The sequence below is a fragment of the Artemia franciscana genome, chromosome 19 (genome assembly GCF_032884065.1).
Source record: "Artemia franciscana chromosome 19, ASM3288406v1, whole genome shotgun sequence".
NCBI classification, from domain to species: Eukaryota; Metazoa; Arthropoda; class Branchiopoda; order Anostraca; family Artemiidae; genus Artemia; species Artemia franciscana.
The window spans coordinates 34,979,373-35,267,730 of record NC_088881.1 but is presented as its reverse complement, the minus strand read 5'-3'; the positions used below and the strand labels follow the sequence as shown (position 1 = coordinate 35,267,730).

Sequence of the window (288,358 nt, the reverse complement as noted above, 5' to 3'; positions counted from 1 at the left end):
TATAAGAAATTAAATAAAAAAAAAACAAGTTTTTTCAAATGAAACCTAGGAGCGACATTAAAACTGAGCGGGGCGTTGAGAAGGAAAAGCCTCTTTCATATACGGAGTAATTTCTGTTCGTTTTAAGTTTTAATGTCGCTCCTTACTTTCATTTAAAAAAACTTGTTTTTTTAATTTAATTTCTGAACGTTTTTGAATCATTACATGTTTTGATTTTGGCTCTCCGCAGAGGAATAATTAAAACGAAATTTGTATTTTTTTTTTTTTTTGGCTAAATGGCTTTCTCATAATTTTGATCGAATTATTTTGGGAAAAAAAGTTACTTCGAGAGAAAAAAAGTAATTTGATGTAACAATCGACAGGTTTCAACCTTCTTGTGTGGTTTCAACAGAAAAAGGGTAAATTTTCCAAATGTTAAATACTTAAAAATAGTTCCTCAGAAATAAAAATTGATAAGTATAGACGATAAACTATTACGCATTACAACTTGGGTAGTCGGTAGTAGTCCAGCAGACTGCACCCATTGATTTCGATTAGAAACAGTTACTGCTGCAGTATCCTGATTAGTGTATGCTGATTGATGAAGATCAGGGTTTTAACCTTCAATCAAATCAGCATTTCAAAAATTGTTAACAAATTATAAGAAAAAGATATAAACTACAAATTCACTAACTGATAATATAACTTTGTATACATTGAAGTTGTACAAACGGTTTATTGTAAATTATTTCTTGGCTTTGTCTTAAAATAAATTTGAAAAAAGTTTCTAGTTACGCTGTATTGTGCAAATTTTTTATTATTAACAATTTGTACATTACAATTCAAAATGTTCACGCCAAAGTATTTTAGTAGTTTCAAAAAAAGAGCTATTTATTCTAATTAAACCGCCTTTGTGATTCAGGGATCATTCTTAAAGAATTGGAACAAATTTCGAACTTTAGAGTAAAGAGCGAGGTATTTACAAGGGGGAGAACCCCCTCATATTACGTAAATGAGGAAGTTCACCCCGTCGTCAATAGCTCACTCTTTATGATATAGTTTGAATTTTGTAAAATAATGGGCGATATAAGGAATATTTTTTTTTGTGTTATTTTCCCGCCAATCTTAGCATTTAATTTGATCTTAAGCAGCTTCATAACTATGATTTTTATGTGATAATAAACCAAAGATATTGTATGTGTTCAGTTTATAGTTGTTATTAAATAATTAAAAAACAACTGAAAGTAAGGAATAACAATAAAACTTAAAACAAACATAAATGATTGCGTATATCTTTTAAAGATCTTTTCTTTCATTCATTTCAATCATTTGGGAATTGCTCAACTTGTGACTCTCATTTTCATAAAAATAGCTTTGACCTCTTTGGCCGTTTTGTTACTATGCCTTACAAAATTAGTTCCGCAAATATCGCTAATTAATGTTACGTGTGAGAATCTTTCCAAGGCAAAATTTCTCGTGGGTGAAGGGAATTTTCCATGGATGGGGAGCTGGATTTCCCAACAATATTTCAAAAACGATCAGCAATTATATAAAAAAAAATTTTCAACTGAAAGTAAGAAGCAACAATAAAATTTAAAACGAACAGAAAATATTACGTATATGAGATGGGTTGCCTCTCCTCAGTACCTCGCTCTTACGCTAAAGTTTCTTTTTAACTTTTAAAAGAGGCTATTATTCTAATTAAATAACCTTTGTGATTCTGGAGTCATTCTTAAAGAACTGAAACAAAAATCTAACTTAGGTTATTAAATAATAACCTACGTTAATTACCTAACTTAGGTATTATTAGTTAAAAAAAAGTAAGATTAATATAAAAAATTTCATTTAACAAATTCAAAACCTGCATTAATTCAAAAACGTTCAGAAGTTAAATAAAGAAAACAAGTTTTTTTTTAACTTAAAGTAAGGAGCGACATTAAAACTCAAAACGAACAGAAATTATTCTGTATATGAAAAAGGCTGTCCCTTCCTCAACGCCCCGCTTTTTACGCTAAAGTTTGACTCTGTCACAAATATACTTTTCAAAACAATAAATTCTTTAGCGTTAAGAGCGGGGCGTCGAGGAGGGGATAGCCCCTTTCATATACAGAACAATTTCTGTTTGTTTTAAGTTTTAATGTCACTCCTTACTTTCAGTTAAAAAAAAGACTGTTTTTTAATTATTTAATATAGCAGAAGACTAAAGGATAAGAACTACAAAGTCTCTGAGATGTGAAAAAAAAAACGATTCTGGTCTTCACTAAACTTCGCAAAAACTGGACTTCACATGAACTTTTTAGCGGGCCCCTTAGATAAGGCTAGATCGCATTAAAGGCCAAGAAAGATATGAGAAAGCTTTGGTGGTCAAGATGAAATGTTTTTGTCAAGAACCGTATATTATTCAACTAATTGCGCTTTGATTAACACAATATCACAAAAGACACCCCAGTACATTTTACGAGATGGTTGAAAACTGAATGAGTAACAGATAATTCGAGTGGGTTTCAATCTCCGTGGTGAGAAGTAATAATTAATATCTTTTGGCACCTTGTTGGGCTTTCGGACCCGATCATATCCTTATGGGATGGGAAAGCACCCCTGAATGCTTTACGTCAGGACATATAGTCTAATCAAGGACGAAATATTCCCCTTATGGCAAGTGTGAATGGTACTTAGACTATGCACTTTGAGATAAATATTCAGTAGGTTCAGGCACCCAAACCCTTGGCTTTGGCGTGGTTTTATATCGCGCAGTCTTCACTTACATTTTTGAAAATCTTATAAGGTTAGCCTATCTCTTCTTCAAAAACATTCAAATCACGAAGGAGTCGCTGCAGTAGCCTCCAAAATCGCATTCTTATGATAGATTAAAACTATTGTTGCAATGTTCTAGCCGTGTAGTGTTATAGATTTATTAGAATAGACAGCTCTCTCAAAATCTATACAGGCCATGGCAGCTAAATAACGATTTCGTAACAAGCTTCCCAGTCCCTGCCCAGGAAGTAAATAAGACTGGAAGCTAACGATTTCGTAACGGAACTTATGCCGTATCTCTTCTCTCTTGCCATCTCTTATATCATATTAAATAAAAAAACAAGTTTTTGTAACGGAAAGTAAGGAGCGAAATTAAAACGAACAGAAATTACTCCGTATATGAAAGGGGTTTTCCTCCTCAACGCCTCACTCTTTACGCTAAAGTTTGACCCTTTCTCTTTAACTCTACGTTTTAAAACAGTAAGAAACTTTAGCGTAAAGAGCGGTGCGTTGAGGAGGAAAAGCCCCTTTCATATACGGAGTAATTTCTGTTCGTTTTAAGTTTAATGTCGCTCCTTACTTTCCGTTACAGAAACTTGTTTTTTTATTTAATTTCTGGACGTTTTTGTATTAATGCATGTTTTGATCTTGGCTCTGCGCACATAAATAATTATAACGAAATTTGCACATTAATTAATTGCAATTAATCGGATGATTTTGCCCTCCAAGTTTTTGATTAAATAAAGTAACTAGAACTTTTAATTTTTTACAAACGTTTTCATTGGTAAAAAATATACGTAACGGACGAATTAACTTACGTAACGAACTTTTATATTCGTATGTTTTTATTGTGTATGAGGGGGTTAAACCATCGTCGATACCTCGCACTTTAAATTACCTCTGAATCACAAAGGCCGTAGAATAAATAGTTGAAATTACTAAAAATACTTTAGCGTAAAGAGTGAGGTATAACGAGGAGGTAAACCACTCATATGCGTAATAATTTTTGTTCGTTTTAAGTTTTAATGCTGCTCCTTACTTTCATTAGAAAAAACTATTCATATTTATTTTTTTATTGTTTTTTCAAATAAAGCTAGAAAATCCTGCTTTATTTTTTACAAACGTTTTCATTGGTAAAAAATATACGTAACTTACGAATTAACTTACGTAACGAACTTCTATATCATTCTCCCCCATGAGATCTCCCCCATTCTCCTCCCATGTAACCCCCCCCCCCTCAACTCTCCCCCCTAAACCAAAAACATCCCCCTGAAAACGTCTGTACACTTCCCAGTAACCATTACTATATGTAAACAAGAAGTTTTCAACTTGCAAAGTTGAAGTTTTCAACTTGCAGCCCCTCCCACGGGGACTGCAGGGGAGTAAGTCGTCCTTAAAGACATAGTCATTAGGTTTTTCGACTATGGTGAATAAAATGGCTATCTCAGAATTTTGATCTGGTGACTTTGGGAAAAAAAATGAGCCTGGGAGGGGGCCTAGGTGTCCTCCAATTTTTTTGGTCACTTAAAAAGGGCAATAGAACTTTTAATTTCCGTTAGAATGAGCCTTCTCGCAAGATTCTATGACCACTCAGGGGATACAATCACCCCTGGAAAAAAAAGAAAAGAAAAAAAAAACAAACAAATAAACACGCATCCATGGTCTGTCTTCTGGCAAAAAATGCGAAATTCCACGTTTATTGTAGATAGGAGCTTGAAACCTCTACAATAAGGGTCTCTGATAAGCTGAATCTGATGGTATGGTTTTCGTTAAGATTGTATGACTTTTAGGAGGTGTTTCCCCCTATTTTCTAAAACGAGGCAAATTTTCTCAGGCTCGTAACTTTTGATGAGTATAATTGATCTTGATGAAACTTGTATATTTAAAATCAGCATTAAAATACAATTCTTTTGATGTAACTATTGGCATCAAAATTCCATTTTTTAGAGTTTCGGCTGCTATTGAGCCGGGTCGCTCCTTACTGCAGTTCGTTACCACGAACTGTTTGATATAGATATTTTCACGATTTCTATTCTTTTTACCTTTTTTATATTTTTGTGATCGAACTTCAGTATAGATTGTATCTGATTCCGGTATGATTTTTCTCAAAAAAAAAAAAAAAAAAAAAAAATCTTGTAATCCAGCTAACACGGTAACAACGACTTCACGTGGTGCAATCATCTAGCCATGTAGTGTTATAGATTTATTAGAATAGACAGCTCTCTCAAAAGCTATACAGGCTATTGCAGCTAAATAACGATTTCGTAACAAAGACCTTCCATCCCATTTCGCTTGCACAAAGTTTTTACTTTTCCATTGGTCCTTTCTTCTAGTAAGAAACAGTGCACAAGTTTCCTGGCTTTGCAAACAACAGTGGAAGAAAAAATCAAAGGAAATTAGTATTCATTAGTAGCCACAAACCAAGACAAACGACGAGTAAAAATAATAAAAAGATACATAATCTAAATAAAGACAAAAATAAATCTTCAACGCTGAAAGCAAACAAAGTGAATTGTCCTTTCTTTCTTCTTTTTTTGAGGAAAAGAAATGCATATCAACATCACAGAGCATGATTAAAACGACCCCGAAGAAAATGTTCAGTAGAAATTGAACACAATCGGGTTTTGTTTTCAATATTGCCAGGTCAAAAACTTCATGAGTATTTCAAAATGACAGCTCAGAAATAGAGCTAATAGAGCCAATTTACCGGGTCATAAGCATTTTCTGGATTGAACCTCATTTGATTAAAAAAAAAAAATCGTATAAAAAAGTCCATCTCTCGGGCTATAGCCAACCTCCTACCCCAATGTAAGATTCACATAAAGACTGCACCTGCTACGAGCATGTCTTGACGAATTGACGAAGTCAATGAATTGACGAGTCAATTCTAGTCGAACATACATTTTTACGTGTGTACGAGGAAGTGTTGTGTCTAGGAAGGGAGAGGGGGTAGATTAAGGGATAAACTTGCCCCCAGGCGCAGTATTAACGGTGCGTCATTAAAATATATTTCATGGATGATGAAGTATGTCTTTACAACTTACGCTCTTAACGGAAAAGGGGTGCAAAAAAGTGACATTGCCTCCAGGAACTGGAAAATCCACCTTATTGGTAATACGTGGGAGGCTATTTCTATGTAGTAACTTCTCATGGGGAAGAGAATTTCAATGAAGGGGCACATGATTTTCTAGAATTATTTGAAAAAACAATGAAAAAATAATTATGAAAAGTTTTTTACTGAAAGTAAGGAGCAGCATTACAACTTAAAACGAACAAAAATAATTACGCATATGAGGGGTTTACCTCCTCGTAATACCTCACTCTTTACGGTAAAGTATTTTTAGTAATTTCAACTATTTATTCTACGGCCTTTGTGATTCAGAGGTCCTTCTTAAGGAATTGGGACACAATTTAAGCTTTAGTGTGAAGAGCGAGGTTTCGACGAGGGGTGAACCCCCTCATATACGCAATACAAACATACGAATATAGAAGTTAGTTACGTAAGTTAATTCGTAAGTTACGTATATTTTTTACCAATGAAAACGTTCGTAAAAAATTAAAAGTTCTAGTTCTCTTTTTAAGTAGTCAAAAATTGGAGGGCAACTAGGCCCCCTCTCTCTCTCTTTTTTCTCAAGATCCTCCAACTAATTGCAATTAATCAATATGCAAATTTCGCTTTAATTATTTATGTGCGGAGAGCCAAGATCAAAACATGTATTAATTCAAAAACATCCAGAAATTAAATAAAAAAACAAGTTTTTTTAAATGAAAGTAAGGAGCAACATTAAAACTTAAAACGAACAGAAATTACTCCGTATATGAAAGGGGCTTTTCCATACAACCCAATAAAACACATTGCAAAGAAGTTTTTCGAATAGTCCACCAATTTAAAATAGAAATTCATGCAATAAAGAGCGGTCATGTTCTTTTTCAGGTAAAGAAAGCGTTCACTAATTGAGTTTTTCAAACACCAATGTGATCCAATGTGTTTTCTATTTCCACACAAAAATGTACTTAAAAGCAAAATTGTGATAAAAAAATTAGGTTCTCCAAATGCCCTCTCCCAACCCAAAATAAAAATTCCGAAATCTACCAGAAATTTACCGTCCTTAAATTTACGAACACTAGCATGAGTGGAAACTGTTGTTTTTACTTAATTTTTTTTTTTTTTTTTGAGAAGGCGGCTGTATCCTTTCTCAGATACGGAAAATATTTGACAATTGAGTCTTTCAGAAGCCAATCTTACAAACTCAACTTGATACTTAAAAAAAACTAATTGAAGGCTTAATACAATCACAAAAGTGATTCTTAAAATAGAAGTGTCTATGATTCACTTCTTTTTTTTTTCTTTTTTTTTTTAGAGCCAACTTGACTAGATCCATTAAAAATTGTACTTAATAACATACTCCATATGATTCCTCCCCTTAATAAAATACTTCTTGGCTCCTGGACCCATTTACACCTAAAACTGCATTTTTTAAGATTATCTTTTAATAGTTACAAAATTATAAAGTCTTTTGGGCATCACAACATTTTCGTAAAAATATTTGAAAATTAATAAGTAACAATTAGCTAAAATTTTGCAGCACTTTTAGAACCGTAAAAATCCAACGTACACAATTTGCTGATTTCCAAAAAGGAAGCTAAAAAGCTACCTTCAAAGCAAGGCTATATTCTCTTAAGCTGTTTAGCACTGTCTTTCTTCGCATTTTTCTTCACTCATTTCTTACTCACTTTTTTTTTATCTTTTTATTTTAATTTGTACCGTCTGCCCACTAAGGCCAGCATAACCGCATGTGGAGAACCTTTTTTATAAGAAATTAAATAAAAAAAAACAAGTTTTTTCAAATGAAAGTAAGGAGCGACATTAACTTAAAACGAACAGAAATTACTCCGTATATGAAAGGGGCTTTTCCTTCTCAACGCCCCGCTCTTTACGCTAAACTTTAGCGTAAAGAGCTAAACTTTAGCGTAAAGAGCGGGGCGTTGAGAAGGAAAAGCTCCTTTCATATACGGAGTAATTTCTGTTCGTTTTAAGTTTTAATGTCGCTCCTTACTTTCATTTAAAAAAACTTGTTTTTATGGCACTTGGTATTAACCAAGTGACATATAGCAGTCGCCAATTCTGTCGGTCCGTCGGTCTGTCTGTCGGTCTGTCTGTCTGTCGGTCCCGGTTTTGCTACTTTAGGCACTTCCAGGTAAGCTAGGACGATGAAATTTAGCAAGCGTATCAGGGACCAGACCAGATTAAATTAGAAATAGTCGTTTTTCCGATTTGACCATCTGGGGGGGGGGGAGTGGGGGCCCGGTTAATTCGCAAAAAATAGAAAAAATGAAGTATTTTTAACTTATCAGCGGGTGATTTGATCTTAATGAAATTAGATGTTTGGAATGATACTGTGTCTCAGAGCTCTGATTTTAAATCCCGACCGGATCTGATGACATTTGGGGAAGTTGGAGGGGGGAAACCTAAGGTCCCGGTTTTGCTACTTTAGGCACTTCCAGGTAAGCTAGGACGATGAAATTTGGCAAGCGTATCAGGGACCGGACAAGATTAAATTAGAAATAGTCGTTTTCCCAATTTGACCATTTGGGGGGGGGGGAGTAGGGGCCGGTTAATTCGGAAAAATAGAAAAACTGAAGTATTTTTAACTTATGAGCGGGTGATTGGATCTTAATGAAATTTGATGTTTTGAATGATATTGTGTCTCAGAGCTCTTATTTTAAATCTGAAAAATAAAATTAAATAATTCTAAAAAATAAGAAAAATGACGTATTTTTCACTTACGAAGGAGTGATCGGATCTTCATGAAACTTCATATTTAGAAGGACCTCGTAACTCCGATATCTTATTTTAAATCTCAACCGGATCAAGCGTAATTGGGGGGGGGCCGGAAATCTTAGAAAATACTTAAAGCGGCGAGATCAGGATGAAACTGGATGGGAAGAATAGAAACCTGTCTAAGATACGTGACTGACATAACTGGACCGGATCTGCTCTCTTTGGTGGAATTGGGGGGGGGGGGGGGGTAATTTTGAAAATTGATGTATTTGTAACTTACGAAACGGTGACCAGATCTTAATGAAATTTGATATTTAGAAGGATCTTGCGCTTTAAAGTTCTAATTTCAAATTCCGACCAGATCTTGTGACATTCGGGGGAGTTGGAGGGGGGAACCGGAATTCTTGGAAAACATGAAAATTGGAGTATTTATATCTTACGAATAGATGATCGGATCGTAATGAAATTTGATTTTTAGAAGGAATTCATGTCTCAGAGCTCTTATTTCAAATCCCGACCAGATCTTTTGACATTGTGGGGATTAGGAGGGGGAAATCTTGGAAAAACACTTGGAGTGTAGGAATCGGGATGAAGCTTGGTGGATAGAATAAACATATGTCCTTGATACGTGATTGACAGAATCGCATTGAATTCGCTCTCTTTGGGGGAGTTGGGTGGAGGGGTTCAGTGATTTGGCGAGTTCGTTGCTTCTGGACGTGCTAGGGCAATGAAAATTGGTAGGCGTGTCAGGGAGCTGCACAATTTGAGTTGATGAAGTCGTTTTCCCAGATTCGACCATCTGGGGGGCAAAAGGGATAGGAAAAAATTAGAAAAAATAGGTATTTATAACTTACGAGTGGATGATAGGATATTAATGAATTTTGATATTTAGAAGGACTTTGTGACTCAGAGCTCTTATTTTAAATCTTGACCGGTATTAAGCCTCTTATTTTCCTTTTTAAATCAATCTATTGATTCATAGAATTTTGTTAGAGCTCATACCATGTGATCTCTTGGCTCTTCTCGCCTCGTCACAAGTGCCATATGAGCTGTTAGCTCTTGTTTTAATTTAATTTCTGAACGTTTTTGAATCAATGCATGTTTTGATTTTGGCTCTCCGCAGAGGAATAATTAAAACGAAATTTGTATATATTTTTTTTTTTGGCTAAATGGCTTTCTCATAATTTTGATCGAATGATTTTGGGGAAAAAAGTTACTTCGAGAGAAAAAAAGTAATTTGATGTAACAATCGAGAGGTTTCAACCTTTTTTGCGTGGTTTCAACAGAAAAAGGGTAAATTTTCCAAATGTTATATACTTAAAATAGTTCCTCAGAAAAAAAATTGATAAGGATAGCCGATAAACTATTACGCATTACACCTCAGGTAGTCGGTAGTAGTCCAGCAAACTGCACCCGTTGATTTTGATTAGAAACAGTAACTGTTGCAGTATCCTGACTAGTGTATGCTGATTGATGAAGATCAGGGTTTTAACCTTCAATCACGTCAGCATTTTAGAAAATTGATAATTACTATTGATTAAGAAATATAAAATAAAAAGTCACTAACTGGTAATATAACTTTTTATACATTTGAAGTTGTACAAACGGTTTATTGTTAATTATTTCTTGGCTTTGTTTTAAAATAAATTTGAAAAAAGTTTCTAGTTACGCTGTATTGTGCAAATTTTTTTATTTTTAACAATTTGTACATTACAATTCAAAAATATTAGTTAAGAGAGAATTTCCTAATCTATTGCTTTAAATTTTGACCATTTGATATGTTCCCGAAGGGCTCTTTTTCAATAACTCAGTGCGAATAGGTGAATGCTTGATGACTAAACGTTCCTTTATTAACTAAAAACATTTAACAATGTATTAGTAGTTTGAAACGTCTCAGAATTTGATGAAACAATTGACAGGTTTCAACTTTTTTGTATGGTTTCAACAGAAAAAGGGTAAATTTTCCAAATGATGCATGCTTAAAAATTGTTTTTCTGTAGGTATTGGTTTAGAAAAAAAAAAACTTTGATGACGATAGCCGATAACCTATTACACATGTATTTAAAATACTGTATATCTCGATTACTTTCACTGCTTCCAGTTTTCCGTACAATTTTCTAGAAAATGGATAGTCTGAAAGCGTTATTACCACACAAGGCAAACATTCGGAGATGAGATTAAAATTCAAATTATACGGTTTTTTGCAATTGCTTGTAGTTATATGCCACATAAGTTGCCCTTTTCTGTCATATCAGAAGTCAGTTGAGGAAAATTAGACATAGAGAAATATTTACCTATAGAATCACACGAAATATTTTTTGGGATGTAGTAAATTTTATGCCGTGGTAATGCTTTTTAAAGACCCTGAATAGTAGCATTATTTTTACTAGACAAGGAAACCCTGAATATACCCATTTGACAAAAAATATGTCCAGTTCACAGCACTGGGTTCAAATATCGAACCCTTTTCGAAGCCCCAAGTAAAAAAAAATACTGTCGTTAAACAGTTCCAATGTAAAAGCTCTTCGAAAACTGGTAATTCATCTCAAATGCTTAATGTTTTATTTTATTTTAGTCAATGCTTAAAAAAAACAATTAATTCGTGGAACTAGATCCCTGTGCAGCTCAACTGTATTTGACTGAACCCTCGTGCAACTAAATACCCCTTTAACTGAGCCCCATGAAACCCAGCCCAAGTGCAGCTCAGCCCCATTAAACTGAACCCTCATCTGACAACTCAATCAAGTTAAAATAAGCCTTTGTTCCACTGAACCCCCATTTAAATACACCCTCTCTTGACTTAATCCTTATCTAACTCACAAATATTTAAATTAAACCGTTTTTCAATGAACTCAACCCAAGGTATAAGAATATGTTTGAACTAATACTGATTGTGTTGCGAGAGCAACACTTTGGTTTTGCTATGTTTATTTTATCTTTTTTTTCCTTGCACCCTGATTTCAGCTTTTTCCTAGAAAGTGGTAAGGGTCCAACATCTGCGGTTTTTACGAAAAGTGTTCACTTTAGGCCGCATTGATGAATATGACTTTGCATTTTGGCAAGCTTTGCATTGAATATGACAAGCTTTCGTTTCATCAAACCATGTTTCTGCTTTCGAGTGGAAGGCTCCGTTCTAGCAGGCAAGCAGGCAGGCACCAGTTTTAAATTGAAGATGGAATAAAATTTATAAGTGTTAGATATATGCGGCAGTTACCCGGCCCCACAGCCAATATCTCTTCTTTGAGTGATAAATAGAGATATTTACAGAAAAAAAGTGGGGACAGATAGTGCTGCCATCTGTCGTTTCTACCCATTTCTGTTCGTGATTTCAACTGAGGTTATCATTCTGTTTTTCGCCCTTGGGATTGCGATAGAGAAATGATATCAGATGTGCCTCTTAAACTTCAAAAGTTTTCTCATTGCTAAAGAAATTAGAGTTTATCCTTTGCTCCTCAAAGTGATGACGTTGGAAATTTGACTTACGGCAAAAAAGTCAACTAGAAAAAATTCTATCAACTTTTGAACTAAGATAGATAGAATCTTTTTTTGACGACGGTCGATAGCGCTTGATGAGCTGATCAAAGTATATGTCATCCATTTTCGGTAGAAAACTCCCTCATGACATATACCAGTTTGAAAGTTAAAAGGGGTTGACAACTTCAGTCGTAAGGTACACACTGAAACCAAAAATAGGCTAATACCAATTAGGAGACATGTATGGGAGTTTTAAGAAACAGTCAGATGTTAGCATATAATTATCTTTGGCAATGAGGGGTTCGCAACTTTTGCTAGTTGCTGCAACTGTTATTTGTTTCCGGTGTATTCGATGGTAGGACCAATTTGGTTCCAGTGGTAAGACATGTAGGGGAATTGTAAGTAATAATCAGCTGTTAGGCTACAATCATCTTCTGCGATGAGGGGTTTGAGACTTTGCGAGTCGGTGTATCATAATATTTATTTTAGATTCCTACAGATGAACAACTTCAGCGTTTAATCGAAGCGAGGAAACAAAACCAAAGTGTTGCTCTCGCAACACTTTATTCAAAAAAGCCGAACAAAGGTTGCCGCAACACCTCACGTTGGTCACGCAACGTAGATCTAGTTTGAAGCTAAAAATATGCTTCTTGTTTCTTTGGAGTTTCTAACTTATATTTTTTAATGTGCGTGTAGGAAGGAGGGAGCGTTGTTAAATTTGGGTCTCTAAAATTTGGGTATCGTTAAAAATAGTATTTAAAACAGGCTCGAAAATCTCAGCTGAAAAAAAAAAATCCGAAAGAATATTGTGACGGTAAAACTTAATATACTTGTAAGAAGATTTGAATAGTACACCAATTGTTATTTTTATTTTAAACTTTTGGATAAAGTATGCTATGTAACATCAAACCAATCGCCAACAATGTACACATTTACAGGGTGGAGGATATGAAACAGTTTTTATGATAATCTGAGAAGGTTTTCCATTTCATTGTCCCTACAATGTTCCAGTGAGTCCCCAGTGCTTGGGAAAAAGAGGAAGAAAAAGAAGACAAATTCGGGTATGAAACACTTTTTCGTAATTTCCAAGAATTTGTTTTGTAATTCATTCTAGTGTTGAAATGAAAATGAATAGCTTCTATCATTAACAGATCAACTCGGTATAGTTTTTTCATATCTTCTTTTTTGCTTTTCAGTTGAAAAGGTGACTAGGAAGAGAAGTATTCAAGAGGGGGGGGGGTTAAACACCAAGAGGGGGATTTTATGAAATTTTTGGTTATGGAAATTTCAATGGTAGAACTTTTACGGATTCAATTCTTAACTCTCCAAAAATGATGCTAACATTGGATTTTGGTGCCATACGGCATTTTATGATGTGCGATGTAGCGTGTAAGTGTGATTAATAGATCTCAAGCAACATTAAACAGTTTTCTACGATATTTTATTGCCATATCAGCACTGGAGAAATAGAACAGTAAAGGGGGACTTATCAGTTTTTCCGACTCTTTTTACAAGTTCCCAGTAATTACCAGTTCCAAGTTTTTTTTTTAATATCTTTAAGATTTTGGCTACTATGGGCTTTCTCTGTACTAGGGTACAACTATTTCTGCAGCCATGACTTTCAGGTGTGTTAAAGCCCTGGGAATGACACCTTCTGCTAAATTTAAAGTATATAGGATATAAGGATAAAATTTTTGTTTTTTAGACGGGGGGGGGGTAGTTTTACATCGAAGCAGTATAAGAGAATTAAGCAGCAAATAAACAAGTTGTGATGCCTCAATCTATTTAAGTGAACCCATAGCCATTTTTCTTTTCTTTCTTAATGGTTTAAGATCACAAAGAAGTTTAACGGTGATTCCCTCAAGATACATTTGTTATTAAATTTCTTCAAGATGAAAGTGTTTGTTATGTAATAGGAGTTGGGTGATTTATTTGTATTAACAAGACATGTCTAAACAATTGCCTTATTTGTATAAACAAATTGTTTACTATACAATTTTCATAGGATAACTCCTCGGCTGCACTTTGTTTTTCATTTTTAGATTTTCTTACAACCACAAGCAAATGCATAAATGTGGAAGTAAAATCCATGAAATAGTCTTCATTGGAATAAATTTGAAAATGAATGTTTCCAGAAAGCGATTTTTGCGGATAAAATTTTTCATAGTAACCCTGTTTTAAACTCAATTCAACATTTTCTGCATTAAAAAGACTTGTATATTAGGTGACAAAATTCTTTATGTGACAGATATGCCATTTCTAGAAAAAGAAACTCTTTTTCGACCTAACAATTTTCACTTTTAGTTTCTTTCTTCTGTCCTGAGTTTAGACTGCTGAGTAATGAGGTATTTCTTGCCGTTTTCCAAACCATTTCTGCCTAGCTGTAGTTTCAGTCACTCACCGAAAGATTGCGCAGGACCTAAGTTTATGTGAAACGCTTTCTTTAAAATCCTTACCAGAGCGCCAATCATGTAGTGCCAGGGATAAAAAATCCGCGGCAATATATATTCTATATATTCAATATATTCTTTTTATTAAGGAGTAGTGCAGAGCAAAACAACTTAGTAAATCAACTGCTGAGACCATAACCTGACATTGATGAATGACCCCTGTAGTAGTGTATGCCAAGACTCTATTGTCGTGGTCTAAGAGTAGCAACATAGCAATTAATATCAGGACTAACAAAAGTATTTGTCTATTAACCATCTTGCTATTGAATGGGTCAAAAATGACATGTAGTCACAGACAAAATCTTTGCTGTTGCTAATGGGTCACCTTATTTACTTCTAAATGTTAACTGACAGAGTTCACAATGCGAAGTGTTTACTGGAATAAATTAAAGGTGCTTTGTTTTGTAGTGGTGAATGTGTTTGTGAGTGGTCTTTTGTTCAAAAACACGCAGGGGGAGGGGGCATTGTTTTTTTCAGCTCTTGATGTCTCAACAAAGGATGTATAAATAAATATGCAATTGTCTGATGAGATACTGGTTCGATAGTCTTAAAAACAATACGTTCCGTCCCCTTGATTGTGCCAGCACTATTAACCTTGATTGTATTCCATTTAAGGCCAAGAACATCCCTCAGACTTCCGTTCAGATAACCCATTTTCTTCTCAGTGGGAGAGCTAATGTAAACACTACCCTGTCCCATTGAATATTTAAAGTGAAACCCATCATTCTTACGAGCAGAGGTTTTCTATTTATTGCATGACTTAAATCAGTCATATTACCATATTATTTATATTTTAGAGTGAGATGTGGGTATAAATCAGAGTTAGTTTATTTTTCTTTCTTTCTTCCTCACCACATACTGGTCAATCGTCCGGTATAACTTTCATATAATTTGTACGATCTTTTCTCAGGATGTCATAAGTATTTTTAAGACTACAATCAACAAGAACAAGAATCAAATTTTCCCTTAAAGTCGATAATGGGGTAGATTTTTTCAAAAAAACCTTTGTTTTATTCAAATCATCATAGAGGGGGTCAGAGACATTGGAAATGAATGTCATATGGAAAACATTAGCCATTGTGAACTTCTTCATAGGCTACCCAAGAATCAAAATCGGAGTTGTATTCTAGCCCATGGACAAGTAACTTTCTCTTACCCTTACAAGTTCGAATCTTTAGTCTCTTTTTATTTCTTACATTCCACTGGTTTTAACTTTTTGCAATTAATGGTCGTAAAAATCGCCAATAATCTCTTTATCTTTCATAAAACATGGACCGCACGCTATGGGTTTAGTGTCTAAGACTTTTGACACTTTAAAAACTTCAGTCGACCACAAGTAATTCCCATTTTCAAAATATTACTTGTTGGATTGATTCAAATTGTACCACCGACATTCAATTTCTTCTTTTTCACACGCCTCCCTTCAATAAGACATTGCTTAAGAAAAATGTCAAGTGTCTTTTCACCATGATGAACTTAAAGAAGACTAAGACTAGGGAGAGATCGATTAGTACGTCGATTATAAGTCATATGATCGTACTGTCACTATGATCGAGCATTGTATTGTATTTCAATTAACCCTTTTTCACAGGCGGATTAACAAATTCCTTACCCCAATCCGTTATAATTTTCTATAAATATCTTTTTCAAAGTTAGCCTGAAGGGTTCTAGCAACTTCTGATCCTCCCTTATTGCCCAACGGAAGAGCATAAGCATAGTGACTAAAAACATTGGTTGCAAGTAATATATACTTGTACAGTCTTTTTTAATGTCTTTGAATCTCGTCTACACCAAAATATCTGCTTGTACTATACAAAAATGCTTTAGTTTTTTGATAATGGTTACCGTAAACTTTATGATTTCGATGAAGAGTGTAACTGGATTCATTCTGTGAATTTCAACCAAAGCAACTCTAGCAACTGTGATAAGAGAACTTAAACTTCTCGCCTCACAAAGTTTTTATAAAAATGTTTCAAAACATGAAATATTTTGAACGTAAGGAATATGTGAGGCGTCCACTACCCTTTTGCATACTAATATTCGATGCGTTGATATTAAGACGCCTTCGTATGATGCATTTTAAATTTTCCTCACCAATTAGTGTGCTAGTATTTTCTGAAAATGATTTGAAAATCTATTTGGATGTTTTTCTAATTTCCGTCAATTGATTTACAATACATTTATTACCCATAAGACTTTTGGGAAAGTTTGATGACTTTAAAAATTTATGTAATTGACTCAATGATTCAAGCCTTTTACGATTCGCAATTAAAGCTAATATCAAATCTTCTAGATTGTAATTTTTGCCATTGATTATAACATCACTCTTTTTGTCATCAATTTGTACATGTTCATTGTCAGTGAAACAGGCGAAGAGTCTTTTACTTTGCTCTCAATATGAATGAGGGTCTACATCAAGTTACAACATTTTATAAGACTTTAGATAAATTTTCTTCTTTTTTTGGCAGTGATAGTGCAGGCAGTGATGTTGAACTGTAAAAACTTTGAGATTGATCAATGACATTTACTTGAAGCGGTTGTAGAGAAGCCTTACTTGAAGCCTGGTAGAGCTTATGCTTCTCAACACACCAAAGTGCATTTTGAATCAAACTTATGTTTTCATTGTTTAAAATTGTCTCATTGTTAATATTTTTATCAAGATTATCTTCAAAGTGCCCCTTACGTGGAAGAGCGAGATCAATAAGTGTCAATTTGTAAGGTTTAGCTATATTAGTAGAGAATACCGTTTACAAATTTCGGGATTTTTTGCAGTAAAAATAAAAGGAAACTACACTCGCTTGAACAATTTGTTTTCTTTTAAAATCTTTTCCTTTCTTTTTGGAACCTAGGGCACGAACAAGTCAACGATGTTTCTTTATCTTTTCCTCAACTAGTTCTGGCAGTTGAATATTACGCTTAGTTATATTTAAACAGAGTTCAGATAGTGGATTAATGAAGATATAAGATAAAATATCCGTGATACCACGTAACTTTTCGGGTGTGTTTTGACTGAGATCAAATAGAATGTAACCATAGGGTTTATTTGTTGCTTGATTATATGCCGACCGTAGAAGTTTCAGTTAACCGGGACAGGTCTGTTTCTTAAATGTTGTGAGAGAATTTGAATCACGAACAACCCTATAGATGATATCAAACAGTTCGTGGTAACGAACTGTAGTAAGGAGCGACCCGGCTCAATAGTAACCAAAACTCTAAAAAATAGAATTTTGATATCAATAGCTACATCAAAAGAATCGCATTTTAATGCTGATTTTAAATATATAAGTTTCATCAAGTTTAGTCTTACCCATCAAAAGTTACGAGCCTGAGAAAATTTGCCCTATTTAGGAAAATAGGGGAAACACCCCCTAAAGTCGTAGGATCTGAGCGAAAATGACACCATCAGATACAGCGTATCAGAGAACCCTACTGTAGAAGTTTCAAGCTCCTATCTACAAAAATGTGGAATTTTGTATTTTTTGCCAGAAGACAAATCACGGGTGCGTGTTTATTTGTTTGTTTGTTTGTTTTTTGTTTTTTTTTTCTTTTCCCCAGGGGTCATCGTATCGACCAAGTGGTCCTAGAATGTCGCAAGAGGGCTCATTCTAACGGAAATGAAAAGTTCTAGTGCCCTTTTTAAGTGACCAAAAAAATTGGAGGGCATATAGGCCCCCTCCCACGCTCATTTTTTTCCCAAAGTCAACGGATCAAAATTTTGAGATAGCCATTTTGTTCAGCATAGTCGAAAATCATAATAACTATGTCTTTGGGGATGACTTACTCCCCCACAGTCCCTGGGGGAGGGGCTGCATGTTACAAACTTTGACCAGTGTTTACATATAGTAATGGTTATTGGGAAGTGTACAGACGTTTTCAGGGGGATTTTATTTTGTTTGGGGATGGGCTGAGGAGAGGGGGCTATGTTGGAGGATCTTTCCTTGGAGGAATCTGTCATGGGGAAAGAAAAATTCAATGAAAAGGGCGCAGGATTCTCTAGCATTACTATAGGAAAACAATGAAAAATAAACATGAAAACGTTTTTTCAAATGAAAGGAAGAAGCAGCATTGAAACTTAAAACGAACAGAGATTATTACGCATATGAGGGGTTCTAAAAATACTTTAGCATAAAGAGCGAGGTATTTAGGAGGAGATAAATACCTCGCTCTTTATGCTAAAGTATTTTTAGTAATTTCAACTATTTATTCTACAGCCTTTTTGATTCAGGGGTCATTCTTAAAGAATTGGGACAAAACTTACGATTTAGTGTAAAGAACGAGGTATTAACGAGGGTAAAAAACCCCCTCATATACATAATAATAATTAAAGAATATAAAAGTTTGTTACATAAGTTAATTCTAAAGTTACGTATATTTTTTGCTAATGAAAAAATTCGTTAAAATTAAAATTAATAGTTGCCTTTTTATGTAACGGAAAAATTGCATGGCAACTAGGCCTCCTTCCCCATCCCATATTTCTCAAAATCGTATGATCAAAACTAAGAGAAAGCCATTTAGCCAAAAAAGGAATTAATATGCAAATTTCATTTGAATAGTTTACGTGTGGAGAGTCAAAATCAAACATGCATTTATTCAAAAACGTTCAGAAATTACATAAAAAAAACTAGTTTTTTTAACTGAAAGTAAGGAGCGACATTAAAACTTAAATTACTCCGTATATGAAATAGATTGTTCCCTCCGCAATCCCTCGCTCTTTACGCTAAAGTTTGACTCTTTGCCACAATTCTGCTTTTTAAAACAATTAAAAGCTTTAGCGTAAAGAGCGAGGGATTGCGGAGGGAACAATCTATTTCATATACGGAGTAATTTCTGTTCGTTTTAAGTTTTAATGTCGCTCCTTACTTTCAGTTAAAAAAACTAGTTTTTTTTATGTAATAGCAAGTAAAATTCAATGCATGTCATCCCATACATTTTTTCTGATGAAAGAGATAGTGGAGAACAACGGCTAAAGAAATTTTTCGTTATGAGACCAGACCGTGAATAATTGTAGCATCTCCTGAGACCGTTCTTCAATTGATTTAGCTAAATCTCAATGATCAACAACGAGTTAGGTTCAATAATGTTTAATACGTATATTCCCAGCGTGAATTTCATGCTTGATGCAATAGTCTTTGTTTTATTTTTGAAATCTTGCCACACACTATAGCAGTAATAGATAATCTTAAAATTTTCTAAAACATTTCATCACGGTTTTGAATTGTTTTCGTTAAAAGTTTTGTCTTGCCAGACATTGAAAGTTTTTTAATGAAACAATCTGAAAGGAGTTTAAAACTGATCCATAATACCTTTCTTGTTATCAAAATACAGCTAACCTAACTTCAATCTGTTGAAAAAATTCCAAAAGACAAAAAAAAACACAAGTTCTCTATAATATATAAATAAATTCAATACTTGTTTAAAACACATTACAAAAATACTTGGGATTTGAACGTCATTATGAACACTGACAGATAATTATATAGACCGTGAAAAAAACAAAACAAAATACGCACTCAATAAGGCACTTTGACATGCTTATCCACTAGCGTGGTTACTGCTCTAAGCCGAAGAGTGGGTGCAGGTGGAGGAGACGGCGGTTGAGGGCCGGGCCGTTATGGTAAAAAGTTTAATATTAAGCACTTTTTAAAAATACAACAATTCCACCTTGCGCCAAAAAAATTTATAAAAACAATCTAAAAAACACCGCTGAACTGAAGACTGACGAAAACTATTGGGTTAGAACAAATAGACCCTCCTTCCACCAGCTATTGAACTTTCTCCAGACCAAGACGCTGTCTTTACTCTACATAGCTGTTTCGATCTGAAGTGAGGTAGTTACCGTATGGTAGTACTATCACACCCTCCGCACGTACATATACTTTCATCGATAAGGCTGACATGGCATTTTTTGTAACTCTAACTGTGCATTTTTTGTATTTTGCAGAGCAAATCGCCATAACCTTCAATCTTAGAATTAAATTATTTTCTAAATAGTTTCTAAGAACACTGATGTTAAAAGCTATTTGATAGAGTGTGAAGATTTGTAGACTTTTTTGATATCCTCATTGGTCGTTTAAACACAGTTCACCTTTGAACCTACATGCTTACCAGTGTATATTAAGTCACTCCCTGTCTCGGATGAAAAAAAAACTTATTTGGGGCTTAGTGCTTCAATAGTTTTGGATAAATGGACTCGTCCTAGTTGGTGTGGTCCATTCGAAGGCTAGTTTGCTAAGCTTTTTTTTCAAAATGTCCAACAGGTTGTACGTTTTAACTTCTAACAGGAGTGAATCAGTGTCTCCACAATACACTTAATAGTGAAAATATGGGGAAACTTGGATCGTAGCGATTATCCATCCATTTGTAATTCCTACATCGCGAATAGTAGTGAGACATTACCATATATAAAGGGAATTCATATTCAAAAACTGCATTCAACTGTACATGGAGGCATTTTCCAGTTAGATCACTTTCAAGGATACGATCCCTGTGGAAAACATATCCCTCCCTCATTGAACCCTCAACAAATAAGTCTGATATACGTCGGTGATCATACCTACCTCTTGTTTATTGAATTAAAGAATTAAATCCAAGACCAGATAAGAAGTTGAAAAATTAAATCCCAATCCGGCCCAATTTCCTCGTAAAGTTTTTCCGTGTTTTTACAGACTATATCCAAAAACATCAATACATCACATGCCTGGTATGTTTTACAATAATCCTTCTCATTTTCACATCCTCCTTTGACCCAAACTTTTATAGTAAATCCATGGTTGGCAGTGTTGCATTGACGATCATGAAGTGAATCATAAAATGCTTCGATGGGTGGCAGTTTTTTCTTACGTAGCCTTGAGGTGGAGCGGTACACTATTTGTCTTAACGAAGTAAAAAAAAAATATTATTTATTGCTATTATTTTCAACTGTTCTCCATTTGAATTGTAAGAAAAGCAACTTCTCAGATTATTTGGGTAGGATATTGTATGAAAAAGATCCATCTACCCATGCACCGTCTGCAACTTCACCTTTTTGCAAGCGCGCCAACGCTAGCAATATGATTTTAAAATCATAGTTGGAACTATTTATGTAAACCGGTAGAAAGTATTGTTGTTTAAAGTTACAATTTCAATATTTATGTGCCAATCCATGAAAGTTGTTCCCATTCCCAAGACATTAGATTACTTTAATGATCATGGTCCAGGACGAACATTTTCCCACTATCTTCAAAAAATTTTCCCTCACATACCTACAACATTCCTTTATTTTCAATTACCAACTCTATTACCTCAGGTAATAGAGTCACTGGATAGTTTGCTTTGTGTAGCCATGAAATTGACTTATTGGCTGTTTTAATAAGTTCAACCATATCTGCGCCTAAACAATCCTCCCCACCCAGCTTCTCAAATACCTTTACCAATTACATTGCGTTACTCGATTCCTATTGCACAAGAGCATAAGAGACTGCAATGACTTCATGTTCTTTAAGACGATTCGAATTTAATGGATTGCACACATCCATGAGTGTTTCTTCGACGCCTAATACTACCTTGTCACTCTGCAAAAGCGAATTTCAGAAAGTTCTGAAACGCAAGATGGCATCGTCACCCAAAACTGTTTCCACGATTAGTACCCATAACGCTGGTGTTTCAATTTTAATTTGGTACGAAATCTAGGCTGACACAATGAATAATAGCAGCAAGTAACCTCTTTGTACCCTCAGTTGAAACCCAAGTAATATGTGGAATTGGAAAAAATTTCCAATTGCATCAAGTTCACTGGCCGGCACATAAGGAAGCCATAACCAGTGTTTCATCGATTCAATGGATGGAGCCCTCACTGAATTTATTGCCCCTTATTTATCTCTAAGTTCACCCTCTTCATATTCTGTATCTTGTTATAAAACTGTATTACCAATCTTTAAATGCTTATAAGCTCTCTCAAATATATCTATCCCCTTAAGTTATACAGGATATAGCCCCTTTAAACAGTTAAAATCTCCTTTAGGAGACTATTCTCCCTTCCCATTCCCATTAACAGCCAAATTGTCAAAAATTTTTGACCAGTATCCATTGCCGTTTTTGACGACGGTCGATAGCGCTTGATGAGCTGATCAAAGTATATGTCATCCATTTTCGGTAGAAAACTCCTTCATGACATATACCAGTTTGAAAGTTAAAAGGGGTTGACAACTTCAGTCGTAAGGTACACACTGAAACCAAAAATAGGCTAATACCAATTAGGAGACATGTATGGGAGTTTTAAGAAACAGTCAGATGTTAGCATATAATTATCTTTGGCAATGAGGGGTTCGCAACTTTTGCTAGTTGCTGCAACTGTTATTTGTTTCCGGTGTATTCGATGGTAAGACCAATTTGGTTCCAGTGGTAAGACATGTAGGGGAATTGTAAGTAATAATCAGCTGTTAGGCTACAATCATCTTCTGCGATGAGGGGTTTGAGACTTTGCGAGTCGGTGTATCATAATATTTATTTTAGATTCCTACAGATGAACAACTTCAGCGTTTAATCGAAGCGAGGAAACAAAACCAAAGTGTTGCTCTCGCAACACTTTATTCAAAAAAGCCAAACAAAGGTTGCCGCAACACCTCACGTTGGTCACGCAACGTAGATCTAGTTTGAAGCTAAAAATATGCTTCTTGTTTCTTTGGAGTTTCTAACTTATATTTTTTAATGTGCGTGTAGGAAGGAGGGAGCGTTGTTAAATTTGGGTCTCTAAAATTTGGGTATCGTTAAAAATAGTATTTAAAACAGGCTCGAAAATCTCAGCTGAAAAAAAAAAAATCCGAAAGAATATTGTGACGGTAAAACTTAATATACTTGTAAGAAGATTTGAATAGTACACCAATTGTTATTTTTATTTTAAACTTTTGGATAAAGTATGCTATGTAACATCAAACCAATCGCCAACAATGTACACATTTACAGGGTGGAGGATATGAAACAGTTTTTATGATAATCTGAGAAGGTTTTCCATTTCATTGTCCCTACAATGTTCCAATGAGTCCCCAGTGCTTGGGAAAAAGAGGAAGAAAAAGAAGACAAAATTCGGGTATTAAACACTTTTTCGTAATTTCCAAGAATTTGTTTTGTAATTAATTCTAGTGTTGAAATGAAAATGAATAGCTTCTATCATTAACAGATCAACTCGGTATGTTTCACCCTCTAAGTTCACCCTCTTCATATTCTGTATCTTGTTATAAAACTGTATTACCAATCATTAAAATCTTATAAGCTCTCTCAAATATATCTATCCCCCTAAGTTATACAGGATATAGCCCCTTTAAACAGTTCAAATCTCCTTTAGGAGACTATTCTCCCTTCCCATTCCCATTAACAGCCAAATTGTCAAAAATTTTTGACCAGTATCCTTTGCCGTAATTTCATGCCCTGGAAAAAAGACCACGTGCTTAAAGCACTCTAAACCCGTATCGAAAGAAAAGCGTTGTACACCTCTACAATCTTTCAAATCAACATTGCAGCCCCCATCTCCTTTCCGACTCTTCAAACAAATTAATCTCAAAACTAAGTTGAATTAAAATCCTATCTTTCAATAAACAAAACCACTGAACCGCTTCCCATCTTATTAAATTTTCCACCCTATTAAAAATAAAACCCACCTACTCTGAAGAAACGCCCTCAAAATTTTGCAAGTCGGGGTGAAGCACCTGCATTTCCATTTGCAGGTAATGTGAGTATACTTTACCTTATATTTCATTCAAGAAATATTTTTTGAGTGATGGGTGCTTATACGCTATCCCTACCTCCCACCCCCAATCTTATTTTCGAGAAGGGCCCTAATCTTGCTTACATAGGAGTGAATTAGGTAAACTGGATCCATTCGAATACTACTACATGTGAGGATGTTGAAGGGGTTTAGGTATACGAACCTTGAAAAAAACAATAAGAGGCTAAAAGCCCTATAAGACTCTAAAAAGAAAACATTAGGCTGAAATAGAAGATATTATTAGTCTGCGAATTTTGGAGGGTTGAAGTGACCGTTGTTATATGGAACCCCCATACTACCAACCAAAGATTTATGACCCGGTAATGTTTCCATAAGTGGAGCCAAAGTGGCAGTTTGGTCTTGGTGAAAGTATTCTACCAGCTAAGAATTTAAGAGCCAGAAACTACACACATAGGGCAAGTTGCCTCCTTTACGCTTCAGCTATTGCAAAGTCCTCCCATTGAAATTATGAGTCTTCAAAAACTTCTGTTGGGGCTGTAGGTTTCCGCAGGTACTTTATCCTTGCCAAAGAAATCGATTCATAGTTGCTTGATCCATGCTGGATCATCATTGGCGGGCTGAAAAAAATTATTATTCCCTTGAAATATTTATGATAATATCCTGAAATGAAATATATTATTACCATGAAAAAAGAATATATATTAGACAGAAAAATATATATTATTAATCTTAGGATTAGGGTCCTCAAATCCCCTTCTTATAGTTAGGAGGGTGTTTTAAGTCCCCTTCTATAATATATATTATAGTTAGATATCAATTTGTTCTTTATTTTTCTTGTATTTGTTTATTGTCTTGTAGTTTGTTCTTTGCTTTTTTTTCTTTTACTCAATCTATTTCTTTTGATGGGAAGTAAATATATACATACATACATACATAGGCAGAGACATGGCCCTCATTCAGCAGTGAAACTTTTCTAAAATGCTGTTCATACAGGAAAGTTTTCTTGTAAAATAACAACAGGCAATATTTCAATTTATCCCCGGACAGTATGAAAAATACCCTCCGAAAGAACAGTCAAGAAAAATATCTCTAGGATAATCTAAAAAAAAAAATCTTATTTTAACTACACAGAGTCATTCTCTAGAAAAATGGAATCACCGTAGCAAAATGAAATAAGGTTTCTACTTTAAGTCCAGTGAAATTCCGCTTATTTCTTTGGAGGCTTGAGGCTACTCAAAGCTCCTCAAAACTATCGAGAGGATCCTGGTATTTTTCCTTTATTAAACTAAAGAGAAACCTTTTTTAGGATGGGAAACACCATCAAACATCCCTCCAAGGGTCAAGAACAAGGTTCCCAACGTCTTAGCTATTTCCCCATGCCGAACAAATATTAAGTTTTGTATCCCTAAAACATTAAGCTTAGCTAAAAATATCACAGAGCGTCTGTGACTTTTAATATGCTAGGGCTTGCAACTCCATCTTGCATTCTGGGATCACCTTTTGATCTCAGCATTATGGCCTCCATCATGCCCTTGTAGAGCAGAAATAGCCGCGTTCTCCCCTCTTTGTTGGGGGACAGCAGAAGGATCCTCGCTTTGCAGGGCAGGGAAGAGGGAATCTTCGCTTTGCAGGGAAGAGGCGGTTGCATCATCAGCGCACGCCTTTGCCCTTTTTGGGGAAGGGCGTTGCTTAGAATTTTCTTTAAATAGAAATAAAATTTAAGTTTCTTATGAAACAAAAGGGTTAAAAATACTTCTTATTTTGATAATTTAAGAAAGTTAGAATTAGCTTAAGTTGTCAGCCTTATATGCAATATTAATGTTATGTTTCAGGCTCAAAAACCCTTACTTCACCTCTTGAAAATCCATGTCCAAAATCACTTTATGGTGTTGGACCACACCTGGCATTCGAAGGAGTGGAAGATAACGCAGCACACTTGGTCGATCCCTGGAGAAAGAGACGACCCGTCTCCGAACCACAAGACACAAGATCGGTACAGTTATAAGTCAACCGTCACTGCCCTATACACCCCAGACGTGAAAAAAATTAAGTAAGTAACTAATCCTTTTGCCATCAACCCGTGTGCTGAAGTGAGTTATCTTCCCGATAACAGCGTCTATATCGGGTATAAAGACATAATTTCCTCTTGGGGCTGGAAACGAAGGAATTTGTTGATGGCCGTTTCGTGGCCGAAAGTCTCCAAATTCGTCGCTCCTCAAGAGACTTTTACATTGAAGCTACCAAGCCAATTCTTGATCATTTTCTCTTCTCCGACAAGATCTAAAACGTCATCCAGTTCTTGACTCCAAGCTCTAGCTACGAGCTAGGAGTTCCTGGTTTTCATAAATTCTTGGAGCACTGAGAATCTGGTATTTGGAATAAGCTGGAGCAGGAATGGCGGTGCATATCAAATTTAACTTTACCTGAAGGAGTATATCTTGCAAACGAATTGGACACAGTGGTCTACTGGCGCAATCAGCTTACAATTAAATCTTCTACAGGGGGAGTAATGTTTCCAACGTCCGAAAAATGACACAGTACTTTTTTTCACTGCCATTGTCAAATGTCATTGCCGAGCGGCATTTCAGTGTTCTAAGGAAAGCTGAAACTGAGAGGCGAAATCGTCTTAGCTCAAAAGCTCAACATTAAAAATTGCCAGCTAAAAGATAGCTGTGGCAAGGTGGGGTTTGAGCCAGGACTTGTTAAGTGTGTCCTTAAATTAAAGATCAAAGCAAGTTCGAAAGAGTGTTCTCTATGACCTATAATATTCTGCTCAGATGTAATCATTGGCGAATCTCAATACGGTATGTCCGATTCCAATTGACCTGTTTCTGTCCATCTGGATGTTTCTTTCTAACATTTTTATTTCTTTTAGTACTATGATTCTCATTAAAAAGTGGTCTTGATCATATTAATGATTTTTATTGTTAGCAAATTCATTTTCTGTTTTTCAATCCAATTCTTCAAAAAACTAAAGTAGTGGCTTTTGAAATGAAAAAAATGAACTCAAAGTCACCACAAACCCAGTAGGTTTGCATGGAATCAGATGGATTCTTTTCAAGCCTAGTCCTCAGGTCTCCAAACATCGGCAAAGTTTTATTTTCATGCAAATTTCAGTCATTTTATCCGTAAAAACCCGAACTGCTGGATCCAGGCTTTCTGAAGGAGGGGTAAATAGGTCAAGAAGCAAAATTTAAAATTTGCCTTGGGTATTTGAAATTTTAGGCAAGGGTGTCACGACCTGTTTTCCTTTGGGGCGGGGGGATATGGTGACCGATTAAAATCCTGCTGAAGATTTCTTTTTTTTTAGTGAGCAAAGGTGTATTGCCGCGACCAGTGAAACTTAAAAAAAAACTATCATTAAAAAGTGTATTATCTTTTGTATTTTCTTCTTTGAAATCTATTTTAGAAAAACAAATTGCACCGCAAAAACACCACCTTTCACTCGACTGGCACCGTTAAGCGGTTACGGTCGAGTGGTAGTTAGTAGCAGTCCTGCAGTTTAGCATTCTGTTTAACCCTGTAGCACCACAGGATTATCTTATGCAGAATATACAGAAAAATTAATCATTTAAATATTTATTGCGAAAACTAAGGCACATATCTTATTTAACTGGAATATTCACAGACAAAAATATATACAACACAAAATCAATATAACACATATACAAGACACAATATCTATTTATAAACATTGTCACAAAGATCATTTTGAATGAGATCTAATAAAGCGAGAAGAAAATGAAGACTTCTGAGTCGCTTTCCAATTAATACATTCTGAGAAAATTTCTCAAAAAAAAACTAAGAAAAAAAAATAATATAAATTGAAGAAAAAATTCTATTGTAAGAGTTTTTGACAGAGAAATTTCATTCGCAGTTTCTATATTTTTAGCCGAAAGGTTTACCGAATAAACTTTAAGTCTGAACCGATTTATTACATCTTAACCATTTTTGGTATAGTAAATAGCATATTTTTATTATATAAAATTAAGAAGACAATAAATAATTCAAAATATGTATACTAATTAAGGGCTAATAATATTTTTATATGAATGCGTAACATTTTTCTTCTTATTTGAATCAAATTTCTCAACAACTTTTGTCTTACACAGCTTAACATCACCGGTGAGTTCGAAGTCTATTTTTATGGGAATTCTCTGAGAAAAATATACAACACAAAAAGAGCTCCAGCAGATCTTTTTTTCTTCAAAGTCAAGCTCAAATTAGCTATTGTTACCAGATATTTTGGAGCAGATGCAGTAGTTTTCTTTTAATTCTCGAGTAATTGATTTTTCCTGAAAGCGCAGAGACCTACTTCCCCCACCCTTGGTTCCTTGTGGGTTTCGAAAAATAGGTTTTTTGGTATTTTCATTGAAAATTAATCTTTTTGGCACTATCAGTGAAAATAAGTCAAAGAAAATTCAAGCCGCCTAGACTTCTAAGACACATTTCATCCCCTCCCTCTACCTTGAGAATTTTTTGATTTGGCGGCACTACTCAGTATGTCTTATGAGGTTCCTTATTTTCAAGTAGTATCTTTAGCCTGTCCTAGTAATATAGTAATGCTCTTTCTTTTAAAAACAACTGAGTTGCATATTTTATTTCGTTTTTAATGCTAAGAACCTTTCAAATCTATAGTCACAGAAAAGATGTATTAGATTGTTATCAATAGCAGTAGGACACAAAAGCGAAAAGCCAGAAACAGAAAGAAAAAAGAAGAAAACACAAGTAAAATGAACGGAAGGGACAAATAAGAAATAACAATTTGTGTAACATGCACGAAAAATGCAGATATAAAAAAAAACATGTATATAACCCAATGCGGTGAAAAACAAATATACTTTCTAAGAAAAATAATATAACAGACACGTATATAAAAAAAATACAAGTTTGTGATGATACTATTAATAAACTTATTAAATTATGAGTGTGTCTACTAATTCATTAAAAGAAGGTTCATCATATTATATTTTATGTACTCATATCTAGTGTAACGTCCTCTTTTGGTAAAATCAAATTGAAAAAACAGAATACACCAAAACACATGGTTAAATAGAGAATACACCTAAATAGTTGTTCCAAAAATGCAAAAAAAGAAAGAAGAAAAATAAAGTTTTACCTGCAGATGCCCCAGGGGCTTGACCTCCATCATACCCAAAATGCATAAAATTACTGGAAATGCACATTTCCAGCATTTTATGACTAAATCGAACGCAATTCTTTCGATAATTGAAAAGGTTCATTCCTCCGGATAAAGAAGAGGCATCCAGGTTTACACCCCCCCCCCCTCGAAACGCTAAAAGTTACTAAAAATAAAAAATGATACTAACTAATGGCCAAAAAGTATAAGTCAGTTTTGATGTTGCATGAGCCCATCCCCCCGCCGCCAATAACTTGTTTTCTGCATAGCCCTGGACTAAAAAAGGAGGCTTTTACTAAGTAAGGCATAGGTCTAAATTAATGATTTACATCCTTTTCAAAGTTCAAACTTAATAACGGAAGCCGTTCTGGATGCATTGGTTTGTCACTTTTTGAAAATCTACAAGGTCATAGTTCATTTTGATTTAATTCAATATTCGCCAAAACATTCCTTGAAAACTTCACCTTAATACCCTTAGGAAGTGCAGTAACAATAGTTGTAGTAGCAGCAGGCCCGTCACGTAAGGGGGGCCTTAGTACCCTTAGGAAATGCAGTAGCAATAGTTATAGTAGCAGCAGGGCCGTCACATAAGAGGAGAGGGGGGTGCCCCTAATGTTTTTGGGCACTCAGTAGAAAAATAAGTCGACGAAACTTTTTGTGAAAGTCGCCACTATTCTTTATCAGTTAAATAAATACAACGAAAATACTAATATACCATCTACAGATATCTCGAACAATATACAGATAGCTCTTAAGGGCGATCCGCAGAAAAAAGTACTCCAGTTCAATGCCCCGGAAGGCAATGCTCCTGTCAAGGTTCAAGGTTCAAGGTTCTTTTATTATAACCAATATATACAAAATATTAGGTAACTCAAAGCTGAGAGTAAGCTCGAATGCAATTGAGCTACCTTTAAGAAACACTAAATATGCACAAAATTAAAAATAAAAACTTCTCTTAACCAAACTTGACAGAAATAAATAAAAAACAAATCACGTGCCGTACGATACCACTTCCATCCTCCGCGCACCATCCTGAGACACAATTAAATTTACAACTTAAAACCAAGTGAGTCATAAGACATCTGGAGGCCTCATGGGCGAACCCCAGAGACCAACCCAATACTAAAAGAAAAAAAAAAAAAATATAAACAACCCTAAAAAAAAAAAAAAAAAAAAAAAAAAAAAAAAAAAAAAAAATCATATTATTTAGATTTATAACTTTCAATCAGCACTCGTTTCAACTTCCGTCTTATAGCATCTATGCTTATATTAAATTCAATCTCATTTTTCAAACTTTCCCAATGTAGAGGAATCAAATACCTCAGGCAAAAACGTGACCTCTCTGTAACTACCTTAGGAGTCCGCAGATTATATTTACCACGGGTTTCAACTTGTGAAGATGAAGGAGAAGAAATAAGACCCATCGATGCAAAATATCTGGGGAGCTTTTCTCGTTCAAGCTTAATCTTAAACATAACACTTAAAAATTGGATACTTTGCCGAACAGGAAGAATATTATGAAGTGAAAAAAGGGTCTCTGTTGTGGATTTTAAGGGGAAGTTTGATGGCGAAGGCAGAAAAGGTTTAAGTATACGAACTGCTTTATTTTGTATAATCTGTAGAGGGGTAACATTACTTTTAAAAGTGTTCAAAAAAATAATAGATGCATAATCAAAATGGGATTGTACAAGGGAAAAGTAAATGGATTTAAGAGCGCAATATGGAAGAAGGTTTTTCAGTCTGCACATTATACCAACTCCACGGGCAGACTTTGCTCTAACCTGATTAATTTGCTCTTTCCATGACAAATTCTCGTCAAACACAACTCCTAAATATCTTATCAATACAACCCTTTCAATAACAGACTCAGGTTCATTCGCAGAAATGGAAACTGAATCTATATCTGAAAACTTGTGACCCGTCCTGCTGTAAACAATAAACTTAGTCTTCTTTCTACTCAGAAGTAGTCTATTATCAGAGAGCCAAGTAGACAATCTATCATATGCGGATGTTAAATTGACCACTAGCTCTTCACGAGATTTACCAGAAACGGTTGCTGCAGTGTCGTCAGCAAACTGAGTATCTATAGAAGAAACTCCAGTAGCTGAGCACAAATCATTAATGTAAACTAGGAAAAGCAGAGGTCCTAATACGGATCCCTGGGGAACACCAACCTTATCTGACTGCTGTAAAGAATCAGATCTAACATCATTATATATAAGTATCTGCTGCCTCCCATGAAGATACGATTCAAGTAACCTAAGGCAATTACCACGAATACCAGCATTCGAAAGCTTATACAAAAGAATTTCATGAGAAATGGAATCAAAAGCTTTCTGTATGTCTAAAAATATAGTTGCAGGCGTTTCTCCACGGTCAAGACAATCATTAATATGTTGGACAATAATAGCCATAGGATGATCACTGCAATGCTCTTTTCTAAATCCAAACTGAAGTTTAGAAATGTAATCAAATTTCTCAAAAAAAGAATAAATTCTGTTATACAGTGCTCGCTCTACAACCTTCGAAAAAGCAGAGAGTATCGATATAGGACGATAATTAGCAGGAAGCCTCGGGTCATCACCTTTATGTAGGGCCACAATTCTTGCTGATTTAAATGTTGAAGGATAGACACCAGTTACAAATATAAGATTAATAATGTGGCATAAAACCGGTGATATAACTGGGAATATTTCTTTGACCGAATTAGTAGAAGATCCATCAATGGCTTCAGATGAACCGTTCTTCATTTTAGATATGATCTGTTTTAGTTCAATTTCAGTAACCGGGGAAAGGAACATGCTTTTATCAGAGGGAGGGGGCATGTGATCTTTAAATAAATCATTGTTATTATTATTTGGAGAAACATGAGATGCATTAGCTGTTTTTTCACCGATGCTTACAAAATGAGCATTGAGCAAGTTCACTATTTCCTGCTTATCGGAAGAAAAAGTACCATCACCACGTAACATTTCATTCGGAAATGAAGATTTTTGAGACCTTCCCAACAGAGAGTTAATAAGTCTCCAAGTATGTTTTTGATCCCCACGAGCTTCTACAAATGATTTTTCAAAATATATAGCTTTTGCTATATAGGTCCTTGTCATATGTATGTATGTCATATGCCTGTAGGTCCTTGTCATATGCGTCATTCACAAAATGTAAACAATAATATGGATATGTATTGAGTTAATAGATTAAGTAATTTAATTAATTAAAAAGAAAACAAGAGAAAGCGAATAAACACGGAAAGATTTGATTTCCCGTGTTTATCATCCCATTATAACGAATCACTGTTTAACTTGACTCCATTCAATTTGAATCTATTCAAATCAAGTCCAGACACCTCGACATTATTCAATCCCCTTTAATAAACCCCCACTTAGTTCAACCCCATGCAACCAAAATCCAAAAAATTGAAGACGAAAAGGAGAATGAAGAAAATCCGAAAAACGAAGAGAGATAAAAATTTGATCCCCCCCCCATACTTAATTTTAAATCCTTAATTAAGTAAATCGTTAACTCTAAATCCATTAAATCCTTAATTGTAATTCAGGAAACATAAACAAAAGAATGATAATTTGTAATTGCTCTAGAAAGACAGTGTCATATTTTGTTTGAGCCACTCAGAGGTCAATCCCGTCTAAGCCAACAAAAACAGAAGAGAAAAAGCTTCAAACGAATTCTATATTGCCAATTTGATTTTAAAGGTAAGTAAAATTTGTAGTTAACCGGACTCAAAATCAGCGAGTAATCAAAATATATCGAACACAAAAATATTGATATTTAAGTAAAAATAGGAAATCATAAGTTATAGCCTTTGCGTAAACTTTTTAGGTATTCATTTTTTCCTCAGCACAGAAATTGAATCGATGAATTTTTTTACTAAATCAGAGATTAGAAAATTTGGCAGAGATTTGAAAAAAGCTTTTTATTACCACGAAATTTCGAAAATGATTCTGACTATTAACAAGGTTGACGTATTTCTTACTTATTCAGTCTACTATCTACGATATGGTCCATTCAGTCTATATATATATATATATATATATATATATATATATATATATATATATATATATATATATATATATATATATATATATATTAAGCTTATTAATCATTTATGGATTCTTTCCATTTAGCAGCTCTTTTAAAAAAAAAAGAATCAATATTCAATACGTTCCGTAAAAGATAAAAAAAAAAACCATAGAAATGGACTTGATTATTTAGGCATCTGAGAGGCTCATAATATTCTAACCAACCAAAATTACGAGCGAAAAAAAATTTAACTGAATAAACACTTTATAAATTAATCTGTTTACTTGGTGAGGGAGGACTCACCAAATCCTGTCAAAACTCGATTCGATGTCGAAGACCACAAGGACCCATTGCACTCACACAGTCTATTTAACAACAAATCTTTAAGTACAAAAGTTTAACTCACATCAATAAAGTCTACAAAAGAGAACAAACTTCTAAAAAAGCACAAACAAAAGTACATAAATAAACATTGTTATTCACAGGGATATTTACAGTCACAGATTGTTCCAAAAAAACTTAAATGATAAGCCATAGCCTCTATTTTATTAAAGTTTAAATTAGTTTGAATATGTCCCCCCCTCCAAATTTGGCCTAAACAATAAAGCTTACATAGGATGGCTTGTCAGACTTAGCAATCACCAAAGAAACATGATTAGAACAAGGTGCTTAATTTCACCTATGGATAACCAGGCATCGACTTGAGAAATGATTTACAAGAAATTGGAACTTGTTGGAAGGAGGTAAAGAAAAAAGACTTGAATAGTTTGGGGAGGAGGAGGAATGTGCACAACTGTGTTGGCCTCAGTTAGCCTTGTGCTGCAGTGAGATGTCAGTAGTAGCAGGAGGGTAATTTACTATGGGACAGGGGGGGGGCAACTTCCCCATCCAGAACCCAGTTTTTTCCTGTGTAATCCACCCTAGAACATGGATACGGCCCTGGAAACAGCAAAAGGTCTGACGAAATATTAGTCAATCCGCAAATTTATGTCTGATTATCCTTACCTGAGGGTGAGCTTAAATAGATTCTTGTAGCTATGGTTAAAAATAAAACTAGTGTGGTCAGATTTTAACTGGCAAATATGGTAATAAGAATATATAACAACAATAGCAAGAATAAGGCGAGTAGCAGTAACAATGCTATAAAAGAACAAAATTCTAGCTTTTTCATTCACATTACATGAAACCATAGCTATTAACTTGAAAGAAAAAGGGGCGTTATTTTCAATAGCTTTGTCACTGATATTTGTTCGAAAAGGGGCTAGGGTGTGACCTTTTATAATCTACTCACCCCATTCATAATTAAGCTTCTTAGGCTTCACTAATTAAAACAGGGCTTGATTAAGACTTTTTCGGGGGGGGGGGGGGGCTATATAAATAATATAGGGGATTTAAGTCCTCAAAAATGGCTCGATTGGAAAAATTATCAAACAACTGACGAAAATCCACTAACTGTTGCTCTACTTCGAGCCATATTATTCATCACAATTTGCCCTCCGTTTAAACTCATAACAGCGGAGCCTTCTTGCTCCGAGTCTGTGTACGAGGAGTAATTACGAACCGTTCTTTGTCTTTTCTACGATTGTCTTAACGTATCATTCACATTGGCATAATGGTTCACAAAACTATGTGGATTTGAACGCACACTCTCTTCTTCACTTTCTGATGACTGAAAAATAAAAATAAGATTATCAATAAATACAATTTTTTAAATATATTAAACACAATTGTAAATTATCTAATTATTATTAATTAATTATGTTTATTATGTTCATCATTAATTATGTTATTATTAATTAATTATGTTCATTAATTATCGTTCACATTGGCATAATGGTTCACGAAACTATGTGGATTTGAACGCATACTTTCTTCTTCATTTTCTGATGACTGAAAAAAAAAAAGATCATCAATAAATACAAATTATTTTTTTTAATATATTAAACACAATTGTAAATTATCTAATTATTATTAATTAATTATGTTTATTATGTTCATCATTAATTATGTTATTATTAATTAATTATGTTCATTAATTATCGTTCCCATTGGCATAATGGTTCACGAAGCTATGTGGATTTGAACGCATACTCTCTTCTTCACTTTCTGATGACTACAAAATAGAAATAAGATTATCAATAAATACGATTTATTTTTTAATATCACAAATACAATTATGAATAATCTAATTATTGTTAATTAATTAAGTTCATCATTAATTATTTTATTATTAATTAATTATGTTCATTAATTATCGTTCACATTTTCAAAATAGTTCACAAAACTATGTGGATTTGTACGCACACTATCTTCTTCACTTTCTGATGACTAAAAAATAAAAATAAGATTATCAATAAATACAAATTATTTTTTTAAATATATTAAATACAATGTTGAATTATTTAATTATTATTAATTAGTTAATAGTCATCATTAATTATGTTATTATAAATTAATTATGTTCATTAATTATCATTCATATTGGCATAATGGCACACAAAACTATATGGATTTGAACGCACACTCTCGTGTTCAGATGACTAAAAAATAAAAATAAGATTATCAATAAATACAAATTATTTTTTAATATATTAAATACAATTTTGAATTATTTAATTATTATTAATTAATTATGTCCATCATTAATTATGTTCATTAATTATCGTTCACATTGGCATAACGGTTCACAAAACTATGTGGATTTGAACGCCCACTCTCTTCTTCACTTTCGATGACTAAAGAATAAAAATAAGATTATCAATAAATACAAAATATTGTTTTTAATATATTAAATAAATTTTGATTATCTAATTATTAGTGATTAATTATGTAAGATAATATTCTATTAAATTATATTTAATTTAAATAATCAAATAATTTTAAAAATGATTAATATAAATAATGAAAATATTAACAGTATTTGATTAGTACTTATTAATTGATTATTGCTTAACATACATAGTTTTTTTTTCTTAAATAAAAGTCAGGTAAAAACAAAACTGTACACACAAAAAAATGGAAATAGCTAAGAGCACATTAATGCCAAGCCCATGTAATATATGGTATAATCAACTCAACGCAAAATTAAAAGGAAAAAAAACCTATTACGTAACACATAACACACTGTTATTTAACAATTTTGTTTCTGTAATTGGCTCTTATTCGTCTTTATTTAGTTAATTCTCTACGTTGCATAATTTAATTATGTCTAGATTATTTAAATATGTCTAATGTCGAAATTATGCAAGAAAAAAGAAAAGAAGAACAGTAATATGCAAGAAAAAAAACGAAAAAAGGAGGAAGTACGCTACAATGCTCATAGAACAACCTAGGGGAAAAGAATTATCCAAACACAGAAAACAACCCAAATCAAAATTAATTGAACTAAAGTTAACACGAAACTTTTAATTTTGTTAAGTACAAAATTGTAATTTAACATAATTAAGATTTTGTACTTCAATATTGTCTAAAATAGTATAAAAATCTTTTAAATGTAATCTAAGAGCACAGTGAATTGAGTGTGTTCTTCTATCTCTCATAAAATAAAAACTAAGGTTTCTTCTGAAACAATAACCAGTTAGAAGCAAAATTGTACAGGAAAAAAAAGAAAAAGCGATGCAATGGAAATAAAATATACAATAAAAGAATAAAAAAAAACAACAAAGAAATATGGAAAAAAAATCCAACAAAAAACTAGCTTAAAAGTTAAAAAACTCGCTAATTATTAAGGTGTGCAAATCTTAGTCCTTAAATTTTATTTTTTATATATTTAATATGCAAAATGGTGTAGACTTGAGAGGATATGTAATCCCCGTCCTGCACTGGTATCTGAGACTATTTCTTTTCCTGAGGCCAGAATAATCTCGATGATTTAAAGAACATGAAAATTAGAACTTAGAACGTTACGATGTTAAAAAATGACTATCGTATTGATATTTTGACTGACGAATTCAGAAGATTCGAACTGGATTTATTATGGGTTTCAGAAACTCGTATCCCAGGTGTAGGAAGCATGAAATCAGGTGATCTAGAATTTGTTAACTCAGGCAGGAAGGATGGGGTAAATAGACAGGGAGTAGGCCTCATGATGAATTAAATACAAAACATGTTTTTCTACTGAAATTAAGGATCGATATCAAAACTTAAAACAAACAGAAATCATTATGTATATAAAAGGACTGTCCCCTCCTCAACGCCTCGCTCTCTACGGTAAAGTTTTTTATTGTTTTAAAAAATTGAGCTGTGAGAAAAAGTCAAACATTAGCGTAAAGAGCGAGGCGTTGAGGAGGGGACAGCCCCTTCCATATACGGAATAATTTCTGTTCGTTTTAAGTTTTAATGTCGCTTCTCACTTTCAGTAGAAAAAACTATTTTTTGTTACTTAATTTCTGATCGTTTTTTAAATAATGCCAGAAAATCTGAACCCTCCTTCCCGGAGAAACCCCCTAATTATGGCAATGTCCTCTAGACAATTCAATCCCGGTGAAAATTTACCCCGGATAATTACTCTTAACCACTCCGCGCGTCAAATTGAGACGGAAAAGAGAAAGCAAGACACATAAAAAGAATTTTGTATAAGAATTCTGGCAAATTCCCACAATGTATAATTTCCCCTGACAAGTTTACTCCCTGGAACTTCCCTCCCCATGGAAAATTCCCCCGTGGAATAACCCCCTCAGAAGAAATCTCCTTCCTCCACCCGAAAACGTATGCATGCAACCCAATAACAAATACGATGCGTAAACAACGGACAAATTTTATAACTTAAAAACCTTTCCCAGGGGCTGTTGGGGGGGGGGAAGCATGTTATACAAAAAAAAGGCATAGTTATTGGGCTTTTCAATTATGATAAACATAATGGCTATAAAAATTTTTTGATCAGACGATTTTGGGAAAATAGTGGCGGGGGAGATGGCCTAGTTTCCCTCCAATTTTTTGGTCACTTAAAAAGTGCACTAGAACTCATAATTTCCGTTCAAATGAGCAGTCCTCTGATATTTTAGGACCTCTGTGTTGATACGATCACCCCTGAAAAAAAAACAAAGAAAAACAAAAAAAAAAAAAAAAAAAGAACAACAAATAGACACGTATCCATGATCATTCTTCTGGCAAAAAATGCAAAATTCTGCATTTTTGCAGATAGGAGCTTGAAACCTATACAATAGAGTACCCTTGTACGCTGAATCTAAATGGTGTGATTTTCATTAAGATCACTTCCCCCTTTTTTCGAAAATCAGGAAAACTTTCTCAGGCTTATAACCTTTGATGGGTAAGACTGAAATTTATATATTTGAAATCAACCTAAAAAGTCGATTCTTTTAATATATCTATTGGTATTAAAATCCTTTTTAAAACAGTTTTTTAGAGTTTCAGTTACTATTGAGCCGGGTCGCTCCTTACTTACAGTTCGTTACCATGAACTGTTTGAACCGCAATTTCTCAGATTTTTCTTTTGGTTGTTATTACGTATATGAGGGATTTGGCCCCTCCTCAGTACTTCGCTGTTTACGCTAAAATGTTTGTGAATTTGTAAAAAGCTTATTATTCTAATTAAAAATTTTTGTGTGCCAGGGGTCATTCTTAAATAATTGGAACAAAAAATCAAACATTAGCGTAAAAAGTGAGGTAATGAGAGGGGGAAATCCCCTCAAAGACGTCCTAATTTCTGTTCGTTTCAAGTTCTAATGTTGTTCCTTACTCCGAGTTGTAAAAATATTTTTTATTTATTTAATAACAACCACAAGCCGAAAACATACAGTATCTTTGGTTTACTATCATATAAAGATTATAGTTAAAAAGCTGCTAAAGATAATATTAAATGCTAAGACTGGCCGAAAAATAACACAAAAAATTATGGTTTATATCAGTCATTATTTAAAAAAAAATCCAACTTCAGCTTAAAGAGCGAGGCACTGACGAGGGAAAGAAACTCCCTCATATACGTAATATGAGGGAGTTTGCCCGCTCGTCAATATCTCGCTCTTTTCGCTAAAGTTTGAATTTTGTTCCAATTCTTTAAGAATGCCCCTAATCCAAAAAGGCATTTAATTAGAATAAATAGCTCTTTTTAAATCACTAAAAATACTTTAGCGTAAAGAGCAAGATATTGATGAGAGGGCGAACCCCCTCAAATAATAATTTCTGTTTGCTTTAAGTTTTAATGCTGCTCAGCTGAAAAAATTTGCTTTAAAAAAAATTTAAATACTGATTGTTTTTAAATAATGCTGGGAATTCCCAGCATGGAGATTTTCTTCCCCCATGAAGAATTCCTCCAGGAAAAGATCCTTCCACGTAACCCTCTCCCCCTGATCCCCCCAGAAGAAAATCCCCTCCTGTAAATGTCTGTATGCTTCTAATAAATACTATAAGTAGACAATGGGCAAAGTTCATAATGTGCAGACCTTCCACCGGGAGCTGTGGGGGATTAAGTCGTCCTCAAAGACATAGTTATTGGATTTTTCGACTTCTGTTGAACAAAATGGCTATCTCCAAAATTTTGATCCGGTGACTTTGGGAAAAAATGAGCGAGGGAGGGGGTCTAGATCCCCTCAAATTTTTTTGGTCACTTATGAAAGGGCACTAGAGTTTTTAATTTACATTCAAATGAGCCCTCTCGCAACATTCTAGGACCACTAGGTTAATACGATAACCCTGAAAAAAAAAAAAAACATGTATCCGTGATCTTTCTTCAGGCAAAAAATACATAATTCCATTTTTGCAGATAGGAGCCTCTTCAGTACGGTTTTCTGATACGCTGAACCTGAATTAAGAATCATTAAGATTCTATTAGCTTTATGGGATGTTTCCTCATTTTTTTCGAAAATAAGGACAATTTAGTCAAGCTCGTAACTTTTGATGGGAAGGACTAAACATGATGAAAAGTATATATTTGAAATCAACATAAAAATCCGATCTTTTTATTGTATCTATTTGTATCAAAATTCGGTTTTTGGAGTTTCTGTGACTATTTAGTCGGGTCGCTCCTTGCTTACAGTTCGTTACCACGAATTGTTTGATAAGGAAGCTGCTAAGTCTTGTTTAGACTGGGAAGGTGTCAATAATAGAATACTAATTGCTCATTTTATGACTAAAAAAATCAGGGTATCAGTTATAGTAATATATGCCCCTGTAGAACCTGTAGAACTGACGGAGATACTAGTGACTCAGATGAATTTTACTTACAGTCACAGGAGCAAAGAGAGAGGGTTCCAAGTAGAAATGTGATGTTTTTACCAGGAGATGTTAACGTCCAGGACGGTAGAAATAGGGATAGATGGTATCCTAGCCTAGGTAAATTTGGTGTAGGAAAAGAAAACAGTAATGGCTACAGACTTTTGCAACTTCTTAGGTATAACAATCTAGTTATATAACAATAAAAGAAACAAACTGTATAACAATAAAGCTTTTAATTGTTTTTAATTGTTTTAATTGTTTTAATTGTGACAAAGAATCAAACTTTAGCGCAAAGAGCGAGGGATTGCGGAGGGGACAAACCATTTTATATACGGAGTAATTTCTGTTCGTTTTAAGTTTTAATGTCGCTCCTTACTTTCAGCTAAAAAAATTAGTTTTTTTTTAATTTAATTTCTGAACGTTTTTGAATTAATGCATGTTTGGTTTTGGCTCTCCGCACATAAATTATTAAAATGAAATTTGTATATTAATTCTTTTTTTGGCTAAATGGCTTTCTCTTAGTTTTGATCAGACGATTTTGAGAAATAAGGGGTGGAGAAGGAGGCCTAGTTGCCCTCCAATTTTTCGGTTGCTTAAAAAGGCAACTAGAACTTTCAATTTTTAATGAACGTTTTTATTAGTAAAAATTATACGTAACTTATAAATTAGCAACTTACGTAACAAACTTTCATAATCTTATATTTTTATTATGTATACAAGGGGGTTTGTATCCTCGTTAATACCTTGCTCTTTACACTAAATCTTAAGTTTTATCCTAATTCTTTAAGAATGACCCCTGAATCAGAAAGGCCGTAGAATAAATAGTTGAAATTACTAAAAATACTTTAGCATAAAGAGCGAGGTATTTATCTCCTCCTAAATACCTCGCTCTTTATGCTAAAGTATTTTTAGAACCCCTCATATGCGTTATAATCTCTGTTCGTTTTAAGTTTCAATGCTACTCCTTCCTTTCATTTGAAAAAAACGTTTTCATGTTTATTTTTCATTGTTTTCTAATTGTAATGCTAGAAAATCCTGCGCCCTTTTCATTGAATCTTTCTTCCCCCATGACAGATTCCTCCAAGGAAAGATCCTCCAACATAGCCCCCTCCCCTCAGCCCCACCCCCAAACAAAATAAAATCCCCCTGAAAACGTCGGTACATTTCCCAATAACCATTACTGTATGTAAACACTGGACAAAGTTTGTGACTTGCAGCCCCTCCCCCAGAGATTGTGGGGGAGTAAATCATCCCCAAATAGATAGTTATTATGGTTTTCGACTATGCTGAACAAAATGGCTATCTCAAAATTTTGATCCGTTGACATTGGGGAAAAAATGAGCGTGGGAGGGGGCCTAGATGCCCTCCAATTTTTTTTGTCACTTAAAAAGGGCACTAGAACTTTTCATTTCCGTTAGAATGAGCCCTCTTGCGACATTCTAGGACCACTTGGTCGATACGATGACCCCTGGAAAAAAAAAAAAAAAAAAAAAAAAAAAAAAAAAAAAAAAAAAAAAAAAAAAAAAAAACACGCACCCGTGATTTGTCTTCTGGCAAAAAATACAAAATTCCACATTTTTGTAGATACGGGCTTGAAACTTCTACAGTAGGGTTCTCTGATACGCTGAATCTGATGGTGTGATTTTCGTTACAATTATATGACTTTTAGGGGGTGTTTCCCCCTATTTTCTTAAATAAGGCAAATTTTCTCAGGCTCGTAACTTTTGATGAGTAAGACTAAACTTGATGAAACTTATATATTTAAAATCAGCGTTAAAATGCAATTCTTTTGGTGTAGCTATTGATATCAAAATTCAATTTTTTAGAGTTTTGGTTACTATTGAGCCGGGTCGCTCCTTACTACAGTTCGTTACCACGAACTGTTTGATAATAATTCAAACTTAAAGCAAAGAGAAACTAACATCAGTCAATAGAGAAAACCCGAAATAAACAGAAATGAGGATAAACACTCACATAATACATAAAGATAAAAAGATATTACAAGAGATGAATAGATGAATCCTAAAACAAATATAACTAAATAATAACTAAACATAAAAACTAAAAAGATAAATAATCAAGCTAAACTTAAAATGAATAGAAATTACCACAAACATGAGAAGGGCTAGTACCCCTTGAAGTTTCTATAGACCAGTGTAACTGAAACCCTCAAAACTAGATCTTTCAAAGCCCAATCGAATGATCCCCCCCAAAAAATTTCTAAGACAGCTAATTTAATCGAAAATTTTTCAAATTTTAGAATTTTAGGAAGAAATTTTAGGCTCTTTTCTGGTCTTTTGCCGAGCCCCATTTTGCGGCAAACCAATATTTCTGTTTTTGTGGACGCAAGTTTCGACCTGGTCGAGAAAAACAGTTTTTATTTCTTTTTTGGGCTCCTCCTTTGGGGGGGGGGCCTGGCCCTGAAACACTTTTCCTTGCTCATACCCCCGCCCAAAACAAAATTTTTGATCCTTCTGATTCGGAAAACAATGCCTGAAATTTGGAGCCAATTACATACCCAACATCAAACAAGCCTCCCCTTTTCAATTACAAAATCCATAAGTAAACAACCGCCAATTTGTAGTATTTACAAGCCTTACCCTCGAGGCTATAGGGATTGATGTCTTCCACGGGTACATGTTTATTGCTGAGTATTTTGAACAAAATGACTATTTCAACTGCTGATCAGATGAATAAAGGATTTAGGGGGCTGGGTAGCAAAAAGGGCAAGGAAAGGACGCTAATTGCCCTTTGGGCCCTCTTGAATCTTAAAAGGGTAGCTAGAACTTCCAATTCTCAGTGGACCATCCTTCCACAGGAAACAACCAGGGAAAAAATACAACTAAAAAAAAAAAAAAATAATAATATATATGAAAGTATACAGCTATTTGGATTTGGGATCCTTTGTCTGAAAGGACGCGGGTTCGAATCCCAGTGTACCCAATTATTCGGTTTGGGACGGGGGTCAGTGGCGTGACTCTGTAAGCTTAGCCAGAGTCGACCCAGTTCCAAATGGGTACCTGAAGTAATCTGGGGAAGGTAAACAGGAAGGGTGTGCGAAAGCACAGGATGGTTGGCCCCCAGCCCCCCATTGCACTTCCTGGCTGAAGGGCCAAGAAACAGAGATCAGCACTGCCGGTAGGGACTGTAAAGTCTAATGCCGTATCCTTTGCCTCTCTTATACAACTATTTAATTATGCACCTCCAGAGCGCTTCCTTGAGAACACGTTTTTTTTTTTTTTTTTTTTTTTTTTTTTTTTTTTTTTTTTTTTTTAAATCAAACCAGCTCTAACTTTTTTACTTTCAAAAACCCATTGTCTGTGCATATAAATAGATTGTCAGGTTTACTGACTCTTGAACATGCAACCCCATTTTAGGCCTGATAATACTTCAAACATAATTTTCTGCAGCTGTATTCTTTTGGCTGTTTCAATATTATAAAGCTTTTTCGACACATGTCACATTTCGTCAGTGCTACCACATTGAAGCTTGGTATTAAATTTGCAAAACTAATTGATTTAATTTGACAACGCTTCGTCCAGAAAATTTAAACAGTGAACTATGTTGACTACCGAAGGCAAATACGCTTTTGAAGGAAAGCCCCGCGTTACGTTCTTAGCTTATTTTTTGCCAATTTTCACCCCTTTCTTTTTTGTTTTATTTGGCTTCCGCTGCTACCAAATTTTCATGACTGCATATGGAAATCCTTTTCATTGAAAATTGAATCCTGATTTTTCCGAATCTTGAAAGATACATGGCTTTATTTGATTTCGTTTAACCAATTCAAGCAATGGGATTTATTTTTACTCTTATTGATACCTATATAAATATATATATATATATATATATATATATATATATATTATCGAGGCATTAGTCTGGTCTCTGTAGGTAGCAAATTACTGAGTAATATGATACTTTTTAGACTGAGACATGCTGTAGACAAAGTTTTAAGGGAAGAACAATGCGGTTTTAGAAAAGGTAGAGGATGTGTCGACCATGTTTTCACTCTTAGGTTAATAATTGAGAAGTCCCTTCGTTGTCAAACACCTTTGGTCCTTAGTTTTACCGATTATGAGCAAGCTTTCGATTCTGTTGATAGAACAGCGTTAACAAAGGTCTTATCGTTATATGGTATACCAGAAAAATACATTAAAGTGATTTGCGCTATGTACGAGAATAATACTGCTGCGGTTAAGGTAGGAAATGAGGTTAGCAACTGGTTTTGTATTAAATCAGGAGTTAAGCAGGGTTGTGTTCTATCCCCCTTTATATGGATCATTTTGATGGACTTCGTCTTAAGGAGCACAGGAAAGGCAATTGGAGACCATGGAATCAAATGGGGAGGAAGAACGCTCCTGGACTTAGATTATGCTGATGATTTAAGCATATTAGATGAAAGTGTGAGCAAAATGAATGAATTTTTAGAGGTTTTACGAGTTCAGGGTGCTAAAATAGGCTTGAAAATTAATGTTAAGAAGACTAAGTCACTAAGGCTAGGAATAAGTGAAGTTGAACAGGTGACCTTAGGTAACGAAAAGATTGATCAGGTTGGGAGCTTCAGTTACCTTGGTAGTATTATTAGTAAAGATGGTGGGAGCAGTGAAGATGTTAAAAGCAGAATAGCTAAAGCTCAGGGTGTTTTTTCACAGTTAAAAAAAGTTTGGAAGAATAGAAAGATAAGCCTACAAACCAAGATTAAAATATTGGAAGCTACAGTGATGACAGTGGTCAAATATGGCTCTGAAGCATGGACACTCCGAAAAGCAGATGAAAATTTACTAGATGTTTTCCAGAGAAATTGCCTACGGATTGTTCTGGGTACCCGGCTGACTGACCGTATTTCAAACAGTAGGTTGTACGAAAAGTGTGGTTCAATCCCGCTTTCTGGGGCTATAATGAAAGAAAGGTTGAGATGGCTAGGCCACGTTCTACGGATGAAGGATGACAGATTACCGAAGATTGTCCTTTTTGGCCAACCGTCTGGGGCTACACGGAAAGCAGGTCGTCCTTGTCTGGGTTGGGAGGATGTCATAAATAAGGATTTAAAGGAAATGGGAACTTCCTGGGAGGGTGTAAAGAGGGAGGCTTTAAATAGATTAGGTTGGAGGAGGAGCGTGCGTAGCTGTGTTGGCCTCAGGCGGCTTGGTGCTGCAGTGAGTTATTAGTAGTAGTAGTAGTATATACAGATCTATGTAATCGGTATTACTTTTATCGTTTTTGATACTATATCGTTAATATTAATGTATAATTTCATAAATTAAAATTTAAATTTAAATAAGCATTATATAATTGAGCTAGATATATGAAAAGAAAAAGAAAAACAGCTTTTCTTAAACTCCATTTTAAAAAGTGTTGTAATTTCAGTGGCGGACATCTGTGATGTATTCTTGTAAAGTGATCTTAATATCCTTTATTTCAAGAGAGACAGATAGGCTTACCTTTTAAAGTCTGAAAGGTTTTAAAACCTTCCTTTTCAAAATTTTAACCCTGCAGAAAGAACAAAAAAGCTAAGTTCCGCCAGATGGGTCTACAGTGAGAAAATTTAAGCCAGGAAAAATGTGTGTTTTTTTTTTTGTACGATCATAAGCAGCGTAATAGCACGGCCGAAGTAAAGAGGGATGTGGGCAAAAGGTTTTTTTTTAGACTTGGGCACTTCTTATCGAAAAACTTGTCATAGTAACTTCCAAAAAGGCTAATTTGAATAGAAATCGAAAAGGCTAATGCTCTTTTTAATAGTCGATAGTGACTGGAGGGCAAATAACCCCCAAAGACGCCCATAGTTTCCCCAAACACATTCAATACAAATTTTGAGATAGCCTTTTTGTTCAGAGAACTTAAAAGGTCCTAAAATTATTTCTTTGAGGATGACAACCCCTTACAGCCCTTAGAGTAAGGGTTGTAAGCAATGCTCTAGGGGCATATATGGTTTTTATAGAAAATGTGGTCGCATGAACTTCGGAGGGGGCTCATTGGATTGGTAGTCAGAAGTTCTAGTACCCTTTTTAAGAGTCAAAGTGATCGGAGGATGGATTTTTATTTTCACGAAATACATCTTATAGAAGTTTTGAGACGGCTATTTGTTGTTGTAGAAACTTCGAAAAGGGCTCATCCGATTGGAAATTGAAAGGTCTAGTGCCCTTTTTAATAGTAAAAAATAGTTGGAGGGTAACAATCCCCCCATGACCATCAATTCCCAATACTTATTTAATCAAAATCTTGAGATAGTCAATTTGTTCAGCATAATTGAAAGGTCTGGAAGTTACGTCTTAAAGAATGACAATCTCCCAAAGCTCTCAGCACAAGAGTTTAAGTTATTCCCAAAGGGCATATAAGGTTTTAATGGAAAGAGAGGTCGTATAAACTCTGGAGTGGGCTCATTGGATTGGAAATCAAAATTTTTAATGCCCTTTTTAAGAGTCAAAGTCATCGAGGGGAAGGCAGCAGTAGCAGGGCCTCATTGGTTTTAAATGGTCGGGTAGGGGGTATATTATTGAAGCTAATAGCCCCTCAAGACGTTATTAAGCACACCCGGGTCTTTTGTAGGTCTATAGTATATCTGTATGTTATGTAATGGTATAGTACATGTGATTGTTACGCAGTAAAGGGTTGTTTGTTTATTTATACAAATGTTTTCTTCGAGATTTCTTTGATGTTTTTTTTTTAAAGAGAGAAAGAGAAAATTTATTTATTAGAACACAAAAAATAAAAAAAATTAAATGTTAAATTACTTGTTTAGAAATCCATGGACGTAGGGAAAAACCTTCAGGGCCCGCCAAATCAAGATGCAAACGTAGATATTGTATCATAGTTTTTTTTTGGTTGTTTAAAAATTTATGGGTGTAGGGAAAATCCTAAGACCCTCCCAAGTGGGGACATAGTCCAAATTGATCATAGTCCATTTGCATAGGTTTTGTCTGCTTTACACACAGGGCGTTTGTTTTCATTGTTGATTGCAGAATCGTTACATGAATCGCTACGTGGTCCTCTATTGATTTTTCAAGAACAAAGACGATCCGTTATACACTCGTTTGTTTACTCACATGGTGTACGAAATGGTATGGGGAATATTTCACTATGTTAAGAATGACGTAATCTTGCGTGACTTGTTAGATTTATTGGGAATGACGCAGTCTCGTGTGACTTGTTAGAGTTCACGGTCCCATGGGAACCCCCCGTTTGTCACTGAGGATGGCGTGCACGTGAATGCTTGGCACTGACGACGCATACGTGGGATATTACACAAGACTTTAAGACATTTTTTTCTTTAAGATTCTATTTTCACCAAGGTATGTTACCTGAGGGGATGTTTATGGTCCAATGTATTTTGTCCGCTTTAGGAATTGAATGTAAGACCAGAGATTTCCCCAGTGGAACTTTGCCTTGGACATCTGGACTAACAAACGATTGATGCTTTTTTGATTCGGAGAATAAAATTATACGAAATAACTTATTCTCCTCACGGAGAATTCGTTACACACTTTTTGAATCAACAAGCTATAGATTGTGTATTTCCAATCCATTCCCCTTGAGAGCCTGAAAGTATCCCAGAACTATTGATTATTGATCTATTAGACACACCTGCTTGCTAAATTGTGATAATTTTCTAAAGTGAGCTAGACATTACTTTGTCTCGATTCTCAAAGGGCTTAGCACTACACATACCTTTTATTGTGTATACAAGTTTTATTATCAACAAATTCACAACATTATTGAACCAAATTATTCTTAGGATACTAGAATTAATATTATAGACGTAAGATGGAGATATTTTCAACTAGAAAGTCTTTCAATCCGGAATTGTCAACATATATGGCGAGAAATTCGTCATGAGCATATCTACAAAATCAAAAATATAATACTGCAGGAAAACCAATACATTTAATCGGTAGATATAAATCCAATGAGAAGCGGGGATGAGCTATTAGAGGTAAATTCAAGGGAGCATAAGACATGTGACTTAATTTTATGCTAGACGAAAATAGCGACAAGGCAACACTGCCTATCCATAACAAACAAATACAAAGTAGAAACAATGCAAAAAATCTTTTCAAGACAGTGGAAATCAATTCGTGAATATCTTGGCCCTATGTCAAAGCACCGTCTTCAGCACAATAAGAGAGAAAGAGAAAAAAAATATGTATGTATAAATAAACTTCACATTAAAATGCGAAAATTAAAACTAATGTTTTTTTTACTTTTTTAAAAACGGTCCTAGCATCCTTAGTTCAACGAAGTTAAACCAAGACTGACAAAAAGAATGAAGTGAGATGATAAATTTATCCAAACAGATCGAAAAAAATGATTAAATGCAATTACTCAGAGCCAACCTTGCATTCTTGGCAGCCCATCTCAAAGGCCTTTTCGTAACTGGTTCAACACTATTATAAATGACTACTATTATAAATTTGAGTATAAAGAATTTGGTGTATACTCCCCTAAGTCCCTGTTCAGAGAAATATTATTATTTGTTTTGAGACTAATTTTGATTAATTCCCAAACCACTTGTGTATCCCCAAATCATTACTGAGGGGTGAAGATTTTTCAAACAGTATTGTGCGGGAGGGATGATTAAATATATGCCAACCTAAAGCAGAATCAAAGGAGTTGTAGGAACTATTTGAAACTAACGCCTTGTCTATGTCTTTTTATGCTGTTGAAGACGTTTTTCTAGATTCTGATGAGTCCTGCCAACATACTAATTTCCATAGTCACAAGGTATTCGATAGGCCCCTCATTGGCGAGTAACTGGGGTCTTATCTCTACTGGAAATTAAGAAATTAATGATTTTGAAATTATTAGTAAAAACTACATACCCGATTATTTCTTATGCAAATATTTTTTAATTTTGTTGTGATTTCCGGGATATACGGAAGACAGACAATATTTGAGGACTTATCAGTAGCTTCACATTGTGGAATATCTTCTTCGATTTTACAAGAATGTCTTTTTAGTCTGCGGTTAATTATCTTATTGACAAAAGGAATGGGGTATCCATTACCAAAAAGAATATCCCTGATAAAGTTTATTTCTGAATTTATATACAAATCAAAACAAATGTTCAGGGCACGATCAATGAGGGAAGTTACAACTGCTCCTTTAACTTGGGGGGGGGGTGATTTGAATTAAAGTAAAGATATCTATTGTTTTGTGTTGGCTTTCGATAGATCCAGTTTTTCCCTATTCTTTCTACTTTGTATTTGTTTGTCACTTAATTTTTTATTTTGTTGCTTCTTTATTGGTATTATTTTTTGCCAATTCATGCAACAATGGCACTAAAGCTCTGGCACATGGCACCTTCTGGCTTTTACTATCACATCTAAGGTATTTTCAGCTTTTTCCCACAAAAATTAGCTTGTAAACTAAAATTAACCATTGTTTTTATTTAAACTGTGGGAATAAAAAATTTCATTGTTAGAACGCGTTAGTCCACACAAATACACATAGTCATACACACAAATAGACAATGACAAACGCAGAGACAGGTGATTAAGCAGTCAGACACAAAGGCAGAGTGAGAGAGAGAGAGAGAGAGATAGAGAGAGAGAGAGAGAGAGAGAGAGAAACACACACACGCAAACACACAGAGTCAGACACACAAAGACAGACACAGAGAAAGGCAAACAGACACAGAACCAAAGGGAGGGAGAGAGAGAGAGAGAGAGAGAGAGAGAGAGAGGGATATATATATAGAGAGAGAAACACATACAAACGCACAGAATCAGACACACAAACACATAAAGACAGACACAGAGACAGTTAAACAGACGCTCAGACACATGGGCTCGATGAGGGATACAAAAAACATAGAAACACACAGAGTCTGAAACACGAAAGCACACAAAGACAGACACAGAGACAGACGAACAGACGTTCAGGCGCACGGACAAAGTGAAAAAGAGACAAAAACACAAACAGACACACAAAGACCGGCATTCGATTACACAAAGTACCACATTCCATAACATGGGTACCTGCAACCAGCCTGTGATTAACTCAAATTTTGCAAACCAGGTATCTGGAGCCGATTTGTTTTAACAGCTACAAAATAATATAAGTCAAATTGTGATTTCATCTAAACTCGTGTGTCTGAATGTGTGTCTTTTGTTACTTTGTTACTCTCACTGTCTTTGCGTGCATGTTTTGCATTTTTTTTGTATGTTTGTTTCTGTTTGTTTGTGTGTGTCTTTTTGTCTCTCTCGCCGTGCCTGTTTGTCTGACTGTATGTTCACGTGTCTCTGTGTCGGCCTGTGTGGGCTTGTGTATCTAAAACTGAGTGTTTATGTCAATTTTCTGTCTCACTCTTACTGTGTCGTTGTTTCTGACTTCGTGTTAGCCTGTCTCTGTATCTGTCTTTGTGCGTTTGTGTGTCTGATTTTGTCTGTTTTTGCGTGTTTTGTCTCTCTATTACCTTACCTTTGTTTCTGACTGTTTGTTTGCCTGTCTCTGTGTTTTTCTTTGTCTGTTTGTGCTTCTCTCTCTGTGTGTTTTTTGTTTTTTCTTTCTCTCTGTCTCACTATGCCTGTGTGGCTGACTGTAAATTTGCCTGTCTCTGTCTTTGCGTGTTTTTGTTGCTGACTTTCTACTTTTTTGTGTGTTTTTGTCTCTCATCGTGCTGTGACTGTGTGTTTTCCTGAATCTGTGCCTGTCTTTGTGTTTTATTTTGTGTCTGACTAGGTCTGTTTGTACGTATCTTTATCTCTCTCTCGAAATGCCTTTGTGTCTGACCGTGCGTTTGACTGTCTCTGTGTCTGTCTTTGTATGTTTGTTTGTCTGAATCTGTGTGTTTGTGTATGTTTTTGTCTCTCTCTCACAGTATTTGTGTGTTTGACTGTGTACTTGCCTGTCTCTGTATCTATCTTATTATGTTTGTTTGTCTGACTCTATCTATTCGTGTGTGTTTTGTCTCTCTCCCAACTTGCCCGTGTGTCTGATTGTGTGTTTGCCTGTATTTGTGTATGTCCTTTTGTTTTTGTGTGCCTGACTCCGTGCGTTTATGTGTGTTATTTATCTCTCTTTCACCGTGCCTGTATGTCTGAATATGCGATTGCCTGTCTCTATGTCTGTTTTGTATGTTTGTGGGTCATACTCCGTGTGTTTGTGTGTGTTTCTGTCTCTCTCTCTCTCTCTCTCTCTCTCTCTCTCTGTCTCTCTCTCTCTCTCTGTCTGTCTCTCTCTCTTTCTCTCTCTCTCTCTCTCTCTCTCTCTCTCTCTCTCTCTCTCTCTCTCTCTCTCTCTCTCTCTCTCTCTCTCTCTCTCTCTCTCTCTCTCTCTCTCTCTCTCTCTCTCTCTCTCTCTCTCTGCTTATGTCTCTAGGCGTCTGTTTACCTGTCTCCGCGTGCAGATTTTAGGAAAAAATCCTGCCCATCCCTGTCAGACTTTGGTAAAAACCTTGTTAACCTATCTTGGAGTCTAGTACACCAGTATGAACCCGCTAGTACTACATTTGTCTCTGAAAATTTCTTTTCTTGTGTCACTGACTTCTGAATAATCAATAAAAATATTGAAGTTGTTAGCGTATCTTAAATATAATAGTAAAATAACAAAGTAATGTCATAAAATATTTCTATTGAAATAATGGTTTGTTGAATATCATAACAAAAACAATGAATGTGTTGAATCCATTCCATGATACATCTCATTATGTTCTCCCTTGACATGGTATTTATTCCATTTTCGGTCATACACAACTTTTAACAATCTCGCCATGTATTTCATCATTGATATTTTGGAGTTCATGGACTGCATCTGCTAGTAAACCCACGATAACAGCAGTAAAGTTTGCTGGTTCTTTGGTTTTCGTAAATTCATCTTTATATTCCTTGGTGATATTGTCTCTCCATACCCTTTTTATTTTACTAGTGGGTTCACCGTCTATTACGAGATTATTTTTACATAAGACGCAGATACATAAACTGGATAAGTTATGCACTATGACATTGAGACTATACCATTTTGACATGTGTTACCAGTAGCATAAGCAAGAAGTAGGTCATCGTCGTCAACTAGACATCATTATTTTCGCATTCTCTTTGAGAACTATCATTTCTGGAAAAGTTAGTCTCACATTTTCAATATTTTGATGATGGAAATTCTCGGTTACTCCAAAAAAATTTAATCCCATAACTCTCATGACAATGGAAGCATACATTTTAAATATGATCCCCATCAAAGATTGTTTCATAGTTAAAATATTTGTCTTTGTCAGCACTTAACGCTAAGATAACTTTATCATGAAGACATACTTTCTTGAAATGTTTCATCTTCACCTTTTAAAATAAGATGCGAGTGTTTTTCCTTCCATTGTAGGGACAGCACTATTCATAAATGCACAATAAACTAGCTATTGTCGATTGCCAACCATAGATTAGGATGAACACATCCGCATACAAAATCCTTGAATTGGAGGAACTGTGAGTGGAACTGGTGGAATCGGAACTGTTGTGTCGGGGTGGGACAGAAGTGGGGGATCTGGAACTGTGGAACCAGATCCCCATTTGGAAATGGGATCGGAGCGGGCATATAGGGAACTAGAACCGGTTGAACTGGGCTGGAAGGCAGCAAAAGCGCAACTGGAGCTGGGGTCTGTTTAACTGTGAGAATTATTCTTTTAGTTTAGCGATCGATTCTAGTGTATACGCTCATTTTTCAGGAAAATATCGTATTATTTAGGTATGATAGTGCACGTCAGAAGGTGCCATATGCCATCCATTGAGTCCCGAGCTTACGTCAGTTGCTAGGAATCATCAGAAGAAACGCTATTTGGAATTTTACTTTAAGTTTGAATGATCGATCTTACTACGAACGGTTATTTTTGAATGAAAATGCCTTAAAATGCTCTAAATGTGCTTATCGACGCTAGAAGGTGCCATATACTAGCCTTTTTGTGCCAAGTAGGGGTCAATTTCTAGGTGTCATCAGAAAAAACACTTTTGAGAATTTTTCTTTCAGTTTTTATGATCGATTCTAGTGTAAACACCTATTTTAAGAAAATGTCTGAATATGCCTTAGGTTTGATAATACACGCAAGAGAGTGTCATGTGCCAGCCATAGTGTGTCATTGGTCGGGAATTCCCTTGGACATATAAGTTCTAACACTTAAATGGTAAGTTCCCACTGTTCGAAGAAAACGAATGGTTAGTGTTAGTTTATAATCTTATTTTTTGATTTTTTATTAGAAGAAACACTATTGCAGATTTTCCTTTAGTTGAAACGATCGATTCTAGTGTAAACGGTCTTTTGTAGGAAAATGCCTGAAATTGCTCTAAGCCTGATAATGCTTGGCACAGTCTGCCGCTTGCGAGCCATAGTCTGTTATGGCCACGTGAATTTCTTTGGACTAACACTTTCTAGGAATGAAATGCTTTCCCCCCGCATTTCAAATAGAAACAATGGCCAATTTTAGTTAATAGGCTTATTGGGGGGAGTTGAAAATGCCTTAAGTGTGATAGTGCACACACCAGGGTACCATGTGCCAGTCTTTGGGTGCCATGGTGGTGTGAACTGTCAAAAAATAATACCAACAAAAAAAGAACAAAATATGGAATTATGTCACATGTCTTGTTACTCCTTGAATTTAACTCTAATAGCCCATACCCTTCTCTCAAGATCTAGATTAATTGATTAAAAGTATTGGTTTTCGTGTAGTATTATGTTTTTGATGCTGTGGATTGTTTTCATCTAGTATTATATTTTTGATGCTGTGGATATATATATGACGAATTTCTCAGCATTTATGTTGACAATCCTTGATTGAACAACTTTCCAGTTGAAAATATCTCCTTCCTACGAGAATATTATAAGCTTCAGGACCCTAAGAATAATTCAGTTCAATTGTGTTTGTGAATCTGTTTAACAATAAAACTTATATCTACAATAAAAGCCAGTGTCTTACAAAGCCATTTAAGAATAAAGACAGAAAAATATGTAGCTCACGTTGGAGAGTTAATACAATTTAGCAAACAGATGTGTCTAATAGATCAAAAATCAATAGCTTTGCGATACTTGCACGCTCTTAACGGGAAATGATGGCAAACACACGATCAATTCAGAAAGTGTGCAGCGATTTCTCTGCGCGAGGGATAGGTAGAATTTATTTCCTAAAACATAATAGTATCAATTGCTTGCTGGTCCAGATGACCAAGGCCAAATCTTTGGCCTTACATCTCTTCCTAAGGCGTCCAAAAAAACATTTTCCTGAGAAAAACACCTTGAAGAAACAAATTTTAAAGAAAATGCCACGTGAGCACCGTTATTACATAATACTCGTGAGAGTGCCGTCCTCAGTGTCAAAAGGGGCTCCCCACGTGCCCCCAAAATTTAACAAGTCATGCAAGTTTATATCATTCTCAATAAGTCTAATGACTCACAAAATATTTCGTAATTCTCAGCATAGGTAAACAGTCTCTATACCATTACATGCACCATGCGAGTAAACAAATCATTGTGTAATGGATTGTCTTTGTTCTTGAAAAATCAATAGAAGACCACGTAACGTTTTGCGTAACGGAAATTCCTTTGTCTGCTCTCAAAAATGAAAACAAAGGCCCTGTCTAAAGCGCAAAATAGCCTTTGTAAATGTAATATGATAAATTTGGATTATGTCCCTACTTGGGAGGGCCCTTAGGGTTTTTCACTACACTCTTAGGTTATAAGACAACCAAAACAACTATGATATATTTTCTACGTTTCCATCTTGATTTGGCAGGTCCTGAAGGTTTTTCCCTAAATCCATAATATAATAAATATTTAATATAACAACCAAAGAAGTTTTGAAGAAAACATTTGAATAAGTAAATAAACAACCCTGTCTTACATAACAATCAGGTTTACTATACCATTACATAGTATACTGGTGTATTATAACATTGTGCAAGGCCCAGATGTGTGTAATAGCGTCTTGAGAGCTAGTAACTCCAATAGTATACCCCCTACTTGGCCGTTAAAAAGCAGTCGGGCCTCACTACTACCACCCAAACTTCAAATTTTTCCCAAATGCATCCGATGTTAAAAAAAAAAAAGTCTAGAGATCATATAACAAGGTTTTTGGGGTTGAAATAATCCCCCTGAGTTTGGGAGTTAGGGTTGTAAGTTATACCCCAAGGGCATATAAGTTTCTTATAGAAGGGGCGGTCGTGGAACTTTAAAAGGGGCTAACTTAATTGGAAGTGTGTAGTTCTAGTTCCCTTTTAAGAGTCAAACATGATAGAGAGTGGTTAGCCCCCTCATCCTCCCTGGCACCCTCTTTTCTCGAAACCTATTCAACTTAAATTGTGAGATAGCTACTTTGTTACCAATAATCCAAAAATCATATTACAATGTCATTAGGATGGACACAATTCCCCAGAACCCATGGGCAAAGGTTGTAATTTATCACTTGGGGCAAATAAGGCTCTTATGGAACGATGGTCGAATAAATTTTGGTTCAGATGAAGTTTGTTTGATTGGAAGTCGGAAGTTTTAGTGTCCCTTTTAAGAGTCAAAAGTTAATGGAGGGCATTCAGACCCCCTAAGCCTATCATTCCCCAAAACACACTCAGCAAAATTTTTAGGCGAGATATTTGGCTCAGTATTGCTGAAAGGTCCGGTAACTATGTGTTTGGGGATGTCAACCTACTCACAGTCCTCAGGACAAGGGCTGTAAGTTAGGCTATTCGTTCATTGTTTACATTGAACACACGTAATTGAGAAATGTATGTATTTTTGAACTTTACTTTCCAAGAAGCGGAAGGGTATTCAGGTCAGCCTTTCAGAGAATGTTTAGGAGAGTTTTGAACCAAATCAAAATACGTCATGTGCATACGGATTGTCAAAAAAGGTGTAACACAGTAACAACTGATTATATCTGGAAAATTCATGAAATGAAAAAGAGACGATCTAAAAGGCAACTTTACATGCTAGTAATGCTACTACAACTATCCCAACCACTACTACCACACTACTCCATTTACAGTATTGAGGAGAAATTTGAAATAAATCAAAAAACACTATGTGCCTGTACCTACTCAGAATAGCTTATCTCAAGAATTTATGTGGGTATTAAGTTGGAACTTTCAGAGAATGTTTATATATATGTTATAATATTGCCACTAGGCATTATGTGAACATTACTGCTAATTCGACTGTTACTGCTATTACTACCACTACTTCTATTGCAACTACTTGTAAGGCTAAGAGCATTGAAATGAAAATTTCAAGAAGTATATGAAGATACAGATTATCAAAAGGAGATATCAGCAGTGTTATAGCAATGGGTAACTGCATTAAGTTGAAACTTCAAGGACTTGATGAGAGGCACGTTCTACTTACCAAAACGCAATATGTTAATACTACTGCTGCTAGTAGCAATACTGCTAGTCAATACTATTACCAGTAATATCAATATTACTTATGTGACTACTATTACAACCATGGTTTAGGGTATGACGGTGAAATTATCAAGGATCTTTTTTGGGTGTGTGTGTGTGTGGGGGGGGGGGTAACTGAATCACAAAACGCCGTCTTCACGCAGATTGTCAAAAGGGTGTAACAGCAATATTTACGGAACACTTTGGTGTGTTAAGTTGAAACTAACAGGGCTTGTTGTGAAGGATGTTGAACTAACTAAAAAAAAATGTTTTGCATCCTAATGTAATGCATCTACTCATACTACTATCACTGTTGCTATTCTTATTACTTCTATTGCTACTTCTGCCATTAAAGCTTAGGCTACCACTATTAATTCTACTACTTTCACCGCTACTACTGCTATTAAAACTAAGGGTTAACACCTTTTTACCCCCCAAAAAAATATTTTCTTGAAAAATATTTAGATTTAATTTATTTAATTAATGGTTTATTTAATTAATTATTTAGATTTGAGTGGTGTGAGTGTTGGATCCTCGATGTATATTTTATTATTATTATTTTTTTTCTTTAATTTGGTGATGTGGAAACTGGTTGTACTCGGGTGGGGATTGGTGAGTAGACTCTAAATATATTTTAAGTTTGAATGAATTTAATAGTTATTTATATGTTGTTTTGTTGTTTTTTTCCCAAATAATGGGCCATTGAGCCCTTTGGGACATTTTTATTTATAAATGGATGAATATAGATAATAAAAGGAACTTAAACTTGAACTTGATTATACCCACACAGGTTGTCAAGCGGACGCATCAGAAATGCTTCAGGAACGGTCGATGGTATTCAGCTGAAACTTTCAGCGTGTGCTGAAAGGGATGTTGAAGAAACCCAAGGAGCTATGCGCATATTGCTACTAATGCTGCTACAACTATTGTTACTGCACAACTAAAGGTATTGAGGTGAAGTTTTCAAAACATATTTATAAGAATGTTGAATTAAATTAAAATAGACTAAGAGCACATGGGTTTTAAAAAAGGCGACAAAGCAATATCTGACGAACAACTTATATTATTCAGCTAAACCTTTAAGAGTAGGTTGTGGGGTATTTTGAACTAGCCAGAAGGCACTCTGTGTACACTTTTAATACTACCATTACAGTTACTGTAACAAAATATTCTAAGGGTATTGAGCTGAAATGAAAAAACTCAATTCAGCGATAAAAATGTATGCATGCAGGCTTTCAAAAGGACACCTAAGTAATATCAGAGACAACACCACTCTATAATGTTGCTTTAAAACTAGATTTAGCTTTAAAATAAATCAAAGGGCATTGTGTTTGTGGTTGCCAATAAGACACCTCAGCAATATATCGAGAACGACTGGTGGTATTAAGTTGAATGTATTGGGGCTACTACTAGTACCACTTTTGGTCTTACAATTTAAATAAATAAAAAGAGTGTAAGTGTATCCAGGCTGTCTAAGAGAATGGATAAAATCTTTTAGGAATCATATTAAGTTTTATCTTTCAGGTCAACTTCAGGTTCGTCCGGAATGAGGCAGACTCTGTCTGCGGACCACGTGCCTCTGTTAGTTAGGGGTTTCTCCCCTAACTAAACACTCCGATCAGGACGGCGTAACCTCATGTGGCGGGTGGAGCCCACCCCGGGAATCTCAGTACCTAGGTTTAACCTAGCTCTAATCAGATTTCAGGCCTAGGGTCGGTTGGGCTAGCGACCCTCCACCCGAAAATTAAGTGCTACGAAAAGTCACAATATAGCCTCGGACCCAGATTCCCTTTTAAGATCTCGACCATCGCGCGTCAATGGACATGCTGACGACATCAGAAAGACTGACAGACTAAACCTTATGTACCGAAGGGGGCTACGAATAACCACCTGGAATGTCTTGACCTGTTCTCCGTAATTTATTCAAGTGGCTCACTTCTCCAAAAGCTGAGCGACCTCGCGGCCGACCGAAAAAACGTTGGTCTGTCAGCCTGTCCGAGTTCCTGACGATGACAAACATCAGACAGGTTGAAGATCAAATACTCGCCATGGACCGAAGTGGGTGCAGGAGGCAGACGTCACTCTCTACGCCGAGCAGTGCCCGGCAGGAGACTTAAGTCAAAGTCAAGTCAACTTCAGGAGCAATTAAATAAAAAAAAAAACAAGTTTTTTGAAATGAAAGTAAGGAGCGACATTAAAACTTAAAACGAACAGAAATTACTCCGTATACGAAAGGGGCTTTTCCTCCTAGACGTCCTGCTCTTTACGCTAAAGTTTTTTATTGTTTTAAAAAGTAGAGTTGCAAGAAAGAATCAAACTTTAGCGCAAGGAGCGGGGTGTCGAGGAGGAAAAGCCCCTTTCATATACGGAGTACTTTCTGTTCGTTTTAAGTTTTAATGTCGCTCCTTACCTTCATTTAAAAAACTTGTTTTTTTTTTACTTAATTTCTGAAAGTTTTTGAATTAATGCATGTCTGATTTTGGCTCTCCGTACATAAATTATTAAAATGAAATTTGCCTATTAATTCTTTTTTTGGCTAAATGGATTTCTCTTAGTTTTGATAAGACGATTTTGAGAAATAAGGGGCGGGGAAGGAGGCCTAGTTGCCCTCCAATTTTTCGGTTACTTAAAAAGGCAACTAGATCTTTTAATTTTTATCGAACGTTTTTATTAGTAAACAAACTACGCAACTTAAGAATTAACTTACGTAACAAACTTTTATATTCTTATATTTTTGATTATATATATGAGAGGGTTGATCCCCTCGTTAATACCTTACTCTTCACACTAAATCTTGTTTTGTCCCAATTCTTTAAGAATGACCCCTGAATCAGAAAGGCCGTAGAATAAATAGTTGAAATTACTTAAAAAAAATTTAGCATAAAGAGCGAAGTATTTATCTCCTCCTAAATACCTCTCTCTTTATGCTAAAGTATTTTTAGAACCCCTCATATGCGTAATAGTCTCTGTTTGTTTTAAGTTTTAATGCTTCTCCTTACTTTCAATTGAAAAAAAACTTTTTCATGTTTATATTTTCATTGTTTTTTTTATAGTAATGCTAGAAAGTCCTGCGCCCTTTCCATTGAATTTCTCTTCCCCCATGAAATATTCCTCAAAAGAAAGATCATCCCATATAGCCCCCTCCCCTGAACCCCACACCCAAAATAAAAAAAATCCCCTTGATAACGTCGTTACACTTCACAGTAACTATTAGTGTATGTAAACATTGGTCAAAGTTTGTAACTTGCAGCCCCTCCCCCAGGGACTGTGGGGGAGGGGGGGGGTAAGTCATCCCCAAAGACATAGTTATTATGGTTTTCGACTATATGGAACAAAATGGCTATCTCAAAATTTTGATATGTTGACTTTGGGAGAAAAATGAGCGTGGGAGGGGGCCTAGGTGCCCTCCAATTTTTTGGTCGCTTAAAAAGGCACTAGAACTTTTTATTTCCGTTAGAATGAGCCCTCTTGCAACACTCTAGGACCACTCGGTCGATACGATGACCCCTGGGAAAAAACAAAAAACAAAAAAAAAAAACAAATAAACACGGGATTTGTCTTCTGGCAAAAAATACGAAATTCCACATTTATGTAGATTGGACCTTGAAATTTTTTCTATAGGGTTCTCTGATACGCTGGATGCGATGGTGCGATTTTCGTTAAAATCCTATGACTTTTAGGGGGTGTCACCCCCTATTTTCCAAAATAAGGCAAATTTTCTCAGGCTCGTAACTTTTGATGACAACGCCTAATTTAACGAAACTTATATATTTAAAATCAACATAAAAATCCGATTCTTTTGATATATCTTTTAGCATCGAAATTTCGTTTTTTAGAGTTTCGTTTACTATTGAGCCGGGTCTCTCCTTACTAAAAAAAGACAAGATCTGGCTGAATTGTGTATATTATATTTCCGCTATTGTAAGTTTCTGTTTATTTACCCCGGTCTTATAGGAAAAAAAAATAATTCGGTATTTCGGGGCTTCTGACATTATTACTCCTTTGCGGAAGTTAGGCTCAAAATTGGAAAAGGATTATATTTTTTCTCTGGGCCCCTTCCACCTCTTAGTTCGATTATTTTCCCATTAGTTTTCACCTGTTTTCGCTTTATAGTTGTGTTATCTCTTAGCAGTTCTTTCGTTAGTTGAGTTATGGTTGTTTTATGTTTTATCGCTCGTATAGTTGTTTTATTTTCAAATTATACTCCATAATAGAGAGGTTCCGAACACCCAGCATTGTATATTAAGCTCTGAATTTGACGTTTTTTTCTAACGTGACCAGATTCGTCCTGCGCCCTGCGCCCTTTTCATTGAATTTTTTTCCCCCATGACATATTTCTCCAAGGAAAGATCCTCCCACATAGCCCCCTCCCCTCAACCCTACCCCCAAAACCCAAAAAATCCCCCTGAAAATGTCTGTACACTTCCCAATAACCATTATTATATGTAAACACTGGTCGAAGTTTGTAACTTGCAGCCCCTCCCCCAGGGACTGTGGGGAAGTAAGTCATCTCCAAAGACATAGTTATTATGATTTTCGACTATGCTGAACAAAATGGCTATCTCAAAATTTTGATCCGTTGACTTTTGGAAAAAAATGAGCGTGGGAGGGGGCCTAGATGCCCTTCAATTTTTTTGGTCACTTAAAAAGGGCACTAGAACTTTTCATTGTCACTTAAAAAGGGCACTAGAACTTTTAATGTTATTTTAAATTAACATTAAAATGCGATTGGTTTGACGTAGCTATTGATATCGAAATTCAATTTTTTAGAGTTTTGGTTACTATTGAGCCGGATCGCTCCTTACTACAGTTTGTTACCACGAACTGTTTGAAAACACTAAATTAAAAATTGCTGTTTGTGTTTGGATTAAAAACTGCTGAAAAAGTTTCTCCAACATACAGTTAGCACCCTAGACTATAAATTCTTATAGAAAAAGACCGTAAAGATATAAAAAATTAAAATATGAAAAATACAATGTCAATAAAAACGAACAGAAATTAATTTAAAAACTGTTTCCACAAAATAAGTTTTTAGAAGAAAAGTAAAGAGTTCCATTAAGCCAAAAATGAGCAGAAATACTGTCAAATAATTTTCCAAGCGTAAAACTACCACAAATTACTATCAATGAGTAAATGAAACTCAAAACGAACAGAAATTACAATAAATAGCTGAATCAAACTCAAAACAAGCAAATATTAATATGAATAGCCCAAGATTAGAACATAATTTGCGCTTTACTGAAAACAAAATACGTTTTAAATGTTTTCATTGTTTTTACTTTCATAAATAAAAAATTATTAAAAATTTTAGGAATAAATATCAGTATATGTCAGTTAAACTGTCAATCCACGGTCATTCGTTTGTTTGTGTTTTTTCGGTAGAGCGCAAATTATGTTCTGGTCTAAAGGTGTTAAATTTCAGCTTATTGGCTGGTTTTCTGAAGAAACCTTTTTCTTTGAATAATTTCTGAGACCACACTGGCTAAGCATGGAAAGGTGAGAAAAATAAAAATCTAAAAGGAGAAAAAACGAATATATTTGCAGCCAGTGAAACTGAAAATGCTATGCAAGTATTTAGGCCGAGAACCCCCGTAGACCATCCTCAGTTCAAAAGTAAAAAACCAACCTCGGGGCAAAATAAATAACAAACAAACCGTAAAAAAACACCTCTAAAACAAGAGCAAGACCCTTTTCAAGGAACGGTGAAAAGGTACTTAAATGAAAAATCAAACAATGAATGGAAATTCAATAAATTCGAGTTCATTTGATTTAAAACTCTTTTTAAAAGCCAACCATTTACCAGGTCTGGTATCATTTAATATTCAAATCTGAATTAATAAGTTTGTTATAAATGGGGCTAAAATAAGTTTTCTTTTTTTCAGTTTCTTTATTAAAAACAAATTTTCGGTGCATATATTTTTTTTTTCTTATGCCTCTCAAATATTCTGCCTCTCAAATATTTTTTTTACTGTATTTGACTGCCTCTTTGACTTTTTTAGCATTGACTGCCTCTCAAATACTTTTTTTTATTTTCACTTGCTTAAACTTTCGTATAAAATATCAAGCAGGATTCGTGTTTTTTTTTTGTTCTTTTTTTTTTTTTTTTTCTCAATATAATTTACAGTGGTATTGTGCACACAACCAAAAACAAAAGTGATTCAGAAGATTTTGAAGCGTGTTTGGCGTTCGATCCTAAAAAAAAATAAATCATTTAAGGATTGTATATAAAATGTTCATGTATTTTGACACCTTTCTGGAGATATTATAAGGGGATGGCCTATGGATATCAACAGAGGCGCCATTTGGGGGGGGGGGGAGTTGGGGGGGGGCAAAGGCCCACCCCAGATATTCCAGGGAGCCCAAGCTTCCACCGCAAAGGCCCTTTTCCGGCCATAATTATCCATTATGTGCAACATAATCCATTCTGTTCAAATGATTTGAACTAACTGCACCCCTATTAGCCAAAAGAGCGTAATTACTTGACGACTCTTGGGGTAATTACACTATTTGCTATTAATCATTGCAAACTTTGAAAGTAGGTTAGATTCATAATAAAAGTCTCAACTTCTGTCAAATGCCCCATGCCCGCCCCAAGATTTGGCTCAAATGGCGCCTCTGTATATCAAGGCATCCTAGGAGCTACATTTTAAAATCAAAATAGGATGAAAAGGTCTCAAAAACTGAATATTTTTTCCCCAACAGAGCATAAAAGAGACCTTAAGGTGGTCCAGGCAAGTGAGTAGGAGGATTTGGGGGTGGACCTCAAATGCCCAGTCCCTCAAAATACTTGTATTTCTGTTTCCTGAATGTTTTTGGTTCTGGCTTACCAGTTTTACAGGTTTTAACATACTTCCTCAACTCAAAAATACTTTTGTGTTTACGACCCTGTTGGAATTTTTTTCTTCTGGAATTTAATCACGGCTTTTCACCTGTCATCTAGATAGGAAACAAATAAGGAAAAAAATATATTCTGCATAAGACCAAAGCTAAAATTTTGTCCTGAATCTATGGCTGAGATCATTTAAATACATGCATTTTGAAGGAAATGTGTGACCAGGTCCTGAGATCTTCCCTCTCCTGATAGTAGTGGTATCAATTAACACAAATTGGAGGAGGAGTGGCGAACGTTTATTTATCAAAATATAAAAGGGGGTAGTTTTTTTCAAGTTTTTTTCTAATGAAAATGCCACAGAAAATTCATTGAAAACACAAGGTTCGTTTTTAAATCCATGAACTATGGAGGGGATAAAAATCTTTTGGGGAGGAGTAATTTTCCCCTTCAATTGACATTTTTGGCTTTGAGGGGATTGCTCTTTACCCCTTCACCCATATATAATCTTGCCTATGAAGGGGAAAAATTAGGATTCAGAAAAGAGAATTCATCTTGATATATTATTTATTAGTTTCTTGTAATAGTTTTGGGTTTTAGACCATTGTTTGAACCTGTCATTTGTTGATGTAAAAATACCAAAGTGAGTTTTTTTTTACAGAAGAAAGAAAAAATATTCTTAAATCGTAAAAAATAGGCAAATGTTGCGAATATTATATCACATTACGAACCCAACGGATAATTTTGACACCTCCCCCTCTTGCAGTTTGCTGCTTTTCACCCAGTAAATCTTGGTTATGCCTTTTAAGTGTGCAAATTCGGATCCAGGGAAAAAGGAACCTCCTTTCCTTTGATTAAATTAAAGTTATTGTCGGACTAATTTCACATAATTTTATCGTGTCTGGACTTCATTGTTTTAATTTTTGAGTTAATGACGTAACAAAACCCGGAGTCAATTTTTCCTAACTGAGGACAAGAGTCTTAAATTGTAAAAATGGGCGGAGTTTAAGAATTTTACGTCACAATGCAAACGAAGGTGGTAATGTTTTAAGAGAGACCTTCAAACAATTTATTTCAGTTTCACTTGCCCATTTGGTTGGTTAACGTTAAATGATGAAGTATTTTTGAAAGTTCACAGGAATTTGGATTAAATCTCGAGAGAAAATAAAATGTTCGGTTTACAATGGCTTTTGCCACGATTAACCGTTTATCTTTTATTCCTTGAATGCTCAAATGGAGGTAAATATTTTTCCAACTATTAATTTGCTTTTTGTATAATGGTCCCCCCATCCTATAAATAAGTAGTTGAGTAGGTCTTCGAAAGGAAACATAGGCTAATGAGACCAGTAGAGTAGCATCGTTAGATTCCTCATTTTTTTCCAAATAGGTTGTCTTTCTGAGAAGGCACCCCCTCCTACTGAGAAAATGTAGTATTGTTTTGTCGAAAACGACCGACAACTCATACTTAAATTGAAAATTCGTCATTTTTAAGAGCTCAAAAAGTGCTTAAATTTTGATTTGCGATAGAAGCATTATTATATTCGTAAAGAGCATAAAAAGGCATCGAGTGGTATGTTCACTTTATTGGTAAGTCAATAATATGAAGTGTGATATATTTACCGACAATGCACTCCCCCTAATGGTCCCAGATATAACCCTATACAGAACCATTAAACTCAATAATCCTATTAGAAACAAACTTGAGCTATATATTTGCACATTAGGGGGGTACCCTTACCCTCCTAATGTCCAAATATGTAACCCAAATCAATTCCAATGTGTTCTATCACCCACCACTAGTTTTCAACTGAGCGTAAACTAATTGTTTCTTAATACAGACAAATGAAATTGGTTTGTTCTCGAGTTTTACAAAGTGTAAACTTGAGTGTTGGCGGTATAATACATAAATTTTCTTTTACATTTAATACAAGTTCTTTTTAGGCATTTTTAGGTCTAAAAGAAAACACGCAACTCCTTAGAAGAAGGCATGCTAGAACAAAAAGAGCGAAGCTTTTTGATTCTTAATTTTGTGTTCGTTTTTAAGGTTTTGTTTGCGTTTTGATAATTCACCCCAGCCCTCTTCTAAAAAGGGGTGTAAGTTCGGTAATATTCTAGTTAATTGACTTCTTACTATCTCAGAAAGGGTTTAGGTTAGCAAAATGAAACTTTCATAGATGGGTCTACAGGCTAAAGTATGTCATGGAAAGGTATTTTGAAGCAACCACCTCCATTCTTTCTCCCTTTAGAGGGCCCTAACGTTTGATGACCTTTAAAGAAAAAGTGTGTTATAAAAGTGAAACCTTGCAAAATAGATCTACTGCTTAATTGAAGTACAACAAAACTGTTTTCAGCTTCATAATTTTGCTCAGTTCCATTTTATAAGGTTTTAAAAATATGCAAATATATTTCCTAAATTTTGAAAGAAAAACATTTATATGGCTCAAAATTCTGCTCAAATAACAGGAACTGCATTTTCAGAACTAAAAGCAGAAAAAAAAACAACTAGTTACTGAAAATTAAGGTAAAATGTTTTTTTTGTCAAAATTTGAGTAGGTATAGACCTGTCATGTAGGCAAATTTCAGAGCCCTCTAGAGGGAGAAGAAGTGGAGGTGGGTTCTTCAAAATACCTTCCCTGTAGACCCATCTCTGAAAGTTTCATTTTGCTAACCTAAACCCTTTTCAAGATAGCAAGAAGTCAATTAACTAGAATTTTACCGTAAGTTCTATGGGGCAGCTGACCCCAGCTGAAATGTAGCGTCTTTAAAAATCTTCTCAAAACTAACATAGGCCTTCATAATTCAAGCATCCACAGAAACAGATCAAAAACAAGTTTTATCATCTGAAAGTAAGAAGTAACATTAAACTCAAAACGAACAGAAATTATTGCGTATATGAAGGGTCCCCCCTCCCTACTCAATACCTTGCTCTTTACGCTAAAGATTTTAGCAGTTTAAAAAGCTTCCTATATTCTAATTATACGGTCCTTGTGTTTCAGGCGTCGTTCTTTAAAATTGGCACAAACAATCAAATTTAGTATTAAGAGCAAGTCATTGAGTAGGGGAGGGGCAACCACTTCTTGTATGGAATAAATTCTGTTCGTTTTGAGTTTTAATATTGTTCCTTACTTTCATTGAAAAATTGTTTTTTATTTAATTTCTGATAATTTTTCAAAATGAGCCCTCTCCCGATGTTATAGGCCAACTGAGTCGATACAATCACCCCTGAAAAAAAAACAAATAAACACGCATCCGTGATCTTTCTTCTGACAAAAAAAGAAAATGCTAAAATCGACGTTTTTGCCGATAGGAGCAAGAAACCTCCACTGCTGGGGTCTCTGATACGTTGAATTTGATGGTGCGATTTTCATAAAGATTCTATGAATTTTAGGGGGGGGGGTTCAAATCAAATTATCCTGTTTCCATCTGTTACTATCCGTGTTTAAAATCATTTATATAATATTTTTATCCAATATTGGAATCAATCCCTCTGGCAAAACGGAATTCCATTGAATCAAGAATACGGCAGTTTTAACAAAGAATCGGTGTGGGGGAATGGGGGGGATCGATGACTATTACATCGATCAATGCATAAAGTAAGGGATCTAATGGTACTCTACTACTCTTTTGGTTTTATAAAGTTTCCGTCAAAGAGCCGTCAAACTGCACATTTAACCCCTTCCCCCTAATGCCGGACCATTCTTATGTAAGAGTCTAGTTGAGAAAGAGAATCTTCCATCAAAATCACTCAAAATTCGAATGTGTTCTAGCGTTTTTTCCCCTTTAGTCTCATCTATTCATCTCATCATTAATTTTTTAGTTCTACACGGAGTTTAGTTTTTACCAGGATTTAAATGTGATTTTTTCCTTATTTTCTTCTTTTAATATATTTTAAAACTACTATCTATAGTTTGGTTAGTTTCCTCCCCGATACTCCTGGTACTTCTTTTGGCCCAAAGCAACAAGCACTCAAGTAGGATCTATGGCTCGGTCAGACATGTGATCGCCCTTAAGGATTAGTGTAGATCTTGCTTTTTGCCAAGTTTTGGTGAAATTTAATCCCTAGATTTTGATTTAGGCCTTTTGCACACTATATACTCGGCTAACGGGATGTTTTCTAGTGTTTCCGTCATTCCAGAGAAATTGCCTACGGACAGCGTATCCGGCTGACTGACCTTATTTCAAACAGTAGGTTGTACGAAAAATGTGGTTCAATCCCGCTTTCTAGGGCTATAATGAAAGAAAGGTTGAGATGGCTAGGCCACGTTCTGCGGATGACAGATTGTCCTTTTTGGCCAACCGTCTGGGGCTAAACGGAAAGCAGGTCATCCTCGTCTGGGGTGGAAGGATGTCATAAATAAAGATTTAAAGGAAATGAGAACTTCCTGGGAGGGTGTAAAGAGGGATGCCTTGAGTAGATTGGGTTAGAGGAGGAGCGTGCGTAGCTATGTAGGCCTCATATGGCTTGGTGCTGTGGTGAGTTACTATTATTATTATTAGTAGTAGTTTCCGTCATTGAGGGTCCTTATTGCTAGAAGTTATGCTGTAGCTTATTTGGGTAGGTAATCGTGGGCAAAATCCGTTCTTTTTTGTTCTAGAAATGTTCAATCAAAGGGTTGCTCACCTTCCACTCAGAGTGCTGCTTTTTCCTCCATACAAGTTAACCCATATCTCTCTACTCCAAGGCACATTTCCTCTGCACTACGCCTCCTTGCGTTATGCTTGACATAATGCCACGTGACATATGCACGATTTCTTGAAAGTAGGTAACTCCCTATCCGATGACATCCCTGTAGTTTCCTCCTAAAATAAAAATAACAAGAATTGTTGACAAATCAATGGCATTTGCAATGGGTCCTCTTTTGGTATAAAATTATATCAAAAGCGTATTCCAAGTTTTATTTCAAAGAAGGGGGGTTGTACATCTTCAAGAAAATAGTAAAAATAGACATACAATATGATAAATTAAAGTGGAGATGGAAAAATCATTGACGTTTGACGAGACAGGGGGGCTCTGCGTTTGTGCCTGTTGCACTGCTCCCATCAACTGATTGATTTTGACTGTTACTTTGAAGATAGAGTTATAGTGTGATACTCCCTGAAAATCGGGAGCCAAGGGCAGACTTGCCCAAGTTCTTCTAAAAAGAAACTCGAATTTTCTGGCAAAATTGTGTAGTATTATGCAGCTTTGTAACATTGTCCAAGGCCTTCGTTTGCTACCCTTAATCGGTTGTTAAATCGACTGCGATTTTTGACAAAAGGTGAAAAAATATTCAAAAGGAAGATGGCTAAGAGACATTGAGAGGGGTTGTAGACTCTCTCCTGTAGGTGTTCACAGCTTTATTCGTCTGATGCTCATGAAAGCAACCAAGGACGTATTATTACCTGACGCCTGATATAAAATAGTGCAGTCATAAAAGCGAAAATACGCCAGAGGTGCAATTTTTCAGAGAACGTGCCTTGAAGATACGCTAATTTGATGAATTCAATATGCAACCACGAAAAAAAATCGCAAAAATAGAGCAAATATATTACATCCGGCAACACTGGATGTAGTATAATATTAAGAATCTTTAAATTTCATGCTACAGGTCTTTTTCAAGATATATTCTTTTTTCTGTTGTGTAGAAACAATTATAATAATGCTAACTATATGCACAAACCTCGCTGAGGCTCATGGCCTGAACCATCAACACCGTCGGGAAGCTGCCCAAGGGGTTGGGAGGTGCAAGTGATGCGCGGAGTTTTGTTTTTACTAAGATTGAAAATGGAAATATTTCTCATTTTTTTATCTTTGTCCATTTTTGTTGTCTTTTTTTTCAATTAATGATTTGATTGGGTCCGTACGTTTTTTTAGGGACTTGACCAAATCATTGAATGTTGTCATGCCACTTTCATTAAAGAAATGCCATGTCAAATGTCACTCAGATATAGTCAGCCACTAGCCTTTTTTTTCTCATCAATCAGCTATCGGATTTGATTTTGTATTTTCTTGTGGTATTATTCGCTGTAAGCAAAAAAATCAAGACTAATATCGTGGTTCTCATTATTAAAAATCTGAGAATACCACGGATGGTGGAAATGCGCCACGCGTGGTGTAGATTGTATCGTGTATTGTAAAGAGGCGCAGCCTAGGGGAATTGTGCTACGTGGGGTAGTACAAGTGACAACCGATGTACTACATACGGTAGAGAGAGTACAGCCCATTCGAATATTCCCCAAACTCGATTAGAATCGAGAACGAAGTGTTTTGGTTAAAAAAAAGACGAAATCAAAGCCCTCCGATGACCCTTCAACCTTTTTCTAATTCGCTGATGCTAATCAAGTTAATTCTGTCCGTCCTTTTGTTTTACTTACTATAGTTTGATATCCAGATTTGAATCTATTAAGAATTTCTATCGGATTACATTCGAAGTCTTTTCGATTACTGTATTTTATATTTATAAGACTATTATATTAATTTAATCAATAAAAAATTCTCAGCAGTTATGGATTGCACGAGGGGTTGCCAACTTTCAGGAATCATGTACATCAGGGCTTGGTCAAGTGTGGCAAAAGAGTACCAATCGTGGTGAACCTGTCAAGTGTCACAGTGGGGACTGTGGCACGTGTAGTGGAACTGTGGCACGCTTTGTCATCCGAGTATGTACATCAGGTGGTGGAAAGTGGGCGGCCGCTGGGAATCAATTTCATATTTAAAAAAAAATCCCGGGGTGAGCTACTTGTAAAGTTTTTATGGAAAACACATGTGCAGACATGAGCATATACCATGCCTTTACCCAGAGTGAATCCCTCTGATATTGGTACGGGGTCCCACCCAAGGAACGGGTAACTAGGACCCCCACAGAAAAATTGAAAAATAGTGGCTGAAAATCATAGTTCTTTTATTTCTCATTTTGACCTCCCCTGCCCTTTGCAAAAAAAATAGTTGGCTGGTTATTAAAACCTCTGGAAAAAGGCCGCGATGGAAAACATTAAAAAACAGTTAAAGAAATGCATTTTTGTTGAATTTTAACCCCGCTCATCTGCAGAAATGCTGACACCCTCCACCCTTGGTAAGAGTTGGACCTCTGCTTACTTATGATATAACGAATATTACTATTTACAAGGGTATCACAAAAAGGTATTTTCCTGATAGATGTACTTCATATTTGAAGAGAGTGCGACTTCAGTTTTGCTTGTTCATCAAGATTTCTCTTCAATAAGTTTATACAGATCTTGTTTCTAACAAAAGTAAAATGAAAGATTTAAGAAAACAGTGTCCCGATAATACGACCACTGTGGAATACCCAAAATGGGATGCGTACACAGGAATTGTTTTAAGCGGTGGAGGGGGTTAATAATAAAAAGAACTCATGTTAATCTGTCTAGAAAGGGATCAGACATTTTGACAATTCAAGATTTTGGGAGCCTGGGCCCTGAGGCACACCCATGGAGGCCACTCTATCCACCACCGGAAGAAAATATTATAGAAAGCTTAAAATATGTGCTATTCACTAATTTCTGTATAAAGATGTTCCCTGTAATTGACCCTATCCAAGCTAAAAAGAGAGTCCCGTATGGCTGTTTAAAACAAATGTTGCATGAAGAAGGTTTTCCACTTTTTATATCGTGAAAGTTATTATAGCTTTTGGCAGCCTACTTCAGGCTTCGTATCTGCTCTAAGGAAATTAAACAGGAAAATTGGGAAGTGCATAATATTATATACAAAGTGTATATTTGAAATTATGAAGGAAAATGATAATGCGGGTCTATGTCTTGGGAGTATTTTTTTCGTATTTTAGAACTCGATCAAAGTGTTTTGGGACATAATTTACGGAAAATAGAGGGAGGGGGTGTATTTTTCAAAGTCTAATGAGTGTACTTTTGTTTGCTTTTTCATTAAAATGCCAAAGAAGGAAATTTTTCAAATGAAAATATTAACAAAGGTATTTTTTCAAAGTCTACGGAGGACAAATTCCCCCAATCGACCCCGCTGTCCCGGCCCTCCTTGTCTTTGATGGGTGACAAGTAAATTGATTGATAATAATACTATTTATGTGACGGTGTATATTTGGGCAGTAACCAGATTGACGAAGTTAAGTGAAATGTTTACGTGTGAGGGTCATATAAGTTTGGGGGGTTGGTGTGTCATTTTATTAGATTTAAATTCAATTGAATTTTCCAATTGACAAAACGAATAAGTGAATTTTTAGTCCTGAATTTTTCTAGAGAAGGTATTTTCAGCCCCCCCCTCCCTCGGCAGGATGTGAATATCGAATTTAAAACACCACTTCCCCCTTAAGAAAGAGGAACGCGCTGTAAAGCATGACAATTTCATTTTGAAAATCCATTGTCACAGTTTAATATGTCGGTAGTCATAGAAATTATTGAAGGGGTATGGGACTTCATTTAACCTACGCAAATGGTAAAATATGCAAATTTTATGCATATTTTATACGAGATCAGTCTGTATCTGTGCGAAAATTGTTCAAGCACTGTTGTAAATAATCCTCTGCATCTGGTAATAACTTAAAATTAAATACAAACATAAAATCGTAACTTTTTTAGCATGATTAAACTGACCATATTTTTATTTTCAGAAAAAATTCAGGGTCGCATGGAGAAGCAGCGCTATGATGGCTGGTATAATAATTTGGCACATCCCAACTGGGGTACTGTGGGTAAGTATCTAATTCTTTTCTTAGTAGTCAAGGTACCTCTTTATAATGGAAAGCAATAAAAAATAGGTCTAAAACAGTTTTGTGTATTGCCGATGGAAGTTGCTAATTGATAAGGAGCTGTTTAGTGATTTCTCGGACGTCATTAATCGATAAAACAGGACCAATAACTGTATATAGCATAACAAACTAAAAACCGTAAAAAATACATGTGATAGGGCTTGTTTTTGATTTTATACCTCCAGAATCTTTAATAGGGAGTTAGGGTCGTTTGAAACGTTAGAAAATCCCCCTATCTCGTCTATTACAAGCTTTAGTTTGTGCAGACAAGCTATTTTGGATTAATTGGGCGGTCTTCTCCTAACTTGTATAGCTTGGATGAGAAATCCGAATAAACGAGAGAAAATTAAAAGCCAATAGCTACTTTCCCAGAAACCATTCAACTTCTCTGGTTTTGTGCCAGAGATGGAGACATTCATTTCGAGGGTGATACCTAGCACGGGGATACCATAGAGAATTTATGGTAGGCACGTCACTTGCCTGGGTAGGGAATTTAAAGTGCCGAAACCCTAGAGGCAAGTCTGTATTCTCCTAGCTTTTGAATTATTTGTCTTGTCTATTGTTTTTAATATTCGGTATATGACGACTTATACGTACGACACGACTGTCTGTCCATGGAGTATTCTTTGCGGTTGATTGTGTCTGGCTATGCTGTTTGACTTATGTAATTGATTGATGGGTAAGGCTAAGGCCTCGTTCAAGTACTGATCTATTTAAATTATTAAAGTAGGAAAACAGTCTTCCTTTCTCCTTCCGTCTTTCTTTTTTTTTTTAACGGCATGGATTTGCTTTCTTTGTTTGTGTTGTTGCACTGGTGATTTCTTTTTTTCAATTTAATAAACCTTACGTCATTAGAGAGCGTGAATTTCGTTTTTTGATTGAACGGAGCTGAATTTTCTTTCTTTTAAGTTAAGGAAAAGGTAGTCCCTAAAAATATTCTACCATACCTGCTCGGACAAAAATTAAAAGACTTCCCATTGAATAATTGGACAACTTTTGAAGTTTCCTGTTGTGCTAATGCCTTGGATGAAATCTTTACAGACACAGGATATTTATTATAGGTTTATTTACCAATGGTAAATATAAAATTTACCTATTTATAAATATATAAAATACGCATTTGATTACGCAGCGTTTCGCTTAACTATTAGTAAGAGATTACAGGTTTCCTTTGATATAAATTAGCCTTTCGTTCGCTTTTCGAGCTGTTGACACGTCTGAAATCCCCTGTCAATTTATATCAAAATTGCTTTGGAAGCTCTCTGTGGCTTGCATGTACTCCAGGTCCGACCCCCCCCCCCCCCAAAAAAAAAATAAATCTTACGAATTTTTATTTTCCCATAATTTTCTAATACGTCTCACAGAATAAGGGATTTCAAGGATTCGGTCCCCTCCGATACGAATTCCTGCGTGCGTGCCTGTCCTGTGGCGCTGAGAAAATTTGCTAATGGACACTGTCTTTGAGACTGCCAGCCGACGCTGCGACTCGGAAACTGACATTTTGGTATCAAACGTCCTTGAGTCACGGTTGAATTTTCTGACTTGTAATATTTTTAGGAACTTTTAGAAAAGATAAATTGTCAGATGAAGCGCCAAAATTCCTAAATGCATTTTGGCTAATTAGATTCTGGATTAAAATATATAGCTATTTCTTAAGTGTAGTCACGTTTGTATTTTCTCAATTCTATAGATCTACTCCTTCTTCCATTTAAAAGACATAAAACCGATGAAAAGAAAACAGGATGTCTCTCAATAGTCTTTCAACGACTATGATATCGATAAGTTTGAATATATAAAATTGTAACTTTCAAAAGGCCCAAGTGTCAGTTTATTAAACGTTCCGTTAACATGGGCCATGGTGTTCTCTTTACTACCAATGATAGATTTTTTTGTCAATTTGAGTTATTATTATATTGTACTTACATTTCATAATGACACTTTTAAAGAATGTTTCCCCGAAGAATATCTCATAATATGTAAAAGTCTATGTCAGAATCTAGTATGAGCTGGAATAGGAGTCATTATAAGTCATGCTTAAAACAAACCGAAACTAAAGGAATAATCAAGTCAAACTCAAAATGAGTGGAAACAACTGCAAATAATTGTTTAATAATAATTTAAAATAAAAAATTCAAATAGTGCAAATTGATTTTGTAAAGTCTTTACGACCTTTTTACGAAGCCACGGGGTTTCATGCACACCTGATTGAGAAATCTTGCAATAGTCGCTTCTTTGCCACACAGAGTTTACTTATAAAAAGTGTTGCGACCTGAAAATGTTTTTTTTCTTTTTACTGGCTTAGAATTTCAAATTATAAAAAAAACTAACAAAGTTTTGCTTTCTTTGGAAGCTCAAAATTTGACATAGCAGCATCAGGCAAGTACAGAAACATGTAAAAAAGACAGGGTTATTTTTCCTTCTCTTTGTGAAATGTGATGATTGAATTACATGATTCACAATTAAAAACAAACGAGACGCTTGACTTCGCAAAAATAAGCCAATGGAATTAATGCATATTTATAAAAAAAATTAAAAATAAGAAAGTGAATATCTCTTTCTATTTTCATTACTAAATCATTGTCAACGCAATAGTGTTGACTTAGTTAAGTGTGATATGTATTTCATGGATTGTTTCCTCGGGCTCATCATACGTCTATAGAGAGAATGATCGTAGACAGTAGGAAGAGGGCCAGGGGCGGATCTAGAAAAACATCTTGGGGGCGGGGGTACTGGACCAAGGGCACCAATGTGACTCTAGGGGGCATCAAATTAAAAAGTTTATTTAACAAAGACTAAAAAAAGAAAAAGAACGGAATAAGTTTGCCAGAAGTTTTTTAGGAGGAGGGTCGCCCCTCCAACCCCATGTATCTGTTCCTGACCTAAATCGCTTTTAATTCTTTCATTCATCCTAATTTCAGCCAAATTAGCTATATGACTAAAATAAATAGATTGATATATTTTATTCACACTAAAGCCCTATTGTGCCATTCGCTATTTAATTACTCACAAAACTAAAATTAAGGATTTTGAGAGCGGAGAGGGTTTATTATTAGTCAAAATTCGCCTTTCGATTTCCGGGTATTTTAGGATATTTTCCCAAAATATCGAGAAATATCCTTCGATCCTCTTGCACATTTAGCCATCAATCTTCGTCTCTTATCCATTCTATGCTTGTGTTCAGATTTTTATTTTTATGCATTTTGAACTTTTAGCTACAAGGCTACTTATTAATACATCATTGTGAATAGACAAATAGCTATAACTGTGTTACCACGTTTATGAAGCGTGTTGAAGATACCCCTTTTATCTTCAACAGGTGTTTCCATTCTCGTGAAATAAGGGAAAATTCCATGCTCGTAGAAAAATCTTTGTAGCAATCAAAGATTTTTATGCCAATTTTGTAGATATATACTGAACCGACTGAAGATAAATAATTTTTGTAAGTTTTAAGTTTCAACTTTGCTCTTTACATTCAGAGGCTTTACTTTTTGTTGTTAATTGGGCAAATCACCTATGAATAATTGATCTAATTTACAAGTTTACTTAAAAAAGAGTAAAAGAAGAAAGAACGGAATGCAAATGAGGGCACCAGAAAAATCTTGGGGTGCCTAAGCCCCCCCCCCCCTGAAGAGGATTCAATAGATCAAACATTCTGAGATCTAGTTATTGGAGACACAGACTGCTATCAAGGAGAATTTTTTTTTTAGAGGAAAAGTTTGGTTAAAAAAACAAATCTAAAATATAAAGTAAAATGTTTCAATTATTTTTATGAGTGAGAAAAATAAAATAATGTATTTTAAAACTAAAGTTTAACCAATAGAGCCTGCGAAGTTCGTCGTAATAGAATTCAGTCCTAGTTTTACAAATTAATGACACATAGTGCTTTTTGAATTACCATAGGCGAAATGTTCTTCTTTCTTATATGATAAATCCAGTGTAATTGAAAAATTAGTTGTTTTTTTCCTGATATTTAGTAGCTTTTTTTTTCGTTGACGACTAATATTGGCCATATATATGACATATGAACAATCTTCAGAGCTTGTGTGGAAATCAAAAGAAAAAGTTCAAAAAAAATTGAATGGAAGTTGTCTTCATTTCTTAGATGTTAGTTTATCGCTCAATAAAGTTTTTTTTTTCCTTCTTCATTTGGCTAACTTCATATTTAGTGTATAACTAAATTTCTCATGTTAGGCTATTTGCAAAATTTTGAATATTATTGACATATAAACTTTATCTAAAACCCAATATGCTTATCCGAAAGTAGATCATGTTTCAAGGGAGAGGTCAATTTGATTTCACATTAATTCAGTCAATCAGCTCATATAAATTCTCTAATTTGACTTCAGAATTTATTATGTGTGGGGACTCCCCACGAATCAGTTGTAATTATCCCCTCTTTTGTAATTTTTGTTTGGGTGGGTGGGGGCTGTAAATACGCAAGGGCTCTCTCCAAAATCTCGTTTTTTGCGATTCGTTTTTTTTTGAATATTCTAAATGAATTTAATGTAACTTTTATGGTCTATGCTTGTTCTCACGGTTCACAAATTATTCTACAAACATTACATGTTTCTAGCTATTATAGTTTAGCTACAAAAATTTAGTTAACAGATTGGGCATAATATAGTTTATATTATATAATACAGATATATATTGCGGTTGATAGTATCTCCATGTAGGCTAGGACCTGTAAGGATGCGGTCAATATTATGTTAGGTGAAGGTCTAATTTAGTTGGGAGGGGAGAGGTTTAACTATTCAAAAGGTCATAATATAGCCACTACATCATTGAAAAGTTCATATACTGTTTTTCGTTGTTTTTGGGAGTACTCTGGAACCCTCAAGTCCTCTCCCTGCTGGACACGCATACATGTACACACCGGGATATGGGACACGTTATTATAAGATGTCAAATTTTGATTTAAAAAAAGAATATTTAATATGCCAGAATATTAAAAAAAAATTCTGCTCTAATTAATCGAAAAAACAAAATTCACACCTTCAGATGAGAAACTACTACTGATAACAACTAACCGCAGCACCAAACTGCCTGAGGTCAACATAGATACGCACGCTTCTCCTCCGTCCCAATCTATTCAAAGCCTTCTCTTTACAACCTCCCAGGAAGTTTTCAGTTCCTTTAAGTCTTTGTTTATGACATCGTCCCACCCCAACCGCGGACAGCCTGATTTTCGTTTAGCCCTGGACGGTTGGCCGATAAGGATGATGACATAAGTTCTATTAAGAATGAATATCTCTATATCCAGCACTAAACACGAGAAGCTAAATGTTTTCTAAGATATCTGGGAATGTAGGTGTCTACTATTATTTCTTGATTTTTTTGTCATTTATCCGGGTCGCTTCCATGCTCTAAAAGTTATGGCAAAGGCCACCAGTAAATTATAAATAGTTTAGCCTCCCAGACTATGACAGTTCATAATGGACGAGATAGTTTAATCCTTTAAAGTAACGTATCCTACTAAGCAGAGGGGTTTTCAGGGATAACCTCCCTCAAAAGACCATGCCAAAATGTCCGACAAAACTGTTCTTCAATCAATCGCAGAATCAAAACTCATCGCAGAATGTCTCCTCTTGTCCTTCTCAATTCCAAATTTTTGAAAGTTAATTTTAAACATTTAGAAAGCGAGTAACCCTGTGGCTAGGGAACGTTTCTACGATGCATTTGAAAGAACGTACGTGTTAGATAGGGGCCTATTTAAGACGCCTCTGTACCCAACCCCGTTGCAAAATAAATTCCAGCATACGTGCCTGTTTTTACGTTATCCTTTTCCATGAATCTGTGTTTAGATTTTTCGAGGTTGATTTCACTGTGCAAATAAATTTGAAATTTGGCTCATTTAACAAGATGTAGTTTAACGAATTATTAAGAAATCGTGTCCTTCATGAGCTTTGAAAGATGCTACTTATAAGGAAGAATGTAGGAAATAGGATTTCCCACGTCCATTGTGTAATAATATTAATGGTATATATTTTCTCATAAGGGACTTTAAGGAGTATTGATGTAGCATGCATTGCATTTTGACCCCCCCCCCCCCCACAAAAAAATACTATTGAGGCCTCTCGACTTTTCTCTATATATATATATATATATATATATATATATATGAATATATAAATATATATATTAAGTTCTATTAAGAATGAATATCTCTATATCCAGCACTAAACACGAGAAGCTAAATGTTTTCTAAGATATCTGGGAATGTATGTGTCTACTATTATTTCTTGATTTTTTTTTGTCATTTATCCGGGTCGCTTCCATGCTCTAAAAGTTATGGCAAAGGCCACCCATAAATTATACTCCGTATATGAAATGGGCTGTTCCCTCCTCAACGCCCCGTTCTTTACGCTAAAGTTTGACTCTTTCTCTCAACTCTATCTTTTTGAGACAATAAAAAACTTTAGCGTAAAGAGCGTGGCGTTGAGGAGGAATCATAATCAAAATTATGATTAAATCATAATTTTGATGATTTAATCATCAAAATATTGATGTAGCATGCATTGAATTTTCGGACCCTCTCCCTCTCCTCTAAAAAGATACTGTTCAGGCCTCTAGATTTTTTTCTTATAAGAAAAAAAAAGATTGAGATTATTTTGGTTTCAAAAGTCAGTTTCCATATAAATATTCGAATCTTGGAAAAAAAAATCTGAGACGAACCTGCCATAGATTTGCGTCAAAAATTCTAATATGCTTTTGCTGTAAAATCCTGACTTAACGGAGAGAGGGATTTTTTGTCATATGGATTGAAAATCTGCTTAGGTTCGGTTCGGAATTGAGTTGAAGCCTATAGACATCCTTGATTTTACATGTATTTTAATCCACCGTTTTATTTAAAATTCAACGTCTTATCTAACTCTTTCTATGTGCTATTTTCTTTTAGCTGTTTGTTTGTCTAAATAAATGCATGTCAAGGCCATTTATAAGAGAAAGGCTCTGTTTTCTTGTCATTAAAAATCGGGCGTCAGGAATCGATACAACCAGATTTGTTTCCATAAATTTAAGTCTCGACAGAGGTCCAAAGTCTAATCTGAAATCATGGTGGCTACGGGAGGAGGGGTATTGGAAATAGGGCACGGAAGGAGGCTGGCTGCCATCCAATCACTTTTTACCTCGAAATGGCAACTGGAAGTCTCAATTTGCAGTCAAATGAGCCCTCGCCCAAGCATCTAGGACCACTCCTTCTGTATGAAGTGGCGAAAGGGAAAAAGATACCATATAAGAGATACATAGCCAGGGCCGTATCCAGGATTCTTTCCCGAGGGTGTTTTCCAAAAGGTATTTTTTTGGGGGAGGAGGTACATAAAATACCTAAAAAAACGCATACAAAATTCGTTTATATCGATTTTTGTTATTTTTTTACGAGTCAGACAAACATTTTGGGGGAGGGGTTCAAACCTCTCACCCCTCCCCCCTGGATACGGACTTGCACCTAGATCTTTACTGTGGATAACGCTAGGCCGTTGTCATCTGGTAAAGTAAAAGAAGGAAAGAATGTGTATCTATGGAAAGCATGCCCCATAGTAAATTAGCTTACAGCATAAACCTTATACCATATGTTAAACCGAAACATCCAATGTCATTTGAGGCTGCACGGGTGCCCACGGGCATTTACGCAGTTCGAAGGTTTCTAGATTGTCCTCTGACCCATTCCATTTCTGTCCCAATGAGCCCTTTCTCAATTTTTTTACGACCAACCGTTGTATATTATAATGCGGGAAAAATATATGGGAGACACTTTACTCTTCACGAAGTCAACGTTGCTGCGTTGACTGTGACATACCAAACGGCAAACACATACGAACTATCCTTTTTGTTGTACAATTATGAATAATTGAATAATGCCAAAAAAGTAAATTATATGGAGTAACAAATAAATATAGAAGTAAAAATATCAAGATTTTGGGATAAGAACACGGGCCCGAAAACCCCACCCACAGCTCGCGTACGTACCTGCATGACGAATCAAGCTTCAATTTTGGATTCCCATTTTTTTGTTTATTGTTGCTGTTTAGCTTTCTTCTTTGTATTTGTTATATGCCAATATTATAGTTTACCACACACATGAGCTTTTTCCTATAGTAAGATGGATGATGAACTGAATAAAGTGCTCATTTTGCTGAGCCACTTACTGAGGATTTTTTTTCGGGGGTGGGGGTCTAAACATCCGCAGAAAAGACAAATTCATCACGAAGTGGCCCGGAAAAACAAAGAAATGATTTTCTTTGAGAGCACACGGGTCTTTACAAGTAAAACAAATGATATGTTCATGGAAGTTATATTTGAGCGTAGGGTACATCAACTTGTGCAAGATATCATACCGAGACGAAATTACTAACATTGAAAAAATGGAAACTTAAAAAAAAACACATACTAAAATGAAGGTTGCCTTAAAAAAACATAAGTAATCGAAAATAAATGTGATGTTGTTTTTCCTCAAATCTCCCAAAAATTGAGAGTATCAATTGATTGGTTATGGAGATCAAACGCCATTTCTGAAAAAGGTATCTACTCTGTATTTGGGATGGAAGAGGAGCGTGCGAATCTGTGTAGGCCTCAGGCCGCTTGGTGCTGCACTAATTTGTTAGTACTACCAGTTCTTAGTTTATTTCGATTGATGAAAGTCATACTCTGAGCGTAAGGATTTTTAAGGATTTACTTATAATTTTTAGCTATCGGTCCCGTAATAATCTCTGAAGAGTCTTGCATCAAAACAGCAATGCATATTAATATTAATGAAATGGGGGGGAGGGTGGCTTCCCTGGAGTATGCATTTGATGTGGTTTTACTTTTGATATCTATACCTTGATATTAGCTGCACGTTTGTAATCAGCTATCTCAGACATATAAAATTAGCGAATATGGACTGTTAAAAATATGGGCCATTAAATATGGGCTGTTTGGGTAACTTGGGCCCTTAACACCTGGGGTATTTTCGTCGTCTACCTGCAAAGGTACATTTATTAAACCTTTCAATCGTTCTGATTGAAATATTGAAATTTTGCTATCCTGAAATTTTGATCCGGTGCCCTATAAGGGTGTGGCGGTGCCTAGGACCACATAAGACGGCTTAGGGGTGCTAGTTTGCCTTCTTATCCGTCCCATTCCTCTACCAGGGGCCCCTCTCCCAGGTTTTTACGACAATTTTTTATATGATGAGGCGGGAAATACATGTGAGAGACACTGTTGATGGACTGTAAAAATAGGTGAAACGAAGATGCTGCTCGGTACGGTCAGCCTCTTACATTTTTTTTTGCATTTTTTTGGAGTTGAATTTTTTTGGAGTTTGAATTTTTGGAGTTTTGCATTTTTTTGGAGTTGAAGGGACTAAAAGAGTGTAAAAAAAATGTTTCGATAATTTTGGGAATATTTATAAAAACTTATATGTTTCGGGGAGAGCATCACCGAACCAAAGGTCCCCGCTTCACATGCAGAACAAATCTCTAAAAAAAACAACTAAAAAAGTTTTACTACTGTCTTCACACAGTATTCTATATTCGTGAATATAACATGTCTGTTTCTGATTTTTCAAACTTGCCTCTCCCCCTCCGAAGTGAGTTGTTGTGTACTTTAGAGAGCATCCGGAGGTAGGAGGGTTTGCCTAAGAGCAAATTGCAAAATTTAGGGGATTTTTTTTAGCATTTTGTTTAAAAATAACGATTTGGGTGTTTTTTGAACAAAATAAGAAAAAACAAACAACAAAGTTACCCTCCCTAGAATTTTAAAAATGTATTTCGGCCCCTTCTATGTTTTTTGAATTGACGCTGTTATAAGCAGCCCCTCTCACTGGCACTTTTTATTCTAATTGTCGAATAAGAGCTTTTTTTATTATTCCCCCCCCCCCAAAAAAAAAAAATCTGTTTATGTGCCTGGTGTATTCCCTGTTACTTCTGTTGTCTCATTCGTTATATCAAGCAATAGTTCTTTGCGAAAATCGTAGATTTCTTTTCTATAGGTCGTTTGACGTTTATATTAATCAAGGTATTTTTGTTATTAGACCTTCCTCTTTGTTTATTTACATAAACCAGTTTTTCTTGTTTAAATGTTTAATCAGAAGTCGGAAGTTGCAAATACCTGCTTTACAGTCATTTTGCAATTAGGTGTTGTCAAATCAACATTTGGCCTTTTCATTAATTACATAAGCCTATACATATCAATCAAAGCTCGTAAATTATAAATTTAAAAGAAATTTGTTATATAGAAGATTCGTTTCCAAGAAGACTCGAGTCGGGGTCTGTTTCTTTACAACAACATTGAATTCTAAATGTGCTACGTGTACTCAAAAATTCCAAGCTGCATGACAGGCTCCTCCCATGTCGCACCTCTTCATGCCACGCAAGGTAAATTTCACATCATCCGTGGGACACTGCTGCCCAGGGCTGTATCTGGGATTTTTTCGGGGGGGGGGGGGGGTGAACAAAATTTAAAAACGCATGACAAATTTGTTTATACTCATTTGAGTTATGTTTTACAAGTCGGACAACATTTCGGGGGGGGGGGGTCAAACCCCCCTCTGGATACGGTCTTGCTGCTATCACACTTGGCACCGGTTACCTTGTATTCACCATTTTTGAAAGAAAACAGCTTATCGCAAAAATACCCTTGTCAGTATTCTGAGAGTCAGCCAAGTGCTTTGACTCTAGACCTTAAAAAACTGCAAGGTCTAGATTAGCGGCTCGTCAGAAGGAGACATTGATGTTGTCCCCCCAATAATTTGGAGAAACAATTATTATATAGCCCATGCCCCTTGACTCTCTGGATGTAAACCCCTCTTGCCACCCAATAAAAATACTGGAGCTACGGCCCTGGAGAGAGACATGCTATAACAAAAAGAGAGGCTTTCTTAGATTGCTAATTTATTTTTTTCTGGTTTTGTTTGTGAGTTTGACAATTCATCCCTAGCCCTCCCCCTTCTCTAATGCTCCCATATATCCCTAGACTATGTAAAAATATAGCATCATAATTGATGAAAGCTGATTCAACAACAGGTAAAAATGGGGAAAACAAGAAATATATTTCGTTGATACTTGCTACGTATGATAAAGTAAGAATTCCATTTTAGTTTTTTTTTTGTATAACGTAGGTTTTACATAAAGACCACCAGGGGCGTAGTTTACTATTATGCAGCGAGCAACTGCCCCTCCCAAACCTCGATTTGCCATTTGCCACACTACCCCCCTTGAGCCCAGTTTGCCCCTCCCCTTGCTGAAATTTAGTTTCTTCAAAGATCTTGTCAAAACTAAGATAAGCCTGGTTAATTCAAGCACCAAGTCATTTTTTGTTAGTATATATTTACCACTATAGTACTATGAAGTACCTTCATAGTACTTTTTTAGTATTAAATAGTACCTTTATGATACCAATTGGCTTATTTTTCAGTTTTTACTGTCATTTTCACTTGATTCGGGAGAATGGGGTCCAAATTCCCCCTCCCAGTATTTTGACGAGATTACGCCACTGAAAACCCCTGGAGAGAGCCCATGGATGAATGTTCAAAAACGCGAACAAAACTATGAAAATGAGCAAAATACATTTTTCTGTTTCTCTCTAGCACGCCTCCTTCTGAAGAGTCGCTACTCTATACCTTTACCCTGGAAGTTCATTTTAGGAAAAAAAATGATAAGAGGATAATTTTTATGCTTTAACGTTAGATTAACTTGCTCAAAACTTCATACAAAAGACCCAATCAGATTCTGCGCTCTTTTTACAGGCTCACAGTCTTATATAGCCCCAACAAAAAATAAATAAATAATAAAACAGCGAGAAAAAGGCGGGTTTAAAGGTGAAAATCTATTAATCAGAATGCCTCATTTGTCTTTAAAAGGTTACGGATTCAAAATTCAAGTTGCCCTATTTAACCCTAGGACCCTGAACTCATGTGTTTTCTCGTTACTCTTGATCTTGTAGATTTGTAACCTTGATCATGCGCTCTGGATTATGCATATTGCTCCTCCCTTCCTAGAGGCATTTAGTCAGTCCATAAACGCGGCAACCAAAATATCTCAATTGAACTCAAACTCGCGTGTCTTGTTTCCGTCAGAGCATGCGCCTGACTCTGCGTGAATAATTGAAAAAAGTGTCCGGGTTCAGTGCTCTGGAATATTAAGGTTTCTTTTAGTCTCAATGTTCTGCTGCATTTTGACGTCACTAGTTTTTACTGTAGTGTTTCCATCTGAAATCTGTAATGAAATGATTTTCAATATAAACAATATGTTTAGTTATTATTTTTGGTTGGGATACTAATTAATTGTTAATTTAATAAACAAGTCACACAAAACAAGAAGAATCCACACATCCACAAAAAAACGAGTTTTTTTTTAAGTAAAGAACTCCATTAAGCCAAAGATGAGCAGAAATACAGTCAAATAATCTTCCAAGCATAAAACTACCACAATCACTATCAATAAATAAATGAAGCTCAAAACGAACAGAAATCACAACAAATAGCCGAGTCAAACTCAAAACGAGCAAAATTAACGTGAGTCGGGCTGATAACTCCCACCCCTTCTAAGGACCAGAACATAATTTGCTCTTTACTGAAAAAAAGAAAATAAATGACCGTAGATTGTCAGTTTAATTTATATATACTGATATCTGCTCCTTAAAGTTTTAATAATGTTTTATTTATTAAAGTAAGAAAAGTGAAAACAGTTAAAAAGTATTTAGTTTTCAGTAAAGCGCAAATTATGTTCTGGTCTTGAGAAGGTATGGGGGTTATCAGCCCTACTCATGTTAATTTTTGATCGTTTTGAATTCGACTCGGCTATCTATTATAATTTCTGTCCGTTTTCTTTTGGTATCAAAATTTCATTTTTTAGAGTTTCGGTTACTGTTGAATCGGGTCGCTCCTTGGTTCGTTACCACGAAGTGTTTGAAAACTTTAGCGCAGCTTTACTGTATTTGCTAAATATTGGTCAGGTTCAAAGGAACTAAACCGATCAATACTCCATGTTTTGCGGAACTTAACTGGATAATTCTCCCTATTTTCTTCATTATAAGCAATTAATAGTTAGAATGGGTGACATTGGTCAAGATAATAAATACACCATTGGAATCTCCATGGTTAAAAACTCTGCCCAGGAGAATTATAGCCCCCCACCTGTAACAACAAGAAAAATCGGCTTCTTCCCACCATGGGTGATCGTACTGAATCAGCAATCTTAGAATATTGGAAGAGGGCTCACTTAGACGAAAATTCCAATATCTAGTCCCTTTTTCAAGTAACAAAAGAGATCGTGCCACAGCAAAGTAGTGTTTCCTACCATTTTATGTCACTGAACATCAATTTTTATCCAAAGAGAGTCAAAATACTTGAGAACGCAACTTCTATGATAGTAAATAGATTTTTTAGGGTCCAAAACTCACAAGAAGAGGGTTTGAACCCCCAATTTTTTCCCACCATGGCTGATCGTACTGAATCAGCAATCTTAAAATATTGGAAGAGGGCTCACTTGGACGAAAATTGCAATATCTAGTTCCCTTTTTAAGTAACACAAGAGATCGCGCCACGGCTAAGTGGTGTTTTGTACCATTTTATGCCACAGAACATGAATTCTTATCCAGAAAGGGTCAAAATACTTGAGAACGGAACTTCTATGATAATAAATCGATTTTAAGGGTCTAAAATTCACAAGAAGCGGTTTTGAGCCCCCACTTTGGAAAAAAAAACGGCTCTTAAGTCTGACGCGAATGCTGCAATGGGTTTTATTTTTATTCATAAATCTTCAGGGGATAATGACACGAATGCTGCAGTGATCACCAAAGTTTTGATAAAAGTTTCCGCCTTTTTGTGCCACACTGCATCAGTTTTTGCCCCAAAAGTTTCAAAATGTTGGGGAATGCAAATTCAAGGATAGCCAATGTATTTGCAATGGTCTCAAAACCTCAACTGGTGATTTCGAGTCCTCTAACTTAAACTAGTGCTATTGGCTTGTCTGCATGCATTTAATTATTTATTTCTGCCAGGGGTAGCAGGTTACCGCAATACTGTAGAGAGATGTTTAATGGCTTATTTAAAAGTTACTACCTGCATTTAAGTGTCCTTTATTTGTCTTAATATCTCCATCGCAGAATGTCATGTGGTACGAAAATTCCACTTTTTAAGCAATTTCTTGGAGTGAAGAGGTTGAGAAGCTTTAAAGCATTTTGAAGCTGTTGATATGTTTATAAGATAAACATATCATATTTTACCTATTTACCTTTGGTTCGCTCTAATGACGTTCCCAATCCCTTTATTTCTTTTATTACGATTTCTCCCGTCCCATCCAATGATGTTCTGTTTTCCTGATATTCAACATGACATTCTACTTTCCTGATGTTCAACATGACGTTCTGCTCTCCTAATATTCAACATGACGTTCTGCTTTCTTGATATTCAACATGAAGTTCTGCTTTTCTGATATTCAACATGATGTTCTGCTTTCCTGATAATCAACATGACGTTCTGCTTTCCTGATATTCCACATGACGCTCTACCTACCTGATATTCAACATGACGTTCTGCTTTCCTGATATTCAACATGGCGTTCTGCTTTTGACATTCTGCCAGGACACTCGGTCCCGGCTACAATTGCATGAATTTTAGCAGTCCATAATATTTTCATCTGTGAATGTAAACTAATTGTGGTGGCCATTTTTTATATATCCCGAAACAATTGGGTACAATCACATTTTTAGTAGAGATTATTGTTTGAAATTAAGTTGTTCTAGAGCTTAACTTTGGAAAACATAGAGAATATACCGTACTCAGCGTTTCGTAGTACCATTGCAGTAGAGTCCGAATTGATCGCGTAAATAACAATCGATTCTAGCATCTTATCTCATATCATATCAGCTTCAAAAAGCTTCAAAACTTCAATGCTTTGTAAAGTCTGCTAGCATTTAACATAAGTCTTGGTCAACTATTGCTTCAATCTTTTTTTGCCTTCAAACTTTTATGGTGCCTCAAAACGCTCCTAGTTCTTCGCATTGTTTTTGAAGTGTCAAACCTGTCTTTGCATGCCTTATGCTACAGCGCATTGCCACCATAAGTCTCAAACAAAATGGGAAGTTTTCTTTGAATAGAATTGCATTAGACAATTCCCCCCAAATACGCCTAATTTGGCACAAAATTAGACATTTTCAGTTGTAGAAATAGCAGCAACTTGTTCACACTATAGAAAAGAAACATACACTGATATTCATACCTTCTTGTTGATACGTCACTACAATATTCCATGTGCATAGTACTATTAATGCCATCTTTTAAAAAACACCAAGAAGTTATTCAAGGTCCTCATAATATTTATGTATAATGCTAAGAAATTATTCCTCTTTTAGATTCCCATTTGGTAAGGAAAACACCCGCAGCTTATTCTGACGGTGTTTATATGCTAGCTGGGACAAATCGACCATCACCCAGAATGATCTCAGAAGCGTTGATGAAGGGAGCTGATGGATTGCCTTCGTCAGCAAATAGAACTGCGCTATTTGCTTTTTTTGGTAAGTTCCATTTCTTCGTTTTATTTATCCAGAGCAAGTGTCTTTAAGTAGTATTTCATTTACTATCTATATAATCAAACCTTTCACTAATAAAAGCTCTGGCACAGGTACAAACTTTGTAGGAGCTTCGGGCCCCGAGTCACACTTACAATACTCCAGAGACTGTACCCCCACATAGAACTCTAGAAAGGGTTCTCTACCCGATATGGAAGGATTCAGTTGTGAAAGAGGGAGGCCTTGAATAGATTTGGTTGGAGGAGGAGCGTGCGTAGCTGTGTTGGCCTCAGGCGGCTTGGTGCTGCAGCAAGTTAGTGGTAGTAGTTGTAGTAGTACACTGGAATTGGGGTAAAGTTTGCGATGAGTGTAACACAGAATTTACTTCGGGAAAAGGGATTTTCTTTTATGTAAGAGGGTAGAACCCATATCAATCTTCCTCCTCCCTAAAATGGCTCCTTTGATTTTTAATGAATATAAAGAAAAAGTATTTCGAGATATAAGAGACACCAGGTCAGGTAATATGTGTCTAATAAAAATTTAATTTTCTTAATGAAATTTTATTTCAGGCCAGTTAGTATCCTCTGAGATCTTAATGGCAAGTGAATCTGGTTGTCCGATTGAAATGCACAAAATTTATATAGAAAAGTGTGACGAAATGTACGACGCAGAATGCCGTGGCAATAAATATATGCCATTTCATCGAGCCTGGTATGACCACAAAACTGGACAAAGTCCAAATAGCCCACGAGAACAGGTAACCCTTGCTTTTATTACTAATTTACTAACTTGTTTCACATTGAACACCCTTGGCTCATCGTGGTAAATAGACAAATAGGTGGCAGCTTCAAGTGCCATGGACAGTGAAAATGAAATCTGATTGTTTGAATTGATTAACCATGGCTTTAATTCACGGAAGTACAGGAGGGCGGAGGACAAAACCATATTTTCCAAAATTTAGGTGGCAAGTTCGATGTTCTTTTTCAATTTTTCGAAAAATACCAAAAAACCGTTTTTCAATGAAAAACCAAAGAAATATATCTTTCCAGATTCTGGGGGGGGGATAATTTTGATTTCTTTTCGATTTTCTCGAAAAAAAAATAAAAAAAACACTTTCAATGAAAACCCCAAAACATATTTTTCGATATGTGGACAAAAGGTGGACAAAAAACATTGGAGGGTAAGGATAAAATGCTCCCTCCCATTTGACGGCACTTTTTGGTAAGTAATCCAACTATATCCATTGATAAAAATTAGGGAAAGTGTGAAATTCGATTTTTAGCAAAAATAGCTTCTCGTTAACTGTGCTCTTTTTGAGGAGTGGACGCCGAATTTAAGGGTATAGTAATTTAAGGGTAAGTAAAAAAACAAAAAGAAAAATTAGCTGAATATTTATGGTGCCGAACCACTAAGAAGGTGTAGCTTTATGGCTGCACATGTGTTTGTGTTCAGCTGCACAGGTAGTTGTGTCCTTATATGGAAAATATGTAGCTGTGTAGCTTTATGGCACCAAACATCTTGAGAAGGTGAAGCTTTCCTTTAATGGTGTAGTATTCTTTTGAAATCAAGATATTGTTGATGCTGGAATTCTTGTGGACGAAAAACATTGTCAAATTCAACTAAATTAATTAATATTTTTAAATTATTTCCTCTGCTTAATGTGTCATTCCTGACAAAAAGGTGGTACTACTCTAAAACCTCATAATTTTGAAGCAGTAAAAAAAAAAAAAAAAAAAAAAAAAAAAAAAAAAAAAAAAAAAAAAAAAAAAAAAAAAAAAAAAAATCTTGGGAAATCGGTTTTCGGGGTAAAAATGTTTTAGTACCGTGTCCTTGTTATATCGAAACACAATTTAAACCAACAGCAGTACTGGATACAATAGCCATTCGATTAGTTTCGTCAGTTGCTTTGGCCAAACAAATCCAAAGTTATTAGCTAAAACCTGCTGTTTTCTTTGATCATATTCCGAAAAAAAAACGGCTTGGCTTGACTACTCTACCTAAGAATATTGAGCCAGTCCAAGCTAGGGTTGCCACCTGCAGCACGAAAGGGCTATTTTAGCACCATTTTATCATGTGTAGCACTGTAGCACATGCTACATCGTAGCTCTTTTTATTTTATATGAGGAAATTGAAAACATAGAGATACAAAATGTTATTACATGATCTTTTAACATCAAAATATATGTCAGAACATCTTTTTATTCTTTTTATAATTCATAATTCATTATTTTTATTCATAACTCATCATTCTTTTCACAATTATTTTTATAAATTTTTTTTATATTTCATTAGATGTTTCTCACATCAAAATATATGCCAGAGCGTTTTTTTTATAAATAGCAATAACCTAAATACACTTTAATATGGGATATGCGTATACGGGCACATTCATAATTCATAATTCATTATTTTGAACCGTGGTAAACATTCAGCGCAATATTTTTAAGGAAAAGGTAGGATTTGCCGTATTTTCAATTAAATTGTAAACATTTTCTTTGCATATAACTACATATAAACTTTACTGGGTCTATCAACATAGGTGACGAGCTGGCAATTCATGCGATAGTTAAAGCCCAATCATAGACATGGTCTTTTAGATGGTTTGCGGTTAGGGGGAAGGAAGCAGTTATCAAGCCCCTGCTTGTAGTAATTTCTATTCGTTTTAAGTTTGACTTGAGCATTCATTTGAATTTTACTCGTTTAGAATTTAATTATTCATTTATGTCAATATTTGATACCTTTATTTTTGATGCGATTATTGGTTTTAATTCCTGTCTGTTTTGGGTTTTATTAATCATTTGATAGTAAAATAATTTCTAGTCGTTTTAAATCTGAAATATTGCAAGAATTTATTTATGCTCGTCTAAGTTTGAATATGGCTCTTTACTTTCCTTTGAAAAAGTGCTTTTTCGGGAAACTTTTATTTTGAATTAACGTTAACAAAGCAGAATTAAACATTACCGCTTGTCACAGTTTAGTTTATTTGGGATGGACCCTCCCCCAAAAATACCTAATTCACACTTCAAACTTCCCACTCATGATTATAGATAGGTACAACAATTGAGAGGGAGGGGTATTTTCCACCTATATTTTCGCCCAACCGTCTAGGGCTAAACGGAAAGCAGGTCGTCTGCGTTTGGGGTGGAAGAATGTCGTAAAGAAATATTTAAGGGAAATGGGAACTTCTTGGAATGGTGTAAAGAAGAAGGTTTTGAATAAATTAGGACGGAAGAGGAGCGTGCGTAGCTGTGTTGGCCTCACGTGTCTTGGTGCTGCAGTGAGCTGTTAGTAATAGTTTGTGATATACATAGGATTTTGGTTTAGGTGATAGCCAATTTAGAAAAAGAAACTTCAGCTAGGCTGTTTATTAGGAAAATTTGAAATTACAGACCAATTGCATAGATCTTGTGGTTGGGGAGAGCATGTTTTTGACTCCCCTCAACCCATCCTTTGTGCATGCCTGTTTGAGATACTTAATATGAACACGATACTTAAGAAATTCTGTAATTTTGTTTGCTAGGATAATTAGCTTTTGGGAAAAAACATTTTAGTAACCTATTGTGAATTTTTTTTTGTTCAGGTCCAGGGTGCATCTAAATGCCTCAAGCGTTATCCATGGTCGGCAGGGTATATCGACCCGGTCTTGCGCTTAAGCTCTTAACAAGTTGCAAAATTATATTGGAAATGCAGTTTTCTCTTGAAATTTGCATAAGCAATTGTTTATTTTTCGAAAAAAATGTAGTATGGTTACAAGCATGATAAAGATTGCTAACAGTTCTGCTGGCTCCCTGAAAAGAACCTTAAAGGAAAAGATTACCATTTTTCAGTAGAGCTCATGTACAGAATTAAATTTCATTTGGGTTTAAGAAATTGTCCTATAGGCACGTTCTCATTTTTTTTGGAGGGGAGGGGGAGGGGCAATAATAGTAAAAACAAACAAAGAGTAAGACCAGTCATTTGAATAAGAGGTACCTAAAAATTCCAAAAATTTTGGATGCTTGAGGGGGACAGTAAGCCCCGAAACCCCTGTGTACCTCTCTGTTGCGCTATTTACAAATATTCCTGTTGCTTTGGATTCAAATCTTTCCATGTTTATGATGTACTTATTGCATATTGGCAAGGTCCTGGCAAAACTTCTGCTTTAACCCCACAGTAATTTTTTCTGTTTCATGAAATTTCAATTAACGCATATTTCATAACTCTTTGGAGCATCTGGAAAAGCATGAACTAGGTCTGTATGTACTAGTTATTTTGAGAATGTGGGGGAGAAGGAAACGCAAAGACAGGTAAATTCTATGAAACCTACAGGAAGTGCCAGTACAACCGGAAAAAATATTGGAATTCGAGGGCCCTCCTGAACTTCCCTGCTTGCATACCTATACCCCCTGCCCCCGCGTCCAATTAGCATTTATGAATTTGTTCTACCAATAGTTAAGATCAATAATGCTTTGGTTATTCTTAAGACATCGAGGGAAAATATCATTAAACAATATCAATGGAATTTCGAAATAACTATATTTGAAAGAAAGGATTTAGGCATTTAGTCAAAGAATCGGAGCGAGAACTTCCTATACCAAACCTTTTCAGGTAGTCAAGAATCTAAAATGTTATGCTCATTGATTCAATTCGGTTAGTAGGATTATGTGAATCTAGATGCATGAGGCCATTTTTTGGGGGTTTGATTTAATTTCTTATTTTACGGTATTAGTGACAGAGGGGTCTCTGACTTCCAGAAATTGCGTAGGCCTACACCTAGTGCCGTATGGCGAAAGTGCGTCGGTTACCGTGGCGGTTACGCTAAATCTTGCGGTTACCGTGCCACGCGTGGTAGAACTCTGCATTACGTGTGTCACTCTCAAATATACACCAGATACTGGAAAGTGTGCGGCCCCTCGTTATTGACTGAGTTTTTCCATTGTTGTTATTAGACTGTTACTGATCTTTGTTCTCTCGATTTTAATGAAACCGAATAATTAATCCGATAATTAAATATTTAAACCGATAAATAATTAATTAATTAATAATTAAATAATTAAACCGAATAATTAAACCGATTTAATGAAACCGAAGGGCTGACCATTTTTGAAAATCGTATTAATTAGATGGGGCACGCCACGTATGGCGGAAGTATACCAAATTTTATGAGATATACACCAGGAGTTGAAAAGCGGGTATCCTCCCCAAATCATCCAAATATAATTGATAGCAAAATGTTGCAGAAATACAGCTCAGCAGCCCTTGTGACTGCTGTGTGGAGAATTTAACTAAAGATATTATTGTAACACTTTTGGATCATCATTAACCAAAACAGGGTATTTTTCTTCTTTTTTAAGATGTAAGTTTAATAATTATATTATTCATAAAATGTGAATACAGGCTAACATATTTTGACTAGTCCTGAGAATGGAGAATGGACGAGCTTATGACATTTTGGAGGGCAACAAAATCAATATTTTACTATGTTCAAAGACTTTCGGTACAATTCGCCTGTTTTTGTGCCATTTCTGAACTGTGCCTCTCCTCCTAAAACTCCTCTATATGTGCCAGACTTACCTCGGAGGGACCGTTATCAGTACTACGAAAAAGAGTAACTATTAAGACAGGCACATAAGCTGGGTGGGGCCGAGTTCCTTTGAGTTACTCGGACTAGGGTAATTGAAAGAATGCATACAATTGAAAGGTATTTGACTTAATATTTAATCAAAATGTTACCTTCTTATATGAGATTTTGTGAAAAGCTGCAGTGTTTTGGGTATTTTGTGAATATTCAAGGTCACCCTAATTCAAACTCGGAAGATGATGAGAGGTGATTTTGGGGTTTGAGCTGTATCTTGTTTGCAAGAAAATAACGAGGTGTTAGAATTAATGGAAACCAAATTTGTGGAAGCAATTTAAATTGAAATTAAATTTTGCCTTTAGAGCGATGATAGTGCTAACCATATTCAGTTTCTACTAACAAACAAGAGCTAAGAGCTCATATGGCACTTGTGACGAGGCGAGAAGAGCTAAGAGCCAAGAGATCCAATGGTATGAGCTTTAACAAAATTCTATGAATAAATAGATTAATTTAAAAAGGAAAATAAGAGGCTTAATGCCGGTCAGGATTTAAAATAAGAGCTCTGAGTCACGATGTCCTTCTAAATATAAAAATTCATTAAGATCCGATCACCCACTCGTAAGTTATAAATACATAATTTCTTCTAATTTTTCCTCTCCCTTTAGCCCCCCAGATGGTCGAATCTGGGAAAACGACTTTATCAAGTCAAATTGTGCAGCTCCCTGACACGCCTACCAATTTTATCGTTCTAGCACGTTCAGAAGTACCAAACTCGCCAAATCACTGAACCCCTCCCGCCAACTCCCCCGAAGAGAGCGAATCCAGTACGATTCTGTCAATCACGTATCAAGGACATTTGTTTATTCTATCCACCAAGCTTCATGTCGATTCCTCCACTCCAAGTGTTTTTCCAAGATTTCCTCCTCCAACTCCCCCCAATGTCAAAAGATCTGGTCAGGATTTGAAATAAGAGCTCTGAGACATGAATTCCTTCTAAAAATCAAATTTCATTAAGATCCGATTATCTATTCATAAGATAAAAATACCCCAATTTTCACGTTTTCCAAGAATTCTGGTTTCCCCCTCCAATTCCCCCCAATGTCACAGGATCTGGTCAGAATTTAAAATTAGAACTTTAAAGCACGAGATCTTTCTAAATATCAAATTTCATTAAGATCTGGTCACCCTTTCGTAAGTTACAAATACCTCAATCTTCAAAATTACCCCCCCCCCCCCAATTCCACAAAAGAGAGCAGATCCGGTCCGGTTATGTCAGTCACGTATCTTAGACACGTTTCTATTCTTCCCATCCAGTTTCATCCTGATCTCACCGCTTTAAGTATTTTCTAAGATTTCAGGTCCCCCCAACTGCCCCCTCCCCCAATTACGCTTGATCCGGTTGAGTTTAAAATAGGAGATCTGAGTTACGAGGTCCTTCTAAATATGAAGTTTCATGAAGATCCGATCACTCCTTCGTAAGTTAAAAATACGTCATTTTTTCTTATTTTTCAGAATTAACCCTTCCCCACCCAATAGAGTGGATCCGTTCCAATTACGTAAATCACGTATGTAAGACTTCTGCTTATTTTTCCCACCAAGTTTCATCCCGATCCCTCCAATCTAAGCCTTTTCCATAATTTTAGGCTCCCCCACCCCAAACTTCCCCCAATGTCACCAGATCCGGTCAGGATTTAAAATAAGAGCTTTGAGACACGATACCCTTCTAAATATCAAATTTCATTGAGATCCGATCACCCGTTCGTAAGTTAAAAATACCTCATTTTTTCTAATTTTTCAGAATTAACCCCTCCCCCAACTACCCCAAAGAGAGCGGATCCGTTCCGATTATGTCAATCATGTATCTAGGACTTGTGCTTATTTTTCCCACCAAATTTCATCCCGATCCCTCCACTCTAAGTGTTTTCCAAGTTTTAGGTTTCCCCCTCCCAGCTCCCCCCAATGTCACCAAATCCGGTAGGGATTTAAAATAAGAGCTCTGAGACACAATATCATTCCAAACATCAAATTTCATTAAGATCCCATCACCCGCTCATAAGTTAAAAATGCTTCATTTTTTTAATTTTTTCCGAATTAAACGGCCTCCCACCCCCACCCCCCACCTGATGGTCAAATCGGGAACTATTTCGGGAACGACTATTTCTAATTTAATCTGGTCTGGTCCCTGATACGCTTGCCAAATTTCATCGTCCTAGCTTACCTGGAAGTGCCTAAAGTAGCAAAACCGGGACCGACAGACAGACCGACAGAATTTGCGTTTGCTATATGTCACTTTGTTAATACCAAGTGCCACAAAAACGTGGTGATTCTCTCAAATCGAGATGACAGACCCTTGACGAGACCAATGCCACTTGCGGATGGATTTGTGTTCCCCGTTTCCTAACTATAATCAATTTCTGTAAATTCTATATAATCGAATTTTAGACTGTACGACAAATAAAGACGAGAAAGCTTATTTCTTGTTTAAGAAAGCTTGAGGTTGAACTTCTCATGCCTAAATCTATATAATAACGGTGAGTGTATTATAAGCCAAACAGGGACATATAACACCGTGGGCTAATTGATATTACACGTCACAAGATGGATAATATAAATATTAACATTCTTTCACCCCCCCCCAACATTAGTTAGGCTACTATCCTTTCTTCACCCCTCCACTAACGTATTTGCAAACCTGAATCATTTTCCTTTTTAAATAGACCTAACTATCGTCCAAAATTGCTTCTTAAATGAGAAAGCTAGGACTCTCAGAGAACGTGGGCAGCATCCTCAACTCCTGAATTACACATAGGTTTAGTTTAGCTTTGAAAGTCCTTGGCAGGTTAAGTCAGAAAGTTGACTTTAAGTTCGTAGATTTTAAACGTAGGCCATAACGTAATTGAGAATTTTTGACCTAGAAGTGTGTAGTTATTATATCTACCCTCTTTTTTTGTTTTTATTTCACTTGATGGAAGTTAGCCACTTTAGTCGTTCTCTTTGTCACCTTTGTTTACTTTATACTGCTGTTAATGATTAGTATTGGTATTGCAATGACTTATGGGTCGTGTTTGTATATGTCTAGTCCAGTCTCGCCTTCTTCAGTATTAAGCCGAACACTCGGAAACAGTCGTCTCACAGATCTGATCTTTTTTTAGTATTAATTATTGCTATATTTTTTTTTCTTTGCAGTAGGTACATTTGTTTTTAGTGATTTTTAATCACCATAATTAAGTGGGAAGATAATTCTGCTTTCTGCACCCCCTGTATTTTAAAGTATCTTTAAAGATAAGAAAACAGCAGTTTCTTAGTAAAATGAAATTGCCAAACACTATATGGCGCTGGTAGTTTTTGTCGACACTGGGGTTAGTTTGCAGTCTTGGAAGTTTCCAGTACTCTGTAATTTTGAGGTTATTGGTAATGACTGTTTGCTTAGCTATTGTCAAGGGGGTAATACTACTATTACTACTAACAACTCACCGCAACAGCAAGCCGCCAGAGGCCTACAAAGCTACGCACGCTCCTCCTCCAGCCAAATCTATTCAAGGCCTCTCTCTCAGCAGGGTAATGCACATTTGTCTTAGAAGTGGAAACCCCAGATACGACCTATTGGCGCAACAGCAATGATATGGCCCCGAGGGTTTACAGCTTATCGCTGAAAGAGACAACTGATTCTGTTCCTAGCCAGCTTTGTCTGCAGGAATGTTATGCAGACCAACTGTCAGCGTAGCGCAGGTACCAATCTCCTGATTACCTGGCGTTGACCATGAGTGCCATGCTTGGTTGTGGGCAAACCCTCCGATGAATTGATACTGGCCATTATTCCTATTGAACAACACTTTTCGTAGATATTATTTTATTTCTAAACCTTCGACAATTTTCAAAAATTTTCAGTGATGGGGGGGGGGGGGTCATGAATAATTTCGCTGGGGGGCTGGACTAAGGTTTGAGAAGCACAATTTTCAGAAAAAAATTAAATGTTTTCCAAAATTTAGATTTTACATCTTTTTTTTTTAATGGAAGGGTAAACGACCAATATATCCCTTGTTCCTTGGGACCAGGGGGAGGGCCTCGGGGCCCGGTTTCTCCAAAATATGAAATTGGGCTGAATTTCTGGGCACTTCTTATTCACATCGTGAAGCGGAATTTGTTTTTATCATAGATCCCCCACACTATCGACAAAATTTATGCGCGTACGTGCCTGATTGTTGTTGTCCATTTTTACTCATACATAAGCATACTATTTTTTCATGTAACTTTAACTAGTGTTAAAGTAACTTAAACTCTTTAACTATTACTTTAATTAGAAACTTATTCCAATCCGCGCCCCCCCTTCATTTTCAACAATAGCTCTTACTTTATTGATCAATAGTCTTCACAATTGCTAGGCGTCTCTTTATTATCCTCGTTTAACATGTGCTATTTTTACCACTTACCACCAATCTCGAACGTTTGCAGTACAATTCTTCGGAGATAATGATTTCAGGAGATGCATATTAGAGGTTTACACGTTTTTAGGTTTGTGTTGAGATTATTTTTAGGCTTTATTTTTATAAGAAAAATTGCAAATTCCACGAGAAGAATTGAAAATTGCGAAGGATGTTAGGAATTTTTCATAACATCTTGGCATTTAAGATGTCAAATGCCAAGAAGCACATTTGTATACGTATCCAAGGGTTTCTTTGGGGGTGTGTGTAGATTGAAGTTCCTCTAAATACGTGTCAATATCGTATTAGACGGGTGTGGTTATAGACGATACCGGGAAACTTTTAAAATTGCTATGGCAACTCTTACTGCAGGGTATAATTTGCTATGGGGTAGGGGGGCAGCTGCTCCATTCAGAACGCGGTTCGCCCCACCCCTCCCTGACCCCTGTTTGCCTTCAACTGAAATTCATTTTTTCCTAAAACTTGTCAAAAGTAAGATAAGCCTGCATGATTCAACCATACAGAGAAACAGGTAAGTTTTTTTTTAATATATGCCTTTATTTATAGCCTTTATAGCCTTTTTTTTATAGCCTTTATGGTAGGCTACTATATGACTCACTTCTCATTTTTCACTGATATTTTCGCTTGATTGGGAAAAATTGGCTCCAACTTCCCCCCCACTCTCCCAGGTGCATAATTTGCCATGGGGCAGGGGACAACTTCCCCTTTAAGACCTAGATTTGCCCCCTGCCGAACCCAGTTTGCCCCTTCCAGCTGAAATTTAGTTTCTTCCAAAATATTGTCAAACATAAGATAAACCAAACATGAACAGAAACAGATCAGTTTTTTTAGTACATATTTACCTTTATAGTACTATAAAGTACCTTTATAGTCCGTTTGTAGGACTAAATAGTACCTTTATGGTACCAAGTGCCTTATTCTTTTGGTTTTTAATGTCATTTCCACTTGATTTGGGGAAATTGGCTCCAATTTTCCCCTTCCCCAAGTAGTTTGACGAAATTACGCCATTGCCCCCTCCCCAGAGTTTTTACCAAATTATGCCACTGTCTTTGTTAGCCAAAAAGTAAGCCGTGGCTTTGTTATGGCTTTTTCAAACGAAGCCGGTCATAGTATTGGATTTTTTTTTCTGGGAGCTCCCGTCTCTGTTGGTGTTTTTTGAAGCTCAAATGACGAATCTGGTGCTCTTTAAGTGTTTTGGGTAAAGTCGAAACCTGTGAACGCAGACCTGCATTTACTTGGCCGATTTCACCTAAAAATTCGGCACTGAACAAAAGGTTTAGGATTGCATATAAATATTCATCTCTCACTTTAAGCGAGAATCACCATTGCACATAGTAACGGCAACTAAAAACTTGAAAGACACGTAGGCTATAGTTTATAAGCAGATTGACTACTTCAGATAATATTCATGTTTGACGGTATCCCGTTTGCAAAAAGTTGCCAATTATAAAGATAAATTTTATTTGCAGAGAAAAATTGTTTAAAAGAGTAGAAATATACATCCTAAAAAATTAATAATAATCAGGAATTTAAATTATAATGAAAAGACATCAATGCAGTTTCTGGTAGTTCCGGGCTCTAAATAAAAAAAAAAAAAAAAAATGGTGAAAAATAAGCAAAAAATAATCTAAAAATATATGACTCCAAATAGATTAAGAAGGTGTGAATGAATGTAAAATGGGCTAAATAGGGCACTTTTTTATTTTGATGTCCTTCTTTCGTAAAATTTGGGCTAAAGAAATAATTTTTTTCCGTGTTATAAGGTATGAAAAAACAGGCATTATTTTGATAAAAAAAAATCAGGCAATGATTGCTGATGAAATAAAAGCATTATATTAAAGGACCTGTCGGTAAAATTTAATCATGTTTGTCAGTAAATAATAAATATTAAAATAATAAAAATAAATTCATTTCAAAATTAACTAAAAAGGAGAAAATATTTTTTTCTTGAATATTTGTGAATATAAGTGAAAATGAGGGGCGTAAAACGGACCGAGCTTTGCATAACATACCCATCAATTTGATTTTAATTCTAAATGTATAAATGAAAAAAGTTGTTAGATCGAAGAAAACGAGTTCAAAAGATCAAATTAGGTTATATCATGGATTCTCAAGAAAAAACATAAGTTATTTTCACCTTAAAGTATATCTTGGGAAAGAGCTATAATTTTTTTTTATATTTATGATTTTTTACCTTTTAGCCTTCTCTAAGACAAAAAATCATCTTATTTAAGGTTCGAACCTAAGTTACCACGACCAGAGTTAAGGGTTCTTACTGTTGCGCCATTAAGTGTTGTATTATAGTATTTGCCTTAAACTTTTTGCTCTGCCCAATCATCCATTTATTTTGTTTTATTTATGCACGGGGGAGTATAAAAGAACGGGAATTTTGATGTTATATTATTGCATGGTCATTGGAATCGTGTACATTGGTAAAACTTGGAAGTAACTGAATATTCGTAAGTCGTCGAAAAATGGTTAACAAATTCAACAAATTTATGAGGCAAACAAACAAAAATACAACGGTACAAAAACGTTGGTGAGGTGAGGAAAACATTTTAAAAATATCTGGTTCATTTTCTTTTGATCAGAGTTGAGATACTCGTTCATGGTTCAACATGGCATCAATGACGAAAATGTAGTTCTGCCCTAAAAACTTCGTAATGCTGAAATTGCCAAAAGAAAAAATGTTAGAAATCTGTGGTTTTCAGGTATGAAAAAATTCAAGTTGTGTCAAGGGGGGAGGGGAAATGTATTATTCCCGTGTCCTTGGTAATTTAGTATAACAACAGGGGATATTCATTTATAAGTGGCACATGCACGTGTTTCGTGAGGAAATACTTCAATTGGAAAAATTGGCCAAATTAGGCTAATAACTTTCGCCATTTGGGAAAGTATAGTCTTGGAAAACCTGGCAACCGTGGTAATAAATAAAACGTTTAAATCATTGCTTAGCGTTTCAAATACGGTTGAACAAAATCAGGATTTTGATTCGAATGTACATAATGACTATACCCCTGGTCAGCATAAACGACCTCCTAATAAAAGAAAGAAGCAATAATCATTTGAAATTATAGAAATACTTATATTTTTTTATGTTGAACATTTTGTTGATTATTCCCACAAGTACACACAAGTTCAACTTTTATTCGGGGGGGGGGGAGAGGAAGTCCTTCCAATCAATGCAAAAGGGGATTCGCCCCCTGTATGTCTATAAGGTTGTTTCTATGGTTTATAAGAACGAGGAGATTTACCCCTTCGTTGGAAAGACGAGGCAATTTTTTCTGCGAGTCATGATCTACGAATCATGTAATCTTAACTAAGCGTAATACAACCAAATGGGAAATAAAATAAAAACTAAACTGCTGAATACTGATAGATGCTTTGGGAATTATGAATATGTGATCTCCCACATGGAACTGTGCAACTAAGGAGTTGTACATAGGTTAAGAGGTGTGTGATTGAAGGGAATTGAATGGTTGTTGAATAAAGTTCTTCTAAATTCACTTAAAAATCAAGAAATTCAAATTTTGGTCGGACTCTACATGCAGGCAGTTAGTATCAGAAATTTTTTTCAAAGGGAGCGGATTGAACTGTAAAGAAGAACATTTCAGCCAATGTTTTTGGGAAGGTGGTGTGGGGTATTTCCTACAATTCTTGAAGGGATTCTTCCCATGGATCCGGTATGACGACTTTTGTGGTGATATTTTCAGTTATATATGTTGACGTCCTACATAGAGGAAGGGAGGGGGAAGTGGGCAGCGCTTTTATTTTACTACCCTATCAAGTTATGTAATTTCAGATGTTTGTATTCATTACCTGTTTTTGCCAAGGTTGAATATCTTCTAGTTTCTGGTACAAGTGGTTGCTTAATCTTTTTAAGCAAATTACTTACGTCACGAAGCTGACTGCTACTTTGTTAATAGTGACAATGGTTAAACATCTTTGAGTGCTTGTCAAACTGGTCGTGGTCTGCAGCTATCAGATCTCCAAAATCAGGAAGGAAGCGCCATCTACTGGGTTATGTTTTCTGGAGACCAAAAAAGAAATGAAAAAAATTACTTCGATAATAAAAAGAGCGCTTTAATTAAATTTTTTTCGACGCATTTTTGCGAGCTACTCACATTATTACTTATGTGTATATTTATGAAGAGGGGTAAAGAGTGAAGCTTTGATAAATTGAGGTAGAGGAGGAAGGTGTGCAGCTGTGACAGATTCACGTGCCTTGTTGCTGTTAACCCTACTATGAGTTATTAGTATTAGAAGTAGTATGTCAGAGAGGGAAGTAGTTTCTTAGGACACACTGCCTTTCCGTTTATAATTAAAACAAAATGCAAATATAATAACAGGCGTAACGTGAATATGCGTGATATGGTGAAAGTTTGACACCCATGACGGAACAAGGGGTGTACTGAAATTTACGGTGAAAAGGGTGGAGAACCACTCGATCAATGCCATTTAGCGTTTCTGGGCAAAGATGTAACTAAAAATAGCTTCAATTCTTGATTAACTCTGCTAAAATCTTGATTTGCTGAACTGTAAACCCTCCCCCCAAATAAAAAATCGTGCGTGCGCACCTCTTAAAGGGGGATTGAGGGGATGTCTCGGCCGAAAGATTTGTATTTCCTGGCTGTAAGTAATCCCCGTTTTTTTCGGTATACTGTTTTCTCTTATTAATGTATATTTAACCATAGATAGGATTTTTGGAATAGTTTGAATGAGTCCTGCCATCCCTCGACATCATTAACAACCCTTAAATTGGTGATATAAACAAAACGCATCACGGCAAATAGTGGCTAGAGAAAGACCGGTTTTAAAATTCAATTAAATAAAAAAATTTTAAACTGAAAGTAAGTAGCGACATTAAAACTTAAAACGAACAGAAATTACTCTGTATATGAAAGGGACTATCCCCTCCTCAGCGCCTCTCTCTTTACGCTAAAGTTTGACTCTTTCTCTCAACTCTACTTTTTAAAATAGTCAAAAAAAACTTTAGCGTAAAGAGCGGCGCGTCTCTTTACGCTAAAGTTTCTAGTTATTAGTAATCATTAGTAAAAATCACTAGTTATTTGGTTTTTCGACTATGCTGAATAAAATGCCTATCTCAAAATTTTGATCCTGTGCCTTAGGGAAAAATGAGCGTGAGAAGGGGCCTTAGTGCCCTCCGATTTTTTGGTGACTTAAAAAGGGCCCTAGAACTTTCAATTTCCATTGAAATGAGCCCTCTCACGACATTCTAGGACCACTGGGTCGATACGATCACCCCTGGGGAAAAAAGAAAGGAAGAAGAAGAAGAAGAAAAAAAAAGAAAAATAAACACGCATCCGTGATCTGTCTTGTGGCAAAAAAATAGTAAAAATTCCACATTTTCGTAGATAGGAGCTTAAAACTTCTGGTATTGGGTTCTCTCATGGTGTGATTTTCGTTAAGGTTCTATGACTTTTAAGGGGTGTTTTCCCCTATTTTCTAAAACAGGGCAAATTTTCTCAGTCTCGTAACTTCTGATGGGTAAGACTAAACTTGATGAAACTTATATATTTAAAATCAGCATTAAAACGTGATTCTTTTGATGTAACTATTGGTATCAAAATTCTGTTTCTTGGAGTTTCGGTTACTATTTAGCCCGGTAGCTCCTTGCTACAGTGCTTTACCACGAACTGTTTGATACATAAGATTGACCTTTTGTCAGGAACATGCACCTAATTTTTTACTTTTTTTGAGGGGGGGGGGCAAAATTTTTAACTGATAATTCAATCAAGAAGTCCCCAGAAACTTAGGAAAATTTACACTCTCAAGAGGGGAGCGAGCTAACGGGGGACAACCATATAATAACTCATATATATATATATATATATATATATATATATATATATATATATATATATATATATATATATATATATATATATATATATATATATATATATATATATATATATATATATATATATATATATATATATATATATATCATTATTCTGTACATAAACGGGATCTGTAACGTCCTGTCTGTCATTTTGGATAAACTTCTATGATGAAATTTATTCAGCCTTTTACTTAATCCTAATTCCTAACTTACTCAGTTATCAAGCTGTTAATCGAATTTTTGTCCCTAGCAAATCAATATTCATCTATTACGAACAATTAGTATTTAATTTATTCTTGAACTTGTAGACCTTATCTGTACTACCATCTGCAAAACAAGTATTGATTCCATGTATGTCTCGCCTTTCTTTCGCTTCGTTTGGCACATAAGCTAAGCCCTCAACCAAGGGCTTCAAACTTCTTATGTTATTGACAACATAAAGCTCCAGTCTTTGGTCAATTCAGCAGGCTATTGATCCCTCCCTCTGCATACGTCCCTGGACTTCGATATGTCGTAAACTGGAGGGGGGCATTTTACGAAACATGGGGGAGACTTTTTGGTTAAAAAAAAACGAAGATACAGAAAAAATCAAAATGCTTGAGACGAAGGGAACGACACGGATGACTAAGGGAATTTTTTTTGAGGGGGATCTTTACATCGACTGTGATTTTTCTTTATCTAATTCCAATTTATTTTAAAGACGAACCGAATAACCAGTTGGATCGATGGTAGCTTCGTCTATAGTACCAGTGAAGCATGGGTGAATACGATGAGATCGTTCAAAAACGGAAAATTTAAAATGGATAAAGATGGATTTATGCCGCTTAAAAACACCAGAAGGGTCCCACTTCATAATATGCCCGCTCCACATGTGATGAAAACCTACAATCCAGAGAAGATGTTCCGTAAGTAAACAAATTCATCCTTTGATCTCTAAACTAAATTGAGTGACATATCCCTTTAATGGAATATTTTAGTCAGCAGGTTGCAATCACGACATTATTTTTCTTATAGTAGGAGCTAAAGAGCAGGATAAACGATTAAGAGCTTTATTGGGGAATTGGAGAAATTTTTGATAGCCTACAAGTATCTGCTGAACCTTAGCCATTTCCGTAGGTCTATTTTTGTCGCAAAAGCATTAGAAATATCAAAAATGCACCTTGATACTCCGTCCCACGTCCAGACTAACGTGCTCCGCGTGTGACAAAAACCTCAATCCAGTAAACATAATACGTAACTCTTTTTTATGCTTCGACTGAAGTGAGTCTCCCTTCTTATCGACTTTTTTTTGTCATTATATTGCCATCCACACATTTTACTGTCGAAACAGGAGCTAGGAAAAAAAGTAAAGAAAGTAAAAAAAGTAAAAAAAAAGTAAAAAAAGTAAAAAAAAAGTAAAAAAAAGTAAAAAAGTAAAAAGTAAAAAAGTAAAAAAAGTAAAAAGTTAAAAAAGAGGGAAGAAAGTAAATGACTAAAGATCAATTTGTTTAAGGGAGTTAGAATAAGGTATTTTACAATGTGTTCATTACTCCTGGTTCATATTTTCGTATGCCTCTTCCCGCTGTAAAGTACCAGAAACACTCAAAATGCCATTTAAAAATACCTGAGTCCTAATCGGCGTTGCCAACGCTTTGAGGTAAGTTATACTGGTTTTGTGACCAAACTGTACCATAAAAGATTCTTTATGGTACAATTTTAGCATCCTATCCTATGTCAGTTTCTATTTCATAGACAAATATACTAGGATAAACTGATAAGCGGTCATTTTTTTCTCCTATCTTCATCCTAGTGATGAAACTATTTTGAAACGCTGCTTTTCCGTGCAAAGATTCTTGAAATTCGCTGAGTTTAAATTCTACGGGACACATCCCTTAAAATCTCTACTGAGCTGATTGATATATACTCAAGGTTGCCGCTCGGTGATAAAAATCGCTAGATTTTAGTGATTTTCTTCAATAATCTAGTGATTTATGTGCTCATTTAGTGACTTTTTGTTTAGGCAATGTAAAAAAAATCACTAGAAATAGGGGTAAACAACTAGGGATGGCAACACTGTATATACAGTTCTGAATTTCCAGGCTTATTTCTATGTTAAAGCAGCAGGAACAGAGAAATGCTTCTTTGAAACATCAGAAGAGTCTAACTTCAGATACGATCACCCTAGATAAGGTCTGGCCTTACAATTCGTTCATATGAAAATTATTCTTCAATAATCTAGTGATTTATGTGCTGATTTAGTGATTTTTTTGTTTTGGCAATATATAAAATCACTAGAAATAGTGATAAATTACTAGAGGTGGCAACCCTGTATGTAATGCTCTAAATCCCCATGCTTATTTCTATATTAAAGCACCAGGACCAGGGAAATGCTTCTTTTAAACACCAGAAAAGTCTTCAGATACGATCACCCTGGATAAGATCTGGCCTTAAAATTCGTTCGTATGAAACGAATTTGGAGCCATCATATTCAAATAAATGTTGTCTTAGTGTACTTGTCTTTCCTGTATGAATAATTTCGAAATCCTTCCTACTATTCACGAAATCTTGGAGATCATGGCATGTTTTTGTTGTAAATAAAAAAATGGTAAATGGACAAACCTTTCGAAGGCTTTCAGCAGTTACTTTAACAGCTAGGGTTCGTATTCTCATTTTCTAGCAACAATTTTGTGTTAGCTCGTGGAAACAGAATTAACAGTATTAATTAATACTTAATTAATTTATTAATTTATTATTAATTTATTAATAAATTTAATTTATTTATTAATATTATATTAATTTATTAATTAATTTAATTAATACCTATTTAATTAATTAATTAAACAGCTAACAAAACTGTCGTTTCTAAAATTTTGCGGAAACAGAATTGTTAATTAAAAAATACTAAAAATTCACGGACGCGTATTGATTGTACGGTAAATGTAAACATGGGAGCTTCCAAGGCAAACAAAATTTGAAACAACATTTCAAGATTCAACGCAAGTGTGGAATGTAAGACAAAGTTTACCGCCAAAGCTGTCCGCCGTTAATCGTCGAACGGTTAGAAATTACAAATTATATTTTTATTTATCAAAATATTTAATTTTACGCTCGGAATCCATTAGCGATTTGGACCTACAGTCTTTAGAACTGTTTGAGAATTTTATTAAACATTTTTATGTTCAATTTTTCTGCTAACTTGCGGAAACACAAAACCTAGTAAAATTGTATCTACAATATATTTTGACAGAGAAACAGAGAATCAATTTGTAAATTGTTTTGTGACTTAATAATTTTTCATTCTTTTTAATGGCTTGAATTATTACATGGGAGGACAAATCAGGTGAAATTTAACTTTTCTTTCTTTATATTGGTTTAAAATTTTCCTCTAGAGGTTTTTTTTTAACACCTCTCAGGTTTTAAGTAGGTCGCGCCATCTTTCGAACAGTTCGTGGTAGCCAACTGTAGTAAGGGCGACCCGGTTACGTGGGAGGATCTATCCAGGGAGGAATTTATCATGAGGGAAGAGAATTTCCATGAAGGGGGCGCTGGATTTCCCAGCATTATTTTTGAAAAGACAATGAGAAATTAAATAAAAAAACAATTTTTTTCAACTGAAAGTAAGGAACGACATTAAAACTTAAAACGAACAGAAATTATTCCGTATTGAAAGGCGCTGTCCCCTCCTCAACGCCTCACTCTTTACCCTTAAGATTGACTCTTTCTGACTGGTCTACTTTTGAAGTATCTATTGGTAGCAAAATTCCGTCTTTTAGAGTTTTGGTTACTATTGAGCCGGGTCGCTTCTTACTTACAGTTTGTTACTACGAACTGTTTGATTTATTTATTAGTACGCATATGAAAGAGGTTTTGCCCCTCGTCAATACCTCGCTCGTTACGCTAAAGCTCGAATTTAGTTTCAATTTTTTGAGAATGACTCCTGAATAACAAAGGCTGTTTAATTAGAATAGATTTGAAAGTACTAAAAAAAACTTTAGCATAAAGATCAATGTGTTGAAGAGGGAGCGAACCCACTCATAAACATAGTAATTTCTGCTCGTTTTAATTTTTAACGTTGCTCCTTACTTTCAGTTGAATTTTTTTTTTATTCCTGATCGTTTTTTAAATAATGCTGGGGAATCTGGCACCCCCTTCATGGGGAAATTGTCTTCCCCAATGAAAAATTCCTCCATGGAGAGATCCTCCTCAAGTAAAAATCTCAGTCGAACGACCACTTTAATAACCTTACAGTTCTAAAGGTCGTTTTGCCGTGTGTTTGACACATGTATACATGTCTGACACATGTACGCAATCCGTACAAAACGAACAAGTTCATAATTATAATAACAATAATACAGCATTGCACAGTTGAACACAAGATATAAGGGGATGGGTCTTTTTTATGGTTGGGAGGCGGGGAGTTGACTAAATAGTCAAACAGTCCTTTTAAGTCCAATTTTTCAAACTGTCCATGAAAGGTTCTTCAGATAAATATGGAGTAGTGATTTAACCCCTGAGCTTCCTTAATGGCAAGAATATTTTCACTAAGCGTTCGATATATGAGCTGAGGTAAGTCCTTTTCCCGTCTTTTCTTGGGAGCGATATTTCTTAACGGAAAGTGTTAGTTTCACATATTGAATCATTGTGAGAATCATTGGACTGAGTTACACGGAAGATGGTAGGACGTATTAAGAGTAATATAAATCGGAAATAACGCATCTAGGAGTTACTCAAGCTTCCGTTATTGATACAGTGGGGCAAGCGGGGAATCAACTCAAAGCCGTTGGTTTATGTTTTTGAATTTCCCGAGCCTCTTTTTTTTTGCAAATTAAGAAACGAATATGGGGCAAATGATAGTGTCAAATTACGCCTTCCAAGATACGATTGCTCTATATCTGGCAGTTCCTGCGTGATGATATACTCGCCATTGATGTTATAGTAACAAAGACTATGGTTTGACAAATTAGTCGCGAAAATCCTGTTTTTTTTTCCATTAGAGCCAATAGAATCTTTTTATCATTAAATGAAAGAAAAACTAGTTTTTTTTAACTGTAAGTAAGGAGCGACATTAAAACTTAAAACGAACAGAAATTACTCCGTATATGAAATGGGTTGTCCCCTCTTCAACGTCTCCCTCTTTACGCTAAAGTTTGACTCTTTGCCACAATTCTACTTTTTAAAACTATTAAAAGCTTTAGCGTAAAGAGCGAGGCGTTGAAGAGGGGACAACGCATTTCATATACGGAGTAATTTCTGTTCATTTTAAGTTTTAATGTCGCTCCTTACTTACAGTTAAAAAATCCTAGTTTTTTCATTTAATTTCTGAACGTTTTTGAATTAATGCATGTTTGATTTTGGCTCTCCACCATAGGATTTGTCCAATCTTATTGAATTTTTTGTATTGAATCAGATTAAGAGATTATTAAAATGAAATTTGCATATTAATTCCTTTTTTGGCTAAATGGCTTTCTCTTAGTTTTGATCAGACGATTTTGAGAAATAAGGGGTGGGGAAGGAGGCCTAGTTGCCCTCCAATTCTTCGGTTACATAAAAAGGCAACTATAACTTTTAATTTTTAACTAACGTTTCTATTAGTAAAAAATATACGTAACTTAAGAATTAACTTACGTAACAAACTTTTATATTCTTATATTTTTATTATGTATGTAAGGGGGTTTGTACCCTCGTTAATGCCTCGCTCTTTACACTAAATCGTAAGTTTTGTCTCAATTCTTTAAGAATGACCCCTGAATCCGAAAGGCCGTAGAATAAATAGTTGAAATTACTAAAAATACTTTAGCATAAAAAGCAAGGTATTTATCTCCTCCTAAATACCTCACTATTTACGCTAAAGTATATTTAGAGCCCCTCATAAGCGTAATAATCTCTGTTCGTTTTAAGCTTCAATGCTACTCCTTACTTTCTCCTTAATTGAAAAGACTTTTTCATGTTTATTTTTTCATTGTTTTTTTATAGTAGCTTTAGAAAATCCTGCGCCCTTTTCATTGAATTTCTCTTCCCCCATGACATATATTTCCAAAGAAAGATTTACCCACATAGCCCCTTCCCCTCAGTCCCAACCCCAAAACCAAAAAAAATCCCCCTGAAAACGTCTCTACCCTTCCCAATAACGATTATTATATGTAAACACTGGTCAAGGTTTGTAACTTGCAGCCCCTCCCCCAGGGACTGTGGGGGAGTAAGTTATTCCCAAAGACATAGTTATTATGGTTTTGGACTATGCGGAACAAAATGGCTATCTCAAAATTTTGATCCGTTGACTTTGGAGAAAAAATGAGCGTGGGAGGGGGCCTAGGTGCCCTCCAATTTTTTTGGTCACTTAAAAAGGGCACTAGAACTTTTCATTTCCGTTAGAATGATCCCTCTTGCGACATTCTAGGACCACTTGGTCGATACGATGACCCATGGGGAAAAGAAAAAAACAAACAAACAAAACAAACAAACAAATTAACACGCACCCGTGATTTGTCTTCTGGCAAAAAATACAAAATTCCACATTTTTGTAGATAGGAGCTTGAAATTTTTTGCTACAGGGTTCTCTGATACGCCGAATGCGATGGTGTGATTTTCGTTAAGATTCTGTGACTTTTACGGGGTGTCTCCCCCTATTTTCCAAAGTAATGCAAATTTTGTCAGGCTCGTAACTCGTAACTTTTGATGATAAAGACTAAAGTTGATGAAACTTATATATTTAAAATCAGCATGAAAATCCGATTCTTTTGATGTATATTTTAGCATCAAAATTCCGTTTTTTAGAGTTTCGTTTACTATTGAGCCGGGTCGCTCCTTACTACAGTTCGTTACCACGAACTGATTAGGTATTATTAATTAGGTATATCAAAGGTTTAAACCAGCTGAGTAAAGTGCGATGCGTGAAGAGCCAGGTACAAAGTGCCTCATAGGTGTAAAACCAGCTGCAGCCCTCACAAGCTCAATTGGCAGACCTTGTGCTCGGTACTATTCTTTATCACAGTATCGCGTTTCATTCTTGGCGTGTTTTCTTGGAAATATTGTTAATAAGTTTTTTTTCTGTCTAAAAGCTATTTTTGCTCCAAGAAAAATGGACGTTAGGCTAAAATATGCGTATTGATGGATTTATCATCCGAAGAAATGTTGGGGTGACTTTTTTTGCGTAAATGGGTATTTCCAAAGTCGTAGTTTGGTTAACTCTAGTCTATTTTTGTCTCACGATTTGGAAATCGAGTTAAAGCTGCCATGGAAGGTATCGTTTATGAGAGGGCGACTTCAAATTTCTCCACTTTATTTATGCTTCTCCGCAAAATATCGATTTGGTAATGTTTTTTATGATCTTTTCCTCTGCTTGGCTTAAATTCGCATGTATTCTCTTTCCTTGAAAATACTAATTTGTATCTGTCTTGTGTCTATTTTAATAATAATTTGTCACTTGTAATAAAAAGTGGAAAGTCCTTAAAACCCAGCATGGTTATAAACCCAACATATTTTTTTGGACCCAATATGGTTTTACTCCTAAACCTGAGTTGACGGCTATATTTTATCCACAAAAGGGAGTGGGGAGTATTCACTAAGTCGTTTATATTTAACCCTCAAACATCAGTCCCAAATTATATCGTAAATATATTGAATTTTAATAATGGCTCAATTTACTTAATACTTTAACCTACTTATTTATTGCTAGTTGCAAAGCCTGTCGAATATTGTACTAGGTGAGATGAATGAGCAAAAATGATTTTTTTCGATCCTTGCAAACGAACATATTTTATGTTTTTTTTATTATTATTGACCGACAGGCTATGGTTTCCTGTCTTAAAACATGATACCGCAGTCAGGGAGGTGTAAATAGCACATGTGATTTCCACCTCAAGGCCTAGAATTCAAGGACTTGTGTCGGTTATTCCTTCTTTATAAGGACTGTCTGGGAACACCAGAGAGAATGAGTATGCGACAGGTCTTCAGACTTCTGACCTTCAACAGAAATTTGGGAAACCTGGGGTATGGTGGATGAGCAGTGTCCCCTGTAAAAAAAGAACTTCAGAGGAAATCCTAACAAGTGAAGGTTTTGAGGGAGAATGATAAATTTTCCCCCTTCTCGTAGCTAACGGTCTGCACCAGAGACCCTTTCTCAAGGAAAAGCTCCAAGCTACGCGTATGCTGTAAGCCCCCTTCTTTGGGAACATTTCTGCTTAGTTTATATAACTATTGAAAAAAAAATGTAACAAACTTTCAAAAAAGTTTGTTTGACGATCCCACAGGTATCCCCACCCCCAAGGTGGAAGTCTGTGCGAGAATAAGCTTAACTGAGTGTCGTTTTTTTAGTGCTAGGAGATCCAAGGACCAATCAAAATCCTGCCATATTAGCCTTCGCTATAATGTTCCACCGTTTTCATAATGTGATTGCCGAACGGGTTCAAGGACAACACCCAGATTGGTCTGATGAAGAGATTTTCCAGCAAAGTAGAAGATACGTGATTGCTGTGTTGCAGGTCAGTTGTTAGGTCACAAATTTAACTGTTTCTCGACTTTCTTTTTCTGCGTTCTATCGTAATCTTTTTTTCTCAAAGGTAAAAAATAACTTCTTTTAAGTTTAATTTTTTGGAATAATCCACTACCCCCAGCTTCAGCTGAATTAAAAAGGTCACCGTAACAATTTAGTTCATGCGATTCTGGAATCCCTTTAGGCCGTGATTAAGTGAACTTGAAAACATCGAGGTTCAAAATTGAAGTTAGGGTAGCCTTCTGTCTCTCAATTCTCTAGAGACCTTCAATTGTCAAAAATCCTTAAAATAACACTTATTCATCGGCGGAAATAGCAGGTTAATTATGCCAGCTTGTCAGTATGGTCTCTAGGGGTGTTATCGGCGATCTGAAACGATTCTTTCTGGCAAAAAACTTGTAAAAATTTCAGGTAGCTGAAAATATTCTATGGGACTGTTCGAAAACAGGAGAATACATGAAAAATGGTTGCAATCATCTTACAGGTTATTGTCTTCTGTTCATGATAGTACCGATTTTGTTCTAAAAGCAATATCCTTCACAGAGTACACATGTGAAAAAGGAGCTAGACATTTTCTAAGATTTTTAAGCAATTAGAGGAAATAGAGCAAAACCATAGCAAACATTTTATAGCATCTTCAAGAAGCTACGGCCTGATATTAAATGCGGTATCTTCCGCCAATGAATACTTGAGTACTTTTTAAATATAAATTTTCAATTTTAACATGGGATTTTCGAGTTCCATCAATTCACTTAATCACGGCCTTAAGTAGAGCATATTCGACCGAAGTTGGCTTAATATAAAGAATCCCAATTGAGACCCATTGTGCATAGCTCTTGCCTTGGTAAAACAGTAGGCATAAAGTCGGAGGGGGAGGGCCACCAAGCTCACGCCCTTTTCAAATTTTCATGAATATTGTCTCTTGTCCTATGATTCCTTATATTGTCTTCGTGATTCACCTGTTAAGTGATGACACCTTCATTTATATGCCAAATATAAATGTAAAACTTTTACTAATTTGAGGATACCCACGGGAGACGATGTATAATTGTTACCGTGAATGTCGACTTCCACCGATGAATTTCAACAAACTCCAAATACGTCAGTGAAAGATCAAAATTTCATTACATTCTTGTGCATTCGGCCCCCCACCGGTTTATGTCGACAATCACAGATGTGCTCTGGTGAACATCCAAAAGAGAGGAAAAACCCCAATTCTTAAAACCCAATCCCTATTTATAATTAGATAACTGAAATGTTTTAGCGGTTGTTGTTTGATTAGAAGACCCAGACTTCTATAAACTTGCAAATGAAAATGGTCACTTTCTATAATGGTTACTTACTATAGAAAAGTTACTTTCTATGGATGAGGTTGATTTTCAAGAAATTTCGCTGTGAGAAGCAGCTCCACCTAACTCGAGAAGCGGTGGGCAAGTCTATAAACGCTCTCATAACACAAGGAAGTGTTCCACAAACAAATGCAATGGTAAAAAAGAGCCTTTTGTGCAATTCAAAGTGCCATAATAGTTTAAGCTGTGGCAATAAATAATACTTGAATCATATAATTTAGTAGATTTCACGTTCTTTCCATATTTTCAACATTTGGTGCTCCAGCAATATTTGCAATCAGATAATGGTAGAGAATCCAGTAATCAAGTCATATCCAAAATTTACGCTATGTTAAAGTTTTTATTAAAATTATTTTCTTTTCTCATGAAAATGTGCTGTGTGTTTTGCGTTCTTTTTCATTCCTCCCAGAAACCATTCACCATTAGTGCATAGTGAGTGTCGATATTCTCCGGTGAAAGTCAGAAATAAGTATATTTAACAAATATTTCTGGCATACGCCAAGCGACTATGTTTTCGTCGACATTCAACCAATTTTGGTCATTCACGGTAACAACCAGGAAACAGTCCAGTTTTCATCTCAGAGGCATACACTATCACCATAACATCCTTGCCTCTCCGTCTTCCATGTATACGACTGACTTAGTTTTCGAGCCCTGCATTAATTACCGCTTTGTCTAGCTTTCAAGCAGATAAACTTGAATACCACTTCCTGACGTTAGTAGGCTATATAATGTTGAAAAGGATTACATAAATTATTGAAGTATCTTGTGCTTTATTTTCGTGTCTGGATGGCGAGGTCAACTAGGTCTTGGGTCGTCAAACTCAGTTCTCCCTCATCTTAATAAAAGAATTATGTTTTAAAATCTTCACTCCCATTTCCTTGAAAATAGAGGATGGTTTTGATTTCGACCGCATCTCCTGTCATGATATCACACATCAGTTCTCTCTCAACCCCATCTAGTTGTGCTGGCATTGGAATTTAACTTAAAAACTCTTTCTTTGTAATCCTATTTATGGGAAGTCGCAAAGGTCTTGACTTAAATTAAATTTTTAAAACATTACTAATACACCAGCCGTATAGCAATGTCGTTGGGTGGACTAAGAAAAGAACGAAAATCTTACAACATAGTATTTATAATTTTTTTTTTTTGATGAGGGGGAATAAATAAAAAAATAATCTATGTAAAAAAAAATATATGGGAAATGTAGCAGATGTGTCTGGTAAACAGAAGCAAATGTTTTTGTGTAAAAAAATTAACCAAAAATTTCAAAAAAGATGAAATCCTAATTCGGCTGCAGACTAGTAACATTTTATTGGATTATTTCGAAAATAATTCTTCTAAAAGTGTATACGGCGATCCTTATAATTTATAACTCGGTCCATTGAAAAAAAGGAGGCATTACAGCCAATTGAGTCTCTAGATGGTATTGGCAACTTGTGTATGGGGGATTACATTAAAATACCGGTATCATAGGTTTTTCATAGTTTTCCTGTAAGGAAGGAGGTCCCCGTTCCTCCAAAGGATAAGTTATTCGTTAAATATTAGGAAAAAGCTTCATTTGAATTGTACAAAAGTTGGAGTTTCTACTGTCTTGACCCTGGAAAGCTCTTCACCCCCCCCCCAATCTTCAATGATAACGGAATGGTATATGTGCTTATATATTGCATTTTGTGCTTTTCAATATATGACAGACTAGAGACATTTTGGTCCATGGACTTCCTAGCTGCTGATGTGGGGGGGAGGGGTCTTCAGGGCAACAATAAATAAATTCTAAAATAAAGGGATTAAAATGGTTTAAAAAAATATTACGAGGACTATTTAATTATTGCTGTTATTACAAGGCAGTTGTTTGGACACGAAATATTCTTTTTAAGCCTTTGAAATGCAACAGAAACTCATGATTTCTTTTAGCGAGGACACAGGTGATAACACATTTGGTAAAAGAGAAACATTTAAATACCTTAGGAAAAAAATGAGATAGGTTAAAATGGAGTGAACCAATCGATAGAGCTTGCTATTTTAGAGGGAGAGATGGAAAGCGAATTTTTCTAGAAATGCCACACAACCCTATTTGAATTACGTAATGGTAAAACAACCGCAATGGCAAAACTTTACCTGAAACAACCTGCGATTTTTTTAAATATGTGACGAACAATTAAATGTAATTTTATTCAATGAAAACAAAATGGCGGGAAAATTCAATAAGTATATACTCGATTCAATAAGTAAAAAATAAAAAAAAATTTGCAGCGCTCAAACTGAGTTTCTGAAAAAGGAGGAAGAAATAAGTTAAAAGAGGTTGTTTGCTTTTCAGTTCGTTCTCGTATTTTTTTTTGTGAAATAAAAAGACATTGACTAAAATGCTACAAAGGCAGATCTAGAGAAGAATATCGGGGGAGGGGGTAATATGACAAGGGTGTCAGTAATTGACAAGTTCATTTTAAAAAGGGTAAAAAAGGGAAAAAACTAAAGAGGGTATCAGAAAAATATTTTTGGGCCTGTGGTCCACCATGGGACAACTGAATTCGCACCGGGAATACTGTAATTGTACCATAAAGAATCTTTTGCGGTACTATTCGTTTCGAAAATCGGTGCCATTTATCAAAGGGTTTGCAACACTGCTGGTAGGAAGAAACGTACACAGGGGGAGGGACTCCCTCCGAAATATATGGGTTTTTTCTCACAAACTATAAATTTTTCTTGAATGCCCCCTTCCCTTGAAAAATTCCTGTGTACATGCCTTATGGTAGGTATAAATAAAGGTAAAATTCTAGTTAATTGACTTCTTGCTATCTCAGAAAGGGTTTAGGTTAGGAAAATGAAAATTTCAGGGATGGGTCTACAGACTAAAGTATGTCCCAGGAAGGTATTTTGAAGGAACTACCTCCACTCCTTCTCCGTCTAGATGGCCCTGACCTTTGATGACCTTTAAAAATATGGGTTTTATAAAAGTGAAACCTCGCAAAATAGATCTTCTGCTTAATTGAAGTACAACAAAATTGTTTTCAGCTTCATAACTTTGCTCAATTCCATTTTATAAGGTTTTGAAGATATGCAAATACATTTCCTAAATTTTGAAAAAAAAACATTGATGTGGCTCAAAATTCTACTCAAATAACAGGAACTGCATTTTCAGAACTAAAGACAGAGAAAAAGCAACTAGTTACTGAAAATTAAGGTAAAATGTTTTGTCAAAATTTCCATAGACCTGTCATGTAGGCAAATGTCAGGGCCCTCTAGAGGGAGAAGGAGTGGAGGTTGGTACTTTAAAATACATTCTTGGGACATACTTTAGCTTGTAGACCCATCCCTGAAAGTTTCATTTTCCTAACCTAAACCCTTTCCGAGATAGCAAGAAGTCAATTAACTAGAATTTTACCTAAATAAATTACTTTGAAGATAGTAAATATATTAAGAAGAATGCAGACCCCTTGCGTGCATGTTTCTTTTCCAATGGGCTTGGTGTTACTATTTCTTTCAATAGTTTCTTTCTCTTTGCTTAAAACTAATTTAAAATTTAATTGATCTACTTTATAAACGTTTAGGCATGCCATAGGCATATCCGGTATTTGATTTTTTTTTTATCAGATGCGAAGACCGCACTTTCGATTGTTACAGAGATCTTGACTATGCCAAATATTCAATATTAATTGCGTAATTCTATGGTGACCACTTCAATTTTCAAGGGCAATATGCCACCGATCTTGTTATTTTATGACAAGTATTTCCTTTTCATGGTCTTAGCAGTAAATGTAAGCTAGTAAAGAGCGACTACGGCCCATAGTAGCCAAAAATTAGAATAAGGAGATTGAAAACTGTCGTCTGACAAATATTTCCCCCGTAATACATAAAAAAAAGGTATTAGAAAAAAAAAACATAAAAAAAAGGTATTAGAAAAAAAAACATAAAAAAAAGGTATTAGAGAAAAAAACATAAAAAAAGGTATTAGGATACGGCATTAGATTTTACAGTCCGTACCGGCGGTGCTGATCTCCGTTTCTTGGCCCTTCAGCCTGGAAGTGCAATGGGGGGTTGGGGGCCAGCCATCCTGTGCTTTTGCACACCCTTCCTGTTTACCTTCCCCAGATTTCTCCAGGTACCCATTTAGAGCTGGGTCGACTCTGGCTAAGCTTACAGAGTCACGCCACTGACCCTCGTCCCAAATTGAAGAATTGGGTACAGTTGGATTCGAACCCGTGTTCTCTCAGACAAGGGATCCCGAATCCAGCGCACCAACCCACTCGACCAGGACGGCTCCCCGTAATACATACTTGATAATAGCACTTTTCATTCAAATCGAACAGTAATTTGTAAATAGGAGGAGTTTTAAGAATTTTGGAAAGGTACCTGAAATTCCTAGGAACAATATCCAGTTAAAATAAAAGTATACTATTGAAATCACTATTGTTGATAAACATTTACTGAAGGTTTACTCCACCTTGAACAAGAAGAGAAATCGCATTTTTGCATGGGTAGCACAAATGCATCTTTTTTCTTTTTGTTTTCCTCAGAGGCGATCATGTCGAACCAATTGTAGTAGAAGTCTGAGGAGGGCTCATTTGAGCGGAGCAAAAAATATCTAGATATGTGACAAATAAGAGTTCCAAATAGAGATAGGTTCTTTTAGGGATAGGTTTCGTCATAGAAAAGGCAGTGTGGTCTTGGAAAAAGTACCAGTCTAGATACGCTGTTGTGTAAATGAATATCGAGCATTGTCGTTTTTTTTACATTTCGTCTACGCAAAAGGGCACTTTATTTATGCTGTGAATGTAAAGGTGGGGTCCACAAAAGGTAAAGTTTTTTGTGTGTAAAACCACAAAAGAAGTTATCTTGAAAAGCTTAACTATTTAAAAAAGAAGATCATATTCATATACATTTTAAAAAATGGCAATAGGGCACTTTACGTACAAGGTTTTGTTTATGCTGTGGGTGAAATGGTGGGGTCGGATGGCTAGAGATCGAACATGATGCAGTGTTGAAGATCGTTTAGAACAAGTACATGGGTAGGGAATCTTTACATCCAATCAACCCCAAAATATTAATATTTTTACGATTTTTCCTCTGGTTTCCTGTATATTATATATATATATATATATATATATATATATATATATATATATATATATATATATATATATATATATATAATATGTACTTATTGTATATACATAAATATATTAATAATGGACTAGAGTAGTGAAATTTCATTGAATATTTTTTTAGAGTGCTGTCAATTCATCAAAATGTAGTGATGGGTGCATTCTCAAATCAGGAGGGGGGAGGTAATTTATTATTTTTCAAGGTAATTCCATGGAAAAACCCCCAAAAAAGGAAATTTCAATGAAGTACCGAAAACGGGTATTTTCAAAATCTAAGGGGCAACTGCCTACCACCGACTCTCCACCGCCTGATGCACACCTTGGGAATACCTGTTGTCACGCCACTCGTGTCGAAAATCCACCACTTGTGGCGCGTACCAACTGCAGTGCACAGTTTTTGAGCCACCCTCCAATATTTTCAAAAATCACAAAGCACGACAAAGGTAACACCAAACAGTAAAGGTAACTTCAGTAGATGTTTATCAACAATAGTGATTTCAATTGTATACTTTATTTTAACTGTATATTGTTTCTAGCGATTTCAGGTACCTTTCCGAAATTCTTAAAAGTTCTCCTATTTATAAATTCCTGTTCGGTTGAATTTGAATGAAAATTGTTATTGTCATATATTTGTTATGGAAGAAATTCACTGTTCTGGTAGGGGGAAGTCAATCGTCACATTATATATATATATATATATATATATATATATATATATATATATATATATATATATATATATATATATATATATATATATATATATATATATATATATATATATATATATATATATATATATATATATATATATATATATATATATATATATATATATATATATATATATATATATATATATATATATATATATATATTCATCACTAATTTAGGAAAACAGTCTTCCTTTTCTCCTTCTGTCTCTCTTTTTTTTTTTTTTTTTTTTTTTTGTGTTTGTGCTGTTGCATTGGTGATTTCTCTTTTCATGATATATATATATATATATATATATATATATATATATATATATATATATATATATATATATATATATATATATATATATATATATATATATATATATATATAGCTGTATATATATATATATATATACAGCTAATAAAATTATTTCTTAAGCGTATGACAGAAACGGAGGGCAAATAGCTTCTTTACTTTCTTAATCTGTTGTAATGTTAGGCTTTTGCTGCCAGACTACGCCAAGTTTTTCACTCGGTAAAAAAAACCGCAAAATTTGATGGATCTTTTATGTGAAATTTTATTAAGTAAATAGAATGTAGTTTTTGAGTCGCAACACTTATTCCAAACGACTTCTATATTTCTCTGTGGTTATAAAAATTTAAACATATTAAAACTTAATCTATAAGCAATAAAGACCTGTTAAGCAAATTGACCAAGCTGAAGGTAAAGAACCCTGGTATGCATGGACACCACTATGAAAGGTAGTGAGGGCTATGCCCACCCCCTATTGGAAACAAAAAGAAATTATACAAAAGTAATATAGTACTTGTTCTTCCCTCCCCGGGATAGTTTCCTGGCTTTGCTCTTGCTGGTAAACCAAGAAAGAAAGTAGTCCTGATTCAAATCGGTAAGATTAAAAATGCTCCTAAAATCCACCTTCAATAAGTGTTTGGGTTTGGATAGATTGACATTCACAGTTGAAACTTGGAAATAAGGCCAGAAATTATGTCCTTCCCTTTCTCTTTCATTAATGATGCAAAAATAGGAGACTTACCAATCATATCCAAATAAACAATTTTCCTTCTTCTTCCAGACGGTCATTATTGACCGTATTTTAGAGAATGAGCCGTATGGAAAATGTGATTCTAACCCATTTGAAAATGAGGCTCAATCCCATTGTTTAGAAAAAACAAAACTTATCAGCTCGAAAAAAAGATCATCGAATGAGTTGGGGATATAAAACAAAATTTAAAGGAATCAAGAATTGCATGTGTGAGAGTAAAATTGAATCACTGATTAAGCCTTTCTGGTCTAAGTTTAGATATTTGGCCTATAGGATTTGTACAGACAAGTATAAATATTTGGCCTGTAGTATAGAATTAATGTTAATGACACCAACGAAACTTGGGCTCCTCCCAAGGCCGTATTCGGGGGGGGGGGTTTGAACGCCTCCCCTGAAATGTTTGTTTGACTCGTAAAAACATAGCAAAAATGAATATAAAAATTTTTTGGATGCGTTTTTTAAAGCTTTTTTGGTAGACCCCCCCCCCCGAAAAACTAATCCTGTATACAGCCATGGCTCCGCCATCGGTGTTTTTCGCCCCTCTACCCCCTATAGTTAGTATAACTTTCAACCTTCTGGGGGTGCACGTGCCCCTAAAACTATCCCAGAAGTCATGTGTTAACTACTGTGTTAACTACCCCTGTAGTTAATTCAGCTCTAGACCTTCTCCGATGTGCAAGTACCCCTAAAACCACCTACTGTTATCGTGACTCTTGGTATGTGCTACCTGGTGTACTTGATTCTTGGAAATCTTTGACTTCTACGATAGAAATCAGAGCATGATGATGATGATTATGACATCCAAACTGGTGTTGCCATATTTTTGATGCCTTAATAAATTTTTCCCTTTTCGGGTATCGGATTTTGTCTGTAAATCCGATTTACCAATTAAAGCCTTACCAAAATTTGGGAATTATAACCCCTCTTTCAGCACTATAAACTACCTTTGGGACGCGTAACTTAGTACAAATTTTGAACCTTATAACGACCAAAGGGTAGCACTTTTATCTTAGCTGATAGCACGTCATGCCTTCTGTCTGTTTTTTTTTCTCATTTTTAAGTATTTGTCTACTTATGAGTGAAGGTCGACAAGTTTGGCATTCATCAATTCAGACCATTAAATAACAGTTAGCCTCTCGGCTAGTATAGTAAATTTGGAGCAAATGACAATACCGTCAATTTTTATATTGACTTCATATGGGTACTTAACATGTGCAGTGGTGTAGCTAGGGTGATCAAGGATACTACTAAAGGATACATACTGCAGCACCAAGCCGCCTGAGACCAACACAGCGACGCACGCTTCTCCATTACAATCTGTTCAAAGCCTCCCTTTTTACACCCTCCTAGGAACTTCCTATTTCCTTTAAACCTTTCTTTATGACATCCCCCCACCCCAGACGAGGACGACCTGCTTTCTGTTTAGTCCATAGACGGTTGGCCAAAAAGGACAATTTTTGGCAATCTGTCATCTTTCATCCGCAGAGCGTGGCCTAGCCATCTCAACCTTTCTTTCATTATAGCCTTAGAAAGCGGGATTGGACCCCATTTTTCGCACAGCCTACTGTTTGAAATACGGTCAGTCAGCCGGGTACCCAGGACAATCTAAATCTGATCAAGGATGAACAGTACCATTCAAGAAAAACCATGAAAGCAAGTGTAAAACTGACTTCTCACAGGAGACAGTACATTCTGTCCTCCCCTACTGCCCTCCCCCAGGGAAGTCCCTAGCTGTGCTCATATTTGTTGCCATTAAGTATGTACAACCTATGAAGGAGGGACCTTCAAAACCACAAGGCAACAGAATGCATGACTTTTTCTCATAATCCTTTCACAGAAACCATCCTTTTTCATTGTTCTTACAAAATGTGCCTAACACCAAGAAAGAAATTCCCATTGATGTACCGGAACCAAGGGGAAATCTGTAGGGCTGGGCCACTCCGCCAAGCATAACATTTTCTGACCTTTTCCTGCCACGGTATGTTCAGTATTCTTCTAAGACAAATGTTATCAAAAGCTATGAATGTTCAACCATTAGAAGACCAGAGCAAAACTACCAGGTCGAAAGCCGTGTGGCTCTTCCCTGAGGTGTGAGACTAGGAATGTTCTTAGGCGTTGTAATATGTCTTTGGCTAGTATTTTACTAGCCATAGACTTTAAGCTGATGTCCCTCAAGTTGTCAAAAATTAGGGAATCTTCCTTCTTGAAGAACTTGACCAGTATGCCCCTCGTCCAATCTTTTGGGACTTTTTCGTTGTTCCAGATAGCCACTAGGAGAGCAGCCCAAACAACTCTGCCGGCTCGAAGGGATGTCTTCAGCCTCTCTGTCGTGATCCCATCGACTCCAGATGTACGTCCATTTTTCAATTTTTTCAAAGTTGTCGTCACTTCTTTGGTGATGGGGGGAGAAGTTCAGCACTTACGTCAGTTAGTAAGAAAAGTCAGATTGGCTATGGGCCATAGTCAATTCTGCCTGGAGCGACTAAATGATTTAGCCCTAATGAGCATAGAACGCGGAGAGTTAGAAGCAATAATTAGGGCGAGATCATCAATAATTTTACAGAGGCTAAAGTAAGAAAAGACAGATTGAAATAAATGGAGACGTTTTGATAAATGAAAATTTTGTTACAATTTAACCGGAAAATCTTGGGATAGAAGGGGGAGGGGCTAATCAAGATTTTGCCCCGGGCACAAGAGGTCATAACTGTTACTGCCTTTTCCCTCGTAACAAGAAAAATTATACAAAGATATTTTTTCCCAATAAAATCTTCCTTTTGTGCCTGCTCAAAATGCTCCAGCTTTACAGAAAAAGCTGCGTAAAATTTGCACCAAAGCCCCTCCCCCTGAAAGTTCAAGATATGTACAGTTTTCTCCATAATCCCCTTTATTTTGAATGTAATTTTTTAATTTTTTGAGTGTGGCCCCTCCGAAAGTAGACTACCCATAAATTCGTAAAAAGAACACACAATAAGTGAATTAGATAAAAAAAAAGCACAGAAACTCATAGGGAAAATCTTGAAAATATTAATGTTTTTGGGGTAATTGGGTGTGAAGATTCCCAATGCATGTACTTGTTCTAAACGACGTTCGACTTTCTATTATGTTTTACGTCTACCCATCCGACCCCAGCTTCGCATCCACAGCGGAAATAAATTATCCTATTGTGTGGAGTGCGCTATTGCCTTCTTTTAAAAACTAATTTATCAAACTTTTTCCGCTTAATAAGTGTTTCAATGAAAGTAAAGAACTCCATTAAACCAAAATTTTTAGTTTATTATCAAAATGTATATATATACACAATAAATGAATTATAAAAAAAAATACAGAAACTCAGCGGAAAAATCGTAAAAACATTAATTTTTGGGGCTAATAGGGTGTGGAAATTCCCTACTCAAATACCTGCTCTAAACGATCTTCAACTTTATATCATGTTATATCTCTAGCCATCCAATCCCTTCTTTGCATGCACAAGAGAAATAAAGTCCCCTATTGAGTAGAGTACCCTATTGCCATTTTTTGAAATGTAAGTGAATATGATCGTCTTTTTAAAATAGTTACGTTTTTTCAAGTAAACTCTTTTTTTGTGGTTTTATATAATGGGCATGAGAAGCCGTCTAATTAAAACACTTCTCGGATTTGGCAATAGATTGAGTTACAGGAAACCTATATTGATACAGGATATTGTGTTGAAAAATAAACAAGTCTTTAAAACAAGTTGGCTTAACTCGCTTGTACAAAATTCCCAGCTGAACCAAGTAAGAAAATCACGTGGACGAAATGCTGCAACATATTTGAATAATCGGATTATTTCCCAGTAAAATAAATAAGCCATCTTTTCTATTTTCCATTTTCTATTTGTTTTATTTGGATTTGACCTTTGGTTGACTCAATGTGTTTTCATTACCTCTTTATTAAAATAAAATGTTATTAATAATTGTAATGTAATAAACAATTAAACTATAAAGTGGGCTGTAAATAATATATGAGGTAGTATGTAGAAATGATAAGTAACATTGGCGATTGGGACGGGAATGCCCCTGCCTTTCTTTGTGTACTCCCTTCTTTTTCCAATAACAATAGAAAAATTACTTCCCCTTCTAGATTTAGATTTTTTTTTGTATCTTCATTATATAAAAATGAAAAAAAAAATCCTCGCATCCCTTGAATTTTTGTGAATTGGCGCCTCTGTTGATAAGCGTATATGGATAGAGCCTTATAGTCACTTTATGGCGATACCTCTCTTATCACAGAAGATAAAATAAAATGCAAAAAAGAAGGGTTAATTTAGACCAATAAGAGGAAGTTTTTGGACATACTTTTTTGAGGAGAAAGGACTGCAAAAATTCCAGAAACAAGTGAATTGTGTGGAAAATGCACGAAACTGTTTGGAAAAGTCTCAAGATTTTAGTCTTCTTCTGTTGACGGAAATTTCCCCTTTAGAAAGAGGTAAAAAGCGGAAATTTCACTATAGACCACTGAGTTGTTACTACAAAGTCGATGTAAAATAGCATGTCTGATGCCATTTTTCTTCTTTCTCTTATTTTCTTCGTAGATTATCGCTAAAAACCAAATCCGTCTTTAATATTAGGGGTATATTAGGGGACAGGAAGTGACGTTTTAATAGAGGTTCTTGTTTTAGGTAAATTTTTCCTAAAAGAGGCCGTTTAAATAACACATCGGGTTCCGATAGATTCCTTATTTCCGGTGCCTACAAGCAGGGACTTACCAAGGGGGGCCTCGACACTCCCTCCAAAATCCTGAATTTCCCTGAATTTCTGATACTTCTCATTCAAATAAAAAGTTTTATTTTTATTTTTGTCCCTCCGAATGCTTTCATTGCCTCCCCCTGAAACAATTCTGGGTGAACGCATGCCTGAAAATACGACGTATTTTATATTTCAAATCGAAATTTTTATAATATTCCCCCCCCCCCGGAAAATACACTCTCAGATTATCTCCTCTCGGAAAATATCCCCTCCCCGGAAAATACCACCCAACGCAGCTGGTACGTCTGCAATCCGTTTGGAATTTAAAAAAAAGGACTAGAAATCTCAATTTCTGATCTATTGAGCCAACTCCAGACTTCCTACGACCATTAGGTGAAGGTAAGGATGAAGAAGGGACAATCCCCCTCCTATACGGAATAAATTCTGCATATTTTGGGGTTTAATGTTACTCTTTACTTTCATAATAACAGCGTAGACCAGATATATTCCTAAAAATCATAAGAGGGTAGATATCAATATAACATTTTTGATGTTTTTTTAAACTTTCTTTTGTCCCCCCCCCCCAAAAAAAAAAATCTTTTGCTGGAAAATGCTCTTTTGCTTGGATTTTGGTGGAAAACTTTTCCACGGTGGAGCGATTACCGACATGATTTGAAAAACAATCAGAAATTAAAGTCTTTTTCAAATGAAAGTGGGCTAAGAAAAAATTTTCTCCTGAGCTCACTCACAAGAAATTTTCTAGGCGGAATTTTCAGCTAAGATGGAATTTTCTGGAGGAATTCTGCCGGCAAGGGGGATATTTTACAAGAAAAGAACTTTCCATGGAAGTATTTTCCGCAAGGAGAAGGAATTTTCGTGGAGTAGGAGCCGGATTTCCCGGTATTGTTTGAAAACGATCAGAAATTAAACAAAAAAAAATGTTTTTCAGCTGAAAGTAAGGAGCGACATCAAAACTTATAACGAACAGAAATTATTGCGTATATTAAAGGGGTCACCCACTTCTCAAGACCTTGCTCTTTGCGATAAAGTTTTGACATTTTGCTCCAATTCTTTAAGAACGATTCCTGGAACACAATGGCCGTGTAATTAGAATAATAAACCTTTTTTTAAAAAAAACTTTGCCACAACTCGTAAAAAAACCGCAGAATTTGACAACGCTTTCGTCCGTTAAAACTTAAACAATAAGAATTTGTTGGTTCCCAAAGCTAACTATTCTTTCAAAAGAAAGCCTTACCTTCTTGAACTTTTTGGTGCCATATGTTTTTAGCTAATTTTGATGATATTTCGCCTACATTTTTTTTAACCTGGCGCCCACTTCCGCCAAAAATTGCAGAATGTTATATGGAAGTCTCCAACAGAAATGGATTTGTAGTTTTTTCTGAGTTTTTAAGATACTTATGGTGTGCAAATTCCTCTTTTTTCCTTTCCTTAGAACTTCTCAGAGAAACTAAGAAAAGGGAGACTAAATAAAATTATCAAATTTGAAAAATATTATTTTCTGTTGGAGCGGAGGGGAGGGGGGTATTTTCTGGCGGGTAAATGCCTGGAACTCAAACATTGTCAATATCATAACCTTTAAAAATATTTTTAAATAACGTTTAGATAACGATTTAACGTTTAATTAACGATTGTTAATTTCTATTATGAAATTTCTCAATTTTCTGTTATGGAAAATTGAAAAAGTTGATTTTTGATGAAATTCATGATAATTGAGTGTTAACATTTTTTTTCGATTGTCTATTATGTCTGTATTTACGCGACTGCAATTCATCGTCAATTTAACTTTTAAAAATAGTGATAATAAAAATTATTAATTGACCAACATCTGGAAATGTAGTGCGAAGATGTTTAGTATTGTGTTTCAACCAGAATCAGATGCTCACAACATCTTGACAATATCATTGACAATTGACAGATGGTAGATTAAGACACTAGTTTTGTTTGTGGGATTTAATTTAAGTAGGTTTAGAAGCTGCAGACAAATTTTACATAGATATAACTTACCCTATCCCCCCCGTTTTGCCCCAATTTCCCCAACATCTTGACAATATCCTAATGACCTTGGCTTAGAAGTTACATGCTGTCTAACACAGGCTAGGTTTTGACGATTGGGTTACTTTTTGGTATTTACTTTTCATTCCGATTAAGGACGTACTCAGTGGGGGGGGGGGCGTACGCTTGGCAAAATTCCGAAATTTTCCGAGTTACTGGACACTTCTTGCTCAAATTGCCAAATTAGTTTTTTTTTTTTTTTTGCCCCCTCTCCCGGAGAGAAATTCCTACGTACGTGCCTGATCATTCCTCCTGTGCTTCCAAGTCTGCATTCAGATGTCGTTCCGTTTCTTTCGTGCACACATAGCAGTCCAATGCCTAACTCCTTATTCTCATAGATTGTAATTTCCTTTATATCAGAGCTTTTACAATGTGGATATATTTTTGTGATTAAATTTAATCACACAAATTGATGATTAAATTTAACTTATTAGCTTATTAGCGTAGCTTGATAAGTTTATTAGCTCTCAGTCATAAATGCTGTGATCTGCGTATATCACCCCTCTAGCATTCTGACTTTTCGCTAGCAAAGAGCTGATAAATTACGTCAAAGAGCTCTTTGACGTAAAAACCGCCCCCCCTTCTACATGAACATTGTGGTCAAAGTTATTTTAACTCCATCCACTAGAAAAAATTCTTCAGTTCCCTTTCCCTAAGGGTTCAGTCTGTCTTTCGTAGCTTAAAAATACAGAGCACTGTAGTATGTTACATAGGAATTTGCAGACGCGAAAAACATGCAACTCATAAAAGTTACGGATATTTATTGGAAGGAGGTCCCCTCCCCTTCCATTGCGTTCTTTGTTATATCAATATAATATATAAACCTCTACGTAATATCTAATATCAATAACGAATCAGCCTTTTGATAAATTAAATAAAAAAAACAAGTTTTTTTTAACTGAAAGTAAGGAGCGACATTAAAACTTAAAACGAACAGAAATTAATTCGTATATGAAAGAGGCTGCTTCCTCATCAACGCCCCGCTCTTTACGCTAAAGTTTGACTCTTTCTCTCAATTCTTCTTTTTAAAACAGTAAAAAACTTTAGCGTAAAGAGCGGGGCGTTGATGAGGAAGCAGACTCTTTCATATACGAAGTAATTTCTGTTCGTTTTAAGTTTTAATGTCGCTCCTTACTTTCAGTTAAAAAAAAACTTTTTTTTTATTTAATTTCTGAACGTTTTTGAATCAATGCATGTTTTGATTTTGGCTCTCCGCAGAGGAATAATTAAAACGAAATTTGCATTTTTTTTTGGCTAAATGGCTTTCTTATAATTTTGATCGAATGATTTTGAGAAAAAAAGAGCGGGAGAGGAAGCCTAGTTGCCCTCCGATTTTTTGGTTAATTAAAAAGGCAACTAGAACTTTTAATTTTTTACGAATATTTTTATTAGTAAAAGATTTACATAATTTATAAATTAGCTTACGTAAAGAACTTTTGTATTCTCATATTTTTATTAGATATATGAGGGGGTTCGCCCCCTTGTCAGATCCTCGTTCTTTACACTAAAGCTTAAATTTTGTCCAAATTCATTAAGAATGACCCCAGAATCACAAAAGCCGTAGAATAAATAGTTGAAATTACTAAAAATACTTTAGCGTAAAGAGCGAGGTATTAGGAGGAGATGAGCCCCTCAAATGGGTAATAATTTCTATTGTTTTAAGTTTTAATGCTGTTCCTTACTTCCAACTGAAAGAACTTTTTCATATTTATTTTTTCAATTTTTTTTTTAAATAATGCTAGTAAATCCTGCACTCCCTTCATGGAGATTTTCTTCCCCCATGACAAATTATCGATGGAAAGTTCCCCCAGCATATCCTCTTCTTCTCAACCCCTCCCCCCAACCAAAAAAATCCTCCTGAAAACGCCTGTACACTTCCCAATAACCATTACTATATGTAAGCACTGGTCAAAGTTTGTAACTTGTTGCCCCTCCTACGGGGACTGTGGGGGAGTAAGTCGTCCCCAAAGACATAGTTATAAGGTTTTTCGACTACGTTGAATAAAATGGCTATCTCAGAATTTTGATTCGTTGACTTTGGTAAAATAATTAGCGTGGGAGGGGGCCTAGGTGCCCTCCAATTTTTTTTGGTCACTTAAAAAGGGCACTAGAACTTTTCATTTCCGTTAGAATGAGCCCTCTTGCAAAATTCTAGGACAACTGGGTCGATACGATTACCCCTGGAAAAAAAAACAAAACAAATAAACACGCATCCGTGATCTGTCTTCTGGCAAAAAATACAAAATTCCACATTTTTGTAGATAGGAGCTTGAAACTTCTACAGTAGGGTTCTCTGATACGCTGAATCTGACGGTGCGATTTTCGTTAAGATACTATGACTTCTAGGGGGCGATTTCCCCTATTTTCTAAAATAACGCAAATTTTCTCAGGCTCGTAACTTTTGATGGGTAAGACTAAACTTGATGAAACTTATATATTTAAAATCAGCATTAAAATGCGATTCTTTTGATGTAGGTATTGGTATCAAAATTCCATTTTTTAGAGTTTTGGTTACTATTGAGCCGGGTCGCTCCTTACTACAGTTCGTTACCACGAACTGTTTGATGATATACATCAACACTTCCCAAACCTTTTTTGTTTCTAATGCGACCCGGTATGAGGTTGGGACCCATCTTATAAAAAAATTTATTTACGAAGCGAAATCTACTTTTATAAGAAAATCCAGTTATATATGTGCTCATTTCATACCTTTTTTTTATATATTTTTTTATTTTCTTTATATTTTTTCTCAAATTAAATCCGACATCTCATCTGTTTCGATACGTTTTTTTTTAAGTATATCACAGTGTAAATATTAAACAATAGCGAAAATTTCTATACTTTCCATTAAATATTTATGAGACACATCAGCACATCTTACTTCATGACTCCGGCCTCGCGCAGGCGCAATGAAATTTTTTTTAGCGCATTACGATGGGATTATGGGAGATCTATTGTTACCCTTTCCGCACGCTGTGATGTATCCCTTTTTTTGTACCAAATTTCCGCTATATTTATGCTATGAAGTACATCAGTTGAAAATCATGAATTCAGTTTTAAATGAAAAATGATTATACATGCAGTTATGCAGGTTTCTTTTTTTGCATTCTAGGCGCGTAATTTCGTCAAAATCTCGGGGGATGGGGTAAAGTTGGAACCGATTTTCCCAAGTCAAGTCAAAATAACCAAGCGAAAACGGAAAAATGAGTCATGTGATTTTTGTTGATAAGTAGCAAAAATGGGGGAAGGGCTCATTGGGACCCTGGAGGGGGACATGGGGCCCCAAAGAGGAACTCTGGGCTCTGGAGGGGAACTTGGGAACCCAAACTTATGCGCAAGCCTGGTAATGAAAAACCAGTGTCCTCAGGACCATTACAATACGAAAGGATACCTCTTCGGTCTTAGTCATTACAATTTTTGGAGATCAACAACTTTCATTAACCATCAAAAGAATATGTCTGTCCAGCAAGTATCTCAATTCAGTATATGCGAATTTATGGAGTGATGCCAAAAAAGTGCCCAGAAACAAATCACTGATAGCATTTACCATAGATCCAACTCCAATGGAGAAATCGATTGCGCAATTAACTTGTTACGATATTGTGACGCTTAACATCAGTTGACTAGCATCACAGAAACAATGCATTGGTTGCCTAGAATGTCTTTCTACAAACATAATATTATCAATGACTTTTTGACTCAGTCGAGCATCGTGTCGTTCTTTTAGCATAGCAGATAATGGGTCTCACTTTCGATTCATACATCAGATATAAATTTCATAAATTCAATGGAAAACTGCGTTAGAAACTAAAAAAAGTTGTTGGTTCAGTTTTTATCTCAAAGTACCAGATGGGAGGGTTGTCACATGACGTATTGCAATGTTTCACCGACAACATAAATGATTATGCAATACAGATAATGCATCATTCTTGAAATTCTCGGAAAACAGGATATGGGCCCGCTTGTATTCGTTGTATTGTTTCACTAACAACATGTATGATTATAACGCATCATTTTTGAAATTCTCGGAAACCGGTTTGCATATTCTTGAAATGATGGCCAAAAAAGGTGTCAGCAACTCCAATAGTACAATGGGGTGGGGTCCCGCTTAAACGAATAGAGAGGATATTACTAATGTGTTAGAGGCTTAAGCTTCTTACATTCAACAAAATAGTATATATGATATGCAGTTTTGTTGCATTAAAGAATAGCAATTATTTTATTGCTCTCTGTAATTGACCGTCCCCGCACCGAAAAATGTATGGATCTTCTCCAAAATGGAACTCTGGGCTATACCCCTTACTACGTATCCAACTCATTTGTGTTTAATTTGTCAATTGGATTCTTTCAGTAAAACCATGCACAATTAGAATTATGATATTAATGATAACAATAACTTATTTCTAACCCACAAAATACATAAAACTGTGGAGTAAACATACAAAAAAGAAAAAAACAAGAAAGACACATGACAACATAAATAACATAACAACATAACAACATACAACATAACATTCTTACATTCCCAACATTCTTACATTCCAGAATATCATCATGTACGAGTTCATTCCTGCTTTTATTGGTGAAGGCATTGAGCCCTACCAGTCTTACAATCCAGATGTTCACCCCGGGGTAAGCCATGTATTCCAGGCTGCTGCTTTCCGCTTCGGACATTCTTTAATTCCACCTGGTTTGTATAAACGCGATGCCCAGTGTAATTTCAAGAAAACGCCCAACGGAGCACCAGGACTTCGACTGTGTACCTTATGGTGGGAAGCAATGGTAAGTTTATTGTTAGCTTAGCCGCGGATAAAGGGAAGGACTAATTGTAAAAATTTTTTTTGACTCAAAAGTTATTTAACTTTTCATTGGCTTAAATTTTTATATAGCTGAGCCAGTCAGGCAAAATCTAACTTTTTTTTACTGGCTTGAAATTTCACTCAGGTGATTTTTAAACCAGTCAGACTAAAACAATAGAATTAATTTTGTTTCCAAAACTGGCTAACGAAAATATGTCATAGATGTAAACCAATGAAATTAAAGCACACATTTTACCATTTACTTGTAAGACAGTAGTCTCTCTCTTTCTTTTGGCCTAATCTTTTTAGTGACGAATTTTCTATTAGTTTCTCGTTTTCCCATGGAATGGCATAGCTTAAATTTTGTCACACTTCTTGAGGATTTTAAGCACCTTTTTTAATTTTTTTGTAAATCGTTTTCATCATTACTTTTAAAGTTAACATGGATAATAGTTTATAATCCGGAATAAGTGTCAAATGGTGATTATTTTACCTTTGAAATCATATTTGAAAATCTTTTTTATTTATTTTCGATTTCTATTGGTTGTGGTTCGCTCTTCACTAGATTGCATTTATTGCTGCAACCATGATTAATCAACGCTCTATTTTTATACCCTCATAGACGCTATTCCGTTGACTTTGATTGCCCACATTTTGGGATAAATTGTACTTTCCAACCAAACTATACCACAGAAAATTCTTTGCAGTGCAATTCTAACAATCGACGTCATTTTCCATTTCAGAGACAAAATACTAGAACAAACTGACAGGGGAGCGATTTCTATTTCTTCACCCATACTTTTCATGGTTGCAGTGATAATCACAACCTTGTAAAGAGCAAACCGAGGCCCATAGTAACCAAAAGTTAAAAATGCTTTAAAACAGTTTAGCGAGGAAGAAAACTCAATTTGTAGCTGATTCAAAAACGGTAGATATTATTTCGATGAATCTTATTATTAAAATTTATTTTGAAAATGAATTTACAGGAATTTTGAAAATGAGCCTGAAGCCCAAGGGGTACCAGGTTTGACCCCCCTCCCCGCCTTCCCCCAGAATTTTGGTTGGACCAGGACCTCTAAATTGTACCAAAAATGGTAAACTAAATATTCTTATGACATAACAAATCTCAAAATTACACATTAGGAAATGCGATAAAAGGGAAAAATAAATAATTACAAAAATAAGAACATAAACATATTGGGATAAACTGATTTTTACAGAATGGTGTATTGACAACTCTTCGTTTGGAACTTGTTTATTAGGTGGTTTCACTATTTCTGATGGCAGGCAAATTTATAGCATCTCCATAAACTAATGAATGCTGCCCAATTTTCGTTTTCATGTTTAATGATATAAATTTTATGTATATTTTGCCGCGTTGCTAAAACTGAGAAAAGAATATGGCTGAACATCATCAATTCCTGAAGGGAGAAAATTTATTACATAATTTGTTAAAGAGTAAACTAGACAAAGAAGGACTCTTTAATCTCTAAATAGCCCAAATTAAAGAGTGAAAAATGTTTTTTTTGTTTTCCTGCTACCTGGAATAGTTGGAGTTTAATGAAGTAGGGAGGATATCCAAAGAAAGAATTGTTTTTGACCTGTACCTATCTTAGATTTACTCATACCTGATAACAATGATTTTCCTAATTTTTTCTCTCAAGATTAAGAAGTCCTTAGGGAAGTATCCTATTTTCGCTAGTGATTTTGCTAGTGAATTTGAAAACGCTTTCCGTCTGGAAAAACTGAAAAGTCAAGAATCTATCAAACAGTTTGTAGTAACGAACTGTAAGTAAGGAGTGAAGCGGCCCAATCGTTAACGGAACTCTAAAAACCGGAATTTCGATATCAACATATATATATATATATATATATATATATATATATATATATATATATATATATATTGATATCAGGCACGTACTCAGGAATTTTTTTCGGGGGAGGGGGCAAACCTTCGAAACAGCAGATATAAAATAGCACTTTTTTTTTACTTAGTAGCTAAATAAATGCAAAAAGCCCGTACATCAGAAAATACAGATTAACTTTAATCTGTACTATTGTAGTGGATGGGAGGAAGAAGACTGAAGCCTCAAAAGTACGTTTTAGGCTCAGGTTAAGTTCATAGCGATTTAGAACCAATGATCAATCTATTATATCCCACTGAAATGGAAATTTAGGGTTAACAGTGCAATATGGATGCTGTGGGGGGTAGTTCTTCTATTGCGAAAACGTCGATTTTAATGAAAAATGATAGTTTCCAAAACTGATCCACTAAAAGCTGTACTTTATCCTGAAAAGGGTGGGATAAACACCCTAATATCAAGGATAATTCTATTTTGCTGTGGAAAGCAAACTCTCTTTACGAAAAAAAAACTATACAATCGCTAATCACTTCAAAGAGGGCAAAAAGTTAGACAGGAAATAAGTTAATAATTGGGCAATGACTTGCCTGGATAATTGCATGCTGTAAAAAAAAAAAAAGGCTTCACACATGTATCTAGATTCTTAATAAATGTCCTAGTTTTGCCAGAAATCCCAAGAAACCATGGGGAAATTAAACATTTCACATATATTCGGGGGAGGGGGGTGCGGGCCCAAAGCCCCCCCCCCCTGCGTACGTGCCAGATTGATATATATATATATATATATATATACTAGCTGTTGGGGTGGCGCTTCGCGCCACCCCAACACCTAGTTGGTGGGGGCGCTTCGCGCCCCCCCCAAGCCCCCCCGCGCGCGTAAGTCGTTACGCGCCATAATAGTTACGCGCCATTGTAGTTGTGTCCCTATGTCCCACCTGTGAATATAGATATATATATATATATATGGTTTTAACTACGTAAAACTTGCGAATATACAACATTCTTTGCTGTCCCATTGTCTTTGCATATAAATAGATTGTCAGGTTTACCGACTCTTGAACATGCAACATATAATGGTCCATGGGAAAACAATCTGTATTCAGATCTATACCTCATGATTCTAATGATTGCCCTTGAGCTTTGTTGATGGTGATTGCTAATCGACCATTCCCTGTCCCGGTGTCCCGGTCGTCATTTACATCCCCCTGTTTCCCCCGGTGTCCCCGTTGTAGTTGTGTCCCTGTGTCCCGGTCGTCATTTATATTCCCTGTGTCCCGGGTCCCGGTCATCATTTGTATCCCGGTGTCCCGGTCTGTATATACATTCGTTTTTTAGTTTTGTTTTTCTCCTTTATTTTTTTCCTTTTTTTTTTCTTTTTTAGCTTATTTAGATTTTTAGATTTTTTAGTTTTTTTTATTAGTTTTTAGTTTTTATTTCTTTTTAGTTTTTTTGTCCCGGTCGTCATTTATATCCCCCTGTTTCCCCCGGTGTCCCCGTTGTAGTTGTGTCCCTGTGTCCCGGTCGTTATTTATATTCCCTGTGTCCCGGTCGTCATTTGTATCCCGGTGTACCGGTCTGTATATACATTCGTTTTTTAGTTTTGTTTTTCTCCTTTTTTTTTTCCTTTTTTTTTTCTTTTTTAGTTTATTTAGATTTTTAGATTTTTTAGTTTTTTTATTAGTTTTTAGTTTTTTTTTCTTTTTAGTTTTTTTGTAGTTTTTACCTTCTTTTTAGTTTTGTTAATTTTTTTTTTTACTTGTGTCCTGGTCGTCATTTATACTCCCTGTGTCCCGGTGCTTTGTTGATTGCTAATCGAACATTCCTTTTGTCCTGGTCGCTTTCTCTTTGAGTGTCGTCATTTATTTTTTTCTTTTTTAGTTCTTTTAGTTTTTACCTTTTTTAGTTTTTTTTTAGTTTTTAGTTTTTTTAGTTTTTTACCTTTTTTTAGTTTTTTTAGTTTTTTTAGTTTTTTAGCTTTTTTATTTTTTTTATTAGTTTTTAGTTTTTTTGTAGTTTTTGCCTTTTTTTTAGTTTTTTTAGTTTTTTAGCTTTTTTATTAGTTTTTAGTTTTTTTTTGTAGTTTTTGCCTTTTTTTAGTTTTTTTAGTTTTTTAGCTTTTTTATTTTTTTTATTAGTTTTTAGTTTTTTTTGTAGTTTTTGCCTTTTTTTAGTTTTTTCAGTTTTGACGTCACCTGATCCAGTTTTTTCAGGTGACGTCACCTGATCCACGATCCACAGATCCACAGACAACTTATTTTTATATATATAGATAGTTTTTTTTTTTTTACTTATGTCCTGGTCGTCATTTATACTCCCTGTGTCCCGGTGCTTTGTTGATTGCTAATCGAACATTCCTTTTGTCCTGGTCGCTTTCTCTTTGAGTGTCGTCATTTATTAGTTTTTTCCTTTTTTTTTAGTTTTTTATTGGTTTTTACCTTTATTTTAGCTTATTTTTCAGTTTTTTCCTTTTTTTTAGTTTTTTTTTATTTTTTATTTTTTTTAGTTTTTTACCTTTTTTTAGTTTTTTTAGTTTTTTTAGTTTTTTAGCTTTTTTACTTTTTTTATTAGTTTTTAGTTTTTTTTTGTAGTTTTTGCCTTTTTTTAGTTTTTTCAATTTTTTTTTTAGTTTTTTATTGGTTTTTACCTTTATAGTTTTTTTAGTTTTTTAGCTTTTTTATTTTTTTTATTAGTTTTTAGTTTTTTTTTGTAGTTTTTGCCTTTTTTTAGTTTTTTCAGTTTTGACGTCACCTAATCCAGTTTTTTCAGGTGACGTCACCTGACACATCCATCCATCCATCCACAGACAGACAACTTATTTTTATATATATAGATATATATATATATATATATATATATATATATATATATATATATATATATATATATATATATATATATATATATATATATATATATATATATATATATATATATATATATATATATATATATATAAATCAAAAGAATCGGCTTATTATGTTGATACCAAATATATAAAATTCATTAAGCTTACTGATGCCCATAAAAGGCTACGTGTTTGAGAAAATTTACTGAATTTCTGAAAAAGGGGAAAAATACTCCATAAAAGTCAAAGGATCTTAATGAAAACCACACCATCAGATTCAGTGAATTAGAAAACGCTAATTTTCCAGAATTCGTTTACAGAATTCATTTTATTTGTCTTACCTTTTCGTTGGCGACCTCGTTTTTCATGTGGAAATGCTTTGGGGAATTGTCCGAGGGTAATTTTCGGCGGGGTTGGAATTCTTTGAGGGATTTTTACGTGGAGGGGGATTTCCCACGGGAGGAATCTCCCCACCCAAGAAGTTCCAGTTTCCTTTAAGTTGCTTTCTCGCGACCTCTTCCAACAACCTGTCTGTTCTTTGACCTTAGATGAATGGCCCGAAAGGATGCTCTTAAAAAAAAAATCCTCACTTTCGCAATCCTGCAATATTCTGAAAACGTTAAATGCAGCTTTTAAGAGGTGACGATTTGACCTTCATTGCTCACGATTTCAAATCAGATATATTTAATAGTTAAAGTAAAAAAATCTACTGAGTTTTATTTTTGTTTCTCCTGGTTGAAAGCACGATAATGGAAGAGTGACTGTCCGTATAAGAGCAATATCCGCCAAACTTGCTAAAGTGATTCTAACGAAGAACGTGACTGGAGTCCTGTTTATTCTTAAAATAGTAACCTTTTTTTGTTCCGGTTCACTGTTCAGCCGTTTACGTGCGTTACGAAATAAAACTAATAGATAAAAAAAAAGTGTTTCTGAAAATTTATTTAAGGTCAGTCATGCATAAGAACCTGCTACAGTTCCGTGAGTCTTTTTGGTAAATAAAGGCTATTCATCTTTGTTTCAAAATTATTGAGTATTCCATCTGAAACCGCTATTCAGTGTCAAACTGCTGCCAAAGACACTACTTGAAGAAACCCCAGAGTTTCAAGGTTGTCTCAAGAAACTGATGAACCTATTTTCCCCGCAAATAACAACAACATTATTTTTAATTATAAAAACGTGTTTTTAATTATTCTTCTCTTATTTCAATGAATTGCCTTGTTTCATCTCCCTTTATTTATTAGCCTTGGTTGAACTTCGCTGAAGTAAGGATGCTGGGACTTTTTTTTAAACAATTTTCATTTTACTTTTATTGGTTGTATGTTGTCGTAAGTTTTTCTTCTTTTATATATTTATGTTTTGCTGATGTCGCCCCTTGGACATAGGGCCGAAATATTCGTTTAAATTAAATTTCCAGTGTCTTACGAAAAGAATTCCCTATTGTTATTCTTGTTTTTGATGTTTGCAACTTTCCCGATTTTTTGCTGAATGATATCATATCCTTAAAATCTTCTTTTTTCTGTGAGTGGTGTTTAAATGACTCATAGATCTTCCCCCTCTTTTATAATCTAAGGAGCCATCATGGGGGTTAGTACCCTATATTTATTATGAGTTTAATTCATTGTAAATTACATCCTGTCGTATCAAGAGCGGATCGCAAATTGAACAAGAAACAGCGAATCTGTCAAATCACTACGTTACTGGATGTCTAATTTTTAGAAAACAATTTTCGAGATAAAAGTAGTTCATCCCCTTTCTTATGTTCTTTTGATTTTTCCACGCCAAGATTTTAAGTTTTTATTATCATTAGTTTAAATGTTCATTCAGTGGACGACAAAAGAAACAGACATACTGTCAACGCCTTGAAATTGAAGTTGTCACCTATTGTCGGTCAAATAGGATGAAGTATCATCTCACAGTAGCATCCCTCCACTTGCTTTGCTTAGTAACTTGACTCTTATAAACATGTACCTTGATCTGTCAGGATGGGACGTGGACTTGTGACCCTCGATCTTCTTTGGTTTCTATGAACCCATAAAAACAAAGCATATTTTGCCATTTTTGTGAGGATAAGGTGTCGTTCGAACTACCCTGCTATTATTATTATTAATATGGACGTATTCACCAGCTGAACCTAAGCTCAGGCCATAATGACCCACTGCTTCAACAACCTTTTCCAAAGAGAGAGAGAGAGAGAGGACTAATCAACAGTCTAGGGATTAGGGCAATATTTCCCCGTCCTTGTCATATACCTGGCAATCTGTCGGACCTTAGCCTTCTCAACGGTATCTTCTAGCTTAACATATAACTTATGAAATGTCTTCACCCGCTATCTGACCCTGGCTGGACATTCTTCTATTGGATGCCTTCTCGTTTCTTTGGCTATCTGTCATTTTTGGCAAATTTGAGAATCAACTCTTTTAAACTAACCCGATGAAGAGAGGGGAGCGTATATACCTTTTTGAAGATATACAGGTTGCAAATATCAGCTTTTTTCTTTCTTTTTTTTTGAGGAATAGTTTTAATGTATTGAAAATCTGCAGCGTAAATATAATGTAATATTAATCATGTATATATTTTTTATATTATAGTATGTATATATGTAGTAATGTACGTTTTTTCAGGATATGTTTCAAGACCAGGCTTCTTTTGAAGAACTCATCATGGGCTTATCTTCACAGTTGGCAGAACGCGAGGACCACGTTCTCTGCAATGACGTCAGGAATAAACTATTTGGTCCCATGGAATTCAGTAGAAGAGACCTGGGTGCCATCAACATTATGCGAGGTCGCGATATGGGTCTTTCGGATTACAACAGTGCAAGAAAAAGTTTTAAGTTGAAACCGGTCAAAGAGTGGTCAGAAATAAATCCCCAACTGTTTAAAAAGGAGCCCAAGCTTTTCGAAAGATTAAAGGAATTATACAATGATGACATCAATAATGTCGATATTTATGTTGGTGGAATGCTTGAATCAAATTCAGGGCCTGGGCCCCTTTTCAGAACTGTGATTAAAGAGCAGATGACACGAATTAGAGATGCTGATCGATTTTGGTTCGAAAATCTTGACAACGGGTTAGTATTTACTTATCTTTCTTTTATTATTTATTTGTAATGTATGTATATTATTTTTTAAATGACACATTATGCAACTATTCAAATGTAATAATGAAATATTGTGAGGTATAAAACATATTATAATGCAATGAAGTAATCTTAATTTCTTAAACCAAATTGGCCTGCCCTAACATAAAGAAAGAAAACGATCAAAAATGGGGTTTTTGATCGTCAATTTTTGGTCTTTTATTGAATTTTTTTTTATTTATTAAATTTTTTCATTCGTTTTGTTGTACTTTCCGCGTTTTTTTTTGGTTTTGGTTTTTTCCTTGATCATATTATTTTGTTCGCGCTGAAGAAGAGAGGCGGTGTTTTCTCGAAATATTCACTTCCTGTGTTTTATTCAGTATTTTCATTTGTCCTTTAACAACCCCATTTTTGATCGTTTTCTTTCTTTAGGTGAAGTAATCTTGTGATTTAATGGTTACTCAGAAGAAAAAAAACTTTAAAGCTACTATTGGCAAATCATCACAATGCCAAGCTACCTGGGGCCAATACAGCATGCTTCTTTTTCACTCCACTTTGTTTTGAGCTCTATTTTTTTTTTTGTTTTTACTACTCCCTTTTGTAAGGTTACTATTTTCTGTAATATTTTCTTTTAACATATTTCCGCCCCATTTGAGGACGCGTTGATTTTTGTTTCGCCTCGGTTGTAAATAGTCAACCGAGTATATAAAATTATCCTTAGAAAATCCCTGTGAAAATATTTAGCATAGGCTATCTTCCCCAACCTTTGGAAATACCCACGACTCTTTTTAGTCATACTTGTTATAAATTTTTGTTGTTTCTTTATTATTCGATAATGCTTGATACACTGATACGAATGCATGAAGCTGTTCTTACGCATTGACTTTGGAAAAAATCTAGGATACTTTTCTCAATCCTCAATCTTTCAGTGCCACTCTTGACTATTATCGTTAGCGTGCGTTCTAGTATCCTACTATGCAGGGTTATCATCCGGTCAGAAAAATCACTAGCTTTTAGTGATTTTTGGGTTGATTTATTTGCTGATTTAGTGATTTTCTTGTATAGGCAATATAAAATATAGTGATAAATCACTAGGAGTGGAAACCCTGTTAGTAATGACGGGGTGTAAAAAAAACGAAGACACTGCACTTTGGCTATTCTAGTTATTACATTATCACTGCATCTACCACTTATGGTAGCAATGCCACCTAGGCTAGTGAACCTATCGACCTAGTCAACTTTCTTGTTTCCTGACATCACCTCCTTGTCTTCATATATTCCTGATTCAAACAACTTATTCTTCCCGACATCAATTCTCAAATCAATTCTCGCACCCTGAACCTAAAAAAGTCATTCATTTTTGTGGTATTTTTCAAAATTCAGGACTTAACCACTACTAGTGCTGCCAACTATTGTAGTTCCACTATGCTCTCTGGAATAAAAATTATTCCAAAGGAATATAACTATTGAGACGGTTCTGGTTCATTACCCAAAAATTAAAAGCGTCACTTTCTATATTCTAAATAAACACTTTTTCTCTTTCTAAAACATTTTTCTTTTCTGTAAAGAACATTTTTCTCTAAAATTTTTATTAGCATAGGAGTGCCAAATTTATTTTTTTTAATTTAAAATTAAAAAAAAAGTATTTAAATTTTTTTAAATTAATACTAAAGAAAATTAATTTAGTTTAAATTAAAAATTTTTAATTTAAATAAAAAGTTTTTAATTAAAATTTTTTTAAAATAACAATTTTTTTTAATTTTTACAGGAGTGCCAAATTAACAAGAATTTAGAGAGAAGGGGCAAGGATTTTTTATTCGTTCCTTTAAAGTGAATATACAATTTTTTAAATATAGGGAAGGGGCAATTTCTTAGCGTTTCAATGACAATACAGTTTTTTAAGTAGTCTCGGGGGTTAGTAATTGTCCCCTGCCACCAATATCCCCTCGTTCCAATTGGTGCCCCTGGTATCATCAGGGTATGGAATTTTGTTCATACCAAAATCAAGTCTAATGCTCGAACCTGAAAATAAAAATCTTCTAACCCTACCTCCAAATTTGTGTTACCATCTCTACCCCGCCGCATAACGATGCTACTATTGAAGATGTTAAATTGAAATATCTTTTTTTTTCACCGTTCTTAACTACTTGGCAGCTATACATTCACAGTAAACACATAACTTTTATCTTTCAGTAATTAATAACTGTTAAAGTTATAAAGAGGAAATAAAAAATTCGAATGATGACAGACAATTAGCCTAAACAAAATGCAGAAGTTGAGTAGCTCTTTAAGCAGCCAAAATGATTGAGTCACCTGCGGTCGCTGCTCCTTTATGCCCAGTGGGATAGAACCTTGACAGCACACAAAATATGCTGCGTCAATTTGACTGCTAATATTTAATTTCTCTATTTTAAAAAAGGTAGAAAATCTGTCATTTCCTCATTTTTTTTCGGATCTGCGTAAAATGTCACGAGCAACCGCAGACCAACAAATTAATGAATTTTTTGGCAATCAATTTATCGACATTGTTTCTACTTCATTTGTTTGGCTGATTGCTGTCAATTATGAACACTATTCCAGCCGCTAGTCAACCATACACGCAAGGTCGTGTTATGAAATTTTCTTGTATTATGGAGAAACAGAGATTGTACTTGTAAAAATTGTTGTGACTCACACACTTTGCATTCTTTGGCGGGAAATTTCCCACAAAAGAGCCACTCAGGTTTTAAAAGGCTCTTAGAACGGTTTTAGGCTAATTTTCTCCGGAAAATTCGCGCCCCAGAATTTCTTGGGAAGATGGGCGAAAATGCAAGGGACAGTGTTATTATCAAGAAGAGCGTGGATGATTTAGTGCTGACAGAACAAATGTAGACTAATTGTAAAGGTCCCTTCTAGTGACCGGACCCATGGAGAATATTCAGGTTTACCGGGGTTCCAAAATGAGCGACCGTGGAGGATTTCCTCCATTACTGTCAAAAGTAGGAAATTCTCCCCGTGGTCAAGTTTTCTTAGATGGTCTGGGATATTTGTGTCAGCCTTAGAAGTAGGAAGGGTGATTGGAGCGCTAACGGACTGTTTCACTGCCTTACTTTTCGACTGAGGGACCCAACCATGGGAAGCCTGGTAACAGCTAGGTCAGTCAAACCTCCCAAAACAGGTCAAGAATGAAAAAAATTGGCTAACAAAGAGGATATAACATGTCACGAGATGTAAAACAACGGATAAATACACCTCTATAGCTATATTTGGCACCATCTGGAAGGTATGGGGTGGGTTGTCCGAAAGGCTACCATGACATTTGGAAATAAAATGAAATAAGGAAGCTAATGGCACTACTTTTATTTTTGAACGTATTCCCTATAGATGTTGTGAACTACAGCAAATTTACCGGTTGGGGTTGAGTTGTATGGTGTTTAATCGAAAGGGGGTTGATTTATAAAGGGTTTAATTGAACGGAGATTGAGTTACTTCTTATTTAAAAATTCAGTTTCTTTACATGGAGTGAAACTCTAAGTCACAACCAAGAAAATTCAAGATAGAAAAAATTCCTTATTTCTAATAAGCTGCAAATTAGTTTCTGTAACCTTTGTATCACCCTGCTGTGACTACTCAACCCCATCCCCCAAAAATACGAAAAGAAGAATTAGAAGAAGTAAAAATAAACTCTATACGTCATTCTACATCTTATATTGTGCCTACACTTTGGAAAACAGGTAGAATGTTCAGGAATCTCTTCTTTTCTTCATTCTTTTGAATGTTCGTACTCTCACCTTTGGCAGCTCAATTTTACACGTGGGGGGATTTTCCAGGGGGAATTGTCTGTAGGGGAACTTCTCTGTGGGGGGTCTTTCTCCTTTGTGATTTTCCGAGGATATGGGGGGATATATTCCAGCGGGCAATTGTGGGACACCCTTAAAACCTTAGTTATTAATCTTTCCATAAACTGCAACTTCTATTCAGTCTAGGTTTTTCGCTCAGCATTAGTTATCCCGGGGGATTAGTTAGCCCGGTCTTAAGAAAGGTGGGCTAGTTTTTCTTCTTCTAGAATTAAAGAACAATGCGATACGTGTACGAAAACATGTGACAAAAAAAAACCAATGGCATTAAAACTCAAATTTTAACATGGAGGTAAAGAACAGTAATCCCTATTTTTATCTTACTTTGGTATATTTCATTAGGATTGAGTGTCAGAGAAACATATTGGAAGAACTTTAGGTAGGGTGCATATCATACAAGTACCAAATGTTTCTTTCTGTGCTAAAACATTCCAGTGTTCTAAATGCTACCTTAAAGCATTTTCAAAAAAACATAGAATAGTCTTCATTCTAAATTTCCTGGGCCCCAGACTGGTAAGATTTTTATTTCAGAAAAAATGGCCATCACTAGCCGAGATGGGCCATTTGCACCTTAAACGGGTTTGCACCATTTGCACCACGGGTTCAATCCCAGTTGTGACCAGTTATTTAGTTTGGGATGGGAGTCAGTGGCGTGACTTTTGTGAGCTCAGCCAGAGTCAACCCAGCTCTAAATGGGTACCTGGAAAAATTTGGGAAAGGTAAGCAGGAAGGGTGTGTGAAAGCACAGGATGGTTGGCCCCCAGCCCCATTAAACTTCCTGGCTGAAGGGCCATGAAACGGAGATCAGCACCACCGGTTTGGACCTTAAGGGTCTAGTGCCGTCTTGTTTACTTTTTTTATTTGCACCTTAAAACGGTGCCTAAAGTCTGTGTGTAATTCTATCAGCTTGGGAGTAGATGTTGAAAAGGTTTGTTTTAGTTGTTTGCTTCTCCTTCACCTCACTCAATTTCAAAGATGTACGGTTGCGCCAAACAGCTTTTTTTTGTTAAATTTGAATTTCCACATTTCCACGCCTTAATTTAAATTTGATTTGAACCACTTCTTCTTAAATGGTTTGAAATGTGACTGGAGGACTAGGGGAAGGTGCAAGCAGAGACAATAGAAATCATAGCGGCTAGCAGTTATATCTTTTGTACTAAGATAATTTAACTTGAAGTTTTTTATTTCGCCCGAATTTTTTCTATCAACATTTCGTGAAAGAATACAAAAACAATGATGTTAGCTAAAAATTGGCAGAAAGAATGCAAATCGCTTCCGTTGAGGGAGAGTGTGCAATGAGGTAAAAAAAGAGAGCAAAAACTTCGTAAGTATTCAAGCTGGCAACTGACCGTCATAGGGTTGAAATTAGACTGAACGCAATAAGTGGCAGGGACTGTTATGCTGTAAGGATATCGTAAATAATGCGACTAGCTGTCAGATACAAAAGCAGAAAACCATTTTTAATTCCATGTTAAAATTTTTAATTTCAATAAAATTCACAATACATTTTTCATTTATTGCGAAATACATATTAAACTTAAAGTAATTTTTATTTTAAGTAAGGAAGTACAAAAATAAAATCAAAATCCAGTTGAAACTATGGTACGGCGTTTGATACCCATTAGTAGATGGATGGAGGGCTTCAATCGTAAGTCCTACATTTTTAATAAAGAGGCCTGATTTAAGAGCCCTTTACATGCTTACTTACGCATTTCGATAAAATTTAAACTATCTAAGAACAAACCAGGGGTAGAAGACTTTGAGCTGTTAGTAGTAGTAGCAGTCTAAGGAACATTAATCTAGCCCTGCGATAAGCTTTAGACAGATCCCACCAACTAAATTGGTAAACAAGACGTGGAAATTTATTAGTTTTGTATGCATAATCTTCAAAGACTTTACAACTGCAAAAATTACAACAGCACAATCCCTGGCTGAAGTCCAAAGAATCGTTTAGAATAATAGTTCATAACCTGACTAAATTGGTCAGGATAGCCTGTAGCCCTCCGTAAGGTCTTAATACGACCCTGGATACAACCCTTAGGTAGAACCACCAGCGAAGTTGGTGGACAAGACATGGACGGAAATATACCAGTTGATAATGTCCATGAAATTGAGACAAATTGCAGCAAAATTTCATTCTGAGATTACAAATGATGGTTGTGGTGTTAGACTCAACCTAGTAAAGAACCAACTCTAACCCGTAGTAACCAAAAAAAATTGAAACGCACATTGAAAAAAAAACAAAACAAAAAACAACTGGCAAGTGAGGAAGAATCGCTATTTGAAGTGGATCCGGGAATGGTAACTATTATTTGGATTAATCTTAGTTTATAAAAGTTTATTGTCGAAACAAACTTGTGGGAATTAGCAAAAATAGCCTGAAACCACACAAAATGATGTCGTCTCGAAAGGAAAACTGCACCTGTGGAAATAGCATAGCTAAAAACCAGATATTAAAGCATAAAGCATGAAGCAAATATTAAAGCAATAAAGCATAAATTTCTAACAGGGAAAATCAAATTTGCGTAGGAAGCAGTTAGGTCTCATTTCTCTACTCCTTTTTTTTTCGTTACTGCTAGTGGGACGCTGAAATATTATAGAGGGACGTTTAGAAGCTCTTTTGAAATATCTGTATCTAGTGGTTTTTTAAGTAACAAAAAATAGTATTAAAATAAAATATAATTTTTGACAAAAAAGCTGCATTTTTATGTACAAAATGATGTGATACACGTATTTTTTGACAAAAGATGATATAACGCACTAATCGTTTGAAAAGTTGCTTTTCTGGGGTATTATAACACTTATGTTATAAACAGGGGTGTAGCTCCAACATTTTTATTGGGAGGGGGGACGAGGGGTCCATATCCGGATAGTCAAGGGGCATAGGCTATCTAATAATTTTCATCTAAATTATAGGGGCAACTGCCCCCCCCCCATGCCGTATAAAAATTCAAAGGACCCTAGAGTGTCATAGCAGTGTATGTCTCTCTCATCCAAAATCACTTCTAGCTGACCCATCCTCAGCTCCTCTAGTCACTACCTCTATTGCGTTCAAGGCTTGCCTCTGGCCTTGTCTCCATGCCTTTGTCAAGTGTGGATTAAGCATCGTAGTCTATAACCCCTTTGTGAGAATGATGGTATAATATATTTATTCATTTAACAACAACCTGACTTGGTGGTTGATGGTTGCCTGATTTACCCCGCGGTTCACCCGAGGTAAATCAATTAAAAATACATACGTATAACGTCATTAAAATTCATTAAAATAAGGAAAAAAATAAAAAGATAACTGAATATAAAACAATAACAATAATGTTAGGGGGCAGCAATTACATACCATGTCAAACTGTGGGGTCACACTCACTAGCCAACAAACAATTACAGCTTAAGATGATTAAGTTTATTCAGACAAATCAGTAGGAATACTTAATAATAAGGTTACATATACAGAAGTATTGTCGTGACCAGTAGTCACGTTTTGATTTTATAATTTTCAAATTTAATTTTTAGATTTTTTACGGCTGACGAAATTGAAGAAATCCGGAAAATCTCAATTCGTGACGTGATTTTAAACACGACGGCCATACCTCCCGAAGCGATCCAGGAAAGGATAATGTTCTTCCAGGAAGGAGACCCGTGCCCACAACCACAACAGCTCAATGCCTCAGCCTTAGAGCCGTGTAATTACTTCACAGGATATGATTATTTTGAGGTAAATTATAAAAATGAGTCTTTTTATTTTTTGGCTGGAGCACATCACAAAAGTACCAAGGATAATGAACACGAGATCTGATTGTTTGAAAGGTTTGAATGGAAATATACACAACCACAGAGGTTTCAATAAAAACAGGGGGGGCAATTGTACCCCATAATTTTTTTCCTTTCGTATTTTGAAAAACATCTTTTTTGGTATTTTTAATGAAATAATAACCCCCCCCCCCCCATATATTGAAAAAATACCATTTTGTGTCTTAATTTTCAAAAATATAGCTAAACTAATTTTAGATGATTTTTATAAAACTAAATTTTTGTATAGAAGACATATTCTTAACAGTTCCATAGCTAAAAGAAAAGAAAACCGATTTTCTGGAATTTTTATTTCGACTTATTCAAAATTATGAAGTTTTTAAGGCAGTACCTTATACTCGTCAGTGTTGCCAATTTGAACCGTGAAAATACACGAGCGAAACTAATTAGTTAGATTTGACAGGGCTTTTCTTACATAAACATTACATTAACAGTCTGTTCATTGGGATATCTTCAAAGTAAAATGCGAGTTTTTTCTTCTGTCTAGTCCCATGTTACTGATTTTTCACTACATTTTTTTTTAAAGTTTTTGCACTCGCTAAATCGCAAACCTACAATTAAGGTATGATCCAGTAAAAATAGCTTAATTTTTGCAATTAGTTGAGATATACATGGCTGCATATATAGTGTTCACTTAATCAATTCAACAATAAAGTTTTATTTTCACTGTTCTTGGTTCTTCGTACAAAAGAGGTCCTGTTTCCACTAGGGACCAGTTCTCAGGCTAATATCCTTCTAGATAGTTTGTGGGATTTGGGGGTTGGGGCTCCCGTCTTTTAGTCAATAATTGTTGACATGTCCATCATCTTTCGATTTTCTGTGAAACCTATACATTTGTGAGCCCGGTAAACAGCAATTAATAAATAACGATACAAATAAGTAAAACCCATAAATGAGCTGTGTGGATAAATTCATTTCGTATAAAAATTAATTGATAGATTAATTAATTAAATTAAGATTTAATGAGGAAAAGTAGTCCATTTGTTTCATTGTTTCTTTTAGTATGGTCTTTATGCTTACAATTAAAAATTCATTTAAAAATATGAAAAATTATAGAATTATTCGTATTTTATTTATCTTTTTAAAATTATATATATAATTATATTTTTTTGGATACCCAATATTTATTTTAGGCCTGTTTTATAACTATTATTATAATAAGATTATAATTTCTGCATACCTGAATTTTCTAGTAAGAATAGGTGGCAGTGTAGTTGTCAACGATAGTTACAGTGGCGAATGTATGCCTTTCCTCTGATTCCCACTGCTTTGTCAATCCCGACACGATTTTTTTCTGGTGGAACAGACGTACGGAAGAATCGGATTGAAGTTCACAGAGAAATGCAGACTTTTGCGTCGCTGCGACAAACTCTAGAACAACCAAACATCCAAAATTAGCTTTTCAATCAGCTCCATGACTTTGGTTATGATTTACTTTTTTTTTAATCAGAACAACGCATGCGAATTGTCGTATGAGTTAAAATTCAACGCATCCGATATTGGAGCAAAACGGATGGTTTTGCGTCGTTTGTCGAACGATTTGTGTCATTTGTCGCATGTCACAGGATTTTGCGCGAAATTGCAGAAGTGGGAACAGTATGTTTGTCGTCCACCACTAGAATGGACACAACGGACACAGTGTTGATTGTGTAAAATGTCAACATGAGTGTAAAAGCATAAGTTTGTTATGTGACATTTATTTAAGGAATCACCTACAATGGCTCTATGAATTGATGTTTGCATAGTGAAACAAGGCGCGGGATCGATCCTAGGTGTCGCAGGGCTGACTTAAGGACCTTAATAGTCAAGAAACGTCGTTAGTTTCATAGGTTGGCCGTCGTGCTCTTGACAAAACCTTAAGTTTTTTTAACATGCTATCTGTTATAACTGATAAGAACCAAAATGAATAGAATCTACCACATTCCTTCACTGAGAGAAGGTTATGTTGGAAATACCCCTTCCTCTCTCGGTATTATCTTGACGGAATCCCTCTCCTGCAAAAAACAAGCTGCCGGGCCGTGATGTATTATTTAGCCCCACTCCCTTAGACAAGATCTCAACCCCTCGCTCCCCCAAGAGTCTGAAAAAACTCATAATTGTGTAGTTTGAATTAACCCAAGTTGGCTAGAAAACTCACATATAACCTGATTTGTAAGATTTCAAGGTTTTAGCTATGACAAACGCCTTGAAGTCGTGACACCAAAATGGCTTGAAAGGAGGTTATTTCCTGAATTTGCTAATAGTTATGCTGCTTTAGTTTGTTCAAACATCGAACAGGAAAGAGACGAAAGAATGTAATGAGCCAAAACATAATATAGGAGGGAACGCATTGTACAATTCCGCCACGTCGAAACTCGTCACACCACGCATGGCCCTATTCTTTTGACGCACAGGACACTTTTGCCATGCGCGACAGGTGCCACCGAGTTTACACTGTTTTTGAAAGTGGGAAACCCATTGGTTTTGATTTAGCATGGTTGATTTCGCAAACAATAGACCATGTGTTTTGTAGAAAAAGCATAACATGACCTTGGTGGCTCACCTTTTAACCTCTCTACTAATTTTAATACTGACTATAAAAATATATGATTAATGATTTATATCAATTGTTAATTAATGGAAATGACTTTTATTTGGTCCTATTTAGGAAAATGTTATTAGAGCTCTTAAGACCACGCCTGTGCTAAAAGCGGCAGCCTAAATTGCACCTTGTAATTTAAGGTTAAATATTCCAATGCAAATGCTAATACCATGCTATAAGAATTCAAAATCTGTTACATAAACTTTTGAATAAGACAACATTCCAAGCTAGAGTTTGCCAATGTTAAAGGGACATTTAAAAAAAGAATCGTGACTATTTCAGTTGTAAATAAAAATGATAATATTTTATCCCATGTTAGTAAACAACAACTGATTGTTTGGGAAATGGACGGAGATAAAGCTATCGAATAAGAATAAACACAATAATTATAAATAAATTCAGCCTGAATTATCCAAGGAATTATACTCAGTTTTAAAGAAAGGGATAAAGTTATCGAATAATCATAAACACAGCTAGTTAAATAAAGTTTGTAGACAACCCAGGAATCACCGTGACGTTGTGACATTTTTAAGAGGGGATCATTTCTGGTCATAAGAAAGGATTTAAGGAAAATGGAACTACATGGTATGGGGAAAAAGCGAAACTTTGGATAGATTGGGGGAGCGACTGTGCTGGCCTCACGTAGCTTGGTGCTGCAGTGAGGCCATGTATGGTGAGTGAGGCCATGTATGGTGCAGTGAGGCCATGTATGGTGCAGTGAGGCCATGTATGGTGAGTGAGGCCATGTATGGTGCAGTGAGGCCATGTATGGTGAGTGAGGCCATGTATGGTGCAGTGAGGCCATGTATGGTGCAGTGAGGCCATGTATGGTGAGTGAGGCCATGTATGGTGCAGTGGGGCCATGTATGGTGCAGTGAGGCCAAGACCATACTTGGTGTTGCAGTTAGTAGCAATAATTACATCTTATGACATTAAATGTGATACACTAATATTACCTCCCCCCTCTCCAAGGGGACTCATAAAGTTTTGTTCTTGCTGCAGTGAGATGTTAGTAGCAATAATTACATCTTATGACATTAAATGTCATAATGTCATAAGAAAAACATTAAATGTCATAATGATACACTAATATTACCTTCCCCCTCTCCAAGGGGACTCAAAAAGTTTCATATCATCACATAAATGTATGGTCTTTCTTGAGATACTTGAAATAATTGCTTCAGTTATGTGCCCCCAAAGTCTACGTAGCCAATTAGTTAAGAACAAAAACTATACCCGTAGGACGAGGGTCAGTAAATAGAGCTTCTGTCCGACTAGAATTTAGGCAAATACTATCGGCAAAGACTGATCTCGTTTTGAACAAATTTTTTAATATTATATGTTAACCACTATTTTTAACCAGGAGACACATAGAGGGGGCTTTTGAAGCTGAAATTCCCTTCTTTATGAAAGACTTGATTAGAAGACTTGCTGTATGTCGCTTGGACGGATTGAGACCATACCGCCAAACTGACTTCACTAAGAAGGTATATCCCCTTCGGCATTTTGGCTGTTCAAAAGGTTGTTCTAAAAGGTTGGCCGTTCAAAATGCTGATAAAAAGGTTGTTCTGTTTGGCTGTTCTAAATTTTCAAAGAATTTAGTATTTATAAAAGTTTTCATAAAAAAGCTGTAAAACTACGACAAAATATCTTTTAAGTGTTATTAATGTGTAGTTATTTGTGAAATGAAGTTTTTTAGACATCCAAGATGAGAAAAAAACAATTTTGATGTCAAAACTCTAAATAAGTCTGATAGTGGGAAAAATAACACTACGCATTTTGAAATAAAACAACAAAATACAAACCCATAACTGCCCTGAGAACCAAATGTCATCGAAGAAAACGGCTGAACCGATCAACAGAATCGGTAGATGAACCAATGGACTTTTGGATAATTTTCTTTTATGGTTCTTTTTAGTTTCATTTTACTTTGATTTTCGTTTCATTGGATTTCAGTGGTTTTTTTTTACTTCTTTAATATTTTTGTCATTTTTGTAAATTAAATTATGTACATTTTACCATATGAAGTACATAGCTTAGTTTAAAAATTATTATTAAAAAATAATAGCTTACTTGTCCACAAGTATAACTATTGTTTCTTTTTGGCAAAGGGGCCCTTTTATCTTTGACAATGAAATAGAAAACAAAGATAAGGTTTTAATGATATTTTTGAAAGTATATTTATAATATTTTTTTGTGTACTTGTATGATAGCTTAAGTTCTTCATTCATTGACGTATTATGGAACTTTTTTTTTTTTTTTTTTTTTTTTGTTAGTTTCTTTCAGCATAGCTTGAGACAAGACAGAGAGAAGTGGCTATATATTTGCACATTAAGGGGGTGGGTTGGGGACAAAGTGTTTGGACAGTGTGAAGTTAGAAAGAAATTCTTACTACATAATATGCGGAATAACTGTACCTTACGCATTAGGCATTCAGACCCGCTATATATTACCCTTCCCCACAACTAATATGCGAATATATAGCCCAAATTTGTTCCTAAAGTATTATATTTTTATCTTATTTTGGTAAATTTCATTAGGATTGAGCGTCAGAGAAACACATAAGAAGAATATTAGGTAGGGAGTATATCATACAAGTACCTTTATTGTTTAATTATGTTTTTGAACTTATAGTTACAATATTGTTGGGAGCGTTAAATTATGCTCGGCTGCCTTTTTTTCAAAGTTTTCACACTGTTTGGCTAAAAGTTTTTTGGATCTTCTAACATATTAAATAAAAAAAACAAGTTTTTTTTACATGAAAGTAAAGGATAACATTAAAACTTAAAACGAACAGAAATTATTACATATATGAGGGGCTTCACCCTCTCGTCAATACCTCGCTCTTTGTGCTAAAGTTCCAATTTTGTTTTAATTCTATAAGAATGACCCCTGAATCACAAAGGCTGTTTAACTAGAATAAATAGTTCTTTTGAAAGTACTGAAAAACTTTGGCGTAAAGAGTGAGGTATTGACGAGGGGGCGAACCCCCTTATATACATAATAATTTCTGTTCGTCTTAAGTTTTAAAGTTGCTCCTTACTTTCAGTTGAATTTTTTTCTTTTTATTCAGTTTCCCATCGTTTTCCCCCTTTTTTCGAAAATAAGGCAAATTTTTTTTAACTTTTAATGGGTAAGACTAAGCTTGATGAAACTTATATATTTGAAATCAGCATAAAAATCTATTTCTTTTGATGAATCTATTGGTATTAAAATTCCGTTTATTTTAATGTTTTGGTTATTATTGAGCCGGGTCGCTTTAAATAGTTGGTACCACCAGCTATTTGATTTGGCCACTCGTTTTTGCCAATTAAGTTGTGTACTTTTTTGCAATTTGTAGTGCTCAAGTAAGTTTACAGAACACTTTTAGCATAGATATTGCTGTTTTACATTTTGCCTTTGTGAAGCGAAAAAGGTTCGTTCTATAAAATTCTGGAGAATATTTTTGTAATGAAATGACACATTTAAAAGTGGAGAGGAAACGGGCCTCTCGATTTGAACGGCTCAAATATTTCGAAAAAACCTTAAAAGGTGAGTTAGGACTAGATTTTTCCTAAAGCTTGTTGTTTGACAATATGTCAGTCGGTAGTTACGTGTTATTCCAACAACACTCAAGATCAACCACACAAAAAGCTTTTGCCAAGAGGTGGAAAAAACAGTTGAGGTTTTGTGCTTTGGAACTGTTGGAACTATTTTGGAAACACTAGATGGTGATGGTGCTTTTTTCAAAGACATACCTGAGTCCTTCTCTGATCAGTTTTCCATACCTTTGGACATATAAATTTACATTTTTCTTTTTCCTTTTTTAGAATTTCTTATCACTTGTTTTTATCCCTTAATGTGTGTAAAACCTTCATTGTTTCCATTTAAATCGGTTTTATTGTATTTTAAGCATAAAACTAATGGTTTTTACCAATATTTTTTATCAGGTTCGTTAAATTTGAATATTTCTTTTTTAAGATGTCACTATTTTACCCTTTTGATTTGTCCTTGTTTATCCCTGGCAAAGAAATAGAAAAAAACAGGTGAGGTTTTAATTTAGGCTTTAAGAACCAAATTTTAGAATGGCATTCTCAAGAAACTATTGGTTGTTTTTCCTCTTGATAATTGTTTTAGCATCCCTTTTTTCTTGGTAATTATGGTAATGCTTTATTGTTTTGTTGTTCCTACGCTGTTTTTTCCACTTTTATTGTTTCAGGGAAGCGAAGTGCCATACATTTATTCAATATTACTTCTCATATTTGTGCCAGTTGCCATCGGCGGTGTCGCTTATGGAGTTGTCAAACTTCAAAATTCAAGACGTAGAAAATTGAAAATGAAGCTAGAAGAGAATAATAATGGAAAATCAAGTGACAAGATGTATGTGAAGGAGTGGCTACACCTAAATTTGAAACGACTTGTGAAGTTTAAATTTGGTCCAGAGGTACGTTTTTCACTTCTTTTAGTACATTAGTGTGATGAAGCTATGATTTAAATGTAGGATGTCTTAAAAATAATACTGTCTAAGACACCAACAATTATATAACACTTCTCTAATTTATATCTATATTTATAAATTACTTTTTCTAATTGAACCTTTTTTATTATACCAACTGATTAAAATTCAAAAAATATTATTTGACAAATTCGGGTATTTCATTATTGTTGTTTTTGCTTCAGCATGCTTAATTAAACTAATTTGGTTAAAAAGTCTTAATTAACCTTTTGACCCCTTGAAATGCCGGGTAATCGGTTACATAAAAACTAAAAACAGCACAATGACATAGGAAATGTTTTTAATGAACGATTATACAATATATTACTAATACCCTAAAGTTCGGTTACTAATGGTATATTTTGACCGGAGTCGAATTTTGTTTAATGAAATAAAAAAAGAATTTTTTTCGACTAAAAGTATGGAGCAATATTAAAACTTAAATGAACAAAAAATGGTTCCGTATATCAGGGGGACTGGCCACTTCTCAACCCCTCGCTCGTGACGCTTATGTTTTTTAGTGGTTTCTTCTTATTCCAATCCTCGCTCGTTACGCTAATGTTTTTTAGTGGTTTAAAAAAGCTTCTTATTCCAATAAAATGGCCCTTGTGTTTCAGCGGTCATTCTTAGAAAATTGAGACAAAAGTGAAACTTTAGCGTAAAGACAGAGGGATTGAGGATGGGAAAGCCCCCCTCATATGCAAAATAATTTTGTGTTCTAAGTTTTAATATTACTCCTTACTTTCAGTGATTTTTTTTTTTTTTTTTACTAAATTTCTGATCAAGACCCCTAATCAAGCCTAATCAAGACGCGATGTAGGGCACCGGCCCCATAAGCTCCCGAATTATTCTTGAATAAATTGTACATACCAGTAATTGTTAATTGATTGGTAGGGTCCCGCTTTTTTAGTTTAGTAAAAAATTAAAAAAGCGCTTTTTATATTAGATTGGAATTAAAATTTTGGACAAAATTTGAATGTTTATTGAAAATTTTCGATGAACAGTTGTTTTGTTGAAAAAGTCCTTGGTAATATTTTTACTATGGGATTTTGGGTGGATGGAAAGGGGTTGTTGTTCACAGGGATAGAAGTTCTGCGTGACTTGGTCTTCTACGTGTCTGATCCATCACGACCATTACAACAGGTTTTCCTGATGTTTAGATACGGTTCATTGCAAACGTTTGTTTGAATACATTGAATAATTGTACATAAATAGGAAAACAAAAATATTACCATCTAAACTCGCTGAATTTTAACTTATGGTAGCACTTGCCCCTCCCCCCTTCCACAAAATTTTCTGTCGAGCATTCTGATCGCTGATTCTGTCTTTTTCACCTTTATACCGATACACAGGTAAATGTAATATTTTATGCTACACAGAAAAAAAAATGATCGCAATGGAAGGGTGCTATTGTTCCCACCCCCTTTAGCAGTAATGATGAAGGTGTGGAACAGAATAAGTCCCAGGAATCCAGAGGGATTAGATATCCATTTCTACCATTTATCTGACTGGTCAAGGAGAATTAGATAATTTGGGCATTGAAATGTGGTGTTTAAGGCATTGCACACCCCCCTGCCCCGCTGATCTTGAATGATGAATGATGCGCAATTGTATATCGCTAAATTTAATTCGTGAAAGATCTAGTGAATCAACTTAGTTTAATCAAGCATTAAGATAAATGTCAAAATTAATCATCTATCTTGTATGGACTATGGAGAGAATGCCGTGCCATGTGCCCTACTCTTGAGGATTGAATACCCTACCGTATGATGTTACTTCTCCTGCAACTGTTTGATACGTCTGCGGTAATTTTTTGATAATGTTGAATCGATTGGCCATCTTAGAATTTTTAATCGATGGCAACTTGTTCCTCTTTGAGGTCAAATTGTTGCTTGGTGCCGCAAAAAGTTGCAGAAAACGCTACTTCGCCATGGCACCATCTTTTTTGTCGGTTAAAAAGGACACTGTAACTTCTATGTTCCTTTCAAATGAGTCCTCTCTCGATCTTCTAGGGTCATTGACTGGGTATGATGGCTCCTGAAAAAAAAAAATTATCCGCGATCTTTCTTCTTGCAAAACTGTAAAATTCTACCTTTTTGTGAATAGGAGCTTGAAACCTTTGCAGTAGGGTTCTCTGATATGGTGAATCTAATGGTGTGATGCTTATTAAGATCGCTTGATTTTTAAGCACTGGCGTAGTCTCGTTAAGATCCGGGGGGGGGGGGCCAAAGTTGGAGCCAATTTTCCCTAATCAAGAGAAAATGACAGTGAAAACTGAAAAGTAAGACATATAGAATCATAAAGACAAAGATAAACTAAAGAAAACTTACTCGTTTCTGCAACATCTTACACTAGGTTGTTGAAGAAGCTAAATTTCAGCTGAGGTGGAACTGTGGTTTGGGGTGGCAGTTGCAGGAATAACATCCCCAGGAAGATCGTTCCAGATAGAAGGGCAACGTCGGATAAAGCTCTTCCTTAAGTACTCGGTTCTTGGCATGTCCTCCTTTAGATGATTTGACCCAGCTCCGTGTCTTCGCGTCTGTCTTGTCGGTTGGACAAAGGGGGGAACAATGCGAGAGAGCTCCTTTGAAGGAGGTGAATTTATGTACTTGTAGAAAACAACCATCGACACTACATCAAACCTTTCATTTTTTATCCCGTTTACTTCCATCTCCCTTCCACAATCTGTTTCGGTTGATATCTGAACAGCATAATCGAAACACGCGCTCTGCCTTTGACCTTCAAGTGAGACGAACTCCAACAGTACGTTCAGATTTTACCCCGGATGTAGCATGTGCTAAAGTGTGGAACATGCTTCCAAAAGAACTGAGATGTAGGAGCCCTCTCGGGTCTTTCAAAAATAATTTAAATAAATATTTAGTTAAAAGTCAATAAGTGAAAGATAAAAAAAGAAAGATAAACTAAATTAGATAAAGTTTAGATTTTTTAGTTTGTTTAGGTGAGGTGATTGTACGTCCGGGGAGGGAGGGAGGAACCCTATGGTTAAGATTACTATACAATATATAGATACTATACTATATAAGATAAACTATATATGGTTAAGATTACAAAAAAAAAACTATAAAAAACTATATAATGAGGAGGCGTGTCGAAGGGTGAAGTGGGAGCTGTACTGCGTGTTAGTGAAGAATCTTTTATGTTTATGGGTCTCAACGTGAGTTTTGTCACAGAGCAGTGTACTTTAAGTGTAGTTATTTCCTTTTTTTTTTAATTAAACCCGATTGAACCTTGAACCTTAAACCTTAGGAGCTGGAGTGAGTCATGTGTAGAGGCTTGACCTGCCTTGTTTACCCTATCCTGGATTTCTGGAGTGGTTCTAACGGTGTTTGTGGGACACCAGCATGTAGCGGGCATCCATATTCAGCTGTGGGTGTAACAGAGGACTTGTAAAGTGGGATGATCGAGCTGGATGGAAGAAGGTTTTTGCAGCGAAGAGTGACTCCAGGCTTTCTTGCGCAGGAGGTTCTCACCCGATCAAGGTGGTTATTTCAAGAGAGATTGGTGGAGAAATGAATTCCTAGTAGACGAAGCTCTTCGACTCTCTTTACAATAAATGAAACTGGGGTGTTGACGCGGCACCTTTGGTCGGGTAATAAAAAGCTCTGTTGTTTTCGATGCATTGAAGTTAATCATCCACGTATCAGACCTTTCGATTTGATAAAGATCCATCTGTAGGAAAAGAGAGGCCTGCGTTGGGTCTTTGAGTTTTGGGATGGCCGAATGTGTCGTGATATCGTTGGTAAAGGGATTCAGAGGCTCGCAAGGCTGTTTCCTGTGTCATTTATGTAGATAAGGAAGAGTCTAGGTTCCAAGACACTGCCCTAAGGAACCCCTCTTTCACTGAATGTTCGTGGAAAATAAACCCATCGAGTACTACCCGCAGTGAACGATCTGAAAGAAAGCTCTCAATCACTCATAACAGACATTCCGAACACCATACGCATGCAGTTTCTTTATCAGGCCACGGTGCCATACTCTGTCGAAAGCTTTGTCAATGTCAAGTGACAATAGCCTAACGTCGCACCCTCTTGCCTGAATTTCTATCCACTCCTGATGCTGGGCCTGCTGGCAGTCAATGTTAAGCGTTTTCTCCAAAATCCATATTGCCGATCGCATAGAAGGTCTTTTGACTCCAGGAACTGTTGAAATGTTTTATTGGAGACGCTCTCATAAACTTTTCAAACGCAAGGGAGGAGGTTAATAGGCCTATAGGAGCCCACGCTCGTCGGATCGCCATCTGACTTTAGGGAAGGTATAAAATGGGATGATTTACATGTTAGTGGGAAGGTTCCGGAGCGAAAGTATATCCGTAAAATCAAAAACGACGGTTCATCTAGTTAGGCGCTACAGGATTTGAAGACAACATTTGGTATATTGTCAGGACCTATGGGTTTGGTCACGTCAAGACGCCAAAAATGCGAAAGATCTTAGGAACAGAAAAATTCACATGATCCAGGACTGTACAGGTTTGGTCCGAGAAACTTGGCACTTCATCACTGTCTTCATCCATATTTTGGAATTCGACAAAAGCCCTAGCAAGAGCTTCAGCCTTTTCCTGTGGATCTTGTACCACAGTCCTGTTAATCTGTAGAGAAGGGATTGAAGTCCACTTGGATGACGGTAAAGCCTCCTTGAGGATTCTGGCAATTTTGAGTTTTGTTTCCCTCTTTATTTAAAATCAGGCAAATTTTCTCAGGCTCGTAGCTTTTGATGGGCAACATTAAACTTTTTATATGTATATATATATATATATATATATATATATATATATATATATAATGAAAAGAGAAATCACCAAAGCTACAGCACAAACACAAAAAAAAAAAAAAAAAAAAAAAAAAAAAAAAAAAAAAAAAAAAAAAAAAAAAAAAAAAAAAAAAAAAGAGACAGAAGGAGAAAAGGAAGACTGTTTTCCTAAATTAGTGATTAATATAGACCAGCACTTGAATGAGGCCTTAACCCTACTCATCCATACAATCACATAGGTCAAACAGCATAGCCACACACAATCAACCATAAAGAATAATCCATGGACAGGCAGTCATGTCGTCAATAAGTATAAGTCGTCATTTACCAAACAATAGAAAAAATAATATAGACAAATAATTCAGAGGCAACACCCAACATAAGGGCTCATCAGGAGAATACACTGGCCTATATAGGGTTTCGCCATATATATATATATATATATATATATATATATATATATATATATATATATATATATATATATATATATATATATATATATATATATATATGGAATCAGCATAAAAAGTCAATTTTGTTTATGTATTTATTGTCATCAAAATTTCTGATTTTCAAGGTTCGGTTACTATTGGCCCGAGTCGCTCCTTACTTCGTTACCAGGAATTGTCTGATAAGCCAGATCTCACATCGTTTAATGAAAGTAGCAATATTTTTATGAAGGCGGATACTCAGTTTGCTTGTGTTTCAATCAGGGTTTAAAAATTCGTTTCCTCAACCGGCAAAATTCTGTTCATTTAAACAAGACAAATATACCCCAAGAACGTATTTTTCAATAAAAACAACTGTTTTCTAAAATCTAGGGAGAGGGCGAAAAATCTAGGAAGAAAACTCTTAAAATTATGTTGAATACGTGTTAGTTGAATAAGACTTCGGGAAACGTACATGCGTAAGAACCTTTTTTGCGGGAGGTGGCTAATGATAATTTTTTACTTAAAATTTAAATATAAAGTGCCCCGAAATTTGAAAAAAATAGGATTACGGGGGGAAGGGGACCTGGCCCCAAAATCCTTATGCATTGTACCCCTTGGTTAATATCCAGGCAAATAATAAAAATCTATTTCTTTGACCGACAGAATTGTTGAAATTTGAGCAGAATAAACATGTAGCGGGTAATTGTGTTTTTCGCTGTCCTTTTTTGTAATGCGGTGTTCCTTGGGGTTTTTGTGTTCTGGCAAATACACAGTAAATTGTGTATATAGATTCAAAAGGTGGTACGTTATTACATCGTAAATTAAACAGGAGAGAAAAAAAACTTAGAATTATCGTTAGACTGTTTATTTATTTTAGTATTATATTATTATTTTTATTATTTTACTTAATGTATTTTTTAGTTATTATTATTTTTTATTGTAATCATTGTTATCTATTATTATACTGTTATTATTTTGTTTCTAAATGGCTGATGAAATCTGTGGTTCAGTTGTGTGTGTAGAATTTGGAGAGGTAATTGGTGCCAAATAGTTAGTCATACGAGAAAGCAGTTCTGATTAAGGTCAAATATATACGCAGGGAGGACAGAGGGCTTGAACCCTGAAAATTTTGAATTTCTGAACCCTTTTTAATCAAATTATCAAATTACACTCTTTTATTATTGGGCTCCGCGCGAAAAAAAAAATCTTGTGCATGTGCCTGATTAGAGTTTGTATTAACATTTTTTTTTGTTGAGCTTTTAGGGCTAGACCTCTTAAGCTCGTAGTACTATGTAAAAACGTCTTTTTGGGGTCCAGGGGAATGCATGGGTGCATGAAGTATTTTTCGTAGGAGGGCTGCAAAAGTTTTAAAGGGAAAATTAAGTTTTGAAAAACTTCATATTATATGTTTTAATTTAATTTATTTGTGTTTCATTAAACACAATTGTGCGACCGGGGAAATAAATTTTTCAACCGTGATCTGAAACCGGAGCGAAATGAACCCGAAAAAAAACCCGCCTTCATAAAGAAATTTTTATTTTCATGGTGCTACGTGGCATCTGGCTTATTAAGCGATTAAATAAAAAAACAAGTTTTTTTTAGCTGAAAATAAGGAGCGAGATCAAAACTTAAAACGAACAGAAATTACTCCGTATATGAAAGGGGCTTTCCCTCCTCAACGCCCCACCCTTTACGCTAAAGTTTGACTCTTTCTCTTAACTCTACTTTTTAAAACAGTAAAACTTTAGCGTAAAGAGCGGGGCGTTGAGGAGGAAAAGCCCCTTTTTCTGGCAGAAAATTGTGGCAGAAAGTGGCGTGACTTTGACTTTGGGGAAGAACCTGACTTTGGGGAGAAATGAGCGTGGGAGGGGGCCTAGGTGCCCTCCAATATTTTGGTCACTTAAAAAGGGCACTAGAACTTTTGATTTCCGTTATAATGAGCCCTCTAGCGACATTCTAGGACCACTGAGTCGATACGATGATCCCTTGAAAAAATAACAAAAAAAACAAGAAAACAAATTAACAGGCATCCGTGATCTGTCCTCTGGCAAAAATGCGAAGTTCCACATTTTTGTAGATAGGAGCTTGAAACTTCTACTGTAGAGTTCTCTGATACGCCAAATCTGATAGTGTGATTTTCGTTAAGATTGTATGACTCTTAGGGGGTGTTTCCCCCTATTTTCTGAAATTAAGCAAATTTTCTCAGGCTCGTAACTTTTGATGGGTAAGATTTGATGAAACTTATATATTTAAAATCAGCATTAAAATGCAATTCTTTTGATGTTACTATTGGTACCAAAATTCCATTTTTTAGAGTTTGGGTTTCTATTGAGCCGGGTCGCTCCTTACTACAGTTCGTTACCACGAACTGTTTGAAATCCAGCTCCCGCCTATATGTAGCCTTAGTGATTGAATTTGATCGTATTTGGTTCTTTGAAAGGTTTTTTGTATACCATTGTCCTGCTTTTAATTTTTATGTAACCTATTTGCCGGTATTTCAAAGGTTCAAAAGGTTACTGATAACTTTTTGACCAAATTTTATTTAATTAAGTGTGCTGAACCCAAAGAAAAAGTAATTATATTTAATGAAATTGCCCAATAATTTGTTTAATTTTATGCAGCTGATGTTGTTCGCCTGAAGTTGTAAATATAATGTTTGATTCTCCATGGCTGATGGATTCTAAATTTTAATTGCACTTGTGCACTGCGGAGGGATAATTATGGCAAATACGGGAATTCGATGAGGATGGGGACTTCCACTTTTGGCATTTGGGTTGAATACTTGGTGGTATATATAATCGGTAAAATTTAAGTCATTGGAATAAAAAAGAATAGTAAATTGGTAAACTGAATTTTGTTTGTTTCCATTAGGGTGTTCAGATCTACATTGGGAGGGGTTGTTTGAAATAAGAAAACGGGCATTTTAGCCCATGATTTTAATTTTTACAGAGTTGAATCGTGCAAAGCCTTCTCATAAAAGGACGCTGCGCATAATTTTCTATGACCTTTTTTTACAACGTGAATCCTCCTTTATAGAGGAGGATTCACACACTCCTCTTGGGCTCTATCTCCTCTTAGATGTTCTGTGGTTTTGTGTATAGGGTACTATCTGATTCTGAATGGACGATGGAATCTTTGGTTCAGTTACATTTATAAAATGGGGAGGGATAATTGTGCCAAATAGCATACCATATGGTAAAGCAATGAAGATTAGGGGATACATGCTTCGATAAATCATTCGTATTGAATGCTTGGTAGTAGATAGAATTGATAGGATTTGAATCCTACTATTACTGCTACTAACAACTTACTGCAGCACCAAGCCACCTGAGGCCAATACAGCTACGCACGTTCCTCTTCTATCCCAATCTATTTAAAACCTCGCTCTCTACACCCTCCCACAAAGTTCAAATTTACCGAAACGGGATTACCCAAGTTCAAATTACCCGAAAATGGGATTCTTCGTACAGTTTACTGTTTGAAATACGGTGAGTCGGACGGGTACCGAAAACAATCCGTAGACAATTCATGTGGAAAAAATCTAGTAAATCCAATCCTCCGTCTTTCGGAGCGTCCTCGTTTTAGGACTATAAAGATATGAATAGATGGGGTCAACGTGAATTGTATATTGATAAATTAGTTATTGTCTACTTGTATCGATTTATATTGGTTTGAGGGGGGACTGAAATTATAACATGTGATTTGATGTCTAATATATTATTTGATTCTGAATCATTGATGGAATATGGGGTTCAGTTTTTTTTGTATTTCAGAATATGGAGTGGCAGTTGGGCCAAACAGCTTGCCACACGGAAACACACTCGGCATAGAGTTACATGACATCTAGTATTCTATCAATGCTCCATAGTAACCCAAGGAATTTATTGGTTTTCAAGCCCTTTAAACGCTTGATAACCCCCCCCCCCCTCCCCTGCACTTGGAAAGTGCTGCTCGGAGTGATTGTATGGGAGCGCAGTTGCAGTTATTTCCAAAAATCGACTAATGCCCAAATATATTACAAAATATAATCCTATAATCATTTACTGGATTAAATTTTCACCCATGAAAACCAATTAAGTGGAATCTAATTTTTCATTATTTTTACTGACCTCAAGTTTCACACAGGAGGTTTTAATACTGATGACATTTTAAGAAGGCAGGGTTTTTTTCCTCTCAGTAAACAAGGAATAATGTGATCGTCTTGCGAAAATATCTCAACGATGCAAATAGTCAAACAACGAATTGTCAATTGTCAAATATATCAAACGATAAATGGAATTAAAACAATTTTATCTTGTTGTCATAGGAAAATAATATCTCTTTTTAGGGTCTCTCTGTTATGGTCCTAATATGGCCTGCTTCGTATTAAATCGGGGCCCCATCCTTTCAGTAAATGTGTCTATGTCCTACGTTGAATTAAGTAGATGAAGTTCTTGTCTTCTTGCAAGTTGATCTTTATACGATGAAATAAAAATAAAATTTGAAATAAAAATCTATGTGACTCAGAAACTCAATAGTATTTATTTTTGTGTAGAATATATGTTATATATGGTCAATATTTAATTTATTATATAATGTATATAATAAAATGTATTTGCATACAATATATAATCTTCGTCTTGTCTCAAAGAGCTAAGTCAAGTTGTCTGAACAGTAAAGTGGAACAAATCTTATAGGATTAAATTTTGAGATAAAGGGCTTATGAATTAATTTAAATTTAATATTCAGCTTTCAGTTATCGTTTTTAAGTTTGCCTCCTTCCCCCTCCTTAGTTCTCTCCTTAGTTGGAAAAGCTCCTATTGCGTTTTTTGTACTTTACTGAAAACAAATTATGTTATAAATATATTCTTTTGTGTTTATAACATAGAAAAAATAGAAGTGAAAACAAAATTTCGAATTGCTGAATATCCAGGAACTGGATATTCAGTTTATTTTTTATTTGCTCTTCCCAGTCGTCTTATTATTATAGTGTTTTGTTGTTTCGACGTTTTTCAAACGTCTTCGACGTTTTGAAAACCAAAAGCACACTGTTAAAAAAATGTATAGTTTTCAGTAAAAAGCAAATGATGCTACTTTTACGGTTAGGGAGGAGTAAAAGGGCAGTGTCCAAACTCCTGTTTTTAGTAATTCTTGTTCGTTTTTAATTTCACTTGAACGTTCAGTTTGAATATTGACCTGTTATCTTTGTATTTGATATGATCATTTATTTTAATTTCTCTTCGTTTTGTGCATTTACTCTTTAATGGTAATTTCTGGTCGTTTTGAGTTTGAATTATGATAGGAATTTATTTCTGCTGGTATTAAGTTTAATATGGCTCTTTACTTTTCTTTAAAAGAACTTCTTTTCAAGAAGTTCTTTTAAATAAACTCTTGTACATAGCACTAATCACTTAATGTATTTATCTGGTATGCCATACAATAATGAGACTTTTGATAAAACTCTTCTATCGGCTGAATCAAACGCTTGTTCATAATCTATAAAATTGAGTAGCATAGGGGTGTAATGATTTAGGCACTTCTCGATTATTAAATGTAAAAGTGAAAAGTTAGCTGTTGTGACTCAAAAGGTGTTATGTTACACAACTTGAGTTTGAAGGGAATGAGGAAAAACAGAAAAAAAGTATTCGGTTTGAAATATATGTTGTCAAAACTATTTTGTGTCATTTCCTGACTATCTATGAGCGGTAAAAGTAGGTTTAACGACTTTTTGAAAGCAAGTGAAACAATCCTTGGCAGCCAAATATCTTTGGTTTCTATAAATGCTCTTTTGCATTTCAGGTCCTATCCATTGTTTTTTTTTTTTTTAAATATGCCAAGAACATATCCAACTATTTTCGGGGGGGGGGGAGGAGATTACAAAAAAGCTTTAAAAAACGTATAAAAGATTTGTTTACATTCACATTTTTTACGTCTTTACGAGTCGGACAACTTTTTTTGGGGAGGGGGAGGGGAGATAAAACCCCCTAACCCCCCTGGGTACGGCCTTAGAATCTACTGTTTATCTTTCCTATATAAGTAGGCATTGGATAACTTTTTTTGTTCAGCATAATAATAACTCAAACGATAATAATTATTATTTTTAAATAGGATTAGTGAAAATGAAGTGAACCGGTCAACATTGTTGCGAAGGTGGACTATAAATCTAAGCTTTATTGAAAAGTCACATGACACAATTTGAATTATCACTGCCAAATCGTGGGTTCTAATGACGTCTGATATAAGCACAAATCCTTGTGATTTGTCAATAATTACAGTATTTTCCATATATTTCTTTGATTTTGTATTTATTTACGCCCCCCTCCGGGACCGAAATTCCAGCGCATTAGTTTTAGCTGACGGAAAAATGAGAGCTTCATTCATGAATGTGCTGAAAAATATTAAGCTTCAGCTTTTTCAGGACACCATTAATTATAAATGTGTAACTTAATCAAACATTAGAATATTATGCAATTAATTAAATTTAATATTAAAATAAAAATTAATTTTGTTAAATTTACGTTAAACTGAAATAAACATTGCGCCATTGAACTCATTGTTAAAGCAGTAAAAAAAAAAAAAAAAAAAAAAAAAAAAAAAAAAAAAAAAAAAAAAAAAAAAAAAAAAACTTCGACACTTTTTCATACCGACCCGTCCATATATATATATATATATATATATATATATATATATATATATATATATATATATATATATATATATATATATATATATATATATATATATATATATATATATATATATACTAGCTATTGGGGTGGCGCTTCGCGCCCCCCCCAAGCCCCCACGCGCGCGTAAGTCGTTACGCGCCATATTAGTTACGCGCCATTGTAGTTGTGTCCCTGTGCCCCATCTGTGAATATAGATAGATTTATATATGTGTTTCAAACTACGTAAAAATTGCGAATATACAACATTCTTGGCTTTCCCATTGTCTGTGCATATACAAAGCCGTATGTAATAATAATGACGTCATATGCAAACGCTCTTTTTGCAAACAAACAAACATGCATACACACAACTCGTTTTTATATAGATAGATAGATAGATAGATACAATACAAATTAACTGCGTAAAACTTGCGAATATACAACATTCTTCGCTGTCCAATTGTCGCTGCATATAAATAGATTGTCAGGTTTACCGACCCTCGAACATGCAACGTACAATTATCCATGGGAAAAACAATCAGTATTAAGATCTATACCACATTTTTCTAATGATTGACCTTGAGCTTTGTTAATGGTGATTGCAAATGCTAATCGAATTGGGAATTGTAATCTTTTAAATTGAAAAGGCAGATCCGTTGGAATCATGGGAATGCGAGGAATAAGAACAGCCTCACCCTCAAAAGGCCCTGTCAAGATTGTGGCCTCTATTAGGTTTTCCATTGTTTTTTTTTACGGCAAGTCGCGTGCCATTGCAAAGCTTTGGTGGGTTGATATTTCTTAAAAGTATTATTGGTACGCCCATTTTTAGTTGTAGCACGTGTGGTGGAAACCCTGAAAGATCCACGGAATTTAAAAATTCAGATGGATAATTAACCGCTTCATTTGGTTCCAAAACTGTGTCGACTGACTTGTAAAGGACTGCCTGGTCTCGAATCTTGGTCAAAACAGTATTGTTGATTTCGTGGACGTCTATATTTTTGGGTGCGAGAATCGCTCTTTCACTTAGCCATTTATTATTTTTATAATTTTTTAGAATATTCGGGAATACTTTTTCAATCAATTCATTTTTGGACGTCACTAAATTACAGAAATCAGCAGGTAGTTGTATACGTCCTGAAATTGAGTCTACTGGGAGCTTTCCGTTTCCAATTGCCAGCAATTAATCTGAAAATGTTTGACCAGAGTCATCGTTTCGATAGCTGTTTTGAACAGACGCACTAAATTATTATTTTCGTGGAAAAGATGTTGCAACTGGGAAACGATTGTCCTTTCAACGTTGGGAGAAATTTCGCAACGTGCATTCAATTCAGAATTTCTATCACTGATGAAGTACAATTGTAAAAATTTATGATTCTCGCCTGAGAATGGTAGAAGGGACCCTGCTCTATGATAGATTTGCCCTTTTACTTTGAAAGTAGACATAAATTGATCTGGATTTTCGATTTGGGCTCCAAACGACGTCATTTGGAAACATGAGTTATATTTTCTGATTTGTGGCAAAAAACGCTTAGATTCTGACGTAGTTCCAGTAAGGAAAGTCTTCAATGGCTCTGGTGGTGCAGCCAATAGAGGAAGTTTAACTTTTCCTGAGGCGCAACACATTCCCATTGTTTCACCATTGAATTTCAAGGCCTTGCAATAGGGACAAATTTTAGACATAGTCCCAATTTGAACACATCTACTCAAGCTATAATCATCGATTGGGCTGTACCTGAATGCCAGGCGATAACTTTCAGGTTGCTCTGATTCCTCGGCACGCTTTCTTTTCTTACTTTCTCTATCAGCAGCAAGCCTGATTTCTTGCTGTTCTTGTGATTCCTCGGCACGCCTTCTTTTTTCACTTTCTCTTTTAGCAGCAAGTCTGGTTTCATGGTGCTCTGGTAGTTCCTCGGCACGCCTTCTTTTTTCACTTTCTCTTTTAGCAGCAAGTCTGCTTTCGCGTTGCTCTGGTAGTTCCTCGGCACGCTTTCTGTTCTTTCTTTCTCTATCAGCCTCAAGCCTGTTTCCTTGCTGTTCTTTTGATTCCTCGGCACGCTTTCTTTTCTGACTTTCTCTATCAGCAGCAAGTTTTTTGGCATAGACTCTTTGAGCATCTTCCTCGGCTGTTGCCATTGTAAGTTCATCAGTCATTTTAAAGTTAAACATTAATAGATTTCTACGTGAACGCATGTCTTAAATATCTTTAATGACGTCACCGTCATAACAAAAATGACGACAACTAACTTCATGACGTCAGTCAACACACAAACATGACGTCACCTGACAGACACATCCACAGACAACTTATTTTTATATATAGATATATATATATATATATATATATATATATATATATATATATATATATATATATATATATATATATATAAATATTTCCTCATACGGTATCTTGTCTCTTTAAAACTGTAAATTTTTTATATTAATCTTTTTTTTGAACAATCTCTATTTTTTAGGAAAACTTGACACTAGTAAATCGTAAAGGCGATATTTTACGCTGCATCAACTTCAAGAATACCGAAACTTTGACTGTCGAAGTTACTGAAGATACGAGGAAAAAACCTATGCTATTAGTTCGAGTTCCAAATGATTATGACCTTGTATTAGAATTCGATTCCCTTACCACGAGGAAGAAGTTTCTTACCAAACTGGAAACAACAATGACAGTATGTGGCTGCTATGTTATTTTTCACTTGCAAATTTTTTAGCCTTTAAAATCAAAAATTTTAAATTGAAATTATGTGTTTAATAGTGAACTAGAATTTCAGTTAGTTTCAATTCACAATTTTAATTTCAGCTTTAGTTCAGTTTTTATTTCAATTTACAGAAAAACTTATTTATTTATTTGTTCCCCCTAGTGATTCGTCATAAATTTATCTATAACCTTTTCTATTATAAATTCTGAAAAATCTCAAGAGGATAACTGCTGATCTCAAAGATTTTACTTCTGACTCGGCTGTCGAAGTTCTGCTAGGTTTGTTCGTAGCACGTACGAAAAAACTGTGAATCTGAATCTAAAGTGTTCCAAGATTAAATTCTACAGGGACCTATGGTATTTCGCAGTGACCACCACCGTCTCCTGAGTTCAAGTGATAAGATTAGTCAGAACTCCGATCTTAACCCTTCTCATAGCTAAACAACGTTATAAACCCTTATTCAAATAGACAAGTGAATATTTTGGATATCCTAGTTTTATGAAAGAAAATAGTAAATAATAAAAACCAACAATGATAAGCTAATAGAATAATAATAGTAAAATAATAAAATAATAATAATTAAAGTCATATCATATAAGAATAATAACTTACCTGCATGATCTTCGTTCAATTCTAGTTTTGTGTTTCGACGTAAATTCCGCAGACCCATTGGACGTAACCCTATTAAAAAAAAAAATCATAAATAAAATAATAACATAAATAAAGAGCAGAAAATAAAAGCCAATAACGATAAAAGAATAAAATATGTGGTTTAAACAATAAGAATAATAAATGTAAAATCATATTGTAAAAAAAATAATGCCTGCACAATAAGCTTCGATCAATTCTGGTTTTGTGTTCCGACGTAAATTCTGCGGACCCATTGGTCGTAAACCCTTCCCCTCTCCGTTGGCTAGACCACATTGTAAGCCCCCTGTTAAAAGAGACAGGTGAACTTCCTTAACATACTGGTTTTATAAAAAAAAAATGATAAATACAATAATAGCATAAATACAGAGCAAAAAATTAAAGTCAACAACGATAGAATAACAAAAGATGTGGTTTAAACAATAAGAATAATAAATGTAAACTGATATTGTAAAAGAATAGTCCCTGCACAATGAGCTTCGAACAATTCTAGCTTTGGGTTTCGACGTAAATTCTGATATTTCGACATAAATTCCGATATTTTCGACGTAAATTCCGATATTTTCGACGTAAGCTTCGATATTTTCGACGTAAATTCAAATATTTTCGGCGCAAATTCCGATGTTTTCCACGTAAATTCCGATATTTTCGGCGTAAATTCTGATATTTTTGACGTAAATTCCAATATTTTTGATGTGAATTCCGATACTTTCGACGCAAATTCCATTTTTCGACGTAAATTCGATATTTTCGACGTAAATTCCAATGTTTTCGACGTAAATTCTGATATTTTCCAAATATGGTGCTCGACTCGTCGTTTCTGATGACAGCAACGTGAACACAGACAAAACAACGACAGAGGAGAGATTATTATGGCGTCAAAAGACGATATGCTACGTGTTTCATCTCTTTAAAATCCTACCAAGTTTTTCATGTTAAGATGTAGTTAGCCAAAGACTTAATGCTTCAGATTTTGGTGAGTGCTATTGTCATGCGCATCAAGTATGACAAGTCTATCCTTTACGAGCCTTTCTAAAGAGTTTCCTACTAGCGTCATCTATATGCTACCATTCTTTTAAGATGTAGATAACTTCGAAGACCACACTGCCTTTCCATGACGAAAGTAAAACAGTTCAAAATAGGGATGAAACCTTTTTTGTCGAGTTTTAGTTTTACTGCTGATGATGAACACTGTATATGTGTTCGAAATATCCAGTTAAATAATTTTATATCTATTCACTGTCAATAAAAAGGTTTCATCCCTATTTTGAACTGTTTTACTTTCGTCTGTTAAGATGTAATTTGCCAAAGACTTAATGCTTCAGATTTTGGTGAGTGCTATTGTCATGCGCATCAAGTATGACAAGTCTATCCTTTACGAGCCTTTCTAAAGAGTTTCTTACTAGCATCATCTATATGCTACCATTCTGTTAAGATGTAGATAACTTCGAAGACCACACTGCCTTTCCATGACGAAAGTAAAACAGTTCAAAATAGGGATGAAACTCTTTTTTTTTTGGGTTTTAGTTTTACTGCTGATGATGAACACTGTATATGTGTTCGAAATATCCAGTTAAATAATTTTATATCTATTCACTGTCAATAAAAAGGTTTCATCCCTATTTTGAACTGTTTTACTCTCGTCTGTTAAGATGTAATTAGCCAAAGACTTAATGCTTCAGACTTTAGTGAGTGCTATTGTCATGCGCATCAAGTATGACAAGTCTATCCTTTACGAGCCTTTCTAAAGAGTTTCCTACTAGCGTCGTCTATGTGCTACCATTCTGTTAAGATGTAATTAGCCAAAGACTTAATGCTTCAGACTTTGGTGAGTGCTATTGTCCTGCGCATCAAGTATGACAAGTCTATTTTTTACGAGCCTTTCTAAAGAGTTTCCTACTAGCGTCATCTATATGCTACCATTCTGTTAAGATGTAATTAGCCAAAGACTTAATGCTTCAGACTTTGGTGAGTGCTATTGTCACGCGCATCAAGTATGACAAGTCTATCCTTTACGAGCCTTTCTAAAGAATTCCCTACTGGTGTCATCTATATGCTACCATTCTAACAAAAGGCTTCTCAAATTAGAACATTTGTTCTTGTAAGGCGACCACCCTTTACGAACCTTTCTATAGAATTTACTACTACCGTCATCTATATGCTACCATTCTAACGAAACGCTTCTCAAATTAGAAAATTTGTTCTTGGAAGGGAGGGGGGGTTCAAAGACAAAATTCGGTTTATTTCACAAGAGGTTTTGACAATCTGAGATAAGTCTTCTACCCTATCCTCCTTATGGCAGACCCTTTGATTCCAGAGGGATAACAATTCCTCTTCCGAGATTTCCAAATTTAAAAACGCCAAAAATATTCTCCTCGTTGACTTGAAAATTTGTTCAGAAATAGTATTGCGCAACCCTTTACGTCACAAATCAAAGCCTCCTCTCCCCCCATGAAATCTGTTTTTACAGTAATGTTAAATCAAACTAATTATATTTTATATTGAGCACTTGCTTTTTTTTAGACCTATAAGAAAAACGTTGAGCTGCTGACCACTTGTCGAGAACAAATGCTTGCAAATGCTGAACTCATGAGCGACCCCAACGCTTCATTCTCATTCGATGGGTTTACGCTCACGTGTGGTGCTCTACGTGGTGCTCTACGGTTTAACTACGTAGATGACTTGTCAATTCTTCTTAAATGTTTTATTGAAAACTCCGCGGCAGTCCCCGAATTCAGCGATGCAATAATGAGCCACTTTTTTTAGACCTATAAGAAAACCGTTGAATTGTTGACCACTTATCGAGAACAAATGCTTGCAAATGCTGAAACTCGTGAGCGACGTCAACGCTTTATTCTCATTCGACGGGTTTATGCTCACAAGTGGTGCTCCACAAGGCACGAGACTTGCAGCACTGTTGTTTTTAGCAGTTATAAAAATTTTTCTTTCTGAGTTTAAGGACAGGTTTAACTACGTAGATGACTTGTCAATTCTTCTTAAATATTTTATTTAAAACTCCGCGGCAGTCCCCAAATTCAGCGATGCAATAATAAGCCACTTTTTTTAGACCTATAAGAAAACCGTTGAACTGTTGACCACTTATCGAGAACAACTGCTTGCAAATGCTGAAACTCGTGAGCGACGCCAACGCTTTATTCTCATTCGACGGGTTTATGCTCACAAGTGGTGCTCCACAAGGCACGAGACTTGCAGCACTTTTGTTTTTAGCAGTTATAAAATTTTTCCTTTCTGAGTTTGAGGACAGGTCTAAGTACGTAGATGACTTGTCAATTCTTCTTAAATATTTTATTGAAAACTCTGAGGCAGTCCCCGAATTCAGTGATGCAATGATGAGCCACTTTTTTTTTTAGACCTATAAGAAAACCGTTGAACTGCTGACCACTTATCGAGAACAAATGCTTGCAAATGCTGAAACTCGTGAGCGACGTCAACGCTTTATTCTCATTCGACGGGTTTATGCTCAAAAGTGGTGCTCCACAAGGCACGAGACTTGCAGCACTGTTGTTTTTAGCAGTTATAAAAATTTTTCTTTCTGAGTTTAAGGACAGGTTTAACTACGTAGATGACTTGTCAATTCTTCTTAAATATTTTATTTAAAACTCCGCGGCAGTCCCCAAATTCAGCGATGCAATAATAAGCCACTTTTTTTAGACCTATAAGAAAACCGTTGAACTGTTGACCACTTATCGAGAACAACTGCTTGCAAATGCTGAAACTCGTGAGCGACGCCAACGCTTTATTCTCATTCGACGGGTTTATGCTCACAAGTGGTGCTCCACAAGGCACGAGACTTGCAGCACTTTTGTTTTTAGCAGTTATAAAATTTTTCCTTTCTGAGTTTGAGGACAGGTCTAAGTACGTAGATGACTTGTCAATTCTTCTTCAATATTTTATTGAAAACTCCGAGGCAGTCCCCGAATTCAGTGATGCAATGATGAGCCACTTTTTTTTTTAGACCTATAAGAAAACCGTTGAACTGCTGACCACTTATCGAGAACAAATGCTTGCCAATGCTGAAACTCGTGAGCGACGCCAACGCCGTCTTGAACATTTTTTTCGCGAAGCCTATGCTCTGACATTTGGACTCAAGCCAGGAGAGAAGCGAAAGCTGGAAGATGTAACTAACGATGTAATTATGGTAAGAATCAATGGGTGTTCCAGTTTTAGAGCAAAAATTATATCAATTATTTAGTTATTAATCATAATTGGAATACACCCATAATTACCCAGGGTTAAAGCGAGCACACCGGCTATGCATTCACTTTGATTATGGCTTGGGTCTATGCCAAAAACGCCATAAAAATTTTTGAGAGGGCGGGGGCAGGTACTACCAACAATCATGTTTTTACTAGAGCTTAAAGGAGGGAAGAAGGGCGTTTATCACTTTCCTCTTTCATAAGCTTTTGATAGCTTTTGAATATGCTTTTTGTGCCTTTTGACCGTTCATGTTAAGCCAGGTAAAGGGCAGATCGTCTCGAATGAGGTGAGAAGAGATCTTAAGGAAGAGTTTGAGCCGTTTGGAATAAGGAGGTGGTAAAGAGTGAATCTTTGAGTGATTTGGCGGGAGGAGGTGCGTGTGCAGCTGTGTTGGCTTCCTGGGAGTTGAAACCAACTCGAGCGACGGTGTTGGCTTGTGATATGCTGTTAGTAGCAGTAATAGCAGTTTATATTTATTAGGAGAGGAGATGAGGAATCAGCTTGTGGCTGCTCCTTAGAGGTGTGTATCGATTTTGTATACTTTTACATTTATTATTTCAAACGAGGCCATTTAGTTTATAAAAAATGAAAAAAATCAATAAGGCCAACAGTGGCGCAATTTCTTTAAAATCCCGGGGGGGGGGGAGTTGCAGCCAATTTTCCCAAATCAAGTGGAATGACAATAAAAACTGAAAAATGATCCGTATGTTACCATAAAGGCAAAGATATACTAAAGAAAGCTGACCTGTTTCCCTGGATATCTGAATTGTGCAGGCTTATCTTAATTTTGACAAGTTTTTTTTTTTTTTTTTTTTTTTTTTTTTTTTTTTTTTTTTTTTTTTTTTTTTTTTTTTTTTTTTTTTTTTTTTTTTTTTTTTTTTTACAGAAACTGAATTTCAGCTGGGGGGGGGGGTCAAACTGAGGTCTGGGTTGCAAACTTGGGTCTGGTGGGGGCAGTTGCTCCCATCCCTCTTGCTCAATAGCAAATCACGCACCTGAAGACCAAACATTTAGTACGTGTTTTGGTAATATTTTTTTCCATCAGGAAATGTTTAGCATCAATTATCCTCGTATTAGACTATGTTTTGCAATAACTAATATATGCCCATGTAAAATATTTGTTTCAGTATGCAATATATCCAAGTAAATAAAATTACTCAATTGCTTGCATAGAGTGGTACTATTTTGAATTCCCTATTTTAATTCAAACTATAAAAATAATCAAAGCCTTACATTCTTTTCGATGCCACGTCATCTATTTCTCTGTGTAAAATCAAAATAATATTTCAGAGTTACAGAAACTACCTGTTGTACAATTAATTTTACTCCGAATATTAATTAGAATGAAAAGCAGGGGCGTAATTTGCTATGGGGAAAGGGGGGAATTTACCCTTATGGACCTCAGTCCCCCCCTCCCCCTTTGACCTCAGTCCCCCACGGCTGAAATTTAATTGTAAGTTTCATGCCTGCATAATTCAAGCATCCACAGAAACTGGTCAGTTTCCTTTAGTATATCTATACTTTTGTAACTGCGATACGTTTTTCTCAGTTTTCACTGTCATTTTCACTTAATTTTTGAATGATTTTGCCACTGACGGAAATAATTTTATAAGCTTGTTCACACATTGGAAGATAGACGGGGACTCCCTTAAGATTGATATGAAGGCTCTCCCCCTTCTCGTCAAAATAAGCTTATGGTAATCATTTGATTATTTCTTTCACGCACGTACAGTGAAAGCATGAAGAATCTAGTATTTTGGTGAAAATACCGTAAGGCCATCTATTTCTTTGATTTGAATGAAAAATGAATAATCCCTGACAAAAAAGTTTGATTTTCGAAATTAATTTAATTTAAAACATTGGCTAAATTTTAAAAGCTGCTTTAACGCATGAATCCGAATAAAGTCTGTAGAACAGAGGAGTTTCACCCAAAATTAGTCTGAAGAATCCGGTCCTATGAAAAATTTTGGTTTAAAATATACTTTCGCATTGTTGGTGGATTTTTTTTTTTTTTTTTTTTTTTTTACATGATAAATTCTATTTTTAAATGCAGTTTTTAAGCGCTTTTTGTTTTTTGGAGGGTATTGTTTATACTTCAGAGGATTGAGCTGAGGTGTTTTTAAAATGTATATTATTGTGATCTTTAGTTGTAAAGTTCGTGGTTCCGGATGTAAAATATGACCAGTTAGGTTACCATGTTTAATTGTACCTGCGTACATAATATAAAATCCCTCCAGAGAAAATTTTCACTTCTTGAGATAGCTATTCAACTGATTTTTTTATGTTTGTGTGTAATAAATTTCTCTCTTTCACTCTCTCATGAATGTTGAATGATTTAACGAAACTAAATCTCAAATTTGAAGTTACGACGCTTTTAAGGGAGAGAGGAAGGTGGATTTTCATGCAAAGAGCGCATGACAGTAATTCTTGGAACACCATAAGCTTTTCTGAAACAGCTCTACAAAAAATGTTTTTAAGGTTATATTTGTCCAAAATTCGGATGCAAATTTTTTGCTGTCAACCAAATATATTACATTTTTTAATAACTTTATTTCTATACTATTTTATATCTTGTGAGGTTCAACCTCAGCCAAATGTATGGTTCACATGGACAGTCATATTTGTGGTTGACTTTTCTGTCAACCAAATATATTACATTTTTCAAGGTTCAACCTCACCAAATATATGGTTTATATGGTCAAATATACAGTTGTCTTTTTCTTCCAAATATATTACGTTTTTCAATAACTTTATTTCTATGCTATTCATTTTCTTGTGAGGTTTCAACCTCAACCAAATTTATGGTTTATGTGATCAAATATATGGTGCATAAAATTCAAATACATAGTTGACTTTTCTGTCAATCAAATAAAGTAAATTTTTCAATAACTATATTTTTATATTTTTTCTCGTGAGGCATGAGAAATCGTAACTGAACAGGTAGATTGAATAGGGCATAAGGGATAGTCTCTTCATTCAGACGTTCAGGCTTAGCAGACATATGATCTAAGGATTACGGGTAGGGTTAGGACACTCAAATTTCATTTACTGTCCTTGGTATTTAAAACTCTCATTACTGGAGGAACTTCAAAAGCAATATGCCCTTTTTATTTGCCAGCTGTTACTGAACAGTACTTATTCCCTAAGGGATGTTGGGAAAAGGGTGCTGATAGGAATAAACTACCCTGGACAGCAAAAATTAATTGAATTCTTTAACTCAGTTACGTGAAAACTTACACAGCCTTATATGTCCTAAGAAACAAGGAAAAGTCAGGTCTTTGATACCAAAAGTCATTAATTCAGGCAAATGTCAGGTCATGTGCAGTTAACGAGTTTTTGCTTTTTACGTGCATAAAATTTAAACTAAATGGAAACATGGGTGGAAAATTAGCTAAAATAACATAATTAAAATAACTAAATAGCATAATGCAGGAGGTGTAGCTCTCTTTTAAAAGTGTAGTTCCCTTTGGGGATCAACGGATTGTTAATGTTTGACGGATGAATAAAATTTTCAATTCTACGTCATTAGTTTTGCTTTTTGATTTTCACGTTTCAAAGTGGCAACACTGTCGAAAATCTAATATTACACTAGAGACTCCATAAGTTTCGAAGAAAAAAAAATTAGAAAATTGTTGTTTCCAGGTATGAAGACTTAAGATGGATCCAGGGGGACAAAAAGTGTTTTTACTTTGATATTCTTGGCATTTTACATTCGTCTCTCCCTCCGATTAGGTGCCAAGCTGGGCCCCTTTGCTAGATTATGACTTGGAATTTGATGATTCTTTGACGATATAAGCTATATGTCTTGGGTTTTGGGTTGTAACAGATTGATTCTGTGACTGTCGTCTATGGTCAGACTTGATCTCCAGGAATGTGTCGTACACTTAACTTCGTAATGTCATTCCATACAATACGATTTGCCATAGAGGGATCCAAATCCGACATTCAACTCAGATAGATGTTTAAGTTTTTAAGTGTTTAAGATGTTTAAGTTTTATGTTGCCTCGAGTCCTCACCTTCCTCCCCTTAAGAATATTAAGACTTCCTCGATTTCCCCGTCTTATGAGGGAATGGAAGGGGTCGTCTGTTGTGGAACTCCGGATGTTATTGGATTATGTGAAACTTTTCTGAACTTATAGAAGGATATCCTCTTACATATTATATATTTTATACTTTTTTCAAGGTAATGCGAACATCTCTTTCACGCTCAGAGTTCGCAAATGCTCTCGGAATGAAGTCGGACGATGTCTTCGTTAAGATGATGTTTAACATAGTTGATAAAGATGGTGACGGACGAATTTCTTTCCAGGAGTTCCTAGATACCGTTGTATTGTTTTCAAGAGTAAGTAGATTCAACTAATGAACAAAAGCAAAAAGAAAGAAGAGAAGAAAGAAAAAAGTAAAAAAAAATAATATCATTAAATTCAACCAAACGCAGCGTTCTAGTTTAGTAAATAAAAAATGTTCAATGGACATCAGAATTACAATTATTTGACAGAACTTAGTGTGTCAGAGTAAAAAAAAAGAAATTTAGTCATGTTTTTCTTTTACCCGAATATTACTCAAATTAATATGTCCACGGAGGTATGTCGAAGAAGGGGGAGGGGGATAGGGGCTTGTTCCTAGGTTGCATAATTGATGTTTTGAGGGTAACGAGGAAAGTAAGTAATTATTGATAATTCCGATGAAAATAATCACCGATTTAATATGACCATTTCAAACAAAAATTAAAAAAAGGGGAGGGAGAGGCGAGTTTCCATAATTTCTGTATACCCAAATCTCCTGTTCATGATATATAGATATGCAGATTTTTTATACTGTTCAAGATCCAACAGAATTATCGTGAGCTTCATTAACACCGGAAAATAGACAAAAAAAATGACGAAAATGACGAAAAAAAATCTACGAAAAAAATGACAAAAAATTGGCTAGCAATTGGATTCGTATTAATATTACTTAAATACAGACTTAAAATTGCCTGCATAAAATGAAAATAAAATAGTGTTTGGCATTGAAGTATATCATTGTGTAGATCAGGCTGTTGTACTATGCTTTGAAGATCTATCAAAAGAAGTGACAAAATTCAAAAAATAAAAAAAAAATGCTTTTTGCTCTTTATTAGTTCTTGCCCGTATTTTTTGGCCTCTTTTCTTTTGTTTTATAGTTGTATTTTAATAATTGTATTGTATTAATTAGTATGTTTTTTTTACTCATAATTTTGTGGACAAGTTTTGGTTACTTAAGTGAAACATTTACACAAAAATGGTTTCGATTACAAATCACAAATATAAATGTACATTTTGCTTTTGCAGCTAAAAGAGGTCCGAGAAATAAACCCATTATGTTCCGAATGATGTTGAAAGAATAAATGAAAATTTAACGGTAATTGTAGTCAACTTGAGTATTGTAGGGACATACGTTTTATACAAGGAAAATACTAGTAACTGCATGACCATCGTGTTTTCCATAAAAAAAGAAAAAAAGAGAGTAGTGGCAGTAGTAGAACAATTTTATTGAAAATAATCATTTTTATATAATAGCACAACAAAAGTGGAGCTTGCGAGGATGTGCTAAAATAAAAAAAAAATAAAAAAGAAAAAAAAGAGTATGGAGCATGAGACCATTTATCAAAACCAACATAAAAATAAACGACAAAACACTACAATATAAAGACAAGTGTTATTTCAGGTGGACGAGATTAAAGTAATGTGTTTTCACTTAAGAACAAAACAAACAACATACGTATTTTGTTGAAGACAGCTTCATTAGATTAGTGGTTGTCAACCCATCATTCGCATATCCCTGAGATTACTTTTGTGAGTTGTCGAGGATAATGAAAAGATCATCGGTAATGTCCAGAACCCTACCGATATCTGACTTTTTTTTGGGGGGGGAGGGTATTTTTGGGTTTTTGTTTTTACGAAAAAACTTACAAAATGCATTAAATTTTTTTTATGTATTTTTGCTATTTTTTAAGAGCTGGGCAAAAATTTCAGGGTGAGGTAGGGGGGGTCAAACCTAGGACCACCCATCCCCTGGATTCGGCCGCCCCCATTCCTGTTTGTAAAAAATGAAAATTTTCTTATTCATTGGAAATTTGCTCATTTATTTCCATTCTGCTCTCTATTTTCTCTCTAGTTTTATTCCTTTATTTTTATTTTAGGGGCGAACAGAAGATAAACTGAGGATCATTTTTGACATGTGTGACACTGACAAAAACGGTGTTATTGACAAGCTTGAATTATCAGAAATGCTCAGATCTTTGGTGGAAATTGCAAGAACTGATAAAAGTCTTCCTGATAATCAGGTAAGTTACCAGTTAGAAATAAGGAAAAAAGTAATCAGGAAAGAAGAAGAAAAAAGGTAAACAAAGAAAATAGAGATTAAAGGTTTTAAGAAACGAGGATTTGATGGAAAAGTTTGGCATAGAACCTGACAGAGTTTATTTTTCTAGATGGCTTAGTACATGTAGGGCAAATTGCGGAATCAAATAGTTCGTGATAACGAACTGTTAGTAAGGAGCGATCAGGCTCGAAAGTGACCGAAACTCTAGAAAACTGAATTTTGATACCAATAGATGTATAAAAAGAATAAGATTTTTATCCTGATTTCAAATATATAAGTTTCGTTAAAGTTTAACGTTACCCATCAAACCTCACGAGCCTGCAAAAATTTGCGGGATTTTCGAAAAGGAGGAAAGGAGGAAACACAGCCTAAAAGTCATAGAACCCTAATGAAAACCTCACCATCAGATTCAGCGTACCATAAAACTCTGTTGTAGAGGTTTTAAGAGGTTTTATTGTAGAGGATCAAGGATACGTGTTTATTTTTTTTTCCCCAGGGATCATACCGAGTCAGTGCCCATAACTTTGAGAGAGGGCTCATTCAAACGGAAATGAAAAGTTATAGTGCCCTTTTTAAGTGATCAAAAAATTGGAGGGCAGCGAGGCCCCCTCCCACGTCACTTTTTCCCCAACATTGTCCAATCAAAATTTTGACTCAGCCATTTATTCAACATAGTCGAAAGACCCAATAACGACGTCTTTCGAGATAGCATGACCCCCGCAGCCCCTGGGGAAAGGTCTTTAAGTTATAAATTTGCCCATTTTTTACGTATTGTATTTATTAATGGGAAGCATGCATTCGTTTTTCGGTGGGGAGGGGAGGACGAATTTCGGGCGGGAGGATTTTTTAGGGGGAGAATTTTCTAGAGAGGCGGACGATTCGAGGGGGTAAGCTTTTCAGGGGAGATTTACTACTGAGACGGACGTTTCTAGGGGGAGAACTTTTCAGGGGAAATTTTACACTAGGAGAATTTGCCAGAAATCCTATGCAAATTTCTTTATAAGTCTTATTTTCTCTTTACCTACTCAGTTTTACGCTTGGAGATGTTCAGGGCAATTGCCTGGGGAAAATTTTCACCAGGATTGAATTGTCGGGGGCATTTTTTTGTGGGAGGGGGGTTTTCCATGGAAATAGAGCCAGCTATCCTGGTATTGTTTTAAAACGATCTGAAATTAAATAAAAAAAACAAGTTTCTTGAACTTAAAGTAAGGAGTAGCATTAAAACTAACAGAAATCATTACGTATATGAGGAGGGTTGCCCCCTCCTAAACACCTCGCTTTTTATACCTAAATTTAGATTTTATCCCAATTCTTTAAAAATGACTCCTGAAACGCAAGAGTCGTTTAATCAAAACAATAAGTAACTTTTTCTTTCAAAGTGTCGAAAAACTTTAGCGTGAAGAGCAAGGTGTTGAGGAGGGGGTAACCCCCTTCATATATGTAATAATTTCTATTCGTTCTAAGTTTTAATGTTGCTCCTTACTTTCAGTTGAAAGAACTTGTCTGTTTTTTTAATTTAATAACTAGTAAAAGTACTTTTTTTTATTTTCTAATTTAATTTGATAACTAGTAATAACTAGTAAACTCTTCATTTAACTGCTTCGCTAGTCCCCCACCTCTTTCTTTGAAAACAGTTCTTATTAAAACATGTTTCTACGGCTATATTCTTCCTACTTCTTGTATTTTCATATTCTATTCTGCTATTCTAAATATTCTACATATACTATACTTACATATTCTATTCTATTTCATATTCTACTTCATATTCTCCCTCTTCATATTTGAAACTAGCCCGAGTAAGGTCTTTGTGTAGGCTTTTCAAATCTTTTGACAGACTTTTCAAACAGTTCGTGGTAACGAACTGTAGTAAGGAGCGACCCGGCTCAATAGTAACCAAAACTCTAAAAAATTGAATTTTGATATCAATAGCTACACCAAAAGAATCGCATTTTAATGCTGATTTTAAATATATAAGTTTCATCAAGTTTAGTCTTACCTATCAAAAGTTACGAGCCTGAGAAAATTTGCCGTATTTAAGAAAATAGGGGGAAACACCCCCTAAAAGTCATATAATCTTAACGAAAATCACACCATCAGATTCAGCGTATCAGAGAACCCTACTGCAGAAGTGTCAAGCTCCTATCTACAAAAATGTGGAATTTTGTATTTTTTGCCAGAAGACAAATCACGGGTGCGTGTTTATTTGTTTGTTTTTTTGTTTTTTTTTTTCCCAGGGGTCATCGTGTCGACCAATTGGTCCTAGAATGTCGCAAGAGGGCTCATTCTAACGGAAATGAAAAGTTCTAGTGCCATTTTTAAGTGACCAAAAAAATTGGAGGGCATCTAGGCCCCCTCCCACGCTCATTTTTTTCCCAATGTCAACGGGTCAAAATTTTGAGATAGCCATTTTGTTCAGCATAGTCGAAAATTGTAATAACTATGTATTTGGGGATGATTTAATCCCCCACAATCCCTGGGGGAGGGGCTGCAAGTTACAAACTTTGACCAGTGTTTACATATAGTAATGGTTATTGGGAAGTGTACAGACGTTTTCAGGAGGATTTTATTTTGTTTGGGGGTGGGGCTGAGGGGAGGGGGCTATGTTGGAGGATTTTTCCTTGGAGGAATCTGTCATGGGGGAAGAAAAATTCAAGGAAAAGGGCGCATGATTTTCTAGCATTACTATAAGAAAACAATGAAAAATAAACATGAAAACGTTTTTTCAACAAACAGAGATTATAACGCATATTAGGGGTTCTGAAAATACTTTAGCATAAAGAGCGGGGTATTTAGGAGGAGATAAATACCTCGCTCTTTATGCTAAAGTATTTTTAGTAATTTCAACTATTTATTCTACGGCCTTTCTGATTCAGGGGTCATTCTTAAAGAATTGGGACAAAACTTAAGATTTAGTGTAAAGAGCGAGGTATTAACGAGGATACAAACCCCCTTGTATACATAATAAAAATATAAGATTATGAAAGTTTGTTACGTAAGTTGCTAATTTATAAGTTATGTATAATTTTTACTAATAAAAACGTTCGTTAAAAATAAAAAGTTCTATTTGCCTTTTTAAGCAACCGAAAAATTGGAGGGCAACTAGGCCTCCTTCTCCACCCCTTATTTCTCAAAATCGTCTGATCAAAACTAAGAGAAAGCCATTTAGCCAAAAAAAGAATTAATGTACAAATTTCATTTTAATAATTTATATGCGGAGAGCCAAAACCAAACAAGCATTAATTCAAAAACGTTCAGAAATTAAATAAAAAAAAACTAATTTTTCTAGCTGAAAGTAAGGAGCGACATTAAAACTTAAAACGAACAGAAATTACTCCGTATATAAAATGGTTTGTCCCCTCCGCAATCCCTCGCTCTTTACGCTAAAGTTTGATTCTTTGTCACAATTCTACTTTTTAAAACAAATAAAAACTTGACTCTTTGCCACAATTCTGCTTTTTAAAACAATTAAAAGCTTTAGCGTAAAGAGCGAGGCATTGCGGAGGGGACAAACCATTTTATATACGGAGTAATTTCTGTTCGTTTTAAGTTTTAATGTCGCTCCTAACTTTCAGCTAAAAAAATTAGTTTTTTTTTATTTAATACTTGTACTTGACCGCCTTTAGTTGCCTTTCCCAACATCAAGAAAATGGTGCCTGGTAAATGGGTGAATTCTTTAGAACCCACAGAATTCCTTTAGGACTCCCAAGACTCTTTTAGGATCCCAGAAGTTTTTTAATTTCAAATTGCCTGAATTCGTTTTCTTCATGAATCCTCTCTGGCTCTGAAAGCCCTTTGTTATTAATCACCCTTGGTCTTCATTGGTAGTATAGGTTGTGCGTCATAAGATACTAAAGCGGAATGAACTCCCAACAGCCGTGGGAAGGGGGCAAAGGAATAATAACCTATACTATTAAACAAAGTAAATATACTAATTTTAACGGGAAAAATATTGTTAAATTTTGTAATGTCTATTCCCATAGAGATTTTGGAGAGCTGCAGCTTTTTGCTTTGTTGAGCTACCACAAATAAGACTGGTAAAATTAGCATGGCCTAAATTAGGGACATTTTTTTGAGGGTTATGGACTTAAAGAGGCTTGGGCTTATGGTATGTGTTTAGATGTGGAAACCGGCAGAGTAAAAAAAAAAAAGTTCGAGGATCAAGGAATTCAGACACTACAACCAAAATAGCAGATTTGTTTCAGGTAATGTCAAGTCAGAGATACTTGAGGATAAGTAAAATTGCAGAAAGTAAAATTAAGTGCTCTTGCTGTACTTCCTGATGGCCTCTATCTGATCAAACCTCTGGGGAGGGGGAGGTAAATCCTTAATTTAAATACCTATCCAAATATAGATCCCGTCGCAAATGTAGCTCGTCTTTTTTTCTTCTAGGTAACAAAATTGATAGACAGTATGTTTGAGGAGGCCGGTTTGGAAGCCAAAGAATCATTGACTTATGACGACTTTAAGCTAATGATGAAGGACTATAAGGGAGACTTTGTTGCTATTGGCCTTGAATTTAAAGGGGCTAAACAGAATTTCTTAGATACGTCAAACAACGTTGCCAGGTAATTTATTTCGATAATTGTTCTCAGTTGTTGATGCTAGCATTGTGTATTTCCTGGTGAACAGGCTTAAAAATACAAAAAAAAAGTTGTCTAGATTAAATTTGTCTAGAATTCCCTGGGGCATTCTTGATCTTGATGTTATGCCCTCCCCCATTCCTTCCACTTTTATTCGCAGTTGACTATAGATTTAAGTTTTGCTGTATACTCAATAATACCAAGTAATAACATAGTAACAAAAGAGACTTTTCTATTATTGACATTGAATTTAAAGTAGCTAAGTAGAGTTTCTTATTTTTTTCCGTAAGTTTTTTCAATAATTTTTCTCCGTTTTTAGTGATAGCGATGCACATATTCCAAAAGGCTGAAAAATTCTAATACCCAAGCTTGTCCAATTTTTCAGTAGGGGGGAGGGGCTTCTGACAATTTTATCTCGGTTGGAGAAGGGGTGTCTAATCCCCATTCTGTGCAGTTAAGCAGTTAGATCTTTTATGCTTTACTCTCAAACTGATAATATCAATAGGAACAAAAGAAGTTTTATCACTTTTAGCTTGGGATTCAAAGGAGTGGCGCAAAATCTCTCAAACGCTTAAAACCACTACCAGGTTAGGGTTTTGTATGATTTTCCACATTTGCGTTGCTAGTTATATAAGTATACTGAAATATAAAATATATAATGTCGGAGAACGAAATTCCCAAATTAATTTTGGGGTTGCCTTGATGCCGCGGTTGCCCTTAGGGGTGCTTACATGGTCTAACCGGAACTCCAATGCTGTATAATAGAAATCTCAAAACAAGATGTACAAATATAAGGCAGCGTCATTCATCCAGGTTCGTAGATGGAGCCCCCTGCCCCCTTATGGGTGCCCATGCCCCTTCCTCTCCATTTTCTACGGAGTTGACCACATGAATTTTATCGTTATTGTATACTCAGTAACGTCAAATATAGCAATAGCAACAAAGTTGAGTTTGTTGCTATTGGTCTGGAACATAAATAAGTTAAATCGAATTTCATATATACCTCAGAAAACATGGCCAGGTCAGTTTTTCGGAATATTTTTCTCTGCTTTTGAGGCTAGCAACTTATATCTGCTGAAAAACGGATCCTTAGAATTCGGAAAACTGAATGCTCAGGGTAACTATGTCGAATTTCTCAACAGGTGGAGTTCTTCGGACACTATTAAGTTGGGAGAGGGGAGGGACTTATTCAATGCACAATGTGGGTTGCCTACTCTTTCTGTGTAATCTAACCAACAGTTAATTTTGTGTATGGCTCTGGATAGAAAGTTTTCTTCCAAAAGCTGATGATATCGTTTTTAATTTCATTTATCATAAGTTTGAGAGATGTGGTATACGATGCCACATTTATTTGGCATTGTAGTATTTTGATGGGGTTAAGGCCCAAAATACCTTCTGCGAGCATTTAAAAACTTGACGGCTTGAAAACAAAAATAAAAAATAAAATAAAAATAAGAAAGAAAAGGAATATCTTTTTTCTTTTATTGAACAAAACGTGACTAACAGTCATCTTAGCCAGAGTTGCAATATCCCAGTAGCCTACATTTGCTTTCTAAAAAAAGGGGAAATCAATCAAAATGTCAACAAAAGGTTTTCAGTTTCTGTATTGAATCTCCCTTGGGATATTCCACCCAAGATTGAATTAAGGGGCGGGGGAAGAGTAATCTAGGACGTCGTTATAAGTGAAAGAAAACACGCGAAAGGTCAAGATGTATGAAGACATGGGAAATTATTGAAGACATTTGTGAAGGTCAGAAACTATTACGATTTCTCATTCATCTCTCTTTCAATGAGAATATTCTCATTCATTTATTCTATTCACTCGGGTGCTCATAGCTTAAGCAGATGGTAAAGATAAATAATACGGCATTAGACTTTACTGTCCCTACCGGCGCTGCAGTTCTCCGTTTCTTGGCCCTTCAGCCAGGAAGTGCAATCGGGGGTTGGGGGCCAACCATCCTCTGCTTTCGCACATCCTTCCTGTTTACCTTCCCCAGGTTTCTCCAGGTACCCATTTAGAGCTGGGTCGACTCTGGCTGAGCTTACAGAGTCACACCACTGACCCCGTCCCAAACTAAATAATTGGGTACACTAGGATTCGAACCCTTGTCCTTTGCAGATGGCATAGTATAAATTGAAATGCTGCGAAACCTGCACACTTTATGAGCAGAGTAGTTGGTGAATTATGGTTACCGACCTGTAATGCTGTTGATTTTTGACTGCTTAAAAGGAGCCTATCATATATAACTAAAGCAAACATTTGCAGTGATACAGAAATAGAAGTTAGGCTGATAAGCATAGAAATGCTTACACGATAAGTGGGATTAATTCAAATATCCTGCTGAATCGGTCTTCTTCTTAGCTGCTAACAATGCATAGTTCTATTTGACTAAATGTTTTACACTAGAACTCATAATTTAAAGACATTTTAAACTGCGGGGCTGTAGAGGCTTCAGGTGTAGACTGATCTCAAAGAGTTTCCGAGAGCTCTTTAATTGTGTAATAGCTATGTAGTTATGTGTGGTCACTACAGCAGTAAAATTTTGGTCTCTAGTTTGTGGACATAGCTAATATTTGGTTGTGACTTCGCACACGATGTAGCACTTCTTTCTGACTCCGAACCATAGCTAATCCTAGTCTCTAATTGATGAATTAGGTCAACCTGAACTGGTCAACCTGAAAGCTGCTGGAAGAAGGCCAAAACCATGGTAGGCAAACCATGGTAGGAAGAAGGCAAACCATGGTAGGTTAGACAACTTCACCGGACGGTTAATCAAATTCTTGGTCACAGGGACAGTAGTCCTTCTTCATTTCGCATATCTTTGCTCCTTTTTTAGGGATTGTATAACCAATCTTGCCTGTTTGACTTCTGCTGTTTCTGCACGGCTTGGTGTCACCTGGAAACCGAAAAACGATGTTATTTGTCTGCTCCATTCTAATATATGAAGCAATCTCGTGGCCTACGAGTTCAGTATTCCTTAGCCGGCTTGGCATCTTTGTCGATAGTTCTATTGGTCTGAGATTATCAGCTATGTCCGATACAACTTGCATTCCTTAGATCTCGTTTTATTTCCCAAGCAGTCTAGCAGGTTGTACATTGGTAGTCTCTTAACTATTTTGACTGTTAGGTTAACTCCCTAGTTTGCACGTTCTTTGGCCTAGGCATAGTCTCCTTAAACTAAAAACATCCAAGAGAAAGGCCATAACTGGATTTAAACTATTTCCTGAGGTGGACCTTTACCCCTCCCCCTGTAAAATTATGCTCATGACTTTATGCTCTTTAACTTGATGGGGAGCTGTAAAATCGAGACTGTAGATTTCGTTTCCTGCAATTGGAAGGGCGCATGGGTGTGTAATATGCTTACGTGTGACAAAGAGACGAAAGAATCTGGTACAACAAAGAGATCCACAAAAGGATCTATTTATGCTGATTCTAAATACATAGAATTCAACAGTTTTATATTCAATTATAAAGTTTTAAATTTTTTGTTTCGGATTGATCCGAGTCTATTTTGTTTTATATATTTATTTACATTGTTTTTTTCCTCAAAGTGATCTTACAAGATAAAATTTAGGTGGGTAAAAAGGCACTTTACCCTAAAAATCCTATTGTATTTTTTAATTGACACGTTTTATTTTAGAATGACAAGCTTCCACGTTGACCCAACTCTGGAACGACATAGACACTTCTTTCTCAGGAAATATGATACCATTACAACATACTTGGAGGAAAACCGTCAAAATATTTTTTACCTTTTCGTTTTTTACGTCATCACAATCACACTCTTCTTGGAAAGATTTATTTGTGAGTAAATTTCTGTTTTTATAATTACCATTAGTTTTATATCTCATATATCATTGTGTTATATATATTATTGGCTCTATAACTTAGTTAGTTTTATGTGACATATATGTGATATATGTCGTAAAAATTATTACATTTCTAGTTAGTTTTATAATCCATACAGTCATATGATCTTTCTTTGGTTGATTTTCTTTGGGTGTACTGTTTCTCCTAGGTGTTTTGATGGGGGGAGGGTAAAGTCAAGGGTTTGCAACGTGCCTCTCTCTTCATAATACTAAAGTCAGAAAACAATTTTTTTTTCCTGCACGGAATAATGACTTTTAAGACATTATATGATAATTAGTATTGTATATAGACTGGGTTATTGCTACTATTAAGGAATTTCACTGCATTAGTCGCGTCCAAGTAGCACAATGTATCACTAGCCCTTTAGGCTGTTTCATCACTTGGTCTCATGAATCTATAGAATCTTTGTTTGGAGGAATGCAGAGATGGGAGATATCTTTCGTGGATTAAACCGCTTAGGGAGATGGGATAGGGATATCCCTATCTGGGATAGGGAGACGTTACAGATGGAAGTGCAGTGCCTAACAAAGCTGTGTTTAAAGCACATTCATAGGCATCTCCTCCTTCAGGTAAGCACATCTAGCTCTTTGCCGGCGTGCTTATATACGATAGTATAAAACCAGGAGTGCTCTTGGTAGCATTTGTCCCCTATATTTTACCCCACCAGATTTAGAAAAATGACATTATTTTGGTATTTTCTTCAAAAAAGAAAAAAGCCCCCCCCCCCCTAGATTTTGAAAAATACATTTTTGTTCTAACTACACTAAAAATTATTGTGAAAATTCTAGGCCCTTCTTCTTCATTTTCCTGAATTAGCACGCCTTCATAAATCTTTGTGAAGGTGTAATTGTCTTTATTTTTATCTATTTTTATTGGTGTAATAAGGGTCATAAAGATAGTGTACCTTAGGAAGCTTTTACCAATGGGATAAGATATATTAAAAAGAAACATTTAATAAAAAGAGGTAATAATCCCCTCAAAGGCTCCACGTACACTTGTAACACAAAGACTCCATGTTCTGCAAACTCCACTAAAGGGCCCCATGGCCACTTATTTATGTATTAATTCATGTTTAAGAAGCTGACTGACCGTGTTTCAACAATATGCTGTACGAAAAGTAGGGCTGTACGAAACTGCGGATGAAGGATGACAGATTGCCAAAGATTGTCCTTTTCGGCCAACCGTCCAGGGCTAAACGGAAAGCATGTCGTCTGCGGTTGGGATGGAAGGATGACATAAAGAAACATTTAAGGTATAAGGGAAATTTCTGGGAGGGTGTAAAGAGGGAGGTTTGAGTCGATTGGGGTGGAGGAGGAGTGTGCGTAGCTATGTTGGCCTCTGGTGGCTTGGTGCTGCGGTGAGTTTTTAGTAGTAGTAGAATAAGAAGCTTAAAGGGGACCATTGTCTTCCTCTCGTTGTACTCCTTATTGCTCCTCGTTGTTCTCCTTATTATTAGGTATAAGACAATTATATAGGCTAAACCTTCCAATCAATCCAAACAATACTGATCAACCGTGCTCACACTGATCATACTGATCAAAACATTTATTGATGCTACATCAAACCATTCCATAAAAGGTTTGCTCGCAGTAATGCTCAAGTGGCACAAAGCGTGACATAATGCTCAAATACGGGTTTTGGTTATAGCATACGATTTTTTTTTTTTACTGTTCCAATCATTGTTACTGGGTGTAGACTTTGTGGTCTCTAAACGTAAATAAGATTTTGATTGCTTAAGAAGCGTTTCTAATTCAGCTTTAAACTAGATCTTAAAATGTGCTCTGATTTATTCCCTTGTACAATTTTTATTATTATTATTATTATTATTATTATTATTATTATTATTATTATTATTATTATTATCATTATTATTATTATTATTATTATCCTGTCACCAGATATTCCACAAGAAATTTTTCTAGCCATGTAATTTTCTGATCTTTTCAAGGTATTTATTCATTCTGGACTGTATTGATAATTTTGTCCAATTTGCGAAAACTATTCAAACCTGATTACGGATAATAGTTGTTTGAAAAAAAGTCTATGGAATTCAGCCTTTGTTATTTCAATTTTTATCTCTTGCATTTGAATCTTTTCCTGGATTTTTTTTAGCCAGCACTTTGAAATTACTCCTTCAAAGAATGCCACCACCGTTTTAGCCACCACTTTGGAATTACTCCTTTTAAAGAATGCCACCACTTCTTTAGCCACCACTTTGAAATTACTCCTTCAAAGAATGCCACCACTGTTTTAGCCACCACTTTGAAATTACTCCTTCAAAGAAATACCACCACTTTTTTAGCCACCACTTTGAAATTACTCCTTCAAAGAATGCCACCACTGTTTTAGCCACCACTTTGAAATTACTCCTTCAAAGAATGCCACCACTGTTTTAGCCACCACTTTGAAATTACTCCTTCAAAGAATGCCACCACTGTTTTTGCCACCACTTTGAAATTACTCCTTCAAAGAATGCCACCACTTTTTTGCCACCACTTTGAAATTGCTCCTTCAAAGAATGTTTTGGATCTATTTTGTACATATTTTGTTATTTATATTGTATTTTTTTTGTTATCCCCTTTGTATCCCTGGCTATGGAGCCTTACTTGGGAGAGTAAGAGTATATATTTCCAATCTGTATTTATTGATGAATAAAACTCTTGAGTAAAAATTCTGATACAGTAAAGGCGTTTCAAAACAAAAAACTTAAAAGAACTTTAATGAAAAAGTAAAATTTATAAAACTATTTATGATACCATTGAAAATAGTCTTTAGAACCTAATAGAATCGGCTTAGAAAACCCTGCACGCGATGGGATTTTTCTTTTCATATTTAGCTGTCTCGTTTGTTTTTTCCAAATAAGATGGATATATATCAATTAACCGATCCGTAAAAAAGACTTTCTAATTTCTTTTTCGTCTTATACAGCAATTTCTTTCTTAATAGCTTTTCTCTATCCGGTAAGTTCTTTGCGGAGTTACTTTGTAAAGGAGACAATTAATCTTCGAACGTCAAACCTCCTTCATGGCTATCGTATATTTGAATTTCTAGAGTTTAGAAATAGTTTAGGGAACTGCAAAAACTTTTTCTAAATTATTTAGTATATTTTGAAAACTATATGCTTTCTAAATTTAGTAAATATGTTCAAACATCAAAATTTTCAGTAACATTTATGATGGAGTTTTTAGAAATAGAACCATAATTTTTGGGGTCTTAGAATCACATAGCAACATGCTATTAATAGCATAGGTTTTTTCTACTTCTAAGCTTTTTCTAAGTGAAAAAGTATGGGTTTAAAATCGTATACTTTCTTAATATAGTAGATATTTTCAAAATTTTCACCAAAGTTGACGAAGGAGTTTTTGAAATAGGACCACCATTTGCGGGTTCATAGAATCGCACAGAGACCTGCTATTGAAATTCAAGTGATTAGTTCGAGTATCGGTTCTTCGGCAAGCGAGTAGGCCTCAATGGTTTTAAAGTCGGGTTGGCAGCTTACCGGTCTCAGTACCCCAGAAATTTAATGTTATCTACAACGGGTATGCCGATTGCAAATTTTGGTACTCGGAAAATCAATAAAATAACGTAGATAACACCGCTCGATGTTCAATGGGTGCATCCAAAATGGTACAAACATCCTTTTTTAGCTCATTTTGAATTTATTGTTTCGTATTCATTTTTCTAAGTCTTTACTTTAGCATTTCTAGTGGCATAATTATGAATATCACCCGGTTTTTCATTTATCTTTACATTTATGACCAATTAAAAAGATAAAAAAAATAATTCTCTTCCTCCTGAAAAACAAGATTATTCAAAATACCTGGTACAGGGTTGAAACTTCTTAGAGTTTCCCCCAATACATTGGAATTGTTGTCTTAAGCAAAGCAGATCCTAGGAGGAGGGGCAACCAGATCAGCTTCCACGGCAGCCGGGGGGCTGGGGGATTGCCTACTTTGATCAAATTTTGCACTTTGATTCGCCTTTTTTGCTTATATTTGAGTCAGAAGGGGAAGCTGTAATTAATTTTTCCCTGGGTATTACCAACCCTAGGAATGGCTCTGGTCTTGAGTCTGAGATTTTTGGAAAAGTGCTCACCCTTAAAGAGTGTATCAAGTACATGTATTATTTTCACTTAATATTGAGGTTTTTCCCCCCATAAACCTGGGGATAATTTTAAAAAGTGAATTTTAAGATATAATTCTTGGTGGTAGCTTGGGTAGATAGATAAATAGACAGTTTTATTGCCCATTCCAAAAACGGTACAAAAACAAAGATGGGGTAAAAATATATAGACACAGAAAAGACTACTGACGACAAATTATAATAACTGAATATTTTTCGGATTATTCGTATATGTCTGAATACTTTGACCTTCAATCCATCATGACTGTAGTTATTTTGATAACTCAATTATAAAATCCGTTTCAACGGCTATGTAACTGTCTCCTAGTTTTACGGCAGAGGGGCACTTATAGATCTAGAAAATTAGCGTTAGTTAGTCTAGTTATCATACCAGAGATTAACTCATCCTTTCTCCCCCAAGATTAACCCTAGCTACTTTTACGGTTTTAATGATTGAATGTTTTTCAGACTATTCATACATGTCTGAACACACAGACCTTCGACACATCATGGGAGTTGGTATTGCTATAACCCGCGGATCTGCAGCATCTTTGTCATTCTGCTACTGTATCCTCCTACTAACCATGTCTAGAAATCTAATCACAAAGTTGAAAGAATTCAGCATACAGCAATATATTCCTCTGGACGCGTATGTACCATTTCATAAGATTTGTGCTTTGACTGCACTGTTCTTTAGTATGATACATACTGCTGGTCATGTAGTAAACTTTTATCACGTGAGCACTCAACCAGTTGAGCATTTGAAGTGTTTGTCGCGTGAACTGTCCTTACCTGGAGACTTTCAACCCAAATTTACATATTGGCTCTTTGGCACAATGACAGGTAAGTGTTTTCTAATTGATATTTGACTGTAATACTGTCTTTTAGGGGTTTACTTAGACCTTATTACCTTACTCATTTAATATATAAAATTTGTTGATCTTTTTACTCCTTTGATTAATATGGGTGTCTTGGAATTTCTTATACAGGGGGAGGCTGCAGGGGTGTCCGGGGGCGCATGAGGTGCTGAGTTCCTTTTAGGTCGCCCTCATGTTGGTTTTGACGCTTAAGAAATGCATTAGAATAAGAATTTTAGATAGAATATACCTACCGTGACAATCCCTCTTTCTTCCCTCTTATTCCCTTTTATTCTTCCTTCCCTCTTTAGATAGAAAATACCGTAACAATCCATGACCATCTGTTGTTTATGATGAGTATAGAGCAAAAGAAGGTTATGGGAGACACAGTATGTTCTTGATTAATTTATTGGTTGTCTATACTTATTAATTAAGACCTGGTCTGTCCTTGGCTATACTGTGAAAAATTTATACCTTAAAATTTATTTTTCACCCGCCAAAATCTTTTTTTTTAAATAGTGGAGCGGCAATAAAAGAAACAAAAGAGGCCAAAACAATAAAAGATTAACGTAAACAAAAAACAAGACCCTTTTCTATGATTCTGTGCAATTGTGCAACCATTTTTCAAGGACATGTTTTTTTGTGGTATCCAAAAATAATTTCTTCCCTCTTTAGGACTTTTATTTTACTTAAAAAATGATTTGACTCGTTTTTTTTTTCTTCGGACCTTGCCAAATTTTGCCGATGAAGGATTTTGAAGACTTGGTAAAATTTTCACATATTTGCTTACCAAAAAAGAGAGAAAAAAAAAAACTAAATTCAAAAGCCAAAAGTATATCACGCTTGTACGGTTTCCGACCTTCACCCTATTGTAAAAACATCGCTGCCTTTTTCTGGGGCCTCTTTCTTTCTTAATCTGCCTCTTTCTTTCTCCTAATCACTTTTAATCTGTTTCTCTTTCGAGTGTTAAATGAAAAGGATGCCAACAAATTCAGAGCATTTACCCTTCATTTTTAGGATTGACTGGGGTGGTTTTATTCGTCATAATGATGGTCATTTTTATATTTGCTCACCCAATGGTTCGAAAGAAGGCTTTCAAATATTTCTGGCTCACACACTCCCTATATATTGCTCTCTATCTGTTTGCATTGATTCATGGCTTGGCTCGGCTAACCGGAGAGCCAAGATTTTGGATATTTTTCATCGGACCTGGAATTGTTTTCACTCTAGATAAAGTGATTAGCTTACGAACAAGGTACATGGAGCTAGACATTATTGAGACTGAGCTTCTACCCTCCGATGTTATTAAAGGTGACTATTTAATATATTCATTTACTTTATTTCATTTAAATAATTTATTTACTTTTTTTGTTTATATTTTGTATATTCACCTTGTTTGTTTGTTTACTTTTAATTTACTTTAATGACAGATTCTGTAAGTTTATTTGTTTAATTCATTTCAGGTTTTTTAGTTTATTTAATACCTGATTTTTATAATCTCTTTATTTAATTAATTTTTTTAAGGAAGCGTATAAGTTTTATTTATGTAGTTTTGAATTTTGATTTTAGTTTTGGAATTTTGTAAAAATTATTTTTAAAGGAATTTTTGTTTAAGGATGCCGCTGAGTTCTTTGCTTAACTGTTTTTCTTATGCATATAATCGTTTATTTATTTATATTTTTAAAGCGTTTTTCAATTCTCAGTTAACTTTCTTTTTTTAAGTGGTTTTCAGGAAGTCTCTTGATTGGTAATTTTAGTTTTTAAGAATATTGCTTAATCATATATTTGATTTATTTCTTTTTGTATTGTTTTTCCCTTTAAAGGAATAACGGTCGGTTTTTTAAGGGATAGTTTCCATTTGGACACCATTCCAAAAGGTGTAGTGTCTTACAAAGCTGTTCTTCAAAAGTATCTGTGAGGGGTGTTACGTCTTTGCGGGGTGTTTCTGTGTTTTTGGCTGGAAAAACCACGGCGCAAGCTGAGAATGGTGGCCAGAGTGAGGGTGGTGCATGTACTTGTAAAATAAAGCACTGACATCACATCGAATCTGTCGCCTAGAGATGGTAAAGGTACCTCATTGGTGCCCCAACTTACCCTTGATGCCCTATCTTAGGTCTTCTTGAGTAATGCCAGAAGGGTTAAAGAAGACCCTGCCAACAAAACGAGCATTCGTATCGGATTCAATCACATTTGCAACCGCATATCGAAAATTGACGAATGACTTGCGTAATGAGGTAATCCAGAGAGAGAGCAACAGGTTAGAAAGAAGACTCACCCATTGCCTTCTAGTGCTGGAACAGATTACCCAAAAGGTAATCTTTCTGTACCAAAGTTGACGATGCTTCCTAAAAGTATCGTTCCACTTATATGATGCCTGTATCGGTATTTATGGTATCGTTGGGTTAGACTATATTGTATCCAGAGAAGTCGCTAAACTATTTTTGAGGTTTTTTAACCAAAAGGGATTGGAGGGTAGTGAGGAAAATTGTGCCATTACAGTAAACGTAATAGCCTGTAGCAATATGAGTTTAATTAAATATAAAGAGTGTGTTCCAGGTGGCAAATGCAGTTTAACTCGTATTTGCTTCAAACTTAATGCGAATTAATTGTGAACATGGAATGTTCTATTAAATAATGTCTTAATGCGCATTATAGTTGGCTATTAAAATATTATTAACATTAATGAATAATCAGTAAAATATAAAAAATATGAGTGTTAATAGCTTAATCAACACTCATTTGCATTAATTTTTCTTAATTTGATGATGACTTTGCAAAATTTAATACACTAAAGATGCTATTTAGCCGTAGTCACAAAAACAATAATACAAAGTTAATTTTTGATCGTTCCAACTGTTAATTCACTCTCACCTTCCCCGAAAAAAATTAATTGTATTAAATATTATTAACTTTTTATCAAACCTGGAACATAACTCTTAGAAAAGTATTGACTGGGAAGTGACTATTTACCTGGGATTGAGTATTTTCTTTTTTTTTTTACTTGCAAAGATCGGGTGTATAATTATGGAATGCATTTTTGATACCTGAGATACCTGAGGTACCGTTGAGATACCTGAAAGCTGACAAATTTCAATAAATTGTTTTAGTACAAAAGATGGTAAATGGCTTAGTGCCACGGTTGACATTTTCTTCCAAGATCTCCTGCCCCATTTATATATGTTACATCCCAGAAATAAGTTGATGGCCAGCTCGGGAGCCTGGTGTAAGCTTATATAGGTTCGACAGGGACTGTTAGCGCTAATCCATCCAAATGTGCTTACAATCTAACGACCATTTGGCAGGCCATAATGCTAAAACCCGTCAATATCGAAAAAAGGGCTTTATGAATCTTGACAGCTTCAGAAAATATACACAAATTTATAAAGTTAAGTTATTTACTAAAGTTATTTACTGTTTAATAAAGTAGAATTGAGAGAAAGAGTAAAACTTTAGCGTAAAGAGCGGGACGTTGAGGGAGGAACAGCCCCTTTCATACACGGAGTAATTTCTGTTCGTTTTAAGTTTTAATGTTGCTCATTACTTTCAGTAAAAAAAAACTTGTTTTTTCTATTTAATTTCTGAACGTTTTTGAATTAATGCATGTTTTTTCTAACTACAAAGAATCAGGGAGACACAATAGAAATGTGTTTTATTGTGGTGAATAGGGAGCTCCTCTCCATTTGAATGGACGGTTTCTATACCTCTGACAAAATTTTTTTCTCTTTTATATACGTTTTGTTTTTTATCTCCTATCGTGTATTGTTCTATAATTTATGTCTTTCAATTTTACTTCTGCAACAAATAAATTTCCCACCTCTACATAATAAGTTTCATAATTGGAAATTTATTTCCCGCATTTATTTTTGCAGAAAAGAAAAAAAAATCCGTCTCGAAAAGAAGGAGAAAAGTTTTTCTTGCATCTTTCCCTGAAAAGAGGAAATTTGGATTCGATAAATAAGTTCTGAGGGAACACTGGCTAACTATGGCAATAAGAGAAAATGTTGGACATCCGAACAACGGGCAAACCTCACCAGTAAAGAAGGGAGAAAATGCCAATATTTCTTGGAAATACGAATTTTTAGCATCAAGAATTAAGTTTTACGCCTCTATTTCATAAATCTCAATTTTGAAAATTCATTTCTCGAATGTACTTTCGCAAAAAAAGTAACAAATAGAAAAGAACAGGTCACTCGCGAATCTCTTCCAGAAAAGAGGAGATTTGGATTTGATAAATAAGTTCTGAGACCACACTGACTAACCATGGCAATAAAAGAACATGTTGGACAACCAAACAACGAGCAAAATTCACTAGTGGAGAAGGGAAGAAAATGCCAATATTTCTTGGAAATACGAATGTTACTCTACAAGAATAAAATTTCCCGCCTCAATATTATGAGTCTTATTATAAACCGGAAATCCATTTCCTGAATGAAGAAGTATTTTCGCAAAAAAAGTAACTAAAAGGAGGGAAAGGTTTTCTCATACACCTCTCCCAGAAAAGGGGAACGTTGAAATAGATAAATATGTTCTTAGACAACACTGGCTGACCATGGCAATAAGAGAAAATAAAAAAAAAATTGTAAAATGCAAATATTTTATCTATACGAATTTTATGTTGCAAGAACCAACTTTCCCACCTCTATATAGATATTTATAATTTATGATAAACATTTATTAATATTAATAGATATTAATAATTTATATAAATAGTTATAATTCATTTATAGATTTGAGATATTTAGCACGGTAAGTCAGAAATTCACTGCTCCTCTTCAATGGTTTTTTTCAAAAATTTTTCATCTAAACGGTTAAAAACAGAAAACACAGTACATCGTCAAAAAAGCAGAAAAAATAATGGAAAAAGAAAAGACAGGGAGACAAAAAACAAAACGTAAATACTTCCTGGAATCAAATAAACATTTATTTATGTATTCAAATCATAAATACAAATTTACCGAATCGAAATCCAAAAATATAGTCTAACTAAATTTGTTAGAATAACAAATAATAAATAACAAATGAATAACATTTGTCTAAACTATTTTTTTTATCTAGGTTAGATAAACCTATGTGTGAAAAGATTTTTTTTTACTGCGAAATAGAAAGTCGATAAAATTCCCTCATTTCGTCCCTGAAACGAAATAGAAAGGGAAGTGGTGACTCTTGACTTCGTCTTTTGAATTATGTTTTATGGACTTCCGTATTTGCTTTTGTCCTTTGTGCATTTAGGTAGGCTGAGTGGTGGCCTCGGTTGAAATATTGTTTCTACTGACTATAAATTCTCTCCCCCCCCCCCTATCCCAAGTCTTCTCTTATTTTCCGATTAGATCAATAATGGGAGGCAATCCCTTGCCGAGAAAGATTGAACTTTTTTTCTTGATTATGAGTGAAAAACACAACATTCCTTGCATTTTAAGTTTAATTATTTAATTATGTCTAATTTAATGCAATAACTAGATTATTTAATTTACTGCATAAATACCACATTAGCCAAACGTCTTTGGATGTCAGTAGTCTGAATAGACACCAGAATGGGTATTGGAGTATATCTTTAATGTATAAGAAGGGGTAAATAAGGTATCAGGAAAAGAAAGTCAGTAATAGGTAAATAAAATAATGTATTTGATTGGGTATCAGAAAGGGTATAAAAAGGGTATCACTGTCTAGGTTTTTTTTTTAGATTTCGCTTCTCGACTAAATTTAAGATAAACATTACATCCGACTTTGTATCTGAATAGGTGATAAAAATCAGTTACTGGCAGAAAATTTGTATTTTAGTAGCTCTAAATGGACTTAACAGGATTCAAAAGTCATATTTGAAAAATCTAATACCAAGAAATTATGTGATGAAACTATTTTTATGTTTTTTTTTTTCATTTTTCTGTCGTGTGTTTTTGTTCACGTTTTTTCTTATTTTGCTTCCCGAGAAATTTGAAGGTTAAAGGTCTCTGTTCAATTTTTCACATTCTTAATTTCACCGTAATCTATTTTTTTTTCCAGTAAAGTTTTATCGCCCTCCAAACTTTAAATATCTTTCTGGACATTGGGTGCGTCTCTCTTGCACCGGCATAAAGCCAGAAGAGTTTCATTCATTTACCCTCACATCAGCACCGAACGAAAACTTTCTTTCGGTGCACATCAAAGCACAAGGTCCGTGGACATGGAAACTTCGAAACTATTTTGATCCGTGCAACTTCAATCCAAATGATAGTCCAACCGTAAGTAACTTTAAATTTTATTTAATTAAGGTGTGTCTCAAGGACCACAATTATTTAGGAATGCCTACTTCTGTGGCACATATCCTGTTTTAACTTTAGAAAAAGTGAAAAAAAAACTACAAACAAACAGGATAAAATTGAGCCAGTGAATAAATGAAAAACAAACGACGTATTTTGTTAAATACTTCTGCTAAGTCGTCGTATACGCATATAGTACGATTAGACGTATAATACGTATGGATGTATAATACGGACATAGTGTTATACGTACATAGATACATACGTGTATTTGAAAGAATAGATTCAGATTTTAGGTTCAATCAGGTTTTATTAATATAAATAGAGATAAATAAACAAAAAATTATGCTTCTCTTTGTAAAAACGCATGTTGAGTCCCTTAAACTTAACCATTCCTCTTAATTACGCGTCACGGCTCTCGCTTCACTCTTCACATAACTACCCTACCAATACAATTCTACATCTAATGAATTCCCCCTTCCTCCCCGAAAACACAACCACATTAAGCTAACAATTAAATAGTTAAAAAAAAATCTTGATTATTAATTAACTCTATTTATTTAAAATCAATCAGATAATTTTATGAATTATTTTTAAAATGCTCAAGGGAGTTTCTATATATCAGCTCTTGTGGAAGCATGCTTCACACTCTTGTGCATGTCACATCCGAGGTAAAATCCAAACGCACTGTAGATGCTCGGCTCACAAGCGTTTGGTGTAGATTCCGTGTTCATAAGATGTTGTCCTGATGCCAGCTGGATCAATTTTTTGAATGCCGATGGAAGTAATCCAGAAAAATTTGAAACAGTAACAAAGCACGACAAATGATACAGCGATGCAAGTGACAGAAACTCGTCCACATTTCCAATGATTTCCAGATCATGTTTTTGGATTGAATCAAGCTTTTTTAGGTGGGATATTCACTGAATCACTGACAAATTGACGCTCTATACTTTAGAGCAGGATAAGTCCATTATAAAGTAGATGAAGAGTTTTTGAGGGAACTTATGCTTCATTTTCCTGACAATGCCAAGATTACGGGAAAGTTTCAGCTCTACAACATGGATGTCATGTAGGTAATAAAGGTTTTCGTCAAGGAGTGCAAGGAGGAGTCAAAGAGGTACGTCATGTTGCCCATTTCTGGTCACTTGATCGTTCCTTAAGAAGCCACTAGTCCTGAGATTTCTGAATAAAAAGTTGTAATTCTCGAGGTGAAGAGAACCCACGATTCGTTGACACTTTTTATAAATCGATTGACATCTAATCGAGTAATAACACAAGCAATAACACTCAACAAATTTTAGCCACTGACTTCTGTATATATATATATATATATATATATATATATATATATATATATATATATATATATATATATATATATATATATATATATATATATATATATATATATCAGGTGTGAATGAGATTCGATTTTTTATACAAATTCAACGTGTTAACACGTGCATATTCTTTTTTTTCGGCAATAAACCGCTTTTTATCTTTAGATTGTGAAGAATATTTGGAGCTTTAGATCTCAGTTTCGCTTAAAAATTGTAGAAAAGCTGGACTCCCATCTTTCCAATTGATGTCTCAGAAGTAGACCAACCATGGAGTTATTGCATACAAGTCTATCTTTTCGTTCCTCTTGTAATCGGAATGATTTCTAAATTTTTGTGGAAGCTCTTGACATTATTTTATTCGCTGGAAACATTTTTTTTTGTTCGATTTAAATTCACTGGAAACATTTCTAATTTACTAGAAACAGGTTTTTGTTCCAGCATAAAGTCAAGGCTAATATAGCTTTCTTGGATTGGAAATTATATGTTTAAGCATTGCTAAGCATAAATTTTTATTAACTTTTATTACTTTTGGAATATTGATGTGTGTTTAATCGGTTGAACAAAACCGTATTTCTTGTAAATTCGAAAATTTTTTATGAAAAGCTCATTTACGATCTATTATCTTTTCTTATTTCTTAGCTTATTGTCCTGTTTCTTATCTTATTATCTATTGTTAATCTTCTCTTATTTCTTATCTTATTATCTTATTTCCTATCTAATTAACTGTTTTTATTCTTCTCTTATTGTCTTCTCTTATTTCTCATCTTATTGTTTTATTTCTTATCTTATTATCTATTGTCATTCTTCTCTTATTGTCATCTCTTATTTCTTCTCTTGTTATCTATTGTTATCCTTCTCTTATTATTTTCTCTTATTTATTATCTTATTGTCTTACCTTTTATCTATTGTTATTCTTCTTTTATTGTCTTCTCTTATTTCTTGTCTTATTGTCTTATGTCTTATCTTATTATCTATTGTTATTCTTCTCTTATTGTCTTCTCTTATTTCTTATCTTTTCGTCTTATCTTTTTGTCTTATCTAATTGTCTATTGTTATTCTTCTCTTATTTTCTTCTCTTATTTCTTATCTTATTGTCTTATTTCTTATCTAATTATGTGTTGTTATTCTTCTCTTATTTCTTGTCTTATTATTTATTGATATTCCTCTCTTAATATCTTCTCTTATTTCTTATCTAATTATCTATTGTTATTCTTCTCTTATTATCTTCTCTTATTTCTTATCTTATTGTCTTGTTTCTTATATAATTATCTATTGTTAATCCTCTCTTATTATATTCTCTTATTTCTTATATTTTTGTCTTATTTCTTATCTAATTATGTATTATTATTTTTTCCTTATTGTCTTCTTTTAGGTTTTTGTTGCATTGGCCATGGGGATCGCGCCAATTCTGTTTTAATTATTTTTTTTTTGGCAGTGGCGGAATGGCTTGGGGCTATCTGGATCCCCATTTCTTCAGTTTTTTAATGATGATGAAATGTACCTTGCTGTGGCGGCTGACAGTTAGAATAGCTGATCCATAGGTATCCTCGAGGGGAGCGGTAAAGGGGAAGCAAACCAGCTAAATATCGATGAGGGTAGGGTAAAGGCTCGAAAAATAAATTTTGGTCAGAAAGTTTCAGATTTCCCTGAGTGTTTGAAAATTAATCACTTTTTTCGTATTTCTTTTCAGTTAAGGGGAAACGAATGCCCATTTTACCTTCCCTCCCGGAACGGATATTCATCCCTGAGTTATGAAAATGCTCCTCTTGTTTTTTTTCCTCTTCAAAATTCTTTTGGTTGTGTGAAAGGGTATTGCTACTTATTTATCCTTTAAAAATTACTTCTCTGGATCAAACCTTTTCTACTGGTTTTAATGAGGGTGAAATGTATTTTGCCGTAGTGGCTAAAATTAATCTAGATGACACATAGGTGTCCTGGGGGAGGATGAGCAATGAATGATTTTTTGTTCGGGGGAGGGGGCTATTTTATTGTTTGTTTCCATTTTTTCTATGAAAATACCAAAAAAAGGTATTTTTCAATTAAAATAGCGAAAATGTATTTTTTCAAAACCTAGAGGGGGGAGGGGAGGGGGTAAAATAAATTTATGGAGGCAAAAGCCGTCCCCTGCCTTCCAATTGAGTCCCCTGTGTTTAAATGTAATTTGAACTCATTTTTATTTAAGGTGAGACTTGAAGGTCCTTTTGGAGGAGGTAATCAAGATTGGTACAAGTTTGAGGTAGCTGTTATGGTAGGAGGAGGTATCGGTGTCACTCCGTACGCCTCTATTTTGAATGACTTGGTTTTTGGTACATCAACCAATCGGTACTCTGGCGTTGCCTGCAAAAAGGTAAGTAAAATTTATAGAAATTGAAACAAATCATAATTATGAAAAATAACAGGATACGTTGCATAAAAATATTAAATTTACACAAAAATGTCGCATTGCTTCTGAGGTGAATATCTGTTCAAAGAGTATGGAAAAACTGATAAGGCTGCCTAACTTATAAGGTGATCAAAAAAAGAAAAGACTAATAAGAAAAAAGAAAAGACTAATAAGAAAAAGAAAAGAATAAAAATATATTTTTTCTTTTTTCTCTTTTTAATTTTTATTTAGAAAATGTTCCTATCTCCATTATTTAACATCTTCTTGTGTCCCAGTCTGATCACCTCTCCCCCCTACTGGTGTCCATATATATTTTGCATGCTACTTTTGTTCTAAATATGTTTTAAGTTTGTTGCTACTTTCAGGTTGGGTCTAAATTAACATAGGATTTCAAAAGAAACACACGTTAAAACTACGAAGCACAATTTTTTGGATTATGATAGTTTTGGTGGGTAATACAGCACAGTCAGTTGCGACTGTAGTCTTTGATTCCTATCTAATCTGAAAATTTCTTGAAACTCAAAATTTAAAATCCCGTTAAGAATCCCATTAAAAGTTAAAAATTTCTTAAAGAACCTCAGAATTAAAAATTTCCTAAAAATTCTGAAAAGCTGTTTCTTAAAACCTCTTAAAAAATCTCAAACTTAAGAATTTCTTAAAATTTCTAAAAATCTCTAAAAAAAAACCCAAAATCAAAAATTTCTTGAAATTTCAGAAAATATCTTAAAAAATCTCAATATTAAGAATCTATTAAGATTCCTAGGAATCTCCTAAAAATTTTAAAATTAAAAATCTCTTAAAATTTCAAAAAATCTCTTAAAAAAATCACATAATTAATGAAAAAAATTCTTCTCTTATCTCCACACATTTTTTCATTTGCCTTATTAACTAATCTTCATTTCGAGCAAATTGGGGCACGAAAAATTACCTATAAATGACTACAAAATCACTTAATTTTCCGTTCTAGATTTTAGATTTCGCCATTCTTTAATTATCCCTTGTATTTGACAGAAAAATACGATAAAGACTTGAATTAAGTGTTATCAGAATTATTTGCTATATTTACATCATAAGCAGGTGTTCTTGCAGGCAATATGCTACCGCATATTAGTGGTAAGGCTTTCCAAATACACATAATTGCTTAAAGTCTAATCTTCATTCTGGATCCAAACAGCTGTTTTGATCTGACGCAAAAAGTTTGAAGTGCTTGAAACGTGTTTCTGAAATCTAAAAAAAGAAAATAGGTTAAAAATGGCCCCTCGAAATTGATGTTATTCTAGACACACACGTGACAACTTTATACTGTGTCTTAGGTTGGTTTTGCAGTTTATTTGGTAAATTATACCACATTTTGGATAGTTGTAGAAATTCCTTTCAAACAAAGAGAATATCTGTGTATCAAAAATATCAGACGGAAAAGAATATTTGTGTATCGATTATTGTTCTAGAGTAATAACGGAAGAAAGGTTAAGAAAGCGAGGCCACGTTCTTTTGATGCGGTATAATAGGTTGCCACAAAAATGGTGTTTTTTGTGCTTCTTCCTGAGGCCAAAAAGATAGTTGAGTGTTGTCGAAAGCAGGCCACGTTCTGTGGATTATAGTTGTGCTGTCTCCTTACTTATTGACTTAGCTTTGACTTAATTATCCTGCCGAAATGCTTCCGGCGTCGAGAGCGATGCTACATGGGGCCTTCATTTAGACCGGTCTCTTGCAAGGATGTGGATATCCTCCTGAATATTTGCCATGGCTAAGAAGGCACCTGCCATGTCCTTCCATCTGGTTGGAGACGATCTCCTGAGCGTTTCCCACCATGCAGCACGGGATCAAAGTCAAAAATCGTTCGTGCAGGAGTGTCGTGGGACTGGCGAAGGAGATGTCCGTTCCAAGGTAGTGTTTTCTGGGTGAGTTGGACTGAGAAGGGCGTTTGAGCAGTTAATGCCAGGAGGTTCTCGTTGCTAACAAAATCGTGCCAGCGTAGTCCTTCAATGTGGCGAAGATGTTTTGTTTTGGGCTATATCTACGGTGCTAAGCACATGTGAATAAAGCTCTGAGGCCAAAGTGAAATCAGAGTACCATCGATAGTCAACCACGTTCTATGTATGATAGTTTACCAAACATATTGCCTTTTATCTCTCCATCTGAGGCCAAAGAGAAAGAAGATCATCGTCGATAGCAGGCGACGTTCTGTAGATGATAGGTTACCAGAACCGGCGCTTTTCGTGCATCCTTCCGTGGCATAAGGGAAAGCAGAGCGTCGTAAATAAGGTCGAACGGGCCATAACAAAATTAAAGGAAATTAGATATTCACGGGAATGAGTAGGCTAAAGAGTAGAGGTTCGAAATGACTAGGGTGAAGAAGGTGCAGCTGTGGTTTGTCCTTAATTGCATTGATTCTGCAGTTAGTTTTTAGCTATAATATGTCGATTTATTAGTATATCGAGTATATACTCGATATCGATATATCGATATCGATTTATTAGTAAATAGATTTATAATATATCGAGGGCTATTTAGCTATATTAGTTGAGTTTTTAGCTATAATATTAGTATCGATGCTTTGTAAAGAGTTTCAACCCAAGCGCTTTGAAACCAAGCGTTGAGATAAAATGCTTATTAATCCCGTATAATTTTTTTATTGGCTTCTATCTCTTTCACCTGTGGATATTAAGTTACTTTAATTCGAAAACTCTGTACTCCAAAGGGATTAGTATATCGAGTATATACTCGATATCGATATATCGATATCGATTTATTAGTAAATCGATTTATAATATATCGAGGGCTATTTAGCTATATTAGTTGAGTTTTTAGCTATAATATTAGTATCGATACTTTGTAAAGAGTTTCAACCCAAGCGCTTTGAAACCAAGCGTTGAGATAAAATGCTTATTAATCCCGTATAATTTTTTTATTGGCTTCTATCTCTTTCACCTGTGGATATTAAGTTACTTTAATTCGAATACTCTGTACTCCAAAGGGATTAGTATATCGAGTATATACTCGATATCGATATATCGATATCGATTTATTAGTAAATCGATTTATAATATATCGAGGGCTATTTAGCTATATTAGTTGAGTTTTTAGCTATAATATTAGTATCGATAATTTGTAAAGAGTTCCAACCCAAGCGCTTTGAAACCAAGCGTTGAGATAAAATGCTTATTAATTTTTTTTATTAATTTTACCGTATAAATTTTTTATTGGCTTCTATCTCTTTCACCTGTGGATATTAAGTTACTTTAATTCGAAAACTCTGTACTCCAAAGGGAATCTCTTGGAAGACAATTTACTTATAAATCCTTTTTGTTTAATTTGGATATTCTCATTGTAAATTTCATTTGGAGTGTCTAGAGACACAGTAATGTGCCTAAATCCCTGAGTGTGTAAATATATAACGTAAATTTATAATAAAGTATAATTTATAATTTGTAAATTAATTTGGATTTGAATTTAAAAACAAAGTATGTAAGTATACAATACTTGGGTGTTAGAATGTCTATAAATATATCTTTATTCTGTACAATTAGATTTGTACCGAAATTGGCTTTTTGAAATTTTTTTTTGCCAACTTTTTTGGAAATTTTTGTGGCTCTCCTGAAACTCACTCTTAAAAGAGTTTTAGAATTTTAAGACACTTTTGGCCGAAGCCCCTCTCCAGTATACTTTCATATCAAGTTGTTATAGTCAAACTTTAGGAGGTGCCATTAATAGCTGGTCCTTCACTAAGGGAGGTGTGTCTGATTATTAAAACAGTTTTCTATTAGATACGAACATCTTTTTATTTTTAAATGTTTTGCTAAACCTTGTACTGGAGGCTCCTCGTGCGCTTTTAGGGGGTTTGGGATTGTTCAGACTACATTCTATAGACCGAATCTGGATTTGAGGTTATTTACAGTCATAGGTCCACAAGTCAGGACTTCTGCGTTGATTAAATTTTTATCCAAATAACTGGAACTGAGCTCGGACAGCTCTGACGCCAAATTTTATTCGGCGTATAGTTCAGCCAAATTTTAGCAAAATGTCATTTCCCGTTTATTTTAGCCGAAGTTTAGCCAAATTTTATTTGGCGTGTAGTTTAGCCAAACTTTAGCCAAATTTCATTTTATGTTTATTAAATTTCATTTTGCTAAAATTACCGAGCGACGCGGAGATGTAGGTTCCATCTGATGTTCTAATTTTGGAAATTCTTGAAAATCACCTTAGAAAATTCGCTTAGAAACGCCTCGTTCAAATACCTGTAATGAAAAAAAGACCCACTAGTTATCTGTTTTTATCAAAGCATAAATTGAATCTTACTTAGTTTAAACACGACTTGGAAGATCAGAGAAATGTGTTCTTAAGCTTAGATCCAAAGCAGAAACCCCCCAAATATTTGCCCAAGTGAAAGTCTTTTTTAATTTTCATTTTGTTTTCTTTCTAAGCCCTTGGGTTGCACTGGTCTCTCGAGGATTACATTGTTTGTGCCAGTGCCGTATGTCGTGTTTCTTAAAAACGTGACGTTGGTACGGACATTTGAAAAATCGGGCAATATCGTTTAAAAATGAAATTATGAACTTGAACTTGAAATAGAAATAATCAGGGTTTTCTTATTATTAAAAATAGATTAAAAGGATGCCATAAAAAATACAATAAAACAAAATTCATTAAAAATAGTATTTTTGTGAGTTTTATTTATGTTTTGCTATTAATATTTTGGCTATCTTCAATTTTATTAGCCGAATGCAATAAATAAAAGGTCACATTTTCTTTGTGAATTACATTTCATTCGTTTTTTTATTAATACTTTTGCTATAACTAATTTTAATTATGTTCGACTATTAAGGATACTGCATATCGCATTATGAAATTGTAAGACAAGAATATATTTGTAGATCCCTTTGGTTTATTCCTGCCTGAAGGAAAGGATTCAAGCAGGGTTGCCAGCTACTGACATCCAAAAAGAGTGCAAATCAGGCTAAAAAAGAGAGATCTTTGCTAAAAAAAAAGTGCAAGTAAAAAAAAGAAAATTCATACACACGGCTGCCACTGGATTCAACCCAATTAGGAGACTCGTTTTATATATATAATATCTACCGTGATACCACACATGGCGTTTCCAAAAAGGTTTCAGAGGTTGCCAAAGTAAGATACAAAAGCAGACTACGAAAGTTGACCGCGAAAGTAGTCAGAGGTTGCAAACTGATTCTTTTTACAGGTTGGGAAGACTACTGTTCCAGTAAATCTGAACTTAAAACCAGTAAATATGTGTATATATAAGAAAAATAAGTATTATAAGAGTTTCAAAATTCCAGTTGGAAGAAGGTACAGATACCCGTGGTCCTGTTAAGCACGAAATTACAGGTCACAGAAAGCACAAACACAAAACAACCACAGAATACAAGATAAAAACCAACCTCTTCTAAAAGATAAACCCTCATCATCGGTTAATTATTTCAAGTAGAAATGGATGAGAAAGCCAGGGACAAATGATGTTTCTTACAAAATTTTTACCAGCAGCCTCCTACTACCCGTTGGCCCTGTGGTGGCTGTTATTGAATCCCTGGCCCTGTTTTGCCAAGCAGGACCAATCTATTGTGCTATTACAGGCTAATCCTGTCAAATGCTATGAATTTATTTGTTCATGACTCTATTTAAACCTGTTCATTAGAATAATTTGTAAGGCTTTCTCCGAACATTCTTTCTTGTTTGATTCTTTTCTCTTATCTTTTAATGTTTTAACATTTTATTTCAAACAGTCGTGGTAACGAACTGTAGTAAGGAGCGACCCGGCTCAATAGTAACCGAGACGATTACTATATTACGTAAAATACGGAATTTTGATACCAACAGTTACATCAAAAGAATTGCATTTTAGTTCTGATTTTAAATATATTAGTTCATCAGCTTATCAGAGAACTGTACTGTAGAAGTTTCAAGCTCCTATCTACAAAAATGTGAAATTTTGTATTTTTTGCCAGAAGACAGATCACGGATGCGTGTTCCTTTGTTTATTTTTTTTTGTTTTTTTCCCAGGGGTGATCGTATTGACCCAATGGTCCCAGAATGTTGCGAGAGGGCTCATTATAATGGAAATTAAAAGTTCTAGTGTCCTTTTTAAGTGACCAAAAAACTGGAGGGACATAGGTCCCCTCCCACGCACATTTTTTAATCGGATCAAAATTTCAAGATTGCCATTTTGTTCAGCTTAGTTGAAAATATAATAACAATGTCATTGGGAACGACTTAATCCTTCACAGTCCCTGGGGGAGGGGCTGCAAGTTACAAACTTTTGCCATTGTTTACATATAGTTATGGTTACTATGAAATGTATAGAAGTTTTCAGGGTGACTTTTTCGCGTTGGAGTGGGAGTGGGTCGGGGGATGGGGTTACGTGGGAGGATCTTTCCATGGAGGGGACTTGTATGAAGGAAGAGAATTTCCATGAAGGGGGTGCAGGACTTTCTAGCATTATTTAAAAAGAAACAATGAGAAAAAAATTCACCTGGAAGTAATGAGTAGCATTAAAACTTAAAACGAACATAAAATATTACGTATATAAGAAGGTTTTCTCCTCCACAATACCTTGCTCTTTGCGCTAAAGTATTTTTAGTAATTTCAGCTATTTATTCTACGGCCTTTGTGATTCAGGGGTCATTCTTAAAGATTTGGGATTAAATTCAAGCTTTAATGTAAAAAGTGACGTATTGACGAGGGGGCAAACCCCCTCATATAGGGGTTGTCCCCTCCGCAACGCCTCGCTCTTTACGATAAAGTTTTTTGTTGTATTAAAAAGTAAGTTGTGAGAAAGAGCCAATCTTTACCGTAAAGAGCGAGGCGTTGCAGAGGGGACAACTTCTTTCATATACCTAATAATTTCTGTTCGTTTTAAGTTTTAATGTTGCTCCTTACTTGCAGTTAAAAAAACAGTTTTTTTATTTAATTACTATTTGAATCGGGTAGTTGACATTTGATTTTTTTTTTTTTTTTATAATTGAATCGCTTATTCGGGTCCTCTTTTTCTCTCGGTTGTGAGGTTCCGTGAAAATTAGAATGTTGGGTAACACCAAAATTTTGTTTTGCTGATAATCATCGCCCCCCTCGAAATACATTTCTGCACACATGCTCGCATCATACTATTAGTTAACTGTTACTCGTTAAATATTGTATGCTTAATTTAAAGGAATTTTAATAAACCAAAGAATTCAAAGCCAAAGAAATCAAATTATTTCACAACGTAAGAATTAATTTTCTTTACAATTGTTTTTATTATTTCACTGTTATTTAGTTCTTTATCGTCGAGAGGAGAATTTCGTCGTTAATTTTTCTTTTTATTCTTTTTTCATTTTAGATTATTTCCGTTCTTAAACCCCTTATGGTTTAAATTCATTCCCCTTTCTAACATCCGCCGCTCCCCCAATACAGGCAAAATATCCATTTGTCCCCTCTTCTGTTTCTCTCAACTCGCCATTGATCCGTCGTTTTCAAGATTTATTTCTGTGGTTTTGTCGTAGTGGGCCGGTTTGGCTTTAGATATTTTATTAGGAATCACACTAACTATATAGTTTCTATCACGGGAACTTTTTGGATGGTAGGAGCCCGCCGTAATTCACTCCTGCTATAGAGATGCAATAACAATAATGCCAGACATGTTAAATGCCATCTTCTATGCCTACACGTTTGGAAAAGACCTTTGCACCCATAGAAACTTTGTTAACGAAATACATCAAGGTACAGGATCTTGGAGGAGGGGATAATTTTCCAGTTTTAGCAGTAATTTCTAGCTATATTGTTGTAGTATTTTTTCATTTTTAGCCCTAACAGTTAGGCTCATTGGCTTTAATAAACCTGTTAAAACATTTTTAAAAAGACAGAAAGGGAAATTAGTTTTCTATTATTTAGTGGTAAAAGTGGGCTTTAATTTCATTGCTTTACATCTTTTATGTATTTTCATAAGTTAATTGGAAGTCTATACGTGAAATACGTTGGAAGTCTTGCGTGAAATTTTAAGCCATTGAAACGAGCGACCAATTTTTAAGTCAGAATTTTTTTTGTAACTAGTCCCTATGTTTTCTTCTGTAATATGCATGAAAACTTGTGATTATTATTTTTATGAAATAAATCTAAAAGTCCTTGAATACAAAACCTGTAGGACACTCTATGCATTACGCACTTGAGGAAATTTAGGTGTAAGATTACATATTTCCTGAATAAAACGCTTTTTGGTACCTCATAATTCATATTTGTTGCATGTGAAGGACTAATTCAGTTCCCTTTGTTTCGCCCTGGCTGTCCTTATGCCTTCATAATTAGTAAGGGAATTAAGAAGTTCAATTATGTTAGGGAAAGTTCTCCGTTGAAAGATGTCTCGAATGTTATATGCATAAACGAGAATTAAGGGAATAAATAAAGCTTTCTGGGAAGTGCTGGGCGTTGCTGTCTATTGAATGTTTGTTTAAGTCATCTTTTCGAGCGATAGAAAACTCTGAACAAAAAGTGCTCGATAGCTATTCAGTATTGTTGAGCAAGAAAGCAGGAAGAAAACCAATCTGCTTTTTAAACCAGCGAAAAATAAGTACAGTTTAAGTAAGATACCAGATGGCTATATTTGTCAACAAGCAGCACGAAAGCTAATCTGAACTCTAAAGTAAGAAGAGATAATTGCTACTCATTCTTTTTTAGTTAAGAAAGTACATTGCGATTCTGTCGTGTTGAGCCAAAAAGCTAATCCTTTTTCTAAAGTAGCAAGAACCCAATGCTATTGATTATAGTAGATAAAGTAGATAGTGATTCTATCGTGTTAACTGAGGAAGCAGTTTGTCCAATATATATATATAGGGTAATATATCGTCTCTTCAAGCTGTAATCTCACTCTTTGTTGCCAAAAAAGCATAGATCAATTTTTTTTAACGGTAACGGGTTTTCTGATAACAACTATTTAGCCCACTTCCTATTTCCCTGAATTTGCCGCAGTACACTGTGTGGCAATCCATTGCCCACTGTAGTGGGCAATGGAATGGGCTGGATCTTATAATATATCTTCTTTATCCCTAGTTCTGGATTATAAGGTATTCGTATTGTTCAGGTTTCTCTATTCAATTCTCTATTTAAATACCGGGTGGTATTGCCCTTTGTCTCATACACTTAAATTGTTTATTTTAGCTTTCCATTCCCATGTAGTTTTTATTCCGATAATAATCAATCATTCAATTATGTAGCCAGTGACGGTTCTGGCCTCTCTTATGCCCAAGGCAAAATCTTAATTAGCACCCTCCCCTACTGTATACTTAATTTTTTCAGGCCAAATTGTCAGAAAATTTTCGTTTATTAATAAAAACTATTTTCAGTTTATGAATTAATTAATAATTTATTTTTTAATTTTTAGCATCTTAATTTGATAATTATTAATACTTATTTTTTCTTATATTGGTTGTGTTATTTAATTAAGGATTTTTTAAAATTATTTTTATCTCAACTTATTTAGTATTCTTTCATTTTTAAATTTATTTTACTTACTAACTAATTGATAATTTATTAATCACTTTAACTGCGCTCTCTTGTTTATTTTACTAAAAATGAAATGTCAAGAATCATAACTGTTTCATTATTTATTTGAAATGTTGCGCCCCTAAAATTTATGAACCCGAGGCAAGTGTCCCCCCTAAAACACTGTATGTTGCTTTGCCTTGCTTTTGTTCCGTTAACTATCAAATATTTTTCTATTTACAATTTATTGATTCTCTTTTAGGTTTACTTCCTCTGGACTTGTCCGTCGCATCGACATTTTGAATGGTTTATAGACGTTCTACGTGACGTTGAGCGGAAAGACGTTACAAATGTTCTTGAAATGCACATCTTTATTACGCAGTTCTTTCACAAGTTTGATCTGCGAACTACTATGCTGGTAAGTGTTCAATTGACAGGTTGTCCACTTTCAAAATTCGTAAGCGCTAGAACGTGTGGTGAAACTGCCCCACGCGTGTCGCTGTGTGGTGGAAGTGTGCCACGCATGGCAGAAAAAGTGGTGCTCTGAAAATTACACCAGATGACAGAGAGTGGTCAACCATTTATGTTCCCAAACCCAAATAATTTATATTATCTATATAACATCGATAATAACATATTATCGATAATTTTCTCAATCTAACAATTTCGCAGAAAATAAGAAGTTAGTAAAGAATTCACTGAAGACAGTGATCAACCAGAAACTTCCTCATTAACTTCTTGTTGTTTTGTATAATGGAAAGGTAGTGTGGTCTTCGTCATTATTTCCTTGGGCGATAAAATAATATCCTTCGTTTGAGAGCAGGGCCGCACCCAGGATTCCTTGCGGGGGGAAGGGATGGGTTAAAAAGAATTTTTTCAGGTGGGGATACAAAAAAAAACTTCAAAACGCTTACAAAATTTGTTGATATTCATTATAGTTACGTTCTTACGAATCGGACAAACATTTCGTAGAGGAGTTCAAACTCGCCTACCCTCTCCCCCTGGATACGGTCTTGTTTGTGAGTAATTTTTTGGCTCAAGTCTTCTGAAATTGAAATTGCAAGGGAAAAGAATGTAGGGACAGAGAAAATGCGCTGGGGGAGAGAGATAGGAGAAGAGAAGAAAGAGGGGGTTGACTTTTTTGTATCAGTCAGTAATTATAAAAAAAAATTTATAAAACTTAACTCTGTTAAGAATGACAAAGGGCTATACGCATCACGAATATTCGAGAAGTGAGTCTCACTTGTCCTCCTGTAAAAGTTTACAATTTACAAATTTTTTAGCATAAAAGGAAAAATTGTTCCACTTTTTAGAAGTACAATTCAAACCCGAAAGTAGGATCTAAACAATGTAACCTGAATATACTCTTAGCGGTAAAAAAAAAGAAGCGAAAACGTCACCACTTCAAAGAATGTATAAAAAGGATTTGTTCCGCAAAGGTTGGGCCGATAAAAAGAGCCGATAAAATTAACAAGAAAATCATAAAAGACAACTAATAATATCCCTGACTCTAAGAACCTACATCCCCTGACAGTCAAAAACTAAACAAATATATATTGTAAAACATTGCAATCCGAACGTTCCCAAAGCATTTAATAGAGAACCTAGAATATATTGTAAAACATTGTTATCCGAACACACCCTCAACGTCTAACAAAATGCAAGAATATTACTACCTAAAATTTTGTGGAGAACGACAAGTTTTTTGGAAATGAGCCAAAGAGAAATCCTATTTTTCGAAGTATTGGAAGGATTTGTTCTGGCAATTTTGGATGAGCCAAAGAAATCTTTAAGTAAACCAAAAAAGACAATTAAAGATGAACATGATCCTAGGAGCCTGTAACCCCTTAAAATGGTAGTTTGAAAATCGAGCCAAAAATAGGAAAGAAATACTTTTTAATCAAATTATTCACCTCATTATAAATCTTGGATACCGAGCGAAGATAACAAGGAAAATTCAAGAGCCATACTACCAAACAATGAGAAACAAGACACCGAATTAGTATAGGCGTCATATAACTACCACAAGTAGGAGGAAAATATGCTTGAGCTTTTTATTACGAAAGATTTTCTAGAACTTTATATTTATACAATTTATACGGTGGTAAAATTTTTGTAGCATACTATCCCTAGAAAAGGCGAAGAACATGTCTGGATAATCTTAATCAGTATCATGCTATGTCAGTGTGATTCGTGTTATATCTTGATCAAAATGAATCAGTATCATTCCATATTCTTTGAGAAGAACCTTCGATTTTTCTATCTATTTTGGCTAGATATTGGTGGAAAGCTACCACTTTCAAGCTTTTCATTTGTATTTTCATTTGTTTTAAAGTCTTTGATTTGGTCTTTAAGCTCTGTAGTACCAACGGCACTAATTTACGAAAGTATTTGGGAGGTGGATGAGTTTTTCAATATCTAGAAGGTGAGAATTTTGTTTTTCGTCGATTTTTTTCTATGAAAATACGAAAGAAACGGTATTTTACACTCGAAATGCGAAAAACAAATGTTTTGTCGAAAATTAGGGGGTGATTACCTACTGGAACCCACCCTCCCCCAATTGCCATCACTGAGTAGTGGTTGAATAGTGTTCGACGGTTCACCGTTCACGGTTCAATAGTGTTGAACGGCGAATCGAACACAATTACCTTTATTTTATTAAATTTTTTCCTTCGGTAAAGGAATCGTGTCCGTTTCGGGGATCTTGCTACAGGATCTTTACCGTACGAAAAAAAGGAAAAATTCCTGTTCTGACTCACAATGTGTCAATTTTACAAATTTCTTATTAGCCTCGTACAGACACCGATCCGTGCATAAATACACATTAAGTCCTATACACATTAAGGTCTTTGCTAATGATGCTTCTTCCACTATCAGCTGTAAACTAACACTCTACTACTTTCAAGCTTTTCATTTGTATTTTCATTTGTTTTAAAGTCTTTGATTTGGTCTTTAAGCTCTGTATGTTTAAGTTACTTCCAGCCAGCATGTCATAAAGGGTCAAGATTATCAACATGCCCTTCATACAACCCTTGCAACTCTTAAGGTATTGGGCATTTGACATTTACTGAATGGATCAAATTTTGATAGCAATATATGCCTTGGACGATAATGCAAAGCCACCGACGTGACGCGGTCCCTTATGAATTCACAGGATATTCAGAAAAAAGAAGAAGAAAAAAGCCTGGCAGATGTTCACTCTAAGCCAGTGTGAACTCTCCATATTCTAAGTCTCGCAATTAACATTGTACGGTTTTCAAGCACGTTATTCCAGCTTCTCTTCAACACGAATACATGATGGGAATTATAGATTTTCAGGTTCATCAATACGGGGCTCAAGTGCTTCATTTCAGGGCCTTTATTGACAAAATATGGGATGACAGATCGAACGTTTTGCGTAATAATTACATTATTTTTTATTTCTGGAGGGGTAAATAAGCCAACTTTTAAAATTTTAATTCGTTTTGAAACTTCTTATGTGACCATCATATCGAATAAAGCGACTAAGTGTTTTTGAGTCACAAGATTTTTTTTTATAAAGTAGTCTCTAACAACTTAAATGATTTCTATCAACTATTTCTCTGTAAACTTAAAAACAATTTGGTTCCCAGAATGAACGCAACATTTAGTAAATTAACAAACAAAAAGAAATGTGGCAAATTTTTCTTAGTCAGCGGAAACATTTTCCATCCTATTATACAAATACAGCAGAGAGAATAATGAGGACGGTTTTTTCCCAAAACAATGAACTACAAAACTATTTGAATATTTCGGCCCTATATCTATGGACCGTCTTCAGCAAAGAAAATAATAAACAATATACATTTACAATAAAAGTTCTTGGTCAAAAATCCATTTTTTAAAATAGCCTAGGCATCATTACTTCTTAACGAAAAGTTCAGCCAAGACTTCGTCATTATTTCCACCCCATTGTCTTGATACTTTTTCCCTCTTAGTTTTTTATTTCTTTCTTAGTTTTTATGGTGAAAAGGCAGTTTGGTCTTGGCGGTCTTATGGCCATAATTTACTGCGAAATTCATGATTTTTCATTTTATTTTTAAGGATGAAATACCGGAAAATAACTTGTAGAACCAAAGAGAAAAGAAATATTACTTCCCTATTATTCCATGCTAAGAATCATGCTGTAGTTTCATTGGTTTAAATCTATGACGTATTTTGTAAGCCAATCGCCTTATTTCTGGAGAGACAAATAATCCAATTTTTGAAACTGATTGTCTATCTTTCTATGAGAAAATTTAAGCCAATAACAAGAACGAAAAACCTTTTAAGCTTCAGGTTTTTTTATTTCTATGTACTTAAACTATTATTTCCAGTAAGGCCGTATCCAAGGAGAGTTGTAAGGCTTGAACTGTCCTCCCTCCGACTAGAATTGTCCTTTGATCGACTCGTAAAAACGTATTATAAACACATTTTTAATGCATTTTTAATGTTTTTGCCCCCCCCCCCAAAAAAAATCTGGGATGCACAATTGATTTGTGGTATCTTTTCAAGTTCCAAAGGTTCTTTTACAATTTTTGTAACCTTTGAATAGTCAATTCGATTTAAGCCATTTTTAAATACAACAAAATAATTTTAATTACTACTTTCCTCGAAGTAGTATTTCATGGCTACTCATGTTGAGGATCGATTAGATGGCAGCCTCCCAAGAAACCGAGTCAAACAGATATTCAAGAAGAGATGAAACAGTACCATACCTGGGATTCCACCTAGGAATGGGGAGGTGTTCAACCATGGAAACTGCGTTGGCCAAATGATTACTTTATATAATTTTGAATTTTGGGAGGTGGTTGAACTCGACTCAAGTCTCTTCGATGGCAAAATCGAACCATATAAATACTTGACTATTATGATTTTGATTGATTTCTTTTGTTTTCTCTTCGCCACTTCTATTGGAGATTTAACAAAAAAACGAACTTAGAAACAAAAGAGAAATTTTTTTCAAGACAGTGGAATTCAATTCAGTGGATATTTTGGTAAGGCGATTCCAGTTCTCATCTCCTAACAACAGGAATATGGAAACGATATTTATTGACTAGATATGAATAACTGAGAAACTGTTGCACCTTGATTAAAACACGTGTTGTATTGACATTTTAAAAAGTTAGAAATATGCCACGCCCTGGAAAAGCTTTGGGAAATAACTTGTATATTTGTTCATATTAATTTATGGATTATGGATAACACCTAAAATCAGAAGGGCTACCTGTAAGAAGTCTATAAATACCAATTGCAGAAGCACTTCCGACTGATCGAGGTGTACTTGGATGGTTTTGATAAATTGTCCGAGGGAACGTATCTCTACCACGACATTTCTTGTCTTTAGTAAAATCAAAGTAATTGAAAAATTGCCTTTTTCCAAATGCTATGAGAGAGAAAAAATTCTTGCTACCCGGAAATATGAATTTGTCGGATTGGTTCTCCTGAATGAAACTTAAAGCCAGTAAAAAGACCATACAAATTTTTTGGTCACTAGTTAGGACTTTTTTTTAACTGCTCTGGAATAAAAGTTTTTATTGCCCGTAAGTATGAGTAGTAGTGTAGGTCCAATCTATTCCACCGGCGAGTACCCCCGCAATGCAATCGTTCAGTACCCCAGGGTGTCCATACAAGCGGCTAGGGATCCTGTCGATCCCCTCATGACGTATGTGTATGTTACCTAATAGTGTTTGTTTGTTACATCGCGGGAATGTTTTCTAAACGATGCGGGTGCATGCTACGTAATAGGCTCTGGTTGTTATGTAATAGTTTATTTTTAAAGAACCTAGCAGACCCCGTTGAATCGGGATTTCTAAGGTTGTTACGTAATAGGCTTTGGTTGTTACCTCACAGACAGTCTTTAAAAACCCGCAAGGGCCAGGGCTTGTTTACTTCATGATTTCCTTGATTGTTACAATTAAAATGCTTCAAAGACCCCATTGAATCCCCGCCAAATCTAGATTTCCTCTAAAAAATACCTCCAAGGTCCACCCTCAAGTAAGGGTATGCTCCTCACACCATTCCCAATATATTCATGCTTTTCCGCCATATCGTATCAGCAAACAAGTGATGTTCGCCTCCATTTTTTATGAATAGAACAGTTGGAGAGAGTATTAATTTTTCTATAAGCAAAGGTGTCCTAGTGCCCCGCAGTTTTCAGGAAAAAAGAAGCGTCATCCGCTATTCTTCTAATGGGAACCGAGTAATTTTCTATTGTATCCTGGGGGCATAAAAATGTGTACTAGAACAACGTTCCCCATCAGTCCTCCATCAGATTTTGGTCGTAACACAATTCTTTAAAATGGATTCTCGAAGAAAATTGAAAAAGGATTGGACCTCTGGTTATATGCTGGTAAGCCTCTCTTTCTATATACCCCTCCCCATCCCCAAAAAATAAGATAGGCATACCCCAATTTAACCTACTGTAATTCTTTATATCAGATAAATATCTAAAATTTCATACATCAATGAAGATATTCACACTGAATATTTAATGCGAATCAGCAATTTCGGAGAGTATTTTATAGAAAGACTTTTTGAATTTCCATTGAAAATACTGTGAAACGACAAAATTGTCCCACCTAGATATTAAAAATTGATTCGGGCACTGTATTGTTGCGAGCTGACACCGCTTCCTCATCTTAGTATAGTGAGGGGGAGGGGACAGTTAGGCCTGAAATGACTTTAAGAGAGCAATAAATAGGAATTTTGTAAATGTTAAAGAATTTTTTAGAGAAATGATTTTAAAAAAAAAGAATTTTAATGTAAATGTTAAAGAATTTTTGAAGCTCAAGTTATTTGTATTTTTTTATTACAAGAATCTAGATGATATGCTTGGGGGTCATGAGCAGCTTTGCGTGAAGGCTACTAGAAGCTCATGAAAAAGATACGATTGAAGAATGCTTTTTCATCTACTATATTTTAGAGAGAATCCAATTTTTCTGCCTTACTAAGGTTAAGACAGTTTAAATTCCTCGTAGAGGAAAGGGGTTTACACATCATTTGCCATCCATTGTCCCGTATCACTATGACATTTTCGGGGGGGGTCATCTCCAGTTTTGGGAGGGGGAGATAGAGCTGAGCTATATTTTGGTGGTTACATTTTGTTAATGTATTTTATCACTTCATGAAAAACAAAAATTTTATTTTTTTTTAAAGAAAATTCCGACATATATCCTCCTCCTCCAAAAAGGGCAAGGGCATGCGATGCAACAACAACCGCATTGCAAAGTCCGGAGACGGTCTTTACACATGGCGAAATTGGCGATCCCTCCGTGGCACCCTCAAGAAATTTTGGTCATGACGTATGCCGCCCCATTGAGATCCACACACCCCATACAATGTGGTGGGGTCGTCGCCCCATCACTAAAATGTAGTGAAGACATGATGCGTTCTACCATGGAAGATTACTTGCTGAGCCTACTACTCCCAACCAAGATGGAGCTGTTGACCTTAATGTAAGTGTAAATTGTTTGCTATTTGTCATAAAGCTTATTTATTAGCGGTAAAAACTGAACGTTTTTTGGCATGGGGGGAATGTAGGATGTCACGGGGGCATGTTCGCTACCCCTGGAGGGGTTTAACGATATTGCTCGTCCTAAAAAATGACGCATTCCTTTTAATTTACTATAGGATCCTTTTCGATAATTTGAAGGAGGCTCTGAGGAGCCCCCCTCGGTCATAAAAAAGCTAAAATAATACTCTTTTCGCCTTAGTAAAAGAGGGAATAGCTAGGATCATTCTGCTTCTTGAAATAGTCAATTCAAAAGTCTGCTTCTTGAAATAATCAATTTGAAAAGTGTTGAAAACTTTGTGTTCTAATAAGGGGGATTTGAGGGCATTAATCAGTAGGTTTTTCATACCAATGAAAATACATAATTCTTTTCAGATTAATAAAGGCAAAATAACTAGGATCTTGGCAGTCCTAAAAGAAATAAGTAAAATACACAATTCTTTTCAGGTTAATGACTGGTCCTGGCTCGTTAGTTTATGAAGGGTTTGAGGATACCTTGATTAATATTCTTTTCATAGGTTAAAATCATAATTACATCTTGGAAGTAAGAATATTTTGTTCTTTTCCCAGGCCCCCGAAAATGGATCAAGGATCTGTTGACGGAATTCTTTTGGTCCACGACTATTGACGCCAACACCCCTCAGTAAAATTTTAAGAATCTTTAGAGCATTCTAATACCTGAAACGTAAAGAGGGCGCAATCATCCCACATTTATGTGGTAATTTCTAATCATTAAATTTTCAGTTCGTAGTGTGGTCTCAGTTCATCCGAAGGGTCAACTTATGGAATAATCTCGGGTTATTAAATTCTTAACTGGTAGTGTGGTCTTAATGCAACCGAACGGTCACTCTTAAGTATAAGACATTCTCTTTTCAGTTTAATATAAATTCTTTCACAGGATGAAATCAAAATTTTTTCAATAAGCTTAATATTTTCTAGGTTCACATTTCTTCACCAGGGCCCTATATCGAGAACGTACTGTCGCAGCCTTCAGAATTTCATGATCGTCTATGTACGGACCGAGTTGAAAGTGAAAATGAGGGGGATTACAGTTTGGGGGTGAGTCCTATTAGTATACTTTCCCCCAATTTTGATTTAGACACTTATCTTGGCCTCGTTGTGGAACTTATAGACAATTTTTCAAACCAAGTGCCAGCAACGAGGTTGAGAGGGTGCTAGACGAACAGGCGCTTGCCCCTCACAGTTGCATGGGAGAAGCGGAACAAAGTAGAAGGGGCTCACCCCCTTTGTTACCTGAATTGTGTCTGGCTGATACTGCTTTGCGCAATGTTTATGTTTTTAGAGCTGAGTTTGGAGTCCCCTTCAATACTCTTAGAAGTGGCAGTATCCATATGGATCCAGTAGACATAGGAAACGTCTATTTCAGCAAGATTCGGGCACTTCTGTAAAACACATTCCGGGCGTGGGGGGGCGAGACAGTGTGAATGCATATATTGCACAAAAAAATTTCAATGAAAAGTCTGGTAATGTGTACTTCTAGTACCTGCAAACGGAAATGCGGACTCTTAACCCGGACTTGCACAATTTTGAGGTTGATTTTTTGGATTCGGTGGGTAGTATTTTTAATACGGTAGAAAGTGATAATGAAAGTGGAAGTGGGTCAGTAGTTTCATTTGTAGAAAATTTAGATGTCAATGTTTTGAAGATTTAAAAGGAATCTGTTTTAAGAGGCGGGAAGGGGAGAGAGGTGTAAAGTATAATGCAGTTTTGAGGGCTTGTAGAGGTGTAAAACGCTTCTCTTTCGATTCGGGCTTAGAGTGCTTCAAGTATTCAGTCCTTTTCGCTGGGCTTTAACCGGGAAGAATGATGGTAGTAAGACGCATTTGGACGATTTTGCTGTTAATTGAGAAGGGGAGGTGGCAGAGTTTTCCAAAGTTGATTTTAATTGTTCAAAGGGGCAATATTCTATAACACTTAGTTGAATAAACGTTTTTTGGAGTGCAAAGGAGCATTTAAAGATTAGAGTTTCAGTGTTATAGTATGATACAGAATATGAAGAGTATGAACTTAAAATCAAAAGGGTATTTCGTATTCAGTTAGGTCTCCGGCCATTGAATCAGTGAAACATTGGGTATGGCTTCTTTACGAGCCTACCAGTGAATTTGATTCAATTAAATATTTCTTTCCTATTACCAATATTTGTTGGGTTTTAAGTGAGTGTAAAGGGAACAAAGGGGGTACTTGTTATTATTGTCTAGTTTGTTTCTCTATATTTTGTAGCGAATAAGAATGCACTGTATTCGCAGTGCATGTAATAAGAATTCTGTAATAAGAATTACAGAATGCACTGTAAGTGTCATGGATACCAGTCCCTGGAGACGGTTTCGAGTGACAATGCCATCTTACGGTCTAAAAATTTCCGAAATGCGCTCTTGCAGAATGGCAAGGTGGAGTTAGACATCGAAGCCAAACTAATGGGCGTGTGCGATACATCAAACTCCAATCGTGTTGAAGAACATGGAGCCATTGCTGTCTCTTATGACCACGGTCAAACAGACTTGAGTGATAAAAATCAATTGGTAGAAGTATTTGAGACATTGGGTGGGGGAGATAGTGCAGATACAGCTATGATTACACTTATTAAAACAGCTAATAAGTCAATTTCATGGCTGCGCAATACAAATTATCCAATGATTCTTATACCAGAAGATTTAATTGAACATTAAAAATAAGTGCTTTGGGTTTGCAAGAAAAATGTGTTAAGAGTAGTGGGGATTTGACAGTCCGTGACCATGATCACGTAAGTAATTCGATTTTATCTGGGGAGGTAAGTTTCGGGGGATGACCTATAAATTGTGTAATGTAAATGTTAGGCAGCAAAACTTTCTACTGGCTTACATGCACAATTCCAAATATGATTTGAAAGTCATATTACCGGCGTTGGCACTTTTGCAGAAAGGTGAAGCTGTAGATGGTGCATGAGTGGATGGGTCATTTTCATATAACATCGTTCCCGAATTATCTGAAAAGTTGCTGATTTTAGAATTCAAATGGACAACAGTTGAAAATAATAATACATACTTGAGTTGAATCCGTTTCTAGATTCTTATAGATTTTTCCTCAAATCCCTTGGTCAATTCATTCAAGTACAAAAAACCTACGATTTTAACATCTTTCTCCTCCTTAAACAACGCTTTCCAGATGATGAGATGTATGATTTATTAACTTGTAAGGCCATATACCTGTATGAGTACTGTAGCTCCTTCTCGAGGCTATGTGAGGGAAAATTACCGCCCATCGAAGTGTTTTATGATTCACTTCACGGTCGTCAATGCACAATTGTCGACTACGATTTTACTAAAAAAATGTTTGGGCCGAGGGAGGACGTAAAAATAGGGAGGATTATCGTAAAATGTACCTGGCAAGTGATGCATTGACTTTGTTGGATATCATCTCTCTCAAAACACGGATAAAATTTACTGGGAATTTGGGTTGGATTTGGGATATTATTTTTCAACTCCTAATCTGGTGATGGATTTGATTCTTAAAATCAGTAATGAAAGAATGATATGTGGCAAGAACAAATGTTGAAAGAGAAATCTTTAAACTCATTTTAACTTCAGCCTTCGGTAAGATATACGATAGTGTGGGCAATATTAGTCGCTGTGACGGTGTGACTGACCTAAAAGAATGCATCTGAATCATTGTAGATCTGAATTTCATATCATTCACGATTATAGACTCCAATATGGTCCTTTTGCATTGGAAAAAAGAAGCTTAAAATTAAATAAAAACACTGCGCTGTCTTTGCTATATTATAAATTTAAAAAAAACTCATGTTGGAAGTTTATTACAATGTGTGTAAACTCCAATGGCCGGGGGAGGGACAAGTTCAAGTGCATTATGGAGATACTGATTCACTCCTGCTAAAAGTTAAAGCAGATAATCTATTGTACGATTTGGACAATATTATGCACATAAACTATCAAATGGACTTTACCAATTGGGATGAGTCCATTTACCCGAAGCTAGTGAAATGCCAGGCCACAAATATGTTGTTAGTTTGGGGATCCGAGGCGGGGTCGACTTGATAACCAAAATTGTGCTTGCTGGTCCGAATGTGTTCTATCTGCAAACTCACAATCAGGATAGCAGAAAAGTCTGCAAAGTGGTGACATCACACTAAGTAAAGGAAAATTTCGATTTGAGTATTTATAGAAACTGTGCAGAAAATAATTTCGCTCCAAGAGCGAAGGTCATGACGATTCACTCTTTGAAATTTAGAAACTACACTTTTCGAGTCATTAAAGATGTTATCCCGGGCATATAAGATAAAGTCTATGTATGCGTGGATGGTGTGAAGGTACTACCACACTCCAATTATCTTATTCACATCGGGACGTATGTGTAGAGTACAGACAACGTCTTGGTCTGGAGAAAGCTCAATAGTTAGTGAGAGGAGTGCCTCTTTTTTCTCTCCTCACAATCAGTCTCCAGTTCATCAGCGTGGGTTTTTACCTGTTTTATAAGTATAGTTTTTCTAGTCGTTTTTCTTACTTTTTATTGATATTGACTTGTTTTGCGTAAAGCAGAATCGCTGTTTTAAAAAAGTCCTTAATATCATACTATTTATTTTTCTAACCAACGCATTAGCCCGCAGTTGGCCTTTGCGTGTTCCGGCTGCCAATATTGCCGCTGCGTTCTCCGGCGGGGATCCCGTCGCGTCAGGTCCTGTCCGGAGTGGAATTCATTTCGAAGTGTTTTTTAATGTTCATTTGTTCTTTAATGTCTGTAAATATATTTTATGTTGTTTTTCCAAGTGCCCATGTAATATGTTTTGTAGTGAATTCAGTTATATTAAAGAAACTATGTATTCTATTTTTGAGTATTTATTCAACTGATTAAGGTTAGGTTCGGTTTTTGTATTTTGACAGCGACACGAATATCTATCAATTTAAAACTCCATTCAAATCCTTTCTTTGCGGAACTGCAATGTCTGGAAAAACAACCCTTTTAACAAAAATAGTGCAAAATCGTGATGAAATGTTTTTCAAAACCCCGAAAAATACATATTATTGCTATAGTATGTGGCAAGAGTCCTGTGATAAAATAAAGACTATTGCGCCTGACATAAAATTCATACGGGGACTTAATTTGTTTAATATTATTGAAGGAAACTCTTGGTTGATTATTGATGATTTAACTGAATCTATTGAAGAATGGTCTCAGGAAATTTTATTCATGCTCTGGTGTCATCGTAAAAAGTTTCCGTAACTGTTGTTATCCACAATCTATTTCATCAGAGGAAATGTATGAGGACACTTGCTTTGAAATGTACTTACTATATCATCTATTGTGTTGTTCGTGATTCAAGTTCTCTTAAACTTTGAACAAGCAAATATATCCTGGTGAATCAAAATTTATCCTCTCGGCATGCTATCAAGCTACTAATAAACCTTATGCTTACATTCTATTCGATCCCAATCAAAACACGCCCGAAGAGTTACGTGTTGTCACTGATATTCTTAATAATGAAATTATCGTATATCTACCCGTAGATAGTACAAAAGATGATTAGTCGTCATTATGACACTCAAGAAACTACGTGAAAATAGACATTTATTTTCCGTCCTAGTTAATTCAAAACCGCTGCTTCGGAAAGCTATACTCAAACATGGTACTGACAATGAATTCATTAATCTCCTATCTGAGCTTTGTTTAAATTATAGCTGAAGGCAATGTTCTACTGCCAGAAGATGTTAGGCAATAGACAAAGCAACACCGTTCACTTGTACCTACTCTAGCTTGCAAAAACAAAGGAAAAGATTTTAAAAGAAAACGACTTGTTCTTGCGGGTGGTAGTTTCTTTTCATTGTTACTGCCGATAATCGTGGGACTTATAAATACTATTCCCTAGATGGCTAAATCCTATAAATTGGCGCCAGTGGAACTTGCTCTTTCACCAAAAGAGCACTTGAAGATAATCTTGATAAATTTTTTAAATTGAAACCTTTGCCGATGATGAAAAATTAATTTGCTTCAAAATGCCCTTGGATGTGTCAAAAAGCATAAGCTCTACTATGAAAGACCACTCAGAGTAAATGTCATTGATCAACCTCCAACTTCCGAAATTTCTGAAACTTTGAAAATGCCAAAGTAAGAAGAAGGTTTATCTAAGGTTTTATCCAATGTTGTAGACCAAATGCACTCCTATCCTGAGCAAAGTAAAAGACTCAAAGTAAAGTAAACCTATCTTGCTGAAAATAAACATTTACAATTTGATGGTGGTAAGAATTGAGTTATAATCTGCAGCAAGAGTTCCATTGAATGTATTTGGTTTAAGATTTAATTGCAAATCGTAAAAAACTTGAATTATTTAATAGTCATTTCTATAAACTTTCAAAGGCATCAAACTTTCCTTAAAGTATTACTTGGAATAAAAGAATTTTAAAACGAATAACAGAATATGGTCAAATATCAGAAGGTTTATCGTTGTCGGATACCACTCCAAGTGGGACTGATGATTTAAAAGGTATTAAATGAAAGCGTCTTTCCACCATATTTAGTATGCAAAAGGGTAGTGGACACTTCACACTACGTGTATGTTCGAACTAGCTCAAGTTTTGAAACGAGTCTATGAAAACATTGGTGAACCCGGATGTTGAAGTTCTCTCATCACACTTGCCCGAGTCTCTGAAGTTGAAAAGAAGTTCGCTATAACATTTTTACAGAATGAACCAAGCTACAATTTTTCGTCGAAATCATAGAGTTCGTGGTAATCATTATTCCAATTTTACAAGCCGATCTTGGGACTCTAGACGAGACTCAAAGACGTTACAATAACCTGTACAAGGATATTTTACTTCCAATCAGCGTTTTGAGTCGCTATACATATGCTGTTCCGCTGCATTCAAAAAGTGGTGATGAAGTTACTAAAGCCCTTGAATCTACCTTTGAACAAGATTCATATAGCAAAATTCAAACAGATTGGGATAGTGAATTTGTTAATCCACATGTAAAAGCGGTTTCATTGAAATATATAATACAATACTGGTTTTTAGTCATAGTCCTATAAAGGCAGCATTGACTGAACGCCTCATAAGACCGATTCGACTTTTAGTCTCGAAATATTGTACATTGAAAAATACTGTTGCGTTTATTTAAGACTGAGATAAAATTATGTTGATTTATTATCAACATTCTCATCGATCCCTGTCCATTCATGGACAGGGATCGTCCTCATGAGGTTCATCACAGTAATAATACGCTAGAAATAGCATATGACGTCTATAACTTGGACTAAGCATTTATCGGACTATACGTGACTTGAAGTATAATGATTGTCATGATTGTCCCTTGAATTTTCAGTTAGCGATTAGAGGTAATTTGCCATTTCTAGGAAAAGAAATTCTTTTTCGATCTAAAAATTTTTAATTTTGGTTTCTTATTCTTCTTTGACAAAAGCGGCGTTTTACGCTTCAGGCCTAACTTAAGACTGATTAGTGATGAAGTGCCTCTTGCCCTTTTTAAACCTTTACCACCTAGTCGTGTTTTCAATCACTCAACGAGGGGTCGTTCACTGGACTTGAGATTTGGCGAAAAACTTTCTTTAAAATCCTTCCAAGAGCCCCAATCGTGTAGTGTAGAGAATACAAAGTCCTCAGCAGCCGGTGCAATATATTTTCAGCCAGCGGTAGAGCAGAGTTAACCAACTTAGCAAACCAATTGCCGAGACTGTAACCGGACATTGACGCACGACCCCCTGTAATAGTCCATTCTATGACCCAATTGTTTTGGTCCAAGAGTAGCAACTTAGCCATCAAAATCAGGACAAACAAAAGTTTTTTTTTCTATTAGCCATTTCACAGAATGGATCGAAAATGACATGTAGTCACAGCCAAACCTTTGATTATTGCTAAAGGATCGCCCAATTCACTTCTAAATGTTAACTAACAGAGCTCCAGAGAGACTGTAATATATTGAAGATAATTTATATTATAGTGGTGAACGTGTTCATGAGTGGTATTTCGTTCAAAAAACGTAGGAGGGGGACATTGTTATTACCAACTCTCGATTCTTCAACGAATGAAGCGTAAAGAAATGTACAATTGTCAGATGAGAAGCTGGAGGGATAGTGTGCGAAAATAACACGATCCATGCCACTGGTGCTTCCAGCACTTCGATCATTGATTATATTCTGTTTATAACCAAGTACGTCTCTCAGATTATCGTTGAGAATAACCTTTTCATTGTCAATGGGAGAACTAATGTAAATCTTTCCCTGTTCCATTGATAGTTAAATTGGAATGCACCATTTTTACAAGCAGAGATTTTTCTATTGACAGTACGACACAAATCAGTCACACTCTTTTAATTCCTTGGCATATTCCTTGTAAGGTAATGTGATGAATAGATATTCACCCGAGTTTATTGATTCTATTCATTCTTCGGTAACGTGTGGCCTATCATGAGGTCTGACAATTATGTCATATGTATGATCTTTTCTCAGGATATCATTAAATATTTTTTAAGAATACAATGAACAAGAACAACTTCTTATGTTCCCTCGTATTTGATAGTGGGGATGTGGTTTGTCCAAAAATCGCCTGTTTTATTCAAATCATTGCAGAGTGAATCAGAGACATTGGACATGAATGTCACATAAAAATCATTAGGCATTGTGAACGTCTTCAGTGGCAATCCAAGAATCAAAATCGGAGTTGTATCCTAGCCAACGAACATGCAACTGTCTCTTACCCTTGCAAGTTTGACTCTTTAATAGCTTTTCAATTTGATACATTCCATTATTTTTAATTTTTTGTAATTCATGCTCGTAAAAACCCCCATGAGTCTGTTCATCTTTCATGTCACGTAGAAGATATGTTACAATTTTAGCGTCTAAGACTTTTGCCACTTCAAAAAATTCAGTGGACCACAAGTAATTCCCCTTTCAAAAATATTACTTGTTCGATTGATTCGAACTATACCACAAATATTAATTTTTTTCTTCTCAACCTTTTCAAAAATAGTGACGAAGACCACACTGTCTTTCCATATCAAACAAACACAAAGTTGAAACAATAGGGAATTTTTTTTAATACAGTGGAATTCCATTTAGTGGATATTTCGGCCCTATATCCAAGGACCGTCTTCAGCACAACACGAGAAAGAAAATAATATATATATATATATATATATATATATATATATATATATATATATATATATATATATATATATATATATATATATATATGTATATATATACTGGACGTCTATATTTTTGGGTGCGAGAATCGCTCTTTCACTTAGTCATTTATTATTTTTATAATTTTTTAGAATATTCGGAAATACTTTTTCAATCAATTCATTTTTGGACGTCACTAAATTACAGAAATCAGCAGGTAGTTGTATACGTCCTGAAATTGAGTCTACTGGGAGCTTTCCGTTTCCAATTGCCAGCAATTGATCTGAAAATGTTTGACCAGAGTCATCGTTTTGCAATCGGACACGCATATTTGTAGTTAATTTTAATATTTTTACGTGTGCCCATAAATTAGAATTTTTCAGGCAAGCATTCATTTCCTTGCTGTTCTTTTGATTCCTCGGCACGCTTTCTTTTCTGACTTTCTCTATCAGCAGCAAGTTTTTTGGCATAGACTCATTGATCATCTTCATCGGCTTTTGCCATTGTAAGTTCATCAGTCATTTTAAACTTAAACATTAATAGATTTCTACGTGAACATATATGTCTTAAATATCTTTAATGACGTCACCGTCATAGCAAAAATGACGACAACTAACTTCATGACGTCAGTCAACACACAAACATGACGTCACCTGACAGACAGACACACAACTTATTTATATATATATATATATATATATATATATATATATATATATATATATATATATATATATATATATATATATATATATATATAATATATATATATATATATATATATATATATATACATTAAAATGTGAGTTAAATCTAATAATTTTTTAACTTTTTGAAAACAGTCCTAGCATCCTTACTTCAACGAAGTTCAAGCAGAACTGATAAATAGAATGAAGTGAAATGATATTATCATTCAAACAAAACGGAACAAAATGATTAAATACAAGTTTTCAAAGCTAATCTTGCTTTTTTTGACAGCTTGCCTCAAAGGTCTTTTTGTATTTGGTTACAAACAGACCTTTGAGACAGACATTTATCAGTCCTGCTGGAACGTCGTTGAAGTAAGGATGCTACGCCTTTTTTAAAAAGTTAAAAAAAATAATTAGTTATATATATATATATATTATGTATAAATGATGGAATTCTATTCAGTGGATACTTCGGCCCTATGTTCAAGGGCAGTCTTCAGCACGACACGAGAAAAATTTTACCAAGTTTTTTTCAAAATTAATTAAATACTAGCCTAGAAAATTCATCTTGTTGCTACGGAATCGCCTATATAACGCCACATAACCCGTTGTGGCACAGTGGATTGATGAGCAGCAACTCCCCGCGCTGTAACTGAGACGTCAATTTTTCGTCCTATGCGCCAGCGATGGCTAAGGAGAATCCTTTGCTTTATTCTATAACGCCACATAACCTTACGCAAAGTGAAATTTTGAATCATAGCTGAAGTCAACTTGGCATTGCCTATGTTACGGACAGATTTTGCTGCATAAGATTACAAACCGTAGCATAAAATCTTTGTTAGGTTAGTTTGAAAGGTTTCCCGGTGTAGTATGAAAGAGCCATTGACATCAACAAAATTAGGGTAAGGTTTTTATTCTATTTTGTTGATATGCTTTTGTATTCTAATTCTGAATAATCCGCTGAAGCTATAAAACATAAAATGGGTAAAGATGAGTTGACACACACATAAGTCTTATTATTTAAAGATATTGAGCCACGCGCCAATGGTCCATAAATGTCTCTATAGTCATATTAAAGAGCAGTATCAATTTAGTGATAATCACTGTGGAAACCCTACACATACAAGTCTTAACAGAACGATTAATATAGGACGGTATCCCTTTTTGTCTTTCTGCTTCCATAAAAATCCCCTGGTAAGACAACCTGATGAGTTGAAAACCTTTTGTTTCTCACTGTGGGGTACAGACTAGGCTTGTTTGTTCCCTAGATCAGGCATTTACACACGAATAGTTTTCAGAGAAGTGGGCAATAAGGAAGAAATAGACTTTATTAATAATTTTAATAAGAAGTGATTCGAAAATTGGGAAATGTTTGGTTTTAGTTTCCCACCCTCCCCCTGTGTGCACACTTGCACTAATTACACGGAAAGTTAAAAGTTGTTATACAAAGATTGGTTCGGAGGTCGAGGAGGACTTATGTACACCCGGGTTACGCAACCCCTTATTTTCCTGTTGGTAAATAAAAGAATGAGGCTGATATCTTTCCAATATTGAAAAGAAAGTTGTCCCAATCATTGAGGGAAGTTTAATATCTCATATCCTACTATTCCCAAGCGTTTATTTACCTTTTATTTATAAAAAAAAGAATAAAAGTTTAATTTGCTTGTGTGGAGGAAGTAAGTAGCATATTGCGTTTCTTTTAATAATAGAACTTTTTGTGGAAAATGAAGAATAAAAAGGTGATAAGCATAATGAAATGTATCTTGTGTTTTTTGATGAGATTTTTGAAATTACCTTTTGGGGCTCATTTGATTTAAAAATGGTTATTGTAACAATACCAGTAAAAAGTTAAGTTATCAAGAACAGTGAAGAGGATATCTGGTTTTTTTGAATTGGTCAAATGGAAACTTACGTGGTGCATGTTTTTTAAAAATTATAAAAAGTCTGGAGTTTAATTCTTAAAGAAAAAGATCTACATATATATTTGTGCAGCTTTATGGCTACACATGTATTTGTGTGGAGCTGCATAGGTAGCTGTGTCCTTATATGCAGCATATGTAGCTGTGTAGCTTTATGGCACCAAACATCTTGACAAGATGTAGCTTTCCTTTAAAGGAGGAGTTGTCTTTGGTAATCAAGAGATTGTTAATGTGTGAAGTCTTACGGACGTCAAGTAATTAATCAAATTTGACTAACTAATTTAGCATATTTTTTTTGTGGTTTTATGTGGCAAAACTGATGAAAATGTGTTACTGCCCAAAACTTCCTGATTTTGAAATAGTTAAAAGAAAAATATTAGAAAATTGAGGTTTTCATGTATGTATAGACAAAGAGTTATGAAAAACTGATTTTAAATTGAGGTTCTTGGGGCTCTGACGAAGATTGGAAACCCTTTTAGCCCAACTTTGTTGCCGCGGGGATCGATCTCTGAATCCCTTGTTGCCATGCAGGGCATCAATATAAGTTAAAAGTAGACTAACTCGTCTGTATCCAACCAGGCGTCCACAGCGTGAAGAAAGAACTTAACACAAAAATACATAAAAAAAGATAGGAAGTTTTAAAATCAACGAATGTTAAAAGGGAAAACAATCAAACCAAATATGTAAAATTGCTATATTATGACACAAATCATGGTTTATGGCACGGAGTGGATCTATGGTTTATTGTCTTGGAGTAGCAATTGTATATATATTTTTTTTTATTTTTTTTTATTTTTATTCGGACGGAAAGTGTTAACAAATCTTACTAATTAATTTAACATATTTATTTTTACGGTTCAATTTTACAACACTGGCGAAAATGGGCTACTGCCCTAAAGCTTCTTAACTTTGAAACAGCTAAAAGAAGAATCTTATAAATTAGTGGTTTTCAGGTATGGACAGACAAAAAGCTAAGAAAAACTGTTTTTAAATCGCTGTTCTTGGTGCTTCAACGAAGATAGGTTACCCTCTATTAACCTTCCCGAGCCCTATCTGTTTGTGAAGAGTATCGAATTTCGCCTTAAATGCTGTTTTTTATTCATAAAAAAGTCTGTCCTGCCGCATTTCAAAAATTAAAATAATTTGAAGGGAGGTAAATTGGGTTATCATATTACTATTCAGTTAAAAATCATATTTAGCTATAAGAAATGCTGTATCATATAGTGAGCAAATTATGGCAACTGATTAAAACAAAAAAGAAAATTAACAAAATAATAGCTTTATATATCGAAATTGAAAACTCAGCAACAGGAAATTTCTGCATTGTAAGAAGTTAAGGACGCCTGAAGAGAATAAAAAAAAAGGAAAGATAACGCTATCTACTGAATTGACAAAATATTTCTGCCGCAATAATTCAAAAGACGTTATGTTTTGTGACAAAAACTTTTCAGGAAATAGAAAAAAACTGAATTTAAGTTTTTTTTTTGGCTGTATTGGCGACCGGTTATTTATGAAATAAGGTTTCTAGGTACCAAAAATGCAGTAGGAGGTTTTAATATCATAGGCTTTATTTTTTTCGGAAAGACCTCCTTCTCCTTTTGTGTTCGTACCTTTCACCGACTGCGGTTCGATCCAGTTTCCTCCTATTATGGTCATGCTAATTATAGCTATTGTAAAAAATTGGGCTGTTTTGCCAGATTTAGTCCATTAATCTTCGATTTCGGCTGGAGCAGTTCAAAACCCAGTTTGCGAAAAAATCTAAAAAAAAAACTCGGGGATGAAAACGGATGGAAAAAAAGCTCTTGGGATGGAAATTTTTGCCATAAAACGAAGTTAAGTTTATTTTAGGTGTGATTAGGCATGACATTTGATATGGTAGATTCGGTTTTAGTGCTTTCGACTTTCGCTAACTCGAAATTCACGGGACTCCCATTTTACTTCGAGTTGCGTATAGTCGGATATATGCATATTTCAAGTTATAGAGGTCATTCTACATAAAATTTGAATTTTCAAGGTTACGAGTTGTACAGGTAAACCAAATAGGAATTCTAGTTACAGAAGCACACAAAATCACTAAATTTACTCCCTACAGCCGGGTACAAAGTTAAGAATAACTTTATTAGTGTATTATAGACTTGGCATGTCATGGCTACTTTCAAATGTCAAGACTGACTTTGAAATGTCAATAATAAATTTGGTTTGCTAGGAAATAGAAACCTGAACATTAACAGAATCTGATACAAAAATATGTTGAACAAAATTAATACATATGAAAGTTTACACACTGAATCCTGAATACCTGGAATTTCGACAAACAGAGGTCTGATAGAAAAACTCGAATTTCGAGCTGTAGAGGTACTTTTCGGGACACTTTGACTTAAAGAGGTAAAATATGACCACAAAATTACTTCGAACTATGCATGGTTTCTTCTTCGATTTAGACAGGTTTTTCCAAGGGAATTGAAAATAATTCAAAATATCGAGGATTTTCAGTTATCGGAGTGAGAATTATTGAGTCCACTGTAAAAGCAGTCGTTTGTGCAAAGAAGGGATATTTAAGGGCTTAAACATAAAAATACAGTTTTTATGTCTAAGGCTCTGTTGTTTTTTTTTGCTATGTTCCCGATATTAAATAATTTTCTAGATCTGACCAACAAAAAAGAAATGATATACCATGCTTGAAGTAACTAAAAAATGAGATAGCTACATCAATCGTGAAATGGAATTTGATTAAAATATGGTTAAATATTTAGTTAAGTTTAAAAAGCATTGAATTTATAAGCATTGATCAATTTGTTTAAATTAAAAAATGAGAATTTTGGGGGAGAGGAATTTGAATTTACAGGGTTTTTGATAGCACAAAAAAAATGGTTTTTTTGAGTGAATTAAACTTACAGCAATAGATCTGCTGTCCGAACTAATGGTTGACAGTAATATCGTATCAACAATAATACTGCAGCAGTGGTAACAGTAACAGCAGTAATGTCGTGCCAAGGAATTAGGCTTTCAGAGCATGGTCTATAACCCAAATAATGGTCTGGGGAGGTGTTTCCATTATCATACACCCACCGTTTCTCCTTGTGAGATTTAAAAGGCTCCAAATAAATAATATAATTAATTTGTCGGAACCATCTGTAGATTAGACAGAAATAGAAAATTACTGCCTACTCAGCAAACATATGAGATAAAGGTGGAAAAGCAGATAAAGAAGAGAAAGAAGAAGGCAAAACTGGATACCGGGAGAGAATGGTCGAATTCGAATTATTATTTTACTTTGGCTGTGGACTTGACCTAAAGACTAGAAATTGCTTTTCCAAGGCCTACAGTTCAAGAAAAGCTGACTCTCAGACTAAACTTAAATTTTGAAAAGAGACATAGGACCCATTTTCACAGAATCAATTGCTTTTTAGAAATGGACTGAGAGTGGAAATTAAAAAATACTTACTAGACCCGAATTTGGGTGGTATATTCATTCTTGAGCACAATGACAAGCTTTCATGGCTAGATATGAATTTTGTCAGAATGTTTGTTATTTATTTAAATCTAAATAATTTACAATACACGCACTTTCAATTAAAACGAGTAAAGTTCAACCGTATCCTACAAGCTAAACAGGGGCGAATCTCTAACATTTTTATTGGAGGGCAAGAGGGGTCCATATCCGGATGGTTAAGGGGCATGGGATATATAATAATTTTCTTTCAACATTATTGGGGGCCAACTGCCCCCTCCCCCCATTGCTTCCGTCCAAAAGACGCCCCTGGGGCTATCTAGAGATAATATTCAGTCTCATCGAGGAATTTATTGATGTTTATCCCTCCTCACCTTCTCCAGAAAGAGGATTAATCATTCATTTCTATTAATGTGTTTTAAATATATGTAATAAAGCCAACAAAAAAACTAAGAAAAACTCCATATTTAGAATAACAAATTATTCCAGGGACTTCCACTGTATAAGGATAGAAAATAATCAACCAATAGAAATTCATGTTATTCACTTTCATTTAGGAAATACATACTAGATGATCGTTTTACTACATGATCGTTTATTTTAGGAGGCCTGAATCTTCCTAATGGCATATTTCCATACTTTCTCCTGGTTACTTTTTAGATAGAAATTGCATATTAACAGAAACTGGATGGGTTAATTTCGTAGCTCAGGAAATGGAGGTATTTCTTTCTTCGGAAATCAAGAAGAATTTGGAAAAACTTGGGTATTGGTGCCGATTAATTGAAAATCTTCCCCAGATTTTGAAAAATAACTTTTTCTTGCATCATTATAACAAACTAAGAAATTCATGCTTTTTTATTTTCGTGGATTGTCACAGCTGAATTTAGGCCCTTTTTTTTCTCTTCTAGAAAAATTTCTCCGCTGGCAAAAATTAATTCAATAAAATCACATTTGAAAATTAGACTGTTTGTAATGGTAGCAACAGCTTAGCTTCTTGATATTTTATCAAAAACCAGCAAAGGGGTATGTAAATGTTTTTTCTCTTCTAATGTATTAACCAAAGAAGTCCAAGGTTTTGCGCAGTACATTACAAAAAAGGTGATATACAGTGAAAAAAATCGAAAGTTAAATATAAAAAAAAATAAAACCAAAGCAATCAAACTAAATATATAGAATTGCTACTCGAAGACACAACCCGCTGTCCCAATCCGTATCACAAACTGTGGCTTATGTCATGGAGTACTTATTTTACATACTCTGTTTTATTGTTTTCCTTATTTTCTTCGTTGATTTTAAACTTCCAACCCCTTTTCATCTTTATTCTTTTTTTTCTTACAAAATAATTACCTTTAGCACATTAAATTTTTCTTTTTTTTTGTTTGTTTCTCTTTTCTCCTGTTTATTTTTTCTCCTTTTGTTCCTACTGGCCTTAGGTGTGTTCTTCTTTTCAAAATCTTCTTTTTGTTTTGTTCTCTGGCGATTGATTCAGAAGCATGAAAATATCAGATACGGTCTTAAGGCATGGCAGCGACAATGCTGTTTTATGCAGGTGAAATTGTAATATATTCAGTAAACTGATCATTTGATTTTTCTTTTAGTACATTTGTGAGAATCATGTCCAACGTTTTTCAAAAAGAAGCCTATTCACAGGATTAAAAGCTGTTAACCATCTTGGTCGACCAGACATGACATCATTCCTTAAATTGTATGCATGACATCATTCCATGCATGTGAAATTGCAATATATTCATTAGACTGATCATTTGATTTTTCTTTTAGTACATTTGTGAGAATCATTTCCAACGTTTTTCGAAGAGAAGCCTATTCACAGGATTAAAAGCTGTTAACCATTTTGGTCGACCAGACATGACATCATTCCTTAAATTTGTTCAGAAGAAACATAGCTATGTAAGTATTAAATGTATAAGTCTAGTCTTATTGTTTTGACTGTATGTCCCACATTTTAAGAGCATTAATTTTCTTTCCAAGAGATATTTACTGCTGCAGTAAACTTATATAATTTGTACTGGTCACTCTTGGATCAACTTTTAAATGAAAGTTTTTATTAATATACAGTTTTTGTTTACTTAAAACATTTTTAAATTGTTGGTTATGTTGGGTTTTACTTCGCTCTCGTTTATTAGATAATAGCTACTGCTGCAACTGTTGCTGTATCCAGGTGGCTGGTCTACCCGGTTTGAACCCTCTACCCCCACCGAAATTTGTGTCCGATCCTTTTAAAAGTAGCAAAAATAACGTTATGCATGTAATGTACGTGTAATAGCTGTCCACGCGAAGATTTTTCGTTTACCCCCCTCCAATCGATATCTTGGATAAGACCCTGGGTCCAGCCATGATGACCTATGAACAAGAGTTGGGGTCATAGAATAACTTTCCGACCTAAATATTTTAGAAAATTTGGATGATTTGTTCCAAAAGTCATCTTTAAGATGACTTTTAAGATCTTTTATGTAGGCTGACCTAAAAGAATTTTTTCTTAAATATAAACTAGTAAACAAAATAATATAAATCTATTAATTTAAGCTGAATTTCTACAGTTATAACGTAGATATCAATGTAAAGGTAAATCATTTTCGACTAATCATTTTTTTCCTCTTTTTACAAGTAGTTTTTAGATTCCAAGATTGTCTAAAAAACGCCATATGTGCTTGGGGACTCTTTTCGTCCAACACTGTTGCATACTCTTCTTTTCTGATTATTCAAAATATAGGAAAGAGCAATGAAAGTAGAATTATGTTGCCAGTAGGCCCACCAGGTTAAATTCAAGTAGCCCCCTTAAACTGCCTAGAGTTTTTCAAGCTAGCCCAGGCTTATTTTTTCCAGACTCTATTTTGGCCTGAAGCAACTCTTAAAGTTTAAAAAGATGAGTTAATTATAATTTTTAGAGAATTTGCAGCTTTAGTCCTATATCAATGCAGGTTAGGCATATCAATTATTCGTTCTTTTAAATTTTCCACTTTTTATAAAGTCACCAGACGCTACACTGTTACTGGGACTGGTGGTTTTGCTCCCTGTCTTTCCCTGTTATCCTCTTATTTTTTCTCTTTTCTATTGTGTTTCCTATTCTCTTTGTCTGATTCACTGATGTAGAACCCACTCTTCCCTAAAGAAATGATTTTATTTTGTCTTGCTGCTTTTTCACAGATTGATTATATAGGAAAGTTTTGCAACAGATGAACAAAGGCGAAGAGAAGGGAGACTAAGAGGCGCTGAGGGGTATCACCAGTAGTCTGTTTCTTAACTCAAATATGGGTATCATTGAACCCAATTTAAGCTCCGTTGTTGCTATCCGAATTGCTATTCACAGTTTCTGTTTGCTCGCGAAGCCAGAGTGGCTAAATACAAAAACTGCCGATAACAATATCTTGAATTGACCTGATTAGACAAGACATTTAAAATAGGGCCTTCAAATACAAATAAAGGTTTAAACTTGTCCTTTAATGGCGCAGCAGGACGGATCTCTGCTTGGTAATACGGAATCCGGAGTTCAAGCTAAACTGTAGTAACCCGCTACAGAGCTTGAACAAGGTCGTATCCAGGTCTGATTACCAGTTTTCAACCCACGTCCCCCCAAAATTTTGTCCAAAAGCAGCAAAAATGCATATTCCTGGATGTACGTAGCATAGATGTATATCTTAGCTGCAGTAGGCTCGGTGCAAACAGTTTTGTAGCTGGTTTGTCATTAATTAATCATTCATTAATCAATGAATGGAATAAAAATGTAAAACAACCTTTCAAACTTCAAAATAAGTATAAAAATTACATAATCATTCCTAGTCAATCTATATATATATATATATATATATATATATATATATATATATATATATATATATATATATATATATATATAAGTTGTTTGTTTGTGGGTCTGTCGACTGACGTCATTATAAGGATTGAGCTGTATGTCGTCATGAAGTTGTTTGTCGACAGACGAAATTACAGACCGGGACACCGGGACACAAATGACGACCAGGACACCAGGAAACAGGGAATGTAAATGGACACAGGGAATATAAATGACGACCGAGACACTCAAAGTGTAATGACAGACCGGGACACCGGGACACAAATGACGACCGGGACACCGGGACGCAAATGACGACCGGGACACGGGGAATATAAATGACAACCGGGACACTCGAAAGAGAAATTACAGACTGTGACACTGGGACACAAATGACGACCGGGACACAGGAACAAAACTACAACGGGGACGCCGAGGGGCACAGGGGGATACAGAAATGACGACGGGGACACGGAATGTTCGATTAGCAATCACCATCAACAAAGCTCAAGTGCAATCAATAGAATAATGAGGTATAGATCTGAATACGGATTGTTTTTCCCATGGACAATTTATGTTGCATGTTCAAGAGTCGGTAAACCTGAAAATCTATTTATATGCACAGACAATGGGACAGCCAAGAATGTTGTATATTCGCAAGTTTTACGTAGTTAAATATATATATATATATATATATATATATATATATATATATATATATATATATATATATATATATATATATATATATATATATATATATATATATATATATATATATATTTTTATATATATATATATATATATATATATATATTCACAGGTGGGACAGAGGGACACAACTACAATGGCGCGTAACTAATATGGCGCGTAACGACTTACGCGCGCGGGGGGTCTTGGGGGGTGTGAAGCGCCCCCACCAACTAGGTGTTGGGGTGGCACGAAGCGCCACCCCAACACCTAGTTTGTGGGGGCCAACTAATTTTTAATAAAAAAAAATTCTGTTTAATTTTTTTTCTTATCAGTTTTATAATTTCATGTACAAAATTTTCTTCAACATCGTCTTGAATTAGCTGACAATTTCATAATTACTTATTAACAATTTCCCATTAAAATTAAATTAAATAAACCAATTAGCAATTAACAAAATCCAATTAACAAAGTTTAAAATAAGTATAAAAATTATATAATCATGCCTAGTCACTTTTTAATTAAAGAAATTTCTGTTTAATATTTTTCCTCTCAGTTTTATAATTTCACATACAAAAATTTTTTCAACAACGTTTTGAATTAGATGACAATTTCATAATTACTTAGTAATAATTTTCCATTAACAGTGAATTAAATTAACCAATTAGCAATTAACAAAATCCACTAGTAACAATTTTATTAGCTAGTGGATACATTAAAGGAACCGGAAACGGACCTTTAATCTTGAACTTAATGCAATTATCTATGCATCGGGATTGCTACTAGCATTAAGAAGACAAAAAGATAAATTATTTAAACTCTAAAAGAACCATTGAAGTTAAACTCAATATTATTTTCTACCATGTGAGGTATAGTTTCCTAGGGGGAGTATTATTTAGGCTTTCATAACTGCCTAAATTACTTGAAAAAATTTCCGAGCTCCGTGTAAAATCACTAGCTGTTTAAACTCTTGAGTGCCTAGCAGGTTCATATCCATGTTTGTTTTCGGGGGGGGGGGGGGTATAAAAGGTTTTCACTTAGGTAACTATTGTCATTCAATGCAAATAAATATAAGATGAATGACAAAACTCAGATTGATCCATGACAGAAAAATTTAGCTGAATTTAAAGAAATAAATATTAAAGATAGTTTATTTACCTTTGATGATGGAATATTAAAATTTACTTTATTTTTGTATGTGTTTTTTTGTCCCCACGATTGGATGGCCTCCCACGACCCTTCTGCCCAGTATTTCTTTTCTCTTTTCGTTTCTTTTCTTCCTTGTTTTTAAGTTTTTTTGTCATTATTTTTTTTAATCAAGTTGATTTTTGCTTTTAATACAATAATTGTGACGAAAATTATAGTTTTGTCTATGCCCTATTATTTACGTACCGGACCTTACGAGCTCTGCTCTCTGTTGGGGCTTAATGTTTTTTTTAGTATATAAAATGAACAGGCTAAGTTTCGGAGGGGGAGTTACAAAAATAAATAAAAAAACACATCAATTTTTTTTATATTCATTTTGTTACGTTTTTAAGAGTTGGACAAACATTTTTTGGGGAGAGGGGGTCAAACAACCTATCCCTCCCCCTGGATATGGTCTTGGTACCTAGAAAACTTGACGCATAACGAAGCCGTGTAGGTAAGAGTGAGGTACAAGAGCTGAGTATGCTTTCTAAAAGACACTATATATTCCCTTTGCTCCAGAGAGAATAATTGATTTTGGGTCATTGTGGCTTTCTGACTAACCTAATTTACCAGCCTATATTCTGTCAAAGATTTGGTTTCATCGCAGATAGCCTTGTTCCTACTTAGTGGAGCAAATTGTATTTCTATCTGAGGGTTTCAATTAATGTCAAATTACTTATACTAAATATGACCTGAAATTAATAGCCTCTTCTGAATGGAGATACATGCTGAAGGATTTGTCAGCGAACTATTAATATGATAGCAAAAGACAGTCATAAATTGGACAGCAGACATGTTCACATAATTTTTTCTGAAGGGTAAGATATGTACTTATGAAAGTAAGTGAGACAATGGGGAAAATTTGGAAAGAGGGTATGGACGAGCCCATTCCTCTCTGTAGTGCTCAGAATTGCTGTTGGGAGGAGGTGCGGCATGGACCGTCCAAGGACTAGTCTGACCAATTCTACGGCCTTTAAGCTATCTAAATTGTCAATTCTTGTTTGAGTGCAGTCTTACTGGATCCAATCTTGCTTAGATATTAAATTCTTTTGTTGGGAGTTATAAACAGAAACAGCTCTGAAAAACGGGAGGCACGGGGGATTCGGGCCTCCAAAAGCTAATCTGACCGTATCTATAAAACAAAATTGTCAATGAATATTATCGCTACATATTTCAGAAACCCATCAAGGCACCACAAAAGAATAAGGAAAAAAAAAAGCAAAACTCGCGAAATTACCAAAATTACCAAAAATTACCAAAGAAAAAAACGCAATTTCATGAATTTAAAAATTGAAACAAGTCATATTTAGAAGCTTAGGGCCGGTCATTTTTCAATGGAACAATCATCTGACGAAAACAAAAAAATGTTCATGATTTTGAGTGTTTCAATTTTTGATGGTAGAAGTAACTTATGTAGTGTACATGACAATTTCTTTTTTTTTCCATTTTTTTTTTCTATTCTGATTTTCAGAAGATATCCTTGTTGCTATCAAATCAAAATACTGCTCAAGTTCTTTGGGACCAGAAACTTCAAAAAGGAAAAAAGTAAATTTTGGCCTCTGAAAAGCTCGTAAACTTCAGGAACATTTGTCTGTAAATTACCCAGTAACATAAGAGAAATATACAAGAGGAAATAAGGTTCCTCAGAAATACGACTTTTCTCTATGTTTATTTATACAGACAGATAAGTGGGACTAAATTTTAAAATAGCGAGAAAATCATAATTAAATTTGAATATATATAATTTAGTGTCGATAGGCCGTTTGATAAAATACAGGATCACCCTATCTCGTCTGTTATGAACTTTTGGCGGTCTTGCCATAACTTGTATAGCTTTGATAAGTGATCAGAATAAATAACAGAAAACTAAAAGCTGACACCTACTTTGCCCGAAATCTCAGAAAACCGAAATCTCAGAAACCGAAATCTCAGAAAACTTCTTCCGTTGAGTGCCTGGATAGATGATATTCAGATTAAATGAAGCTTACATCGGTAGAAAGCATGAATTATATATTTTTTTTATGGAACGGAGCCGAATTTTCTTTTGGAATTTGAGAAAAGTCAGTCTCTAAAAACATTCTAGCATTCTTGGAAAACATTAAAAATCAGCTCAAAAGAAATATCATGAAATAAATTTGACAGCTTAGTGAGTTCCCTGTTGTGTTAACCGCCTTGATTGAAATCTTTGTCGGCACAGCTTGTAAATTATTTATATTTTAGATATATTGAATACACTCTGGTTTGCTTAACAATTAGTAAGAGATTATGCGTTTCCTTTCTTTTAAACTACTCTTCGTTGGCTTTCTGATCTGTTAACACATTTAAGATCCCAGATCATTTTTTAACAAAATTGCTTCGGAAATTCCCTGTGGCTTTGGGAAAATTTGCTAATGGGCCCTTTGTCTTTGAGACTGTCAGCTGACGCTGAGACTCGGTAAATGACGCATCGAATAGTCTTTAGATTTGTCTTCTGTATGGTCCCGGGAAAGGTCGTATCCCAGGAGGAGGGTTTGGGGATTTGAATCCCCCCGAAATGTTTGTCTGACTCGTAAAAACTTAATAAAAATGAATACAAAAAATTTTTGATGGATTTTAAGTTTTTTACTGTATTTTCTCCTCAAAAAAAATCCTGCATCCGGTCTCGGGACTCCCGGGGCTTTATTTTACTTTTCATTCTTTTTATTTGCGCTGAGGACGGCCGAGATGAAGTATTGGCTGAAATACTGTCATCTATCTTTTTATTGGCTGTTGAATCACCTTGTTTTTCTTCATTGTTCTATGGTTTCTCGTTTTTATCAATGGAAGTGGCCATGGACGTATCCAGCATTTTTTTTTCAGGTTAGGGTAAAAAAAATAATTAAAAAACGCATCAAAAATTTAGGTATATACGTCTGACAAAGATTATTTTTGAGGGGGGAGGGAGTTCAAATCCAGTAATTCCCCTGGGTACGGCTATTGAGCTTTATCTCTGGAGCACTGCATTTTAGTGTTCTGTTTTGGATCTCATATTCATTTTTGTAAAACATGACGAGGAGGTGTTGTGGAGGAAATCCAGATATCTTGCAGGCAAGGTATGGGAACAAGACCAATTGCCTAGCTTGTCCTATTTAATCTTCACAGCTTTTCTCTTCTATTATAGGTCAGTAAAATTGGCGTATTCAGCTGTGGTCCGCGACCCTTAACGAAATCAATCAGCACTGCTTGCGAGGAGGTCAACACAGGTCGTCGCCTACCTTATTTTATTCATCATTATGAAAACTTTGGATAGATATTTTACTCATTCTGCGTAGCCATGAGAGTCAGGTTGATTTAGCTCTGACAAGTTTGTGCGATTGATATTTGTGATGATAGTAGGTGTTACGGGTGTGTGTCAAACTTGGTAACATCATATTATTCATGATTAGTGTTTAGTAATTTATAAGCGATTTTTATATGGTGATAGAATTGACGTTGCCGTTTGATGATTTGTTTCCTAGCTCGAGTCCATTTGTCTAATTAGTGCATTTTCTCAACATAAATAGTGATAAACTATGAACATATTAGCTTGAAAAAAATTAAATAAACTGAATTGACAATTAATAAAAAGAAACATGCAATCATTTTTTTAATTAAAAATTAGTTTTACATGTGTTTTCATTCACGTACTTAAAAATCCTTGGACTGCAGGAATCATAACTAATTTCACTTATTTCTTACGTAGAGACGCCAATACAGTTTTTTTTAGGACCTTTGAGAAGCTAAAGAGTTTTCTTTGATGATTTTTGTATTTCTTTAAATAAACAAACCTGGAACCAAAATTTGAATAGCTCGATTTAATAAGATAATTTAATATATTAAATGACCTTGTGTTTTTTTATTTTACGTTATACAACTAGTTCAAAATACACACTTTACTTAAAAATACAATAGTATTATATAGCTATATGGAATATATTAAGTATAATATATTTGTATAAAGTATATGTATTAAATATAATATATATATAAATATATTAAATATATTAAAATATATTAAGCTATATCAAAATATATTAACTATATAAATACAGCCACGTATATTTTTACAACATATTGCTGTAAATTTTTATTAAAAACATTATTACTTAAAAATATATAATTCTAGCTTATATTAATGAATACTGTATACAAATTTGGTAATTCTTGTCTTTGACATAATTCTTCGTTTAATGCTTGTAACTGAAATGAATTAAAAAATGCAGGAAATAAGAGGAAATGTAGAGACATTTATGAGATTTTTAAGTGTATTCAACCCGTCGCCTCCCTCTATTGCCTAACAAGTATGAAGTTAAATTGTTTCTTATTGGCCTGTTAAAACTTCTGTACCCTTTGATAACCATTGCAGCGTTGCCAACACCTTGTAATAAACTGTACCACTTTTCCGACTACAATTGAACGAAAAATTTGACTAATTCAATTTGTTTTTTGGTAAAAAACGTTGTTCATAATATTTTTCATGATAAATATTAATAGCGATTTTGTACCCTATAGATTTATGCACTGTGAAATCTGTAAAATAGTTATATTCTATTCTTCCAAAAGTTCATTACGTTAACTTTTTCATCAATCTTAAAATTTTAGCGTTTCGCTATAAAATCGATGATTTTGTCTTAAAAATATCCATTTAGTAAAATTGGTTAAAGTGTGGATATTACCGCATGTTGAATGCTCGGTAATTATAAATAATGAAATTATTATTTCTGGATAACGCACATTTGAATGAAGAATGCAGAGTGGGGTTACTTCACCCGGCATAAATATTATTTGGGTACACGTGTCTAAAATTCCATAGTTAAACAAGCATAAAAGGTTTAAAACACTTTCCTGGGAGACTGAACAAATCAGTCAACAATTTATTTCCTCTCAATAATAAATGTTTAAAAAAATTAATATTTGAAAAAAAAACTTTCTGCGCCATTTTAGGCTTATACACAGAATTAAGAAAGGATTTTTTCCGTTTTTTTTTCGCAAATATACATTTAGGACAAATACACAGATATAAGAAAATAAAAAATCTATAATCTAAAAATCTAAAAACTCCCTCATTAAGTTATATTTTTTCGGTAAAATGCAATGAGGAATTTACAATCATCAAGGCGCATCTTACTTATAATGGTAAGTCGAGACAAAATGGTACAACAGTCTCTCGAGCTGTAAAAGACAGTAAATCCCCTGATTGGCGATTTCTTTTTTTTTTAAAGGAAAAGGGTCTAAAACTACAATAATTATGGAATTTGTGCACCTCGGGCCAGATTCAAAAGTATGACATTTATTATTGTGGCATTTTCAAAAGTTAAATAATTTCTTAGTGCCTCTCTATAAGTTAGGACATACGGTAATTTGTAGAGAAGGTATATCATCTTTGGTTCTTTTTTCCCCATCATAATTGTGATTTCCAGTTTACTCTGCGATATTTCTTATTCTTTTCATTCTTTAACTATTTAGTTTTTTATCTTTAGGCTCTTCTTATTCATTTTGTGATTCTTCTCATTCTATTTCAGCTTTTTGTATTACGATATTGACACAAAAAATTTGATAAAATATGAAAATGTGCAATATTGCTCAGTATTTTTTATGTTTGAAAATTTTACCCTCTGTTATTATATAAAAAACTTTGTGTGCTCAAAATTGTTGAATTATTTGAGATTATGTAATGTGATTATATTGGTTCTATGCATAAAAGTGGGGTTCAACACCTAAATAATTTAGCACAGATTGAGATATATATGACTATTTTTACCAAACCGAGATTTGGGATAATAAATATTTTTCAATAATTGTGCGTTACATTTTTTATGTTTTTTTTTTCAAAATTAGGTTTGTTATCTGTAGGCTAGCCTACGGCATTTTGAAGGCCGTATTTATAGTTTTGTTTGGAGGGGGGGTATAATACTTCAAAAACGCCTCAAAATTTGTTTGTATGCATTCTCTTACGTCTTTACGAATCGGTAAAACATTTTGGGGGAGAGTTCAAACCCACACCCCCCTTAATACGGTCTTGATGTCGTGTGACATAAATTTGAAATGCCAAGGACAGTGAATTTAAGATCCGATTGGTTAAGTGAAAACTTATATAGCCCTAGATATCTTAATAGAAAATTAAGAAAAATTCTGAAATTCAAACTTTAATGGACCTAACCTTTATATGCAATTATTCAAATCTTGTTAGTACCAGATACCAAAAAAATGGGGAAACGTGGGTAAAATCAACAAAAATAAGCCAAAAATTGAGGAAGGCAGAGAATCCCTATGAAATCCTCCAACCTAAAATGGTAGTGTACAAATTTTCAAGGTAGCAGTTTCAATTAGGGGGAAGGGTCAAAAAATCAGTAATTGTTTAGGATTACAATAAACAGAAAAATCGAAACAGCCTAAGGAGACTTACAAAAAACTTACTATCGCTTATTGAAGTCTAGATTAGAGCAAGAAAATATTAATGACTTCATCGCTGTAGTGTCCCATTTTCGAATCCACAGACAATTGTATGGAAAGTCCAGTCCTTCAATCCTGTACTGCAGGGTCGCCATCAAAGAGAAGAAATTCTTCCATAAATACGGGACCTAGTCATGAAGGACCTGATGAGTCTGTTTAAACGGCCTTCCAGGTATTGTATTACGTCTGACTAACGGCGCTTCTTGATTAGTAAGGTCCTTGCGTCGGCCCTGTAATGTGTTGCTACAGCCGACGTCCTATATTACCAAACTCAGATCAAACCCACTGCGCCACCACAGGACTGCATTCCGGGACCTAGTCATGAAGTACCTGATGCATCTGTTTGAAGGGCATCCCAGGAACTATATTACATCGGACTAACGGCGCTTCTTGACTAGTGAGGACCTTGCTTCGGCCCTGTAGTGTGTTGCTACAGCTGAGCTTTAACTCTGGGTCCTATATTACCAAACTAAGATCAAACCCGCTGTGCCACCACAAGACTGCATTCCATGTACATCTGATCACTTCTGATCACCATCTGATCACCAAGTACATCTAATCATCTGATCAACAAGTACAGGTCTTACACTGATCATCAAGCATCTCTGCTAAGATTAAAATGTTTTGACGACTCTGCTTGACTTGGTACTGCAGATCTGGACAAGATTCAGGTATGGTTACAAAGTTTGTCCACCTCGGAAAAACTTAACAAAATGAATATAAACAGTTTTGATGTGTTTTTTTAAGTCTTTTTTTGTAAACCCCTCCAGAGAAAAAACTCTTGTGAACCTCCCGAAAAAATCCTGGATACAGCCCTGTGCGTAAGATATACGCATATAGCTATTGACCAGGACCTGGTTGAACAAATTGAGAAATCTAATATCCGAAATGAGAATTTTTTTCCAGGGATGCGTAAGCAAGGCCGCATCCAGAGGGGGTGGTTGAAACCCCCCCCCCCCCTTACCTGAAATGTTTGTACAACTAGGAAACACTTAACAAAAATGAATATAAACAATTTTGATGTGTTTTTTATAGTCTTTTTTTAACCCCTCCGGAGAAAAAATCATTGTGTAACCCCCCCCCCCCCCCCAAAAAAAAAAAAAAACTTGGATACAGCCCTGTGCGTAAGATATACGCATATAGTTATTGACAAGGACCTGGTTGAACAAATTGAGAAATCTAATTTCTGATTCCCAAATGGTTTGATGGGACATATATTTTTCAATTTTTTATATTTTTATGTTTTATATATTTTTCCGCTTTATAAGGCGACGCCGAAACCTGTGACAGAGAAGAGATAACCCCCATAATGGGTAATAAAGCGGAACCTTCTTCGCAAATTTAAGTGTTAAATTGGTGGCAGATGATTTTGTATTATTGATAGGCTGCTTCATATAATCTTGTCGTATTGTTGGCTAGAAAGCTAGTTTCTACAGCGTTGGTGTTGACGCCCCGGGCCGTTGTAAATCATGATGAGGAAGACCCAGGACATTGAACTCTATACACATAAAAGGTCTGCATTACTGCTAGATCGCGCATTTATAAATCTAAACAATTTATCACTTGGAAATTATCCAATTACTATTTTAGTTATGTTGTAACTATAATAATTATTAATATAGTCGAACTTGAATGCGTGGTATTTATCTTGGCCTGTGTGCCTTACGATAACAGAGCACCGTTAGTGAATGTAAAGGAACTGGTTGAATCTTATAGAACTAAGAGTATTATCATATGTTGATTAGTATTATTATGAGTAGTATGATTGGTTTTGTCATATGATAACGTTCACCACACGCTATTGGGGATCTCGAATAAAAACAAAAGAGATCATGAGCTTCTTGACTTCAGGGCTGGGGAAAATCTTGCCTGGCGTACCCAGGGCTCTATGCCCACTTTCATAACAAGGAAAAGGAAAGAGGTGCTAGATTTAAAAATTATTTTCAAGAAATAACAATAGAAAAATCATAGAAAGGTTAATTTTCAAGAAATTTCGCTGTGAGAAGCAGCTGCAGCTAACTCGAGAAGCGGTGGGCAAGGCTATAAACACTCTCATTGCAAAAGGAAGTGTTCCACAAACAAATGCAATGGTAAAAAAAGAGCCTTTTGTGCAATTCAAAGTGCCATAATAGTTTAAGCTGTGGCAATAAATAACACTTGAATCACACAATTTAGTAGATTTCACGTTCTTTTCATATTTTCAACATTTGGTGCTCCAGCAATATTGCAATCAGATAATGGCAGAGTAATCAAGTCATATCCAAAATTTACGCCATTTGATATTTTTTATTACTATTATTTTCTATTCTATTTTTCACTATGTTATATTAATATACTATTATTCAAATAGAAAAATCAATTAGTCTATTCGAAAATAGCGTCTGAGTGATCTCCTGACATTTTTCGAGCATCAAACTATAATATATGCTATAAACGTGTCCCAAAAGTAAAAAAGGAAAAAACAGGCATTAGAAAACCAAATTGGCTTTCTTGCATGGAAGTACTGGCTAAAAAGTTTAATAATGTATCTTCTCATCCATGCGAAACCAAAGAGGGCTCGAATAGGGAGATAAAAAGACTTATAGAAAGCATGAAAAGTGCTTTCATCCCTGAGAGCTGTAAAATATAGGTACCAAATAAACAGATAGTAGACATGAGAATCAAGGCAAAGTAAAAAATGACACAAGGGCTACTGCAAATCGCAATCCAGATAAAGGTAATACTAGTTACAGTAAGTTCCTTACCTTAAGATTTTTTTTACTAGATACTCTAGTTTTATTATGAAACGTATCCTAGCCTTCTTACCCTGGTTTAGTTCTTGCAATAAAACTTACTCCAGTTTAGTTTTTTACGACTAAACCCTTATGAATTAACACTTCCCTCGTTTTGTGGAACTTCAAGCTCAAATCTTCTCTCTATCTATTCATTTTCTTCTTACTAAGAAGTGGAAGTTGGACTAACCAATAAACTGATCGACCGAGCCTTAGGCAAGTCAGTCTTTCAACAAGTTGTTTCTCCATTCCACTTTCCTTTCTTTGAAAAATGTGTAAAAAAGTTGGACAGGCGATCCCACTGTAAAGATAATTAAACGGTACGATCATCTCCTATCTCAACCATTAGACAAAGCCGGACCGGGGTACTGCTCTTCCGTAGAACATATAAACCAATAGAAACATAAGCGACATTAGATTTTTTCATGGTTAGGCACGCGTATTGCATCGTTTATTCATAGTCTGGAGAACAAGAAAACGAAAAAGACGAATCGAGCGTCTAGGGGATAAGGAAGGATAAAATACGTTGAAAAGATAAAGAAGAAAAAGGAAAATAATTGGTCTGGCTGTAATAATGCAAAAGGTAAATATAACATTTGTTTGAGAATGGAAAAGGAAAACAAAGAATGAATTTATAAGGCTAAATCAAGGCAAAAATAAGTTTTATTTGAACAATGCCATAATGTGATGACATTTGATTAGGAAATTGGGCGCTTCGCATTGATATTTCAGCTCCATAGTTTTATCAATTTTTCTCAAAGGGAAATTATGTGGTCAACATGACTGCAGAATCGCAGCTAAATTAAATTTAGCCCCTGATTCTAAATTAAACTTAGTCCCTATATTATTTTTATAGTACAAACACATTTCTTTTGATGTCTTCCATTTTTCGGAAAACTCACTAAGAATTTCACGACAAACAGTGCTTAAAATACGTTTTGTACTCTCTTGGATAAGGTTAATCCACCAGTTGGAAAAAAACAAGTCATATATCAAATTTGGAAGAACATTTTTATGGCCCCAAAAAAGAGTATAAAAGAGGAAAAATTCAAGGGAATATATTTCCTTTCCAAGAAGAAAACAGTTTTGACGTTCCATGGCCCAATACTACTGTCTAAAACCAGAGTTTATTGTGAAACCTAATAGACAATCTGTACTAAAACTGTCAGGGTGTCCAACTATCAGGGCACCCCTTTGTGGTAAAACATTTTGTGGCAAATTTCAAATAGCTCTGCCATTTCATGGATAAGAGTATAAAAGAGGAAAAATTCAAAAGAATATTTTCCTTTCCAAGAAGAAAACAGTTTTTATGCTGCATGGCGCAATTTTACAATTCAAAACCACAGATTATTGTGAAACCTAGTATATAATATGTGCTAAAACTATTAGGCATGCCCCTTTGTGGTAAAACATTTTGTGGCAATTTTCAAATAGTTCCGCCATTTCATGGATCCCTCTTCCACTATTTACGATATTTTGGCTATTTCCCCGTTGCTGCGTTGATCATAAATGCAAATTTCCATGTTTGTAAACCAACCCGCCCCCTTTAAATCCTGAATCCGCCACTCAATTAAGTCATAAGTCATACCCGTGGAATGGGACAGTAGCGAACTACTTCGCCGGCTCAACCCCTTTCTTTCGGCCTCCGCAATTATAAATAATACATGTTCGCGCCATTTATCTCTTAAACAAAGGAAATGGAAAGAGATTCTATACGCATCGAGACTCTAGAATACAGATTATTTTTAGGACGATCGTACTCGTACGGTCTAAATATCTCTACAGTGAGTGATCAAAAGTAGCCTTTAAACTGTCTGTTTCTTCAGCAGAGGGCTCGGCACTTCTGCGTTCCCGAAAGAGTATATCCAAACGTCTCTTTTCTGCTTTCTTAGGAAACGCTGTTCCTAGAATCGGTTGTTCAACGAATTCAGTGGAATAAATGTTTTCCGAACACATCATTCCATACTAAGCTTGTAGGATAGTAAGAGGCAGACTAGAATTAAGGAATTCTCAGTAGAGAACGGAAGGCCCTAGAGGGTCTTAGCTTAACAGACTGATATTAGAAGCGCACCAGCTTACTTCTACGTTTTTCGTCTAGCCCTAAATCCTGCGTCTGTGAAAAAGGAAAGCGCTGGTTTATGAATGTAGTACTTCTGTCGTGTGTTTTGCTAAAGTAGATTTAACTGAGGATATTTATTAACCAAACAAAAACATCGAATACTACCCCCTTCCCACCACCTAAAAGTAAAAGACAAAAAAGGAGACAAAAACAAAATAGGAGAAAAGTAAAACAAACACAAACAAAAAAAAAAACAATAAGCAGCTATATAAAACAACCCGGTGCAAAATATTCTGATGATGCCACCACGAATTTTGAAAACCTGTAAAAAAAAAGTATCCAAAAACCTGTGAAATTCTTCAAAAACCTGTGACCTTTCTTACAATATTTTCCAACCATTTACTACAGTTTACTTTTAGTCAAGTCTTCGTTGACATTTTCCGGGGTCTGGACCAATAAAGACATATGGTGGGAAGACCAATTGGTCTCATTCTTAGCATTTGGGCAGTTTGTGGCCAAGAGACGGAATGATTTTTTTAATTTAATGAATGTTTAATTCTCCCTGCTATGAACATTTTCTTGTTTGTATATTCCGTAGATTTAATCAATGAGAATAAAGGAAGATTAAACAGCATAAAGTCAATTTTAATTACTGGTATATGACTGAAACTGCCTTGATTGTTCATGGGAAAAGGCTTCTAATGGGTATCAAATCTGACAAAAATGCCTGGAAAATGATTACAGCCATGGCTAACCTTACATTTTAACATACGATTAACACGTTTGTGCCCATACAGAAGCATGGACCATGGGCGAAATTTGCTATGGGGCAGGAGGGAAACTGCCCCCTCCAAACCCAAGTTCACACCACCAGACCTCAGTTTACAACTCCAGCTGAAATTTAGTTTCAGCAAAAAAAACTTTTCAAAATTAAGATAAGCCTACACAATGAAAGTATCCAGAGAATTAGGTCAGTTTTCTTTAGTATATCTTTGCCTTTATGGTAATGCATGACTAATTTTTTAGTTTTCACTGTCATTTTCATTTGATTTGGGAAAATTGGCTCCAACTGTATGCATATATATATATATATATATATATATATATATATATATATATATATATATATATATATATATATATATATATATATATATATATATATATATATATATATATATATATATGTATACATGCTGTCATAACTTTACATCCATACAGGCCCAAACCAGAAAACAAAAAAATCGATTTTAGTTTTACTGCCAGTTTCTTTTTTTTACTTCGAAAACTCTTTTCTATTAAAGCGTCGCTATTAATAGTTCCTTTGTAGCAACTTGTTAAACTTAGGAAAAATAGATTCTTAACTACAAAGGGCAATTTTCTTTTGAGAATAGCCCTCTCTTTGACCGCTTAATTGGGTCCCCGTGGAGCAGATTGGGCAGATTATATGAAGACTAAGTAATTAAATTATAGCAAATCCGAAGCTGTAAAGAACGTAATATCCTTTTTTTGTAGTTTGTTGAATTTGACTAATTTGTAAATCCAGTTCCAGGCAGGTGAGAAGGAACTTATTATGGAAGACTTGGTGTGTCAGGGGGGGGGATAAAATTAATAGACAAGTAAGAGCTATTTATTAAATTGTTATAATTAATTTTGCTGCATAAACGTAAACAAAATTACTATAAATATTGTTTGATTGATTATTGTGGTATTTACATGTTATAGCGGCAATACCAAAGAAGTGAAGTTAGGTTAATCGTAATGAAGTATACCAAAATATGATGAAAATATAATACTGTAGTAACAAAATCATGGAAACTACAAAAGAGAATTTTGGAAAGCAGGCCAGGCCCCCCCCCCCTCGAAATTTTGTGAAATGTTTAATTTCCCCATGGTTTCTTGGGATTTCTGGCAAAAGTAGGACATTTATTAAGAATCTAGATACATGTGTGATGCCTTTTCTTGGGATTTTACAGCATGCGATTATCCTGTCAAGTCACTGCCCAATTATTAACCCATTTTTTGTCTAACTTTTTACCCTCTTTGAAGTAATTAGCGATTGTACTGTTTTTTTTTTTATCCGTAAAAAGAGTTTGCTTTCCACAACAAAATAGAACCATCCTTGATATTAGGGTGTTTATCCCCCTTTTCAGGATAAAGTACAGCTTTTAATGGATCAATTTTGGAAACTATCATTTTTCATTAAAATCGCTGTTTTCGCAATAGAAGAAGTACCCCCCCCCCCTTAGCACCCATATTGCACTGTTAACCCTAAAATTTCCCTTTCAGTGGAATATAATAGATTAATCACTGGTCCTAAATCGCTATGAACATAACCTGAGCCTAAAACGTACTTTTGGGGCTTCAGTCTTCTTCCCCCATCGGCTATGTTAATCTATATTTTCCGATATACGTGCTTTTTGCATTTATTTAGTTACTAAATAAAAAAGTGCTACTTTATATCTGCTGTTTTGAAGGTTTTGCCCCCCCCGAAAAAAATTCCTGCGTACGTGCCTGTTCCCATGCATTTTTTGATTCTCATTTTTATCACCATTATATTTAATTTATGGATAAAGCGATTGTAACAAGATTGACACTAACACAAGTATATAAGCCGAATCTGAAATAAGAGAAAAAGATATCATCTTTCAGGGTCCATAATGGGCTTAAAATTGTATTTGCAACAGAAAAGAATGTCTAGCTTGGATTCAGGATGAATCCAACTCACTACGTGATACGTAGCTATCTGAATTTTCCGTTAATCAAAATATTTACCAATGTATTTGCAGATATTTTAAACCTCATAAATAGGGACTGGGCAAAGTTGTGAAGCTGAGAATACTATTCTTGCCTTTCATTTAAGCAAAATATATCTATTTTGCAAGGTTTTACCTGCATAAACCAAAGATTTTAAAGGTCATCAAAGGTCAGTACCTTCTAGAGGGTGAAAGAGTGGAGATAGGCACTCCAAAATACCTTCCCGGGACATACCTTAGTCTTTAGACTCATCCCTGAAAGTTTTATTTTCCTAACCTAACTACTTTCCAAGGTAGCGAAAATTAGCTTGTCTAGAATTTTACCAACCAATGTTAGTCGAATTTCGCAAGAGGGCTCATTCAAACAGGAATTAAAATTTATAAAGCCCTTTATAACTAATCAGGGAATTATTCGAGGCAACTAGCCCCCTCCCACGCCCTTTTTTCCGAAAATTTGTCTGATCAAAGTTGTGAGATTGCAATCTTGTTCAGCATATTGTAAAAGGTACAATAACTATATGCTTAGAGAAGACATAACGCCCCAGAACCAGCAGAGGAGGGGCAGCAAATGAAAAAATTTGTCGACTGTTCACATATAGTATTTTTTATAGGGAAGTGTACCGATATTTCCAGGGTTGATTTTCTGGGGATGGATTTTCTACAGGGAGTATTTCCTATTGGGGTGGAAGTTTCCTGGGGTGAACTTTCCAGGTGAAATTGTACACAGGGGATTTTTCATAGTTTTTACGTGAAATTCGCCTTTTTTGTCTCGCCTCCTCCTTGATTGCCCCGTTTTGCATGTGCATATGCTTTGTGGGAATTGTCTGGGGGAAATTTTGGCTGGGTCAAAATTCTCTTGGGGACTGTTACGTGGCGGGTGATCTTCCATGGGGGAATTATTGCCAGGAGAAATCCTTCATGGGGAAATTTTCTGTGGGACAAACTTTCCATTAGGGGAGGGGGTTCTAGGAAATATTTTCCAATCAGGGGGATTTTCTCATGAACTTCAAAATGACGAGAAATTAAACAAAATCAAGACTTTTTTCAAATGAAAGTATGCTAAGGAGTCTTTTTCAGCTATAATCGCAAGCAAGAGATTTTCTTTAGGGGGGGATTCGCAGCAAGGATTGTATTGTTTGGGGGTTTCGTGAAAGGAACTTTCTATGGAAAAATTTGTTTTTTTTGTAATATTACTTCATTGGCTTGGGTAACGGTGAACCTACAAAACTCAACAACACAATATACAATGTAGAATTCAGCCCATAGAAATCCAAACCAATTATTTACTCTTTATCAGTCTATTGTCATACCTTATATTTCTTATGGCTGTGTTGTATGGACTAGTGGATTTTATACAAATTTTAAACGTGTTCAGGTTTTACAAAATAAAGTTATTAGACTATTAGGAAATTATGTCAATGGTGAAAATAATACAGTTAACTGTTATAGGAAACTCATTATTCTTAATTTTAGCCAATTTCAAGATTATCAATTTGCTATTTTGTATTTCATAGCATTTATGGTTTGTCCCCTGAATTTTTTTTTCAAATGCTTACAAGGAATTCTTCGTATTACAGTACAGTAATGAGACTAGAAACATGGATGATTTGGTATATGAGTGTCACAGCTCTCAGAGGGTAAATTTTAGTCCCAGGTTTGCTGGAACAGTAGTATGGAATTCTTTACCAATGAGTATAAGGTTATCAGAAAATGTTAGCCAGTTTAAGAGTACACTGAAGGACCACTCTCTGGGAAGAGATTAAGTAAATAATTTAAATGGGATGGCTTATTGTCTTGTTTTTCTAAGTAGGATTTTATTCTTCTCTCTCTCTCTCTCTCTCTCTCTCTCTCTCTCTCTCTCTCTCTTTTCTTTATTTTTGTTTTGTTTTCCACTTTTTGTCTCATTTCATATCATATTTTTGTTAATGTTGTCGGTATTGTTGTTCATTGAATGTTTATCAGCCACTACTAACAAGTCTGACTTTCTAAAATGGCTGATGTGGTTCTTTTGTATATTAATGGTATGTATAATAAAAGTCTCTCTCTCTCTCTCTCTCTCTCTCCCTCTTTTTCTCTCTCTCTCTCTCTCTCTCTCTCTCTCTCTCTCTAATTTTAGTTATAGTAGGTGCCAAATTAAAAAAAGGAAAACAAGGATGAAAAATTTTCAGTAAGGAAGCTCAGAGCACAGAACAGTTTAGGAAGGTATAGCTTTCTTTCGAAAGCGTACTTGTCTTTCGTTATCAATAGACGGTTAATATTTAAACTTTTACTGACAAAACGTTTTCAAGTTCAACCAATTAGCTTTGCTTATTTATTTCCAAGGTTCAACGTTGCAACACTGAAAAAAGGGGTACTGAACTAAAAACTTCCATCTTTTGAAAGTTCCAAAAGAAAAAAATCTTAAAAGATTGTGGTCTTAAAAGGTGTGAATATACATTAAGGTGTTCCACGGGTATAAATAGTATTTTTATTTTCGTATTATTTAAGTGACTATGGACTATAAGGCCCTAGAGGTCAACTTTAGCTTTATTTCTTTATTTTTTCTCGTCAGCTTTTTGATTCAGAAAGATACCCTCAGCTTTTTAACTAGTGTATTTGTCTCTCAAAAATGACCTGAGTACCGATTATTACTACTCTATTCAAAAGATGGATTGATCTTCGCTGGGTGAAGTTTAAAAATTAATGGCTTGGTCTACATAATACTGGAGTTACCCCTAGAAAAACTAAAATCGCCCCTCCTACACTAGAAAATTTGTCCCACTCATGGAACCTTGGGTCCAGTACAAGACAATAGTAATGTTCCCAACAGTAATGTTGTTTCAAGGTCTGTATAGAGCCATAGCTTATTTCCATTCACACCCTTTTTTAATATTTTACTATCCATTGGCTAGATGCTTAGAGAAGAGGCAAGCGCGGTTCCCAAATCTGAAGGGTGTATAATAAAACATAAGGAGTGGATTAATTCAGTACAACACGAGTAGTCAGCTTAATATACGCCACTAAGGATCTGTAATTTACAAAAGGGATATTTGTCATTGTTTAACTAAAGTAAGTTTGACCTTAAGGTTTTTTTCTATATGGAACAGGCCAAAACCCCAAAATCTATTAATTAAAAGGTAAAGCAGTATTTCGATAAGGAGTCAACACCAGCGTTGCCCACTTGGTACAATTGTATAGTTTACAATTTAGAAGTCCTGGTACGACGCGTGCAACGCGTACAACGCTTGGCACAACGCGGCACATTCGGAAATTTTTTGGTACAATTTGATTTTAAATGCTCTTTTCTGCCTCGGACATCTGTTCAAGCTTAAGTTTACTGAAAATTTTCTTCCTGTTAAGGCAAATTTTTAACCTGATGAATAGACGGTACAAATTAACCTCTTGTGGCATCATTCTAGTCAGAAAACTCGTACATTTTATTTCAAAGCTTTGGCAACCCTTTTTGGTACTGCTATTTTAAAAGAGAATCGTAATCAAGCAGGTTTAGGCTAATACATCTTTGAATGCTGCTGTTTTCACCTGATTTACTTTACTAGCGCAGTGACTTGATCGGAGCCTGTCAATACGGAGCCCGGGGCTCGATCTTTAGTGCCCGCAAGGCAGGGCAAAAGGCTTGCTGTCGATCCCTGTAGAAGAAACCTGGTGAGTGAAACTTCATCTGGTTTGACTGTGCCTGGAGACTGAAATGGCTTATTCGCCAGCAATGGCTCCAGACTGTATTTATCCTTTTTTAAACTAATAAAGATCTTTTGTGACATACAGCTCAGAGTTCAAAACTTCACAGAAGAAGAGAGGCAAGGCCACAAGAATATTTTTATTATATTGAAGCGCCTTCTTAAATGACTGGGAAGTTTAAATAAAAATAGAAAAAAAATAACCTGAGAGGAATTCGCCTGACGAAGGGGGGAGGGTATTTTGCGCGGGAATAACTTTCCATGGAGAGGGAGTCGGACTTCCTGGCATTATTTAAAACAATCAGAAATCAAATAATAAAAAAATTCAACTGAAAGTAAGGAGCAACATCAAGACTTAAAATGAACAGAAATGATTGTTTATATAAGGGGGCTGCGCTCTCCTCAATACCTCACTCCTTACGCTTAAGTTTTTTTGCTTCAGTTCTTTAAGATCCTGAAACACACGAGCCTTTTAATTAGAATAATAAAGTTTTTTTAATATTCTAAAAAAAACTTTAGCGCAAAGAGCGAGTTATTAAGGAGAGGGCAGACCCCCTCATATGAGTAATAATTTCTGTTCGTTTTAAGTTTTGATGTTGCTCCATGCTCTCAGTTGAAAAATTATTTGATCTCCTTAAAGTAAGAATGTATACCGAAAATTCTTAATAGTTTCTTCAGGTCCTATTTGAAAAAAAAGACTAATTGAAAGCCTTCGTTAAAATGTAGCTTGCCAAAACTCAGGGAGTCTAGATTCTGTTCTGAATGAAACTAAAAAAAAAATTCTTGGCCTAGGATATCCTGATGTGCTACTACTACTACTAACAACTCACCACAGCACCGCGTATGCTCCACCTCCATACCAATCATTTATAGCCTCGCTATCTATTGGTAGCCTCCCAATCAATTTATTGCTACACCTTCCCAGAAAGTTCCCATTTCCCTTAGATCTTTCTTTACGGCAGACTCCCAGCCCAACCGTGGACGACCTGCTTTCTGTTTAGTCCTAGACGGTTGGCCGAAAAGAAAAATCTTTGGTAATCCGTCATCTTTCATCCGAAGAACATGCTCTAGCCATCTGAACCTTTCTCTCATTATGCCATTTGAAAACAGGATTGAACCACACTTTTCGTACACATACTGTCAGTCAGTCGGGTACCCAAAACAGTCCGATAACAATTTTTATGGAAAACATCTAGCAAATCTTCCTCCGTTTTCAGGAGCGCCCATGCTTTACAGTCGTATCTGACCACTGTCATCACTGTAGCTTCCAATATTCTAGATATCAGTTTGGAACTTAGAGTCGTAAGTCCCTGCCCAAGCGTAGCCGAATCTAAAAAACTCTGTTTGGAAGATGGTCCCCCTAAAAATCGAGATCCAAAAAGAACCTAAAACATTTTTGATGGGCCAAACCTATATTCCTTGTTCCTTGGTACATGAGGATTCAAGTATACAAGAAAAATTAGAAAAAAATGATTTCCCAAAACGAGGCCAACGAACTCTTTTTTTTCTGTGCAAATTAAATTTTAAAGTCAGAAGTCCTTACGACAAGGAGACCCTAACGTACAAAAAAAATTATTTTCTTGGAATGGTATCCCTTCTGGAATCGCATCAAAAAATTGAAAATGGACAGGAGGACATCCAGTCCCCCCCTAAATTTTTGGCTGATTTGCACAAAAGTAGCAAAATGCATGTAAGCGAATTTGTTTCTTGTTTTCTATTTTTTTTTGAAAAACGAACAAAAATATCCCTCCCCCAAACAAGATTCCCGGGTACGGCCCTGGTCAAAGGAATTATTTTCTGATTTACTTGAAACTTTCAAGGATTTTTACATCGGCTGAAGGGACTATGAGTTTTTTTCTGGGAGGGTGTTAGGGGGCTCATAAATGAGCTACAAAACTTGTCAACCTTGGTCAGTGGGGAACAAAAAAGAGCCAAAATTTTTTCGAAAATTGATTCGGAAAACCTCAGTAAACCATAGGCATTATTTGATTCACTTTAAAATCAAATGTGGGCAGGGCCAAAAGAATCTTAATAGATTCAAAAAGAATAGGTTGTAGGCTATCAATTCGTAACGCCTGACACTGGACGTTATATTCTTTCTAGTTGCTCCTATTTTCTACCATCCGATCTAGCATGTAGAATTAAACAAAAAAAAAAAAAAAATTAACTGAAAGTGAGGAGCGACATTAAAACTTAAAAAGGACAGAATTTATTCCGTATTTAAAAGGGGCTGCCCCAAACTCAACACCTTGTTCTTTATGCTAAATATTGAATCTTTGTCACAACTCTACTTTTCAAAATAGTAAAAACTTTAGCGTAAAGAGCGAGGCGTTAGGGAGGGGGCAGTCCCTTTCATAAACGGATTAATTTTTGTTCTTTTTAAGTTTTAATGTCGCTCCTTACTTTCATTAAAGAAAAGCTTTTTTTATTTAGTTACTGGACGTTATATTATTTCTAGTTGCTCCTATTGTCTACCATCCGATCTAGCATGTAGAATTAAACAATAAAAAAGAATAATTTTTTTAACTGAAAGTGAGGAGCGACATTAAAACTTAAAAAGGACAGAATTAATTCCATAGGCCTATTTAAAAGGGGCTGCCCCAAACTCAAAACCTTGTTCTTTATCCTAAATATTGAATCTTTGTCACGACTCTACTTTTCAAAACAGTAAAAACTTTAGCGTAAAGAGCGAGGCGTTAGGGAGGGGGCAGTCCCTTTCATAAACGGATTAATTTCTGTTCTTTTTAAGTTTTAATGTCGCTCCTTACTTTCATTAAAAAAACACTTTTTATATTTAGTTTCTGAACGTTTTCCCACCAATGCAGGTTCAAATTTCTCTCATCGTACATGAAAGATTAAAACGAAATTTGCATATTGATTTTGGAAGATTTATTCCGTATATGAAGGGTTGACCCCTCCTTAGTACCTTGCTCTTTATGCTATGGCTCTTAGCAATTTAAAAAAAGCTTCCTATTCTAATCAAACGGTCCCCGTGTTTCAGTAGACGCTCTTAAAAAATTGGGACAAATAGTCAAATTTTAGCGTAAAGAGTAAGGTATCGAAGAGGGGACAACCCTTCATATATGGTATAATTTATGTTTGTTTTTTAAATAGTGCCGGTAAATCTGGCTCAGCCTTTATGAAATATACCCATTCCCATTACAGAAAACTCCTCTGTGGAAATTTCACCCAAATTAAAGTGCACCTCCCCCCGTCAAGTTCCCTCCAGGCAGTTTCATGCATGGTGAGAATCCCCCTCCCTGTAAAATTGCTTACGGACGATTCAGCCTCAAAAATTTTCCTTTGCATTCTTTCATTTGAATAACACTTCAATCTCTAATCGGTTCTTGATCAATCCAGAAATACCCATTGCATGGATATTATTTCCCGGAAATCAAAACACGCGAAAAAATGCCGCTGGATAATTCCCCGGAACATCTCTACATAAAAAATTTGGCAAAGAGAATGTAAGATAATTAAAAGAATTTCGTATAGTAATTCTGTCGGATCCCCCCAGTTAAACATTTCCCCTGGAATATTCACGCCCCAAAAATTTTCCTCCCCAAGGAAGATTCTCACTATAGAAATCCACCACAAGCACAATACCCCCCCCCCCAAAAAAAAAATGTCTGTATGCTCCCCAGTAACAAATACAATGTGTAAACAATGGGCGAATTTCATAAACTTCCAGGCCTCTCCCAACGGACTGTCAGGGGTCATTTTACACCTAAAGACATAATTATTTGATCTTTCAAATATACTGAACAAAATTGAAACTCAAAATTTGGATCAGATAGCTTTGGTGGAAAAACAGGCTTGGTAGGGGCCTAGTTGCCCTCCAATCTTTTGGTCACTTAAAAGGGCACTAAAACTTTTATATTCCGTTGGAATGCACCCCCTCTATCTTTTAGGACCATTATTTCGATACAATCACCCCTGGGGGAAAAACAGTAACAAATGAACACGCATTCGTGATCTGTCTTCTGGCAAAATGGTAAAATTTCAAATTCTTGAGGATAGGAGTTTGAAACTTCTGCACTAGGGTTTTCTGGTGCACTGATTCTGTGTGTTGGATTTCCATTAAGATTTCTTTAATTTTAGGGGGCGTTTCCACCTTTTTTCAAAAATTGCCTATAAAGACAGACGCCTATAGCAAAATGGCCTATAAAGATAAAAATTAAAACTAACTTTTGCAAAATTTATTTGTTTTACCTCCGATAAGCCTTAAGCTTACAGGGCTTACAGGCTGGACTTATCGCATTGAATTTCAATCTTTTCAGATAAAAAGAATTGTTGGCTCTCTTTCAAAAGGAATCATCATATTCTTTTTTTCGTTGAAGATCCTTGACCCAGAACTTCAAGAATTGAGTTATAAGCTCTTCAAAAGACGTCTTTGATCTCTTTTTGGGGTACCATGCCATAAAACCATTGTTTATGCTAGACTTCTCCTGGCGACTTATAGCTACATGCACGAAGCTGATAAGAGAAAAAAATTTTTGGTCCTGTACAGCACCTCCTAACACCCCTTTCAATCAAAAAGGTGTTATTTCTTTAGTCCAGACTATGATACTTGAGTGTCTCAAGCTTTGGAAAAAATATTTGCCCTTTTTAAGCCACGTTTTGAGGGGAGACCGTTTCCCTAAACTGAACTACCCTTGCATGATAGGTCTACTTGACCTAGGAATCACGGTGTTACGTTTCAAATCATGCAGAAAATATACTGTTTACTATTCTCTTTAAACAAGCAACTGTGTATATATTTATTTATTTTTTCTTGAAAACGGCTCAAGAAATATGATGTTGAATATTTTCAACATCACATCCATGAGCACATTTCAAGTGCATAAATAACAATATTTCCCCCCCAAGAGTGGTTTTATGGTTTTCAGTATCTACGACATGCAAAATGACAAAAGATGACACATAGGTCTGAACAGCTAAGGAACAAGATACGAAACAAGACTCAGTTATAATCACATTGAATTACAATGGAAAATATTGAATAACGACATCTGCTGTTAGAAGACAAAGCAAAATTAAAACGGTATGAAGGAACGTGTTGGTATAGCATGTGTGAGTCTGAGAAGGATAAACAGGAAGAAGGATTGGATTCCATGTCAGAATTACTTAATTCAAATGAATCTGCTGATTTTTCAACCTAGACTGAAGAAGTGTTATTTTAGCGTCTGCAAAAATAAACAGGAAGGTGAAAATGAATTCACATCTGAAATTCTTAACCACTCTGAAACGGATATAACTTAAACTTGGCACCAGTGAAGGATAAACAGGAAAGAGGAATTGATTTTATGCTAGAAAAGAAATTCATGGGAGTGACGTCACACTTGAATGCATCCAAAGAATAAAAATTATATGATTTTCCCCAAACAATTACATAATTGTTTTTGTATCTACGACTGCGTGCAAAATTACAAGAGATGACCAATAACTCAAAATAGCTAAAGAAAAAGGTATAGAATAAGAAACTGCAAAAATCACATTGAGTTGCAAATTAAAATGTTACACAACGAAATCTGCGGTTAAGCGACAAAGGTTTTACAATGAAATGAAGGAAAGTGTCAGTTTAGTGTGTGTGATCTGTGAATGTTAAAGAGTAAGGAGGAATCTGAAAAATTAGAAAGAGGAATCTGAAACTTGAAAAATTGCGCAAGATGACAAATGACACTGAACAGCTAAGGAAAAAGGCATGACACAAGAAATGAAAAAATTTACATTGAATTCCAAACGAGAATGTATCTTAACACTAAAGAATAAAAGCTTGGGACTGGAAAACCTCTTTTTCCAGTCCCAAGCCTGGAAAAAGGAGGAGGATTAAGCAGAGGATTAGCGCTCCTCTCCCGTCAAAACAAATCAGCGATTGAAACATCGATGAAGAAAAAACCCTCAGATAACGACAACAAGGAATCAACCCTGGACTGATTTATGGACACGAAATAGATTTTCATGTCCAAATCTCTTAGATTTGGTTTTTGGAATGTACAGACAATGTGGAACCTCACCAAAACCGAGCAGGTCCTGCAAGAAGTAGCTGCCTATAATCTTGACATAGTAGCACTGTCAAAAGTGAGATGGACCGGTTTCGGCAAAGAAACACTCGATAATGGCCAAATAATATTCTACAATGAATCCTAAAAGAAATGAGAAGCAGGAGTAGCAATGTTAATATCCCGAAAGGCAGCAATATCCCTCATCAGCTGGACTCCTGTCAATGGTGTAGTAATGTTTGCGAGGTTCCACGGGCATCATACTGAAGTGACTGTAGTCGTGTGTTATGCACCGACGAATGGTGCTGAAGAGTTGGTTAAAGAGCGTTTCTATGACACTCGTAACTCAGTCTCCAAGCATATACAGCGTCATGACATGGTTAAATTCCACGGAGACTTCGACACCAAAGCAGGCAACGGTATATCCTACTGTCCAGAAGTACTTGGCCCATGTGGTATTGGTGACCGGAATGAAAATGGAGCTTTACTTATAGACTTCGCTTCCATAAATGTTCACCTGACTTGTGGAACAGAGTTTCGTCACAAGAATATCCACAAGTACACTTGGACCTCCCCTGACGGCAAAACGAGAAATCAGATCGATCACTTTCTTATAAATGACGATCAACTCTCCAAGGCGTAAGGGCACTCAAAGGAGCTGACGCTAGCTCACACCACAGTCTCTGTATTGCTAAAATTATGCTCAAAACTAAAGACCCCGTAAAAGAAGATAGGCCCCTTGATGCCCCTATATGACTCCGATAAGCTTGCTGAGCCAGACGTCAGAGGAAGTTCTTTTTGAGTTTCCATAACAGGTTTGAGGCTCTTAGACATCTTGGTGAAGGAGAGGGAGACGTGGACACTATATGGAGTAGCATCACTAACACTTTCAATGATTTTGCAAAGGAAGTAATTGGACATAAACGGAAAAACAAAAACCGATGAATCTCTGGTGAAACTTGGCACTTGATCCATGAAAGGAAAAATCTGAAACAACATTTAGTTTCAGCAGGTTTCCCGAATGATGCAGTGACAAAGCTACAGGCATATAGGGATAAGGACAAGCTCGTAAAGTAAAATGCGAAATCTCACAAAAGGACTTTCCCGAAGAGCAAGGCAGCAGAAGCAGAGAAAGCAGCAAAGAAAAGGGATTCTAAGACGGTTTACAAGATCACTAGCGAAATGATTGGAAAGCGGCGAAAAACTGGTGATCCTGTCAAGGACAAAAATGGAAGAATAGTAACAGAAGAGAAATAGATAGAGGAAGTATGAAACAACCATTTTGAAAGTGTCTTAAACTGTCCGGAACCGATCAGATCTCCTAATTTACTGGAGACTCCTTTGCTTATTCTTGAAATAGAAACTGATCCTTCTACAGAAACTGAAATAATTTCAGCATCAAAGAAGCTGAAGAACGGAAGAGCTCCAGGAAACAATGGAATTTCCGCTGAAATGCTAAAAGCATCTGCTAGATCCTGTGTTAAAACATAGATTCTACTGTTTAGCACGATATGGGTCACCGAGGTTTGCCTGAAAGAGGGGATGTGTAGTACCCTTGTTCATGCTCTGCGACAACTAGCGAGGAATCAGTGTGCTCTCTAATCCGGGGAAGCTTCTTGCCCTCATAATTCTGCACCGTATCCAGCCCATGATCGAAAAGCATTTAAGGGATGAACAACACAGTTTCCGCCCAAACGGCTCCTGTGAAGATCTTATTTTCGCATTACGAATGATGTTGGAAGAGTAAACGAGTGGAGACAGAAGCTATAGCTAATTTTCATAGATTTCGAGGAAATTTTTGATTCTGTCCATTGAAATACACTCTGGAAAATCCTCAAGTACTACGGTGTCCCTGACAAACTCGTAAGGCTAATTATAATCCTGTACGAGAGCACGGAATGTTGCGTACAGTTGAGTGAAGGCCAATCGAGATATTTCAAAATCGTCTCTGGAGTAAAGCAAGGACATGTCCTGTCCCCTTTTTCCTTTATACTGGTGATAGATTACATCAACCACGGATGCACAAATTACAGAATCCCAATCAGAAACGAGAAGAGAACCGCAGATATAGACTTCGCAGACGATATTAGTCTCCTCAAATCAGACAAGAAAACCTCCAACAGTTCTTAGATGTGTTGAGAGAAAATACACTACGGATTGGCCTCAAGATAAATGTATCAAAAACTAAAAGTATGGCTCTCAAGGGATCCCCCCTCAACATAAAGTTTGGTAACAAGGATGTAGAACAGATTGTTCTGTTTAAATTTCTGGAAGGCACAGTACAGAACACAGGGGCAATGGACAAAGAAATCCATACTCGTTTCAAACAGGCTATGGTTCGTTTACCAGTCTTCAACAGATTTGGTGCTGAAAAAAGTTCTCGAAAGTTCTCAAACCGGCTGAAACTTCGAGTCCTCAACAGTAACTTCCTCCCAGGTATGTAGTATGGACGCTAATGCTGGAAGTTAAATCAGCAGCAAGAGAAGAGACTCCAAGCCTGTGAGAACAATTGTCTGCAGCAATCCTCAACATAAACTGGACAGAACACGTCCTGAACCAGATAATACGACAAAACCTCTAGTCATCGACATCGATGATCATCGATGATCAGGACGATGTGATTGTTTTACGAATGAAAGACGACTGAACACCAAAGCTCATCCTCCGGTGGCAAACAACGAGAACGCGGCAAAGGCACACTATATCAAAGAGCACACTATGCCGAACATACCAGAGGGACCATCTCAACGTGAATACGTCCATACGACCGTGTTGGGTAGACGTTAGTGCATCAGCCAGTTTGAGGTACTACTGGCATCTCTTCGTTGATACCTGAGGCGCCTCCAGAGGCAGAGGAGGATCTAAGGTCTAAAGTAAGGAAACACGATAATTATGCTATTGCGTAGTTTAGTTATTTCATAAATTACTATGGAATAAGGAGCGCGTTATTTTAGCGTCTGTAAAGGATAAACAGGAAGGAAGAATTGAATATAGGTCATAATTTCCAATCTTAATTTAAATATTTCAGATGGAATAGACATTGGAACATTCCTTGTTGTTATTGGATTGTATAACAACGCAATCAGAGCAAAATGCCATAACTGGGGAACAGCTGGGGAAAATGTAGTTTTGGTATCTATGACGTCATGTGAAATTAAATATGATTGTAAACGAATCCGAACAGCTGAAGCAAAAGGCATGGAAAAATTGTCTGAGATAATGATGGACAAAAACGAAGTGCAACAAGATCTGCGGGTAGGAGACTTGCAACAACAAGCATCACAACGAATCCCAAATGAAAATAGACAAAGAAATCTGCGTTTATAAAATAAGCTAGAGGGATGATCAAATCAAATCGTAAATGAAATCTGCAGTTAGATATATATATATACGCATATATATATGACAACAAATTTACTTTACGACATTGTTAAAACTATTTTAACAGTAACATTAGCTCTTTTTGGCCTTTATCCAGGAAGATAATTTTTTCTTTTTTTCTGAATTAGAATCCACTTTACTTAAACATTTAATAATAAATTTTTTAGCCTACCGAATAGTATGTTGGAGTTTTTTGGTCCTCGTTTCTGAGAGACAAGTTCCCCTAAACTTTTTTTTAACATTAGCCTTCCCTTGGCATTGGGATTTACAACTATAAATCAAAATCTGATCGTTACCAAACATTTTTACGATACCGTACTTCCTCCCAAAAAAGGTTGGTCTTCCTAGCCCATGGAGAGATTCTTGAAAGTTTCTAACTAATTATAAAAATATTTTTGAACCGTTTTCAGACCCCATACTTGGGAAGACATTGCCCAAACCAAAAAGATTTTTGGTACTTTTTCTAGGGTCCATTTCTGAGGGAACCAAATTTTCTAATTAATTTAATTCTCGTCCATTCGGCTGTCAATGGCCTAAAGACTTAAGGTAGATAACTTCAAAGACCACACTGCCTTTTCATGACTAAAGTATAACAGTTCAAAATAGGGATAAAACCTTTTAATCGACAGTGAACTAATTGGTACTTTGTGCTTGGTACTTGCTACTTTGCGCGAAAATAAATACTACTGATACTTGGGAAGACATTGCCCAAACCAAATAGATTTTTGGTACTTTTTCTAGGGTCCATTTCTTAGGGAACCAAATTTTCTAATTAATTTAATTCTCGTCCATTCGGCTGTCAATGGCCTAAAGACTTAAGGTAGATAACTTCGAAGACCACACTGCCCCTTCATGACGAAAGTATAACAGTTCAAAATAGGGATGAAACCTTTTAATCGACAGGTAAAAAAGGAGGGTAAAGGATACGGCATTAGACTTTACAGTCCGTACCGGCGGTGCTTATCTCCGTTTCTTGGCCCTTCAGCCAGGAAGTGCAATGGGGGGTTGGGGGCCAGCCATCCTGTGCTTTCGCACACCCTTCCTGTTTACCTTCCCCAGATTTCTCCAGGTACCCATCTAGAGCTGGGTCGACTCTTGCTAAGCTTACAGAGTCCCGCCACTGACCCCCGTCCCAAACTGAAGAATTGGGTACACTTGGATTCGAACCCGCGTCCTCTCAGACAAGAGATCCCGTTTGTACTGGGTACTTGCTACTTTGCGCGAAAATAAATACTACTGATACTTGGGAAGACATTGCCCAAACCAAAAAGATTTTTGGTACTTTTTCTAGGGTCCTTTTCTGAGGGAACCAAATTTTCTAATTAATTTAATTCTCGTTCATTCGGCTGTCAATGGCCTAAAGACTTAAGGTAGATAACTTCGAAGACCACACTGCCCTTTCATGACGAAAGTATGACAGTTCAAAATAGGGATGAAACCTTTTAATCGACAGTGATCGAAACCCAGTAGTTTTACTGCTGATGATGAACACTGTATATGTTTTCAAAATATCCGGTCAGAAATTTTATATCTTTTCACTGTCGATTAAAAGGTTTCATCCTTATTTTGAACTGTTATACTAAAGACTTAAGGGCGTAAGTTTCCTGTCATTAAAAAAATTGATTCTTCGTGGGGCCTTAGTTTTTGGGGCCCATTCACCCAAACTAAAATTTTTTCCTATATTCGTGTTCCATTTGCTCACAATACTAAATTATCAAAGTTTTGGCCAGTTCAAATTTAAATTTAATTGGCCCTTTCTGGCCATTTGTCGGACCCAATTTTCTCGGGAACTGGCATTTTGTTTTCTAGTTTCCTTTTATGAATTAGGGTTACCTTAACCCAAGGATTTAAGGGTATAACTGTTGAACCAACTAAATTTTAGAAATATCACCCCTTTTCGCCCCATTTTGGTGGGTTTGCCCTAAATAAAATTTTATGTTTGTGGTTTCTTCTTTTCCAAGGACATATCGCTCTAAGTCTTATGCTAAAGTTTGGCAAAATTTTTTAATCTTTTTTTGTGCCTTCTTTCACCTTCTTCCAAGAATTTTTCCTTTGGCTCAGAAAAAAAAATTCTCCAGTGTTGCAAGCCAACCGACCCCCAATTCCTCTATAAAACCTGCGTGTAAGTAATTGGCAATTTATATAATTTACGGCCCTTGTATCAGGGGCTGAAGGGTAGTCATGGTATCTTCAAAGCCGTATTTATTTGAAATTTCTATAATTTTGCGCGAAATGACTATTTCAATATTTTGATCTGTTAGAGTTGGGCCAGTTAGCAAAAAAGGGGTTGGGGTAGGAGTAGCTCCACTACAATCAGTTTTTATGCTTTAAAGAGACACTATAACTTCAACTTACAATCGAATAAGACTGCTCCGAAGTTTTACGATTACCCGAGCCAAATATATTTCGTTGATTTTTATGCTGGATTTTGAAACACTTCCGCAATGGTTACTTTATATTATCATAAATGTCATCTTGATGTACTGTGAATTCTGTTAATGTCAAGTTTTATTTTTTAGATTTTCCTTTTTAAATAACAAGTAAGCATTATACAACGAATTATGCACACATATATGTCTTTAGTATTTTAGTTTCTTTTCATTCTGCTATGGCCCCGATTCCATTTATTCTAAATAGCTTTTGTCCATCTCTGAATGATAAAAGCTAGAGTGAATCTGAGATAATATAAAAAACAACTGAAAAAAAAATGAAATTGAGAAAATAAAAGCTGGGATGGAATTAAACTAGATGTTTCTCTAAAAATTCAATAAACAAGGCCGGGAATCTTGTGAAAGCAATGAAGGAAGAATTATATTATTATACTGTTCAGTTAAGAATATGACATAAAATAGACTACGATTCTTTTAAGTCTATTTCTGTATTCAATTTTGGATATTTTCAGCCAATTCGATAACTGTACGTCACACAGAAAAGGAATTTTTCAGTATGTTTCAGTTCAGTCCAGTTCGGACTATTTGCAATTTTATTAACTCATCTAATAACTCATTACAATTTCATGAATGAATCATTTTATACAATCATGAAAAAAGCTATGTCAGCTCTGCCTATCACAGATACTACCTGTCTTGGCTTTACTTTAATTAGCCATGCTTCTCAGGTTTTACATAACTATCACCAAGTTGATTTTAATTCAAAGTTAACTCTCTGAAATTCATATTCATCCAGTTTCTCCTCTGTGATCCTAGCGCTAATCCTCAGGGCACAGTCATTCTTTAACATAATTAAATGAAATAAGAATTCAACTGAAAGTAAAGAGCAACATTAAAAATTAAAACGAACAGAAATTTTCACGTACATAAGGGGGTTTGGCTTCTTTTCAATTCCTCGCTCTTTCCGCTAAAGTTTGATTTTTCGTTCCAGTTATTTAAGAATGACTCCTGAATCAAAAAAGCCGTTTAGTTAGAATAATTAGCTCTTATTAAAATTCTAAGAAAAGATTCAGCGTAAAGATTGAGATATTGAGGAGACTCCCCTCATATACGTAATAATTTCTGTTAGTTTTAAGCATTAATGTTGCTCCTTAATTTCAGTTGAAAGAAAATTATATGTCCAAGGGCCGTCCTCAGCAATACAAATAAGAAAAAACAACTTACGAGAGGATAAAATCTTTAAAACTAAAATGAACAATTTTTCAAAACAGTCCCAGCTTCCTTACCTCAGCGAAGTTCAACCAGGACTGATAAATAAATTGTTATGAAACGAGGCAATTCAATGAAATGAAAGAAAATGATTTAAAAAACAGGTTTTTAATGCCAGCCTAGCTCTTTTCACTGCTGATCTTATAGGTCTTTTTGTGACAGGTTCTGTGTTAATATGTATTGGTTTTTTAAAATATTTTCTAAGGTCATTTTTAATTAAATTTGTGTATAAAGCATTCATTGAATATTCTCCTAAATCCCTATTTAAGGAAATATTATTATTAATCTTAAGTCTGATTTCAATTGCTTCTCGAACTACTTGCTTTATGCCTAGATCATTGCTAATAATGGCAGATTCTTCAAAAAGTATTTTGTGGCTAGGATTTTCGAAAACATGGCTACTTAAAGCAGAATAAAAAAAAAACAGAAGTAATATTATTAGAATTCAGAGCTTTGGTGATATCATCTTTATGTTTTTGTTGGCGTTTCTCGAAAGAAATTCTGGTGGGTTCTCCCTACATAGGGAGATATCACCAGATCAATCGGTCTGGATATCACCAAAGATATCAAATAGACCTATAAGATCAGCAGCGAAAAAAGATGGGCTGGCATTAAAAACCTGTTTTTTAAATCGTTTTCTTTCATTTCATTGAATTGCCACGTTTCATAACAATTTATTTATCAGTCCTGGTTGAACTTCGCTGAGGTAAAGATGCTGGGACTGTTTTGAAAAATTGTTCATTTTAGTTTTATAGATTTTATCCACTCGTAAGTTGTTTTTTCTTATTTGTATTGCTGAGGACAGCCCTTGGACATAGGGCCGAGATATTCGTTCAAATTTGTTTCCCACTGTCTTAAAAAATTCCCTATTGTTCTTCTTGTTTTTGGTGTTTATTTCTCAATTGATTGTTTATCTAAATCAATTCTTCATTTTCCCACGATTAAGAACATCGACATTAACAACGTTCAACTTAAAAAAAATGTCATTGGCATTAAATTATAAAATTAACTTATTTTTTTCAATTACATGTCAGTTGCATTTCTTTTTTGCAATTGATGCTTTTAAGCTTTTGTCCTCTCCAGACATTTTTTTCAGACTTACTCTTTTGAGCCGTCTTGGCCTAGTTGTTGGCACGCTAGACTTGAAATCCTTTGTCCGTAAGGACGGGGGTTCGAGTCCTGGTGTTGATGGCTATTTGGTGTGGCACAGGGGTAGTTGCGTGACTGTGTAAGTTCAGCAAGAGTCAACCAGCTCTAAACGGGTCCTTCGGAGGAATTCTAGGAATGTAAACAGAAAGGCTGTGCAAAAGTGCAGGATGGCTGGCCCCCAACACCCATTGAGCTGCCTGGCTGAAAGGCCATAAAACGGAAATCAGTACCGCCGGTAGTGACTGTAAAGTCTATTCATGTCATGAGCCTTTTTCTGCCATTTCTTCGTATTTTTGCTATTGGATAAACACATTTGAGTACTCTTGCTCCTTTTCATTTTTATTATTTATAATTTTTTTGCAAAAGTTTCCTGTGATTTGTGCATATTTTTGGAATTTCCTCTCAAACTAAGGGAAATTGATTAACTAAAATAAACCATAATTACAAGTTTTCATAATTGCACCAGATTGCAATTGAACCCATAAAAAATACATCCTTCATTATCTAAGTTTTTACAGTTACAAAGCATATAATTAAACACTACACAACATGATTTAAAATCTTCTCAATTTGAATTTTTTTTTTTTACGGGAATTTACGGCAGTGTTTTTTGTAGTAGCCCCTTCCTAAATTATTTTGATATTTAGTCTAATGGACCCCTATCACCTCAACCAGAAAAAAATGTGATTACTAACAATCTTTTCTCATCTCTTATTGTTTTAAATCATCATGTATAATGTAAATCACATATTTTATAATTTTTTTGTCATCTTTTGTTTATTTATCTTTTTTAGATAATCCTAGAAACTACGAGGAGCTATGCTTCACAAAAGGTTTCTGGTGCAAATCCTGGTGTTCCTTTTGGTGTTCATTGCACAGTCACAGTGTCGATACTTGCCTACACGGTCCGACCCAACTTTTCCCGATTTCACAGAAAGCGATGAAGATTTCCCCAAACTTATGAAAGTTGCAGCACTAATTAAAAAGGTAATTCAAAAATAGACACAAAATGTAAAATCTTGCCTATTTTTAGCGTTCTAATAAAGTTTGTAGTTCGATCCACCGGTATTTCTCCACGTCTTAACTTGACTAATTTTTTTTCATCTGTTGTTGCTCAGACTGATTTATACATGTTTGTATTTTTAATCCTCTTAGGTTTTGTGACACAGTCTTATTCCCGAGCAAAGCAAAAGATGGGTTCAACAAAGCTGGTTTTCGGGCCATCAGACTCAAAGCTCAAAGCCAGCAAGCGACTCAAAGCTTCAGACTCAAAGCCAGCGTGCGAATGTTGACTTACAGAAGAGCGAAGTGTTTCGAAGCGTTTTTTCATGTGGACTATTAAAGATTTTCCTTGTTAGCCAATCGTGTAGGGCTGAACGAAAAGCGGGTGGCAAAAGGCAATATGTACACCCAGCTGCTGCTCTGACTGCTATTACAATCGCTACTTGTACTAGCAGCAGACTTCAATGATATTACACTGATATTACATCAGAAATGCAGGCTGATATTAAAAATTTTACTGCTGATATTACAACTGCTACTTCTACTATGACCAATACTAAGGCTTAAGGTATTAAGGCAAAAATTCTAGAGAATGTCGAGGGGAGGTTGAACTACATCAAAACACACCATGTGCGTACAGGTTGTCAAAAGGGTGTATCACCAATCCAAGAAACGGATCAGGGTATTAAGTTGAAACTTTCAGAGCATGATAGGGTATATTGAACTGACTAAAAGGCAATATGTGCATACTACAACTGCTACTACTGTTACGACTACTACTGCAACTACTACTACGACTGTTGCTACAACTACTAAGGCTAAGTGTATTAACATAAAATTTTCAGGGAATATTGAGGGGGAAGTTGACCTAGGTCAAAACACACTAGATGTATGTGCATATACATTGTCAAAACGTCGAACAACAGTAATATCTTAGAAACGGATTTTAGTGTTATGTTGAGACGTACACAGCATGGTGTGAGGGATGTTAAACTAACCAAATGGCGATTTTCGCATGATACTATTACGTCTTCTACTACCACTAGTAGTAGTGCTATTAATGCTACCAATGCTACTGCTGCAATTACTACTACTACATCTGATAATACCATTGCTACTTTTTTTACTAATACTGCTAAGGCTAAGGGTATTAAGGAGAAAATTTCAGGGAATATTGAAGGGGTATTGAAAGACCACACCAACAATGTGTTAGGAACCGTTAAGCGCATTAAGTTGAAACTGAAAGGACTTACTCCTCCCACAATTCCACCTTTGTGCTGATAAATATCTGATTATAATTTTGGATTTTGTCTGTAATAAGATGTGCTCTTTCATCCCCCTCCCCTCAGCACCAATGTAACAGGCCCAGTATAAACTATTTCTAGTGATCAAGGACGATTAAAGAATTGTTTCTAGCTCTATCAAACTTCTTTCTAGTTTTTTTTTTTAGCCTCATGGAGAGCTAGAAAACTTGCTAAAAAGCTGACTTGTGAAACTACAAGTACACCCCCCCCCTACCTTGACAGAGATCCACCGAACTTACACTATAATGGCAACGGGTAATCATACGACGCTGTAAGCACATTTCGGCAAGCCTCAAATGAATAAACTTGGTGAATGAAGTTTTAGCACGAATGTCAATAATAATTATTCATTTCAATATACAATTTTCTGATAATTTGAAGTTCATTGTCTATCTTAGAATTTCCACTCAATAGCTTTTTAGCACCCTTTTGGCCAAAATTTTTGTTTTTCGAAAATGGCAGCAAATCCCTTTTCCAGGGCAGCTTTTATTGTCAAACAGTTCGTGGTAACGAACTGTAGTAAGGAGCGACCCGGCTCAATAGTAACTAAAACTCTAAAAATGGAATTTTGATACCAATAGCTACATCAAAAGAATCGCATTTTAATGCTGGTTTTAAATATTTAAGTTTCATCAAGTTTAGTCTTACCCAGAGCCTAGCCTGAGAAAATTTGCGTTATTTTAGAAAATAGGGGGAAACGCCCCCTAAAAGTCATAGAATCTTAACGAAAATCACACCATCAGATTCAGCGTACCAGAGAACCCTACTGTAGAAGTTTCGAGCTCCTATCTACAAAAATGTGGAATTTTGCATTTTTTGCCAAAAGGCAGATCACGGATGCGTGTTTATTTGTTTTTTTGTTTTTTGTTTTTTTTTTCCCCAGGGGTGATCGTATCGACCCAGTTGTCCTAGAATGTTGCAAGAAGGCTCATTCTAACGGAAATGAAAAGTTCTAGTGCCCTTTTTAAGCGACCAAAAAAATTGGAGGGCACCTAGGCCCCCTCCCACGCTAATTATTTTCCCAAAGTCAACAGATCAAAATTCTGAGATAGCCATTTTATTCAGCGTAGTCGAAAAACCTTATAACTATGTCTTTGGGGACGACTTACTCCCCCACAGTCCCCGTGGGAGGGGCAACAAGTTACAAACTTTGACCAGTGCTTACATATAGTAATGGTTATTGGGAAGTATACAGGCGTTTTCAGGAGGATTTTTTTGGTTTGGGGGAGGGGTTGAGAAGAGGGGGATATGCTGGGGGAACTTTCCTTCGAGAATTTGTAATGGGAGAAGAAAATTTCCATGAATGGAGAGCAGGATTTACTAGCATTATTTAAAAAAAAACAATTAAAAAATAAAAGTGAAAAAGCTTTTTCAGCTGGAAGTAAGGAACAGCAATAAAACTTAAAACAAACAGAAATTATTACCCATATGAGGGGCTCACCTCCTTCTAATACCTTGCTCTTTACGCTAAAGTATTTTCAGTAATTTCAACTACTTATTCTACGGCTTTTGTGATTCAGGGGGTCATTCTTAATGAATTGGGATAAAATTTAAGCTTTAGTGTAAAGAGCGAGGTACTGACAATGGGGCGAATCCCCTCATATATGTAATAAAAACATGAGAATACATAAGTTCTTTGCGTAAGCTAATTTATAAGTTACGTAAATCTTTTACCAATAAAAAGATTCGTAAAAAATTAAAAGTTCTAGTTGCCTTTTTAATTAACCAAAAAATCGGGGGGCAACTAGGCTTCGTCCCCCGCTCTTTTTTTCTCGAAATCATTCGATCAAAATTATGAGAAAGCCATTGAGCCAAAAAAAAAAAAATATGCAAATTTTGTTTTGATTATTCCTCTGCGGAGAGCCAAAATCAAAACATGCATTGATTCAAAAACGTTCAGAAATTAAATAAAAAAAAACAAGTTTTTTTAACTGAAAGTAAGGAGCGACATTAAAACTTAAAACGCACAGAAATTACTTCGTATATGAAAGAGGCTGCTTCCTCATCAACGCCCCGCTCTTTACGCTAAAGTTTTTTACTGTTTTAAAAAGAAGAATTGAGAGAAAGAGTCAAACTTTAGCGTAAAGAGCGGGGCGTTGATGAGGAAGCAGCCTCTTTCATATACGAAGTAATTTCTGTGCGTTTTAAGTTTTAATGTCGCTCCTTACTTTCAGTTAAAAAAACTTGTTTTTTTTTATTTAATTACTTAAACATACCTTTCTGATAAGTCTGCTCTCGGTATTCTAGGATAATTTATTCAACACATTTACCCCTAGGGAACAAAAACAGTCAAATAACCAGGCATTCGTGACTGTTCTCGAAAAAAATTGTAGGGTAGATAGAGGCATGAAACCTTTATAATAGAGTCCCACAACATGGTGAACTTGATGGCGTAATTTTCAGCTTAATCATTTCCCCTTTTCCGGGTGTTTCCGCCCTTTTCTGAAAATGAGGCAATTTTTTCAGGCTCATAAAGTTACATGGGCTGCTTTGAAATTGCTACTACTACTACTACTATTACTAATAACTCACTGCAGCACCAAGCCACCTGAGGCCAACAGAGCTACGCACGCTCCTCCTCCAACCTAATCTATTCAAGGTCTCCTTCTTTACACCCTCCCAGGAAGCTCCCATTTTCTTTAAATCTTTATTTATGACATCCTCCCAACCCAAACAAGGACGACCTGCTTTACTTTTGGAATAATAGGAAATGCAATAGCAGTAGAGTGAAGTGGGATCTATGAACTACTCATCTATTGTTCTTTTTATTATAATTATTTGTTTTAAAATAAAGAAGGACAAAGGCGCTTTTTATGGAAGGAGCTCCCGTAGAAACTTTGGATAAGACTCAATCGATCGGATGGTGAAAGTGCTAGTGCACTTTTTAAGAGTCAAAGGTGATTGTAGGAAAATCAGCTCCCCCTCCTTCCATTTCTTTTCCCCTCAAACATATCAGACCAAAACTTTTAGACGGCCATTTTGTTCAGCATAGTTGAAAGGTCCAACAACTATGCCTTTGGGAATAGCACCCCCTGCCCTTGGGGAAAAGGTTTTAAATCACACTTTTTGTCCATTAATTATATATATAGTATCTGTTATTCAGAAAGGGGGGTATGTTTAACCTTTTGTGCCCAAAAGCCTAAAGGCATTCTGGTGAAGCTTTCAGGGAACACTGAGAGGAGTGTTGAACTAAATAAAAACAAATATGTACATACAGGATGTCAAAAGGGCGTATATCAAAAATATCGTAGGGTATTAAGTTTGAACTTTCAATGAATAAGACAAGATGTATTCCATAAACAAAATCAAGAAATGGCATCCAACAAATACATAACACTGATACCCGTAAAAGTTACATGACCTGTAAAGGAGGGAAAAAAGACAGTTATTACTTAAACAACAACCCGTAAACAATAAGAAAAAGATAGGGAAGGGGAAGAGAGAGGGTGAAGGAAGGGATGGAGAGTGAAAAAAATAAAGTGGGAAGGATTTCAACCATTTATACGAATTTTTTTCTGATAGCTAAACTGGCTCCTATGGAAACTTATATGATTATAAAAAATAATACACCATGGAGTTGAAGAAAAGTGAAAGATTCACAGGAAAGAATATAAAGTTTTTCAACACCAAGAAACGGTTTAGTTGCTAAACGATTTACTTCATGGATAAGATTTGCAACTTCAAAAGTAGTTGGAAAGCAGTTTAAGAAAAAAAGGAAAAGTATAACTGTGGATTGAGAAACATACGAATGATTTAAACTGTGGAATAGGATTCTCAGCATTAGCCAAGGAAAAATATGCTTGAGGTTTCTTTGAATACCAAGGTTCCTGCCTACCTTCAGAAGGATGAGGGGTATGATCAATTGACCAAAAGGCCAATATGTGCACGCTACTACTGTTAAGGTACTACTACTACTACTTCTACAAATAATACTATACCTTTTACTAATAATACTATAATTACAACTGGAATTGCTACTAGAACTACTACTGTATAAAATACTACTACGGCGAGTATTACTACTACGACTACTGAAGCTAAGGATACTAAGATGAAACTTTCAGAGAATGTGGGGGGGGGGACATTGAATCCGGCAAAAGGCACTATATGCATACTAGTGTGACTACTTCCACAGCTACTACAGATATTGCTGTGAAAGCTATAGGTATTAAATAGAAAATTTCAGGAAATACTGAGGGGGATGTTGAATTTAATCGAAACGCTCTATGTGTATGCAGGCTGTCAAAAATTCGGATCAGCAATATCTCAGGAACAGCTTAGAGCATTACGTTGAAACCTACAGGGCATGCTGATGGGGATAGTGAACTAATAAAAAGGCATTGTGTGCAGACTACTACTGCTCCTCCTACTAGTTCTACTATTACTGATGTTAATGGTATTAAGGGGAAAGTTTTAGGGAACGATCAAGTGAATGTTTGACGAAATTAAAACACTATGGGCATACTGGCTATTAATAGGACTTATTAGCAATGTCTCTGAAATTTTTTAAAGTATTAAGTTAAAACAGTCAGGGTATGATGAGGGGATGTTGAACTAACCAAAAAGGTGCAACGTGAATGCTACTACTACTAATGCTACTGCTGCTCCCAATACTCCTACTATTAATTTTCCACAATAACTATTACCATTGTTAATGCTAAGGGTATTAGGTAAGACTTTTAAGGGAATGGCGAGGGTAGTGTTGAACTAAATCCAAACACGCTATGTGCATGCAAGCTCTCAAAAGGGTGTGTCAGCAGTATTTAAAGAATGGCATTAAGGTGAAGATTGCAGGGTATCTAGAGGGGGATTTTGAACTAAATCAATATACATTATGACAGTTGGACTATTAAAGGGAAGTATCAGCAATATTTCAGAAATATCTTATGATATCAAGCTAGAACTTTCAGGGCTACTGATATTACTACCACCTTTGCTATTACTTTTACTACTAATACTGTTACAATTGAACTAGATTAAAATAGTTTAAGTGCGTTCAGGTTGTGAAAACAGTATAGGCGGAATATGTTAGGACTCACGTAAGGTATGAAGTAGAAACTTTCAGTGAAATTTTGTGTTGCTATAACGCCGAATAAAAAGGCATTATGTACATACTGGTTGTTCATATCTCAAGAGCGAATGAGGGCATTCAAATGAGGGAGGGTAACGAATGAGGGCTGCTACAACTATTACTACTACTTTATTACTATTACTACTTATACAGCTAATACTACTGCTACTACTACTACTATTACTACTACTGCTGCTACTACTACTGCTGCTACTACTGCCACTACTAAATACTACTACTACTACTAATAATACTACTACTACTACTACTACTACTACTGCTACCACTTTTTTTACTACTACTACTATTACTGCTACTACTACTTCTACTACTACTACTACTACTACTGCTTCTGCTACTACAGCTACTACTACTATTACTGCTACCACCATTACTACTGCTACAACTATCACAACTACCAGTAATACTACTGCTACTATTAAACTAAATAAGAAGAATTTAGGCGCATCTAGGATGTCAAGGTGGTATAAATGCAATATCTCAGGAAGCAAATGGGGTAGTAAAGCTGAAATATTCAGGAAGAGCTGAGGAAAAAATAAAACTAAACCAAAAACAAACCATGTGCATTTAGATGATCAAATGCTGTCTTCAGCAAAGAAAATAATAAACAATAAAACACTTACAATAAAAGCTCTCGGCTAAAAATTCATTTTTTTTTTAAATAGCATGGCATCATTACTTCTTAACGAAAAGTTCAGCCAAGACTGTGCGATAAAAGCTAAGATTTTACAAGCTAAAAAGATTCATTCATTGAACTAACTGTATTTATTAAAAATTGGAATAATTTCTCATTGCGATATTTGCCTTCTCTGCAGCTAATCTTGTAGTTCTTTTAGGATTGGGCTTGTTTTTATTTGTTCCTATTTTGTTTCATTTTGAATTATATTACTTTCTATAATCAATTTTATAATTAATTGTAAGTGTTTTATTGTTTATTATTTTCTTTGCTGAAGATGGCCCTTAGATATAGGGCCGAAATGTTCAAATAGATTTTGTTGGTTCAGTATCTTGGGAAAGAAATCCTCATTATTCTCTCTTCTGTGGTTGAATCTTGGTAATGATAATAGTTTTTTTCGATGTCATGAGAAATAAAATACATGGCTCGAAATAAAGACCTTTTTCAGTAAAGTGCAGTTCAGTAAGTTTAGGTTTTGTCCAAATTAAAAAAGATTAAAGAATAATTTCTGTTCCTGACTACTACTATTAATAGCAACAAACTCATTGCTGCACCAAGCCGCCTGAGGCCAATACAGCTGCACACGTTCCTCCTCTACCCCAATATATTCAAAGCCTCTCTGTGTAAACCCTCTCCTTTTCTTCTTTACACCCTTTCTTTTCCTATTCGGGGACAAATGCTGCTTTTCATCTGAACCTAAATGGATGAACGAAAAGGACGATCTTTGACAATCTGTCATCTTTCGTCCACAAAATGTATACTAGCTGTAACAGGATATTACTAGCTATAGTCCTAGAAATCAGGATAAAACGATATTTTTCGCACAGCTTACTGTTTGAAATATGATCAGTCAAACGGGTATTAAAAAAATCCGCAGACAATTCCACTAAAAAACATTTATCAAAAGCTCCCTTATTTTGGTACCATGATTGATCACCGTCATTTCTAAAGCTTCTATATCGGTTCGCAGAGTTTTCTTCTTGGTCTTCTAAAAATTTTTCAACTATGAAAAAAACACTGTACCTCGGTTTTTACCTTTAACATCTCCGCGGCATCCACCATATTTATTAGTATTTACCCATCACTTCCTCTTCACTTTCACTTATCCTTAATATAAACAACTTAGTCTACTTAGCAGAAATTTCAAACTTACTCTGCCCTTCGATCCTCTCCTACATTCACTTGAAACCTCACATAATATTAGAAAATTAGGGTATAAAAATGCACTTTAAGGAATTAGGTATGCTCCTTCCCACCTTTACCATAAATCACCGAACCTCCTCCACAACGGTTGATCCTCAATAATACACTCCTGATCAAGGTTTTATCAAACGTTAAGTGAATTAACTTATTTAAACTGAGTTTTAAAATAGCTCCTTTGATGCATGTTTTACTATCAAATATTCTGCTTCATTACGTTTCGGTTACTATTAGCAGGAGTTACTCCTTACTTACTAAATAAATTATGATCTAAGATAGTTAAAAAGAGTATACCACTTTTATTTCGAATTTAGCCAATACCAATCTTTTTTAAATGAGGGAGGAGGTGTTTCAAATTTCAAAAATAATTTTTCAGATTTTGATGTCGAACTTAATTAATTTAAAACTTTAATTGGTCTGATTGTCTGATTAGCACCAGTGAAAACATAGGTGTACTTTGATATATTATTTCAGAGAAATTGCCAAAGGATTTGTTTGGGTGCCCAACTGACTGGCCGTATTTCAACCAGGAGGTTGTACGAAAAGTGTGGTTCAGTCCCAGTGTCTAAGGCTGTAATGAGGGAAAGGTTGAGATGGCCTGGGTATGTTCTGTGGTTGAAGGGTGACAGGTTGTCAAAGATTGTCTTTTCAGCCAACCAGCTATATGGAAAGCAGGTCGTCAGTGGTTGCGGTGGGAGGACGTCATAAAGAAATATTTTAGACAAATGGGAGCTTTCTGGGAGGGTATAAAGAGGGAGGATTTGGATAGATTGGAACAGAGGAGTAGTGTGCGCATCTGTGTTGGCGTTAGGAGGCTTTTTGCTTTGGTGAATTGTTAGTAATGGTTGTAGAATAGGGTTTTTAAAATCAAACTCTTGCCGTTTCAAGTTTGCGCTTTTGTATTGCAAGTGTACCGTTTTGGATTTTACATATGTATGCAAATTTGTGCCGTGTTATTCTTGTGTAATTGTACGGTTTTAATGTTTTAACGCAAGGCAACAATTTTGCTATCATTTATAGCGGAGATTGATATTTATCTACCGAACTAAGTTTAAAATTTTGTTTTGAATTTTGAACTTTGTTTTAGAAAAGAAGTAAAACTTTCCTATATCTTAAACCAAATTTAGATTATCCTGTAAGAAAAAGTCGAAGTACTATTACAATCGGTCTCATTGAATAGATAAATCTGAAATGGGCAAGTTTTATCAGCAAGCTAGTCATAGAATCATATGTTTCGTAGATAACGTAAACCCAAGTAGAAACACAACTTTTATTTTATTTACTTGTCATTCCTATTAAAAAATACTTGAAAAAAATAGAAAATATAAAAAAAGAACCTATTTGAAATTTTATGAGACTGCTAAATAAGAAACTTTAAATATCTTCTACAAAAAGGGTTCATTCACTTAATTTTATGGCAAAGTCACAGGAAACATTGCATGCAGATTTGTGTTCTTCATCATAAAGTTCCCCAAAAAGTTAATAGCTGCAAGGTGTAGAAAACTAAGAGATTCGATAGTTTTAACTTCTTTTTATCATGGAAAAAGTAAAAGCACTTATAAATTTAATGACAGAGTTAGAAGAAGAAACTTGGATATACTTGTACATTAAGAAACAAGAAAAAAAGCAATTTGCGACAGGACAAGACAAGCTTTTTGAATTATTAGAAAGTGATTTTCAAGGTCGGACAAAAATAAAGAGGGAGTGGTTATAAAAAAGAAAATAAATTATCGAAACAGCTTAGAAGACGTGTTTTCCAAAAAAATAGACAAGAGAAATAAAGTATATGTAAAGAATACGGCAACAGACTTTACAGTCCCTACAGTCCATACGGCAACGGACTTACAGTCCCTACCGGTGGTGCTGATCTCCGTTTCCTGGCCCTTCAGCCAGGAAGTGCAGTGAGGGGTGGGGGCCAGCCATCCAGTGCTTTCACACAACCTTCCTGTTTACTTCCCCAGATTTCTCCAGGTACCTATTTAGAGCTGGGTCGACTCTGGCTGAGCTTAGAGTTACGCCACTGACTCCAGATCTACACAAAATAACCCGCGACACCAGGACTCGAACCTCTGGCCTCACGGACAAAGGATTTTAATTTTAAAGTGCTAACCACTCCACTGGGAGAAGTAAAGTCATATAAAAAATTCAACTTAAAACAAATAAAAACTACTGTGGTAAAAAATCTTTATTAAAGTAGACAAAATAAAATTCACGTCCAGTCAACAGAGAGCAAATCTTATTAAACTAATTTAATAATTGTGTAAATGAAGCGAAACACAAATTAAAATGCATATCTTCAGACAAAAGTAAGAAAATTAGAAAAATAACACTAAAAGTCAAAAAAGGAAGAGGGACAGAGGAGACGGAATCCAAGCGTGAGCATAAATAAAACTGAAATTAAAACTACATCAGTCATCCAAAATTAACAAAGAAAAACTTTGAAGTATTTTTTTTTTCATTAACAAATGATTCTCTGGAATAATTTCAGGCAAGTTAAATCATTATTCTTTGGAATAATGAATTAAATGAGTGAACCATAAATGAATAAAAGGAGCCTTAAATGAATAAACGAATGAATGATAAGATTCAAAAATAAATAAAGATATGCTAAAACAGAATAATAGATGAAGCCTAAAACGAACAGAAATTAAAATGAATCAAATGTGTGGCTACAACCCCTTTTCACACTTTAAAGCGTCATTTGTGCTATGTTGAAAATAATTTACATTTCGAGCAAGGCGTTTTACTTGTCTTAGCATAAGGATAGCACAGTGCACACAGCACACAGGACAACAGAGTGTCATTTGTTTTCTTTTAGAAATAATTTATGTTTTTGGCAACGTGTTTTTACTTATCTTAATATAAAAGTAGCAGAAGCACACAGCGCACAGCGCAAAAAGAGCGTCATTTGATTTACGCTGAAAATAATTTATATTTTGAGCAGGTCGTTTTCACTTGTCTTAGCATAAAGATAGCACACAGTGCACAAAGCACACAGGACAATAGAGCGTCATTTGTTCTCTGCTGAAAATAATTTATATTTCCAACAACGTGTTTTTATTTGTCATAAGATAAAAATAACATACGCAAAACGTAATGCTAATGAAGAAATAAGACCTACCGCTAATCCAAACAGGACCACAAGTCTCTCTTCACAAACACTATAAAAATGTTTAGCTTCATTCGCAGTTCACTGAAAAAAGCTCGAGGAGTTCAAAATCTGTGACTTTATTATAAGCAGTAGAGTTCGTTTTCAATATTTTCTTTTCCATTTAAATATATAGAAAATTCATATATATATATATATATATATATATATATATATATATATATATATATATATATATATATATATATATATATATATATAAACATCGGTAATTTTGAAGTAAATCCAATTGTGAATTAGTCTTAGCATTTTTGTTTTTAAGATGAATTCAAAAAGGAATGAACTGTTTCCTGCATAAATGGTGGTACAATGACATACCTTTGAACGTTGTCTAGTACTGAGCAATGTCAAAAATCAGTGCATCATCAGAACTGCCTGTGGTTCTCTAGGTCGAGATAAAGTTTTTCATCTGAGAAAATTTTTAGAAACAACCAGGGTATGCTTTAGTCAATTTGAAATGAATAACATACCACTAATCAATAATTTAAAGCGACAATTTAAAACTGTAAATTTATCTTCATTTTTAAAAGAAAAATCTGAATCAGGTTTACAGTGGACAGCTAAAATAGAAAAACAGAAAATAGAAAACTTAAAAAAAACAACAACGTAAAGACAGAAGCATTGGCTTCCCTATGTAAAGGGAAAAGCAACTCCGATAATTCGAAAGGTAGTATGTGAATTTTAACAGAGAAGAAAAGCAATAAAACGCACATTGGATATTTTGATTGTTACTGAATAACAGTTGTTTGCACAAAATATTTTATATAGTCTTCAGAATAAAAAAAATCTTTAAATCAAATGCTCAGAAACTATAACTATTTCAGCATTTTGGAATAGGAATTTGGAAAAAATAGAGCCTCTGGATATAGTGAAACGGAGATAAGACCAATCAATCTAGGATGAGCTGTCTAATAGAAGGAGTTTTAATACCCATTTGACTGAAAAGTTTTACTTACCACCTTATCCATTGTCAGAATGAAAACAAAAAGATGAGATAAATTACTTTGATATGATATGATCAATTGAGCCACGGCTTTTTAATTATTTTCATTTTCAGGAAAATCAAAGGAGGTATATGAAATAATAACACTTTTTCCTAACGTTTATTTCTAAATTTTAACATTTTAATCTTTGAATGTTAGATTTGTTTTTGTATTTCAGATGGTTGCGGCTGGCTACTTCAATGATGAAAATACAACCAGGTGAAAATACAATATTTAAGATTGGTTTTGTCAGCAAAGTTTCCAAATAAATTATATTTAAGGACTTGTGGTTTGATTATAAAAAATAGTGTTGACGCATTATCGTTTAGTAATTAATTGAAATGAAAGATAATTGAAATGAAAGATAATGAAAGATTAATTGAAATGAAATGATTCACCGAGTTTCTTAGTAAATTTGAACAGTTACAATCTTTAACAGAAGCGCACAGGAATCGAACGGCAATGGAAGCATAAGAAAGTATCCAATAAATGTTAAAAAACGCATTTAGATTAGTTTTAAGGATATTTCCAGCGTTGTCTTATTATTTTTATAAGCTTTTTTTGGGATCTTCAGGGAGACGTTACAATACATTAAAATCCTTAACAACAAACACTTATAGACAGGCAAATTGTATTGCAAACATGGAAAATGATGTGCATTAAAAATCTTGACGTAAATTAAAAAACGTGTTTAACTTACTACTACTACTGCTAACAAATCACCGCAGCACCAAGCCACCTGAGGCCAACACAGATACGTACGCTGCTCCTCCACCCCAATCTATTCAAAGCCTCCCTCTTGACACCCTCCCAGGAATTCCCAATTTCCTTTAGATCTTTCTTTATGGCATCTTCCCACCCTAGACGAGGACAACCTGCTTTTGTTTAGCCCTAAGCGGTTGGCCGAAAACGACAATCTTCAACAATTTGTCACCCTTCTTCCGCAGAACGTGCCAGCGCCATCTCAACCTTTCTTTTATTATAGCCCTAGAAAGCAGGTTTGAACCACATTTTTCGTGCAGCCTATTGTTTGAAATACGGCTAGTCAGTCGGGTACCAAAAATAATCCGTTAGTAATTTCCTTAGAAAACATCTAGCAAATCCTCTTCCATTTTCTGGAGCACCCATGCTTCAGAACCACATTTGACCTTTGTCAAATGTGGACCTTGACAAAATGTGGCTACTAACACAAATGTGTTTGACCTTTGTCAAACTGTGATGACATTTGTCATCACAGTAGCTTCGAATATTCTAATTTGGGTACCCGAATCTTCATATTTATCCAAACTTGTTTTAACTGTAAAAAAAAACTCACTGAGCCCTGGGTATTCTACTTTTAACATCTTAATTGCTCCGACCGTCTTAACTAATAATACTACCAAACTAAGTGAAGCTGCCCGCCTAATCAATCTTTTTGTTACCCAACATCGCTTTTTCACCTTCACTTATTCCTATTCTTAGTGACTTAGTCTTTTCAAGATGTATTTTCAAATCTATTCTAGCACCCTGAA

The 288,358-nt window shown here is 35.2% G+C and overlaps 1 protein-coding gene and 1 long non-coding RNA gene across 3 annotated transcripts; both read left to right on the top strand.

Moving 5' to 3' along the window:
* Positions 1 to 64,744: 64,744 nt before the first annotated feature.
* LOC136039608 (dual oxidase-like) lies at positions 64,745 to 245,079 on the top strand. 2 transcript variants are annotated; one of them, XM_065723497.1, is made up of 23 exons: positions 64,745 to 64,907; positions 72,248 to 72,328; positions 87,719 to 87,880; positions 88,444 to 88,631; positions 104,440 to 104,644; positions 112,032 to 112,198; positions 131,747 to 131,983; positions 139,332 to 139,780; positions 147,136 to 147,337; positions 154,212 to 154,436; positions 168,810 to 169,019; positions 173,674 to 173,856; positions 178,099 to 178,257; positions 180,079 to 180,222; positions 184,650 to 184,825; positions 188,482 to 188,645; positions 193,302 to 193,676; positions 194,708 to 195,001; positions 199,691 to 199,908; positions 203,452 to 203,616; positions 213,380 to 213,535; positions 237,614 to 237,742; positions 244,660 to 245,079. In XM_065723497.1, exons 1-23 carry the CDS (start codon positions 64,838 to 64,840, stop codon positions 244,786 to 244,788), a joined length of 4,488 nt encoding a protein of 1,495 aa, XP_065579569.1. In that variant the 5' UTR covers positions 64,745 to 64,837; the 3' UTR covers positions 244,789 to 245,079. The 2 variants fall into 2 exon arrangements, with proteins under 2 accessions (XP_065579569.1, XP_065579570.1); XM_065723498.1 differs by lacking the exons at positions 237,614 to 237,742; positions 244,660 to 245,079 and adding an exon at positions 237,433 to 237,564 and having other exon boundaries at positions 64,758 to 64,907.
* Positions 245,080 to 258,468: 13,389 nt separating this feature from the next.
* LOC136039609 (uncharacterized) lies at positions 258,469 to 287,130 on the top strand. The gene is made up of 3 exons (XR_010620492.1): positions 258,469 to 258,604; positions 274,216 to 274,408; positions 287,026 to 287,130. It is a non-coding gene; the product is annotated as an uncharacterized LOC136039609 (long non-coding RNA).
* Positions 287,131 to 288,358: the final 1,228 nt, after the last annotated feature.

Bases quoted from the DNA above. Each gene is read 5' to 3' on its own strand.
- LOC136039608 (XM_065723497.1), top strand. From the start codon at position 64,838: ATGTTCGGTTTACAATGGCTTTTGCCACGATTAACCGTTTATCTTTTA. The intron at 131,984-139,331 runs GTAAGTTTATTG...ACGTTTTTTCAG, and splicing joins CCTTATGGTGGGAAGCAATG to GATATGTTTCAAGACCAGGC. The intron at 184,826-188,481 runs GTAATTTATTTC...GTTTTATTTTAG, and splicing joins ACGTCAAACAACGTTGCCAG to AATGACAAGCTTCCACGTTG.